Source organism: Ailuropoda melanoleuca, chromosome 5 (assembly GCF_002007445.2).
Source record: "Ailuropoda melanoleuca isolate Jingjing chromosome 5, ASM200744v2, whole genome shotgun sequence".
Lineage (NCBI taxonomy): Eukaryota > Metazoa > Chordata > Mammalia > Carnivora > Ursidae > Ailuropoda > Ailuropoda melanoleuca.
The window spans coordinates 126,221,930-126,487,518 of NC_048222.1; the positions used below are offsets into that span (position 1 = coordinate 126,221,930).

Below are 265,589 nucleotides of genomic sequence, written 5' to 3' on the forward strand. Positions count from 1 at the left end.
GCAAATTATTACAGTTGAAACTGGCATTTTACTCTGTGCCATAACATATCAGACTGATCTGAGATTTATATAAAGTTCTAAATTCAACTTTTGATGCATGAAAGACAACATAAGGCTTATGCTGTATGAGCCAAAAACCCAGACATCTGAATTATTCTAGCTGCTCGTTATAGCACACCAGGATTTACTGTACCTGCCTAATTAGACAGCTAAAAGTACCAAAAAGGAATCTTAGAGTGTCTCTAAGTAGTTTACTTAGCAAGCCTTTTCTAGTTCTTTAGCTTTGGGAACTCTGCTGATAGAAGGGTAGAGTATCATTTTTCAGGTTTAACATTGGCTCATAGTCAAAAAGAGAGAGAGAGAAGGAGAGGGAGAGAGAAGTAGAGAAAAGAAATTATTTCTTTGTCAAATTAAGTCATTTTTCAAGGATCCCAGGGGGGAATACACTTACTCGCTTCATATAACAGAATTTGGTAGGGAGGTTAGGTCAAAAATTGTTTTGAAACTGAAGTGAGAACTAACAGCTGAGAAATGTATATTTAAATTAGAGGTTCACATGAAGTATCAAAAGTTCAAAGTCTGTCTTTGTTTCCATTTCTATGTGCTTCATATCTATTTAACTGAAAGGCAGAAGTCATTGAATATTTTGAGTAATTTGTACACTCAGTGTCAGGACAGGGGATAGTGATTAGAAAAGAATCTCTCACTAGACACTGCCGTGAAGTTGGCAGTTATTTGTAATTTGATAGCTTTCTTTTCCTCCTCTCAGTCTATGGGCTTCTAGCCACAAGCACAATCAAATGAGTTTTACAGTTTGTCTTAAAAGCTGTATACCATAGGCAAACCCTATAGGATTTTTTTTTTAATTTTAAAGTTTATATACATTAATGTTCATTCTAGTCAAGGGAATTTCCTTTTATACTATTAAATTTGACAACATCATGAGCAATTTTCTATTTAGGTTTATCCCCCACCCCGCGCTGAATTTGACTGGATTCTAGAATAAGGAAAATACTTTGTTGTACTTCAATCCTATCAGAATATTTTTAAAAAGAAATTGAACAGTTAACATGCATGACTATTTTTAAGGAAATATGATTAAATTATTTTGAATTTTGCCTTCTACCTTTAAGGAGAAAAAGAATGTGCATTATAGAAAAAATATAATTTGTCTCCCATTTCTTTTTCTCCAATTTGTGGATCAGCTAAACAACACTCAACATCTATATACACTCAACAATATTTAGTACTTTATTTTATTATTTTTACTTTATTTTTAATTTTTATTGTAACTTTATTTTATTTATAAAATAAAATACTCCAGGATTAAATTTTAAAAGAACAGGAGGAACCTTTGTAAACTATTGCCAAACACCTCAGGTGCTCTATTTTTTTCTTTAAGGCATTTCTTTAACCTCACTCTTTATTTTTCTTTTTTTCTTTTTTTCGTAACCTTTTTAGTCTATATGAAAAACTTCCAGTGGTCCCTCAGTATTTGTTCATCTCTGCTTCCATAGTAATAGAGTTTCAGTTGGACATAGTCACCAAACTAAAGCTACATTTCCCAGCTTCCTTTGCTATTGGTTATGGTCGTTCTAACGTACTGTGCTTCATGTTCTCATCTTTTAAAGGCTTAAAACAATATGTGGTACATGACAAGCACTATTTACATTTTAGGAAGGGTAAGAGGACAAATTAAAACACACACACACGCACACACACACACACACACACACACACACACACACACTATTTCCAGGTCTTGCTCTGAAACAAAGAGGAATCATTCCTCAGGTTTCTTACCTTATTTTAACTAACTTGAAGAAGGCAGAACTGAAGCTATCATGTTGGGCCCCATGTTAGCCATAGAAATAGGCAGAGCCACATATCAGCCCTAGATGCCTGCCTACCACTGAATTGTCAAAAGAGAGAGAAATAAATTTCCATCTTGCATGACCCACTGAAATTTGGAATATCTTCGTTGTTGGGGCTTATCCTATAATCAATTAATATGGATTACAAATAATTTTTAAAGAAATTTTTTCTTAGCAAAATAAACTAGTTACTAGTTTTAAAATAGAATATAGAGATTTGTTTGACATAATTACAGAAAATAGGAAGTATTTCTCTCTATATTATTTTTTAGCACACTTAAATGGTACTCAAGACATATATTAGTCAAATTTGAGTAGTTATAATTATACTAACACATAAGTAGAAAGGTTCTTAATTTCAAATTCACTACTCCACAGAGAAACTTAACAGAGTGGGGTTTATGTTATCTTTACAGTCTCTGGTAAACATGCATCATGCAGCTGTTATTATATACAGCATTATACCAAGGCTAAAAAAAAAAATCCACTATTACATATAAATTATGTGTGTGTATTCAGAATAGACTTCCAACAAAGTCTCCCTCCAGTCCTTCCTTTTCCTCTTCATGTCAAATAAAATCACCAGACTATTTTAACTTTTATCATTATTTTTCAAGATATTTTGCTATAATACAAAACTCTAAGTCTTCTCTGCATGATTAACTTCACATTTTTTGGCACATTATTCAGAAATTTTCAAAATCAAGTGTCAATCCACTTTTTGTCCTCTTGGTTTATCCTTTCCTCCAAGTAACTCACACTTTATCCAAGCAGGTAGAACTAGTCATGATTTTCCTTTTGTTTGCATAGCACAATTGGTTTGCATATATTAGCACAATAATCATGTTGCTTACTTGCTTACCATGCCATCACCACAAATAAAAACAATAATTTCTTCATGTCATCAAACATTCAATAGTGTTCAGATTTCCAATTTAAGAATGAATGAAGTTAATGTTTTCAAATTTTAATGTATAGATTTCCTGACCGTATCTTGTTTTATGTTAGTTTCAGGTGTACAATATAGTGATTCAACAATTGTATACTTACTCAAAGCTTATCAAATAAGTGAACTCTTAATCCCCTTCAGCTATTTTACACATCCCCCCCCTTACCTTCCCTCTTAGAACCATCAGTCTATTCTCTGTAGTTAGGAGTCTGTTATTTGGGTTGTCTCTTTTATTTCTTTGTTCATTTGTTCTGTTTCTTAAATTCCGCATATGAGTGAGATCAAACGGTATTTATCCTTCTCTGACTGATTTATTTCACTCAATATTATACCCTGTAGATCCATCCATGTTGTTGCAAATGGCAAGATTTCATTTTTTATAGCTGATTAATATTCCACCGTGTGTGTGTATGTGTGTGTACACCACATCTTTATCCATTCATCTTGGGTTGCTTCCATAATTTGGCTATTGTAAATAATGCTGCAATAACTATAGGGGTGCATGTATTCTTTTGAATTAGTGTTTCTGTATTCTTTGTGTAAATACCCAGTAGTGTGATTCCTGGATCATAGGGTAGTTCTGGTATCAATTTTTTGAGGAACTTCCATACTGTTTGCCACAATGGCTACCTCAGTTTGCATTCCCACCAACAGTACAAGAGGATTCCTTTTACTCCACATCCTTGTCAACACTTGTTTCTTGTGCTTTAGATTTTAGCCATTCTGACAGGTGTAGGTGATATCTCATTGTGGTTTTGATTTGCATTTCCCTGATGATTAGTGATGTTGTGCATCTTTTCATGTCTGTTGGCCATTTGTATGTCTTCCTTGGAGAAATGTCTGTTCATGTTTTTAATTGTATTCTTTGTGTGTTTTTTTAGTGTTGAGTTGTGTAAGTTCTTAATATATTTTGGATACTAACCCTTTATCAGATATGTCATTTGCGAGTATCTTCTCCCATTCAGTAGATTGCCTTTTAGTTTTGTTGATTGTTTCCTTCACTGTGCAGAAGCTTTTCATTTTGATGTAGTCCCAATAGTTATTTTTGCTTTTGTTTCCCTTGCCTTAGGAGACATATATAGAAAAATGTTGCTATGGCTGATGTCAGAGAAATTACTGCTTGTGCTCTCTTCTGGGATTTTATGGTTTCAGGTCTCACATTTAGGTCTCTTATCCATATTTTTTATCTTGCAATATATTTGTTTATCTTCTATTACCTCTACTATTGGTATTTGGGTCTACTGGTTTGATTAGAATTAGATTTACTTTTTTCTTATTATACTATTTCAGGATGATGTCATTATTTTATCTAGAGGCACATCATAGCATTGAATGTGCCAGCACAGCATAGGAATGTTTTCTTAAAAGCAATATTTAGCTATTTGGATTCTGTTCTTATCTGTAGAAACCTTCTACTATGATTTGAGAACACAACATTCAAGCTTCAACAAGTCCAGGGACCCCACTCATCTTCAGGTTTGGTTTTTTAGCCTAGCAAATCAATTTTGCTAGGAAAGAGACACAAAGTTGAGCTTGGAGAAAAACACCAAATACTCTAACTCACATATATTTAATTATAATTCAGTGTTGTAAAAGGGGATTGAACCACACGTATATGGTTAAAAGAATGTCATAAAGAGAAATATTGTAAGGTTCACAGTAGGTTGTTCAGTCAAGCCCCTAAAGAGATGTTGGAAATGGTTGGGAAAAGTTTTCATGTAAAGAACAGGATGGAGGACAGAGGCAAAGGATTAGTTGACTGTAAGCTTGATATGAAACAGTAGAACATGGCTATGTAAAGCTCAAAGATGTAATACTCCCCCTGACATATTATGTTCCACTCTGGATCACATATAAAAATATGTTTAGTTAAACACTGAGGATTTTGAGAATATTTAAAAGCAATCAAACACGATGATGAACAGTTTGGAAGACTGTGCCTTGCTTAGCTTGAAGAGGCAGCGTGTGTGTGTGTGCGTGTGCGTGTGTGTGTGTGTGTGTAGTGCTGTGTGGGGGGTGTTAGATCAGGGGTTAACGTATCCTATAGCAGGTGTGAGAAGAATAAAGTTTAAAATATTTGAAAAGACACTATTTGGGACTTATTCTGTCTAATTTCAGAAGAAAAATCTAGAACTGGTAGATAGAAACTATAAATAGATTTGGTCTCAATAAAAAAAATTTCATCTGTGGTAAATTAAAATGAGTTAAATTTTGGCAGACTCTTGATAACCTCTTTAGGATTGTTATATATGTGATCTCTGCTTTACATCAAAAACCACATGATCCTTTAAGGATGCTCTAGAGTGAAATCTAAAGTAATAAATTCTAACTGAAATAGAAGCCACCCTGGTCGAAACCTTAAGAAACTAAGCTTAGCCCCATAGTATATTACTTAGCTAACACATTCTCTAAACCTTGTGCTGCCAAGTCCTGTCACTAAGGATGTAAAACATAGAGTGAGATGTTGTACAAATAATTCCAGCTTCAAGTAGTCTTTTAATACTAAGATTTTTGTTTATTCTCTTCTTATCCTCATCATCACCATCAATAACATTTTGCTATCATCCTAAATCTTGGAAATCAGAACTCAGCTACAGCAGAGAGTATCAGGTTTCTTAAAAGATAGGCATTTAGGACAGTTGGACAGGAATGGAATCTACCAGGTCAGCCTGATTTTCTAGTCTGTTTGGGATTCTAGAGGATTTCTAAAGCTGGCTAGGAAAAGTAGGTAGGAAATGTGTAAGAGGAAGACAGACTATCTGCGACACCCTAGAAAAAATCTTTTTACTATTACCAGTAGCCTGGACTTGGTATTTGGCCCAGCCCAATTTTGGCTTGCATTTTCAATAGGGATGTCCAACTTCTTAAGTACCTGGCCTTTTATCCCCCTTTCCTTGGTAGTGTCGGGTCCCTATATATTAGTTGTTTGATTGCAGCATACCATCTGCCCATCTTGAGCACAACGCACACATGGTCTATGCAGCATAACCTTCTCCCTTCTAGGAGCCAAAATCTACATAACATTTTGGTTCCTCTCCCACTCTTACTGCCATCCTTTTTTTCATTTTTTTCAGTCCATCCTGAATTTCCAGAATGCACCAAGGTCTACTTGTTCCAAACCCGATGGATATAGAAACAAGATTGTTTATTCAAAAGTTGTTGTCCATATACCTCTTCCAGGATGTATACATATGCAGGGGAAAAGCAGAAGGAGATGAAGTGAGGTGAATGATGCAACATTATTGTTGACCTTCTGACTATATGTCAGAATGAAGGTCATCTGCTTCAGGACACTTGTTGCCCATGGGTAACTGAAACCAGGAAAAGCAAAACTGCAAGTAGAGACTGCTTTATAAGTAAAAGGTGCTTTGAGGGAAAAATAAAACTTTGGGATAAATTACCTGCAGTCTCTAGGCTTTTTAAAATGCACAAAAAAAACCCCACTTGTATGTAAGTGAACTGATTGTTTTTCTCAAAATGCTTATTCACAAAAATATTCACACTGTGGTGGCTATTTCATTATTAATCTAAGTATTTGAATAAAACTAAAATAATGTAGGTTTGTTTTCAGATGCTGATAATAATTGAAACAATGAAAAAGCAGTTTTTTATCTGCTCAATTTCCATTAATTTTTCAAAGAATATATATTTTAAATTGTTTATCATAAATACATACATATATACATAAACTATCTATCTTAAAAATTATATATTCTTAGAATATGTAATATTGTAAATACACTGACTGGAGTAACAGAGTAAATACATTTTTATTTAATGGACAGCTCCAGAAAATAAATAATTGAAAATGTGGGAAAATAGAAATATATTTGTCCATAGATAGATAGATAGACACACACATATACTCACATAAACATGCACACACATATGCATGCACGTAATGTGCACAAACAGACACAGGCAAACAGACAGGAAGAGAGAGGAGAGGGAGAGAAGTATCTGAAAACTTATTAAGACAGAATCTAATCATTAGGGCTAAATATGAGAGGTAATTTTTTACATTTGAAAATTGTTGGGTGACTTCTCTTGAGATTGAATTTCCTACAAAGTAAGCTTTAGGCAATTAATTAATTTTGAGTTATTTATTGAGAAAAAAAGTAACTTTTTTAATATATTTTATATTCATGAAAAATGATTGTCTAAGACTATCATTTGTCTTTTATTTAAAAAGAATTTTAAAAATGCTGTAATATCTTGGTTTCTTTTTTCATGTCCTCTGTTCTTTCATTTAATCTGTCTAAATAATGTAAATTTCAGTGGTAGATGAAGAGATTCTGTTGATTGCAAATGGCTTGGAAAATATAAATGCTGCTCTGTAGGTACATAGAGGATCAACTAGAAATAGAAACAGACACATTTACATGTCATGGGTCATGAACTTAAAAACTATCATTCTCTTTCCATGTACATCTTTATCTGCTGATATTTAATACATTATTTCTATTTTATAAATGGAAGGAACAAAGATAGTTTTCTTTTCCTAAGTAGTTAAAGTTAAAATTTGGAATAATATTGATTTCTTAAGCACAAATATACAAAGTACTCCACATCCAATAAACAGGAAGGTGTTTTTTTTTAACATCTAGTGATTGCAGGGAGAAAACAAAGGAAGGAACAATCTACCAATCCTTTTTCCTCCATGGAATCTTGAAGGTCAACTCAGATCAACACTCCTCCTTATACTGCTCTAAATCACCAACCAGGTAACTGTGATTCCGGACATGAATCTTTCACCTCTATCTGTCTGACCTTTTCAAATAAGCTTTTACTCACCCTAATTCACTCAGTGCTGTCACCAAACTATGCACCCATCACAACCTAATATGTGGACTAGAATAGGACATACATCATTCATTAGCCCTCCACATCAGAATCAGGTCATCCTTGCTGCTGGTGCCACTTTGATTTGGGGACACCAATCATCCACTGTCTAAGTTTCCTTTTTGAGGCTTAAGTTCATACGATTTAAATTTAGTGATGGGATTCCTGCCTTTGAAGCCTACTTTCTTCCTGAACTGACTATGACTTTGGCGGCCTTAAATCTTTACCATTCATTTTTCATTTTCATAATAAGATCTTGAATTCCAGTTGAAAGAACAGAGAACCCTGGTCCTCTAACGTTGTTCCTATGTTCCTTTGCCTAGATTGAGATAATCGATGCTCCCCTATTTAGAGGGCTTTAAATGAACTTTCTCAAGTCTTCCTTGACTGTAGAGTGCAGGTCATCTACCTGGATCTCCTTAATGCTACCTGGACTGTGATCATGACACCATGAAGAAGAAAACAATAACCCTTCCCCACTGTTCACTGTCCTAAATTCATATCAGCCAAATTCAAGGAGCTGTATTAAAAGACTAATAAGAGAAATAGAGTACATTTTGCAAAGGTTTACATAAATAGGAACAAAAATGCTGCACCTGAATTCAAAGACTATGTGGATACTGAAGATAATAAAAAGCAAGGAAAGTAGTGAATATGAGAAGAACTTGGTAGTGATAGGGACTTCTAAGAGAACAAAAACAAGAAACCATAATGGAAAAATGTCCAAATGAAGTCAAATGACTTGCAAAAATTATATATACTTGTACATTGCTTACATATATATATGACAAATACTCTTGGCCTATAAACTTTTTGAGAGGGTTGCCTAAAAATCACAGTTTTACTCCACTTGAGCATATATTTCAGAGAGCAGAGCACCTGCCCACTGTCAGCAACCAGTAGCTTTTTCCTTTCAAACCCTAGCTTTGTCAGTTTACCATATGTTCCCTGCAAATATTACTTTCATTTTCTAGGTAGGCCATGAAGAGACAAAGAAAAAGAGCAGGAAGTGCTAGGGAGAGTCACTCACTGATGGTGACAGCATATGTTACATTGCAAAGGTCTTCTCTAGTTTACTTCATTGTAAATATTACGACAACACGGCTTGGTCAAATATGGATTCTCTTTTTAGTAACTGAATTGTTTGGAAACGATGAGTTAAAATGATACTCCATAGTAAGTCATATGTAACATCTTTGTACCCTTCAAAGCCCGGGGCATATGTCATATAACCATCTATAAATCTCAGATTTTCATTATTATAAAATAGAAGAGCACAACTTTCTAACTTATGAGGACGTTTCTAAGTTCCATAACTCAGTGCTAAGATTTCTTCTGATTAAAGCTCACAGTATTAATGTTTCTAAGAGTAAGGGCATTTTTCAAGAACTTCTGTTACCAATGGAACATGTTAAGCATGATTTAATTAATGTAGCATAGACTGTCTCCAAAGCAATCAAATCAGCCATATCATACTCAGTGTGTCTCCCTCATTTTTTGTAAGGATGGCAAACTAGTTTCACAAAGATATGCAGTAAGTTAATGCAGAAGTTGCATATTAAAATCATCTGGCTCTCTTAGATAAAATTGAGAACTTGTTAAAGATGTGAGGTCTTTGATAAATCACATGAAATTACTTTTACTGTAAGTTTTAAAAACTCATCTCATTTAGGGGAAAAAATAAACAAATGTTATGAACTGATCCACCAATCCTATAAGGATGTTTGGCACCATACGAAACATAATCCAATAAAGTGTAGTAAAACCAGAAGTTAACATGGAATGAAGAAAGAAGAAATGCTATATTGATTTATAGGGAAAAGTTTGTTCTTTTGAAATGGAATAAAAGCACCTGTTACCAGAAGAGAATATAGATGCCAAAGGGGATAGTTCTGTTCATAAAGTTTTCTACTTAGAACTGCAGAGTTCAGCTTAGTAAATCAAACCTTACACAATAAAAGAAAAGCCAAGAACTAGTTTCATTGTGAAAATGGTGTTTTAAAGGCTCACTAGACCATCAATTCTGTCACAATGTTGAAAAAATAAACTGTAGTTTACTATCCAATTGGCCTTTTCTTCCAGAACAAGTTTTAAATTGGATTCAAACATCATCTCTATGTAATACCCTACTGATGTTGACATTTGGCATACAAGCTTTTGGTTGCTACTCAAACGTTCACGGTATGCCTCCTTTCTTTATGTCTCCATTTTTTCCTTCTTTCTGTAAGCCCTTTCTTTCTACTAAACATTTATTGAGCACCAACTACGTGTGACACTCTGATAGGTTTTAGGGAAAAGTAAACATGGGCTACGGCAACAGCAAATGAGATGCCAGTATTCTTGGCACACTATGCCCAAGGCGGAGTCTCCATTTAATGAGTAGGATCTGAATAAAACGAGGGTGCTAGCCTCTCCCAACCACTTGCCCAGGGATTAGCCTCAGCAACAGGTAGCTGGGAAAGGATGAGAAATGTTGAAGTCATGCTCTTCCCAGGAAGAAAGCCCTTTGACTGGGAACTTAGAGGAAGGAGAGCTTAGTGTTCTTGACTGCAGGTATCTGGAGTAGGTCTGTGCCTTGCTGAGCTGGGAATGGGAGGCAGAGAGTGGTCTTGGGTCACATATCATAGTCTCTTGTCTTTCTTATTGAATTTTCATAGATTTTCTTGAATAGATCTTTCTTCATTTGCTGTTTACTCTAAGCACCATTTCCACAGGCTTTCAGTTTTTTTTAAAATAATTTTCACCAGTTTCACTGGTATGTCAGTGGAAATCCCATGCTGTCTTACTGGAAGTCATTCTCCTATATCATTATTTTAAACTGAAAATTTTTTAGTCAGTGGGTGAAATTGACATCTTTCAATTTCAAGCAAATAAGACCCTCGTCGCCAGTCTTGCTATCCTATGAATCTCAAAGAACTCTGGCTGTAAATGTGGCTTCAAGAAATCTTTCCTTCATCTTGCAGGCATTTAGTTTCCTTCAGAAAATTAAATAAATAGAAAGAAAGGGGGAAGGAAGGAAAGAAGGTAGAAAGAAGGAAGGAAGGAAAAAAAAGATATTTAAAACTTGCTGAACAACAAATTAGATCATACAAGAATTTTGCTATAGACACCAAGCCGTCTTGGGTAAGTTAATATATAATATGCATATTATATGGATAGTCTTATTATGTATAATAATAACTTATGTAAATAATGATTTCTTTAATATTCTGAACTCTCTGCTTCCCGAAATTTGCTGTGACCTAAGATCCTGACCTCCTGCAAGACATTTATGTTAACATAGTCTGTAGGTACCTGGCACCCAGTACAAACTTAATGCATATTTTAATGCATATTTTTAAAAAAATATTTAAGAAATAAGTGAATCACTCCATCATGGCTACCACCTTTGAGTAAAATTTAATGGTTTAGTACCATCACACTAGAGAAAAAAAAAATCTAAGAACAAAATCAAAGAAGAACTTAATTTTGCAAAGTGAACTTTTTAGAAACTAAGGTTAATGCTAATTAAGAGCCATCAATTTAATTTAACTCTTTTCCACAATATTGCTATTATTAGTCTCCATCTGGACTAATTAATAAAAGCTCTCCTTCCACTAGTTCTGATCATAAGCCAAATTTCATTTTCCCCAATCTGGTTTGATTAAGAAATGTTGTTCCTCCATCTGTACAGGCTTATTTTCTAATAAGCCAGCAACAAAATGATTGCTGCTTATACCACTAAAGCTATGTTCTAGCTTGTCTATTGAGTCCCCATCTTGCCATTCAGAAGGTGTGAAAAAAGCTGAAACTGAAGATGCCTCTTCCAGGAAAAAGATCTCTACATGATGTAATACAATTTTGGAGATTTAGAGTGTGCTGCTTGGAAGTCAGTGATAATTCTGAAACATACCTGGTCAATTAAACATAGAAATTATGAATAATCAACAGCCACAATACTATCAAATAAATCAATTATGCCTTTAAGGTATTATAAACAAAGACGTCATTTTATGAGGACATATGACTCTTATTTTATATATGTATTCACAATAATTTATATTTTATAAAGAATTTTCAGTAACAATTTTTTCAGAATGAGGAAGATTTACATTATAGTAGCTTAACACAGAAACACAGAATGTGCATGCTATCCCGCTTACAGATCTTTTTCTATAATCTATTCAGTCTAAATACTTTTATACTCTTTTTTTTTAAAGATTTTTATTTATTTATTTGCCAGAGAGAGAGAGAGACAGAGAGATCATGAGCGAAGGGAGAGGGAGATGGAGAAGCAGACTCCCCGCCGAGCAGGGAGCCGGATGCAGGGAGTCCGAAGCTCAGGGGGCCCGATGTGGGACTCGATCCCAGGACCCCAGGATCATGACCTGAGCTGAAGGCAGATGCTCAACTGGCTGAGCTACCTAGGAGCCCTAAATACTTTTATACTCTTATAACTAGATTGGTCATACTCTGAATTGCATGACCACCCTGATTATTCCCTGCTGTCTCAATGTGATATTAGCACCTTGTTTGAATATCAACAGAATCACAGTTATGACAAATTTTATAATTTTACTTACAGAAATTATTGTCATTGTATTTCCCACACATGGCCAGAACAACTAAAAGGTAATTAACAAAATCTAGCTTTTATGAATTCAATAAATTGTAGTGTTTTAAACTAAATTAATGGGTAACAAACTAAAGTTATTTTAAATTTAAAAAACTTATATTATTTGATAACATCTCGTTGCTTGGAATTCAAACAATTGACCTTTGTCTTATTTGCAAACAAGTTTTAGAAAATCTTTCTTTCGATGAAAGAAACACACTTCAGAAAAATCACTAATAAAAGGATTTTATTCCTGTTACGACCATTAAGGACTTTTATTTTGCTTTTTTGAAGGGAAAAAAAAAGCCTGGTTATTTATTTATTTATTTATTTATTTATTTATTTTATTTTATTTTGCACCAGTTTAGGATGACAACAAAATTGAGAGGAAGGTACACAGATTTCCCATATATCCTCTGCCTCCCACGTGCACGGCCTCCCTCATTGTAGAGCCGTCACTCACCAGGATGGTACATTTGTGACCAAGGATAAACCACCACTGATACATCAGAATCATTCAAATACACAGGTTACCTCAGGGTTCACTCCTGGTGTTCTACATTGTATAGGTTTGGACAAATGTATAATGATATGTATCCATCAGTATGATGTTGAAAACGAGTGGTGAGAGTATACATTCTCGCGTCGTACCTGATCTCCGCGGGAAAGAGCTTCAAGTTCCTCACCACGAAGTATGATGTTATCTGTAGGGGTTTTTTTGTAGATAGTCTTTATCAAATTTAGACAGAATAGGAAGAAAAAAAGGAGAAAGGAAAAAAAAATTTTCCTTGTGGTAAGAACTCTTAGGATTTACCCTCTTAATAACTTCCCTATATACCCTGCAGCAGTGTTATCTATAGTCATGACATTGCACATTACCTCCCCAGTGTTTATCTATCTTATAACTGAAAGTTTGTACCTTTTGACCACTTTCCTCCAGTTCTCCCCCTCTAGCTCTGGCAACCACAAATCTGATCTCTTTTCTATGAATTTTTTGTTTGGTTATTTGTTTGTTTGGTTTCGCATGTAAGTGAGATCATGCAGTATTTGACTTATTTCACATAACATAATGCCTTCAAGGTCCATCCTTGTTGTGACTCATTTATTTTGTGGTTGTATACCACAACTTCTTTATCCATTTACCTATCAATAGTCACAGGTTGTTTCCATGCCTCGGCTATTGTAAATAATGCTGCTATGAATATGGAGGTGCAGGTATCTTTTAGAGTTAGTACTTTTGTTTCCTTCGGATATATTCACAGGGATAGAATTGCTGGATCATAAGACAGGATCATACACTGCTTTCCATAGTGGCCGTACCAATTTACAATCCCACCGACGATGTGCAAGGGTTTTCTTTTCTCTATATCCATGCCAGCACTTGTTATCTATTGTCTTTTTGATGATGGCTATTTTAATAGGCATGAGATGATCTCCCGTTGCATTTTTATTAGTATTCTCCTAGTGAGTAACGATGCTAAGCATCTCCAGGATAAGTCCCACTTGATCATAGTGAACGATCCTTTTAATGTGCTGCTGATTTGGGGTTTGTTAGTATTTTATTGAGAATGTTCGCATCTGTATTCATCAGGGATATCGGTCTGTCGTTTTCTTTTCTAGTAGTGTCTTTTTCTGGTTTGGGTATCAGGATAACACTGGTCTCATAAAATAAGTTTGGAAGTGTTTCTTCATCTTTGATTTTTTGGGAAGCATTTGGAGAATTGGTATTAATTCTTTAACTGTTTCATTAAATTCATCAGTGAAGCCATCTGGTCCTGGGCTTTTCTTCACTGAGAGATATTTGATTACTGTCAATCTCCCAAGCAGTAATTTTTCCATTCAGGTTTTCTATTTCTTTCTGATACAGTCTTGGTAAGCTTATGTCTCTAAATTTTTTCCCCATTTCTTCTAGATTGTCCAGTTTGCTGGCATGCAGTTATTCATAGTAACCTCTTACAGTCCTTTGTATTCCTGTAGTATCAGTGGTAATGTCTCTTTTTTCATTTATAATTTTGCTAATTTTGGCCCTTTCTCTCTTGTCTTTGGCTAGCCTAGCCAAGAGTTTGTCAATTTTGTTTATCTTTTCAAAGAACCAAATATTAGTTTGATTAATCTATCCTATTTTTTTGTTCTCTATTTCATCTATTTCTGCTGTAAGCTCTTTTATTCCCTCTCTTCTACTAACCTTGATCTTTATTGTTCTTTTTCTAGTTCCTCAAGGCATAGAATTAGGTTATTTGGAATCTTTCTTGCTTCTTAATGGGCTTATCGCTATGAATTTCCTTCTTAGACCTGCTCTTGCTGCATTCCATAAGTTCTTGTTTTTCCATTTTTGTTCCTTTCAAGAAACTCTTTCTCTCTTTTTTTTTATGCTATAAAAGGGTGATTTTTAATGTATAAAATTTTGTCTCAATGAAGCTGCTATTTTTTAAAAAAAGATGGTATGAGGTACGCCTGGGTGGCTCAGTTGGCCAAGCATCTGCCCTTGGCTCAGGTCATGATTCCAGGGTCTGGGATCCAGCCCTGAGCTCGGTGTTGGGCTTCCTGCTCAGCTGGGAGCCCGCCTCTCCCTCTCCCTCTCCCTCTCCCTCTCCCTCTCCCTCTCCCTGCCGCTCCCTCTGCTTGTGTTGTCCTCTCAAATAAATAAATAAAATCTAAAAAAAAAAAAAAAAGACTGCCAGATTACTCCACATCATCAAAAAACAGCTCTCTGTTGAGAAACAATGCAGGTCTTCCCATTACAGGGTGATTTCAGCTCTTTCCTCTCTGAATGTTGCTCAGAGAGTCCAAGAAACTTGATGTCTCTTGATTTCTTTTTTGATCTATTGGTCATCAAGGAGCATGTTGTTTAATTTCCATGTGTTAGTGAATTTTTCAGTTTCCTTGTTGTTGTTGATTTCTAGTTTCATGCCATTGTGGTCAGAGAAGATACCTGGTATTATTTCAAACTTCTTGAATTGTTATGACTTGTTTTGTAGCCTAACACATAGTCTATCTTAGAAAATGCTCCATGTGCACTTGAGAAGAATCTGTTTTCTGCTGTTGTTGGATGCAATACCCTGTATATGTCTTTTTTGACCAGATGAGGTTCACAGATACTCACTACAATGGATGGGTTTGTGACCCCACTTGTGTGGGCATGGGCAAACTAAGTGAGCTCTATGGCTGGCAAAACTCCTCATTTGAAGATCTGAATCAGGCAGATCTGCACTTCCCAAGCTCCCTGCTTAGAGTGTGCCCCCAACGTGATTCTGCAGAGGAGCAAAACCTCTGGTTGAGATTACTACTTGGGCGCTGCAAGTATGAACTCAGTCTGCCAACATCTGTGTGTTGGTTGTTGCTAGCCCCTCCCCCCTTCTCTGTCTCAGTCTTATTCCCAGTGGTTGAGCTCTATAGAATCTCCTGCAATCCCCATGGTGTAAGATCAGAGTAGGGGCTCCTACAAAGTGACCCCAATGCCTGGGGCCCTGGTTGCTCCACCTCCCGAGTCCTCTTTTTCCACTGGAAGAACAGAGAGGCTCGGGGGTCTCTCTGTGTGGTGCTGCACTGGCCTGGGGGAGGAGCGATGCAGTTAAGTGTAACTGCCTCTCTTCAGCTTCTAATGAAGTCTGTCTCGTCTCTGTGGTGCTTTACACTAGAAATGGGCTGCCTTAGCCTCATCCGCACGTTCTAGGATTCTCTCAGCGATGTCTTATTCTTGCATAGTTGTTCATTGTTCTTGTGAAGGGGAACCAAGTCAGGAATGACCTGTTTTGCCACCTTGGTGATGTCCTTCTCTTCCTGAGATTTTATGTAGTTCTCTTCAGCTTCTGTTTTGCTGTTTTGGACCTTTTCTATGGAATCATTTCACTTCAGAGGCACTAACTTCCCTAGTAATCTCACCAGCCCAGCACTGTCAGCTACTACCAAGCTGGTACCAAGTTGCAAGACATGTGTGGACTTTTGACTTTTTCATGCCACTCAAAAGTTTCTGTATGTAAACGTGGGGGTCGAGTGGGTGAAAGTTAGGAAATAATCATAATCATATGCTTTCCACTTCCCCAGGCAGGTCAACTATTGCTTTTATTCAAATTTTCTTATACCAGTTAATAAGTAAGAAATCCTACAGGGTAGACTCCTAGAAGCCCAAATGGGAACCTCTGGTTTTGGATTCCCCCTCAACCTTTTCAGAACGGCACTGAGGAGGCACATAGGAGTCCAGCTGTGTGGTTCACTTCCTTATCCTCGTGCTGCCCCTGCTTCTTCCCTTTTCTGCCTCCTTTGTCTTCCCATAATTCCCTTGAACTGCAAATTTGCATTGTTCATGTTGATGAAGATCAAAACTGAGTATCAGACACTGAGTTCTCTCTCATATAGTAGGATTCTATCCCAGCTCTTGATATGTTAAATAAAAGGCAAGCAATATTGAAAAACAATTATCTTCTCAATGAAATCTGGAAAGTGTTTTCATTTTATGGACTCTAGAAAGTCATATTGAGATTCCAAGCTGATCATTGACTTTTTTGCCCCAAGGGAGACCACTTTCTATTTCTCTGAGCGAATAAAATGCTTATATCAGCCTTGATAATAAGAGATCATAAAGGGATACAAATCAAGGAAGAAAATTAAATATATTTTATTTCCTAAAATATTATCCTCATTATATCTATTTAAATATAATGTAAAAATTCTAACTACCCCTCCCTTTTCTTGCTTATTTTGTGAAGTTTATGCATCTAACATCCATAAGAGTTACTGATCTGAAGAACAGTCTCAGATGAGAACTACAAAAACATAATCAGTCTAGATTTCAATCCTTTGCAAACTGGGAAATAAACTAGTATTTAGTGTATCTTTCATTTCGGCAAATTTTAGGCACGGTATAAAATGCCTAATGAAATGTTCTCACCAGGGTGCAATAATAGGATCCTTCGAACTTTCATATTGTTTTAATTTTTCTTGCTGTATCACTGAGCAACTTCTTATTAATCCAACCATCTTTGTTTCTACTCTCCCTTCACAACTGGCATGCTCATACTCTCTTCACCTTAAGTAGATGAAGAACCATTTACACAATTCTCTTAACATTTCCCCCCTACCTTCTCAAACTTGCTGTCTTTCTTTACTCATCTCCTTTTTTTCCTCAAGGGAAGAAACCTTTTTTCTCAGGTTAATCATTGTAGTGGAGTTTGGATCCAATCCCCCCTCATCTTTTCTAGCACTGTATCCTCTTTTTCTTTTTCTCTCTTTACTGTCTCTTTCCTGACATTTTACACCCATCTTTGACTGGACAATTTTGTCATAGCATCATTCCCATAATTTTCCATCTGACTGGACTACTTTTTAATGATGTTATTCCTCCTCTCTGAATTTTCACTGACTTTCGTGTCAAAAGCTCTCTCTGCTTTGCTGACAGCTCAAACATTTGATCCCTGTTTAGACTCATGCTGGTGTTTCTGCTCCAGCCCTTCACTGGGCTCAGGCAATCAGATGTACTGGCTCTTCAACACTGGGAAACAAAGTTACGTGGAGACATAAGAAAGAATACTAAGTCACAAGCTCCTTCAAGGATAGGGCTAAGGTCTCTGCATTTGTGTGAGTCCCACACTGCAGCTGGTCTTCTGTGTGTGTGTGTGTGTGTGTGTGTGTGTGTGTGTGTGTGTGTAATTCTTTTAAAATTATGCTCAGTTAGCCTGCAACTTGTTCTAAGACACATCAAAGTTTGAGAACCATTGCTCTAGTGATTCTTAAAATCACAACTTCTTAGTCTCCAGAAGTATGTGCTTTTTTGACCATTGCACCCTCTCAGAACTCTCTCTCCCTTCTTCACTTCTATAGAGGGCTCTCTGGAATCTGACTCTACTTGGGCAGTCTTAACCCCCCCCCCCACCACCATGGGCTCTCAGGAAATATTTGTTGAAATAAACTGTGTAAACAGAACCTTTATGAAAAATCTGGTCTTTAGTCTGCTTTGTGCTAAGTCAAATTTCATTTCCTTTAGAAATTAGCCTGAGGTTATTACTTTTTCAGAATAACGACACAGATTTTGCTTTTCAGTTCTGTAAGCACATCATTTAAAATAGAAATCCAAATACTAGCACAATTCTTTCCCCTTCTAGGCCATGTTCATATTGGAATTTAGAAACAGAACTTAAATGATGACAAATTTGCCTGAGGAAAAATTGATTTAATATAATTCTATAATGCTTTATTGCTACTTTGCTGGTAACTGGATGGAGAATGCAGCATGTGGCTCTGATTCACAAATTACGTTTCTAATTCAAGGGCATATTCAATCAATGAAATACAGTTTTTAGTTTAAATTTTAGAACATATTGAAATATTTGATAGAAAATTGAGTTTTGGGGGCCTATGGCTCTCTTCCCCTCAGAGGATCCTAATTGAAGCCAAATTCTAATGAAGCTAATAAAAATTTAGTAGATTGACAGTTGATTGCAAGAATGCATTTGTTGCCAACTTACTAAGATTAATCTATTCCATATGTAAAAACAGCATATGAGGCTATTCTTCTCTTTGACTCATGCTATTTTAGCTTTAATACCTACCTTAGGATCCAAGTTCTCTTATAAAACTATCTTCCCTGCAATTGCAATTGCTGGTGATAATCCACGCATGGATTTTCATGGCTGTGCATGTGTATTTTAGGCCTCCTATGTATGTGAGCACACACATATGTATTCACACACACATACTCCCATTAACAGATCACATGCATGTAAGTCTAAATGTTACAAAGTTCTATCAGTGTTAAGCTGAGATGTTGAAGCCTACATAATCAAGAGATTCAAAAGTTGAGTTCTCACAGCAACTTGAAACTAGCACTGATGTTATGTGCTGTGACGGGGTTTTTCCATTACACCATCAGATAACCCTGGACACTGTGACCTAAATAGTTGGCAGATCTTCACTTTGCAAACATACATATACTGCGTCATGCTGTATAAAAGGCTTCTATAATGCGGATGATACTGAAAATGAAAGTTCTTGGTTTTATATAGCATATGTAAACATTTTGCTTATGAGACATGCATTAATTTTGGAGGCATAACAATATGAAGGATTGCCCTTTAAAAGACAATATTTTGTTTAACAATGTATTTCTAATGTTAACAAAAAGAACAAACATTGAAAGATCAATTATTAATCACAAAGGATAAATGAAGCATACATTTGGGAAATAAAAGATTAAAAAATTGTCTTAAGTTATAATCTTATAAAAAGTTAGATACTTGGAAATACCATAAGCCTAAAGAAAAGATTTTAAATGTGGGGAATGAAAAATGAATATAAAGTTTTAGACATAAGCTTATTCAGATTCTTCTCCTTTATATATCCTAATGCGCATTTGAAATAACAGCATAAATAGTATTTTATTGTTGTTTCATATATATATTATAATGAAAATACAAATATTCACCAAAAATATAAAATACTCATTGAATGTAACTATTTAAATGTCTTCTAGGTTTTCATCAAATTGCATCAGAAAAAATTGCAGTGAAGTGCAGTTATTGGCATTTTTGGTTCTTTATGGTCTTAATATGTCTAAATCAAAGCATAGAAAACTATTCTTAAATTGTTAACCCCCAATTTAAAATAATTTAAATAAAATATAAGACCAATTGCTTATCAAACAATATAAAATACTGGCTTGGATTCACAGCAAGTAAGAGGCAACTCCTTACTAAGTGGTTCAATCTTGTCACACTCTACCAGTCTGGTCTTTAAACCACTAATGACTCAGTGAATGGCCATTAGGAGTTCTCTGTGCCAGGAACTTTGCTAGGCCAGGAGATTCTGAGATGAATTACACGACATGGGCACTTCTCTCTCAGTATTTTTTGTCCAGCAGGAAAGATAGACAACCAAAATGTCACTGCACATGTTTAAAGATACATTTTTTCTATCATTCATATTAGAATATATAACAGTTAAAATTTATTGAAAGTTTATGTCCCAAGAATCATATTGAGGATTTTACATGTATTAATTTGTTTATCCTCACAATGATAATGGGTAGGTAATATTATTCTTATGCTATAGAGGAGAAAACTGAGGAACAAAGATTTACTATAAAATGCTTCAGATCATAAAAATTACCTGGTGTTAATTTACATATAATACATAGAAATAAGAATTAATCTGCAGATATCAAAGCCATAAAGTTACAAAAAAGAATAATAACTCTAATATTCATTAACTATTGGAGGCTTTTTGACTACAAAAATTCACACACACACACACAAAAATCTTTTTAACAAAGGGTTAAATGTTTTCCCTTAGAATGGTCACTAAAGTATATAAAATCTAATTTTTTAATGAAAAACAGAAATTAGGCTTTTTACATTTAAACATTTAAATTTGTATTCCATAAGAACTAAAAAATACTTTTTACATATTTTTTTTGGACTATGGCTAATAGCATATGATAACCAATCTTCAGACATACGCTGGCAGATTTAAGTTCGAGAATAATAAATTCTGAGAAAATTTTTATTTGTGAGACATTAGCTGCTAGAAAATATGAAATAAGAAAATCTTCTCTAAAATGGGACTCAGTTTTCCCCACATTTCCTTCATGTATTTCTGATATTTAATTACTCTTTGTTATTCAACTCTATTTTTCATTATAAAAATAATATAATATAAAATGGTAATTTTTTTCCTGGTAGCTGCATGCCATGTAAAGAAAAGTGTAAACTATAAATCAACATTTCTATTCTTGAAAGCCTTTGGCAACCACCCAAGGCAATATCGAGAATTTTTTGTAGACCTATAGTATATATAACCGAGTTACCATGAAGCTATGAATAAGGAGATCTTTTTCATGGACAGAAAATTATCTAACATGTATGAAAGAAAAAATAAAAATAAACAAGAACTTGTCTTGATATATTTCCCTCAAATATCTTCTATACTCGATCCTGGACCTGGGTTTATTTAAGATTGTTGTAAGTAATCCAGAAGAAAAAGCCCTCCATAAAATCTTCCCATCTGTAGAAGGTGCTTTCCCAGATAGTAAAATGCATCCCATTCCAAAGAAATTATAGATTTTGGTCAAAGGAGTAATTTCTGCAGTTGTGCTTTGCCTTTTTACATATCAATTTCTAGCTAGCAAAATTGCTATACAATGGGATGAAATATGACAAATGATACATATTTTAATATTTATGAAATATTAGTAAGTAGTATTTATCAACTCCCTATGATGTGCAACATGCTATTCTCCGTTAAGATAATACAAAAAATTGAGAGATGATCTTTAATCTGAATGAGCATATGGCCTAAATAGTGAAAACCACTAGTTAAGGGAGGGCCATAACATTAAAATGAATAGTTTTAAAACAGTGATCCAGACCTTTAAGACTTTAGAGAAGATGCCTCGGGGGCTGTTGGGAGAAGTTGGAAGGTGTAAAGAAAGGAGAGGATACGATCAGGAACTTACCCGGACGTCAACCCAAATAATCAAGTAAATGAAAACTGATGGATTGAAGGTTGATTCAAAAGTGACAGGTATATTTGAAATACTATAGTTGGGTTGTTCGAACCCGAGAACGTAAATAGAGGGGAATGTAGTGAGTGTACGGCTACCGTTGCTATTACTATACCCCAAGTGTAAGTAAACGCTTGCGTAATCTTTACACGAACATAATTAGGAAAGAAGGTAACAGGAAAATAATTAGGAGCTTCTTGAAGGTCAAGGTTAGTGGGTTTGTGCTTAAATCAATAAAATTGGCTAGCTGTTATGGCATTGTGAACGGATAATCACGAGGTTCACTTTTAAAAAAGATTGATCTGTAAGATTTGAGTAACATAAATTAAAATTGGGGAAAGTAGGAGAGGGACAAGTTTGGCATTTCTTGCAATAAATAATCAGATATCTCAAGGAAATTGTTGACAGTCACGATACAACAGATTTAAGATGTGTGAGAAGCACTGGATTTAACATCGGCAAATTCTGACAGTAAATGTGGCACTAAAAAAGCAAAAACAGAATTATTTAGTTACTCTGAGTTTTCTTGCCAGACAGGTAGAAAAGACGGAGGCAGAGTAGGGCAGATTTTGGAGGGAATAGAATACTTTTAGATTCACTCTTGTAAACTAAAACCCCAGTAATGCTGAAAGTCATAACAGCAGATAGCTCTATGAGGATAAGTTAGATCGGGAAATGAAGGAGGGTAAAAATTTTACCGAAGCCCAGCTTCAGGGTCTAAGAAAGAAACAGAAGCTAGGTGCTATGGAGAGCAGATGAGTGTTTACAGTTGAGCTAAGATTGTTTTAGATTTTTGAAAGAGCAAATTCATTCCCCAGAGGAAAAAGTCATTACAGGGAAATAAAAATGATATACTTTCCCCAAAAAGTCCCATGTTATAGGCACTTTAAATTTCCTAAAACTCTCTATCAATAACCTATCCGTGAAAGACCTTTTCAACATCTTGTCATGTCTTTAGAAAGCTCATTAAAAAGACCCAAAAAACTGTCTCGTCTCTGTTTCCCTTTTACTTTCTAATTATACGGTAAATAAATGAATAGATGTGGTGTCATATCATTTTAATCAGAAATATATCAATAAGTATCTTTAATAGATATGATATTTTGAAGATTAACTTATCCACCAAAATCAAAATAGTCCCTCAATATCATCTTACAGCTCTTCTGTTTTTATTTTTCCACAATTATCTAAAAAATACCTTCATATGGTAATATTTTTGCATCAGTGTCTCAGTAAAGTCTATTTTGCATTTGCTTGGTATAACTCTAAAATCTATTTTTACAGTAATTTTATTTTTATTTGTAATCTGCAGCATTTGTTCTGGAAATTTTCAACATTCTGCATTGGGCTGAATGTGTCCCCCTGGTATTATTTAATGTTTTTCCATCCCCTGTATTTCCTGCACATGGCTAGTTACCTCTAGAGTCTTGACCATATTTAAGTCTCTTTTCTTTCCCTTTCTTTTCCTTTTCTTTCCCTCCCCTGCCCTCGCAACCCCTCCCCTCCCTTTCCCTTTTCTCTTTCCTGGCAAGGCTATTCCAAAGGCAGTGTGGTATACTTTCTATAGCATTTCCATCAGGAAGAATATAATGTCTGCCTGAGCCACTGCAACTCACTTTTCAAGGCCCAGCCTTCATATTGGTCTTCCAGGGCACTTTCCTGAAATCTCTCCCCACTGCTCTAAACACACATCAATAGCTTTTTCTACCAATTAAAACAATTTCCTGTGTTCGCATTCTGCTGTCCTTGATTATAAAGTCTTCCATCTTAGTGACCAGTGACCATGCATTCACCACTTTTGTATCTTCCATGTTTGATACTGGAAATTACCATCACAGGGCCTGATTGTTTGGGATGACAAAAATGGGTTATAATCCATATCGTGTTCAACACTGTTAAGCAGTCTGCCAAGTACATACCCATTACATTAAATCTGCTTATGTGATTTGTTTGCTAGTCACCATCCACCCTGCCAATATCACTTGAGGCAATACCGCCTCTCCCAGGAAGCTCCAGTCACAGCAGCCTCCTGTTGGGATCTAGAGCGTCGTAATAGTTTCTCTGTTGCCGAGGTAACAAATTATCACCAACTTAGTGGCACTAAGCAGCACATATTTATCATCTCATAGTTTCCATTGATCGGGAGTCCCGTACAATGAAGCTGGATGCTCCTCGCAGGAAACCGAGCGGCCACCAGGGCTGCGATCCTCATCTGGGGCGAACGCTGCCGCTTCCAGCTCCCTGGCGGTCGGCAGAATTAATTTCCTCCTGCTGGTGGACCAGGTTTCTGTTTTCTTACTTGCTCTAGGCCATAGGCCACTCTCAGCTTCTGGAGTCCTCCCTCTTCACCAGTACTGCAGAATTTCCCTTTGTGCTTTCTTGCTCAAAGCCAGCAAGAGCTCATCCCTCTGACTTCTGCCACCAGCCAGAGAAAACTCTGCTTTTCATGGGCTCACCCGATTGCTTCAAGCCCACCCAGATTATTTCTGTATTTGAAGATTAAAGGATTTTGAACTTCCATTATGTCTGAAAAATCTCTTCCCAGCCCAGATGAGTGTACCATTGGATAAATAGAGGATGAGAATCTCACAAAGGTCATCTTAGAATTCTGCTTATCATGGGCTTGTCAAACAAAACCTTCTCTTGGGGATCTTGTGTCTGTCACATCTCCTGGGAGCTCTCACCCGAGCTCTTTTCCATCTGGCTTTCCTTCAAGTCCCAGTAGAAACACACTTCCTCAGAGGGATCCTCCTTGATTACATAACCTAAGCAGCAACCCCACTTCAATCTTCCTATCACAACATTCTTTGTTTCCTTCATAACAATAATTGCAATTTCTGTTAATTTAATTGACATATTTACTTGTTTATTGTTTCTTTACCCCATGAGAATATAGGATCCATGAGACCAAGACACTTAACATGCTCTATTATAACTCTCAAGCCTAGCTGAGTGCATGTACCTAGAAGGTCCTTGTGAATTATCTTACTATAGCTTATGAATTTCATTGAATGAATGGAGAGTATCAGTCTGAGTGTGTAAAAAAAAATTATCGATTGCTACTCACAATGTAAAACCCTTATATCGATGAAATGTAAATTCCTCAAAATTGAATTTCTGTTTCTTTTATCCCCAAAGTACTTAACTTGGCATTAATTTTTAACTATAAAAGTGAAATAACCATCTCATCGAGGAAGAATAATAAGGCATAGAAGAGAAAAGCACTAAGTGGTATTTATCCTTTTGATAAGCCGCCACACATGTTAATTTCTTCTCATCACACACACGTACTTCTGAGGCTTTCCTTTGCTTGGAAAAGATGGGCATTAAAACACTGCTTTAGAAGTAGATGGGAAATCAGGGGAAAAAGTCATATTTTTCAAAGCTGGTGATATTAACCTATTTCTGTTTTCAATGAGAGGCGGGGATTTTCCCACAACCTTGTCCTTAAAAATGCTTGTAGTGTTTTGCATTTAGCAGAGTAGAGTGTTGGAACTAAGCTCCCCTCTGGGCTTTTTTGGTCTTCTAGGCAAAGAAGTGGACAAATTAAGGATTTAGTTTTTGGTGTGTACTATGCACTGTTCCATTTGTCTCCTCCCCTTTGAAGAACCAAGCCTAAGTAATTTGCTACCCTTCACAATGAACACCAAAGCTTATTTTGCTTTATGCATTTTCACATTTATTTAACAAATCATAGTTTAATATAACTTAAAGACTGAGGAATAAAGAGCATGTATTTCTGACCCTTTTACTCCTTACCTTTTGTCACCAGATCCTTGAAGCTCACAAGTCTTTTATTTAGTCCTTCCTCTCATCAAGATATTTGAAAGGGCAGTGATGTTAGCCAAAACAACTCCTTTGTGTTAGTGCCCAACCCACCCATACTAGTCCAGCTTCCTGTATGGCTCTGGCGGCCTCTTTACTTCATAGACAACTTCTCCAGGAGCTTAGAAGACTGAGCTGTGCTTTCCCTCAACCACCTCTATTAATAAGCTATTAATAAACAGCACTGTTTATAATGAACAGTCTTTATGGATTATTTTGCCCTCTTTGTTTTATTCATGTATTTGTATCTATGTTAACATTAATATTTTAAACCTAACTCTTGCTCTTCTTTCTTCCCTATTTTTAATATTATTTTTCCCCACTCCCTGTTCTCTTCCTGAAATGAGTTTACATTTACTGTTTGATGTAGGTCATTTTTTCTGAGTTTTTTACTGCTTCCACTTCTTTCCTCCAGTGGAATGGAGTAACAAGGTGCTCTAAAAGTGAGCAGGGAAATATGAAAACTGAAGGTTGAAATTTTGCAGATGTAGTGTTTTTCATAAATTCATAGCTCTCTTTCAATATCTGAAGTTTCATTGTTTTCATTAAGAAGAAATATATATGTATCAGATGAAACATACATATTTTTAATTATGTGATAATAGTTGTGATAAAATTATCACAGTATATTCATTTATTGATTTCATTTCAAATAAAATATCTTTATGGATTGGTATTTAAAAAAATAAAAGAAAAGCCACATATTTTTTAAAGGTTTCCTGGTCATTCAATCATAATGAATTGAGTGAAGTTAAAATGGGAACATTTTTTCTCAGTGATGAGAGTAATTTTATATTTAATCCTATGGGTTTCAGAAGAATGAACCACAAATTTCTAACCCTCACATAGGCTCCTTACCTCTCAACTCACAGAAAGTGTAAAAGCAACTTAAATTTTGATGAAGACCATTTTACAGTGTACAAAATGGTCAAATAATGAATTAACATTCCACACTGGCTTTATCAATTGCTTTACTTGGCTCTTGCACATAGTAAGACTCCTTCTATTCCCAGGCTTGGACTGTATCTATAAAGTGGCTATGAGACAGAGCAAATAAAATTAACATATAGATGGTGGTTTGTTCGAATTAAAATGGAAAATTCTGGAATGAAGAAAGAGAATCTTTGTAAAAATTAAGCAACCTTCACATCTTCTTTAAACTGCAGTAAATTATCAAGTGCAGATAGAGTTGTTACAAAGCTCCAAGTGCTTTATAAATGGATTACAATTATACATTGCCTTATCAACAAAACAATTCCATTAAAGAGATTCTATAATTATCACCATTTCTCAAACATGTCCAAGGTTACCAATCCAGAAAGTAGTAATACCAGAAATTGAACACAGAGAATTTGACTCTGAAGCCCAAAATCAACCATGATGTTCTGCACACGATTTCCAGGCTATATGTGCTACTCCCCCCCACACACACATACACACTCAGTTATTTTTAATAACATGTTTGCCACTATGCTTGCTGCTATATATACATTGTATTTTTTTATCTTGCCAGTAACACTGTAAAATAGGTATTATTTTCATTCCCATTTTATAACTGAGAAAACTAAGATTTAGAGAGGTTAATTTGTTTAGAATCAGCAAATGAATAAATGGCAAAGTCAGGATCTGAACCCAGCACTTTCTGACTCCAGAGCTTGGCTTTTTACTGAGTGCTAGTGTCTCATTCCTAACCAAACTCTAAGGCTGTCCCCTGATATTTTTAAATGAATATCTGTGCAGGACTCTATCTAAGGGATTTCATAAACTGAAATGCCAAAGTATAGTTTTTAATTCTAACCCATTCTGAAACAGTTTCTTGTGACTGATGTAACAAATTACCATACATATGTCTTAAAATGACAAACTTTTAACCTCTCACAATTCTGTTGGCCAGAAGGCCAGAATGAAGGTGTTGGCATAGCCCCACTCCCTCCGGAAGCTCTAGGAAAGAATCCCTTCCTTGCCTCTTCTGCTTCTAGTGGCTTCCAGAATTCCTTGACTTGTGGCTTCATCATTCCAGCTTCCAAGGCCACCATCTTCAAATGTCTCTTTGTTCTATCTTCACATTGCCTGCTTCTCTGTGTGGAGTCTCCCTCTTACAAAGATGCCTGTGAGTGCATTTAGAGCCCATCTGGATAATCCAGGGTAGTCTCTTCATCTCAAAATTCTAATTTAATCGCATCTGCTAAGATCCTTTTTTGCCATATAAAGTAACATTCATAGGATTACCACCTTATTTTAGACTCCAGGAAAAGAGCAAGCTAACTTCTTTGCAAAGCTAATCCCAGCACCCTGTACTCCTGATTCCGTTTCCTGTGGTTTCATCATAGGACTTTAACCCATCGTTATCCCCTTTATATGTCAATCTCTCCTCCCATTTTGGCTCCGTCCCTAACGCCTAAAATCACGTGGGACCTCTCCCGTGCCATTAAAAACAAAAACACAGCCTTCCATACTTCGTTCAGATTTACCTTTCCATAGAGACTCTGCCCCATTTCTCTTTTCTTCCATTAACAGATTTCTTTTTTAAAATTTTTAATTAATTAATTAGAGAGAGCAGTGAGGAGGGGCAGAGGGAGAGGGAGAGAGAGTTGTAAGCAGACTCTATACTGAGTGCAGAACCCTACTGTGGGCTCTATCTCATGACCCTGAGATAGCAATCTGAACCAAAACCAAGAGTGGGATGCTTAATGGACTGTGCCACCCAGGCACCCCTTCATCAACACATTTCTTAATTATATCACCATTTATAATTCTCTGACAATAAGCTATCTCTGATACTTCCCCTTTGCTCTTACGATTAAAATTCAAGCTCTCTTTCATGACATTCAAAATTGCTTTAATCCTGATTTCCACGATTGTTCTAGTCTCATCTGCTCCTCATTATATACTCCTAAATGCAATATGCATATGATTGATTAAATAGGGGTACTAACTCCTTTACAAATCCTCCCACCAATACACCTACCTTTAATATGGATGGGCTCTGTGACTACTTTCACCAATGCAAAATGATGACATAACACAGTGCCAGTGTTTGGGCTTGGGCCTTCACAGATGGGCAGCCTCCATGTCTACCTCTGAGAATTTTCTCTCCAGGAGTCTTCTTCATCCACCATATATAAGTATTACTATCCTGAGACCACACTTGGAAGCCGTGCATATTATGGCTCACAGTTCAAACTGGGCCTATCTTCCCTGCCATCTTTGATAAGGCATCAGAAATATGAGTGAAGTGGCTCTGGTCCTTCTAGACTAGCCCACCCACCAGCTGGATACTATTGAATGGCCTCAATCACTACCACATGGAGCAGAAGATTTGGTCAGATGATCCCTGCTGAAATTTCTGACATACAAAATCATGATATTAAATTAAATTGTTATTGTTTTTAGCCTCTAACTTTTCAGATAATTTGTTATGCAACAAAAGACAGAATTTGAAATCTAAAACTAGCACTGATTTTTTTTTCTGTTATGATAAGTGTACTCTTTTATCCCCATCCCCTACTTCCCCTGTTGCTCACCCCCCACTTTCTCTCTGGTAATAATCAGTTTGTTCTTTATAGTTGAAAGTCTATTCCTTGGTTTGTCTCCTGCTCTTTTTTTTTCCTTTGCACATTTGTTTCTTAAATTCCATATAGGAGTGAGATCAAATGGTATTTGTATTTCTCTTACTGATTTATTTCGCTCAGCATTATACTCTCTAGCTCCATCCATGTTGTTACAAATGGCAAGATTTCATTCTTTTTTATGGCTGAATAATATTCCATTCCAGATATATATTCCGGATATATCTATATCTATATCTATATCTATATCTATATCTATCTATCTATCTATCATCATCATCATCATCTATCTGTCACATCTTCTTTATTCATTCATCTATTGATGGACACAGTCTGAGTCCATAATTTGATTATTGTAAATAATGCTGCAATGACTATAATAAATATAGGGGTATATATATCCCTCCGAATGAGTGTTTTTGTATTTTAGGAGTAAATACTCAGTAGTGTGATTCCTGGATTGTAGGGCAATTCTATTTCTAGTTTTTTGAGAAACTTCCATACTGTTTTCCACCATGGCTGCACCAATTTGCATTTCCACTAACAGTTCAAGAGAGTTCCTTTTCCTCCACATCCTCACCAACATTTATTTTTTCTTGTATTTTTTATTTGAGCCATTTTGATAGATGTGATGTGATATCTCACTGTAGTTTTGATTTATATTTCCCTGATGATCAGTGATGTTGAGCATCTTTTCATGTGTCTGTTGGCCATTTGTATGTCTTCTTTGGAGAAATGTCTGTTCATATCTTCTGCCCATTTTTAATTAGATTATTTGTTTGGGGGGTATTAAGCTGTATCAGTTCTTTGTATATTTTGGGTACTAGTCCTTTATCAGATATGTCATTTGTAAATATCTTTTCCCATTCCATAGATTGCCTTTTGGTTTTGTTGATTGTTTCCTTCAGTGTGCAGAAGCTTTTTATTTTTATGTAGTCTCAATTGTTTATTTTTTATTTTATTTCCCTTGTCTCAGGAGAAATATCTAGGAAAATGTTGCTACTACTAATATCAAAGAGATTACTTCCTGTGCTTTCTTCAAGGATTTTTATAGTTTCAGGTCTCACATTTAGGTCTTTAATCTGTTTTGAATTTACTTTTGTGTATGGTGAAAGAAAGTTTCATTCTTTTGCATGTTGCTGTTCGGTTTTCTCAACACCATTTGCTGACGAGACTGTCTTTTTCCCCCTGGATAGTCATTCCTTGTCAAAGATTAATTGACCATATAATTGTGGGTTTATTACTAGGTTTTCTTTCTATTCTATTGATCTATGTGTCTATTTTTATGCCACTATCATAGTGTTTTAATTACTACACTTTGTAAATAACTTGAAATCTAGAATTGTGATATCTCCAGTTTCATTTTTCTTTTTCAAGATTACTTCTGCTATTTGAGGTCTTTTATGGTTCTATACAAATTTTAGGGTTGTTTGTTCTAGTTCTGTGAAAAATGCTGCTGGTATTTTGATAGGGATTCCATTAAATGGGTAGATTGCTTTGGGTAATATAGACATTTTAACAATATTGTTCTTTCCGTCTATGATCATGGAATATCTTTCCATTTCTTTGTGTCATCTTGAAGTTCTTTCATCAGTGTTTCATAGTTTTCAGAGTACAGGCCTCTTACCTCTTTGGTTAAGCTTATTCCTGGATATTTTATTGTTTTTGGTGCAATTGTAAGTTGTATTGTTTTCTTAATTTCTCTTTCTGCTGCTTCATTATTAGTGTATATAAACACAATAGATTTCTGTACATTGATTTTGTATCCTACGACTTAATTGAATTCATTTATCATTTCTAGTAGTTTTTTGGTGGAGTTTTCTATATATAGTATCATATCATGTTAACTGCAAATACAGTTTTACTTCTTCCTTACCAATTCAGATGCCTTTTATTTATTTATGTTGTCTGATTGCTGTGGCTAGGGCTTCCAGTAGCATGTTAAATGAAAGTGTTGAGAGTGGACATCCTTGTCTTGTTCTTGATCTTGGGGGAAGAGCTCTCATTTTCTCCCCATTGAGTATGATGTTGGCTGCGGGTTTTTCATCTAAGGTCTTTATTATTTTGAGATATGTTCCCTTTAGACCTACTTTGCAGGGGGCTTTAATCACGAATGGATGCTGTAGTTTGTCAAATGCTTTTTCTACATCTATTAAAATGATCATATGGTTTCGTATACTTTCTCTTGTTGAAGTGATGTATCACATTGATTGTTTTGCAAATATTAAAGCACTCTTGCATCCCAGGAATAAATTCCACTTGATTGTGGTATATGATTTTTTTAATGTATTGTTGGATTCACTTTGCTAATATTTTGTTGAGGATTTTTGCATATATATTCATGAGAGAGATTGGCCTGTAGTTCTCTTTTCTTGTTGTGTCTTTATCTGGTTTTTGTATCAGAGTGATCCTGACCTCTTATATTTTTTGGAATAGTTTAAGAATAGGTATTAAGTCTTCTTTAAGTGTTTGGTAGAATTCACCTGTGAGCCATCTGGTCCTGGACTTTTGTTTTGGGGCAATATCACTGACTTTTGGATCAGGTGGCAAGCAAACCTGAATGGGCCTAGAGGAGAAACTTAATAAAATCTAGAAGGGTCTCAGTGAGATTATTGGTGAGTTCTGGGGAAACAGAGAGGACTTTGCAGTTGGTGGTTAGAGAAAATGATATTATTTAGTGGCAGAAAAATTGGCAATAATGTGGAAAATAGAAAGGGTACCTACTTAACTTATGGATCTGGCTCTGGAGATTTCCAAGCAGAAGGTAGAAGGTGACAACTTATTTCTTTTAGATGGCTATGAGAAAATATGGAAGACAGACATAAACTAAAGAAGGAACTTCTCAGCTTTAGAACATAATATACAGTAAATATACAGAAGTAAGAACTTACTGAGTTGAAAAGTCAGTCTGTTTCTCACTTATATTCACTTCCAAAAAAAAAAAAAAAAAAAACTCAATCCAGCATGAAGAAGAAAGATGCTTCACTAAGAACTCAGAAAAATTCATGGTGGTGCAACACGTAGCATTTCAGCCAGTCCAAAGCTAAAAGGATTCACTCATTGATCTTCTCTTCTAAGACAGAGTGCTTCTGGATCTGAAAAACATTATCTCATAGAACCCTCACACAGGCTCTTTTACAAGATAGAGAAGGATCTATCTTACCAAGTGGCCTAATGATAGTCATTGAAAACCTGTGACATTTTAAAGAGGATTATACCATCAGGAGCAACAATAGCTTGGACTGATGAAGACAGAGATGGTACAAAATGAAAAAGGACCTTATGGCCTCCTACTCTTCCAAGCAGACAGAGAGGGCTCTGTGGCTGTGAACATGAGCCAAGAATGGTAATTCAGAGGACAGAACTAAGAGCTCATGAGATGGAGCTAAGAGCCAGAAAAAATTTTCGCCGAAAGCTGGACTCAGCCCTAATCAAGGAACTGTGACACCGTCTGGGCTGATTCAGGTTTCTATGAAATAGTGACTGCTATCTGCCTAAGAATGGCCTCCTTTTTGAATAGGAATGTCTATTATGGTTATCCTGTCTCTGTCTTACTAGTATGTCATGGGTTTTTTCTGAAAGGAGAGGAGAAGGGTGTGGAAACTTATCAGTTAAGGTCACATAACTTTAGTGTGAGGGGACTCACATTCGAGACATATCTTAGGAGCGTCTTAACACCTGGATGTACCTCAGTGATAAGATCCCAAACTGAGCCAATGCTGTGCTGGGATGAAAGGTAATGGTCTAGAAAAGGAGAGAATGTATTTTTAGGGAAAGGGGGCCAGAATATCAATAATATATGACTAAAGGGAGAACTGTGGTCGGTTAGAGATGGCCAAGCATTCTTTGAAACGTCTCCCACCAATAAGCGGGGCCTGCTTCTCCTTTCCTTAACTATGGGAGGTCTTGATCACGGCTTTAACCAACAGAATAAGGCAGAAGTGAGGACTGTGCTAAATTTTTGTCTCATTCCTTAAGACACTGGCAATATATACTTCTTATCCTTTGAAAGACTTGCTTTTAGATTCTAGTTGCCATGCTGTGAGAAGACAAAGCCACATGGAAATGCCACATGCAGGCACCATAGTACATAGGCCTGAGTTCCCAAATAGTAGTCAGAATTAACTGCCAGTTCTGAGTGATACATCTTGGATATTCAGCCCAGTTGAGCCTTCAGATAATTTCGTCCCCTGTCACTAATTGACTATAACTGTGACAGACCCCAAGTAAGAACCAACCATCTGTTTCTAGTCAAAACTCAGTGCCATGAGAAATTATTATGAATCCTAGTTTAAGCCACTATGTGTTGGGGGGGGTAGGTTACACAGCAATAGGCAAATGGAAAAATGAACTATTTTATTTTGTTTCTGTCCAACAATTTCCATAATCTCTTCAAAACTGTGTATCATTTTGTTAGAAAGAGTTGCACAGCCATGGGGTGTATTTTGCAGACCTTAGATTCAGAAGTGTCAGTGAAATAATTTTAACCAATTAAATGTGAGCAGAAATGAATTACCCTTCCTAATTCATGATGTCTCCACTCCAAATTTAATTTCTGCTTGGAATAGCTCATTATCATTTTATCTTATTTATTTTTTGCTCAGAAATACATTCTTTTTTAAGGATCAGTCGAAATCTCACCTCCTTCTAGAAGACCCTTTCTCCCACACATACAAATTCTTATCACCTTTTCTGCCACCTTGAATTAGTACATTATTTTTTCTTACCTTATGTTAAGCAGGTGAATAAACCTCTGCATTCATCATTGTTCTAGCCCACTTAAGCTATTGTAACAAAATACCACAGACTGGATGGCTTATAAACAACAGAAATTTATTTCTCACAGTTCTGGAAATCCATGATCAGGGTCTTAGTGTTGTCAGGTAAGGGCCCCAACTTGTATCTTCACGTTGCAAAAGAGGCTAGGGAACTTTGTGGGGTCTTTTTCATGAAAGCACTGATCCCATTCATGAAGGTAAAGCCTCCCAAAGTCCCCCCCCTTCCTAATATCATTGCCTGTGGGGGTTAGGATTTCAACATGAATTTTGGGGGAACACAAATATTCAGACCATAGCAAATATGCTAACATCTTGACATCAGGTAAGTAAATTTTTAATACTCAACCCAATGCCAGATGCATAGAAAATATTTTAAACTTGTTGAAGAGAAGAGGAATATATTAATCAGCTATAGTCTTTATTTAATTTTCTTAGAATCTAGTAAGTTAAATTTTAAAAACCAAGTTTTAGATATTGTATTTTATTTTTTTCCCCCAAGATAAGTAAAAATGTTTTAAGGAATATGTTAATGTTTTCTACTATGAAATGCCTTCTGAAATAAATTTGTACATTATTGCTTTCGGTAGAAACAAGCGAAAAAGAGGAAGAAATCAATTGAGAAATTTACTTGAAAATAAATTCATTTCAATTGTCTCCTTCTAAAAAGAACTTCACCAAAGTTAAGCATTAAAAATTGTACCAAGCATGTTAATAAATTATTATATTTGAGGTCATATTGTTATTCCAGTTGTACTGCTGTCAGTTTTCGGATTTTTTAAAAATTAAGATTTTAACACTAACTGCTAGCAAAGACTATTTCCATCTGATAATCACAACTTCTAGCTGAATAAACTTCACTTATTCAGAGCTAATTAGATCTCTTTTATATACTTGGAGAATGTTAGTACAATTTTAGATAAAAAACAGAGAAAGAAAACCTCAAGCTTGAAGTATATTATTTATTCTATATTTATTGTAGAGTAATACTCGTCCATTCAGTTTGTAATACCATGTATACCTAGAGTTTTCATAAAAGAAAACACACACTAATTCAAAATCTTGTTTCTTTCAGGGCATCTGGGTGGCTCGGTGGCATCTGGGTGGCTCAGTGTGGTTAACCATCTGGCTCTTGGTCTCAGCTCAGGTCATGATCTCATGGGTGGTGCGGTTGAGCCCCGCATCAGGCTCTGCACTCAGTGGGGAATCTTGAAGATTCTTTCCCTCTGCCCCTCCCCCTACCTGCTCTCTCTCTCTCTCTCTCAAATAAATAAATAAATCTTAAAAAAAAAAAAAAAAGTTTTGTTTCTTTCTTAAAGCCATGCATAAATAGCCATGCACCATAAATGTGGGGAGAAAACTCAGTGTTGTTAGGGTAACTTTAAATGAGAGACAAAATTTGTTTTGTTTCTTTGGTACCATATGATGCTCTACTATTTCACTGTTCCTTTAAATGTGGACAGATATTATCTTTATTTTGCAGGGAACCAATTGCTAGAGTCTCAGACCTTTCCATTTGAATGGTAACCCTGTATCATTTCAAATCAACACTTGGGACCAACAGGAGGAAGGATCTTGTCAGCACTGTGAACTTGAAGTTGACAACGGAGAAAGTCTCAAAAAAACTTTTTCTCAATTTTCCCTTTCCAAAGTTTTGAAAGTTTCTTTACATTTTAACATATTTATATTTAAGGAAAACAATGTTACATGCTGACCCGTAAAGGATAAAATATTCCTCTTTTGACCACAAACAAAGCAATATGTTTTTTGTCTGTTCCTTTGTTTGATTTTTTTTTTAACAGATACTAATAAAAAACGTATGTGGCATGCTCAAAGATAAAGTGTTTGAACACATACCTAATTATTTACTCACTGTTACATATAAAATACTTAGGCACATGAAGTGATTAAATAATAATGTGCCAAGAGCTAGAGTTTACAATTTTATACTTCCGACACTTTTGGTAGATATAACTAATTCTACTTTGAAATTGTGCTCTTCTTATGAAAGTTTGGGTTGGGACTTTACTTGTGTACAGAGCTGAAAAATCTAAACTCACGTCCCTAAACTGATTTCCCATGGAGCATATTTTCCTTTCTTTTCTTTTTCCTCATAAGGTCTTAATATATTCTCAATGTATAATTTTACTCTTCGTATTTTATACATCTTATATACACATATACATTCATTTCTTTGGGAGTAAAGAAGTAATATTTCTCCTATGGGTTATAATGTATATATATTACATATTATGTGTGTAATTACATATACAACATACATATATGTACATACACTTGTAACTACATATACATATAATATGTAATTATGTAATATATATATACACATATATATAATAATGCATAGGAGAAATACTCCCTGCTATAATATATAGTTATATATAATATATGTGTCATCTCCAAATGGAATAGATACAGCCAAATACCTTCCCAAGTGGTTCTTCCAATTTACACACCACCAGTAATGATGACAAAATTTGATTACAGCTGTCTTCCTAGTTTTATCTATGATTCTAGGTATGTAATGCTACCTCATTTCGGTTCTAAGTGGCATTTCTCTAATTATTAACGAAGTCAAACATCTTTTTTCTCTATTAATCGTTCAGGTGGATAAATTTGGTGAAAGTCTATTCAGATCCCATCTCTATTTTGCAGTGGATTTTTTCACTTCTTTTTTCATTTCTTTTTGATTAAATGAGATTGTTGTTGTTGTATGTGTTGCAATTTTAAATTTTTATTTTCCTAATGCTTTTGATATGCAGAATTTTTTATCTTTAATGTAATCCATTTTATCAATCTTTCCTTTAACATTAGTGGATTTTGTATTCAGTTTAAGAAATCTTTCCTTACTCAGAGCTCATAAAAATATTCTCCTTTATTAATTTTTAGGGGGTAAGCATTATGCCATCTGCATTTATTTCTATAACACAATGCAAATGATTTTGAGTATAGTATGAAGGATGTGACCAAATTTTATTTATTTTTCTTGTCTATATCCATTATTCTGGGAATTAATGAAAAGAATCCTTCCCATGGGTTTTCAGTACTACTTCTGTCAAAAATCAAGGAACTAAATATGAATGGGTCAATTTCTAAACTCTATGCTAATCCATTGGTCTTTTAATCTATCATACCAATGTTGCACTATATAATTCATATGGCTTTATAAGAAGTTATGATACTCCATGATGTTTTGCATTTTGCAGATCTTAAAAATAGTTTTCTCTAATTTTAACTCTTTGAATTTTTATACGCAATTTAGAAATAATTTGTGAACTCATATAAGAACTTGTAGAGATTTTAAGGGGATTGCATAGATTCCACACAAAATATTCTGAAATGCTGGTATTTTTAAAATAGTGAGTCTTCCTGTCCCATGAATGTGGTATGCTTTTCCCTTAATTTTTGTTGTTTTAAATTTCTCTCAATAATATTTACTTAGTTTTTGTGTAGATATATTGCACACATTTCATTATATTTATTCCTAGTTACTATGCTTACAATGTTTCAATATATAGTACCATCTTTAAAATTTTATTTTCAAATACTGTTTGTTGGGATATGAAAACGTATTTCCTATATATTGGCCTTTTATCCAAAAAATAGTATTAACCACATTTATTTATATTATTCTATTTGTAGGTTGTTTAGATTCTAATGTCCCTAACCATATCTATAAATAATGGCAATTTGATTTCTTTTTTAACCAGTCCCTAAACCTCTACTGCTTAGTTTTGTATTTTAGCACCGGCTAGGAATTCCTGCATACTGTTGAATAAGAGAGATGAGAGTGCATTCTTACCTCATTTCCATTTTTCATTAAGACAAATTTCAGTATTTTGCCACTGAGTATGATTTTTGATGTAATTTTTCTTTATTATATTAGAAAAGTTTTCTTTGGTTTCTAGTTTACCAAAAGGTTTATTTCTCTATTTATATAATAATGAAGGAATGTTGAATTGGATCAAATACTTTCCTTTCATCTACTGGGAAAGTCCCATGATTTTTCTTCTTTATTTTATTAATGCAATGTTTTACCTAGACTTCTGTAATTTAAATCAGTTCTACATTCTTAGAATAAACTGACCTTTGGATGATATGATAGATTTTCTAGTCGTGTTTGGTGGAAAACTTAGTCCATAAGTGCCAGAAGTAGAATTTCTACATTATACAGGGGCGCCTGGGTGGCACAGCGGTTAAGCGTCTGCCTTCGGCTCAGGGCGTGATCCCGGCGTTATGGGATCGAGCCCCACATCAGGCTCCTCCGCTATGAGCCTGCTTCTTCCTCTCCCACTCCCCCTGCTTGTGTTCCCTCTCTTGCTGGCTGTCTCTATCTCTGTCGAATAAATAAATAAAATCTTAAAAAAAAAAAGAAATTCTACACTATACAAATATAAAGACTCTTTACATCATTGTTTTTTTATGTCTATATTTGAAAATGTCCCTTCAAGAAATTTACTATGGATGAAAAACTGATTTTAATGTTATCCCCTAGCAAATGAAAGAATGAATTAATGGTTGAAAATGATCATAAAAAGAAGGATAACATGTTCAATAATTTTAAGATAAAATTATAAGTTGTTGATCCGTTGGTGTCTCGCTTATTTTTAGAACTTAGTAGTCAACTAATTTTCTTTTGATAACAGATTGGGTCATTCCCGGATCCAAGGTCTTTGAGTTCAACATTCTGTAGATTATTCTGTCAATTACCATTTCCTCTTTTTATGTTTCAAGGTTTTTTAATATCTCACAGTATGATATTTTAATGTAATTTTCATGTAATATTAAAAGAGTGTTGTTTGTTTCAACTCCCTCCCCTTCAAGGTTGCAAATTTTAAAGACAAGCATTTAAATTCATGTTTTTGAGTAATAATTTCACAAATGTGCACATTCTCTTTACTGATATGTACTGATAAGATGACCATATGCCTAACATGCTCTATTTATGTATGCTATAGCCAGGGAAAAAATAAAATGAGGGAAATCTGGTACACACCAGTTATGCAGTAGCTTCAATATAATCTATGATAGGAAAGGTTATTTCCTCCTAAATTTTTGACTAATGCTAAGAATATTTCCATTCAGTTGCAGATAGATAAGAAGAAACAATCCTCAGAGAATCCAAACCTAAGCCAGATCTAATAATACCAAAGTTCAAGTGAAAATCCTCCAACAAGTCCTATTATGGCTCTTTTCTGACTGCATGAGTTTGACTACCATTGCTGTTTCATGCTCCATTCATGTATCTATATTAGCAATAATGAAAAAAAATATTTAAAATTATGCTTTTATAAGGGCACAATATAATGATAGTGACAAAATACTCTTTCTAGAATGATAAATCTATTTTCTACAAATGTTTAAATACATTTCCTGTACATCCATTCTAAAGGAACTGGTTAATTCCCAAGATATTTATGGTTATAAACATTTTTTCCTGTCCACATTTATTCCTAATTCTCTTCTTTTCTTTGTCATATTCTGTTGAAATTATATGAGACAAGACAAAGTTAGTCTTATATAGTTCAGAAATAGTTATTTATTGTGTTAATATTTTAATGCTAATTGCATTCCATTACACCTCTGTACTCAAAATACGCCAGGCATATTTTGATTACTATCTAGAAATATTATTCCTGATTGTTCTTGGTGGTGCTGTCTCTTTCGTCTTTCTCTATTTTCTGAGCCTATGAGAGTGAGGAAACAGGCTTAAAATAATGCTTAGTATAGGGGTGCCTGGGTGGCTTAGTCGTTAAGCGTCTGCCTTTGGCTCAGGGCGTGAACCCAGCGTTCTAGGATCGGTCCTCTGCTGGGAGCCTGCTTCTTCCTCTCCAACTCCCCCGGCTTGTGTTCCCTCTCTTCCTGGCTGTCTCTCTGTCAAATAAATAAATAAATAAAATCTTTTAAAAAAAATAATGCTTAGTATAATATCACTTCTTATTGGAAGGGCAGTGTCCTGATTGAACTAGATCCTAAAAGGAAGGATCATTGCTCCTTCAGTGACACTTGTAAATTTCTTTTCTGCTGATGAAGGTAATGAAGCCTGTGGACAATGACTTGAATGACAGTTTAGGAGGCAAGAGGACCATGCAATGAGCTCAAGGTTGGAATTATATATCACCAATGGATACAAATGGATACCAATGGATACAAAAGAAAAGGATATTGTCATGACATTCTATAATTGTTTTTTTTTAAATGTGGTTTGAGTAGAAAGATGGTACATTCATATGTAGATCATTTCCATCATCTGGTTTCAAAGAAAAAGGATGAGACACATACAGTTGTTGCTTTGGAAACATCTCAATTTTAACATCTTGCTAGAACTGTGTAGAACTGTGAAACAATGCCCAGAACCTAGAGCAAACAAAACAAGACAAAAACAAAACACAAAAAATAATAATTAAAAATAATTTTAAAAAACCCCTAATTTCATTTTGAAGATAATTGTTAGATACTGATATTAGTTCAGGGTTCAAAAGTAGTTTGATAAATTATCTAGAATGTTTTTTCCTGAAAAAAAAATTCAAGGTGCATAAAATTTTAAAATACAAAATAAACACAGGGTGTGTATTTGTCTCCTAAGCAAATTGTTAGGGTTTAGTATTTTTCATCATAAGTTGATACAACTTTACCTAGTTGGAAGCTTCAGTTGAAAAATTGTCAGGTTTTATTCAACTTTAAAAATGCAAGTGTTCTTTATCATATACTGAGAGATAATACAGTTTGAAACAGTTATTTCCCACAGTATAATGTTGAATCAGCAGGCCTTGATTACTTACTCAGTAGGATGCCTTTGAATTGGTTAAATCAAGTAACTGTCATGTTGGACAATTCATGGAGGACTAATGAAGTGGATAGAAATTGGAAAAAAGCCAAAATAGACTTTTGAAAAGGAAAAATGATGACCATGAAAATTATATATCATTCAGTTTAGGTGTAAACATCCATCTGTCCCCATTATGTTATAATAGTTTATTATTCAATTGCATACTTTAAAGGAAGACTCAATGATAAGCAATTGGTTTAGATTCTAATAAACACCAAAGAAAAAAAGATAAACATTTTACTCTTGTGCAAACCATCTGTGTTTGATTAAACTGAAAAATTGGAGTGAAAAGACTTATAAGAATAAGCTTCTGTTAAATTTTTCCATTTGTAATAAGTAATCGCCAGTATCCCAAACAAAAGTGCATTTTATATTTAATTACTTGATACTGGCAGTAAACATCAATTAAATGTAAAATTTTAAAATATTTTGAACATTATAAAAATTTTTACACACACATAATATTAAGGGATGCAAATTTATAGGAAATATTTATGCTATTCAAAAAGGAGAATAATTTCTTTATGACAGGAAAGCCATTTCTGGATTAAATTAGTGAACTCAATAATTCAATTGAGTTTCTCAAAATCAAATTAATGGCTTTAATTCAGCTGACTACTCCATATAACACTATTTTATTTTTATGATTTTATTTTACTTTTTATTTTTAATGTTTACATTAAAATTAGTGAAATTTTCAAAATGGTCTACAGGGTTTTTGTTGTCATTAGGCTTTTGATGATACGCCTTTAATTAAAAAGACATCGATCTCTCTCGTAGTGAAGAGAAAGGCCATATGCACCCCAATGTTCATAGCAGCATTGTCCACAATAGCTAAATCGTGGAAGGAACTGAGATGCCCTTCAACAGATGACTGGATTAAGAAGTTGTGGTCCATATATACAATGGAATATTACTCAGCTATCAGAAAGAACGAATTCTCAACTTTTGCTGCAACATGGATGGCACTGGAGGAGATAATGCCAAGTGAAATACGTCAAGCAGAGAAAGACAATTATCATATGATTTCTCTCATCTATGGAACATAAGAACTAGGAAGATCGGTAGGAGAAGAAAGGGGTAAAGAAAGGGCGGGTAATCAGAAGGGGAATGAAGCATGAGAGACTATGGACTCTGAGAAACAAACTGAGGGCTTCAGAGGGGAAGGGGGTGGGGGAATGGGATAAGCTGGTGATGGGTAGTAAGGAGGGCACGTATTGCATGGTGCACTGGGTGTTATACGCAACTAATGAAGCATCGAACTTTACATCAGAAACCAGGGATGTACTGTATGGTGACTAACATAATATAATAAAAAAACATTAAAAATAAATTAAAAAATAAAAAGACATTGATGTTTTAGTTTAAAAGGACTCAAATACAAGGAAAGAAGAAAATGTTAAAGATGCTTCATGGTTTAAGCTCAGTTACTGAAATTTAAAAACTAAAAATATGATTGAAATCTTGAATTATTGTTAGCTCTTCTTTTGTAATATTTCTCAAATTTTTCACTTGTAAACATTTTCATTACCACTAGTTCAATGCCACTCCACTAAACACTTGGGTGGTTGCCATGATTTCTTATTAGGTTCTCCATTTCTTCATGTCCCTCTTTTCCAATACAAATCATGAAGGCTTAGGAGAACAAACCTTTAAAAAAATTGGATAACTATTACCTAGCAGATCAGGACCATGGCTTTTAGACTCATGTCTTCGTCAGGTGAGTGTCAGTTTACGTTACTAACTTTATTTTGAATTTTTTTCTGAACAAATTCTCCATTCGACTTCCTCAGACACCTATATGTACATCTCCCAGTTTTAAGCCTCTTGATGTCCGTGGCCTATCTTTTCCTGAAGTATTGTAGCAAGTAACATTCCCACCAGCAGTGGACATGTTTCCATAATCATTGCCAAAACTGTAAAATTTGTGTGTTGTTGGTAATACCGTCTTCTCGTTAGACTTTTGCATTATAGTTGTCCTCAGAAACAGCTTAGTTTGCCAGACCATTAATAATAAAACTAAATAATTAAAAATAAATGTAAGCTAAAATTTATATAACTTAAGGTACAAGTTTATATTGCCCAACCCCTGTACTAAGTAGTTTCTGGGTAGCCATGCATTGAATATGCTCAATCATTCTGTTTTATTACTCAGATGAGATCAATGAGGTCTAAGAATGTAAATGATATGCTCAAATTCACCAAATTAGAGGATGATGTAGGAGCACCTTAACCTTATGCTTACCTAGCATAGGACAATGTTGAGAATATAAAACGGTATCATGTTAAGTACTGAAATAGCCTTATTCATAGTCTGCATGAAATGTTCACAAAATAGTATCTTATACAAACTCTGAACCACTTGTGTGTAGAAGCATAACTAATTAATTTTCATATCTGTCACCTCCCAGCAAAAAAACTTGGGGCATGTAAGTATTCAAAAAATATTGGCTTACTTGAATTATTTTCTGTTGTATAGTTACTTTTTACATATATATATATATAAATTTACATATATATAAATTTCTTTAATTTATAAAATAATTGAATTATTTTCTGTTGTATACTTTTTACATATATATATAAATTTACATATATATATAAATTTACATATATATATATATATATATATATATATATATAAATTTCTTACTTCTCTTTCCTGAACTGAAAAGTAGGACATTTATTTATTTTTTTATTTTTTACTTTTTAAAGATTTTATTTATTTATTTTGAGAGAGACAGAGTGCGAGAGAGAGAACACAGGGATAGAGGAAATGCGCAGAGGGAGAGGGAGAAGCAGGCTCTCTGCTGAGCAGGGAGCCTAATGCGGGGCTTGATCCTAGGACCCTGAGATCATGACCGGAGCCAAAGGCAGATGCTTAACTGACTGAGCCACCCAGGTGCCCCAGGACATTTATTTTAATAAGAGGTTGAACTATATCAACAATTGTCAGGATCTATTCTATGAAGTTGGACCCATTATCATTAACTTGTTATTTAATAGATATTTGTTGAATATCTATTATATGCCAGATGCTGTTCTAGATGCTGGAGGGACAGCAGTTACTAAAACAAAACAAAACAAAACAACAACAAAAAAAACCTCTTGGCCTGATAGAATCTAGATTCTAACATAAGATAGACAATAAATGACAAGAGTAAGCAAAATGTATACTGTATATAGTAATGATAGTGTTAAATGCTAAAAAGAAAATCAATGTGTGTGTGTGTGTGTGTGTGTGTGTAGGGCTTTGGAATTTTAGTTTGGGTTGTCAGGGAAGACTGCATGGAGATTACTCTGAGTAAGGACCTGTAGGATGTGAGAGACCCAGTCATGTGGATTTCTTTTTTCTTTTCTATTTTCTTTTTTTAAACAAAGTTTTATTTAATTTATTATTTTAGAGAGAGAGAGAGATCAGGGGGAGAGGCAAAGGGAGAGAGGGAATCTTCAGCAGACTCCTCACTGAGTGCAGAGCCTGATGCAGGGCTCAATCCCCGGACCCTGAGATCATGACTTGAGCTGACAAGCAACTGAGCCACCCAGGCGCTCCAGTCATGTGAATTCTTTGGACAGAATATTTCAAGTAGAAGAAAAGAGATACCAAGGACTAAGGTGGTGTGTATCTAGAATATCCAAGAAACAGAAAGAGCCCTGAGCATTGAAAGTGAGAGAAAGGGGAAACCCAGTACAGGAAATGAGCAGCTCATGTGGGCCTTGGAGTTCATCAGCAGGTCTTTGGCATCCCTTTCCAGTGAGGCAGGAAGTTGATGTAGGGTTTCGAGGAAAGGACTATAAAATCTGATGTTATCTACACAGGTTCTCCCTTTATTGGCCCATTCTACTGAGAGAATATTTAAGGGAGAAGAATGGTAGAAGGGAGACTAATTAAGATTTTACTTTATAATAATGTAGGCAACAACATGGTGGCAGATTAGATGCAGAAGGCAGTGGAAGAGTTAGATGGAAGAGAGTGTTTTCAAGGTAAATAATGTGAGTCACTGAGACGTGTGTCACAAGGTATTGGAGAAAGTGAGCAGTCAAGGATGATTTCAAGATATTTGAACTAAATAATTGGAAGAATGGAGTTGTCATTTCCTGAGATGGAAAAGACCACTGAAGGTGTATTTAAGGAGCAGACAGTGGGAGCCATATGAGGAGTTAGGTTTGGGCATTTAAATTTAAAGCAGAAAATCTACTGGAAAACAATCACTTCCCATCCCCTCCTCCAGTAATATGTTAGTTCAGGCCAGCATCACCTCTCCATGGATTATTGCAATAATTCCTCATTAATGTTTTTCTTCCATTCTTGCCTCTTACGATGAATTTTCCCAGCTCTCAGTGGCAATTAGCGTGAAAATTGTGTGGAGTGAGTAGGATCATGTCACTCCTACTGCCCCCAAATCCTCCCATGTCCTCTAAACTCATTCACCATGAACGCAGATTTGACCATGGTCTCTCTCCTTTGGCCAACAACAAGCTGATATCCCACCACCCTCTCCCCTCACCCCATGACCCAGACTTTCTAAACCCTGCCTATTGTTCTAACCCTTCAACCACATGTCCAAGACCTTTGTGTTTGTTATTTCCATTGCTTGGAATGTTGTTCACCAAGTACCTCAAGGCTTACTTTCTTAATTTTTTGTCAGGTCTTTGCTCACATGGAACCTTAACAGAGACACCTTCCCTGATAGTTTGTTGTTGTGGTTGTTTCTTAAAATACCAAGTTCCTCCATCCTTAATTACCCTAATATCTAATTTCTTTAATCTTGCTTATTTTAAAGCATTTAGTAACAAATTAAAAATTTTTTATTTAACATACTTTTACAGTGCTATAAACTGGGCAACTTGATCTGTTTAGTCAATTATTATATATAAATAAAAGAAATGTTGCCATTAAAGGAAGAAGATGGTTGGGTTGGATAAAATACAAAATCCAACTATGTTAAATGTTTTTATATCGCATACATAAAATAACATACTATCAAGGCTGAAAATTAAAGAATGGAAAAATACATACCTTGAAAACACTTAAGGCAACAAGTATAGATACATTAATATAAATCATACAAAAGACTTATAGGTAAAATTCATTGCAAGAAATAAGAGAGATGCTTCATATTGAAAAATGATTCAATAGAAACATAAAAAATCTAAATTTGTATGCACCTAAAATCATGACTTCAAACCATGTAGAGTAAAATCTGACAAAGCTAAAAGAAAAACAGAAATTTTCACAGTAGCAGGAAATTTTGAGATATTTCCAGCAGTATTAAGTGGAGCAAGTAGGAAAATATAAGTAGGAAGAGCACACTATATTTGAACAACATGATTGCAAATTTGAACTAAGGGATATATAAAGAAACTTAATCTCCTAAATTGCAATAAGCACATTACTTTCAAGAACACATAAAATATAAACAAACCAAGGACCATATGCCAGGTGTAAAGCTTGTTTAAGTACATTTCAAAGTTGAAATCATACAGAAGTTTTAATCTGACAACAATAAAACAAAACAAGAAACCATTAGCCAAAAGTAACTACAAAATACTGTATTTTCTTAAATAAAACAATAAATTTCTGAGTAACTTAGAAGTCAGAGAAGAAATTATAATTAAGAGTGGAAATTATTCGTGAACAAATAATAATAGCACATAACGCTACATATCAACACTCTTGCGTGTTAAAAGAGAATTACTGCCTTAAATGCAAATATTAGGAAAGAAGAAACCACAAAATCAATTAGAAGTTAGAACAAACAACAACTTAAATCCGAAAAAGTAAAAGAAAAAAGATAAAGAAAATAAGAACTGAAGTTAGTAAAGAGAAAACAACACATAATAAATAATCAACAAAGGCAAAATTGTTTTTATGAAAATGCTTTACAAGTGTTAAACTCTTAAACTACTAAAAGAATAAAAGAGAAAGGCACAAATAATGCTCTCAGTAATGAATGGGAGGGAACATTACAAATCACCGAGACAATAAAATAATATTTTATCATTGTAATTATTATATTTTGTATATATACATTATACAGTGCATAGCAATATTGTGGCTAATCTTATGCAAGTTAATTTGCAAATTTAGATGAAACTGTATAATTCCAAAAACGAAAATAACCAATATTGACAAAGTGTAAAACGAGAATATGAGCACTTCCATTGAAATGAAAGTATACTTGTAGATATCATTAAAAACTTTCAACTAACATCTTTTTTATTATTTTATTTAAATTTAAATAATTAACAAAAAATGATTTAAAAAAAACTCTTTTTACAAAGGAGACCCTGCACTTTGATTACTTTCCCAGCAATTCCTAGTAAAATCTTAAAAAATAAATAATGCCATTTTTTCACAAATTCTTCCAGAAGATAACAAAGGAGAGAACACTCACAATTTTTATGAAGCCAGGCTTTGATACGAAAATCTGAAATATATTATTTTTTAAAATAACATTTACACAGCAACTTATTCATTAATTAGATGCAAACATTTTAGACTAATATATTAAATCAAATCTAGTAAAAAATTTTAAAGGATACTATTGTTTTACTCTTCTGGATTGATTTTATTTTATTTTTATTTAATTTTTAAAATATTTACTTATATGAAAGAAAGAAAGAAAGCATGAACAGGGAGTAGGGCATAGGGAGAGGGACAAGCAGATTCCCCACTGAGCAGGGAGCCTGACATGGGGCTACATACCACCATCCTGAGATCATGACCTGAGCTGAAGTCAGACACTTAACCCACTGAGCCACTCAGACGCCCTTATTCTGGGTTTATTTTAGAAATGCAAGTTTAGTTTAATATTTGAAAAAAAAAAAAAAACCAATTGGGAAATTCATGACATTTACATAACAGAAGAAAAAATCATGTGATCAACAGAAGATAGAGTAAAAGCATTTGATAAATTCAGCAACTGTTCATGATAAAAAAATTATAAAACAAATTATGCATGGGAACTTCCTTATTATGATAAAGGGTGTCACAGTATTTTACTAGCATCATACTTGGTAAGTTGATTTAAAATGGTATGTAGTAAAGCATCAAGAATAATGAAGAAAACAATTTTTAGAAAATTGAAAGGATCCATTCTAATTGATTTTAAAATATATGATAAAGTTATGGTAACTATGACATTGTACTTTAAGAATAGACAAATAATTCAACAATATATAAAGAGAGAGCCCCGCCACATAAGCATAGGTACAAGGACAGGGTGTGAAATAAATTTGACGCAACATAACAGTTGGGAAAAGATGGTCTTTTCAATAAATGGCACTGGAACTATTGGAAATCTGTGCAGAAGAATAATGACCATTACCTCACACCATATACAAAAATCAATTTGAGGTAAATTATAGATCTAATCGTGGTTTTAAAAAATAGTTTAGTTCCCAAATGTACTATACAAAAAATGTCTTCATGTTATTAGGGTAAGTTATTTATTATTTTATTTTATATATTCATTTAAAGTGTTTTAAATATAAAAGTATTTAGGTCCCAGTGAGAAAAGATTTATTGAGGAGTGCTTTCAAAAACGAGGAGACAAACAGCAATTGAGAGCAAATTTCAACAATGCCCCAGAAAAGGAATGAGATGGAAGTTGACAGACACAGGAAAGAAACAAGCCATCATAGAGGATTTAGGAGGTAGTTCAAATCAAGCCTTGAGAACTGATTGAAGATGAGGAGGTGAGGAAGAGGAAGAGATGTATTAAGAATGGTTCCTAGGTTTTGAATGTACGTTTGGACAGTAATTATTAATTGCTGGAAATATTAATAAATAGAATATAGTTATGTCCTGGTATGAATACAGGGAGAGAACTAGACATACAAATTCAGTAATCTTACATGTTATTTGCAAACTGTTGAAACTGAACTTCAGGCTGAAGTCATGAGAATAGAATTCCTAAACCAGAAATGCCATATAGACTGGACTCGAAGAAACTAAAGGAATGGTACCATTATTGTAGAAAGACATTCCAATTCAGCTTGCAACGTGGGTCTTATCAATAATCAAGTTTCTTTACAGTACAAATAAAAAGAGAGCACAAAAAGAGTAAAAATGATTCTTCTTGGAAGCAATCGTGTTTAATTAGCTCTTTATAAGTGGTGTAATAATTGGCAGCATTCAAATTGCTGACAGCTTCACTTTCTCACTTCTTTCTTTTACTCCCTTCTTTTTTTCTCTTGCTTCTTTTAAAGGAAGATCAAAGCCTTTATAGCCTTTATAGCTGAGTGAATGCTAATGGTGCATACATTCATTTGAAAAGCTTTAAGCCCTTGAAAATCTGCACATAACATTTTTTATTCCCAAATGTCTGTCTGTAAGTACATTGGATACTATTAGAGGAATTATCTCTACTTTTTTCCCCCCTGTCCTCCTAAAAAGAAAACAAGGCTGCTTTAACATCTTGGAAATGTTGATTAAAATGAGAGTTACATAACCTTTTTTGACCCTCCACAAAATAGATACTTTGAACTACAGACTTGCCATAGAGTTAATGAGTCTCTTCCTCATGCATATGTACTTCCTTCCACATTGTACACGGGATGGGGAGGGGCCTGAGGCCGCCACACAAGCTTGGGAAAATGATTAAACCCTCTTGTTGGTGTATATATAACTCTGACAGGTGGGAGGTGTTGCTGCGGCAGTTTGTGAAGAAAGAATGGAATATTTTCAGTTGAACAAAAACATTTCCCGGATTCTTACAAGAACATAATGCCTTTCCACTTTTCGCGAAACAGTAAGAATTATTCATGGCAACTTTGCAAGACTGGCCCAGAATTTCTGCAGAAAAATACGCGTTGATAAATACTAGTGTTGATAGGATGGTTTTAGAGGAATCAGTTTGCTTAAATACAGGCTGAAATTTACAATGCTTGCTTCGGGGTTTTACTTTCTGGAAATTCATTATAATGGGATAGATACTTAGTGTTGCTGACTATTATGCTTAGCCAGATTTCAAGGGAAGCTATGTGTACTTGAAACTTTGTCTGACACACAGAAAGTTGCTAGTTGCTGTTTCTGTTACTTTTGTTAATGAAGGAGAAAGAGGTGGGGGGGGGGAGGAGAAAGTGGAAGATTTAAAATACCTACAGCACTCAGTGACTTGGGGAAGCTGTATTAACGTTACTGGTAACATCTCACATTGTTGGTAACATCACAGAGTGAAGAATGGCTCCATTGTATTAAATGACACTTTATTAATTAGAAAACACACACGCAAAAGTTAGTATGGCTATCCTAAATACTCCAGGAGTTCAAAACCTAGAAAAAACTGCCTTAAAATACCTGCTCCTGGCTAATAATATGCCGCAGAACAGAGCACTTATACAGAGGAGTATTAAAGAGAAAAAAGTATTTCAACTAAGTCTCTTCAGCATTAAACACCAACTTGCTCCCAAAATCTAATAGGAGGTTCAAGAACACCTGTGCAGGACACGCATAGGAAGGGAGCAAACTCCTTTAGGGCTCTTGGCTCTTAACGCCTTCACTTTTTAAGACTATAACAGAGGATAAAATAGAGAGGGCAGGAGCAATGAGAATTTGGATGATTTCTTTAGAGTAAGATTATTGTTCATGTTAGGGGCACCTGGGTGGCTCAGTCAGTTAAGCATTTGCCTTTGGCTCAGGTAATGATCCTGGGGTCCTGGGTTCGAGCCCTGTGTCCGGCTCCCTGCTCAGTGGGGAGCCTGCTTCTCCCTCTCCCTCAGCCCTTCCCCCTGCTTGTGCTCTTTCATTCCCTCTCTCAAATAAATAAAAATCTCAAAAAAAAATTATGGTGCATCTTAGACACCCCTCCCTCAAACATACACACCACAAACCCATACCCAAAGCTAGTAGACCCCAGGAGATTTTCCTTTGAATGGAGAGCAGAATTTTGACAATTTTATAGTGTGAGCATACTAACAGAAAAAGAAGTATACTATGCCTTGAGACTGGTAGGGAGATTTAGGTCACAAAATGTATTTTATTACCCGAGAACATCCAGAAAAATCTCTCAGTCGTATTCAAAAAGGTGGGCAAGAATTAACCCAAAGAGAATGGCTATGCAGGGGCAATCGTTAGAGAAGAAAACAGAACTTCTAATTATACCTGGTGAGTCTTACTTACTCAATGTACAGATTATACTGTATTTCAGGACCAAAATTCGCTTTATAATAAAACGTGAAGAATCTTCCGTATGTTCAAATCTTCTGCATGCCCATTTTCTAGCAAAACTAAATCTAATTCAGAAATTTAAGCAGGAGTGTCTCATCTTCAGTTCTATTCTTGTTGAGCAATGTTTGTTATTTAATATATGAATATCTCTATGGGTCTCTATGGTAACAAAGAAATGTTTTGGCAGTGATTGGAATGGTTCAGATGATTGAAGGGGTGATAAGAATTATTATTTTTAAAAATTCCAGGCTCCCTGCCAATATTTTAAAAACCTGTCCCTCTCCAAGCTTAGGATTTTATTTAACCGCAAATTTTTAAAAAGGAAGAACTTCATCGGTGGAGAAGACTACTTTGTTATGAGGACAATTGTGAAGCATTTTGCAATATGTTGTCAAAGAATTAACGTGTTTATTCTTCATTAAGCTTAAATTGATAACTGATTAATAAAAAGTATAAAAACTAATTCTTACTAAGTAGTTAAAATGTATCAAGCTCTGAGCTCCGCTCTCTATGTGGACTGTCTCGATAAACCCACAACAGCAATGCACAGGGTGTCCCCTTACCATTACCATCCTCTTTGCTTAATTGAGGAAACTAGAGAGGAAGAAATGAGGTGAATTCCTTGAGGTCATACAGAATTAAAATTTTATTTAATCTAACTGTAGACCCTATGTTTTTTTATTATTTGGCCGTCACTCTCCCTCATTTTTCTCTGTTCCAAACATAGCTGGGTTGGAGCATCCAGGAATTCTAATAAAACAAATGTGTGCTTGTTCTGTGAGTTTGTGCACATGTGGTGTGTGTTTGAGTGGAGTGTGTGTGTGTTTCCATAAATCCTACAGTTTTCTACCTACCTAAATTAATCCTTCCTGTCAAGACGCCCTAGGATCACTTTTCTTCTGTATGAGTTTATCCGAGGCAAAAGTAGCCATCTCAAACACCTATCTCTTAAATATGAAGTTTATTACTCATATAGAAAAGGAAAATTATTACAGAGTACTATATACTAAGCTCAAGTCCCAGCTAGTGCTGTCTTGGAAAACTCAGTTTTTTGAGCTCCTTTCTTTTCTTGCCATTGTTGTACAGTTCTTGTCCGTCCTCCCGGCCTCTGGAGTCCACTCGAGTACGGCTGCTGCATGGGTCTGATGTCTGCATGGGTGGCCCAGGCCAGGCTGGATTGCTATCTGCTTCAAGGCTCCCCCTTTCCTTCTGAGATCACAGCCTATAGTGTGGTACAAGGCACCTTCTATCCGCAAACCCAATAATCTCATCAAAAACATGAGTCTTCTGTTCCTTCCAGGTCTACCGCCATCCTGTGAAGCACTTTGTACAAATTAGGAAAGGGTCATCCTTCCACTGGCAAGCAAAGTCCTGCATCCTGTATACCAGAAGTGGGGAACACGGGTCAGATTCCATCACCAGGGGTCTGTCCTTGTGCAGTAAACACCTTACACGAACATGTGCCGCAGCTACACATGCAGACTAAAGCAGCCACGAAAAGGAGAACCTCAAGTCTCAGATGCTTTATATTCCTGGTTAGCAACAATATTCAGCAGCAAAACCTCATAGTTAGAAGAGCCGCAAGTGGAAAATATGAAACCGGGCTGGTTGATGGAAATATTTGGAGAAAAAAAAAAATAGAATTTGCTTCCTCCTAGTCCTCCTGCCCATTTCTAGCAAGGGCATTCCATTTTTAGATCTTTTATTCTTCCTCTAGCTTAATGGTTCTCAACTTTGGCTGCATATCAGAATCACCTGGAGAACTTGGAAAGCAACTGATCTTCAGGCTCAAGGCCAGAGCAGTTAGGTCAGAAACCCGGAGGGTCGGACCAGGAATGTAGAGTGTCCGAAGTGCTTCAGGCGATTCCAACGAGCAAAGTTGAGAGTCACTGCTGATATGAATAAATAATTGAGCTGTGAGGTAACGCGAGGATAATCCGCTCCCTTTCTTCAAACCATACCTCACTGTAATGAGTTCGTATGACTTCCATTATTTAAAACGTCAAAGGTTCACTTTATTATTTCAAAAAACTTAGCTATAGAATTCAACTCAAGTCAATTATCTTTCTTCAACAAGATTATCAAAATGGTTAAATCTAGGATATTGCTATCAATTAAACAATGTATTTTAGCTATATCATTTTTTTTCCTAGAAAGTTCTAGCAGAGGAGCAGCAAATGAATATCACCTGGGTAAAAAGTACAGCTTTTCACAACACGAACATTCCTGAAGAAATTATTAGGCTTAAAACAGCCTTTTTTTTTTAAACCTCTAACTATAATAATTACCAAAAAGAAAGAAGAAAGTTTAGCACCAAATAAATAAATAGTTCCCTTTGAGAAATAACTTTTTAATAATTCATAAGCGATCATCTGCAGAAGATATAATGGTACAAATAACAATGCCATCGGTGGGCCTCAATACTATCAGAGTATATCAGCAAACCACAGTTAACAGAACAAATATTTCTGGCTATAGAGAGGTAGGCTCTCCAAACACAAATTAATCTCCTTAATGGATTTTCCTTACCTTCATGAAAAATGCATTATGGGCTCTTAAGTCACACTCAACACATTGTTAGGGATTTATATGATGTGGGGTTGGCACAAAGATGATTTTTCTTTCACACTGTGGGTAAAAAAAACAATGAGCTGGGTGGTTTGGAGCCAGACTATTTAATCACTAGGCAAAGGCTGGTTACTGAGAAGCTGTATTATTCTTAAGCTCCCTCTTTCTGCAAAAGCCCCTTAAAGTTTGTTGAGAGGTAAAAAGAAATTGTATTAATGGGCTTAACATTTGTGAAATTGTACAAGTATCAAAAAACTTCTCCCAGCTGACCTCTTTATTAATTGTTCTGATTTTTTAAAAAGGTGAGTAAAGCAAAATTATCCCAACACAACTTCAATTGCTTCTGCTCATGCCTTTCTTTTATAATTTTAATTATTTCTAGGTGGCATTTACGACGCATGCAGTTACTGATGTAGATGTAATAAGAGGGTGCACATTTATTGGGGACTGAATGGGCACAGGAACCAGGTCACACGCATTAAGTAACTAAGTTTACGCTGCTTCGGGTCCATCAAGAAGGGCAAAGACACGTCACTGCCACGCTCCTCAGAGTGTTAACTGGACGCACAACCACAGGAGTTTGGTAAGGCTATGGAGAGGGCGGATGTGTGGCACTCTAGAAGCGTGAAGGCCACGGTAGAGTTTTATGGCCCAACCTGCCTTGTCTCGTCTTTAGCTTTCTCAGCTTCAGTGTGTAAAACTTTCCAAACTACTGAGTTTGATTTCCTTCTAAGGAGAGGTCAACAATCAGCTTTCACATGGTTCAGACTAGCCGACATGGATCAGAGCTGACCCCATGCCCTGGAAGTGAACGTAACTTTTCCTGGGAGAAATCACCTGGTGGCAGAACCACGAGGTGAGAGCACTGTTACAGCTGTGCAGAACATGCCCCGCGGCTCCAGATCATTCTACCGCCTGGCAGTGCTGTGGCTAAGGATCTGGTTGGAAAAATCCTCCAGAGCCGTGTTGAGGATTCCTAGGATACATGAATTTTAAGCGACGTGTTTCCCAAATACATCACACAAAGAAACCGCTTTACCTAAGTATTTGGGGGTGTCAGCCTGTGATATGAGTATATTTCATCACAAAACTAAGCGAAGAAAAGTTAAGAGGGCATTTCAAAATTTTCTGAGCATCAACTGAGTAATGGAGTCAGAACAATCATGTTCCAATTAAAGAGGTAATTTCAAGTAGGGCGGACTGCTGGGACAATGGCTCTGAGTCATCCTTTTAGCGTCCTAAAGCCCGAAATCATTTTTTCAATTAACCGTGTGCAGCAACCCATGCATTTTCTGAGAGTTTATCGTTTCTCTTGACTTAAGCAAAATCTAATGTGTGGAAGGGCCTTCATTTCCCAAATTTCACAGTTAATAACTTTTCCAGTTCAGAGGCTAAAAGTCTGTGTTCCTTTTTATGGTGAATTAAATTAGTAAAATAAAGCATTTTATCTCACAAACACCAGCCTAATTGTAAACTGATTTTATTTTCCGAATGAATATATGATAATATGGAAACCAAGTAAGCCTTTATTCTTCTTACTCTTGCTCCACTCCAATCTATTGTTCCCAGAAGTGACATAAATTAGGTCATGCAAATTTCTTGCTTACAAAAAAAGAAAAATTGGGGCCATGTGTGTGGCTCAGTCAGTTAAGCCTCAGACACTTGGCTTCCATGCAGGTCATGATCTCATGGATTGTGAGAGTCTGATTTTGGGGTCCCAACTCAGCCCCAGGTCTGCTTGAAGATTCTCTCTCTCCCTCTCCCTCTGCCACTCCCCCCTGCATTTTCTCAATCTCTCTTTCTCTCAGATACCTAAATAAATCTAAAAAAAAAAAAAATCAGTTGACCATAGAGTTGAGGGTCCTTTTCTGGGTTCTCTATTCTATTCCATTGATCTATGTGTCTGTTTTTGTGCCAGTAGCATATTGTCTTGATGATTACAGCTTTGTAATACAGCTTGAAATCCAGGATTGTGATGGTAACAGCTCTGATTTTCTTTTTCAACAGTCCTTTAGCTATTCAGGGTCTTTCCTGGGTCCATACAAATGTTAGAATTGTTTGTTCCAGCTCTGTGAAAATTGCTGATGGTATTTTGATAGACATTCTTTGAATGCGGAGATTGCTTTGGGTAGCATGGACATTTTAACAATATTTATTCTTCCAATCCATGAGCATGGAATGTTTCTCAATTTCGTTGTGTCTTCTTCAATCTCTTTCATAAGTGTTCTGTAGTTTTCATAGTACAGATCTTTTACTTCTTTGCTTTGGTTTATTCCCAGGTATCTTACGGGTTTTGCTGCAATTTGTAAATGGGATCGACTCCTTCATTTCACTTTCTTCTGTCTCATTCTTAGTGTATAGAAATGCAACTGACTTCTGTGCATTGATTTTATATCCTGCCACTTTGCTGAATTCCTGTATGAGTTCTGGCAATTTTTGGGGGTGGAGTCTTTTGGGTTTTCAACATAGAGTGTCATGTCATCTGTGAAGAGTGAAAGTTTGACTTCTTCTTTGCTGATTTGGATGCCTTTTATTTCTTGTTGTTGTCTGATTGCTGAGGCTGAGACTTCTAGTACTATGTTGAACAGCAGTGGTGAGACTGGACATCCCTGTCTTGTTCCTGACCTTAGGGGAAAAGCTCTCAGTTTTTCCCCATTGAGGATGATATTCTCTGTGGGTTTTTTGTAAATAGCTTTTATGCTATTAAGTTATGTCCCCGCTATCCCTACACTGCGAGAGTTTTTATCTAGAAAGAAAGAATGAGGGGTGCCTGGGTGGCACAGCGGTTAAAGCGTCTGCCTTCAGCTCAGGGTGTGATCCCGGCATTCTGGGATCGAGCCCCACATCGGGCTCCTCTGCTATGAGCCTGCTTCTTCCTCTCCCACTCCCCCTGCTTGTGTTCCCTCTCTCGCTGGCTGTCTCTATCTCTGTTGAGTAAATAAATAAAATCTTTAAAAAAAAAAAAAAAAAGAATAGAAAGAAAGAATGAAATCTTGCTTTTTGCAATGACCTGGATAGAACTAGAGGATATTATGCTAAATGAAATAAGTCAGTCAGAGAAAGACAAATGTCATATGATTTCACTCATATGTGGAATTTAAGAAACAAAACAGACGAACATAGGGGAAGGGAAAAAAAATAAAATAAGACAAAATCACAGAGGCAGACAAACCTTACGAGACTCTTAACCCTAGGAAACAAACTGAGGGTTGCTGGAAAGGAGAGGCTGGTGGGAAGGGGTAACTGGGTGATGGGCATTAAGGAAGGCACATGATGTTATTTACACACTGGGTGTTATATACAACTGATGAGTTACTAAACTCTATCTCTGAAACTAATTAAAAAAAAAAAGAAAAGAAAAATTCAAGAACTTTTCATGGTGTTAGTAATAAATCCACACTTTATAAAGAAGCCTAAACAACTGAGAAGAACTGATCTCTGCCTCACTGTCAACCTCTGCTTGCGCCACCGTTCACTCCTCAATCTCAGATCATCAGCTGAATAATGGTCCCCAAACATCCAGCCTGATCCCAGGAACTTGTGAATCTATCAGTGGACATGTAAACGGAACTTTAAAAATGTGATAAAATTAAGGATCTTGAGATGGATGGTTACCCTGGATTATCCCATTGGGCCCAATATAATCACATATACTTCTAGAAGAGGGAGGCACAAGGATCAGAGTTGGAGAGAGATGTAAGAACAGAAGCAGATTTCAGTGAGTGGAGAAGATGCTATGATGCTGGCTTTGAGGGTGGAAGAAGGGGCCACAAGCCAAGGATGACAAGAGGCCTCCAATGCTGGGAGAGGCAGGGAAATGAGTTCTCCCCTAGACAGTCTAGAAGGAAATCAGGACAGTTGACACCTTGATCTTAGCCCAGAGAAACTGATTTTGGACTTCTGACCTTCAAAGATGTATGCTAATAAGCTTATGGTGCATTGAGCCCCTACCTGTGTGGTAATTGGTAATGGCAGTAATAGGAAATGAATATAGGCATGTTGCCTTCTTTCATTTTCTGACAAACACAAAACTTCCCTGACTCAGAGATTTGCAGTTTCTCTACACTCCAAGCTGTATCAAGGAGAGTTTCCATCTCTTCTTCATCTTTGTCTCCTGAATAAATATTTGTTAAATAAATGCATGATTGGATGAGAATGTTAGAAGGTAAATATATTGACTTGGAACTGGTTCAACAGTGTGGTTTTTCTCGTTTCACACAGGATTGATTAGAAAAGTATAAGCAAGGAACTACTATTATGTATGTACCCAGGGTATAGGATTCGCTGGAAGCTTTCTCAGCTTTTACTCTCCTCACTTTGTTTCCATACAGAATGTTCTTTATAGAAAGGAAAATGAAAGCAATGGGAGATGAGTCATCCATCTTTCTCCAAAAGTGCTAATTTAGATCCTGATTACTGCAAACACGAGCCACCCAACCGTACTTCTAACCATGATATCACCATCTGCTGAGCTCGCAGAGGATTGCAGTGGTCATTATTCTATCAGATGTAGCTCTGACAAGGGAAAATAGTACATGAAGAAATTACCTCATGTTTTTCAGATGTGCTACAAACTAATCCCAATTGGTTTTATGACCAACTGACCAACTTGTGCCATGGGCCTTCTCTTACACCTACTCCTATAATCTTATAATATCTGATAAATAACTTCCTGTTGCTCCATTAGTCCCATCAGACAACATATTGGCCTTCTTTATTAATTTTTCATCCAACATTCTTTGTGGAAAATTTGCTAGCACATGCTATCATTACCAGAAGGTGATGAATTTGAACTTACATTAGGATGAGCCAAGCTTTTGGATCTTGAATATTTCTTATTAAATATCTTGACATGTAACTTTCATTTGCCCTTGTTTTTTGAACGGTGATGTTAAAGTTTCACTTGATTATTTTTAAAAGGTGAATTACATTTTATGCAAAGAAACAATTTTAACATTTAAATACATTTTTGAATGATGTTTGACTGGTCAAGCCATATCATTTTACTTGATAAATAGTACTTATACCAGATTTAAAAGTGTAGAATTTTTTTTCTTTCACAATTACATCATACTTCTTCTTTTGAAAAGAATGCTTTTATATCAACTTAAATTTTTATGAAAAAATGTTGTTTGTTTTTATCTAGTTTGAAAATATTTTATATTTATTAAAGTTACACTATACTATTTCTAATTAACGAACTAAAAGTTAGGACTCATTTTCTTCATGATTATTTATGGACACCATCATAAAATTATTATAAAACTCCAGAACCTCTCTTTGCTTGGTTTAGTCTTACAAAAATAATATTTTTACAGAAAGTCCCCATTTAGAAATAAGATACTGTAATCTTTTTAGATTATTTTCTATTAAAGAGATCATGGATATTTCATATTGACTTTTTGATAAGGGAAAATGACTATAAAACCACAACACAAAAATAAAATAACAAACAACTCAAATCTAGGCTTTTCTACCTAAGGAGGGAAATGATAAAGGACAGTGAACTAGTGTTTTCTTTGAGTAGCTTCATGAGAGTCACAGGACCACAGAGAACTATTTTATTATTAAAGAAAAAATACTCATCCCCACAAAAGTTATAAAAAAAAAAAAACTTTTGTTGAGCATTCAAGATTAGCCGTGGTTATCCCTGGACTACAAAACATTTCATGGATTTTCAGTTCTGTTTTAAATTTTTTTCTATGCTCCATCAGTGTTGTGCAGAATGTCAGGTTTCCTTCACCTTTATTTTCTTTTTCCTTAGAAACCCTTGGAACTTTCTAAATTGTTCAGAAGAAGAAAATATTACATTTCTCTACCAGAAGTCTAGTTTAGTTGAAGACACTTGAATCCAAAACCTGCAAAGACTGTAGTAAATGCATAACCATTCATTTTAAAGTTATCTAGTTGAGCTATACGACTCTGGCTAACTCAAATTATATCCATGCCTTGGAAATAAAATAGGAGATTCATTTGCCACTAAACGAAGGGGGAAGAAAGATCAACTGGCATCAGCATTAAATTGTATCTTTCCCCCCAAGTTTTTAGATTTATTTATTTGAGAGAGAGTGAGAAAGGACTCACGCGGGAGGGGCAGAGGGAGAGGGAGAGAGAGTCTTACGGAGACTCTGCACTGAGCATGGAGCCCACCTGGTGCTTGATCTCATGACCCTGAGATCATGACCTAAGCCGAAACCAAGAGTCAGAGGCTTAACCGATTGTGCTACTCAGGTGTCCCAGCCCCCCAATTTTTAAAAAAAGTAGGCAGAGACCAGTTAATCAAATATTCTGAGGTCACTCTTTTGGAGAAGTTTTGTTCCAAGCCTTTTTTGATGCCTTGATGTCCCTGGCCTTTTATTTATTTTATTTTATTTTATTATTTTATTTTATGTGGTGAAAAAAAGTGGTTTTATTAAAGCACAGGGACAGGATCTGTGGGCCGAAAGAGCTGCCATCCCTGACCTTTTAAATAACAAAATTAATTAGCAAATTTAAATTTTATTTTATTGAAACCAGAATATCTGCTTCTCAGATTTTCTGGACCATTGTTGATTGTTCCGCCCTTTGGTGAGAGTCACTGGGGAAATTTATATCTCAACGAAAGAAAATTCTGTAATTTTGATTCTGTTATTGATTAAAAAACTGAGCAATATGAGAATCAGGAGAAAGCAGAAATGTCTACAGGGAACCTTAAGTCACTTGGTTTGTCTGAATTAACTGTTAACCTCAGACAAGCAGTTTGTTTTGCTTCAGCTTGAGTTCACTTACTAAATTTAGGAGTTTCAAGCATTATTACTGCATATACAACATAGGCAGCTAATTACCCTCTGTTGAATATTTTAATATGTTCCTCTGTAATACAATTTTTAATGATAGAGAATAAATTAAACTTGTATTACAAGAAGAAGGAGAATCTACAAACTGGTGCTTCTTAATTGTTACCAAAGGAAAAGTAACAACAACGCATGAATTCAGAGTATTAATAATTCAATCAACAGATGGCTAAGTGTACCTCTGAAAAACACAGACAAATTCGTTCTCACTTGCTCTCATCTACTGGGAGATAGAAGCAGAATTATGACTTTCTATCTTAAAATATTTACATTACTATGTGCCAAAGTATTTTAATGAAATAATCCGATACAAGTAATAAGAATTTAAAGGATTTTCTGCGATTTCTACAACGATTAATATCTTCATGGCAATTTACTTCCAAGAATATTTCACACTATTAAACTTGAAGTTCATAATTATTCAAGCCTTTGTTTCATGAGCTTCTCTGTATTGGTCAGCTTTCAATAGGTTATGCTACAGTAACAAATTGCCCAGTATTTCAATGGCTCACAACAAAAAAGTTTTATTTCTCACTCATGTCAATGTTCATTGCAGCTCTTCTCCTTATGCTCACCATCTCAATATCCAGGTGGAAAGGGCGTCCTCTATCTCACATAAGCTGCTTGTATATTTGCTCAGAAATGTCATATATTACACATTCACCTTTCATTGGCAAAAAGAATTTACATGGCCAAGCCTGATGTCAGTAAGATGAGAAATAAAATTTTCCTGCAGGAGTAGTCCCTGCAGGAAGATGCAGTAAAAACTTTGTTGATAATCTAATCAATTCTGGAATTATTTTTCTAAAATCAATTTATAAGACTGATATATAAATGTATGAAGCAGTCCTGAAACCAAGTTCTTAAGACTTGCAGAAAGACTTTGAGAAGACATGACAGAAAAATGAGGAACTATTACAACTGATTATAAAATATGCTACCACATACTTACATATTTCTTAATCTGGCTAAAGGTAAGAGCAATCTGATATTATCACTTAAATATCTTTCATGAAAGGATGGGTATTTTTATTAGATTGTTCTGCTTTTAGGTCTGATCTAAGACTTATATGGCTATATCAAAAAATTGTAGAGAGAATTAGTTCACATTCTATTCTGAAGGTTTCATCAGTAACATGGAGAAATGCATTGATAAATATATAAATAAATCTATATATCATGTATCAATGGGATGAAAAGTTTTGGAAATAAGTTTAATAATATGGCTGCCCATCATTGCACACAAAGAGATAGTGATAAGAAATCTTTATATTAAACCCATATTTTCATCCTAGGAGCGGGCTCCTTTAGAATCATTGGCAATAGTTTAAGAACAGCTCACAGTTTACTAAATACCACAGCAATGTTAGAGCAGAAAGATATTGCTCCAACTATGAAGTCATCCATAGAGCTCACCTATTCATCACCCAAAGCAATCAAGACTAGCTGCAAGCCAAAGAAGTGGAGTTGGCAACTGGTTGTTGCTTAAGTCAGAACATGACCCCAGAAGCTAACTCCCAATGCCTGAGAGATGTTTTCTGACTCTGTAAACTCACAAGAAGAGTAAAATTTATTCATGTTTTAACTGATATTGCATCATATACAACAAAATCATTTTACTACCCCAGTAAGTCTTGTTCTCCATGTTATATCCTATCTCCACCAGCTTTATTTCTTGCCTGAGGATACTAGACCTTAATTATATTCTCTAGTCAAAAACAGAAAGAAAAAAAATACAGTAACTACAACTCAGAATATCTTCTCCTGGCATTTCAGGACCATGTATTATATAACTTGAAAGGTAGAATTCACTAAAATTATATTGTACATTTTTGTATTAGCCTCTATTCTTAACACCAAAAAATGAAAACAAATAATATCATTCATTATTTTAAAGCAAATTCTAATGTGATTTCTTACATTTTTCTCTTTTCCATTAAGAAGTGATTTATCTAGTCTTCAGAAAGATTTAGAAGAAAGAATGCACCCATGAAAGGATGGAGTGCTGAAATAACGTACCTGTGCGACAATCCTGAACATACTTGCATTTGGCTTTACAGTCTGCATATGTAGTTTCCCACATTCTATTTAATGAAATCTCTCAATCATTAGGAGAATTGAAGACACTGAACAATTTGATACGGTGTCAATATAATTTTTAAAATATATGAGATGAGACCAAAGTTCAAGTTGAGAGTTTGTCCCCAAACCTCAAGAGGTTGTGTTGGGTGCAAGAGGGGTTCAGTGGGCAGTGTGCAGGGAACACACCTCACACACCCCCAGACTCCTCAATCCTCCTGTACCGTTGCACACACCCAAGACAGAAGCTTCAGTGGGAGAATTATGGCATTTTTTGTTGATATGTTTTGTATATTGTGTTTCAAATTTCATTTGAGCCAAGTGTTTTCCTTCTTTCTTCACCATCAGTGGGCTTTTTAGGTGTAGTTGAAACTGCTGAGAAACATCAGTGGACTAACTTGTAGCCAAGAGGATATGAGAACGAAGTAACACACGAGTATGCCTGTAATCAAATAGGGGAGAGAGAGATGAGCATTCCAGTTCAACACTCTACTAGCATTCTAAAAGTCATAGAAGATAAATGCTGCTTTGTAGTTAGAAACCCAACTGCCACTGATGTTAATATATGGTGACATTTTAAATTTGTAGACATTGGTCATAAGGACACCCAGGATTTTATAATGACACAGTTCCCTCAATGAGTATGCTGTCTAATAAATACAGTTTTGTTTGTTTCTTTGTTTCTAGGCCACAGTATTTTCACTGGAATATCCTTTCTTCCTTAAAAGGAAGGAGACTACACAATGTAATTCATAGAACTCACAGAAACAGGAAAAAAAAATTATAAACAGAAGTCAGCTAATGCTATTGTAGAGTTCGATCCGGTAACCCTGGATGGTGTGGCTTCTGAAGAGGAGTTTCTAACGTGGGCTTCACAGTATCATCCAGCATTGCTTAAGTGGGAACTAAATCAAAATAAGTACTTTTAAGTATGAAAAATGTGTAACTCTTACTAATTTTTCTTTTTTGTGACTTGCTTGAAACTGTTCCTTGTCTTTCTTCAGCGCGTTTCTATTCCTTAGAACTTATTTGTAAAATTTGGAATATTGTAAGAGGAAAACTATTTTAGAAAATTAAAATGAACTTTTCTAAGGCATTGTTAGTTACCTAATTCGTGTAAAGAACTTCAGGAAGACTTTTCGGTGTTCAGAGTGCCACTACCTTGTTTTTATAATGTATTCTTATAGCAATGCTTATTAAAAAATCAGCGTTCCTAAGTTTTAAAGGTTAAGTTAAAGGCTAAATTTCTTAGTGATGACCATGTTTACATAAAATACCTCAAGGAAAAGACAAGGCATTATAAATGTATGAGTAATTCATTATTGTATGTATTTTTTTACTATTTAGAAAATGTCTTATAAACCATTTGAGACTTGATATTTCAGAGAAGATTCATCTGTAGGGTTTATTTTTAAAAGTTAATTATTTATTTGAGAGAGAGAGAAGCATACAAGTTGGTGAGGGGAGCAGAGGAACAGGGAGAATCTCAAGCAGACTCCTCGCTGAGCACGGAGCCTGATGCAGGGCTTGATGTCGGGACCCACAAGAGCGTGACCTGAACCAAAAGCATGAGCCAGACGCAACCAGTTGGGCCACCCAGGCACCCTGGCTTTTGTTTAAGTAGTCATTATGGTATTTCTTTTTGTCCCAATTTTATCCAGCTCTAACTGACATGTAACATTGCCTTAGTTTAAGTTGTACAACCTAACAGTTTGGTACATGTGTATATTGTGAAATAATCACCACAGTGAGTTTAGTTAATATCCATCACTTCACATATTTGCACATTTTTTTTCTTGTGTCCAGAACTTTTAAGAGCTACTTTCTTAGCAACTTTCAAATCTACACAGTACCTGTAACTACAGCCACCATGCTGCACCTTCCATCCCCCAGACTCATTTACCTTATAACGGGAAGTCTGTAAGTTTTGACCCCCTTCCCTCATTTCCCCCACCCCCTGCCCTTGCCTCTGGCAAACACCACTATTCTCTGTTTCCATTTCTTTTTTTTTTCCTCAGTTCCACATGTAAATGAGATCGTGCAGTATTTGTCGTTCTCTGTCTGACTTATTTCACCTGAAGCTTTTTCAGAGTTCTATTACTTCGCAATAATAATTGATGAGCAATCATCTCTACGGGCCGTTCTTTACAAGAGCAGTGACCCACCCGGAGACCATATGCTGATTTATAGCTCTGGTACTTGAGACTGGCTGCTCTAGAAAGCAGTGCGATAACTGAACTGGCTTCTCGTTTGGCCTCCACTGCAACTTCTCGGGCTGCCACCTGCAAGGAAAAACCAACTCATTTCAGTATAAGAGAAGCCGTAGATTTAGGAAGGTGAAACAATGCGTCCGCAATGGCTTTCTGAAGAGACTATACTTTTTTTTTTTTTAAGATTTTTTATTTTTTTTATTTTTTATTTTTTTTTTTAATTTTATTTTATTATATTGTGTTAATCACCATACAGTACATCCCCAGATTCCGATGTAAAGTTTGATGCTTCATTAGTTGCGTATAACACCCAGTGCACCATGCAATACGTGCCCTCCTTACTACCCATCACCAGTCTATCCCATTCCCCCACCCCCTCCCCTCTGAAGTCTTCAGTTTGTTTCTCATAGTCCATAGTCTCTCATGTTTCATTCCCCCTTCTGATTACCCCCCTTTTCTTTATCCCTTTCTTCCCCTACCGATCCTCCTAGTTCTTATGTTCCATAGATGAGAGAAATCATATGATAATTGTCTTTCTCTGCTTGACTTATTTCACTTAGCATTATCTCCTCCAGTGCCGTCCATGTTGCAGCAAATGTTGAGAATTCGTTCTTTCTGATAGCTGAGTAATATTCCATTGTATATATGGACCACAGCTTCTTAATCCAGTCATCTGTTGAAGGGCATCTCGGCTCCTTCCATGATTTGGCTATTGTGGACAATGCAGCTATGAACATTGGGGTGCATATGGCCCTTCTCTTGAAGAGACTATACTTTTGACGAGAAATATTTAAAAATTTGAACCCATTACCTCAAGTCTAGTTAAGAGTACTGACCATGATATATCACAGTTGCCCATTTGGTATCCTAGATTACAGACCCTTTAGATTGTTCCACCTAGAACCTTGTCTTTGGAGGCTCATAATGATATCAGAAAGGTCTCTCAAATTTGTTTGTCTGTTTCGTGGATTAAAAAGCTTCTACTTTTATACTAAGAATATTAAAAGATTAGTTAGTTATCTTTTCTACTCATTTGACTAGAGGTTGGATCAGATTCTACCCGTCTGATGATAGAAACGACCAGGCTCGGGATTAGAATCCTTGCAGATGCTCCCTAAATTTCCCCAGAAAAATGATCTGCTTCATCTCACCATCGACAGTTCCGTGTGAGCACTTTAGGCTGTAAGCACTTTACGTGCACTGATCCATTTAATCTTCACACCACCTTCTAAGTAGGTGTAACTATCATCCTCACACACATGGAGGAACAGCAAAGAAGTAATGGCAGAAGCTCGGTGGTTCAGCATCGGCATCTCAGGCGAAAAGAAATAAGGGAAAAGAGCCAGCTGTATAAGCCATGCTGTGGGAAGGCATGGCAAAGGCACACCATGTTAAGAACGGTGGGCAAAAGGGAAAGCGTGCTAACCAGGAGAAAACCTTGACTAATGTGAGAGGAATTGGCATACTTAGTAGTAAAGTTGACTTTTAACTCAGAGAAACCTGGGTATAAATTTCAGTTTTACTCTTCATCAGTTACATGACTTTGAACAAAGCCTTAACCCTCCGTTTACTCGTATGCAAATCAGAGAATAAAATTATGGTAGTTGTGAGACAAATGAAATCAACTAATTAAATAATGTACATAAGTTGCTTAGCAAGGCTTTTTTTTTTAAGATTTATTTATTTAAGAAAGAGAGAGTGCGAAGGGGGGGAGGGGCAGAGGGAGAGGGCAAGAAGCTCCAGTAGGCTCCCAGCTGAGCACAGAGCCCAAGCGGGGACTCGATTTCACAACTCTGAGATCATGACCTGAGCGGAAACCAAGAGTCAGATGTTCAACACACTGAGCTACCCAGACACCCCAATTTTTTTGATGGGCTTCTCCATACATTGTTCTTTATTTTTAGCTTTTTGATGTCATATTTTCTTTACAACTTCTTTAATATGGGTTCCTGATTTCCAGTAACATTCACCATTGTCAGATTCAAATTCCAACATCACTAGTTTTTTGTTTCGTTTTGTTTTTTAAAGATTTTATTTATTTATTTGACAGAGACAGCCAGCGAGAGAGGGAACACAAGCAGGGGGAGTGGGAGAGGAAGAAGCAGGCTCCCAGCAGAAGAGCCTGATGTGGGGCTCGATCCCAGAACACTGGGATCACGCCCTGAGCCGAAGGCAGACGCTTAACGACTGTGCCACCCAGGCGCCCCCCTACATCATTAGTTTTGGCATGACAATTCCTGGCTCAACATTTCTAAAATGACTAAAATTTAATGCCAAAAGTGACACTCTGGTATTTCACCCTTTCCACATTTTATCATCATAAACTGGAAGAAAACACTCCAAATGGGGTTAATAAGTCTATTTAGAGAAGCATTAACTCCACCAGTTATTAACTGGGACTTTGAGCAAGTCTCTTTCTCTCCATTTTCCTCTTAGTAAAATGTGACAATCATTCTTGATCAACGCCACAGGTGTGATATAATGTTCAAATTAGAAAACTCATTGGAAGATTCTTTGAAATCTGAAAGGAAGTATACGTATATAAGATAGGAGGAGAAAAAGAGGAAAATTTGAAATCCAGTTCATACCTAGCTCAAATCCTAGCTCTGGCCCTTATCAGCCTGTGGCAATTAGGAGTCATTTAACCCTTTGATCCTCAGTATTTATAGCTAAACTTGGGAAGAATAATAGCTAACTTCAAAGGACTAAATCTTACTGCCAAATATTTATTTTTTAATTTTGACAGAAGTATATCCTACCTATAAATCAAGTTGTCCCTAGGACTTGGATGTTGTCTTGTGGCACCCTCTTACCCTCCAGCATGACCAGCACGAACCAACATATAATAAACGAAGAACAAAAACAGAAACAAAGAAAACAAAATAAAACCAGGTAGAGTACTGATCACTATTCACCAAAATTTTGTCACTATCTACCCTGATTCTAATAGGGTCCTGATGCTGAAGGAAGGAAATTCATTGGAGTCTTAAAATCAAAGCGAAGGGGAGATACTTTGGTAGTCCATGACGATTGAATTATGTAGCACAATTATGAAAAATGAAAATTTGTTTAGCATGACACGATTTCACTGCATTACAATTGTGTAGAGAATGGATGACAGCAAGGCCTAGGCAGCTGTCATAAGCTGGGATGAAACGCGTGGGCTGCCAGCAGCGAGGGCAAGCATCAAACACTGGCTAGGCCGTGGACTTCAGAGAAATAAGAAGAGCTGACAAGCCAGCCTGGTTTGAAGCAGGAAGACATTAGTTCACCATTTTAAACCAAAGCATCCGAAATGATGCTGACTGTAAAAGACACGAATGTAAAAGGGTCACGAATGATGATGATAATCACAGTAATTTGACAGATTGAAGAGTAACGGCTTACGATTGCAGAGCAGAGAAACATCGTAGGGTAAACTGTGGGACAATGTTAAGTTATATAACTATGTTCACATTCATGCATCTATTGCAATTACTGGGAAGAGATTTATCTCAACTATTGAGCAAACTAAATTACAAAGCAAATTAACCATTAAATATAATTTCATAGGGATACTTTAACTTCATGCATCTTAGAAATTTTGCAATAGGAATCAAGTGTCAGATAATATGTCTTTATTAAGACTGTAAGGTTTGGTGGTGCCATAACTTACGTAAGTCCAACGCTCAGTGAACACGCAGTGAGTGTGGAAGAGAGATGCTTGCAGTGACTGTTCCCACTGCTCATTCTTCAAAAAACATACACAGAAATAACTGATTCATGAACCCTCTGCTTGTCATGTTTTTTGTAAGCCTAATGCCACGAATCTGTGTCCTCAGATCCTTCTATGTATCTTCTAAGATTAAAGAAAAAATGTTACTTTGAGAGATCAAAGCTATAGATGAGATTAAATGGTCTTATCAACATTGAGTATAACTTCTCTTTCCCCCTTTTGAGCCCCGCTCTGTTCCCTCAGGACAGTGCACACACCTTGGCCCTTTTTGGCTCTGACAGAGGACTCTGCCAGTGGTGAGGACTTTGTTCCTTTGCCTCCCTCCATGTGAGACTGCCCCCAGCTGTTCACTCTCTCAGTCGCTGTTGCAATGGTCAACCATCCCATCAGGGACCTCACAGTCACATCACATCCTCTTAGAACTAAGAAAACACTCAGCACACTGACGCAAAGTCATTCCTTTTATTTATTTATTTATTTTTTAAAGATTTTATTTACTTATTTGACAGAGACAGCCAGCGAGAGAGAGAACACAAGCAGGGGGAGTGGGAGAGGAAGAAGCAGGCTCACAGTGGAGGAGCCTGATGTGGGGCTCGATCCCAGAACGCCGGGATCACGCCCTGAGCCGAAGGCAGAACGCTTAACGACTGAGCCACCCAGGTGCCCCAAAGTCATTCCTTTTAAACCCTTACTTTGAGAAGAGTAGAATATTTCCTCAAATCTCAACAGTATTGAATTGTCAAAAATACTCAAGAAGTCTCAATTTTGAAAAAGGTCACAATCCTCTAGGTATGTATAAATATGTCTCTGTATGTGATAGCAAAGAGTGGTACTCATAAGGTACCATACCTAAATTGTTAGGGTTACTGCTTTTATTTCCTTTTTAAACTTGATCTTGTTTGTGTACTGATTTTTATAATGATTTTAATTTTTAATATTCGTCCCATTTACCACAAACTCAGCAAAACATGCTGGTTCTGGATCACCTTACATACTTTTCACCGGGGATGACCCCAAATTTTGTGAAGAAGTATAATCCTGAAAACAAATGAACTAGTTTCAAAACAAGTGGCGTATGATAGAACAAAGTTGATGATAACTCAGGGCAATCACTTTCAAAACCAGGGATATTAACTAAGTCTAACCTAAATAGTGTAAGAACTACTAAAAAGTATTAGTAACGTGCCTAAAATTTTCTTTAAAAGTCACTAAACCTATTAGTTTGCTACTCTTGAAAATGCAAATGCAGTCCCTCTTCAAGGTTCAGGAACTTACTGAGTATAGTGAATGTCCAGGAGACTGCACGTGGAACACACTCTAATACAAACAGAAATTTTAGGGTACCTGGGACGCTCAGTCGGTTAAGCGTCTGCCTTTGGCTCAGGTCATGATCTCAGGGTCCTAGGGCTGAGCCTGGCATCAGCATCCCTGTTCAGCGGGGAGCCTGCTTCTCCCTCTCTCAGCTCGTGCTCTCTCTCTGTCTCTCTTAAATAAATAAATACAATCCTTTTTTAAAAAGAAATTTTTTGGAAATACTGAATTTATTCTCTGAAAACAGAGCTATGCCAATTTTGGAAAAGGGAGTGTTTAGTAACCAACGCTCACAAGTTTCTTGAAGACAAAATCATCTTATTTCCCAGTGCCTGACACACAGTGCTGGACAAATTAAAAACTATACATTACCAAGACTCACTTACAGGCTAATTTATAGGGAATAGTCATGCTTTTAATTTGTAAATATCTATTTATAAGTGCATTAAATGCAGAGTGGCCAGGGATTGTGCCTTAATTTGGACAGAAAGCTGCCTATAAATTGTAGATAATTGACTTTGCCACTTTAAAATCTGTTGAGCATTTCTTGGACTCATTCTGTTCTTGATCTGAAGTTGTATAAATTAAGAAGATTTCAAATGCAAATGTACTTATTTTCTATCTTTTAATACTGACAGCCCAAACCGTCCTCTATCAGAGAACACTACTATATACTCACTGTCTAAAAACTTAAGAGAAAAAAAATCTGATTTGGATTCACTCTCCAGATCCATGTACCACCGTGTGCAGAGTCTGCTATCATCAGCTTTTTGCACGGATTAGCAGAAATACTTTTAAGACATTAACGGTTTTCTATTGTATAGCAGATGATTGACAATTCAAGTTTCTTTTTTTTAAAGACTTATTTATTATTTATTTATTTATTTTAGGGAGGGGGAGAGAGTGAGACAGAGAGAGAGAGAGAGAGAGCACGTGCACGGGGCTAGGGGCACAGGGAGGGGGAGAGAGGGAATCTCAAGCAGACTCCACGCCCAGCACAGAGCCCGAAGCGGGGCTCCATCTCACACCCCTGAAATCATGATCTGAGCCAAAACCAAGAGTCGGTCGCTCAACCCACCGACGGAGCCACCCAGGCTTTGCGGCTCAGGTTTCTTGATGACAGTTCTGCCAAAGCAAAAGAGGGAAGCCTCTTTTTTTCCATTTCCTTTTCTATCCAAAGCCATTTCCCAAATGTATCAGTTTCCCATGAAGAGTCCCTCTCATCATCTGACTTTCTGACTAGAATTACCCCGGATTTAATACACGATAACTTTCTTTCCTTTAAACTCACAGCTGTAAAGGAATTAACCCATTTCTGGGGTAGGTTATGCTGCCCTCATTGTCTTATTCATATTGCTTTTCTAAAGAGCTAGTTCCCTACATGTATTACTTTAGACTTCAATGTCCAGTATCAGTAACTCTGTTTCTGGCAGCTTTCTGGCTTTAGACTGTGTGTTCAGAGTAAGAAAAGGATGATCTGAGTGAGCGGACTTCTCTAGCAAATGGAATCTTATTTTGATCAACGTCTGTACCATACACAATATGGTTTCAATTTGAAATAGGGAACTCAGTGACATTGCCAAAGAACTTAGTACATCATTGGTTATTTTATTTGGGCTAAAATGGTACACAGATTAAGATCCTAACTTTCTGCCAGAATACCATGGTGACTATGCTTTATAGTTTGCAACCTGATTTGGGAGTTTGGTAAATTGATTCATAAACTAATAACATTGGAAGCATTGAGATGGGCCACCTGGAAATTATCTGCCTTTATGCAGTGCATTTTTAAGCATTCCGTGGGTCTTTTTATTTTAATTATTTATCTTAGTTATGGAGACTCTTTCACAAATGTTTTCAGTATATCTACCTTGAATATATCACACATTACATGAGGATTTGAAGAGTCCGTCATTCACTCAGCATATTCCATTAGTAAGTGCAAAGAGTCCTTAGGTTACTTATTTGATGTCACATTTGTCAGAACTGCCTACATGAATCCTAATTATGAGTCTGACATATGCACACTGTAGAGTACATAAAAAGACTTCCTCCCAGAGTTTTTATGGTAAATGCCAAAAGTATGTCTTTAAATCTTAATCCTACTTCACCACACTTCACTTGGATTTAAAAAAGGTTTATTAGCATTGCAAAGATGGAGCTTAACTGCACTTAATATAGACTCAGTAAGAGACATTTGGACAAGCCTTAGTTACCTTGAATTCAGACATAGATTTATCATTGTGTCTTAGAGATATTTTGTTCACCATCACTCATTCCGCCAATATAAATGTCATTCTGTTTGAAAAATTTTTCTTGCAAATGATCCGCTTCAGAAAAATAGAAGTTGGTTTTTAAATTAAAAATTTCTGCAACTTTCTAATCAGTAGATATCTGATACTTTGGCCATGTTAATATCTCAGCAATGAGGAAAAAGACTGCCTTATTTCCATACATCTTAACATGCTTCCTGTGAATGTGCCTACAGGTTTGGATCGGTCATCCAGGATAGCATGAATCAGTCAGTGTTAGCATAGACATTTATCTCCATTATACACATCTCTCCTTTTGTCTTCTGGATCTTAGACACCAGTTCAGAGTGAGTGCATAGCCTCATTCTCAGGATTTCCCTTGCATCCTTAGAGATGCTTTTATTTCACCAGGTAATACACATACGTGAAGATTTGCATCCACAATAATTCTTTCTGGGCCTGTTCTGAGTTATTATTCTTACTTTTTACCATTCATCCCTAAGATTCTTGTGGTGCAGTCTTTGCTGATGTGTGGACAAAGATTTGGCCTTTCACTCCCTGGTTGGTCCTCTAACATAGAATGTTCCTCTACTCTGGGCATCCTCATGCCACTGCCCAGCCTACGGCAGCATTATCCATGAGCGTCCATGGCTTGCTCGTCTGCCTCATTCAGCTTCCTGCTCAAATGTCACCTTTCCAGAAAGGTATTCCTTGACCAACCCATCTAAAATAGCATACACATACAGAAGGGAGGGGGGTAAGGGGTGGGGTAACAGGCTGATGGGTATTAAGGAGGGCACATGTTGTGATGAGCACTGGGTATTATACTCAGTGAATGAATCCTTGAGCACTACATCAAAAACTAATGATGTACTATATGTTGGCTAACTGAACATAATAAAAAAAAATCAACTGAGTAAATTAAAAAAGTAAAATAAAATAAAATAGCCTACACATTCCCAAATCAATATCTAGTCCTTCCCCTGCTTTAGTTGGCTTTCTAGCACTTGCTTCCACTCGATATCACACTGCATAATTAGTACTGCATTTCTGTATTGATTGTCTCTTTCCTTTACTACTATGTAAGTTCCATCAAGGGAGGTGCTTTGTCTGTTTTCTTCACTATTTTATCCCATGATTTAGAAGAGGGCCTGGCATGTAAAGTCACTAATTATTGTTTGTGATTACATGGATTTACCCAGGACACTGACCTTTATATCTCAGTTTATTTCTCTGTTGAAGGAGAATATTGTACTTCATGGTCTTTAGTCCAGAATATATTTATTTGCAACGATTGTCAGAGATACATAAATGATGCTAGGATTGGATTATTGGTATTCATTGTTCACACCAACATTTATTAGAACTTAGTGCCTTTTCCCTCATTAACAATAAATGAAAATGTTGAATTCATTATAACGTTGGCTTATAACTTTTGGGCTGATATACTGTTAAAACTATTGGCTTGGCTCAGTATAGTAGCGATATACATTATTAACGTTGTGACATTTCACTCAAAATGTCTTTAAGGAATATTTACTAGATTAATTATAGACTTTAATATTTTATTTCACACTGAAAGCTCTAATAAATGTATGCTAAAATATATTTCATCGCTTGTCTTATTTTTCCTAGGGAAAGGCAAATTTAGTCCTTTTAAAATTAAATATATGGACTAAATATTAAATTTTAAAATTAAATATATGACATAAAATAAACTAGGAAAAAAGTGCATTGCTGGTTATCAATTCAAAATTTTAAAGCCATTTTCACCTTTTATAGATTAATTTTACCATAATGTTGAATCCAAGTAAATAAAAATGGATTTTCATTAAAATAGTGATTTGTTCTTAGATGGAATGTTGGTAAACATTGTGATAGCAGCATGGAAGAGAGAAGTTGTCTCCATCTCTCATTTTGATCTTCATTTCCTTACAATGATTTTAGTGTATCTGAATAAACTATTGACCATATCAGCCAATTCACAAATTTCCAGAAACAACCTCGAAGACAACAGCAACAGCAAGAACTAAGTGATCAGAAACGGATGCATCTCGTGTGGGCGTGGTCACACGCCGCTGCTGACAACGTGCTCACGGAGGCATCTTCACTGTGCACCTGAAAGAAAGCCCCAGAGTGACTGTATTCCAGGCAATCCAATAAACCCTAGCAGGGGCTGAATTAAAATTCTGAGCTCATGATTTTAAATGTGAACATGCAGGTCACTACTCACCATTAATTTTGGAGAGTATTACCTTGTCAATTTGCCTATAATCCCTCCCCCACTTCCACCATAGTGCATACTCTGTCACTTCTCTGTTTCAGTAAATTAAATGTTAACCTCCATTTGAAGTGAGACTTGCATTCCACACATTTCTGATTTGTTTTGCTACAAGTATTGTTCTTATTTCAATGGAAAAGATTTCCAAGAAGAACCAAAGACTAGAAATTTCCCTATAAAACTCCTATCGTATTCCTAAACTGGGATTGATTAATCAAGGGGATAATAATTCTCTATCTTACAAAGAATTCTTAGAGAATTAGAATACAGAATCTTGGCATCAGGTTTGGCCCTCTTAACCCTTAGCTATAATCATGGTTATCATTTTTACTTTTAGTTCTGTTCTCAATTACAGAATTTATATCCTCGAAGACATCTTGAGCTGTTTCAGAGATTTTGAGAAAAAAAAAGTATTCTGTTTTGAGTTATGCAAAGCAATCAGCATGTTCCCATATTTGGCACATAAATTCATAATACAAAAATTCATAGGGAAATACTAAAACATGTTGGCTCATCACAGGTGACAAAAAAAAAAAAAAAGAAAATTAGATTTGTGTTACACTCAGTCTCCAAACAGCACTGTAGGAATGTTACAATTTAGATTAAACCCACATTTTATTTCCTATTCTGAAACAAACAAACAAAAATCTCATCATTATTAAATGACAAAATAATTCTGGCATGAATCTCAATCTGTTGGTATTAATTTAAAAATACTATATTTACTAAAAACATTTACATATTTTATGTACTCAAACTTCTCCATATTGTTAAACTCCCTATTCATTATGGCACAGTCAATATTAGAGGATAACATTCTGAATAAATATTAGTTACGGGGCAGATATTTAATTACAAAAAGTTCTGAGACTGTGAGGTAATTTGCAGAAATTGTATTATTTCAGATGTGACTTTTCATACACAAATGAATCTTGTTCCGGACTAGTCTCTTCTGAATTGTCTCACTGTTGGGTGACTACTGGAAAATAGAGGTTTGTCTTGGCTAGGATAGCATGTAAAATGTGTTTAGAATTTATGCAGCAGACTGATCAATAAATTAAAGACAGGTATGTGTAGCAGAGACTTCACTGTCATTCTTCTTACCCACCATCCGACTTAGAACATTTTGGTCTGGGTCCTTGGAGAAAACGAGACCCAGACATTTTTCCATAATTAGGTTTAATTCATTGCTGTTCCTATAACTATAAGCCTGGTCTAAAGCTGGCCTTCAGTGAACATACTCTGCTGGGAACTTCCAAACATTTATTGCCTGAAGGCTTAAACCAGGTTCATAACAAAGTTAATCCCCAAAGATGCAATCTTGTCTAGACTCATCACACCCTAGGGAATTTCAAGAACTCTGACAGGTAGGAATGTACGAAAGTGACCTTAAAATATCTGTTCTGGCAATTATCCACACTTAGGTTTTTTAGAAGAAAATGATGTCGCCCATTCACAGTTCACCTTGCCTATTGACAAGTAGAGATTATTCAAGTTGGGCATAAGAGAGTATAGAAAGGAGAAAATTTCACACCACATGATGAATGCAAAGTGTTTTAAATAAATATTTTAATTCTATTGTTGGCATTTACAAGTAGAAAGCATACAGTATGTTACAAATATCAAAATGTGAAAAATATGAACGTTACATAAGTAACAAATGTAAAAAAAGTATTTTCTTACCTTCCCTGAAAGTAAGAAAACTTTTCAGCATAGGAAAATATCAGTATCAAAAACACAGCTTAGGTGTAAAAAAAAGCTTTTACACTGTATTAAAAAATGATCTATCAAATGGCAGAAAGAAAGAAGAGTTGAAATTTGACTTTATATAAATTATAAAAATTGGGTACTTGGGATAGATCTTAAATGGTTGAAAAGTAAGTCCAATCATAGGCTTTCTTTAGGTCAATTCTTTAAAATTTTAGAAGCATAGAACATTTTTCAATAAATAACTTCCAAAAGTGTCTCTGAGAAGTGCTGCTGAGAACATCATTCCACAGTAGGAAGGGAGCAGTGTTCTAAGGATAATACGCAGTCATTTTGTTCCTAGTGGAAGCCTGCTGAAGGTCAGAAGATCGGAACGTTTACAAAAAAGAAAAAAGAAAAAGAAAAACGATTCAGAAGTTTTAACACAATTTTGTAGGAAAGTTCTAAAGTGCTGAACAAAATGACTTAACTTTAGTACCCACTGTCATGTAAAACTTAACTCAAATATCAGACATTTCTGAGCAACATGAAATATGGAATCTATAATTCTGAAAAGTGTTAATACTTAGTCTTTCGTTCAAGAATAGGAGGGTTCTTTCTACACTTCACAAGGATTGCTTAAACCTCAAGGATCTTGCAATGCAAAACATAACAATGATAATACAATGGAAATGATACACATACCCCACTGTGAAAGCACAAATTCATTTCTGCAATGGCAAGGGCATTAATTTTAAAAAATCACAAATCAAACATCGGTAAATAAGAAAAAATTTTCCAAACACTGCATGCCACATAACTAATTACAAAATACGATGCATGCAGGAAAATAAATTCAACCAAGCATATTTAAATTAAAGACTTGCGTTGAGTCTGTTTCAGCAGCATTGTGGTTATTATTTTTTAAAGTTTCCCTCCAACACCGGTCCATACTGGCCTGTTTTGCAAATGGAACCCACCTAAGTCGGCAATCTTACAACGGTTCGAGTGTCCCTTGCTTTTTGATTTTTATGATGCCAGTACATAAAGTTCACACATACTGCTCTGCTTCCCCATCTTTTGGGACCGGCTTCGTTGTTCCATTCTTGCTTTCTTCATTTGCTGCTGCTTTTTCTGGGAGAGATGCCAAATCTTTAAAAACATCTACATAATGGCCAAAGCCAGGGCCCCAGTTCAAAAGGTTGTCCCAGTTGAAATTCCCTGCTTGCTGCCCGAGCTTCAAGGGCAGTGTGTTGTCAGCAACCCCTGGTGCTGCCGCCTGTGTGCCCACAGGTCCTCCCTCAGCCCTGCGGCCATGGTATCTTCTAGGCTTCAGTCTGGCTCCATAATTATCTTCGTCATCTGCATCAGATTCATTGACTTGAGATAATTTGGGCATCCTGGAAGTATACACCATTGGCTTTTCCCTGTCATATTCCATCTCTGAGCAAGTGAAAGACTCATGTGAGTCACTATCAGAAGAAGATTCTGGAGCTGGGATGCCGTCCGCTGGGTTCCTCGTTCTGGACAATGGCCTTCTGCAGTCCTCTTCTGAAGAAGACCTTCCATGATCTGCACTGCAGATACTTGGGTTTCTGGGGCGAGGGGTGTTGAGCCTCTCCACCTCTTCAATTGACAGTCCTACCGGAGGAGAAGTTTCCAGCGCAATCTGCCCAATTGGCTGCTTTAAGCGACTTCCTGGTCTAGAACCATGAGAGGCCATGGCCTGAGGACTCTTACTTCTCCTTCCCAGCCTCGTGGCGTAGTTGAACATGCCAGGTTGGCAGGCATCGCCGTGCATTTCCAAAGTATTTCCATCTCTTACAGGCAGATGCAATTCCCTGGCCGGGCTGTTCCTGTAGAAAGTAGAGGACTTCGAGAACGGGGCTGGGCTGTGGCGAGACAGGGGGTTGGGAGTTGGGCAAGCGGAGTGGCTCAGGGAGCTGGTTCTCAGGCCCTGACTGTACGAAGGCTGGTACGTCAAACTGCTCGCTCCCAAGGGCATGGGCGATTGCCTGGCAAAGCCTAGGGGACTGTGCCTCTGGATAGAAAATTTAGGCGTGTGGCTGCGGAACTGCTTGTAGTGTTGGATGATGTCTGCGTCCGAAGGGGCGATGCTGCTGGCGTTGTCGATGTCGTAATGCTCTATCTCTTGCTCTGGAGAAGCCAAGGGGGCGCTGGGGATGGTTTCTGAGCTGTGGGGAATGTCAGTCTCATCGTAGATGAGGTAGGGGTTTTCCCGCTCAATGATGTCCGGCTTCGGGTTCCCCTCAGGCTGCTTCCTCACAGTCATATCATCCCCGTACGGGGGGATATTGTCTGGGTCATCAAAAGCAACGTTCTCACTTCCCTTCTTCTTCTTCTCCTTCGGTTTCTTCTCCTCTTTGGGGTTTCTGGTCCTCTTCCCCCTGCACTGGTTACACAGAATCAGGCTGAGGACCAGGAGAGCCAGGACCGTCGCGCAGCTGCCCACGATCGCAGGCACGGCCCACAGGGGCAGGGAGATCTCTTCGGGACCCTGACTCAGAACACAGACATGCCCTCCAGGACTTCCGGCTTTGCACACTCTCCCCTGAGGACAGAGCACACCGAGGCAGGCCACCACCGTCTCACAGGTCCTCCCCGTGTGGGACTCCGGGCAGCTGCAGGTGAAGCCGGAGTGCAGGCCTGGCTCGCAGCTGCCCCCGTTCTGGCACGGGTGGGAGGCACAGTCTCCAGGAGGAACGCACTTGTAGGCATACCACTGATTGATGCACAGTAAGTCGCCCCAGCAGGGGTTGCTGGCACAAATATTCGGGCCACGACAGCCGATCTTCACGGAGGGATCTGTCTTAGAGATGGAGGCCAAGCTATGCTTCCCACTGAAAGGAAGACTTTCGCCACCGTACAGCATAGAAGCAATGCAGCCGTCAAAACCTGCAGGGGCGGAAGGAGCAGTGAGGCATTTTAGAGGAAATCAAGACTTAAAACCCTGCGCTAGGGGACTCTGGTAAAAAGAAGCCTCACCATCCCGTCATGAGAGCTTAGAAACCCCAGTCTCAGAGCCATCGCCCAGTTCGAGGAAGGTAACTCTGCGCATCTTACAACATAACTTAAGATGTGTAAGATTTCCATGACAAAAGTATGGAAAGAATTGCTCAGATATTGCTTTTTCTGAAGATTTATGAATGACTCAGCCTGGATCTTCTTTTTCTCCATCTTTTTATTTATTAATTATCTATTTGTCTTATTTTCATAGTCTACACACCAAGAATTGCATATATAGAAATAAAGGGTATTAAAAATACTTATAAAGAACAACAACAACAAAAAAGAACAACAACAATAAATCGGCTAATAGCTTTAATCATTAGATCATGCATTCTCCATGGAGGCGATACAGCTCCCAAGGAGCTGAGCATGGGCTCCTGGAGAGCGGAAGAAAAAGCCATTACAATAGCTTTGCAGTCCTCTAGAGGGCAGATATCGAGAGCAACTATGGCATGAACACTTCATGAGATGGGAATGGCAGAAGTTAGAAAAAAAAGCATCTAAAGTGGCTCCTTAGAGGCTAATAATTATTTTCTTAAAAGTTGAGAAGCTCTTTGTTGGACTTCAGTGTGCTAATATTGCTAATGCTCCTGTCCAAAATAGAGCCCAAGAGTTCATTTTGACGCTAACAAAAGAGTATGATTTACATGGGTTTGTTTCTTACAACATCCAAATGAATTATTAACCATATTCTAAAATAAACTAAGTATACAAGAACAACTTATGACCTGGACTTCTACTTTTGCACCTTAAGTCTATTACTCTCCCCTGCATTTTTCAATTTTCCGGGTATCCCTCCACTGTAGTGATATTTCCATCCCTGATACACTCTTTTTCCATGAGCTTCTGTAACATCTGCTTTTGTTCCTACTCTCCAGACCTTCTTTCTGTGACTTTGTCTCTTCTAGGTTTCATTTTCCTCTAAACAACCACTGACTCCTGGAGTTGCTTAAGCTAAGGTTCTAGGCTTTCTTCCTACTCCACACCCTCCTGTTAGGTTATCACATCCACGCTCAGTACTGCAGCTACTGCTTGACTCGGCTAACTCCTAGTATGTATTTCCAGCTGCTGTCCACTCCCGGTTATAGTCCACCTATCCAAAAGTCTTTTGCTAAGGTGTTCCAAACCCCAAAGGTCCCAAACCACCATCTTGATATTGCCCATAGACACGATTCTTTCGGCACCGCTCTACAGTTTCCTCTTTCGGTGGCATTGCCCTTCTTCTAGTTGATAAGTCAGAAACCTTCCTGAATTTCAGCAAAACCATCGACAGTTTGATTTATTTTAATTACTAAAGTATTTCTTGCCCATCCACTTCTTACTAACTCCTCTGCCACCACATAGCTCAAACTCACACAATACCTAGCCTAGATCGCAGCAATATCACCTCAGCTAATTTATGCACGTGCACTGCTACCCTCCTCCAATGCATTCGCCATGTCGTAACCTGAAGGATGTTTAATATCACTGCCTATCTAATCTTGACACTCCTGAGAGAAATTTTTTTAGTGACTTCCCATTGCCCTTAGAGTAAGACCAAAAATGCGACATGGTCTAGAAGGCCCTGCTTCTTTCTCCAACTTCCTCCTTGACCTGTGATATCAGTCCCCAATACGCCAATAGGCCAGGTTCTGTGATCTTGACTTAATCTACTTTTTGTTAAGGCTTCTATCAATATAAATTAAGCTTTCATACTCTCCCACCTTCATTTTTATAGTTCAGATTAAAGTACCAATGTCTCCCAGGGAAGTTTCCCTTTCTCCTTTTTTGGAAATCTCGTAGAATTCCATATTCCTTCTTCACATCATTTACCATATTCTAAAATAATATATTTACTTGTATACTGATTTCATTGATGTTTGTCTTCCTTACTTGGCCATGTGTCATATGAGGAGAGTAGCTATTTATTTAGTTCACCATTGTACTCCTAGTGCCAAGTACGGGGCTCAGTAAATATCTGTCATGTGAGTGAGCAAATGAATGAGTAAGTAAATTAATGAATAAACAAATGTTCGGTGGACAAGGAAAGTGCCGTTGGCTGGATTATGAACTTAGTAGAACAAGTGCATATGGCTAAAGTAAATGACGGCCAATAATTTATTAAAGGCTTTCTAAAGATAGCTGTGATAGTCTTAGAATATGCATAATGGATATTATCAGAAGTCCAGCTACTTTCATAGGAACAATTTTACCTCTCCTTTGCTCAACACTGGGATTTACCTGTTTGAGAATCTCGATGAGCTTGATTAGGTGGAATTCCTCCAAGAGATATAGTGAGCACATCGAGGCCACCAAAATCCTGGGTAGGGTGGATGATATCTCTGTTATATATTCTGTCGATGGACAGTACGGTGGCTGTTCCATTTTTTCCAATTAGAAAAGTATGCCAGTGGCCATCTGCAACATACACTTCAGGAATATTTCTCTCCACTTTCCCAGCGATTCCTGCATCTGATGTAAAATGGACTTTGCCATTTTTAATCTGTAAAATGTATTAAAAATAATGTACAATTAAACTATGATGTGCTTGAATAAAAATAGTATAAAAATGAAATGACACCTTAAAATATTGATTGATTTAAAGCCAAGAAACGAGCTGAAGAGTCTGGCTGTATCAGAGTATACTTACCCATAGTGCTCCTACAAAGTTAGGTAACATACACCTTCACATTCGATTGTTTCAATCGTTTTCAAGGTGCTATTCTATTCATACCTAATTTTTCAAGATGCATAAAATTATTTTCCAGAACCCATCTGAGATAATAATGGAGTGAAAACCCATTTTAAGTAAAGTACACCTTTATGTAATTACTTATAATTTAATCACAATGGCAAGTGTAAAAAAAAATCTGTCGGTTTAGTAAATGGTCCAGAGTGATCAAAAAAGGTTAAAACTACTTGCAAAAAGAAACATCAATGCTTAGGTAAAAATGAAGCATAGTTGGGAAAAGAGACAAAAAGAAATTCTTTGATCTGTCATCTCTAACGCACTGGAATTTTAGAAGAAAGCATGCCTATTGTTTATATCATTTATTGAGATGAAAACTATGATGAATAACGAGTGAGTTCTTAATAATGAGGTGTCTGGGCAAGTCTTCACTTTGGCTGCTTTTTACAATTTATCTAAGGGATATTTGGTTTCTTTGACTTTGCCCAGTGGAACATCGGGTAACGGGACGCTCCTACTCCAGTTTCCAGCTACCAAGTTTCCAGGATTCTGAGAACTTTAGAAAATGAAATAATGTATGAGGCAAGATGAGCATTTGGTTCAGAGAGCATAATCCCATCATGCTGCCAGACAGAGCTGGTGCCTGGGCCGGGGGATGAAGTGGCACCGTGTATCAAATGACAGGGATGAAAGGAAGGATCAGTTATTTTGTCATTCGGATCAAATGCTATTTCTACATGCAACAAACACATCTGGTAGAACTAAAAATCAGTTCATTTTTGCTTTGTGGAAAGTATGCCTAACACATTTACATACGTTATTCATATTGTAATATTTTATTAAAGCGGTCTCCCTAGATAATAATATATTTCAGTACCAGACTCAGATGGGAAAAGAAAAGAAAGTTGTGGTTAAATGACAATAACACTTCATCAAACGGGCAATGTCTCATGAAACACACAGTAAAAACAGCAACCCCTCTTTGGTGAGAGCCAGAGTCCTTTTGGAAAGAAGCCTTACGAAGAGCCTTCTCCCAGCTCTGTGTTTCCCTCCTACCTGACCAAACCATGGCGTCCTTTTATTCATCAACTCTGATAAGACAGTCTTTAGAATACATCATGGAGTCCGGTGAATGAGAACACAAGTTCGCATTGTAACATTTGTAATGTTTTGCTTCTCCCCAATGATACTCTCCCTGGCTCTTACATCCTTCCTAACTCTGAAAATATCGTGCTCATTTTTATGCTAATTTTTGCTTGGTTTTATTTAACCATGGATTTATTTATTTATTTATTTATTTACTTACTTACTTACTTATTTACTTACATTTTAATCTAGAGCTCTGAGTCCCTCATCCCAACTCTGTACACTACACTGGGCCTCACTCAAAAACAAAAATAAAAAACTATATGCCAAAACAATAGAATTGATTTGGAACAAAAAAAAGTACATCATCTGACATGATCACAGAACTCCAAATATGGAGATGCACAATATGCAGTAAAAGAAGGGAGATTTGTGAAACACTTTAAATATACCATCAACACGATTATACACAAGTATGCTTCCTTCTGGTTTTCTATTTAAAATTCTCTCTGCCTAACTTCTTTTTTATCTGAATGGATTCTATTTGTTCTATGTATTCTCCTCTCTTCTCACATTGCTATTGTTACCCACTCTTGATACTCTCTCCTCAAACCATCTGAAATCCCATTTACCCAACTCTCTTTTTTATTCTCAAAAATATCATCTAGCTGCCTTTGTGTGTGAGAGAGGGAGGGAGAAGGGAGAGATGGATTGATGCAAAGAAGGAAGGAAGGAAGGAAGGAAGGAAGGAAGGAAAAGAGAAAAAGAGAAAGAAAAAGAAAAAAAGTGAGAAAGAAAGAGACTGTCAGAAAGTGAGCCAAAAGAAAGAAAGAAGAAAACCAGGGGCCTTAGTCACCGATAAGCTAAATGGAAAGTAACAGACCCTCCCTACTAGCTTCCTAGCCTGTGTAAGTAGATCGTATTCCCGTCATCCAAATAACTTGCCTGCTTACTTACAACAGCCATTCTCTTCTTGTCTATTTTATTCTCCTTATTCACTGTTTTTTTAATCTACTTACTTTACCTGCCAAGCCCCTTAATCTCTGAAAAGCTGCTTTTCAAAATATTCATACAAAAGAAATGTGCATTTTGGTCTGCATTAGTCATTATTTTTATTCATTAGCATTTACTTCTCCTTCAGGAAAAAAAAATCTCTAAGCGCTTGCTACCAATGTAAGAAAATCTGGAGAAGTTGCATGCTGCTGTCCTGTTGGAAATGCAAGATTTTATGGTGACAAAAATGGATCCTGACATTCAGCTTCTTCCTTAAGGAAAAAAAAAAAGTTCTGTCTCTGATTTCTTCAACCACATTGTATTTTGTATCTCTTGGCTTAAAGAGATAATGTACAGAAATATTTCATATGTCATTTAAATGGCACGAGGACTTGGAAGCAGCTTAACGGATAATGCGCAGACCTCAGTGTCAAAGCCTCTCAACGCATACAAAAAAGTGTTTCTCGTAGACTGTGAAGGTTTCCTTCTTTCTGTACTTCACTGCTTTCTCTGGTTCTGATACGCTGCCAGTGCAAATTATAAACCCCAAATAATATTATAATACAATGACGTATGTGCTTTGTTTTGCAGTAGCTTTATTGATTCTGAACTGGGCTCTTTGTTTCAATAATGGAGGTAAAGTTATAACCTGAAGATGTTCTTTTGTACTGGATTAGAGCAGCTTCTCAACCTCATTCCTCTTGACATTTGGACTAGACCATTCTTGGTTGTGGGCGCGTGTTGTGCCACGGAGGCTGTTTAGTGACACGCCTGACCTCTGCCCTCTAGGTGCTGGTGGCACCTGCTCCCCACTGCGACAATGAAGAATGCCTCCACATGGGAAAGGAGAAAAAAAAAGTTTGTAGCATTTTAATAAAACATTTCATCAAGAAAAAAAATTGCCTCTGGACATTGTCAAATGTCCTCTGGGCGGGAGAGGAGTAAACATCAACCCCAGCTGACAACGACCGAACTATGAGGATTGTGAGAATTTTAGAAAGATTTTTTGTACTACTTAGTAAAGATACGTGCATGCACTGTAACAACCAGAGCTGACTTAGATGAAGAGAAATTTTAAGAAAAAAGAGGCTGAAGTTTAGAGGTGAACATCTGTTTTAATTATTAGTATTTCAGGTGAATTAAACCTAGTAATTTGCTATGTATATTGTCTTTTGTCTTCATGAACTAAGCTTTTAGTAATTTTCAAAATATTAATTTATAGACTAAATGTTTTATTAAAATGCTAAATTAATTTATAGGTGAAAAATTTGGGTTTATGATCTTCAGAATTTACCAAAATTCATATAAAAATTGTGAATAGAATTATAATATCAAAATGATATCAGTAGAAATCAGTCAAGATAACTAAACTAAAGAAACTGATGATTTAAAAGATGAAGTCTTATTTGTGGGAAAGAAAGCAGATTGATAGTCTTAGAAGTTAAGAAAGCTGAGCTGAAGGAAAATGCATATCTAAGGAAATTATTCACCAGTTTAACATCTCATTTATAGTGAAAATCTTATGTAAAAGCCTAACAATAAATCAATACATTGTTCTCATGAAATGGAATGTTAAAAATAACTTTAAAAACAATTTATTTAGAAATTATTTGGAGAACTCAGCTGTGATTTAACTTAGAATAATTCCAAAGATACTTAATTTCACAGGGTTCACCTTCATCTTGTGAAATTAGTGAACTGGCTCTATGCTCCACAATAAAGCCGGATAATTTAAAAATGTTTTCCTTATTCTAGTCCCACCAATTAATATAAACATATTAGTATCTGGAATAATTTTTGGAGACTTTTTAAAAAATTTCTAAATTTCAAAGACACATTATCTTTTTGTTTTACTTTGTTTAAAAGTAGAGAAATGAAAGCAATATAAATTTTTATTTGACAAAATGATTGCAACAAATTCTTTCTATGCTGGCCTACCTAGCAGTGGTCTTTACTTGAAACTAAGACAAAAGTGTTTAGAAACCAAACCATTCAGATCTTTGTTACTCTGGCCAATGCCTGGGGAATAGTTAAGATAGATGATATTGGAATAGTGCCCAGCATTAGTCGGAACTCTAATGGGTTGTAAAGAAAAGGACAGAAATTATGGGCGAAGTGATTTAAACCATGACACAGCAGGCGGTCTAATCAAATGAAGTCACTATTAGCTTTTATCTTACCTTCACAGTAGTGTAATTGCTGCTTTCTTGGATATGGATTAAAATGCCATTCTCGCTTCTTGTTCTGAATTTTATTTCCAGACTGTTCACACCAAAAGGCTCCAACATGGCACCTCTTATGCTCTGTCTTAACAAATATTCCCGCTTCTCGTTCTGACTCATGTGGTAATCCAAGCGCCCTTTGCCTTCCAATGATAAGGCCGTGTCAGGAGTAAGAGCTGAAAGCCAATGAAGAAAGAGAAAAATGAATGCGTCCATTTGGCTTCTTAAATAGTTTTTAGAGGTGACAAAAATTATTAAAAATTTTAGAATCAATGGTCCCCAATTGTCCTCTTGAAAAAAATTATTTCCACCTGTGAATTATTGTGTAAGTTAATCTCAAATGTTTAAATCCAATTCAGAAGCATTAATCAGTTGGGAAATATTCATTAACATATTCGATATATGCTATAAAACATGAATACCTATAGAGATACCACCTGTTAAAAATATGGAGTTGAAAAATGTGTTTATAATAAGTTTTACTGTGCTTCCAAAATTCATAAATGAATATACGTTTTCATAGTTAAATGATTTATAATCTTAAGCCTCTAGCACATTACAAATTTGGGCAAAGAAGTGCACAATCAAATATTTATATTTGCAGCAACTTTATTAGTAGTAATAATCATATGATCACATAGAATTTATCTTTATATGTAATTGTCATGTATAATTATAATTTATCATAATGTGATAAAATGTTCACACTGTTGAACTTTAGAAGTTTGTTATAGCAACAGTAAATATAGTTAAAGAAAGGACATAAAGCAAATGAACTCAAAAGGGTTACAGCATTGAATAGTATACTTTATAAAGTTAAATTTTATAGTATGTGAATTATATCTCAATTTAAAAAGAGGACCTCAGGTATTTCTCAAGCCAACGACTCATTTCATATTCCAGATATAGTTGGGTTCCTACTTAATAAATACTCACTACTATAAAAAACACTAGGTGACAGCATACTTTTTAATGTTTTGATTTTATCCTAAAGATTAAACGTAATTATACCGTTCGCTAGTAAGATCTTTTCGACTACATTATATCCTTAATGTGATCATGAATTTCCATTCATTCTCATACTTTAATAGAATCAAGACTTCTTAAGAAGTGGTCAGATAACTGCGATGATTTAAGTAGTAATCACATATTTAAATAAAGTATAGTAACCGCATATTTAAAAATGAAGCAAATTTTATGAAAGAAACCCTGTTAGAGTTAGTTAGTGGGATACACAGCTTAAAATTACAGAATGCCATGTTCTAAAGATGGATTGAACACTGCTAATGTCTTATTAACAATAGTATTAGTATTTAAAAGGAAATAACTAATAAAAAGATTTAAAAAGACTCAAAACCAAATCCAATAATTGTAATTTAAAATGCAAGTAGTGGACCTTCTGGTGGTTCAGTCAGTTAAGCATCTGACTCTTTTTTTATTTATTTTTTTATTTTAGAGAATGAGAGAAAGATCTTGGGACTTGATCCTGGGACTCTAGGATCATAACCTGAGCTGAAGGCAGATGCTCAACCAACTGAACGACCCAGGCACCCAAGTCTCTGCCCCTTGATTTTGGCTCAAGTCATGATCTCAGTGTCATGAAATAGAGCCCTGAGATGAGCTCTGTGCTCAGTGGGGAGTCTGCTTGAAAGTCTCTCTCTCCCTCTGCCTCTCCATTCTGTCTCTTTCAAAATAAATGAATACAATCTTAAAAAAATAAAACAATAAAATAAAATGCAAGTATTACCCTTAATTATAATAGATTATACTGACATGGTATGGTGTTTGAACTCAGTGTTCAGTCATTTAGTATTTATACTTTTCTACCACATGCAATATATTTACTGGAGAAATATCCCCTAAGGACAGATAATATTAAGCCAAAACCTGGCATAGCCCTTGACCTTGTAAATTTTCTAACATTCCTATAAATTAGATTGATGAAATTAATAAATTCATAAAATGGAAATTAAAAATTTCGTAAATAATTCTAAAAGAATCTCACTCTTTTTCAAGTTAAAACACCAAATAAGTAGGGGCGCCTGGGTGGCACAACGGTTAAGCGTCTGCCTTCAGCTCAGGACGTGATCCCGGTGTTATGGGATCGAGCCCCATGTCAGGCTCTCCCGCTATGAGCCTGCTTCTTCCTCTCCCACTCCCCCTGCTTGTGCTCCCTCTCTCACTGGCTGTCTATCTCTGTCGAATAAATAAATAAAATCTTAAAAAAAAAACACCAAATAAGTAGAAAATGTCACTATATTTTAACCAATTACTGCCATTTAATATTTTCAGCATTTAGAATGAAAACAATTCTTTGAATACAGTTACATATTTAAGTGCATCTATTTATACTTTTCATGATTATTATAATTTCCAGTGGAAGATAAAACAGCTTGCATACATTTTTCACAGTATTTCCCAGTTAGTCCTTCTTTGCAATGACACTGCTGCCATGACCAGTAGTCCGTACACGTGCCACCATGTTGGCAGGGGCTGTGAGTACAAGCACCTTCTAGTCTAGGACATCTAAAAGGAAATCATAATAAAGACTCATAAGGCACATAATAAAGTGTGTGAGGGGATTTTGTTACAATTAGATATAAACGTTTATTCAGTCGCTTAGCTTCACGCGCTCACTTCCTTGACACTCAAGTTACAACTACATTTGCAGCATCTAATCGAACCAGCAGCTGTCCCGTAGCATGTGTTCTGCCTCATTGCTAGAGGAGAAAATTAAACAAACTGACATCTTGCACAATACATAAAAAGAGGTGACAATTTCTTCTTTGAATGAGTTCTTGCCTGAGTAGGACTCCTTCAGTTAATGTTACTAAGGGCCACATATTTATTTGCTTACACATCTCCTTCCCAGACAACTCATTCAACTGACGCTAATTGAATGCTTACTGTATGTCAATTATAAGCATCCTAGTCTAAGCATGGAAGAGGATGAAAAAAATCCCTATGTCATGGAGTATTTATTTTTCCTTGTGGAGGAGACAGTCAAAAAACAAAACAAAAATTAGGTCAATGTGTAGTATGTTAGAATGAAGAAAGTTCTATGGGAAAATTAAGATAGACAAAGAGTATTGGGAGGTTTTTTGGAGGGGGGGTGCGGTGTTGCTGGATCCTCCAGATTCATCAGTGAAAGAAGGACCCACCCGTGTAAAGACCTAAACAAACTGAAAGAGCAAAGCATATTTGGTAGAAGATCATTCCAAGCAGAAGAAACAGCAAGTAAGAAAGTCTTGAAGTGAAAATGCACCTAGTATGTTTGAGGAACACTGAGGGGCCCAATAAATAAAATGTTTTACAATTAATCAAATTATTGCCTGTTAAAGATATCCAGTTATTGAAAATATACATGTTTGAATCTAAAACTTTTTAATATCAAATCATTTTGGCATACATTATCTCTAACATTTATATATTATTATATGCCAGGTTCTTTTCTGTGAGATTTACTCTACTTAAGTCATTATAATCTTCCCAACAACCTACTTAAGGTAACATGAAGCATATACAAGCATACGTGCATACATATATTTTTTCTTAGACTCCAGAAAACAAGAGTTAACTTTCTAACTAAATATCACATTTTATGCCAAACAAAATTAGGCAACTATAAATAAATATTTAAAATTAAAAACAATGTAAACCATTTGATGCTTTTAGGGCTTTGGCACAATAATCTCATCTTCGGATGTTCAATTATGTAAATTTTGTGCATTTTTTCTTTAAAATAGTATGAAATAAAATTGCCATACTGATCTAGGATGCCTTGTGCTGCCAAAGCTTGGCTGGGTTCCAGAGGCCTTCCGTTGATTGCAAATTCCATTATACACCCGACAAAATCATGGCTTTCCACATGTCCTCTCCTCTGAAGGATCGGTTCTAGAGATCTGATACCTCCAACTGTGACTCGATTTGGCTGAACATCAAGAGTCCTACATAAGACAGCAAAGATAAGTCTATTAGTTCCAACATGATAGATTTCAGTAGAATGTTTAGTTTTAAAAGGAATGAACATAACTTTTTCTGGCATGTGTTATAGCGTGGTAAATTTGAATGGAAAATATTACCTATTGGTGCATATCCTCTAACAGATTTCTACGGGATTATTAGGTTTTTCAAGGTATGAAAAATAATAAAACTTACGGAAATGACATTTTCAGTTAGTCAAATGGGATGTATAAAACAATGTTGAATTAGCAAGAGGAAGCATGTTATTAGAAAGAAGACACAGTGCAGGGGAAATAGTGAAAATTCTAATATTAATGTTAGTTTATAGCTTTTCTTCACTACAAGATGATAATGATGCCAATAATTTAATTAATGCCATGGATGATGTGTCGATATTTATTTTTCTCTGTTATTTATTTATTTTTTATTTTATTTATTTATTTGACAGAGAGACAGACAGCCAGCGAGAGGGAACACAAGCAGGGGGAGTGGGAGAGGAAGAAGCAGGCTCCCAGCGGAGGAGCCTGATGCGGGACTCGATCCCAGAACTCTGGGAACACGCCCTGAGCCGAAGGCAGACACTTAATGACTGAGCCACCCAGGCGCCCTTCTCTGTTATTTCTTTTAAAATCACTTATGTTTTAGACGGCATAATGCTGTGTTTCAGCTTGAGGTACCATTGAAAAATATCTGTGGATAATTGTCACGTACAACTTTCAGGGAAGGTATTTAAAACAAGTGGGGTCCTTAGACTAACCTTGCAAGACCCAGGTCACATGCAGTGATTTCATGAATCATCTCAAAGAGTATAGTTACGTTAGTCTTTCCTTCCTCTAGCTTTATCCTCATCTCTACCACTTCATTTCACACCATTTTTACATATTCTGTATGCAAATTATTAAATTTTTATTTTACAGCATGAAAATTCCTTTGGAGAGGACAAACTGTTGTAAAATTTTATAACACTTAGCATAATAAAATTATCTTTAAACATTCAATTTTTTTTTTTTTTTTTTTTTTTTTTTTAAGTAGGCTCCATGCCCGGTGTGGAGCCTAAAGCACGGCTCGAACTCATGACCCTGAGATCAAGACCGGAGCTGAGATCAAGAGTAGATACTCAACTGACTGAGTCATCCTGGCTCCCCTGTGTAATTTCCTTTTTCATGTCAGTTAATAATAAAGACCAAACTAATAGTTTTACTCACCAGTCATCTGAAACTGCCACATTACTGACAGTGCAATACCCTGGTTCTTGGTTATCAGTACAAGAGTCCACAGTTAAGGAGGCTGCCTATAAAGCAGAAGGAAACATTCAACTTGGATTCTGCCATCCCCATTGTCCTTTCCAGCCAACACTACCCAGCACTTGTTTCTACATGGACATGATTTTGACATTGTGATAACAATGAGTTACAATTACAATATCAAATTTTGGGTACATACTTCCTTCACATGTCTAAAATTGTGAAATCATTACATATAAGAGGTGGGAGGGTACTCTAAAAAATCTTCTCCAACCCCTTTGTTTTATAAAGGAGAAACCATAAATGCATTAATGTCTCTTACAATATCATACAGGAAGCTTATGGGACATAAGCTTATGGGAGAGCTTCCTGGGGTTACAATCTTAGGAAACATGTTTAACATATTACCCAGCTATTCTAACAAATGAAAAGACATTAGATTTCTGATTTTCAGAAGACTTATTCCAGTAATATTTTCATCATAGTTACAAAAATATCTTCAAAGTACAGCATAAATACTATTACAGCAATCTATGAAAATTGTTGTACTAAAGTTTGAGACAGAGTAATCAAGTCAGTTAGATGCTCCTTCCACTTATGATAAGAATCTTTATTTATAAATAGTGTATTACAGTATATTTATATATTATCAGAATGCATTGTTATATATTGCAATACAGTAGAAACTCCCCAATAGCATTTAAATTACAACTAACAGTAACCGTTTTTTCATTCCAAGGGATGCATACCACCTGAGACAAAACTCTTCTGTTTACTAAAATGTATGAATGTTGAATACTCTTTTTGATCAATAAATGGAGTCATCAGATCATGGTCACAAGGTTCAGGAATATGACAGAAATCAGGATTCTCTCTATTGAGCATTGGCCACTAGAGATGTCTGTGGTCCAGTTTAAGACCAAGGTTGTGTATTCTTATTCTGCGCTCTGCAATTCTACTGTGTTGTCCCTCCTGCGTTCCCCAAACTGCAGTAAAATCCTGCAACTGACAAAACTTCACAAATTTTAGTTGGTGAAATTATAAGGTATTCACAATGTGGTATTTCAGAACATGACCAGTAAATCACGGGCAAATGCCTGACCCCAGATCCAGAAGTACAGTTTCTCCCAAGGCAGATGGTAAAGAGTTCTACTTAAATTTACTTGAATGCCACAGAACGGGACTAATTTGTCCATTATATAATAAAAATATAAATACTTTGCAAATATTAATTTATAAGAATGTTTTTGAAAAACAGCACAGGGAGGTAAGCAAGTTGACTAACATTACACCTGTCTTATATGCAAAAGCATCAGGTTTTTTGCCTTCCTGAATTATTACACAGGGAAATGATTCATTTCCTTAACATCCAGTGTTTACCAACAGTGGATATTATTTTCAGAGATTGTCCGTAAAAATTTATATTTGGATGGAGATTTGTAAAAATATGTCTTAAATATCTCACATTTCAAAAACAAAGAATGAGTTCAATTTATAATTGTTGTGCATCAAATATCACTGGCTAAAATATTCAAAAATATCTCTATCAGTTAATTATTAGAACTAATTATAAACCTCATTCAAAAAATTCTCATGAACCATGTAAATCTTTTTCTGGCCACATTTTCAAGGAAATTATAACAAATATTAACACTTTAGGAAACATTTACACTCCCAATTCTGTCAAGAATTGCATGCCCCATTTAGTTAACTCTTCCAAAAGTTAATTTTTTTCCAGTGCTCTATAATAATTGAGTGACATTTGATCTCAAAAGCAATATTAGGTTTTTGTGATATAATTTGTGTCACTTGTGTTGATGACTTGACTTAAGCATAATCTCTTTAATTTATTTCTAAAAATGTTAACCCCTCTCTCTCCGTATACTATGCAAAGTGTCCCTCCATTCTGGAGACCCTTAAAGTTATTGCGAACTACAGAATATCACATAGATACTTACGAATGTCTCAACTAGGGGGAGAAAACCCATCTTACATAATGGCATCATATTTCAGTCAATCTTAATAGTTAATATATTTTTCTTATTTTCTAAAAGCTTCATGATAGAGCACAAAGAAAGAACGCCAGAGGGGAAGTTTTACTGGAATAGCATCTTGTGCAAATTAATCTTCAGAGTTAAATGCACTTTCTTTTAGTGTTGAATTTTTCTACCAGTACTGCTGTAAATTGAGATGTTTCTATCCTGTCTATTCAATGATTCAAAGCTGAGAAGTTAATGATTTTGCCAGTTTCTAACAAAATCCCTTTGAACTGCAGAAAATGGCAGATTCAAAATCCAGTAGGGGCCTTATTTTGGATGTTCTTTAAAAGAAGAAGACATTTTTTTCCTCTGACTGAAGAATTAATGACCAAAGTATTTTTTTCCACATTTGGTGTTCTTTAAAACTTGATGACTATAGCCACATACTGCAAATGAACTGAAAGCGTTTTTTCTCTATCCTTTTTGGCATATACGCCATACCTCTTTCTTTGCCCTCCCTCTTGCTCCCAAACGCTAGTTCAATAGAATTAAATCTTCATGAAATTTAACGGGACCTGGGAGGTCATCAGATAGAATAATTTATTCTACGTAAAAGTCTGTTGACAACATCTTAGCAATATGGTTATCTCACATATGCTTGGAGAATTAGGGTGAGGTGCTACCTGCTAGCCCCATTAGGGTCCTGTCATAATTAAGAAATCATTATGGCTCATGGAAGCCCCTATATACAATATAGATAGCGGACTCCACGTGTTTGTTCTAATTCTGCCAGGTTCGACAATGCTGGGGTAAACTGATAACCAGGAATGTTGGAATTTTCAAAATCTGTATTCTCCTAGAGGTCTTTCTCTGAGCATATTAGTTTGGTATTAGGCTGGTTTTAAAAATCTCAGGCCAAAATGAGCATACTAACTTATTACTAACCTAAAAACTTATTATTTCTAAGTTTTGTGTGTTATACCCCTATTAGGATTCAAAGAAGTCAGTGTGACTTTTTTAGGCACTACTCATAATTAAAACTTTATTGAGATTAAGTAAAAGATTTTTTTTTAACCTCAAAAGGCTGTATGGGGCAGTGTTTTTGGAAACTCAGGATGACTAACATTTATCAAGCACCTATTTAATATCAAATATATATTTTAGATATGATTTATATTAATCTTTGCATTAATATCAAAATGTGGGGATATTATTCCCATTTATAAACCAAATTTTTATTTTCTGCTCAACCCCTCTTCAATAAACGAAGGCACCTGGAATTACTATCAAATCAAGGCTTCAAATGAGTACTTCTCAAGTAGATTTTTTTAAATAAATTATTTTTCATATATCAAAGCTCTAAATTGCAATTGTTATTACTAAATTTTATTCTTGTTTGTATTTCATTTTCAGATTGTTATGGGTAATTCTGTTAAGTAATTATTTTATAAATTAAATATCTTAGAAAAAGTTAGGGTTCCAGAATATTAACACCAAATTCATAAGAAAATGGAAGACAACATATAATGAAAATGATTCATAAATTTTCACTAATAATTATATTGTTTCTTCAGGTATATTTCAATAGACTACATCTAATAATCTGGTGGAACCTTGAATGCAACATAGTGGATGTGGGGGGATCCGTGGACGCATATCCAAGCATCTAACCTTCATGATGATGATAAAATCATCTGGTCATCTTCAGACCCATCACTATTTTTTTTTCTTATATGAAAATATTTCTGTATTTAAAAAATTGTTTAAATCTTCTTTCCTATTTTATATTAGAGTCAAGGACAGAAAAGCCATTGTATCTGATGTCATTAAAAAAGCCCTAAAACACATGGATTTAAAGTATTCCTAAAAACAAATGGAGAATTTTGTCCTTTGATAAAGACCACTTGTTATCTATATTTGTCAGAAAAAAATTAATATAAGATTGCTTCTGTCTTATGCTTTTATGAAATTTGTAATTATAAAGGGCACAAAAACTTCTTTTAAAACTATGGATCACAGAAAAAATAGCAAAATCATGGTAAAAATCATTTCTTTCTGCAAGTGGCTTATATGTGGTCCAACAATATAGTGTTACCAAAATTTAGCATTAAAATTATTTGTATCATCAGACAAATATATGATTCATTTGATCAGTTTCAAAACTATATAACTCATTATTTTTTTTATATTTTTCAGGATTGCAACAGAGCTAAGAGATAAAACTGTATTCATTTGGATCTCAAGTTCTTCTTTAAAAATGATTTCAGAGCATTTATTTTGTTCTTTTGGCTAATTTTAATTTTATTACATGACTTCATGCTTTTTAATTCTATTTATTTTGTAAGTTGTTATGTAAATTTTAAAGTTATAATTTTAAAAGTTTGATGTTAAATCCAAAAATATTTTAAAATGGTTTTTGTTAGCATTTACTTTTTCAAAAACGTTTGATTGTTGTTGAAAACGGGGGGATCCATGAAGAAATAGTTGGGAAGGTAAATAAATGAATACATAAATCAATAAGCCTTTCCGTTCTATTGCTCTATATCAAATGTTTTCAAGCACTAATAGGGAAAATACATCATGCATTTTCCTTTATAAAGAAAAATTTGTTTAATACTTAATGAGCATAAATACTAAGTAAATATGCACCATCTTATTGTAATATGAGAGCCATATAATTAAATAGAATATAATATAGAAATCTTTAACAGTATTGAGTGTGTAATTCTGAGAGTATCTTAGATAGTCAACGAACAAAATTTTATTTTCACACCATGTCATAGACCTCACAGATGGCAGTATGTTGAAGTTCTGGTACAATAAGGATTACTAACTGCTGTATTGGGATATGTGTTAGTATCATCTTTTGTCAATAATTTATTTGTAGAAAAGTTTTTTCATCTGTTTTTAAATTGTTTCTTCAGTTAGAGGTGGGATACTTAGAAAAGTAGCCGTTTTAAATACAGTTCTGACGTGGCCTTAAACATATATAGGGAATGTATAAAACGAAATGTTTATGCACTGGGATGTTTTCTTTATTTTGCTGTCTTTTGTTGTTTTTGAGAGAAGTTGTTTTTTGTGAGAAATAGTTGTCATGAGCAAAAGAATAGACATTACCTCTTGGCTGCTGTAGTACATAACAAAACTGGTCAAATTTGCACCTCAATTCATGCTTTAACTTGAAGGCCTGATTGACAGGATGTACAGCAATAGACAAGTTTTAACTTAGAATGAAATGTCTTACCATTCCTGCTCTCCGGGCGATCACGGTGTGGAAATGTCCATCTGACACCTTCTTCATGGTGGTAAGTTTATATGTACCACTGCCCAGGTTGTAAGAGAATCTTAGCCTTTCTTCAGCAATTTCAAGGGCCAAAAACTCAGCCCTGTCCCCTGTCTGGTTGTCATAGTTGTAAAGCAGTAAAGCATGACTCTTAATAGTTGCAAATTTGACATAGATGTAGTTGTTATTGGGGTCCAAGCTGGGAAATTCCATGTATGATAACTCCTCAAATCCGTAGCTATTCAACTCACAGTGTTTTCCAAAGACACCTGTAGATGGGAGAATTAACAAATTGACATATGAAATTCCAGTGAAGTGTTAGAAAATGACTTTATGGGGGCGCCTGGGTGGCACAGCGGTTAAGCGTCTGCCTTCGGCTCAGGGCGTGATCCCGGCGTTCTGGGATCGAGCCCCACATCAGGCTCCTCTGCTAGGAGCCTGCTTCTTCCTCTCCCACTCCCCCAGCTTGTGTTCCCTCTCTCTCTGGCTGTCTCTATCTCTGTCAAATAAATAAATAAAATCTTTAAAAAAAAAAAAAAAGAAAATGACTTTATGAAATTTTTAAATTACAATTATGAATCGTGCTTTTAACAAACTTTTTTGCATTATTCTCCAAAGAAAACTGTCTAAATTAAATTGAAATAGAACAAATTAATGATCTTTAAAGCATACAAAAGGAAAAAACTGCTGTATTTGTTTTTCTTTAGCCAACTAGGAAACATATCTAAGTAGGTCCCATTTGTAAAAATTAGAATTAGTGGAATGGAGTATGTCTGAAGAGATTTCTTTCCTGGAAACCTTTCAAAATTAGTTTGTCAACCTTTTAAAAGTTTTAATATGCTGTAATTTTCAACAGAGATATTTCCTTTATAATATATAATTCTCAAAAACAATTTCAATTCAGTTGAGGATGGTAAATTTTGTTTTGACCTTAAAAAAGTATTAGTCCCTGTCCTCGTGGTATTTTCAAGAGCCACAAGATCAGGGAAGGGAATCACTGCTGTTAGGGAAGGAATAACTGCCTTAAGTTTTTATCTCTTGTTTTATACCTTCTTTGGGTATGAGTTACAACAGGCTACTTTAAAATAGCTTTCTGCTTTTTTCTGAAATCCAGCATTCCCACTTGTTTGTGCTGGTTCTTTTTCAACTTGAAAAATGAGTTTTATTGATGTTACAATGCTACGCCAAAATTCTTTTCCCACAAATATTAGTAGACTGTAGCAAATGATTGGAAAATTAACCCATGCCAATACATCATGATTCTTATTAACTTGCAAAGGTTCCATTCCTTAATTTTGGCTGTACATCTCTCATAAATGCGTTAAATTTAGAGGCAGGGAATTGTTCAGCTAGAAGAAAGTAATGCCATCATTTTACAGATATTTAAAACTTGCCCGAGGTCACAGAACCTTGGGAGACAGAGCCAAAATTTGAGGCCAGATCTACTGATTGTCTAGTTGCTTTGACTGCACCACATCTTATATCCAAATGTTCTTTAAATTAAAATGGCCTAGAAGCTGCTATAAAAGCTTGTGTTGTTTATCTTTTCCTGCTCTGTCAAGGATGAGATCATATGTGTAGGAAATATGCATATTATTTATTTTTAAACATTAACTGTAGTTAAAAAGCAAAGAGATTATAGAAATTATATATATTGTGTATATCATATGTCATACATTTATACATAATATATCATAAATATGTGGTATATATCATATAGTATTATATTTCTAATTTATATTATATATGTAACATATATACAACAAATTTTAAAAGTTTATTTATATTAAATATGCATTTACTATATTATATATACCTTACTTTTATATACAGAAAGAGAAACCAAAATTAAAGAAAAAGCAAAGATAAACTATACAAATGAAATAGATTATTGAGGAAAACAATTTGCACTATGTGTTCTCCTTGTTAAATTTTAATAAAAATATGAATATGGGCTTAAAACTTAACTATAGGGGCATCTGGGTGGCCCAGTAGGTTAGCATTCGATTCTTGGTTCCAGCTCAGGTAGATCTCAGGGTCGCGAGACAGAGCTCCGCATCGGGCTCTGTGCTGAGTGTGGAATCTGCTGAAGTTTCTCTCTCCCTCTCCCTCTCCCCTCCCTGCCTCATTCTCTCTCTATCTCTCTCTCTCTCTCTCTCTCTCTCAAATAAATAAATCTTTTTAAAAAATTGAATGTAGGGCGCCTCAGTCAGTTAAGCATCTGCCTTCCGCTCAGGTCATGATATCAGGGTCCTGGGATGGAGCCCTGCATTGGGCTCCCTGCTCAGTGGGGAGCCTGCTTCTCCCTCTGCCCCTGCCCCTGCTCACGCTCTCTCTCTCTCAAATAAATAAATGAAATCTTTTAAAAAAAATTGAATATAAATATATCTAGAAAGCATACAGATGCTGGAAAGATGTCCTATATTTTTATACAAATCAATTCAGATACTCTCAAGCATGAAAATATTTGTTTATAGAATATTTTTCTTCTTAAAGAGTTTGTTATTGTTTCTAAAGAAAGGTAGATTTTTGTTTTGAAATAAAATAAAATTTAAGGAAAATTTTAAAACAGCCCTTCAGATGAAATGCTATGAAATAAAACTACATAAAAATCAAGAGAAATTATTAAAATAAGGAATATTCTGTGTGTGGGTAGTTACACATATATATCCATACATATGAAAATATCATTATACAGGCTCCCTTTATAAAATCTTAAGCACTTTATGTTTTTCTAAAATACAATCTAAAAAAATAAAAATCTAAAAAAATTTTTAAAATCCAAACAACAAATCTTTCACTGATGAGAAAGTAAACAGTGCAAATTTTTTTTCCAACTTCAAAATTATAGTTAAGATGTTGTTTTATAGGATGCATGTGTAACTACCTCCAGCTATTTGTTTGAGGCATTCCGTCTGTCATTTGTATTTGCATGTTTCACCCACATTCAATTTGAAAAGGAAAATACTTTGTCCTTTTAATTCTATCTCTCTGGTCTCAAGTCATGTATTATTGTTTCAAGGTTTTCTGTTTTCTTTTCTTTTATAAATCTTCTGTTGCCAACTGACAATGTCAAAGTTTAAATCATGGGCCTTTTAGTTTTTGTTTTTTGCCACTAAGGGAAATGGAGGGAGAAATTTGCACTGCCAGCTGCATGCGATCTGTCTCTAGTTTATATTGCTGAGCTAGTCCCCTGGGATTCTCTGGTTGGGTGAGGGCAACGTCCATTTGGACCCCTGAAACACTTTTGCCCAAAAGGCAATGATTGTTGTATCAGCTGCACTGCAGCAATGATCTGTTTCTATTTGCTATCAAATATCTCAAATCCTCATATTTGCAACTGCAACATAAAGGCATCTCTAAAAATGTAAAAGCCTTTCTTCAATCACTTGAAAAATCATTTTTTCCACTTTCCATTCCAATCCCTTTATCTTTCATTCCAAACACAAGTTAAACCATGAAACCTGCTTGTGGTTATCTGTTGAAAGCAGCACCCTTTAGGATTATAAGAGATTACTGAAAGAAGTTTTGGGAGATCTGAAGTTGTGCTTCTTTTGACCTTAATCTGCTTTTCACTGCTTCGGAGGCCTTGCTGGTGAGAATCTCAGAGAAATTTTAAAAAGCAGGGATATTGTAAATGTCATACTGGACTGAAAATAAAATAGTGTTCTAGTCACTGTATCATCTTGGGGTAGTTTTGTTTTGTTTTCATTTTTTTACTTTAGAGAAAGCCCTCAATTTCTGGGCCTCAGAACCATTGCTAAAATGCATTGCTCACAATTAGTTATATTCTGTTTTTCTTCATCATTCTACCAATGTTGTGCTTTATGAAAATAAAACGGGATAGAGCTATGGAGTTATTTGAAAATGACTTAACACTACATTTTACTATTACTAGAAACCTCAGATTCTTTTTAAGTTCTATTCACAACTACACATTGATGTCCCTTTTCAGAGTCTATGGAGCTTAGTGATTGCTTAAGGAAAGACTAGAAAAGTATCTTTCTCCTCCCTTGTTTATGGAGAGAGATAGGGTCTCTAATTACTGTAGGCCATCTGGAGATGAATACTATATTGTGGGGTAAAGTATCCTTCAAACAAGTGTAGTAATCACAAACTGATGAAACAATCCAAGTTAAAATAAAATTCTCTCCAGAGCTTGTGTACAGAAAAATTCTAACGACTTTTTTCTCAAAAGAACATGTTAGTCTGAACTGTGATTAGCTTTTGGTAGTAGCTACAAAAAGCCTATCGTGAAAACTGCACATTTAGTTACTAAATCCTTCTATTAGAAGTGGTTGAATTAATGTAAAAAAAGAAAAGCAGCTAAACAAAACAGAAAACACTTTGGCTAATTATCATTAAAGATTTTAAATAGAAAGTGATGTCAGATAGTGCTTAAAAGATTTTTTTCTTTGATAGGCTCCAAGCTAAAAAGAAGTCATCCACAAATATTTGAGGGGAGATGTCCTAAGGAGACAACATCAAATTCAATTATCTTGAGTTGATTACTTTTCTAGTAATAACTGAAGAAATATATTCACTGGCATTTCCATAATTAACTTTTTAAAAAATTATTAAACCTTTGCATTTTTATTTTGCTAAAACCTTCTGTGTAAAACAGCTAATATTTTCTTAATCATTCATGACCACAATAAAATAACATTGCTAAACTGTGTGCCAAAGCAGATTGATGTTTTATATCAACAACTAAGCTATACTTACCAAATGGACAATGACAATAGTACGACTCCACACCACTTTGGCAGGAACCACCGTTAAAGCAGGGGTTACATTCACAGTAATTGACTGAAGATTCACACGTTTTCCCTGAAAAGTATCAAACTCATTAAAAAAAAACTTATGCATAAATATATTAATACCATTACTTCATAACCATATGTAGAAATCTATTCTGAGAGATCATATCTTGGAGAAAAGAAATAAAAGAATATTTTATTTGACATGAGAAAACTGGAATACCTCTCAGTTAAAAATCTTACTTACTTATCCTATTGTAAAGATGTGCATTAAAATAGTTAGGAAATAATTTACATAATCATCTTGGAAGGAACCACTGTTTTCAGGAAAATCACAAATGGTGAACAAATTTAAATGTTTTCACTGAATTTATTTTCTCTTTCTTTTCTCCGCTTGCTTCCTTTTTCAATCTTATAATGAAATTTGAAAATTTACAGTAAAATTCTCACTGCAGAGATTTCCTTGACTCAGATTTTTTAAAGGTAAGAATCAGTCTCATTTAGCCTGTCAAACTAAAATACTTTCACTCTCAAGAAATATCCCTTTACTGACACATATCTGTTGTGAAACAAAATAAGAAATCAGGAAACACCACATGTATTTCAAATACATAAGATTTGTTCTTGACTACAGGTTATGTAAACCTTGCCTTTTTTCTAAAGCATTAATACCCAATCAGCATATTTTTTAGTTTATAAGGACTTCTCATAGATCATCTTATTAAGTTGAATCAACTAATATTGACTGAGAGCCTATTACTGGCCAGGAAGGCTGGAAGGGGGGGATATGGCACTCAAAAAAAAACAGGTAAATGTTAGAACGTGGCTTTTCCATTTCAGTGGGGGAGATGAATCCAAGCAATAGGAAACATTTACATTTCATAGATGAATGAGAAGAGTCTCTTGAAGGCTAATATTTTGCCTAAGAAATTATAAAACTATGGCACAGACCAATGTAGGTCTGCTCCCATATCCAAGGTTTGCAAAGCTGTGATTGAATAGTTAACCTCTAGGTAGGCCAATGTAGAGTATATGGCCAGTCCTATTAGTTTTTGTTGTGGTGATGGTAGTAAATTTTTTATGTGAATACAAATGTGCTCTAATGTCACTTTTCCATACTTTTAAATTATTGCAATAATTTATTTGTTAGAATAGTTTCTAATTTTCTAATTCCCAGAAACAATGAGACATTATAGAGTTCTGTCTTAATTTCCATTCATTGATACGGGGGTTTCATTATTTAATTAAATAGAGTTTGTTTCTGTAAAGCTATTTTCTACTTCATAGCATGATTACACTAATGTTTTTATTAAATATCTTACGAACATGTGCAAGTTTTATATGCACAACTAGACTTAGTGTCGAGCATAGATAATCCATTTCATCATGATTACTATGCTTAAAACACAAAGTTTTGTTTAATTTGGTTCTGTTTTTGTGGTTTGATTATGCAGCCACAATTGTTCTAGTTTAAAATTATAAGCGTGAGTCAGACCTCATGACACAGCTAACTAAACACGTTTCTCTACATCACAGGGTCATAAACAACATTTTTTTCTTTATAAATAAAATTGGGAACCTCCTTACAAGGCAAAACGGTAACATTTTTAGAATACCTTTCCATTCTATGGAAAAATAATGAAAATAAACAAGTAACCAATCTAGAGGTACAGAAATTAGGTTTTAAGTATTGTAGCACTGAGTTATATTGGAGAAACAGGCAGAGCAACCTTATTATAAGCCCGTACAGTATCACACCAGAGAGGTGAAATGTCATCGAACACTCTCCAATGGTGCTTTCCGATTGGATTTCTGACACATCATTCTAGAGAAGTGGGGTTTTTTCCTTAGTATTATTATTGCCCAATAGAGAATAAATAAGACCTATTGGCTGTACTTTTAATTACTTATTTGCTACCACGAAAGTCACCACCACTCCTTGCATTTTTCCACTATAAGAAACTTCACATGTGCTATTGGATTAGGTAAATTTTCATTTTTCCTTTTTTGAAAATTTCTTCCAGAATTACATTAAAAGTAGCATGTTTTGAGTACAGTTGTCCTTGAACAACACAGGGCTTTTAAAGAAACCAACCCCTGTAGTTGAAAATCCACATATAACTTCTGACTCCCTCAAGAGTTAACTACTAATAGCCTGCTTTGACCGGAAGCCTTGCCAATAGCATAAATAGTTGATTGACACATATTTTGTATGTTATATGTATTAAATACTGTCTTCTTACAATAAAGTAAGCTAGAGACACTAAAATGCTATTAAGAAAGAGAAAAGGAAGAGAAAATACATCTGTAGTACTGTCAAACCGATGTTGTTCAAAAGTCAGCTGTACATAGATTAATGCATTTTGTGAGTGTGGTTAGTCTAATACTATGAAAACAAGTTAGTGGGTTACAAAATTACAACTTTACTTTTGGAAGACTGGAAAAGGGGAGCAGAGTGTAACCAATTTAGGGAGTCATGAACAATTACTCAAATATTTGGACATATGTCCTCTCCAAGAAAAAATATATAAATGTATAAAACACAAGCCTTTGATACCATAAACCTCAATTATACCTTCTTTTGAATCCTGTAAGAAAAGACTGTCTTTTAAAATTTTGGTTTAAACAATAACAACAAAAGAAAATTAGGTGGGGTTTTTGTAATTTAGATAAATTTGTTATCTTACCCTTGCAAAATTAGAATTTAACATAGACACCTGAGTTTAATGTAAATATAAACTATAGGCTATTTCAGTTAGTCCAAAATTAAGGACGGAAAGAAACCCCAAATTAAGTAAGACTCACGTATTACATACAACTATGGAAATGGCAGAAGAAGCTACAAACTAAGAAAATATTAGATTGAGAATAAGTTTCTTTTGAAAGTTAAAATAAATTCTCAATGGAATCTGATTTTTTGAGTATACATCAATATAAATAGACATTAGTATGAGAAAAAAAAATCAAGCTTTCATTTTGCATTTTAATTTAAACCAGAGCTTTATTTTCTTACTTTTCTCTAGTAGATGAATATTAAAAATATAAAAAACAACTCTGCTAGGAGTTAAATCAATCAATTTATTGTTGAGTTTGAGAAAAATAGTCTTATTAATATGGTGGTGTTAGAGTATATAAATTATTTACCACTCAAAAATTTAGTTTGAGTACTCCATTTGATGAGGTTTTTTTTTTTACAATTAGTGAATTTCAAAGAGGTCGCCATACTAGATTCGAAGACACGGTTTGAAAACTCGGTGTTGCACTTTAAAATATTATTAGAAAGACTATTTTATGTGAAGGAAAGATGTCATAATTTTACATAGAATTAAAGGAAAGCCTTGAAATGCAAATTTCTCAGGTTTGGAAAGTTCATGCTCTATTATCCAGTTAGAAGTCAGCAGCAAATTTTGTATTTTTCCCTACACATCTATCTACTTAAATCTCGTGTTAACGGCTTAATGCTTATTGGAGAATGAAGCAGCTTGAATTGCTTCTAGTACAAAAAAATCTGCTGTGTTGGAGCACTGTGAAGCCAAATTTTGGATCATTAACTTAATTAATACTGCAAGTCAATTAACAATATTTGTCAGAGCCTTGAGGCTTGTAAGTATACTGATAGGGTTTGCACAAAGAAATGCAACCATATCTCTTATCACAAAAAGCCTTGTTCTATTAAGGTATGTGATGGTAGCAGCTGTTTACAAGAATAAACTGGTCTCATTGCTTTGGTGTTCATCAATTAATTGTGTTGATATAAATTATTTATCATAGATAGAAGGAAGTATGCTTTGAGAAGTATAAGCTCTTAGAACTTGGAGAATGGGAATTACTGAAGAAGAAAATGTGTGCATCATGGGAGGCCAGCGTATCTACAGACTTTCCAAGATTATAGTTTTAAACTTACAAAAGAAATTTAGCATATATCTTCATGTTTGGGGCAGAAGGTGTGCTGATCTCATAAACTGAATCTGTTGTGATCACCTGTGGTCTTTTCAACAAGGCTGTATATTCAAATTTCATTCACTCCAATAGAACATTTTAATGTCGATCATGTGGAGCAGAGCTAAATTTATTCTCACCTGTTAAATTCAGACACCTATGAGAATATGATGATTTCTTAGATTATATGTAATATATTAGGTTACAACAATTGCTATTTTTGTATCTCTTGCATTTAACATAGAGTATGTGAAACTTTTGAAGTCCATTTTATATCTAAATTGATTATATTATTAATAAATATGATTTCAAAATATATATTATTTATTCTGAATATTTATGCTTATAATTTTTTTAATATTTAAGCAGAAAGTCGCTTTTTTCACACTATGTAAATATTTCCTATTATTGTGCAAAGAACAATGAAGATAGCTCATCTAAAGATCCTGATTGAACAGTCTTATGTTTTTTTACATCAAAAGAAAGCAAAAATATCATTTTTAAGAGATGCTAGTAAGAAAAATAAAAGGAAAAAGAACTGTTTTCCTTTTGTATTTTAAAACATGTACAAACACAATTTCAATGATACTACAGACAATGATGTATAATGACATTCATAATATCCAAGATAAGCTTACAGATATGTTTGTTTTCTACAGAAATAAGAAGCATTTAAGCTTCTGAAAGCCTCTTACTAATACTCTCATAAGTAGCAAATCAGATTTTAAAGTAAAGTAATCAAAACAAGAAATGAGCCCCTCTTTTGTATCTCACAGAAAATTTCATTTCTGATCTATTCACTACATTTTGTTTATATTCTATGGTGTTCTGATCACATGATCATTGACATTCACGTACAACTTGTGATTTTAAAAGAATGACTCAGTTATGACTCCCATCTTCACGAAAGCAAATGTCTGCCAAGTTTCTCAGTAAAATTACTATGCACAACCTGTATATAACTTTATATGTCTGGAAAAAAATTCCTATTTATACTGTCAAATGTCATAAAAGTGATGAATGGACGAATCGCATCCTCCCCTGGAATATCAGGACTTACTTGAGACCATAGGAAAACTTCTCCATATGGTAATAAACCCTGGCATGACTCCAAATACCACACCTAAAATGCATCCAGATGTGTGAAAGTGGATGGGAAAGGTTAAAGGGGCTATGAACTAATTCTGTTAGGAGAGACCCAGATTTGAAAATAAGCTCTGTCTACATGCTGCATTTTACAACACCGTCCATTCCTCTGAAAGACTTAATGCAGGACTGTGCTCCAAACAGTGGATCCCTGGAGCAGGGAGACAAATGCTAAGTGGTTGCTGACTGTAATTGTGCTTTCTAATTAGTGTTCTTTAAGCGCAAGAAATGTCATTTGTAGAGGAAAAGAAATACTGGATTTGTAGTAATTAAGCTGCTAATTTCCTCCATGATCCCCTGAACTTCTGAGGCATGAATAATATGGATGATATTTTCTTTTGATTTACTGAGGTATATTGGCAATGATGTAATTTCTGGTATTATTAAACCTTGTGAAAATCTAGAAAATAATTTTTCACATGCCCTATACTATATTAAATTGATTCGTTCTTTCGAATATGCTGTATTTTAGTGAATCAAAGCTCCACTTAGTGATGTAAAAATTAAACTGTAGAACAGTTTTTTAACAATAAAACATAAAGTGATTATTATTGAATGTGATATTCTCGCTATGTTTTTTAATTTCCTTTTGGTTATTTTTCCAGTAATAAGAAGAAGAGATCAGAAACACAAGTTATACAAACAAATTCATTCTTTCTAAATCACTCATTCATTTAAAAAAAATCCTTATTTCATATGTATTACGTGATCCTATGGTTACCAACCTGAAAATAAAATTTAAAATATATATATGATAAATTCATATATCAGGAATATACTGGTGGCAATGTGGTAATAACTATATCCCTTCATATATTTTTATTATAGTTGTTCCATAATGTTCATTTTTGTATTTATACCCTTAAAGGATGTTCACACTAAAATCTCTGTTCAGTCACAATCACTCCCTGTAGGATTCTTAGGATAAAGTCTCTTGGTTTTTATCAGTGCATAAGCCACTCATTCTTCCAATCTTTAGAGCAATTTCTAACTTTAAGTGAACTATACAATGGTGGTTGGTGGTGGTGGTGTATGTGTGTGATGGGGTAATATCTGAGGATTATTTTAAACATAAAGTTAAGAAAATCTCACAGTTCCATTTGTAGTACCACAGACTTTAAAAATCATTGAAAAAATGCAGGTAAAAGTTCAAAAAAGTAAATAGAGTGTAGGTAATCAGAAATAGTTCTGACGGGGCGCCTGGGTGGCTCAGTCCTTAAGCAACTGCCTTTGGCTCAGGGCGTGATCCCAGAGTCCTGGAGTGGAGCCCCGCATTGGGCTCCCTGCTCCGCTGGGAGCCTGCTTCTTCCTCTCCCACTCCCCCTGCTTGTGCCCTCTCTTGCTGGCTGTCTCTCTCTCGCTGTCAAATAAATAAATAAACTAAAAAAAAAAAAATGGTTCTGATGTCCAAAAACATTTGAATATACACAGGCTTTGGGTAAAACTTTACCAAAGCATTAGTACTTAATTAGCATTAATAAAAGTAAAGCTAACTAGACTGAATATTTTTAAAAATTCATTCTATGAGGTACACATATGCTTAAGTAAGAATTTTGTTTTATGGCTTATTAGCTCTGATTAGCTCCTTTAAGATGTTTTGATAAGTTTACAGTACCATCTTTCTCAGTCAGGTTAGCAGGTATGTGGTAAAGACTACCTGGAAGGACAAACCCAAATAATTCTTCAGGGATTACCTTTGCAAAGAACATTAAACAGATACAGACATTAAAACAATATATTCCGTATGGATTAAAAATCTGTCACTATGCTTTTTGTTATACTGTTTCCTGTAAAACGAAACGAAGAAATAAAACTATCAAGCTTGAATTATCTGCTAGTTTTACTGGATGGACTATGCACATAGAATTAAAAACTATGAATTACATGAATTCAAAAAACAGAAGATTTGTATTAATCATTCAGCTTTAAATTTGTTTATATCATTCTTGATCAGCTGGATTATCTTCAACTATGTAAATGAAGACTCAAATGAGCTCTGAAGAGGGGCAGTAAGTAGAATTACCATGGTAATTTCAAATTACTTTTGTAACTTCAAGTAACTTTCCTAATAGAAAGAGGTTACTATCTAGTCTTTGGCAGCTCTCCCTCTAGAGTCACCAGAATGTAAGCTGAATTTTCTACCTTCTTGCTATGCCAGATATTATCTCTTGACACTCAGCATCATTCCTACTCTTCTGTATTGCAGGGGCTGGAGGTCACAAAACTGCCTTTTCTAGACTCCTTTCCAGCAGGGCTCAGGCTTCGATTCTGCCAGTGGGTGAGAGCTGAATGATATCTGAAGAGTGAAAGCAAAGCAGGGACTGTTCTGGGACTCACTCATTGCAGCCCTGCAGGTAGGCAAGAGGACTGGCAGTGGTTTCTTCCGAGACCTACAGAGTTCTTATTGCTGAGGATACTGGTGAATTTTCCTGACCTTCATTCTTCGTCAAAGATTTTGCCGCTTTTTCTTAGTATTAAGTACCTTCCTACCTGGAAGTCTGGAAGTAATTTCAGTTCTTGACCAATCTCATACCAATACACTATCTCACATGCTTTTTGTGCAGATCCAGTAGAATAATGGACAAAAGTTCTTGAAAGATATCATGGACTTGCCATTATACTCCACAGCAAATACAAACCAATGTGCGATAAGAATCACATGCACATAAAAAGAGGCTCTGGAGTCAAGCTTATAGTGAAAACTCATTTAGACCACCGTCTGTGCCATGCTGGAGGCTAGTTATTTAATCTCTTTTAACCCGTCTGAGACCCAGTATTTTGTGCCTTTAAAATAATAATAATAATAATAATAATAATACAGTTTCATTGAGTTTTGAGAAGAGCTAAATGAATGACTAAATGAATAATAATGTCGATAATGTAAAGAACTTTAAGCGGTGCTTTAAATAGCAACTTGATCAGTGTTACGCATATTTCATAATGAAAAGAGGGGAATTCCTGAAAGTTTCAACTACTACATTTAGAAAAGTATGCAATGTACATTTACGTGTAATGAATCAAAGAAAGAAACAAATTAGAGAGAGGTTGTGTTAAAGAATTAGTTCTATGCCCAATCATGAAACATTTATGCTGAAATCAGCATACGCAGCCTTCGCTCATACCCATGGTACTTCCGCTGTTCCCTATCTACTACCAAATGCCTTCACACATTTTTCATTCTGGGACTAAGTATAAACCCATTTAAAATCTAAGTGTAAGTGAGTGAATTATACTAAAATGACAAAGAAATAATCTTTATTGTTGAATTCTCAGGAAAGAAAATAATTTTCGGGGTTGGAGTGGGAAAGACTAAGGAAAATTTTCTAAAAATTCTGAACTGATAATATGGATACAGCCCTATTATTCATGATGCTAAGAAGACAACTGGGGTAAGATTCACACCTTGTGCCACTAAGGCTTCTTGTCTTTGTAGAAATTCTGTGCTACACCTCTATTATTACCACTACATAACACTCCTACTAACACTACTAATTTGCACTGCTACCAACTGACTGCTGGACACTCTCATAGCTGTTGTACAAGCATTATCCTTATTCATTAACAAACCTAAAAGATAAATAAGTATGATTATTTTCATTTTGCAGATGGGGAAATTGAAGGTCAGCAAGGTTAAATGACTTCCCAAAAGCTATAGCTAAATCAAATACTATAAAATCCTTTGATTCTTTTCATTACTCTTATTGTTGCCCCTTTTCTTCATTTATATTTCAAGGATATTATTTTATTAGTTGGCAAAGCTTGTATGTTCTGTTTGACTTATTCAAACCTGCTTTATGTCACCATCAAACAATTTGATTCTTCAAATATGAAACCATAAGTATACATCATGGGCACATTTTTAAAAATATAATAGCTAGGGGCGCCTGGGTGGCTCAGTCGATTAAGTGCCCAACTCTTGGTTTCAGCTCAGGTCATGATCTCATGGGTCTCATGGGTCATCTGATCAAGCCCCAGTCCCCAGTCCGGCTCCATGCTCAGCGAGGAGTCGGCTTGAAGATGTTCTCCTTGTGCCCCTCCTCCCACTGTGCATGTGTGCTCTCTCTTAAATACATAAATAGATCTTTTAAAAAATATATTAGCTAAATACATTTTCTTTTTTTTTTAAAAAGATTTCATTTATTTATTTGTCAGAGAGAGCACAAGCAGGGGGAGCAGCAGGCAGAGGGAGAAGCCGACTCCCTGCTGAGCAAGGAGCCCTATGCAGGACTTGATCTCAGGACCGCGGGATCATGACCTGAGCCAAAGGCAGACGCTTAACTGATTGGGCCACCCAGGCATCCTGCTAAATGTATTTTCTTATAAAAACCCTTTTGAAGTATTATTCTGTGAAATATTTACCAAATTAAAAAAAAAATCCTGGTTTTACCTCTCTTACTGGTACTTTAAATTGTGGCTGTAAACACTGCAGAGCAATCCAATGCAATATATATGGCCTAATACTGTAAAGCGTGCAAATTACAGCAGAGACTTTCTCTCTCCTCAAACTTATTGACAGCATAATATTTATACACATTTGAAGGTGTACCAACAACTGATCAGCTAATAGATAGATGTTAGATAGAAGGGTAGATAGATAGCTAGATAACTAGATAGATATAGAAACCAATAGAGATGTATGCAATTTGTACATCACATCTTCCTAAGATGCCAAAGACTAGTGAAGCATATTTGCTGCTCTATATTTTATTATGCTTCTAAAATGCCAAGGTAAATTATGCTTCAGTTTTGTTGTGGCTTACCAAAGAAGTCAGCTATTATGCTTTCTACCTGGTAGTAGAAATAGCAAGGCATTTTAATTTCAATCTTAAAACATTGCTTTTGCTCTATTGTGACAGTGCGGGTCAATTTTTAATAATAATGATGACGATGATTTTAAAAGATCATAAAAACGGTGAAGATAGAAGAATCAAACAGCAATAATTGTTAACAGTTATTTAGGACGTAAAATGGTCTGGGTCTTATGCTTGAATTATAGTATGTCCTTAAACTTTAGAACATTCTCATTTGAAGATATTATACACTTTTTGCTCTTGTACAAGACACTTAGCAGATTGACTGAGAGCTCAAACTCTGGAAATAACTGTATAGGCTTTCCACCTGACTCTGACAAATCTGGGTCACCTCGGAAAGCTGACACCTTCTCTCTGCTTCAGCTTCCTTTCTGTACAAACTGGAAAATAATTATCCCAACTTCATAGGTTTCTATGAGAAGTAAATAAAATAAATATTGACAAAGTGCTTATAACAGTTTCGGCCAATAGTAAGTGCTTAAAGCATTTGCTGTGATTATGCCCGTTTTCTGGGAAATCATTTAAAAATGACAAAATCATTGTTTTCCATTATACTCGACATGACTAAAGTCTTAGAGAAAGAGCCAAACATCATCATACCTGTGTATCCAGTTTTGCAAACACAGTTGAAGCTTCCTGGAACATTTTGGCAGACAGCGCCATTCTTGCACGGACCCAGCAGGCACTCATTGACGTCTCTCTCACAGGCCCTGCCAGTGAAGCCATCTGGGCAGCTGCAGGAAAATCCTCCTACTAAATTATGACAGGTCCCCCCATTGTGGCAAGGCGACGGAAGGCATTCGTCTATATCTATTTCGCACCAGCTACCAGCATAACCTGGCAGACACTTGCATAAGAAAGGCTGTAGAGGTTCATTTGCCACAATGATGACTGGAAGACTCTCGTGGCTCCTTAGCACAGAGCTCACGGCCAGCCTTCTAATACAGCTCCCTCCATTCTGACATGGGCCATGAATGCATGAGTCGTGATCCACGGATTCTACCTTTACTCCACTCTGCCGGAGAAGGATCTCTTTGATGCTTTCAAAGAAGGTGGCTACACCACTGGGGTTTACATACTGATTATTGTTCCGCTTCACAGCTGCTAAAAGAAATGTTTTATTGTTCTCCTCATGTGCACCATAAAGTTGCACAGCAGTCCCCAGGCCTGTCAGTTGGGAGCTGGCGATGCGTAGAAAATGAAGGTAGTGGTTAGTCAAGAAGTCCTTTACTGTTGGAACACCGAGACGCAGTAGGATGCTGTTATCCACTGTAGCATTAGAAAATCCAGCAAAGAAAACTCGGATATTGCTCGTGACTGTGCTGTGAACTCCATCATTGCTAAGGACAGTGAGATCAAATGTGCCATCCGTTGACCTCGGCTGTGAATTTAGATCACAAGTACCCCTTGGAATACTGAACAGGCTTGTAACTCCCGAAGTAAGGGAGCAGTGGAAGGTGTCTAAAACATCCGGATCCTGCGGCTTCACAGAACCTAAAATCCCACCAGGAAACAAATTGCCATAATAATTAACAAATATCTCCACGGTCCGAGACTGGGAAGGATTATCATTTTGGTCTATCACTGTGATATGCACGGTTCCTGTGGAAGACATTTGAGGAACACCAGAATCCCTAGTAATCACAGACAGGTAAAAGTCTGCAATCTGTTCTCTGTCAATCTCTCTGGTGGTGCTCAGAACTCCAGCAGTGCTCAGACTAAAATAATTGGTGGCAGGACCTGTGCTCAGCAAGTAATAGGTAAAGGGGCCTTGATTTGGAGGGAGATCGGGATCAGTGGACTGAAGGGTCATCACCAAAGTTCCTGGGCGTTTGTTTTCCATAACTTCACCTTCACTGATGGTCAACATAGGTCCATTATCGTTTATATCTTCGAGGGTGACTAACAGGGAGGCACTTCCTGTAGCTGAGGGGGTCCCTGAATCAACAGCCAAAACCGTGAGATTATAGATGGGTAGGGTCTCTCTATCTAATTCTGCAGTGACAGTGATCTGCCCTGTCTGTGGATTAATGGAAAAGGCACCATTTTCATTCCCTGATCCAATGAAGTAAGAAAACCTGCTCCAGCTGGGGACAGAGTCTGAGTCAAAGGCACTGACAAATGTCACATGAGTTCCAGTTGGGACCCCCTCACTGATCTGAATGCTATAGATGTTTAAACTAAAAATGGGTGGGTCATTGGCATCAAGCACAGTGACATTTACAGTGACCTCATCGATATCTGCACCCCTGATGCTGCCAAAATTCTTGGCCAATACCTTCAAAGATACCCTTTCTTCTTTTTCCCTATCAAGAAGTCCAGAAACATAAATTTGTCCAGTCTTCTTATTGATCTGGAAACCCTTCTTTCGACTGTTACCAAAAATCAAATAATGTACCTCCCCATCCATTCCCAAATCACGGTCACTGGCAAACACTTCTCCAACAATAGTACCTTTAGGAGCTGCTTCTGAGATTTCAAAATAGTAAAGTTTGGAAACAAAGCGAGGCACATATTCATTCGTCCCTTTTAATTGTATGTTAACAGTGGCAAAACTGCACCTTTCTTCATCAGGGACATTGAAGGCTTTCACAGTAAGATGGTAGCTCTGCTTGGTTTCAAAATCCAAGAAGCCTTGAGTGGTGATGACTCCTGTGTTAGGGTCAATGACAAAGAGGTCACTGTCAGAGGACTGTATGGTGTACGCAATCACAGCATTGGTTCCAGAGTCAGCATCTGTTGCATTTAGGTGGATGACTGTTGTTCCGCTTGGGGCGTTTTCCAAAACGGTAGGAAAATATTCATCAGGGAAGAATACTGGAGAATTGTCGTTCACATCAATCACATTTACAGTCACACTGCAGTAACCAGTTCTTGAAACCCATCCTCCATCTGTCGCGCTAATAGTCATTTCATGTTTCTGGCATAACTCATAATCAAGAGCTTTGGCTAGTGTTAATACACCTGTGGAGGAATTGATTGCAAAAATGCCTTCTTCATTTCCTGAAGAAATACTGTAGCTAATCAAGCCATTCATAGCTGCATCTCTGTCTCTTGCAGAAACAGTTCTGACAATGGCCCCGATACCATGGCTTTCCGGGATGGTTGCACTCATGTGATTTTGGGAGAATTCAGGTGTATGGTAGTTTTCCTCAGTGACAATTATTTGAACAGTGGCTTGGGATGAAAGTGGAGGGTTTCCTTTATCTCTTGCAGTGACAGTGATCAAAAAGTTCTGATTCAAATCAGATATCAGCAAAGAGGCTACTGAGATCCACCCCGTACTATTGTCCAACTTGAATTTTCCGAAATGATTTTCATTAGAAATCAAATATTCCACTTCAGAATTCAGTCCAAAATCTCTATCATCTACTGCAGTGACTTTGATTAACTTCGTACCAACTTTAACATTTTTGGTGACCGGAGTAAAATATTTAGTTTTAAGAAATTGCGGTGCATTGTCATTACTGTCCACTGTGTTGATGGTAACTGTTGTCTCACTAAGTAATGAAGGATTACCTCGATCTGAAGATGTCACTATAAAACTATGTCTGTTGATGTTCACATTACTGAAGCCGCTGACGTTCTGGTATTTTAAGACCTGTTTATTGAAAATCTCTCCTGTGGTGGCATTAATCCTGAAATACTCTGACTGAGATTTTATAAAATAGAACACTTGTCCATTTGATCCCTCATCAGGATCTGTTGCGGATACCTGAGTCACTTTGGAGCCAATTTCAGGAAGTTCAGGGCAATCTAAGTAATAGGAGGGTCTGCTAAATCTTGGAGCGTTGTCGTTAACGTCCGTCACAAATATTGTGACATCTGTACTTACGGTCCACCCAGAATCATGTGCAGAAACTCGGATTCTGTAACGGTCTGTATCTTCTCTATTTAAAGGTCTACTAATTACAATATCCCCTGTGCTGGGATTAATTGTAAATGGAAGACTTGTGTCTGTTATAGAATACCTACTAACTGCATTTATACCAATGTCTTCATCGGAAGTTGTGACTCGTGTAACTGTATATCCTAAAGGGGAATTTTCAGGAACATAGGCACTGAATATCTGAGAAAACCTAGGGGCATTATCATTTTCATCCAAGATGTTAATGATGACTTTTACTGAGGTACTCTGAGAAGGTGAGCCTTTGTCTGAGGACTTTATGGTAAGCACATACTGCGGTATTTTTTCCCTGTCTAACGGCCGAATGCTTCTAATTTCACCAGTGGCATGATTAATAGCGAAACTATGTTCTTTGTTGCCATTAACAATTTCGTAATCTAACTGTCCATTGGGCCCACTGTCCTTATCCATTGCCGAAACAGTAAGTATTTTGCGAGGAGAAAGATTTTCCAATATTTCAGATACAAATGGATCTTCCTTAAAAACCGGGGAATTATCATTGACATCTAAGACTGTTAAGTCAAGTTTCTCATAAGAGGATAAAGGAGGGAAGCCTCCATCCCTTGCCTCGATCCATATGACATATTTTTGTATCTTTTCAAAATCCAGAGGTTGACTAATGGACACCTGTCCTGTTAATTGATCAATTAGAAATGTACTGCCAAGGTTCCCACTTGCAATATAATAGGACAAAGGTTCTCCTCTCAAGGAGGACCCCGTAATGGTGGTGACAAGAGTGCCGACTGGCTGGTTTTCAGGAAACATGAAAGTCTGCTCTTTGGCTCTGACTTTAGGGAAATCTGCCTTGTTCACAAATCTAACAGTCACTGTCGTAGAATCTGTCTTTGGAAATGAGCCACCGTCTTTTACATGTACAGAAAATGTCATTTCCGAAGCCCCATTTAGTGGTCCAGCTGCCATAATGGCTCCTCTCAGTGGATCAATGTGAAATTTTTCAGAATTTCTACCCGAAAGAGAATAATGCAGTTCAGAATTGGGTCCAATATCAGCATCTGTGACTGTAACCGCGAAGACAAAGGAACCTGTGAAAGAGGGAGTGCACAGTTACCATCACATGAAACCCAAATAAAACATTTGCTAGTAGATTAATGTATACAAAATATTATATTGCTCCCTAATATCACTTTACTTTCTCATGATTACTGGAGGAAAACAGTAACTCCTATATTATCTCTGAAGTTCCCAAGTCAAATCTACTTAATGGTCGTCTTCAGGGACTGACCTGCCATTTTCTAACTAAAACCCATATGGTCTACTGGATTTAATATTTTTCAGTATGCCTTTGAGAGAAGCACAGGGAAGAGCAATGACTAATCATTCAGAATAATAGTTCCTAGGAGGAAAATCTGTACATAACACAACTTCCAACAAACATGATACTACAGGAGCTCTGCTAAGAGCTCTGTTTCTACCCAATAAAAAAAGATAACTGCTCTGTTATGTCTTAAAACAGCTTTGAATTGCCATCCAGGTAATCACGTCAACAGAATTTTTAATTTGTTTTAAAAAAATTATTTTGATTCTTTATACCTACTGTTTATTAGCAGCATTCTTTTATCTGTGAGCTGTTATCACACAGAGATAAAATATATATATCCATAAATCAATTAGAACAATTATAAAGTAGTACGTAATAAGGGCTGAGGAAGAATGGACTCAATTTGGATTCCAAAAGTTAGTGCTTGGGACAAATGCCAGTGGAACAGATTGTAGCAGAAATATGCAGAAAAATTGCCATAAGGACATGTTTTTGATATACTCATTCAGAAACCTTTCCAAACCTGCACTCATACCCCTAAAGTAAAGTTTATGACAAAAGTGAAAAGTCTTTTATTAAGGTCAGTGATTCTGATTAATTATAATACGTCTAATGAGGAAAAGATGCTTAAGCATTACATACCCACTTTTTATAGGGGATGCTATATTGCATCACCACACATTGGATGTAATTAGAATCATGCCTGCCAGCATCATTTCAGCTAAAGGCCTTCATCAGGGATTTATGACTTTGATATTGACATTTCCTTTTGATAAAAAATTGGCACAAAAGTTTATTCATTTCATACTTTGAATTGGTATCAGTTTGACATTCTCAAGTGAATATAAGATCAAAGATCACTGAAAGGAGAAATTCTGGATCCATTTACTTTTTCTTCTAATTAAAAATATTTTGAAGCAAGGCAGATCAAATTAATTTTGGCCTATATTTGTATATTTTCCTGTTTGGAAATGCATCTCAAATATTACAAATGGCAGATTATTTGTGCAGTTCTTAAGAGAGCTTGCCGTTCTTTACAAACAAGCAAATAAAACCGAACTAAATTTAAATGAAGAAAGAGAAATGCATATTATCATATGAAAGTGGTCATTAACATCTTCATAAACTTACTAACAGAAAACCTTCATCCATCAAAACTGGAATAAAATATTAATAACAAAAATTCATTAGAAATATTCATTCATTAAAAATTTTGAAAACCTATCTATGAAGGACTGAAGTAAAATATTTATTTTTACCAACAAATATAGTTGAATGCTTATTACCTCCCAGATGTTTCAGGTGTTAGCATATGGCCAAAGAAAGAAAGAAAGAAAGAAACAACATCCCTCCTTTCAGGGAATTTACAAACAAATTATATCTCAGGGCAGAACTCTTCTTGACTATAAGATGACTATTCAATCATTTGAAAATATTCAAGCAATATTAAGAAATAGTACCAGGAAAGACGTAGCAATTATAAGATCTTAAGCACAATTGGTTTAGGAAACAAGAATTAATTTGTGAGATTCAACGTTCCTTCAATATTATTAGTCAAAACAAGTTGAATTTTAGAGGATTTGCAAACCTAAGCTATATCAGAAATATTCACATAAAAGTAACAGAAATATATTTATAGAAAATGCCTAATGTATAGTTTGCATTTATCCATGAGACCTCAGAGTTGGCTTCATTACCTGGAGGAGTAGGAGACGGGATGTGTGTGACGTATGGATGATGTTGAAATCTTGGTGGATTGTCATTGACATCAGTCACAGTGACGAGCACGCTGGTAGAACTGGAAAGAGGCTCTGGGGACCCCGCATCACTGGAGACCACAACTAAAGTATAATTCTCTTTTGTTTCCCTGTCTAGCAATGCACTTGTGATGATTTGTCCTGTGGATGGGTTGATGGTGAACTGAGAGTTTCCACCAATGATCCTATAACTAAACAGAGCAGAGATAGGCATATTTTTTCTGGTTATCATGTTGTAGCATCTATTCACTAAAATTTAAAAACTGAGACAGAAATGTAAGAAAAATCACTAGAAGTATGATCACACAACAATTAAAGAATGTGGCTAGAAAATAAATATTTCAAATTTTATGTGAGCATCATATTGACAGTCTTTACTGTGAAATGTCCAGTGAGCTCAAGCAGGTCCTTACAAGTTATGTGTATTTCTTGGATCATGCAAGTCCCCAAAATAAACCCAAAAGACGATTGTATTATAAATAAGTGAACCTGAAAGCATAAATCAGGGCCTTGCTCTAATATTGTGGTTAGTGGCCAGGATCACAAATGAACATCTGTTAAATGAATTTAAAACTTATTTTTCTGCTGTGTAACATAATAAACCAGAGATCAGTTGAAGATTTTATTTTTAGAGACAAAACACTGTATTTGACATCCATTGACTATCCAGAACAACTAAAGAACGGATTATTTATACAAAGACATCCCTACTTACTAATTCTCTCATTTGTCATTTCTCATATGGCTATACTTTTCTTTCTTGTTGTCAGGAGAGGTATGACATTTTCATGGATATTCTGATGCTAACCAGATTGGTTAATGGGCAGGAGTTTCCACTGAGAATAGCTTTTCTCTTCTTCATGAAGAGGAAGCTATCTGTGTATTCCTTGGAGATCAGCTAGTGAAGAAATAGCTAAGCTTGAAGGTTCAGAAACTGGCTGTGGTCCATTGTTTTTAAGGTTGGAGACTGGCAAGGAAATGGATGTCTTTAAAAGTTTTCTCCTTTGTACCAACAAAGAAATGCCCTTGTTGGAATAAATGGCATGTTTCTAGAGTTTGGTTTGAGCCCATGAAAACATAGCCACAGCAAGAATCTAATAGAGACAGTAGAAAAAGGCCTACATTGTGGCAAATAGAGTATACATTCCTCCCATTAAGCTCACAGTTTAAAACAAACATTTCAGCATTTTCATCCTTTTTTAGAGAAATAATGAACTGTTGGGGAGCTGATATTTTTACAAAATAGAGGTCCTATAAAATGATAGCAAAATAGAAAAAAAAAGAGTAGAGAGGGAGTTTTGGCTGAGAAATGACTTCAGTATTTGGAAAGTACTTGATATCACTCAGATTTTTAACACTTTTTGGCACACACACGTGCCAGGATCAGGAGTAAATGAGAATAGCATTTCCTGGACCAGAAGTAACTCTTTAAACAATATAATTACTGTCCTTACACACTAGATAGCTAGTACCTTTATCAAAATAAAAATATACAAGGTTTATAACTGAATTCTTAAAGTTAGCAATTCAGGACTCATGAGATAATCAAATTGTTTCACCTCTTCAATAAATTCTGTAAGAATGAATTATGAGAATTCTGTGATGTTATTCCAGGAAACCCTGTTTCCCTACATCAGTGGATATAGAAATGACCAAATAACTTAACAGGGAAAAAAGAGTAATTCACAGCACGATAAACTTTTTTACAGCTGTTTGACAGCAAAGATCAGGGATCAATTAAATATTCCCTCAATAATTCACAAACAAAAATAAAATTAAAGTGATGAAAAACATATGAAAATTTAGATTTGGAGTTTTGTATATGACAAGACAGTGGTGTATAAAGGAAGAGCAATGTGCTGAAAGGCAAATGATGTGAGTTCTGGTCCAGGTTTAATGAGATACTCCATAAAGAAATCTTATACTGTAGGGGCGCCTGGGTGCCACAGCAGTTAAGCGTCTGCCTTTGGCTCAGGGTGTGATCCTGGCGCTGTGGGATCCAGCCCCACATCAGGCTCCTCCACTATGAGCCTGCTTCTTCCTCTCCCACTCCCCCTGCTTGTGTTCCCTCTCTCGCTGGCTGTCTCTATCTCTTGTCGAATAAATAAATAAAATCTTTTTAAAAAAAATCTTGTACTGTAAATTCTTATTCTTTATTTTATGCTGTTATACATGCTATGGAGCATATGACTGTTTAAAAGTAATTAACATCTTTACTATTTTTGAACATTAAAGAATAAATCATCATGTTAATATGTAATTTTTTTCTAGACTTCACCTGATTCTGAAGTATGTGAAAAGTCAATTTTAAATATGAAGTGTTCTGTAATTCACATAATATCTATAATACCAGTTTAGTGCAATTTATACTTGTAAGTTAAAACACACACACACACAGATAGAAGGGACATAATGGATAGACAGCCAAGACAATACGCCCAGGTCTTGGTTTGGTTCTCACCCCTTCATGGAGATCTTTTCTGCTTATCTGGTCCACATTAATTTCTTCTAAGGGTTTAAACTCTACTAGATTGGGTTTTGTGTTATCTTTGTAGCATCTAAACACCTACACTGGTTTTTGGGGATTTGCAGCTCCTTCCTGTGTTCTTACTGTGCACTGAGCACACTACAAGGCATTTCATATATGCTCTCATTTTACTTCAAAACAATCCTGACAGTTTGGTTTTGTTTTGGATTTTTTATAGATGAGGAATCTGAATCTAAGAGAGACTCGTGTAGTTGCACAACAAAGCATAACATCTAAAAATGGTAAATCTAGAGTTGGAACTTCTGTCTTTATGACTTCAACACAGACTTGCTCCATTAGACCACGACATAGAGAAGGTAAAACTCAGCCTGAGGGGATCTAGTGGAGACAAGAAATGCTGTACTGCTTGCTAAAGCCAAAGGGGACTTGTTTTTGTTTAAGGGATGCCAATGTAGCATCGGTTTACATTGATTTGGTTCAATGCAAATCAACAAATGTGTTACTTATTTGCTGATTCAAGAATAAGAAATGACTGTTTCAAATTATTGGCGTGAACTGACATCATTGCTATCTAAAATCTAAATCAATTGTTTTTGCACTTGTAAAGCTAAAATACCCCAATTTGATTTTTTTAACCTTTTTCTTTGCCTCTTCCTGAGCTCTACTAGGATCATAAAACACTGTGCTGTATGCTACTAGAATACGATAATTTAGTAATAGTTAAGAGACTGTACTTTGAAACACAATTCACTTGGGCATGAATATTTACCTCACTCATAACACTTCAATTCATCAAATTATTTAACCCTTCTAAGGCTTTTCTTTCTACCTGTAAAGTGTGGATCACATATGCATTCCTTTCACTTGATAGTCTTGAGTATTAAATGTAATTTCATATGAAATGCATTTGGAATTGTAATTGGTACATGATGAGAATTAAAAGTCTAGGATTACACACATAACAGAGCATATATACGTATGTAGTTACAATTTAATAATCTATCATTTATAATCTATTATAATCCATCTACATACTTAGTTAAACGGATAGGTGGGCTAACAGTCACATTGATTAGAAAGTAAAAATCCTGCCCTTAAGCTTACATCCTAAATGGAAGAAAGAGAGGAAAGTAAGTACAAAACCAGGCAGTATATTTGAGTGTTATGAAACTGTCCAGAAGCACTGCTCTAGGTATTCAAAAGCCAAAGAGGCCACTTTTGAGTGGAATGATCAAAAGAAAGCCTTCCTGGAGGAAGGCTAAATTGAAGCTGGATTTTAAAGAGGCTACCCATCTTACAATAGTGGTGAAAAGGGAGAAAGGTGTTCCAGGTCAGGAGTCAGCAGATTTTTTCTGTAAAAGGCCAGTGTTAGCACATATGGCTTTGGAGGCCAAAAGAGCTCTGCTATAATACTCAACTTGCCATTGCACCATAAAAACAGCTGCGGACAAAAGTACATGAATGGGCACGACTGTATTCCAATACAACTTTATTTACAAATTCAGGCACTGGGCCGAATCTAGCCTGCAGACTGCAGTTTGCAGAACCTTGATCTAGCATACAGAAGAACTTGAACAAGGCCATAAGGATTGGGAAACACAGATCCTTTTCCCAGGAGCAGAAAGCGATCCAGTGAGCCTGCAAGTTGGGCTATACGTTGAAGATTTGGGCAGAATAAGCTGGGACTGTTTATGGAGTGACTGGAATATGGAGACTGGGCATTATGCCATGGGCAAACTGGAAGTTGAAAGATTTTGAGGAAGGGAGTATTGTTAAAGCTGAGCCCCTGAATGCCCAAGCTGGTTCATATTAATGCCATTGCTCTTTCATTCACTGACCTAGGCTTTGCTTCACCCAGATCACTTCCTACAACACTGAGACATAAATCATCATAAAATATAAACTAGTCGTGTTATTGCCCAATTTAAACACTTCAGTTGTTTCTCCCGTTAGCTACAGACAAGAGTGTGAATTTTTCACCCAGTATACAAGGCCCGTTCCTCACCCACACCAACCGTACGGAACAGCTTTACTTCCCTGACACTGTGCTTCTGCAGGGCTCCTTGCCCTTAAACCTATTACTGTCTTTGCCTAGAAGATCTTTCATGCCTTATTTGTTGATAAGCTACTTCCTAGTCTTTCCAAAAATCATTAATTACTTGAAGCTTCTACTGATTTCTTCAGATCGCATTGAGTATTCTGTTCTTTCCACCCATTCTGTGCTTAAACTAGACTTGTCACAGAGTACTATAATTACAAGATTACAAAATTATCTCCTATACTGAACTGTTCTCCCTGTGGTAGCTAGAGAGCTCAAGTCCTCAGGACTTAAAGGCCTGGGACATAGTGAGGGTTCCAAAATTATAAAGTACAGTGTGGTATATCAATTGGAGGGATTAGAAACCAGAGTCAAGGAAGAAAGTTAATTTTTATTATAATAGTCCAGGCATGATGTAATTGTGGACTGAACTAGAATCTTGGCAGGAAGATTGCACAGAAAAGAATGGGTGCCAGAGGCATTAGTAAAGAAGAAACATGAGAACTTGTCCATTGACTGAGTATAGAGGGAGAGGATGACCCTTGGCTAGCAAATGGCAATGAAGAAAGCAAGGTAACACCATTAAAAGAACGCAGAATGCCAAGAGGAGAAACAGGAAAAGTTAGGAGTTTCTGATATGCTGTGCTTCTGATGTCAACAGAACCTCCAGGTAGGGATATCCACTACAGAGTTATAAATGTAGGCAGGGGACTCAGGGATAAAGTCAGAATGGATAGCACAGATTTAGAGTTTTCTGCATAGTTTTCTGGGTGGTTGCAGCTATGAAAATGAATTATTTTCTCTCTCTCTCGCTCTCTCATTCCCTCACTCTTGCTCTCTTGCTCTCACACACAAAGAAAGGGGAAAAAAGACTGAGAAAAAATATTTGGGGAATATCCCAATTATTTTGGAGAGAGGAAATCAGAAGGTAAATTAGAAAGTGTGGTCAGAGATGCAGAGTGAGAAATAAAAGATAACATTTACGTAGACATTGAGGAGAAAAAAAATGCCAAAAGAAAGGATGACCTGTAGTGCAAATATTGAAAAAGGTAAAGGAAAATAAAAACTCAGAAAAATCACTGGACTTGATAAATTTCAGCAGAATCTTTGGATAGATTACTTTTTTAATAAAACAATAGAGAAGAAAAGCCGATTGAAAGATTTTCAGGAATAAATAGCTGGAGAAAACTGTAAGGAAGTCCCACTTTCTCAAAAATGTGGTGTAAATAAAAAATGAGTAAAAACAACAGCTCTAAGAATTGGACTCATTCATTCAATACATTTGTCAGTCACTACTATGTTGCAGACATCATGTAAGGAAGAATATAGTAGGAATAAAACAGATATAAGAAAAAGAAAAAGAAAAAACTAACATTAATTTAATGACTTTTGTGTCCTGATAATTGTTTTAGAGACATTTACATGTTTTAACTGATTACATATATATTACTTGACACATAGTAGGTGATCAATATATATTTAACTTTCACAAATTGTAAAGTAACAATTCCTATCTCCACTTTTACTGATGAATATACAGAGCCTTATAGACACAAACATGACTTTTCTAAGTCATGGTAGGTAAATAAAGGAACCAGCATCCAATATCAGATAGTCTGAGCATTTCCATAGGCATCAATACATGATCCAGGGGACAGGGATGATTTGAAGATCCAAGAGACAAATGCAAAAATGGTTAAATTAGAGATTTGGAGGAAACTAAATGGGATGGGATTAAGAACACAGAGTAAGGGATCTGCCTTTGAATGTTGACCCTGTCAATATAGTTTTGTGAGATTCTCCAGTGCCGTGACATGAAATTTAGAAGTGAGGTTTAAATGGAGATTTGGTCTAGTTGAGAGAAAAAGGGATACATATCCTTAAAAGCTAACTGCTGGAGTGGGTGTCTGTCTGGGAAGCAAATATATAAAGTAGATAAAGAGTAGGAATTAATGCAGACTAGTTTACCAGAGGGGAAAATACTGGGAGTGAAATAAAGTATATAACTCAAAGTACGTGCACCATCCATAAAAATTTGTAGCTTGATCAAATGAGGAGAAAGAAAAATATAAATAAATATTTTTGGGGTGACTGCTGTGTACAAGATTATGGTAGACCATAAGGGAAAATTAACAAATTATATGACACATAACGGTTGTGCTATTAGAAAGCCCATCAGTTGGGGCGCCTGGGTGGCAGAGTGGTTAAGCGTCTGCCTTCAGCTCAGGGCGTGATCCCGGCGTTCCAGGATCGAGCCCCACGTCAGGCTCTTCCGCTATGAGCCTGCTTCTTCCTCTCCCACTCCCCCTGCTTGTGTTCCCTCTCTCGCTGGCCTGTCTCTATCTCTGTCAAATAAATAAAAAAAATCTTTAAAAAAAAAAAAAAAAAAGAAAGCCCATCAGTAGTTGGGTAAATGACTTACATACATAATATTTAAATAAGCAATATAAAATTAATATAAAATAGCTAGTTAACCAGGAGAATGGGTTTCTCTCAACTCCATGATTAGGAAGGCATGATTAACACCCAATATAAAAGTGTATAATATTCCATTAAAACGATATCAGGCCAGAATAAATAAGGTTTAGGCTGGCATAACTACTTACTTTATCTATGAAAGTATTTTAAATCTAAGCTGTAATAATTGTCTGTCCTAAGATAAGTGAATTTAATTATTTTTGCAAGATAAAAATAGCTTCAATTTCTATATTATCTCACTATATGACAATTGTAGTCATTTAAAGGCTTTTGCAGACTTATTTTATCGATCTCAGTGAATGTAGAAGTATAACGTTAATTCTCTGATACTAAAGGAAGAAGAAAATTCAACCAGTCAACTGAACAACCAAAATGCATACTATCAAATCAAAACAATCATTTCAAAGCTATTAGCACAAATGTGTAAAACGTTCTGGAAATACAGACAGGATTTTCTAGACCAACTTTACATTGATCACCATTGCTCACAAACACAGGTCACATTTAGCAGTGCAACTCTGACATACTCTAGAAGACAGTATATCTTCATAGCATTTTATTCTAGTACTTGTATTGATTTTGTAAGCATGGGGCTTCACAATTGATTGTTCCAGCAACTGAAACATCTCGGACAAGGATACTGTTCTGCCACTGACTGGTGATAGTCTACATATTATATTTAGAGTAAGACTCCTTGGCATGGCAGATAAAGATTTATCAGACTACAACACTACAATGAATAGGACATCTCTTCCAAGATTGTCAGAAACTTACTGAGCACTAACAGATGACAAGCAAAGGGAAAAGTGCTTTGCAAGGGTGAGGACAGTATGTGTTGATGGATATTGAGTATTTTTTGTTCTAGGCACTATTCTAAGCAGTTCACTTGAGTGTTTTATTTGTCTTCACAATAATTCTATCAAGTCAGTTTTATTATTTAGTATACCTATTTTATTGGTAAGAAAATTGACCCCCAGGAATGTTAAATCAGCTGCCTCACAATTAATAGTAGAGTCAGCTTCATTCCCAAGGCTGTGCTCTTAACACTAAGCTAAGACTTAGTGCGTAGGGTATGGATTCCATGATTTCTATGCTTTGGCACAGGACAAGCAAGGAGGTGGTATTTTGAGCCTCAGGCCACAGAGAAGGTAAGTTGTACCTGCCTCTTTCCAGGTGATGCTAAGCACAGGGACCCAAGAGGCATATAGGTATGACCTTGGGCAGAAGTTTTCTCCATCCTTAATGATTTCACTGTATAAACGTTTTGGAATTCACCTCTTTTCCTGGAAGCAGGTCCTAGGCTTCTGAATGAAGTTCGTGCATAGCCTTCCCTCCTACAGTGCGTGTCAGTGTCCATCTTCTTCCGGATTCCCTCCTGTAACTCCGGCCAGACCTGCTAAGCTACGAGGTGACTCTTCCTCCTAAACCTGCCTTTCAAGCATTGGGAGAATTCCAAATAAACAGTTTCTGCCCTTCTTTTGTTGCTCTATACTCTCTCCTTAAGCATTCATATTCATTTTCTTGGTTTTAAATATGCTGTAAGTATTGATGACTCCTAAATCTGTGTCTTCAGCCCTGGCCCTAACCTAAGCCTCACACTTGTATCTTCAGTGTCCCAACTGATATCTCTATGGGAATGAGTAGTACTCATCTCAAGTTGTACTCAGATAAGAACTCCTGGTTTCTCTCATGCCTGTCTTTCCTCCAACACTACCTACAATGGTACCGTCTGCCCATGTGTTCAAGCCAAAAAGTAGAAGGCTCTGATTTCTCTTTGTCTTATTCCCACTTACAATCTCAAATATTTTTCCAAGTCTATTCACTTAGTTTTCATTTCTCCACCTTAGTACATGGACACTCCATCTTTTGTTTGAGTCACTATATTAATTATTACCTAAATGGTCTCACTGGTTTTTCTCCCAATGGCTTCTTTCTATAGTCCTGCCTCTTCCAATCCAATCCAAACAGATCAGTTTATATTGTTCACTGTTTGAAATACTCCAATAGTTTCTCACATAAAAATAAAATTTAAAATCTCAATTTCTAAATAAATAAATAAAAAATCTCAATTTCTTACCATGACCTAGGAGCCCTCAGATGGCCTACATGATCTTGCCCCTGTCTACCTCTCTGGCCCCTTTCTCACTTTGGTCCACTCTCACAAACCCTCCTAAACACACCATGCTTACTTCCATCCCACAGTCCAGTTCCTCCAGCCTAAATGCCACCTCCTTAGGGAGGTTACCCACAATAACCATACCTAAAAGTCCCTTGTCACTCTCTGTTATATAAGCCTGTTTTCTTTTCAAGGCTGTATTCACCATATGAAGAAATCTTATTAATGTCATATTAAATGGTTTATCTACCTCAAAAAGAACACAGGCTCGAAGAAAGTGGAAATGCTCCCTTGTTACTCATACAAACAACTCAATGCATGTTTATTAAATGAAAAATACCTTGAGGCCTTCTATATAATTCAGTCATCCCTACCAGCAGGAAGAAACTAATGCCAGTTTCCCAAAGTGGTTTTGAAAATAGAAAATTAGTAACAAACAAAATAAATCCCTAACCAAATCATCACAATAGCAACACGCACGGGCCACCCCTGACTGATAACTCCTCTGAACTCTCAAATTCTCTATTCTGACCATTACTGTCATAGTCATCTGACCCACTCTCATTTACCTACTACCAGCCTACAGAAGGTGGGGGTAATGTGTGGGTAAGAAATATTTATGTCTTCAAGACTTTTCTCTGGAAAATTTGGAAATGTTCATTTCTTAAAGTTTAGAATGGGCCTGGAAGAATGTGACCCAGCTAGATCCACCAACTGTTACAACCCAACTGCTTTCATGTGCTCTCTGAACAAGGTACCATATTGTTTTCTCCATTTTGAATAGATGTAAGTGGAGTAAAATAAACTTTTTAAACTTTGAAAATACAAATATTCTTATTGGGACTAGCGGTTGGGTTAAAAATGGCCAAAGTTCTTTGATACTCCTCCCATCAAGAGGTGACGTGCCTCTCTCCTCCCAGTGAATCTGGGCAGGTCATGGCTGCTTCAACAAATAAAGCATTATGGGAGTGAGACTATGCCGCTTTCGGGCCTTTTCCTTAAGAGCACTGCCAGCTGACATCTGAAGTTCTTGGAGCCCAGAGCTACCATGTAGCCCATTTTAGCTATCTGCTAAAGAATCACACTGAGAAGCCCTGAGACCACAAGATCAGAGACAGGGGCCTAGCTGAGTCAACCTGTCCAAGGCACCAGACATTGAGTGAAGACATCTTGAACCTTCCAGACCATCCAGGAGCCAGGTAAATACCACTAAGAGATACCAGTCCATCACATGAAGGAGAAGAATCTCCCTGTGAACCCTGTCCTACAAACAAATTAAATGAACTACAGAAACATGAGATATGATAAAAATATAAATAAAATTAACTAAAATTTTATAATAATAAATAAAATTATTATTAATTAAATCCTCATTTTAGGCATAGTTGGTTATTTAACAGTAGGTAGCCACAACAGGGCTATGCATTAATATAACAGACTTTCTAGCAAAATTAAGCATTATATTCATTTAGTCCAAAGACTAATGTTTGATGAGAAAGACAATCAAAATTTACAAAGGGAAATGTACTGACCTGATAACCGCATTTGTTGAAGCATCAGCATCTGAGGCATTTACCAATAAAACGTCTGTTCCAGTTGGTGCATCTTCAGGAATTGTGGTGAAATACATTTTACTGGCAAAAGTGGGGACATTGTCATTGATGTCATCTACTATGACATTGATTGTTCCAGTTCCAGTCAGGGCTGGGGATCCTAGAAGGAAAAGAAAATCAAGTTTTTAATGTTTATAAATAATGAAGATAATAGCAAATTTAACAGTAATTTGTTGTAGATAGCACTACTGATGAGACTTTAGGAAACATCTCAAAGTGAAATTTCTAAATGTTACAAGCGATGGAGTGATTTTTAATTTCATTACAAGGAAAGTACCAAAAACTAATGATGAACTATATGTTGGAATAAAAAATGATTAAGATGATTTTAAAAAGGAACAAAAGTATTTTCATTTATGAACTAGTATTTCAAATCTTTTCTGGGGATCCTGCACAAAAAGAGTATGTCAACCTCTCATCATATTTTAAAGGTCCTGATCCAGCAATGTGGAACACAACAATATCATTTAAACACCACAAAAGGGGCACTGCTGGTTTCTCTGAAATTCCATTAAAATAACTCAGTAGATTTGGAGAATACCCATGGGCATTGAATAGATGGCCAACTGACAAGGCAAGAAAACTAAATTCCTAGTCGTGACTATCAATGTTAATATCAAAAATTTGGGTTTCTAACTCTTTAAATCCCCTTTTCTGTACTAATATTTGTCTGTAAAGAAAAAAGATAAAGCTTCAAGTTATGTCTCAAAACTGCAAACTTCCATTTGCTAGAAATAACATTATGTCAATGAGCTGATTTAGAATTACTTTCATTATATTTATCTACTATTTAATATAAATGTGAAACAATTCCTTTTTATTTCTTGTTCCAGTTCTGTTATCAGCATAAAATGAAAAGCCAACATTTAGTAAAGCCTTGGCGTACATCGTCTGTACTACGCAAAGTTAACAGACTCTTTGTGGTGAAGATCAGATGCAGAATTTGGTTAGATTCTGTGGGTTGTCCCACAACTAAAAGTCAAATCAACTGCCTTTAGAGGCACTTTCAAAATCATTTTTCAAATTTTAATTTCTCTAAATAGAAGCAATAGAGATCCGTTTAACTGTGTTTATCTAAAATAAAATAAAGCCCTGAATACTCCCCTTTTCTGTTTAAAATATTAAAACATTTTCTCCGTAAAATTATTTCTCCTTATATGAAGTTAAAATTCTACTAATTCCTAGCATCAACACTTTTTTTTTTTTAAAAGCCATCCATTCATTTCTCTGTAAAATGTCTATGGTGTGAACTTTTACTCTCACAGAATGGTGTTGTGATTCACAACCTTCTGTATTATTTTGTCTGGCCATCTTGTGATTTGCTGATATTTCCTTTACTACTATTTAAACTTTTTCTACGTTCTTAGATTGTAATTACTGATGGCCTGATACCAAGCAGCTTTTATGCTCAAATGTATAGGAACCAAAATCAGCAGACTAAAAAATTATGGAACCCAGTGGGTTTGGTGATCTGTTATTTTTGTGTTCTGTACAAGGAAGCTCAGACTCTATGTGAGATGTGCATGACCAGTTGAGCTGGGCACTGTAATGAAGCACGATCACTCCCAGAATCCTATGGAATTAAATTTAGGCTATATGTCTTTCTCAGTAAGTTATTTTATATTAAGCAATCCAGTTACATTAACATATTTTTAAATTCATTACTGCCAAAGTCTTATCTTTTATTTCATTTTATTATATTTTTTTAAGAGAGAGTGGGAGAGAGTGCGCATGTGGTAAGGGAGGAGCAGAGGGAGAGGAAGAGAGAGAATCTTAAGCAGGCTCCCTGTGGAGCACAGAGCCCAACAGTGGGGCTTGATCTCAGGACCCCAAGATCATGACCTGAGCCAAAATCAAGAGTCAGACACTTAGCCAACTAATTCAGCCAGGCATTGTACATCTTACCATTTAGGCGTTTGATTTTATATTAAAGGAAAGAAAATAAGTCCTCACTATTCCTTATATGTATAATTAACTACAAACTTACTAAAATAGCATAATTGCCTTTTCACTAATCACTTAGTGTAGATAATGGTAAAATGATGTCACAAGTATTTCACACACAAAATAGATTTGGAGGTATTATAAACACTGGAGAAGCACATCAAAATAAGACCTTAACAATCTCACTCAACACATTAATAATGATTATATCAAATGTTTATTGAGTCCCTAGGTGTGCAAGTGCTGGCTGAAGAAGTTTCCATAAATTATCTTATCTAATCCTCATCAGTTAGTACTTCTGCTATCTCCATTTTATGTTTAAATAAGCTGATGATTAGGTTAAGTGACTTTTTCAAGGCCATAGATATAGTGAGGAAGCTGGGATTTAAACCACGTGACTGGGATGTGATGATGTTTGCCACTGGCAAAAAGCTGGAAGATGTTGCTAGTAGCTGGACTCGTGCCATTCAGTGAGATGTGCTGGGACTTTGGACAATCTGGGTCCAGACAACAACACAAGACATGAGTTGGAGGAAAAGGCCCATCTGTGAGGGACCTTAGTTATTTGCCAGTTGATGTTTGTGGGGCATTTGGAGACAACAATCTTGTCAGAGATTTTGAATTTCTCATAAGGGTCATGTTAAAGCTAACTAAGTATCTTCAGGGGTATTATTGATGACCAATGTTTGTCCTAAATCTCTTATGTGTGTTTAATTATATATAATTTGGTGAAATGGAAGTTGCATATCTGCATCATGTTAAGATCTCTTCCACTGCTTACATTGCAAAAACATAACTGGAGGATATCTGTGCTTTTATGTGGGCAAAAGAGGTTGTCATGGGAAGGCAAATGTGTATACTATGATGAATTGAGAGAGGGAATAATTAAATCAAGGTCCTAGAAGCAAAGGATAGGAGGAGATGGAGGGCTCTTTCATATCTTTTACTGACATGGAACTCCACTCACCAAATTTCAGTCTCCTTATCTGCAAAATGGGAATAATAAGCATAGAACCTACCCCAAAGAAGTATTGAGGGAAATGTAACATGCTTAGCATAGTGACCGGCACATGGTTAAAATGCATCCTTCATTACTCCTTGTTCTTGTACTTGCTTTAGAAACAAGGAAAATGAAAAACTGACTTATAGAAGGTTCATTTTTAAATCTTACAGATTTCAATATCATAATTCCCAGGATTTCAGTTCCCCAACAGAACTTCTGAGTCAGTTCTATAATAATATTATTTAGGAAAACATTTGAGTCATCCTTTCCTTTTGATGATTCCTTTGTAGTATAACAATATGAGACAGTCAGCTCTCAAAACTTTCATAGTTTTGTGGAGAACATGTTGATTGGAAATTTAAAAATAAAAAATTTGATAATTTACAGTGAGAGTTTAAAGAAGACCTACATATTTCTGGTAGGCACATTGCTCTCTAATCAACAATAAGTACTTAAACTTGTTAAGAAATAGCCCAGTAACTGCCAACCAAAGGTTTTATCTTTGGTATTCTAAAGTGTCTGATGACACACATATGGAAAACCACATAAAATGATGACTAACTCATTTGGTTAGAAACATGTGATTTCTTCCTTTGTCTATAAACTACATAAATATTGTTGCTGATGTGTTTTCTGAATTAGTAAGCAGAAAGAGAAAAACATTGTTTATGCAGGAAAATATTCAGCAAGTTCAATCTCACTGTCTTCATACCAGAGAAGTTCTAATTTTCCAAAAGATTTTAAAAGCACACCAGTAACAACAGATGGTCCTGACTTGAAAGTAGCCACATAGGTGGTTACATTTGGTTAGATTCTGTGGGTTGTCCCACAACTAAAAGTCAAATCATCTGCCTTTACATGCATTTACAAAATCATTTTTCAAATTTAAATTTCTCTAAATACAAACAATAGAGATCATATCAACATGGGGACTCTTCTCAAGCAAAGAATGATCCCCAGATTCCCCTTTACTCCCCTTAGTCGCTGCCACAACCCACTTTATAAGTACTTAGGTTTCTCTTCCTATTTTCTTCATGAATTGATAGTGTGAACCACAATTTCTCATGGTCTCTCTTTCTTTTTGCCCCAAAGGATGTGCATGCAGTCTTATCTACTTTTTTCAATTTTACAAGGAAACCTTACAAATACATTGTTCTAAATTTCTAAGTCTTTTACTGAGATTTAACTAACTCTAAACTTGAATTCTGCCTCCAATATATTTTACTTTTGTTCTTGGGAATGGGGCCTACCACCATACACCTAGATCCCACCTCTTTCTTGTCTACTGATAGTGTGAGCTCTGGAAGTCTTTGCCTCTCAACTTTCAGCAGGAAGATGAAGTCAAGAGAGAAATACGGAATCCCCTCTGATTTCAAATAAATCTCATTTCTACATCACTCATCTCAGATGAAAGACACAAGTTCCCTAGTCATTGGCCCACACAAATCTTAGCACATCCTCTTATCTGCTAATTGAATGATGAAGTCGTGTTTTTTTATTGTTGCTTTTCTGCATTTGCTTGTTTTTATACTCTACTTCTTTTTTTTTTTTTTAATCTTTTTTTTTTTTTTTAAATTTTTNTTATTTGACAGAGATAGAGACAGCCAGTGAGAGAGGGAACACAAGCAGGGGGAGTGGGAGAGGAAGAAGCAGGCTCATAGCAGAGGAGCCTGATATGGGGCCTCGATCCCATAACGCCGGGACCACGCCCTGAGCCGAAGGCAGACGCTTAACCGCTGTGCCACCCAGGCGCCCCTATACTCTACTTCTTAATTGCGTGAGGATGTGGTCTAGGGTCCTTATGTTCCTGTTTCCTAACATCTTTTTGTATATATCCCTTGTGAAGTGCTGCACAATGTTTACTAGTACTTTATCTTTAGTCTAGAACTCTATGTTGACTCCAGGCTGATACATGCAACTGACTACCTGTTGTCTCCTCTTGCAAGTTGCCAAAAAAGCCTCAACATTAGTATGTCAAAAACTGATATATCAATTATTCTGTGTAAACTTAGCCCATATTTTTATCTGTAAATGGAAATATAAATGTATACATACATATATTTGTATATACATATTGTTGAACACTTATTTGAAATCAGATATATATGGTATATATGGTATACATGGTGCGTGTGTGTGTTTATAGATCTTCTATCACTCATTTAATGTACAGATTCCATGAAGTAGGTATTGTTTAATTTTTTTATGAAAAATTTGAGACTCAAAGAATTTAAGCAATTTATTTGCATTCAGTCATAGTGGAAAGAGAAAGCCAATTTGAACTCTTAAAAAAATCTTTTTTTAGTTTATTGGTCTCAGCTAAAACTATGCCATTCTTATTACAGATGTTTTACTCTGTATTATCATTACTATCAATATACTTCTGCCATATCCCCTATTAAGTTATAAGATAATTGAGAGCAGGAATAATTTTATTTAATTCATCTTTATATAAATCCATAATGCATACCGTTAGGACTTGTCCTCATTCTGTAGTCATTTCCTCTGATTCTTTATATGAAAATCTGGTCTAGTGACTGGCTGAAAGTTCAAAGAGCTGAATATTTCTAGAAATATACATGTGGGAATATAGGCCTTAGCCTAAGGCTGGGGTCAGAGAACAAGACTGCAGACAAAGGTCAAAGTTTTGGAGATAGTCTACTACTTATAAACAGAGGGTCCCAATTAATCCTGAGTCCCAGGAGAAGACTCAGAATACCAGGGGCCAATGTTTAGTTTGAAAAGATCTGATAATGATGAATTATATAGGCAGTAGTGTAATAGGGCAAGATTTTTCAATTTCATCAGGGATTGATTTATGAAAAACAGATGCAATCAAAAAGAAGAGGCAGGATGTAATGACACAGACTCCTGGTAGCTGATGGGGGGCCAATGAAAAGGTTTGCAGTTACAAATGAAATAAAAAATTAAGGTCTCAGAAATTTATAACTGTGGAGGCTAGGAGGTGCAGTGGACATTTGAAATATAATTTTAAGTCAGAAGATACAGGGAACTTCAAATTTCATTTTGTAAAATTTTATATATTGTGTATATACACATTCATCTGTATTAATATGTATACATGTATGTATACTTACATATAAATGTAAAGTAAACATGAATAAATTGATAGAAACCTGGAATTTTTAGAGCAAATGGCAAACAATGCACATGATTCTACAAAGCATTTTTAAAACTGTGTGAAAATAAATCACAAACACGGAGAAAGAATGTTCACAGCTTAATCTTCTGAAAATCCATGCTACTGTGGGTTGTTCCAATGCTTAGTCTGAGTCATATTCTATATTTTTTGAATTTGGGAAATTATTAAGTAAGTTAAGTAAGTAGTAAGCCTTTTAACACTGGTGGCTTAATAAGCTCAAATATATCAAGATAAAGTTCAAGATAATTTATAATAAGATTTTAAAAAAGAAAAAAGTTTCAGGCAACTGCTCTATCAGAAAATACATCTTTAGTAAGTGTAATAAATGAATCTAAATGAGTCATTAAAGTTCAAACTGCAGGCAGATTACATTTTTTATGTTAACCCTTATAAATTAAACATACTTTCGTGAAACATGAAAAACTATTCCACAGAAATAAAATTTTTGCCTAACTGAAATCTGGTGCTTTACAACAAAGCCGATTTCATTCTTGACATCAAACATTGGGTGAATGGGTCCTCTGACTGGGTGTGTATTTGGTATAGTAAAGTATTAGCTTCTTTTTTTCTTTCCCATGAAGTAAACATGGTTTTCTCACAGCTCGTAAGCCATCCACTGAAAACGTACTGAATTTCAGCCATTCTATATTAACATTGGAACTTCTATGGTTAGATTTAAATTTGAATTCAGCAAATGTATAAAGCAAATAGGTATGGAGCATATAAATATGACTGGAAGTTTAATATTTTAGAAATTACATTTTATAGTATAATTTATTACTGCTAATTAGTTCTACAAATACATTTATATCAAGTAGGCATATGTATGCATAGGTAACACCTGATTTTTAAATTATCTCTGCAGGAATCTTTATCAAAAACACTGTATTTCCTTGATAAATTCTTATACTAAATAGAGATGATAAGTAAAACTAAAGCAACCATTTAATAATGTTATGAAAATGACACGGAAAAGTTGCACAACCATGTGAATGTACTTAATGCTGTTGAACTGTACACTTAAAAATAATTAAGATGGTAATTATGTTATATATATATAGCCACAATTTAAAAATTTTTTAAAGTAATATACAATGTTAATAAAATATTTTATTCTGCACAAAACGTAGGTCTTGAGGAATTACTCTTTAAAGGATATTTTTTAAAATTCTCAAAAAAAAAAAAAAATCCTCAACACCTGCTGAAATCCTGAAACACCAAAGGCTGTCTTCAAATGCTAAACACAACCTTCCTCCTGCCTACTTAGTGAAAATATTGAATTACATATTTATGAAATAACTATCAAAATAGGCTACAAAACGGTTATGTTTTAACAGGATAAAATTAAAGGACTTTTGAAGAGAAAAAAAACTAACAATAAGATCAAGTTAATTTTTATGATATTTAATGTTTATCTTTTAAGCAACATAAACATTTTCCTTTACAAAGCAGTTTATTTCCATTTCAACATTGGGTCCTTTGTCTACTTATATTTATAGCTTATATGAGTAAATAAAGTGTAGACTGAAATTATTTTATTAAATTTTAATTCTATGCAACAGAATGACAATTCTAGCTCTTATTTAACAGAATTTTGGAGGTTAAATCATCTGTTTTTGTATTGTATCTCATGAATATATAAAAGAAATTCTACATAGGAAGATTTTTTCCTATTAAAGAGTAGCTGATTTAAAGAAAATTATGTAAATAAATAATTTATAATAATACTTTTGTCACTAACAGATATGGTACAAAGTCTTACTAGAAATAAAAGGAAGTAAAATAATCATCAGTTATCAACTTTGGAAATAAATTCTCATCTAGGACAAGTATTTTGTTACAGTAACCTTATTTGGCCCAAAATGGAGTCATTCATGCTAAGCCTCCCATCAGCAACCCAGAACTTAACTAAGTTTCTGTGTTGGGGTGTTCTCCCAGAAAGAGAGGCCTAGGTCAACCAACCAGCACTTGCCTCTTCAGCACAAATTACTTCAGCTAACTCCAAGTCTTCCTTATGCTCTGTCTAGGGAAAGTGACCTTGCTTTAATCAGTCAGCAAATGCCAGTATAATGTCCTTGCTCCTGCTCACCTGATCTATATGAATCTCATGTCTTGTACAGATCTGTGAAGGTTCTTTCTATTAGACTGGATACTGCTTGATTCATGAATTGCTGAATAAAAGCTTACTAGATCAGTAAAATGTTTCAGGAAAGATTTTCGTTCAACAACTCAAATGGAAATAACCAAAACTGCCTTAGACTCAAATATAGAAGCAAGTTAAATGCAATTAATTTTTAGTAATTGAAGATAATCCTGGCTCTATCTGATTTATGGAATCACTGGTGCCTTATGGAAAGTTTTAAAGCAATTTTCATTATTAAAAATGTTCATCATAACAAACAAGGCAACCTCTTCTCCAACATTTTCCCACAAATTGTCAAATAATGTTGACAAAATGCCATCTTTCTGGAACATTTAAAAAACAACTATCTTCAGATGTAATATGTCATATTCCACATTTCTGACCTCTCTTTTGATTATAGAGCCATTTGCAATGCAATGACTGTCTCAACTAAACAACGTGACAGATAGCATGAATTCGAATGTCATCATATCTTCACCAAGAAAATAAAGCATGGTGACTAGCCCTTTTAGCTTTTAGAATCAACTTTTGCAAAAGCATCATGTTTCCCCTCCATTAAAAAGTAATTTTCTATCCCTGCATAAGAATGAAGTTTAGTCCTTCTTTCAGTCAGATGATAAATGCCCTTAATTAGAAATGCTAATAACTGAACTTTTCCCCTCAGACCTATTAGTTATGCTGACACGTAGACACTTCATAACTAAGCTTTTTGGCCAAATCTACATCCAGAATATCTCTATATCCCTTTTATATATTAGACTAAGAACAGATAAAGAATAATGTATTTAATCTGTGCACTGATTAATTTCCCACCCCCAAATTAAATGCAAACATGGCGCACACAGCCCAACTGACTCATTGTATGTATATGTCCGTGTATATCATACATATTGTATATTCTTAGTAAAATATATTACACTTGTTTTGCACTTTATAAAATCTATAGATACACATTTCTTGATATGATGAGAATATCAATCCTTTGATTTCAAATTTATGAATATTCTTATTTTGCAAGCTGTTTTAATGGCTGAAAACCACAAGTTGTTTTTTTATAAACCAATTTTTTTAAATGTAAAAATAACATTTAATCCAAAGAGAAGAAATTTTTATGAACATGGTCTATACAAAACATATCACAAGTAGACAAGCTAATATGTGGCAAGCAGTGAGTAATGGTCAAGAAATGTTCTCCCTGCCCAGGTTTACCAGTTTTGAATCCTGTTTTCACTGAAAAACAGCTGCATGCTTAAGCCAAGTTGCTTACCTTCTCTGATACTCAGGGTTTTTGTTTTTCTATTAATTCATAAAACTGGAATAAAAGTATCTATTTTACAGGGTTGTAATGAGATTAAATGAGACAATATAGTACAAATTCTGGCCCATACAAGCACTCAGAATGCACAGAATGGACAGCAACTAAAGCTTGTGACTTTCCAAGTTGTCTCTACACCAGTGTCTTCCCTGAGAACTAAACTTCTAAATCTATCTACCTGACATCTCCACTGTTTATCTCATATTGAAAATATAACATATCCAAAAAATAATTCTTGATAATTTATCCTAAAATTTTTCTCTCTCCCCATCTCCAAATTTCCAAGGCAAATATTCTAGGACTCCTGTTTGACTCATCTCTTTTCCTAACTTCCTGCACCTCCAATCTCATTATCAAGTCCCACTGGCTCGATCTTTAAAATGGATAAGATAGTTCATTCCTTCACCCCACCTCCACACTGTCACCTAATTTCAAACACTGTTATCTCTTTCAGGGATTGCTGTCATGGTCTTTTAAACACCATCCCTACTTCTGCCCTTGTTCTTCACCACTATCACAAAGCCAGATCTCTTCTCCACAGCACCAGATCTTTCCAAAGCCCCCAGTCACTCCCTATCCAAAATCCTAACAAGGCTTCACTTCTCTCTTTGAACAAAATTAAAGTTCTTTACCCCGCCCTAAAACGTTTATGTGATCTAGCTTCTACCTTCCTCATCCTCCAAGACTTTCTCTTTCTCACTCTAGTCCAGCCATCCAGGACCCTCTGCTGTTCTTTGGGTATGGTCAACTCGATCTCTGCCTCAAGGCTGTTTCATCTGCAAGCAACTGCAAGCAACCTAGATCTTCCATTTCACTTTCCTGACTATACGATCAAAAATAGTACCTCCAGTTCCTCCCTCTCTTACCACTTAAGCTGCTCTATTTAACTTCATAACATCTCATATCACTCCTGGTCTGTGTATTATATTTTGTTTTTTGTTTATCTTTGAGAACAGAAATTTTCACTTTTCACCATTGTATCTCCAGTACCTAGAAGAGCTGGAAGAGACTGCTGCACAAATACTTTCTGACAAAACAACACTGAGGTATTTGTTACACATTAATGTAGTCCATAAAAGCAGAAGTGTCTCATTGACTATACTCAGAATTCACTTATAAGGTCTATTAAATCAACCTCATGGTTTGATTTTAATAAATGCAAAATGACAACTGGCAGGGATAATTGGTAATATTACCATTTTCTACCTGGAAAGCCTAATGAATTTTTTTATATCTTCTCCCACTTAGCAATTTAACTTGAACAATGGCTAAAGTTAAGCCTATTTTGAAAAGATCAATATTGAAATTACTGATTCTAATTAATTTGACTTCACTTTAACATATTTTGAAACATTAATTTATTCGGAAAAAATAACAGTTAAACGTTTTATTCATTAGAAGGGTACAATGAACAGCATATAAGAAGAGAAGCTTTCTTAAAATAGCATTTTTGGAAATTTATGTTATTCAGAGAGTCAGCAGATCATGCTTCAAAAATACAGTATATGTGAGCAAGAACTCAGTTGAAAGGCAGAAATCCTAGATATTTTTCTTGACTCTGTCACTCTTGGTCTTCAAGCTTTGGCAAACTGCCTATTTTTCCAGGCCTGAATTTTCTTATCTCAAATATAAAGAAAATGGACTGGCTCATTTCCAAGAAGTCTTCTGGCTATAAAATTATCAGTTTAAGTCAGGTTTCTCTAATTTGGAAGTTTTTCATATATAGTTCTTTTTCAAAATCCTTCCATATTACACACTGAATTATAACTAACATCCCCCTATTGTCATATCACCTTGTTTTGCTGCTTTCTCACATACTAATGCAGTTCCCTGAAAAAGCAGATATTAATGATTCACAGATTCTAAATATACTGGTGAGGGCAGAAGATCATCTTGAATTAAAAATATATATATATCAAAGAGACCTGGAAAAATTACTTGTATAAATGTATATCTATTGGGATGGTTTATCTAAACACCAAAATTTCCATAACAAAACTCAAAACAAGTGAATCTTTTCATATTACATTTATGTGAAGAGTCATAGGCTGTTATTATCAAGCCATGTGAAGCTAAATACCATACATATGATATAGTTTTTGTAGCTAAAAAGGTGCTTTGGGTATTTGAGAGATAAGGAAGGCTCACCCTTTTTTGTTTTGGGAAGGCCACATACAGAAAAATTGCCAAATGGTAACACTTCAAAGGTACATGGTTCCATCTTACGCAGATTTTTAAGTAGTGAATCAAATTAAGAAAAGGTAGGTGGCACAGGACAGAGTAGGACAAGTCCTACCTAGAAACATCTAACAGATAACAGAATTGAATAAGATCCAGAAGGTTCAGGGGAAAGTCATGAGAACATAGCTCAAACAGTATTTTAAGTATTTGAAACTGAATTAAAGCCATAAAATGCTTCAGTGGGTCCTTACATATGACCGCAATTCATCACAGCACACTAAACACTCCAGAGCCTTAAACACTTGTGCTGTTTTTCAAAGAAGAGGTCAATTTGAATGACCACAACCAATGTAGCAAAAACTTCTGGAATTTCAGCCATGAATTTAAAAAGATTGGCACTTTTCCTTATGATAGGTCCTTTGAAAAATCTGCAAGTGATAAATATACAACAATAAACTAAAAGTATGGTAAATAAATGTGAAATAACAGTTTCATATTAAAATAACAGAATGGTGATTAATTGGTTACTAATTATCATCTTTCACTCATTAAATCAGTTTTTCATTCAACAAATTTTATTAAGCACCTGTTATACCACAGGTTCTGTTCTGGGTGGTTCTGGTAATTCATTTCTTTTTTTTTTTTTAAGATTTTATTTATTTATTCTACAGAGATAGAGACAGCCAGCGAGAGAGGGAACACAAGCAGGGGGAGTGGGAGAGGAAGAAGCAGGCTCATAGCGGAGGAGCCTGATGTGGGGCTCATCCCATAACGCAGGGATCACGCCCTGAGCCGAAGGCAGACGCTTAACCGCTGTGCCACCCAGGCGCCCCTGGTAATTCATTTCTTAACAAGACTTAGGAAATTTCTGTTCTACTGGAAAAATGATAGCTATTGATGGGGTAAACAAAATACACACACTCATGTATTATTTATAAGTATATAATATAGTTCCAGACAATAATTAGTGCTAAGACAAAATCACAAGGTAAAGTGATAGAGAGTGACACTGTAGAGGGGATTACATTAGATTGGTGGTCAGATAAATCGTTTCCGAGAAGTTGACAACTCACCTAGATATAACAACAAAATGACCAAGACATGAATGCGTCTGTCCTTAAAAAAAAAAGTCAGCTCTACAGTAAAACACTCCAGATAAAGAGAAGTACATGTGCACAGGGGAAAAGGCAGTACAAGGTTGGCGTTTTTAAATTAAAAGAGGCCAGATTAACCGGCATTAGCAATTTGCAATAAAAGTTTGACAACTACTTTCCAGAAGCAAGTCACTGGCTTGGTGGCATTTGCTGATTTCTGTGTGGCAAATACTTCCACACTGGCTGATTTCAACCCATCAACACGATGACACTGAATGCAGAGCTGGGAGGTGACCACGGCTGAGGCTGCCCACTGCACGAGGGCAGGCGCCTGATGAAGGAGGCAGTGGGTGGGAAGGAATGAGGTCAGATAGGTGGACAGAGGCCGGGTCATTTAATGCCATGTGTCAATGGTGAGAAATTCAGGCTTCATTCTTAGAAACCACTGAAGGGTTTTTAAGCAAGCGATGGGGCATGATGATTTAATTTATAGTTCCAAAGTTCATGAGCTGCTTGCTGAAGAATGTACTTTGGGGAGGAAAATTAGGCAGTTAGGGAGTTACTCTCTCCCTGGTTTAGACCAAAGTGGTGGTAGTAGAAATGAAGAAAGTGGATAAATTTAGGACATTTTTTTAAGGCAGAGTCTGCTTGTGAATGGACTTGTTCAATGTGGGGTACAGAGAAAGAGGAACAAAGAATGATAACAACAATTGGGAAATTGTGGACATAGAGCAATTTATGGAGGGAAGCGAGGTGGTTAGAGTCAAAAAGCTTTATTTGGCCTTACTGCTTGAGCTGTCCTGCAAACATGCTGACTAATATTAACAGCTAAAGTAAGTCGATCTCTTATTTATTTCTGCCAGTAAGCTTTTCGTGTAGAAATCAGTATACTCATTTTATCAATATGAACATGAGGGTAACTTACGCAAGTTTATGTAGCTAGGAAATGGCAGAGGTGAGATTTGAACCTCAGTTTAACTACACAGCTAGGTGTTTGGGGATATACTTCCATTTTGCAAATTAATTCTCTGAATTAATGTTTTAAAGTGTATTGTTCTGGGTTCCCTGATAATTCTGTGCAACTTGCTATATTAAAACCATTTTATTTATTGCATATATGAGACAATGATAAGGAAAACACTTGTAAGGAAGCCTACTTGGGAATAGAATGCCAAACTATGCGAAGGACACTAACTGCTCTATAGTCAGTTGCCCTCTTAGAAGGAACCACATAGTGATGGGTTCTGTGCAGGACTTCCATTACTGTGCCAAGCTGACACTTTAGCGTCAAAAAGTTTGTACTTGCGGGGCATCTGGGTGGCTCAGTCGGTTAAACGTCTGCCTTCAGTTCAGGTCATGAATTTGGGGTCCCGGGATTGAGCCCCACAAACCAGGCTCCCTGCTCAGCGGGGAGTCTGCGTCTCTCTCTGCCTCAGCCTCTCCCCTCTACTCATACTCTGTCTCTCTCAAGCAAATAAATAAAATCTTTAAAAAAAAAAAAGTTTGCACTTGGTACAGTACATATTTCTGGAAAAAAATAACAGTAAGGAATACAGAATGAAGGGGTATGTTTGCATTTTTAATTATAGTTAAATAAGGTATTATTTTTAACTGAGTTATAGTCTCTACTCAATAAACTACCATTTAATAATTTAATCCTATAGGGAAAAAATGAGGTAGAATTTTTATACTCTGTTCTGGTTTTGTTATTCAACAATGTAACCTTCAGCCCCACATACATGTGATAGTGTGGTTGTAGCTCATTTTAAGTAGTAGACAGGACCAGTTAGACAATTTCCAGATGTGCTACTTGATAGCTGTGCTGTCAGTAAGTAAAAATATAATAAGAGTGGCTAATATTTTCTCCAAAAAAATATTCAAAGACTTAAAGGTTTGCTGATAAAAAGTAAAATAAAATAAAAATGAATAAATAAACACTGCTTATTCAATTATTGCCATATTGCCGGAGTTGACCCATCTTTGGTTTGCCATCAGGTAAGAATTTTTAAAAAGCAAAGGAAAAGTGATTTGTGACCTAGAATAAAACCGTCAAACTTTTTTTTCTTATTTAGAATGCTTTGATATTTTCCTGGTCTTTAGAAAGCTGCAAATTTGAGAATACCATGGCATCTGGGATCTAAAAGCTGCCATATTTTTCCAAATTTTCTCACGTCACCTACCAATCTCAGTTTTAAATCAAAGCAGTGAATCTGTATTTTAAATCCTATGTCAGATATTTCATCATTGGAATGCTGGATTAAATGGCAGATACTGCAGCCTGGTATCTCAAACTTACATTCTCCCATAAAAGTGGTTTATTTGTGATACCCAAAGTAGGCAACTGAATTGAACATAAAATCTAGTGATATATGAGTTTCAATGACTTTAAAATAATTAAGCCCCTTCTACATGATCTATATTGATCTTCAGACACCTAACTGAATACTTCTCCATTAGCCTCAGAGACGTCAGTCCACTTCAGGGCAACTCAAAAAATAAAAGTAAAAAAACACTCCCATAAAAAGCTGTGTTTTGGGACAAAGTTCAATCCATTCTCTAATTTCCAAGGCTGCCAAATGCTGAATCTCATTTGTGCCTCCCACCAAGCTCCCTAACACCATATTTAAGGGTCTGAATGACAAGCTCCCAAATGCCTTAATTTTACTGATAATCTGAATTTCCATAACTCATAACTCTCTTATCTCAATATTGGGCAGAATCAACACACACCTGGTCTTCACATTTCTCATTTAATGGCAATAATCATTCATAGAAATTAGAGTTATACTTCTATTATTTGTCCTTGCATTAAGAATCCTAGGTCCCTAATTTTCCTCAGGCTCAAGGCTCGTGGCACCAGAAACTCACACGGTCTGGTTCCCTGGAGCCAGGACTTGGTTCCTGCACAGTCTGCAACCTTTAAAACAATGTTCTATTTTATCTCCTCCTCATGAAATTTCCTCCTAACAGGCTCATTTGCTCATGTCTATTAGAAGAAAACACTTTTCACTTTATCATTTCAAGTTTTCTTTCTCTTTTTCTTTTCCTAATGGAATGTCTCCTCCATATTGTCATTTTAGTGGAGAGTGAGCACAAGCTAGGGAAATGGCAGGCCGAGGGAGAGGCAGGCTCCCCGCTGAGCAAGGAGCCCGATGCGGGGCTCCATCCCAGGACCCTGGGATCATGACCTGAGCCGAAGGCAGACGCTTAACTGACTGAGCCACCCAGGCATCACTTGAACAAGTTATTTAACCCCTCTGAGTTTGGATTTACTCTAAGTAAAGTAAAAGTAACATTAAGTCTCTGAGATGATAAAGAAAAGTGATGTGTAGAAATGGGTTAATGTCTGTAAAACCTGGTATACTGCACAACACAAATGGCCAAATATCAAAAACAAACAAAAAACACAACATTCCCTTTCTCTTCACAATATCTTCCATCCCTTGACCACATAGACACGCAAAAATAATTTAAATTCTCAGAATTATGTGGTTGAAAACAGGCATTCTTGTCTACATGGTCACATTCCTTCTCTGCCATGCCTTTTGACTTAGAATGTTCCAAAGTACAAATCCTCTGTTGGAGAACTTGTAGGCTGTGCCTGCCCATCCCAAGTCACCCTGCACTGCACCCGTAACTCTTACAATCACATTCTGCTTCCCACCCCGGGATGACCTCCATGTGACTCCTTCTGAGCAGCAAGTTTTATAGTGACTGATGCCTTAGCCAACTAGATTTCCTGTCCTGGTTTCTCCTCCCCCACTTCACCTCCACAAAAGATAGGTTTTCATGCATGCCTAGAACTGACCACACGTTTTCAGTACTAACTGGAGAGGGAAGCTAAGACTGGGATGTTTTAGTAATAAAACCTTGGTTCTAAATATCTGACTACCAGCTTCTACTCAGTTTTATCCTCTCTTCTTTCCAGGCAGCTCTTGAAATACTGGATTGATGTGAGCAATGTGGTGGTGGTTGCATTTTTTTACATGGGGATGCTTACATTTTGTGCCTACTAACCATGAGCACAATACTGACTACACACATAAGAAAACATGTTTCCGATCAACTTGGCTTAAGCTTTATGTGGTTACCACACCACAGTCTGTTTATCATTCCTCGGAATTTTATAGTTTGCATAAAACGTAACATGGTCATTCACACATATTAAAAAAAAGTACAGAGAATATTGTTTTCTCTGTAGGTCTCAGATAATTATACTCCAAAAAGTAAATAGCAAATAATATACAAGAGACTCCTCAATTAATAATCAGCAGCACTATCATTTGAATACTGAACATAAATTGATCATTACATCAAAATGTCCTGCTCTTTCATAAGTGGTGACATGAAACAATATATTGTATACTCCAGAACTGGTCATATATAACAAAAATATTAATAAATTATATTCATCAAAAACATTTCAACAACAGTAAAAACGGCTCATTTGTAAACTCGCAATTGTTCTTTTGTATCAGTATCCACACATCTACATATCGATATAAATATATATCATATTCATGAATATATATGTATATAAACACACACACACACACACAACTTTAAGCATTTAAGGTTCCAACAAATGTGCCTTGGCTTAAAACAATTTCAACAAATTTTTAAAAACTATGTCAACATTATCAAATTCTTTAATACTTAAATAGTAAGTTGTGACTATGTGACTATGTTTTTTAAAGATTTATGTATTTATTTGAGGGGGAGGGCAAAGAGAGAGGGAGAGAGAAACCCAAACAGACTCCACACTGAGCGTGGAGCCTGACATCAGGCTTGATCTCATGGAAACCAAGAATCGGACGTTTAACCGATTATACCACTCAAGTGCCCCAAGTTGTGACTATTATTATAAATGAATATAGGATGATGTTTCATAATTCATTAATACTCCTAGAAATCAATTAATGAATAAATTAATTTATTCAATCATTTATTCAACAAATAATTAAGCAATCCACACTTTCTTCATGGCCTAAAGTTTCTTTGAGAAACTTTTAATTATTTCAATTTTGAATTAGAAGTTTCAGTATTTATAGAGTCAATATATGCAAAACAAAATAATGGTAAATCTTTTTTTAATAGATTATATTTTATACTACCTGCTATACAATTTTACATAATTACTACTTTCAGACACAAAAAGCTAACTAATGTATATTGTTTTACATTATTTCTATCGTAGTCCATTACACTGCTAACTCAATGAAAATGCTGGGTTCTCATTGTTACTCTTTTTTGGAGCTCTGTGGGGCTTCAGCAAATGCCTATTACAGCTGTTTATAAAACCTAGAGTACTAATGAAGTAAAACTCTGGACCCACTCTATTATCTCCATGACCATTAGAACTTCTCATCTGGACGTTTTCAAAGCCTAAAATACTCGAAACACCTGGTAGTTCAAGTGGCAGAGTTATCAGGTCTTCCTCAAAGGTACTCAGATGGCTTGCTCGGCAAGGACGCATTTTGTCTCATAGGAATAGAGCTCTGTACTCAAGCCCTTACCACTTACATATTTATACACAAATTTCGCAAAGTGATATATGCGCTATAAATCACGTAGATACAATCAGAGTTCTCAGGATTAGCACATTTCAACAAATATTTAATTTCATGGTAGACAAATATACTTTCATTTATTTATATTGTGAAGAGATTCTTCACAACCAGACAAGATTTACCTGAATCCGTAGCTGTGATCATCAAGACAAAATGCTCCTTGGTCTCGCGGTCCAAACTCTGTATTACTCGAAGTTCTCCACTAGCTGAGAGAGTAAAAGCATTGTCTTCATTACCACCAAAGAGAACGTATGAGAGTTTGCTGTTAGAACCTTGATCGTCATCTCTTGCCACCACCTATAGGAGAGAACAAGACATGCCAGGAATGTGAGTAGAACTAATACAATGTCTACCGCAAAGTAAAATGTACCATTAAAAATAATGAGGTAGACTCTTATGTACCAATATTAAAAGGTTCCAGAGACATATTTCTAGGTTTCAAGTAAAAAATAAAAAAGGTACAGGGTAAGCATGTATTATTTGTGTAAAAATATGTATAACTTTTATATCATTTTATTTTCTCACTATGTTTAAATATTACTGTTTTAATGAAACAAAATTCAAAATACACAAATATGTAAATGTGTGCAACATGAGTAAACACAGAAGAACATAACTGAAATACAATATTTCAATCTATGAAGGGATCAATAGGTTCTTAGGTATAATTTCCATAAACCTTTCTTTTTCAAGATTTGCTCTATCTGCAGTTAAGCATTTATGTAGAGAATGATGAAGAGGTGGGGTAGAAGAGGGTGGACTTTTAAATTAGATGTCTTACAGTGAACACAATATCTGTTTAATTTAAATATACTGACCTGAAGAATTGTTCTGGGCAGTGTCCCTAAATTCTCAGGGACATTTACAGAATATGGAGACAGCTCAAACGTGGGAACAAAATCATTAATATCCAGTAGAACAATGCTGACAGTGGAGGTGTCAGTTCTTGGGGTACTGCCCCGATCTGCGGCCTGAACAGTTAAAGAATAAGTAGGAGTTTTTTCTCTATCCAAAGGCTTAGCCACAGTGATGGCACCTGTGACAGAGTCGATCCGAAATTCCTGATTGGCATTACCATCAACAATGCCATAGCGAACCTGTCCATTTGTACCTTCGTCTCCATCTGCTGCATATACTTGTATTATATCTGTTCCAGTAAGTGTGTTCTCGTTAATCTCCACTTTATACAAGGGCTGCACAAAAACAGGGTTGTTGTCATTGATGTCAAGTACCATAACTACGACCTCTGTAGACGAAGAGAGAGCTGGTTGACCTTTGTCTGTAGCCACCACTGTCAGAGTGTAATTAGAAACCTCTTCTCTATCCAGTTCTCCGGTGAGCCTCACTTCACCATCAATGGTCCCAATACTGAACTTGTTTCCCAAAGGGTTCAGCAAGGTGTACTCAATATAGCTGTTTGGGCCACTGTCTGGGTCCGTTGCTTGAGCTTTGAAAACAATAGTATCAATAGGTGTGTTTTCTGGAATGTATGTCAACTTAGGGGAAAGAAATGTTGGTGGGTTATCATTTACATCCAACAAAATAATGGAGACGTGGGCAGTGCTTGTGAACCTGGAGGCCGGAAGCATTGGCAGGTCATGCACCTGAACAACCAGGTTGTAGAAGGACTGACTTTCCCGATCCAAACTTTTAAGGACTTTCAGTACACCATTCTTGTCCACTGTAAACTGACCGAGGCCATCACCTGAAGCAATGCTATAAGCCAACTGGGAGTTGATGCCTGAAATGGAAGGGAAAAAAGTTATATTTTCTTGAATGTATGCTGACTACAGACTACGTTGCACCAAAATATCTGACATAAAACTTTGCATATTTGATATATGATGCCCCAAACATGCCTTACGGATGATTTAGCTGCAGTTAATTTTTTTGTAAGTAATATATACACATAATTCCTTGCCTGTTAACTTTTGATGTGAAAAGATGTTTACAATTGGCGAACAAATGATCTATATACTGCTTGCTATTTACTACGATGTTGAAATGTTAAATTACAAAAATAAAGAGAAGAAAAATATTCCAGGGAGCGGATGTTTTTCTGTACATTTCCTTATTTCTGTCACATAGCTCCTGAGAGTTCAACATTAACAGTGCCACACTCTATACTGTTAGCCAAACATTTAGAACTTCAGTAATTTATTGAGGCTGACACCAATTTTCAGAGAAGGGTAATAAAATTTTCTGATGTATGGCATTAGTCATGGATGTTTTAAGTCTACTTTTACATTCCTTGTCAGAACCAATAAATACTTTTTAATTCTTATTAAGCATCTGGCTAATGGCCTTTGTGAAAATAATTCTCTCTCAAATTTTATTATGTACATTTAATGTGTTTTAAAAGTATTCTTTGAAGAAAATGTTAGCAGTAAAATTATACATAAAAGGTTGCAAATATAAATACACTTTTATTTGTCTATATTTAGGTACTATTTTATCTATTTTTCTTAGGAACATGTGTCACTTTTTAATTGTAAAAAAATCATACATAATCTCTCATTTCAAAAAATTATTGCAGAGAATATTCTTAAAAAAATGAGTGGAGAGTAGATTGGCCAATCGATTTTAGTAAATAAAAGTCAATACCACATAATTGGTGAAAACAGAAAGAAAAGTGATTTCTTGCCCCAAAATGGTGTTTTCTTCACTTGTGCAAAATGCCATGTACATTTTTATATCTTACAATAAAGATGTTGGGACACTGTAGGATATTATAAGTGTTGCTAAGAAATATATTGTGCCTCTAGATAATTCATTCTTAATAAAGATTTTATACTCAGAGTTTATGCTAGGGAAAATCTGTTGAGTTACATTGATTGCTTACAAATAGCTCCTGTATTTCTGAAGTTAATTTAAACTACTCAGGGATCAGGGACGTCTGGCTGACTCAGTAGAGCATGTGACTCTTGATCTCGAGGTTGTGAGTTTGAGCCCACACTGGGTATAAAGAGTACTTGGAAATAAAATCTTTAAAAAAAATCTTTTTAAGTAAACTACTTAGGTTTACGAAATCAGAAATGATGTCCACTCTGTGCCAGGAGTCTTCTACAACAATTTAATCACTCTTTTTCTCTTTTTTCCTTGCAAAATACTCTTTCTCAGGATTATGTAACTACTTGAGTTAGCTTTTACCTTTTCTTGAAACTTGTCAGGTTCCTTACAAAGGCAAGTTTGAGTAGAGTAATGGGATTTTCTTTTCTACTAGGTAAGGCTTGCCTGCTCTTTTTAAAAAAAAAAAAAGCTAAAATTACTATTTTCCTGTGATTTTATGGTCCCTATATGATATCTTTTGTCTGTATGTTGATACAGAGAAGAGATATTCATGAAAATAAGTTTCAGACACTGGTTTATTCACAAAAATTTCTAAGATAAATGAGGATTGAGTAGAACTTTGAAAAGGTTGGATTTTCCCCCGCATGATGAGTTGTGGCTTTTCATTTTTATAGTTTATTTAAAACTATTCACAAGTGAACAAAGCAGTGTAAAGTTCAGAATAATTACACTCTGAAGATCAGGAAAAATATGAATACATAAAGCTAATGGAGGCCACGGGCCAATTTACCAGCAGGAGATAAAGAGGATTTTAAGATCTGGATTGAACAAGGTCAACAGCCTACTTCAACCCTTGACTTAAAATTCCACAGGAATGAGGGAAGAAAAAGTTCCATCAACTGATGAAAGGAAAAGTTCCATCAACTGGTGCAACTAATGGAAATTTTACATAGATGACATATATGGATATATATATATATATTTATTCTTAGAAAGAAACTTAATTTAAATCTATATTTTTATATGTTTTTAAGTCACATTACTAATGAAATTTTCTGCGTTTTTTATGGCTAAATCCATCAGTAAATATTAGATTCCTATTCTTTGAGGCATAAACTCAGATCCAATTATTACTGAGAAAAAGTTATGAAAACATCTGGATAAAATAATACCAGCAAGCAGAGATACAAAATTTAGTTCTGTGAAAGCATATAAAATCTTTCATGCCCAAGATCAAAAGAAATTAGAAAAACTGACAAAATTACACATGCTTGCAAAGTGGTAACCTAGCATTTCTACATAAATCAATTGAAATGCAAGCAATTAAAGCAAGGATCTGAACACCCTCTGTCCACAGTGTTTGCTACTTCCTGAGTAAATAACTAAATTTCAGAGGCAAAAAGAGAACATGATACCAAGACTTTATAGCCTCCTTGTAAACAGCAGGGCAGCCTCTTTTTTAAGGGAAAAGTTTGGTGGGGTAGGTGGGTGGGATAAGTAAGTAATAAGTATTAAACCTTAACAAGAATTATGAAAAAAGGAAAATTTGATTTTCTATGGAAATTCAAAATGACAGATATAGATATTAGATACCATTACAATGAACTCATGATAACAATCATCTTCGAGAAAATAAACATATGAATATAACAACTCTTACACAAAATACTGCCACACCATCGAAGAAACAACTCTCATCTCAGGAACTTCGTGAATCCTTACTGCTACAATTACCCACCACAAAAGCTGCCTGTATTTACTTTATCGTAAAGAAAAGGACTTCTCATTTCTGACAAATCTAAGTAACTTTGGGCATGTCCTCTACACTTGGGAAAGAGATGTGGATAGATAGAAACTCAAAATTCTCCCTAAATGTTTGTAGTATCCAAAAAAAAAAAAAAATAGAGAGGTCAGACCATTTGTCTTTCTCTGCTCTTTGCATCAAACATTCCAATCAAGAGACAGTACATACATCATTTTAAAATTCTGTAATCTACCCATAAGCATTGGGATTTCAGTTGAGTGGTGTTTTATAGCCCACCAGGTCTTTAAACTTAAAACTGTTCATACTTCTAACCATTGTGTTCAATGTCCTGAAAGTGGTTTAGTCACATGATTCCTTCTGGCAGTTTTATTGTGAGTGTGTGGTTGTGTTGGGTTTTTTGTTTTTTTTTTTAAAATTTCAGTCTCAGGAATAATTTAGTTCCAGGAAATATAGCACATAACTGTAGGTATACAGTTCTGTTATGAAATGTGTGTATTTATTCCTAGTCTGTAAAGGTCGTCAAATTATACTACGATGAGCTAGCATTTGTCAACTTATCACACAGCTGTAACACAAAGAACTGCTTCAGACAGCATTCATCTTTATGAAGCAGTTCCAACAAGGTCATCAAGTCATTGGAATATGAAACTCCTTTCATTTGAATGACCTGCAATTGTACTAAGCATGGACAGGTGAACTTATTCAGCATCATTACCATTGCATTATTCTCAGAACACTCTATGACTCCCAATATTTTGAAAAGCATACGAATTTATTTCTAGAATAATAACATAATAATTATCAAAGCCAGTATATTTCCATGAAGTTCAGTTTATAATAGTCTGCCTCAGTATAATACTTTTTACACTGTATACAGGGAAGCCTTGAGATTAATACATACACTATTTGTCTTGTGAAAATAGTTAAGTTATTTGACCTATTCTTACTAAAAGATTCTGAACCTCAAATTTTATGTTGAACTCTGAAAGAATCCAGATATAGGGAGCAGAAAATAGTAACTTTGTTTTTATATAAAATCTGATGATAATATTCCCTCAGCGGGAACCTTTTGATCAGAGATTAAGATGAATTTGTTATTTTTTATAGATGTCTAAATAATACCATTTGTGAAATACTTTGAGAAATATTCAGTGTGACCGAGTTGGCAATTTTAAACAAACAAGGTTACCCTTGTACAGTCTTATCATTACCCTTGAAATTCAGAAAGAATAGGAACCATGTTCTATATTTTAGGTCAAGGTACAGGAAATTACACTGATAAAAGTATTCAAAACTAAAACAATGGGAAAATGTAGCTTGACACTTTTTACCCAACACAAACACAATTAAAGAAAAAAAAATGCATGAAAAGTAAGTAGAAGTCAATGGTTAATGTGTGTCTGTGCATATGTGTGTGTGGAATATTCCAGCAGGTTTTCACAAAGAAAGTTTCTTATTTGCTATTATTCAGTTCCCAATAATTGAAGGTATGAGGATAAATAAAATTTAGTCCAGAGGAGCACACAATCCTATGAAACAATGGTCTCTCTCTAATGCATAATAAATAAATCACAAAGAAACATGGCAGAAAATTCTTCACTACACATAAGTCAGGACCAGTCACAAGGATAAATAATATATTCATATCAAGGGAGCAGATAAACTAATTAAGGTTATAATAGAGAAATCATTTCCCAAAATAGAGAGTAAGCTCTATTGTATACAGAGTCTAATTGAGCTGAGCTGGGCTGACGCACATGAAACGGTGAGCAATGTTCTTAGGCCAAGACTGGTTATATACTAAATATGCCACTAATTTTGGTTATTCTTATTAATATTATTAGCAGCAATAGTAGTACTAGTATTACAGATACTGCTATTTTTTATATATTCCTGTGACCAGTATCAACTAAAAGGGAAAAACTTCAAAATGCACTTAATGAATTCTGAAGAAAGTATTTCCAATTTTCTGAATTGAAACATACATAAAATGCTGTGCTTTTTGCCTCTCCTATCTTTCTCAGGGACACTTGCAGACAATCCTGAAAGGAAACTGAGTATAGAAGAGAATGTTGCAATAGGATGGTATTCCGAAATTACTTCAATCATTCATCCAAGTCAGTAAGAATCAGGAAATTCTAAATTAAGGTTGATATGCTTATGCCACTAGGCATATCCTCAGGCTAGAAACCTATTTCCTCTTTGAAGTTCTGTCCCTTGTTTTCTCAAGCGATAGGACATTCAACTCATCCAATAAAAGGGGAAACAAGGTATTAACTTTCCAAACAGTTCAGTTAAAGACTGATAATCTGCACAATGTTATCTCTAGCGCTGTATTATCCGATATGTGTATTTACAAACACACCTTAGAAGAAAGGCCAGGAGAGTTATATTTTATTTCATTTCATTTTTTTGAGAGATATATTTTAAAAGAAAGTTTGTCAAATGCTTTTGCAATAAATAAAATCAAACACACGTGAAGGGTAGATTTAAGGAAAAATCTCAACTTGATTATATAGCATAAATTAAAGAGATCTGAGACTGTCCTTTGAATCAAAGCATGAAAGCTTGCTAGGATATTATTAGAACTTTTCAGTCAGCAATATAAAATTGATTATGCATTCTTAAGTATTTTTTAAGATGTTGGTTTTCCTTTTGCTTCCAAATTTTATCCTTTTTATGTTAAAATAATATATGCAAACAAATATTTTTATTAATCTGACAAAAGCTAGTAAAAAAGCTGTTTTATGACCTCTACATTATTAAGCTGTGGTACTGTAAAAAAGGAAGATAAAGTTTATAAAATGATAACAGTGCATGCTATGTAACTATTATAAATAAGAATTTAACTGATAAAGCACTTAATTTCAATCGTCTATAGTTAAATCATAAATCTGTCCCTCTATGTGACAACTGAACACAGTAAATAAATATAATATAAATCTGAGGACATTTTTAATAAGTTTTTAAGTGTATAAAATAAAGTACATACCATCATCAGCATCGGTAACATTAAACACAAGAACAGTAGATCCTAGAGGTAGATTCTCCATTAAAGATGTGCTGTATGAACTTAAGCTAAAAATAGGTGGGTTATCATTTACATCTAGGACATTAAAGTAAACCCTAACGGTAGTAAATTGTCCCCCACCATCTTCAGCTCGAACAGTGAGGATATAATATTGCTGTGCTTCGTAATCTAATACTCGAGTCAAATTAAAGACTCCAGTAACTGGATTCAGGAAAAATATGCCATCTTCATCATCTTCATTCACAATATATGTTATTTCTCCATTCACACCAGAGTCATCATCTGTGGCTAAAATAGCTGCTACCAAAGAACCTATCAAAAAATAAATTAATAGTCTAAAATTAATGGGATAAGGATACTACTAAGAGAATATATACAGACACCAAAAAATTTTATTTGTACGGTAAAATATTTTAACTAGAGAATCACTATGAAAATATAGTGAACACGACATTCTGCAGATTTCTATATTAACACTGACACCAACCTTCCCAAATATTAGCAAAACATATAGCATATTAAATACTCAGTAAATTTTATGTTGCAGTGTAAATTTTGTGGAGAAATAATACTTCTGACACTATTTTTCTGCCTGACGCTACTAATTGACGAACATATTGGTGATTGCAGTGAAAATATTTTGGGGCCCATTGCTAGTATCAGGAACTGGGGGTCCCCAGCAATAACGCAGACTTATGCTCAGGGGACATCACTCGATAGCTCATGTGGTCATTGTTAAAATTAAGGCAGAAATAAATGTGATGATAATTTCATGAAGGACTCGCACAACTCATGGTGGGGAGTGAAGGGGAAAGCTGCAGTGAGAAGTAGTCTATAAATATTTAATTTCTTTGTCAAATGAGTTTCCGTAACATATGCCTTATTACGCAAAATCATTCCAAATGTAATTCGGAATAAAATTTCAATTTTAGATAAGAATTTCCAATAATGGAAATGAAGCATACACACAGCAGAAATATGGATCGTTAGTACTCAAACTCAACAATCACAACATAATATGTTCAAAGAGGCAAGCTGACAATTCAGGATTGAGATTCTACTAACACTTACTGAGTGCATGCTAATTCCTAAGCCCCATGTTAGCTACAGTATATATGATGCAGTCTCTAAATAATGATATATTCTCTAAATTAACCTTTATCCTAATTCTAACAGGAATTATTGTTTCCATTTTACAGAAGGTAAAATTGAAGCTAAGAGTAATGAATTAACTTGTCCCAGGCCACACAGGTTCTAAGTGTTAGAGCTAGTATTTACAGATTTTCATGAGCTTTTCTTTCTGCTTTGTCTACATAGCACTATAATCATATTAGACATTTAAAAATATCCATTTATTTTAATTTTCATAACCAATTAAAATATTTTAAAAATAACGATGCACTCCTGTCCTGCAAATGCATTTCTGAAGTACATTGATTGAGAATGGATGCAGAGATAGCAAAGTACAACATGTTATATGACCAGTTTTTTAGAAGTCAGCATTTAGAAATGATATTAACACATAAAATTTTAAATGGGCTGTAAAATACCACAGAGTAAAAAGTGGAAAAACAGTATCAAAACTGTTGTTGCCAGAAAAATTAACAACTCATCACAAATACTTTCAGAAACAGAAATATTTGTAATTGGTAATCAGATGAATTGCTAACCTCATTTGCTCTCAAAAGTCTAGCAATTTGTTTGGGAACCATATCAACGATGGTTAATTAACAGACTAAAATGCCTAGCACATATATTTTTATACCTAGTAGCATATGGTAAAAACTAGTCACTAATTAAGAGCAGACAAAACATGGTCCATAATTGTAGTCAAAAGTGATCTTTGCAAAACATACTTAAGGGTGTGCCACCTACCTGGGGTTGTGTCTTCTGGAATGTCAAAAGAGTACACAGGTCTGGAGAACTTGGGTATGTGGTCATTCACATCACTGACAGTGATATTAATTCTCATATCTGAGGACTGAAGACCATCATCTGCCCGAACCAGCAAAGAATATTTGGAACGGCGTTCCCTGTCCAACCGCTTGGTCGCTATCAGATCTCCAGATTCAGGGTCAATGCGGAAACTGTCATCAGCTCCACTAATGATAGTGTACGTGACCAGAGCATTTGCACCCTGAGAAAAAGACCCGTATCTGAATTGTTAGAAGTAGAACAGTTAAGGGCACCATTCCTTATGTTGAGTATGTATTTGACAAAATGAGGCTTTGGGCTTTACTTTGTAAGATATTAAAAGATTTCAAAAGATAACAAACCAAAGTAGTATATTACATCGTCTTTCACCACTCATCCATTAAATAACATGGAAAATCTCAGCTGTCAGTATTAGCTATATATTTTTTTAACTCATAAAATATACACATAGAAAGGAGTCAAGCTGTTGCTACAGAAAATACAAATGACACTACCACTATCAACCACATAACCAGATTTGCTAACGGATGGCTCTGTGCCAGGCACTGTGACAGCGTTATGTATGCCTCCTCTCACTTCACTTCACGACTTCCTGAGTGCCATCTCACAAATGAAGACACTGGGTTCCGAGATGCTGGTTAACTTACACATAGTCACACTGCAAGTGTGATTTCAAACCCAAGTCTGCCTGACTCTGAGCTCATGGTCCTTCTGATTCAGCAGGAGAAGGTCATTAAATGAGGCAAGTGCTAAATGGAGGAGGCTTGCAACAAGCACCGTAAGAACTAAGAAGAGAAATGGATTGTTTTGAGTTGATTTCTTTAGGGAAGATAATAGAGTGTATATGGAGCCGAATTGGGGTTTGTAGAATTTTTTTTTTTTTAAGCAAAGACTAAGGAAACATTTTAGATTAAGCAAAATGCAGAGGGAAAGAGAATGGTTTGTCTGGCTTACTCACTGTTAAACAGTTTGTTAGAGTGGACAGTTTAAATGAAGACTAGAAGAAGAAGGTCAATCTAAAATGATAGGTTATGGGTATATTTTGAGATTCTCAAATGCAACACAAACTGCCTTGAATTTTATGGCCGAGAAAATACTAATCTTGTTTTAATTAGAAGCAGTCTCTCAAGGATCTTGATAATGTAGGAGAGGAACTAGAGTGGGGAGAGGCCAGAGAAGGTAGAGGGAGTAGAGTTTGGCCCCAAGAGGCTGGGGCTTCAGTTCCTCCAGGTGAAACTTTCTACAATCTGTATTCTTTGTACGTTCCAAGTCCATATTCTGTTAAATGAAAGCAGCGGTGATTCCTTGTTCTCTTAGATCTTTGAGCTGTGGCCCTCAAAATTTTGAAGTCTAAAATAGAAAGTTGGCAGAGGACACAGAAAGGTTGAGAAAAACAGAACATTCTTTAAGTGTTTACTAAGCCCCCAATGCTGTCTAAGCATATCACTTCATGGGCACTAATTGAGGTTAAAGTTTTAAGAAAGAGTAGATCTTAGCAAAGTCAAAAAAAAAAAAAAGAAATTTAGAAGAATTAAAAGTAAAGAACCCATCTGGATTTGATAATGAGGAATGCTAACCTCATAGCATTTTAAAATACATTACATATTTTTTTATTTTAAAATATATTTGATAACGTAATATTTTAAAATATATTATACATTAAATATAAACCTGACAGTCCAATGTTGAAATTACAAGCAGTTTGATTTGGATATTCTTAATTATGTATATTATAATTAAAATATTGAGTTAAATGTTATACACTGCACTCGTTGATATCTGGTGCTTTTGGGGTTGAATCTCTGTTCTACCACTTGTTAATTGTGTGTCCTTGGGCCTTATACTTAGCCTCTATGAGCTGATGTTTCTTTATCAGGCAATCAGGACTATAACATTATCTACCACATAGGGCTGTTGTAGAGATTAAATGAGTTCATACATGTAAAAAACCTAGAATGATCCTTCAGAAAGTATATGACAATGTTAGCTGTTATTTTTATTCTGTTTTTATGTAATGGGTTAAGAGCATTTGATGATAGATGCCTGTAAATGAATACGTTAAATCAAAATACAGCTGAGTTGCTATATATCCCAGGAAAAATATGTTTTCTGATTTCCTATTGTATGTAATTGTTGCGTTTTGACACTGAGGTATAATTAGTGTTGGAATTGTTGACTTCAAAAAATTACCTTTTGACTTAAATATACTTACACAAAATAAGTATAATTTTTACAATTATTAACCTCTAGAAATTTATTTATCAAAATAACCAGGCTAAGAACTGTCAAGAAAGATATTGGGAAGAACATAAATTTAGGATGTATAGGACTATATGGCTGGCATGCCAAGAGATTTGGTACCTTCAGTTTCCATCCTTTTCCTTCATAGATTAGATATGTTTTAATCTTCATGGTCAAACACATAAGGGTATGATTTCTAACAGTCAAAGGCAAAAATACTCTTTCGAAATATATGTGTAGTGGCATTTGCTATATTTTTGTACTGCATTCTCTGAGCCAACCTTAAAATTTAGTAAAGTGAACGCCTCAAAGCACCTTTTAATTTAGTAATGGAATAGCTGAGTTTAACACAATACCACATGTATCTTGTATATTCAGGTGTACATGGGGTAGCTAACATATTTATTGTAATGGTATAGTTTCACAAAAACATTCAATAAGAATTTTAGACTTCTAGTCTGACCACATTCTGTACTATTTATTCTGTTTAACTAAGAGTACCATTATTCTAGTAAAACAGTCCAGATATGAAAACAGCTACATTCAATTTTGACCTATTAAAATGGTGAGTATTTGGAAATTAGGGGAAGGCAAAAAAACAAAAACATATTTAAAGCTATTACACAAATGGTTTGAAATTTAGAGGTGTCCTGTCTACAAAATAACTGTCATGATTAATTCTCCTAAAGTTATGATAATTCTTCTGAACAGAAGCAAAGGCATCAAATTATGCTGATAAAACAATCTTTTCATATTTAAAATCAGCTGATGCAGTGAATTAATAGTTCTAGTGAATGTCTGAAAATGTCTGGCCAAGAGTAATGATTTAATTAGGTCTTTTGAAAAGTCTATTTATTTAATATCCAAAATATGCAGTATCAGCAATTCCAGGAGAAACAAATATCGTATTTCAGCTGCAGTGGAAATAATGCTGGTTAAAAATATTCTACTCTCCTGAGGAACCACAGAGACAAAAGCACGTGGAAGGAATTCTAAAAGTAAATAACTATAAATTGCAAATGCATTTTATAACCTTAAGTAGTATTTTCAAAAACAAGTATGGTACCATGAAACAAAGCTTGAGTATCCTGGCCCATTACAAGCATAATAATTCTGTTTATAAAAGGAAACAAGAGACTGACAAAGTCATGTGCTTCTGAAAGTTGCATATCTTGATCCAACATATGTTTCAAATGATATTTAAATTAAGTTCAACATGTACATGTTGCTTCCTAAAACTGATTCCTTTGCCCAGGCATTATTCTCCAGTGCCTTACTAGAATTTCTCTAACATACTAATATTTTTATGTTGATTTAGTAATTAAGGAGAAATGTATAAATACTAAAGAATGTATTGATGAATAATTTGCTAATGACCTACATATTTATTAGTGTTTTAAATAATTATATTAGTCTTTTAAAACCAGTCCACTGGATAGTTGTGGAAAAATATAATGCTGACTACAAAGTAAAAGAAAACCCTTGCATTCAATATTGAGTCTTATTCAAACTAGATGAGGAAAGAAAAGAGCCATGACTTGGTAAGAGAGAAAACATTTCCAATGCATATATTTTTTTTCAAATTCAAATAAGAGGGACACCAGGGTGGTTCAGTCCATTAAGAATTTGCCTCTTGATTTCAGCTCAGGTCATGATCTCAGGGTTGTAAGATCAAGCCCCACATTGGTTCTGGCCTGGGCATAGAGCTTGCTTGAGATTCTCTCCCTCCCCTTCTGCCCCTCTCCCACTTCTCTCTCTTAAAAAAAAAAAATCAACTAAGAGGTAAAAAGCTGAGGAAAGGGTAGTAAATAGGATGACGATTTATCTAAAAGGATTGAGATTAATTCATTGCAAGCTACTCAAAAAAGGAAAGAGCTAATGATTCTGAATGCCACAGAAAGCTGAGGTATCCATTCCATTGGGCATAGGCCCAAAGAAATGTTGATTCTTCATGTCATGAGTTGAAATAGTGATCATTTAAAAGCTACTAAAATTTTTAAGAAAAAATGTATTCATTTTCAAGAGAAAATGTCAGAAGGACAGTAACCTCATGGGCTTAATCTTTAAAAAATAATAGTTCAAAAGCAGTTTTACAAAAATGTCTTCCTTTCTTTTAAAGTTGTAGGTAAACCTACTTTCTCCTTCCCATCTTCTCCTGCCTTTCCCTCCCCCCACCAACAGATCTGATCACAAGGTATTTGGTGCTTTTTATACCTTCAGGCAGTCACACTTGGCACAAATTGTCAGCATCCCTACCTCCCCCTGAATTTCAAACAACCCTCCCTCCATTTCCCCAGTCTATTTCCTCTGTAGGACCTAACACTTCACTGTCCCTTTAACTCCACACCTTGTCTCACCCCAAATGCACTTCTTGCATATCCTAGATATCATGATCTTACATTTCAGTACTTTTCTATACTAGGACGTCTAAGTGATAACACCTGCATGGTTACTTATGCTTTTAAATTTAAAAAATGAATTTAGTGATTCAACAGTTCTATACAACACTCATTGCTCATCACAAGTGCCCTCCTTAATCTCCATCACCTATTTCACCCATCCCATTTACCCCCTCCCCTCTGGTAACCATCAGTTTGTTCTCTATAGTTAAGAGTTATTTCTTGGTTTTCCTTTCTCTTTCTTTCCCCTATGATTATTTGTTTTACTTCTTAAATTCCACATATGAGTGAAGTCATATAGTACTTGTCTTTTTCTGACTGAGTTATTTCACTTAGCATAATACTATCTAGCTCTATCCATGTCATTACAAATGGCAAGACTTCGTTTTTTATGGCTGAGTAATATTCCATTATATATATAATGGAATAACTTGGTCAGTACTAGTGAGATAATCACTCAATAGACCCTTTCTGTTCCCCTGAGGAAGGTGACCTTACCTTAAAAATACATTTTGCTAATAATTTCATTTTCCTGCCCCCTTTTAGCCTGTAAAAACCTTTTCTTTTCTACAGATTGGCAGAGCTCCTTTCTATTGCTAGATGGGGTGCTGCCTGATTCATTAATTGTTGAATAAAGCCAATTTGTAAATTTACTCTGTTGAATTTGTGTTGTTTACAGATTTGATGGCAGTGGCAAGACTTCAAATAGCTTCAGGGACAAGAAATACAGGTGCAAGACCCTGGGAACTCCTTCGAGTTCACTGTCTTTCTAGCTATTTCTGAGGATGGTGGGGAAATTACTCTTGGTTTTGAGCCAACCTAATTGGCTTTCCATTCCAAGACTTAGTGAGTCAGCTTGAGCTAGGCATATGCTTCCATCCAAAGCCTCAGTCCTTAGCTCTTGGTTTAGTCTGCAATCCCCCAGTAGACTGGAATCCCTTTCCCCACCTACAATCTGTAGTGCCCACTTACTGGAATTTGCTGGTTTAATCCTTTCCCCAGTTCCAGTCCACAGTCCCCATTTGCTAGAGTCTGTTGCTTTAAATCTACACTGAGAAATGCTGGTGGTACATACAGCCTTCTCTTGGCCAGTCTGCAATAACATCTTCTGGTTGCTGCTGGCATGTTAAGAGGCACATGTTTGTCTTGTTTTATGTAGATAAAGGCTATTGCTAACAGGGATCTCAGAGGCCAAAAAGCTGCAAAAATTGATGGCCATTGGTCAAGCACTTAAAAGCTATTGTGATGCTTACCACCTAAATCAAAGAGTCTTGTAATAGAATAAGTTGGTCATGGAATGAGTGAAATTGACACTAGGTCACCTGCCAATCTCAAGCAAATTTCCATGGACTGAGGTACCCTGTGAAACACTGTACAATCACCAACCCAGAGGCACATCCCTTTTAGGCATTAGTTTGGTTCTGAGAGACCCAAAGGCTTAGCTGAAAAAAGTAATTATAATAAAAATAGGACGTTTAAAATCTAAAGAATTTCTGCTACCTTCCTACACACCTGGTTATTTTATGACTAAGAATTATGGTCCTGGAAGAAATAAATATTTACAAAAATAGTAAAATCTTTCTAAGCTTGTTTTGTGTCCTGAGAACTTGGTTTGGTATCTGTCAGGTTGGGAGCCCCAAAATATGACTAGGCAGATAAGTGAGTCACACCCAATTAGCAGCTAGATATGGCTGGACAGAAAATGTGGGTTAAACCCCATTTGTGGCTAGCATCCTACCAAACTGCTGCCAGCCCTCAACATAATTATAACCTAGAATTACAGTGGCCATTATGAGGAACGTTCCAATTAGGTAAGATCATTTAAGAAGTGCATTTAAAAGCAAGGACTCCCAAATCAAAGAAACAGAATGGAATACCTATTTTAATTGGCATTCAAAAACCTCTGAAAGTCTTCAAAATTCCAAAATAGCTTCATTAAAAGATTTGTTGCAAAAGGCTAATGAAAAATTCAAGGTATAAAGGGTATCTAAAAACAAACAAACAAAAAAACATAAGGCTGATGTGATTCTTACTGCTTCCCTCTATCCTCTATTTGAGTACTCATTCTAGTAATCCTCTGTCTGAATTCCCTTTATATGGCCAAGCAAAAAGTCTGCCAAGTTAATGACCTTACAGACACCACACAGCTACTCTTGAAGGAGGGCCCATTGCTAATGGGGATCTCCCAAAGTTGATGGGACTCTGAGGGATTTTCTGGTAAACTGCTGTTATTCTCTTAAACAGCCAAGGGAAAACTAAAGTTAAAAATAATGAAAAACCTAGCCAAATTCTGGTAAATACAAGAGCTACAGATGAGATCCTGAAAAACTGGTGGAAGCCAACTAAGAGTGAGAATTCTTGCCAGAATCAGCTCTCCCAGATCTCTGTCTGCTGTGCCCAGTAGAAGGAGGAAAACAAAATATCTTATGCATCCTCTTTGGGGACACCTCTTCAGTCCAAAGGGTTATTCAATACTGCCAGAAATATTTACTGTTTGTCCCAGCTAAAACGATAAAGTAGCTCTGTGGTCAGAAATTGGCTAAATTGCAGAGCCAAAATAATTTTTTAAGGTTTTCTCCCTTAAGCTAAAATAAAACTATGAATCCAGAAGGAAAGAAAAACCTTCTAAAGCCCTTGTAGAAGGATTTATGGGTGAATCAACCTATGATGTCATTTAAGTTGCAACCCAATTCTTTGAGGAATTGAGAGCAACTGTCCTTATCTTACAAATCTTTGCAAAACTAAAAATCCAGCTCTAGAGGCAGTTGAAAATTCACTTACTCTTTTTTAGCAACCCCAAAGATTGATAAATCTATTTATCTTAAAAAGCTTATAATTTGCATTCTTCACTGTGCTTTTGAGATGTATGTGTTAATGTATGAACTTTGGGGAGGTAATCCTTATCAGAAAAAAAAAAAAAAGGCAGGGGAAGAAGGTGATTTAGAATTTGAGCTAATGGGAAATCTTAAGTATATAGAAGCTATAATGTCTCTCTTCTTCTTAAGATTTTTATGTATGTATGTATTTTAGAGAGAGAGCGAGGCAGGGGAGACAGGGGGTACAGGGGAGAGCAAGGGGGAAAGAATCTCAAGCAGACTCCACACTGAGCATGGAGCCTGACACAGGGCTTGATCTCACAACCCTGATCATGACCTGAGCCAAAACCAAGAGTCAGTCGCTAAACCGGCTGAGCCACCCAGGTGTCCCAATGTCTCTCTTTCTCTATGTTTATGTGAGTGTGTGTGTATGTGTGTGTGTGTGTATATATATAGTATATAACATATATTAAAATTAAGTTTAGTAATACCATCTGGTGGGTAGAGAATTCTACACCTCTACCTCCAGATGGTATTACTAAAATTAATCTGTGAAGGAGCTATATTTAATTGGCTTAAACAAATATGAGCTTATATAAATTTAATATTCATAAAAATTCTCAAATATATAATGCAAACTAACCCAAATGCTTTCTGGGTTCATGTAATCTGGGTAAATTTTCAATATTAAAGCTAATTCAAGTTTGTTGCTTTAATTAAAATACACATGTCCTTAGAGTTTTCAACATTGAATATAATGCAGTCATACAACTTTTATTTTACCTGGATTTATTAATCAAATAAGTTTATGTTATCTCTGTTATAAAATTTGTCAGCAATAAAAATAACTTGTCATGATGAAATTTTCATAAGTAATCTAAATATAATTGTTAATAATAAGTAAATAAAATAGATATAAGTAGTATAAAAAGTTTCAGGTAAACTTTTTAGTTTCCCCAAATCTTTTTGGTAACCTGAAACCTTAAAGTTTTGCTAGGTTAAATTAAGTGATGAGTCTAGTTATATCTATTGAATATCGAGATCATTTCAAAATAAAATAAAATACTGAAACATGTTATTGAACACAGCTTATCCACTTTTAGCTTCCTTTTACAGAGAAACTAAAGATAGGTCCATTAGTAAACATGTTTAATGCTATGTTGAGAAATTTTCTAAAGGAAAGTACATGTTTCTAGAAATTATAAAAAAGTTTTTATAAGTCTGCCAATCCACAGAATGCTAACATAAAAGACAGTTCATAATTGCTTACTTCTTAGTTTTTGTTAGAAATTAAAGGCTTTTAAGGGCGAAAAATTCTAATATATGTAACTAAACCCACTAAAAATAATGAGGGAAAGGAATTTTATGTGTGATCAACCCTGGCTAAGATTGGAATGAATTTAATTAAGCAAATGAGTTCTAATATCAAAAGTAACCTGGTGCAAAATCAGAATTTGATTTTCTGTCTGTTAAAAGGACAAAATTTTCTTGGTCCATTGATCTGTTCTTGTTGGAAATTATAAAAGGATTTCCTTACCTTTCAAAGTAATATACCTAAAAAAAAAAGAATTCTGTGTTTCATCAAAATAATTTCCTGTGTTGTTTTTATTAAGTCTTTGATTACTGAAGCCTAGGACTCTCAATATTAAAAGAATTAAGTTTTGCTCAGAACCATGAGGACTTCTATATTTGCCTATGAAGTCTTTAATTGTCACTTTGGTTAAATAGATAACTGAACTGTTTCATAGTGACCTATGGTCTTAAACACCCATGGTGACCTATGATCTTAAAGCTTTTTGATATTTTCTGACAACCTTCCTAAAAATCAAATTCTATGAAGATTTTTTGACTTGAATTAACTTTGGGATTTTCGAGAGGGTCCCTGAACTATCTTAAAAGATTTTGTCTCTCTCCTTATAAAAAGATATTAAGTCATTAAGAGTAATTAAGTTTATTTGATATGTTAAATTATGTGGGACACATTGTCAAATAAGAAATAATACCAAGGCATTTTTTATGTTGCATAGGTATATTATAAGTGTCCAAGAAATAATGTAAAATTCCTGGAAATCTAATGTCTTGGCACAATGATTTCAATCATAATCCCAGTTATTATCTTAAAATGATATGCAACATTTTACACATTTCCTTGTGAATTGTAGTGAACTCTCATCAGAGTTTTAATAATGGATATTTTTAAGTCTTTTGTCATTTACAGACAGTTGTGTCATTCTTATACTTTGGCAAAAGTGCTTCATCTTCAAGAAGACTCATGGAAAGTATTCCAAAATGCAGGTTTCTGATAACTTTAAAATAAAAACAGAATGAAACTGAATGGAGTAAGAATTTCCAGAGCTAATGAAAAAACTGGATTCAAGTAGAACAAGTATTAATTATATAGGACTAAATGAACTAAGGAGGATGATTATAATTCTGTATGACTTTTGTTTAAAACATTGCTGGCTTTTAATTTTTTGTTTTAACAGATGTAAGAAACTTTTTTTCTACTTTTTTCTTTTCTTTTTTTTTTTTTTTGCTATGACCTATAGAAGATTGATAAAGTATACCTCTGTAAACAAAGATAAAGCATTTGCTTTTTCTCTCTACCTAATCCTTCCAGAATTCAGAAATTATTTTTTCTGGCAATGTAGTTATTTGCTTGCACAAATTCAATGAGAATCCATTCTCCTTTAATAGGAAACAATTGGAAATATTGGTTATATTACCAAGGCTTGACTGGAATGTCATATTTGAGAGAGATATGTGTAGATTGACATGTGATCAAACAGTTTTAAGGAACTAAGGGTGAACCCCTTAGAAAAATTGGCTTGGGACCTTGCTTCTAAGGATTCAGCAAAGTTCTTAAAAATCTTATATATTCAGTCACTATTTTTGTGCACTTATGTAAATAATCATAAATAATGACTTTTATAAATAATGCAAACAAATTAGTTTTACTACAATTATCTTTTTAAAATGGGAGTACTTGTAGAAAGAAAAATTATGTTTGCATCTTTCTAGATATTAGATTCTAAACCTGTTAATTGTCCTTAAGGTTTTGTTACATAACTATAAATTGAACTAGATCCTGAATTCTAGCTTTCTCAAATATCTGGCTACAACTCACCAAAGTAACACTTCCAATTTTCTCTCATCCTTCTGATTTGGAATTGCTAAGAATAAAGACTTCACTTCAATCTACTTAGAAAGGAGTGTACCAGGTCCTTCTCACTACTCAGAAGGCAGCCAAATTCCAGGTACTTGTGGATAAACATCTCACAGTTATAGAAAACTCCACTTGACATACATTCTTGTACAAACGCTGGAAACCTCCAAGTCAAATTGACTAGAATAGTGAATTGCTGATCAAAGGAAAACTACCTCTTGTTAGTCTCTATCTTAGCCTATACCACATTTCAACAACTAGCATTCTTTGGGAAAGAGCATACAATGCTTAACCTTAATTATTGGATTCTAAAAGTGGTCAACTTATAGTAGAAATTTGATACATCACTGGAATATTAGGTTTCAAAACAAATTCAGGCTTTGAGTTACCTCATCAGCATCCATCGCTGTCAGTTGCATAATCTTAGAGCCATCTCCAATATTCTCCTCCACAGTAAGATCCAGCATGTCTGTTGGAAATACTGGTGGATTGTCATTGATATCCTGAAGTGTTATTTCAACCTACAAGGAGAGAAAGAAACAACACATGAATGTCCCACATGCCTGCAAGGTACCAGTTAAAATGTGTACCAGGAGCCCATGGGCTAGCTAGGCCTTCCAAAAAGAATCAGAACCTTTATATAACATCCAAATAACAGAAAATATCCTAAAGAAAACTGTGAAATCTTTATAAAAAATAAAAAACTAGTAAAATCATTTGACTTGTTGATAGTAACAGATTTTAAAGTGTCAGCTTAGAGTTTATACAAGAAAAGGCCCACTGATCAACTGTTGATTTAATCCTCAGATTTGTGCACCACTGAAGAACTGCCCAGACTTAGGACTGTCTACCATTCAACCATTAAATGTCACCCAATACACAAATGAGTTGGTGTAGAATTTCTTCCTGAAATGTTTACATATTAGCAATGTCTGGGAGAAATAAAGAAGTTCACATTTCATTTTAAGAAACTCTCAGCATTTTCCCCTTTAAAATCAACTCCAACCCTTGGGGGAAAATACATGCATCTTCTTTTCTTTCTATTTCCCTTCCTATCAGCACTTCTTAATGTGACTAAAGCTAAACAATCCTTCTTTTCAAATGTACTGTTTATATAGATTGCAAATATTAACAGCTTTGTTTGAAAGATCCTAGTCAGAGTTATTTGTTTGTTTCCCTGCCTAAGAAAAATTGTTTAGAAGGAAGGGTTTGTGAAGTCTAAATAAGAACTTTAAACCATGTGTTTTCTCTTTTGAGCTAGGTGCTAAAAGCTGTATATCTGATAAGAAAAGGGAAGACAGCTGCTAATAAAACTGCAAGTTTCCCCAGTTGGGTCACAAAATTAAGTCATGGAGAAAAATCCATCCAGCCATTTAGCTAGGATATAACCAAGACATTTTTCTCATGGGATGAAATGTCATATTTTATAGTTAAACTATAAAAAACTCCATCAGATCTAAGAGCAATGCAAACGAATATGAGGAAAGAGAGGAGAAGAGAGCAAAAGGATTCTGATTTCTTCTTTTCCAAGAGAAGGAGGAGATGGGGGAGAGGGGGAAGCAAGAGGTAGGACTGTCCTTGTTCTCTGACAGGGAATGAGTGGGAAAGATAGCAGAGCTAGACTAATAAATGGACGAGGAAATGATAGAAAGAAAAGCCCAGAAAACAATATATAAACTTAAGTACTAAAGAATTATGATACCTCTAATGCCATCTTTTATTAGGAGAGGTTTGATCACAGCAAATGGCTCAACTTAGTCTATACAGGTAGTTTCAAACAGTTGGTAATGTGCCAGCTCTAGTTTGGGCTCACATCATTCTCTATGCCACTTGTCTTAAGGAAAGGTCCACAGTATCTACGACTGCAGCCAATGTCCAACTGCCTCCTTATATGGTTGCAAATAACGTGGGTTATTTCAAAGTAGAAAAACTGAAATTCAGGTTCTGGCTCCCCGACTTATTAGCTGGGTAAACTTGAGCATTTCATTTATCTTGGCCTTAGTCTCCTCATCTTAAAATTGAGATAATACTATGTGTCTTAGAGCATTTTATGAAGACTGGACTTCGATGATGCCATCAAAATGATTAGCCCAGGGGGAAGTGTTTGATAAAAGGTTAATCTTGGTTTTTAAATTGTGAGCACAGACCTAGGAGTTCCTTAGAGCTAGGGAGAGACTTTGAGAAAATGATTTAATAAATCAGAATTCCAGGTCCTACAACCGAAAGTCAAAATTATAATTTACTGTTCATCTCTGAAACATATTGAATATATACGAAGTTTTCATGCAGGAAGACCTTTGACATACATGTACATATATGTATTTCAAAAGCCTGAAAAATATGGATTTAAGAATCAATGACCCAATGGTCATTTAAAAATATAATCACTAATGTTCTTTAGAAATTAATAATTATCTTCATATTGTATATGTCTGAATTTTCATATAGGCATTCACAGTCTTTAAAATGCAGTAAAAAAATAAATGAAGAATAAAAGATAACTGATGGAAATACCTCATAACTCAACTTTGACATTTTAGCTTAATAGATTCTTTTTTCAATTCTAAATTGTCTTTCATCTGTAATTTTATGATTTGGTCTAATTAGAAACCAATATGCCAACCTTGTGTATGCATGTCTGTGTGTGTGAGAGAGAGAGAGAAAGATATCTTATAAGTGTATTTGTGAGAGAATGTGCATATATGAGTGTGTGTGTTTGTCAAAGTGTATATGAGTGTGTGTGCATGTGTGTGTGTTTAAGAAAGAGCACTGAGAATAAGGGTAATCCATATTGGCACCAATTAAATATGACATCAAAGGTGCATCAGGAAACAGTACCATGCACTAGAAATATGCTGGGTATTCCAGAAAGGTACCTCATTATAAGTGGTGAGTGCATGAATTGAACAAGCCCCTTCTATATTTTAATAGTTATAACAAAATAGCTAATATATGTGCTAGACATAGTTTTAGGTTATATGTGTGTGTGTACATACATACACATGCATACACACACACACTTTAAAAAGTCCTCAAAAGAGCCCTAAGAGGAAAATACTACTATGTTCCCATTAGAGAACTAGTTAACAAAGGTAAAGAGGCTAGGTAATTACGGAGGGCACATATTGCATGGTGCAGTGGGTGTTATACTCAAATAATGAATCATGGAACTTTACATCAAAAACTAGGGATGTACTGTATGGTGACTAACATAATATAATAAAAAATTATTATAAAAAAAGAGGTTAGGTAATTTGCCAATAACACAGAGCTAGAAAGTCAGTTTTCTCTACTGCCATGCAAACCTGTCTCTCTCATGTGTAAGTACGTATGCTCAATAAACACAATGAATCATATTTGAAAAATATGTCACAACCAAATGTGCATATTATTTCTATCTGGAATCTGAATCACTTACATATTAACTAACTAGCCATATAATCTTGGGTCAGCCAATAAATCTCTCTCTGTCAGAATTTAAGGAAAAATAAAGACTGTTCTATTGATCCCTAGATACAGCTCTAGAAGTCTTTGATCATGTATGCTCTATGAGATCTTGGCCAACTCCATCATTTTAGAAAGAGAAAGAGTTTTCCTATTTTATTTTATTTTATTTTATTTTATTTTATTTTATTTTATTTTATTTAAAGATGTTATTTATTTATTTGAGAGAGAGGCCGAAAGAGATCATGAGCTAGGGGAGAGGCAGAAGGAGAGGAGGAACTGACTCCCCACTGAGCAAGAAGCCCAGTTCAGGGCCCCCCCATCCCAAGACGTGGGATCATGACCTGAGCTGAAGGCAGACGCTTAACCAACTGAGCCACCCAGGTGCCCCTGAGCTTTCCTATTTTATTAGAAGGAATAAATTTAGTTTAATATTAATGAGTTCAAAACTAAACATTTCTGAATGTATCTATAGTCAACCAATTATAAAAGCAGATTTAGAACATTTCATCATTGCATCTGATATCAGCAAAGGTTATTTTTTTGGATACCCCATGTCATTCATTCAATAAGTCAGCTATCCTTTTTCCTAAAATCAGTGTCGGCTTACCAATTAAAAAGTTAAGAACTTCCTATTCCTTTCCTAGGGGGCAGAAATCTGGATATTTCTCTTAATTGTCCAGTATCTCTTTTCTATTCCATGGTTCCTCCGATATCCCTAAAACGTTTTTAGCATAGCTTTTCTCAGTTCTCCCAAAAGCCTGGGGTAATGAATTATGTAGAAAAGGAGATATGAACTCCTTAGCACAGGTAGGTGTCGTCCTGCAATCCCTTCACTTCTCCTGATCCCCTGTGCCATGTTTCTACCTACCAAGAATTTCAGAACTATGGACCCTGTTTGTGATGAGGTTGTCACTAATTCCAGTATTTATTCATTCAATATTTTAGAATCTATCAAACAACAGGCATATGTTAGTCACTAAAAATATAGAGGAAAATAAGACAGATCACATCCCTTACAGGAAAGAGAGGAGTTTGATAATAGAAATATTGTTGACATCTTGTTCCCAAAAAGTTTATCTTCCACACTATGGATAATTCTTTGGACTGCCTTACATCTTGCCCTTGCCAATTACCACCCTCCTGATGACTCCAGACCCTAACATGTGTGGCTCATTCTTGGATCTGCCACTAACCTAAAAGTCTTATTCCATTACAACTCCTTTTTTGGACTAAGATTTGATAAAAATTGTTTTGAAATGTTATCATATAAAACACAGGAATCAAACATTAAAAGTTTAGAAAAGATATCTGGAAACAAGAATTAAGACTTTATAATTTTTAAAGACTTCTTTCCGTACAAACAAGACCACTTTCATAATACAGACAATGGCTATTAGCAGTTTATTTCAAAATTCCAAGATTTTAAAAGAGTCTACAATAGTGTTCCTAAGTTAAAAAAAGTTTATGTTGAAAATACATTCCATTCTCTAAAAAGACAAACCGAAAGCTATTGCACAGCTAAACTTTCAGTGCTAGCATTGCTACTTTGGTGTCGTATGTTTATCTTTACAGTTATTTAGACCTGAAATAAAATAATTGCATTTAAATATTCATTTTGCAAAAATAAAATAATCATTTTGCAAAATTAAAATAAAATAAATAAAATCACATTTTGAACTTCCTTTACAAGTGACTATATTTAAAATAAAAACAAAACAGAATTCCATAATTTAAGTCCAGGGGGCATTTTCAAGGTATCTATTCTGAAAGTTTGAAAATTTACCCTTAAAGACTAAAGAAACATTACACCATGAAGATAAGGCACTTGCATATTTTATGCCTGCCTAACAAATGTTGACCTTTGTGCTAAGATAGTTGGGGCTTCAGAAACATATGTGGTTTCACCTGCTACAATTACAAGGGCAGGTGGTAACTTCGTGGTTGACTTATTCATAACAAAACATCAGCTGCAGCTAATGGTTGAGCTATAGGTATTGTCCACTGCCACCACCTCTGTCACCATTTAAAGACCTTCAGAATAATGACTTTCTTGGCTGAGACACCTGATCCCTAGACAGTGAAACCCTGGTAAATGAATGATTATATTTAGAAACAAAAACATGACTGAGATTAAGGGGGTTAATGACCAATGAATTTAAAGACAGGCTGTCTTTTGGTAGTTTGATAAAGGTAAGAATTAAATAAAATATGGCTTTAAGTATTGTCACCAAACTTTTTTTTGGTGAAGGAAGAGTCCTTGATATTCAGCCTGCTGAACATTTAAATAGATATTTAAAAACAAAAAAAATTAAATATTAACAAACTGTGTAAATAGTTGATATGAAATGAGTACAAAGCTTTCCTGTTCATTTTTTTCCTGTAATATGCAGTCTATCATTTTATTCTGCAGTGAATCAAGAATAATATTATATCTTGGGGCTTTATTTTTAATTTTTAAGTGAATAAATCAGCATACAACTGCATAATCAATAAGTAATCATTAATTAGCAATATCAATTATCAAATCATTACATACACATAGCTATATCTATAAAACATGGCATCTCACTGATTTAAATTGATATTACAAAGATAATATGTTACAGTCAAGGTTAAGGAATTGACTAAAATATCAAGGTCCATTATGAACTGATTCCCCAATTAATAAATCAGTAATTTCATTGTGGTCAGTAGATCAACCACACTTAAAAACATATTCTTAAATTCATAACCTCTCTGCAAGCTAAATAAAGTGGTTCTTAGTGAATAAGGATGAACACATATCTAAAACATATTTGTTAATTCAAAAACTTTCTACGAACTACATAAAATGGTTCTTAATAAATAAGAATGAAAAAAATCTATTTTTTTTTCCTTTTGGAAAACTGTAGAGTTTATAGTACACTAACAGTCCAGAAATCCATTCATTTAATTGCAAGTAGATGTATTAAAATTTTAGGAGGAGTATTAAATATCATCAAATCCATCTCCTTTATTTTGCAGAGAATCAAAATTAAGGCATTGAACATAGTAATTTTTTCAGAGACCTGTGTGTAGAAAGAGCCAGAGCCAGAGTGCAAGCTGAAGATCTTAGACCAAAGCCTCTAACCTATGCATGAAGACAATGAGCCTTCAAACAAAATATGCATTTGATATCAATAAGAAAATTACTTTGAAGAAATTAAGACTTCATTGTCTACAAATACTGTTTATCTACATTTTCTTCATTTTTAGGTTTCTTCATATTTACAATAAGGGAAAAATAATCTACAATAAGGGAAGCTTTGTTTTATCAATGCCAACTGAAAACTATTAATCATTGAGCAGGAAGGTGGTGGGTATATATTACAAGTAAGGAAACTAGATAAATTCTCTGTAAATATCAATAAAGGTTACTGTTTTTAAAATGCTACAAAGAATTTGAGTCCTTTTCTTAAAAGATGCAATCATAAATATTCATTTTCAGAAATGACTAAAATCTAAATGGTTGATGAAATAGACACAAAGTACACAAAACTCTAAAACAGTAAAAGATGCATCAAGGCCCATAGTACTTGATTAGTTGTATTTTAGTGGCAAAAATACTTATATTATTGTCTTTTTATTTTTGTGGAACTGACATCCCAAAATTAACTACTCAAGTATAATTATTACCCAGACTACATAAACTATGACAGAGTATTACCCCAAAAATCATGCCTAGAGTTCACACATATGGCTTCCAAAGATACTGCCATAAAGATTGCATTTCAGTACACCTTTTAACTAACAGTTATGCCAAAAAAATATTTATTTCAATAACAGTACTGTGTTACTCTGATTTCTTTAATAAATGTGTCTGTTACAGAAATTGGTCTTTGAGAATCTCTTCATGTTACCAAAGATCATTATATTGCTCAGATTAGTGCCTTATAAACGCTGAGATTTTGAGAGCAAGAATTGTCTTGCTCATTTTTCCATTCTTACAACTTATCCATGCCTAGCATATAACCTTTACCCTAGAGATATTTCTGTTTTAAAAAGCAAACCCAGGGGCACCTGGGTGGCACAGCAGTTAAGCGTCTGCCTTCAGCTCAGGGCGCGATCCCAACGTTATGGGATCAAGCCCCACATCAGGCTCCTCCGCTATGAGCCTGCTTCTTCCTCTCCCACTCCCCCTGCTTGTGTTCCCTCTCTCGCAGGCTGTCTCTATCTCTGTCGAATAAATGAATAAAATCTTTAAAAAAAATGAATAAATAAAAATAAAAAGCAAACCCAGGTTATTTTTACATTTTTTAATTAGAATCGTAAGTTCAGCAAATTTAATACAGTAAGCATGTTACTAGTATATAAGAGTGCATTGATCAAAGTTGCCTTATATCACAATGATATTTAGAACCAATCCAAATCCTATTGATTTCCTAGCTCTTGTTTGCCTCTCATGACACCATGTGTAAATTTTATGATATGAAATCTTATTGGATGATAATTCAGGAACTTCATACTCAGAATGATAACTTAAAAGAGCTTCAGACAAACATGTATGTTTTGTTCAGAAAATCTCCCACTTGGGAGACTGGAATGTAAGATCTAATCAACGCCCATCGCTACTTCAGAATCAGCTACACTAAACACCACACAAATCGTGAGTCAACCTGAAGGAATAACTAAGCTCATTCAAATGTGCATTATCCTTAATAGGGCGTTATGATGTCACTCAAATATCACTCTACTAAATGATGCCCTGGTTTATACTGTGTAGGTGCTACTGAAATTCACCGGGGGAGAAAGTCTAATCTCGTACTGAAAACAACTTTTATTCATCATAGTGAAACAAGATGCTGAGACCTACCACTTAATTTTCTGTATGCAGGCTCAAGTGAGGACTTGAAGTTGAAAGCAAATTAACCAAGCTGAAATCCCCACTATGATCAGTACAACCAACCCCCCTGGCCTGTCACTTCCTTTGACCCTGAAAAGGAAAACTCCACCTTTCCTGCCTGAGAGGAGACTGTGTGCAGAGTAGCAGTCTGCCCTCATTGCAGTCAGAGGCTCGGTGCTGGGGGACAGCTTGCTATCACCGCATCAGGGTGGTGTGTAAAAAGGAACATTCTGGGACTTGATATGAAATTTGAGACTCAAACACAATATTCTTTAAAGAAAAACATCAGGATAAAACATCAAAACCTTGGCTCAAGTAAATAATCAAATTTATATTTTAAATGTTTGGCAATAGTTTCACATGTTCACTCTCCAATTGAAGCCAACTACTACAGGATCCGTTTAATTCAATGAGATTGACACATTTTGCATGCTATACAGGCTTCCAATAACAAGGTTTTATTTAGTAAATTTATGTCAAAGCCTATATATACTAAGATTACATAGCAGAAGTTCTAATTAAATTTCAGCAGGAAGTTTGACATTCTATGTTCGTTTTCTTATCGAACTAACCACATAATTTCATTTGATAGGACATACGTATACTCGTTTTTAAAATTTCAAGTTGAGAGCTAAATTCAGTCATTAGGAAAGAGAAAATTCAACATGCACTTGTACTATCATTTATGGGTTTAAACTCTTAAGTACTTTCATTTCTTAACAACAATAAAAAGCTGTATTGCCATGAAAGGTTGGTGCCAGGGTTTGCATAGTTCCTTTAATTTTGTTCTTCATTTCTTTCCCTATTTGGGGTGACCGCTGGGAATTCTGCTGCCATGAGTCTGGGCGAAGCGTTTCACTACATCCAGAACACTTCATCATGTTGCAGAGCCAAGCTCTATTATGGTTTGCAACTGACTCATATTTTAGTTATGAGAAGGCCCTAGCACAGAACAGTTTACATTTAAAAGTCCTAAATGTCAGGAATGTAATGTTTGGGCTATGTAGGTATGCAAGGTCTAATCATATTCTGTGAACAATGTTTTTAGGTAGTTACTTATTTATAATGTATAACGGACCTAATTCAAAAGAGTATGTGGTAGCTGTATAAATAGTATACTCTCTCATCCTGATGGTACTTCTGAACTTTTGAAACTGAACTCTTCAAAGAAAAGGGAGAAATCAGACTTTGGAGAAAAGACCTATGATCCCATGCTATGAAAGACGGGCAGGGGCTAGGTGGGACCTATTAAGGAAAACCGACAAAGCCACCACCACCGTACATGTAAGTGAACCAGAAACTCTAGAGGACACAGGTCTGTTGCAGGCTCAAACTCTACTGAAGTTTCAGGGATGATCAGAAAGTAAATCTATGTATTTAGGTATAGTGGTTTTTTTTTTTTTAGAATAACAAAAGAACTGGAAAATTATTGCATTTTACTAGAAGATGAGAACTAACTTGCTAATATATACTAAATACTAGTTTACTAATTGTTTACAGAAAACAATTTAATAAAACAAACATGATATAATGATAATATTTGAGGAAATGACACTTAATTTGGGAATTATGCTACTCCTTTTTTTGGAATTTTAGGCTAGCAAATATTTTGTCATTTTAAACTTTATACCTTAACTTTAAATTGCGTGTATATTTAGATACCTGTGCATTTATTTCACACAAATTTGTACTGTTTCTATTCCAAATGTTCTGGAATATGAGGAAAGAAAGAAGTATGCAATTTCAGATTCTTTTTAGTTTAATTTTAAAAGCAAAGTAAAAATAAACATAATGAGTTTTAAAACAAAACATATTTCTCATATAACCTACATATATGTAACTGTGACCAATTATATTTCTCAAACAAAAGCAATTACATTAATCTCTCATCACTAAAACTCGTCTAGCAGTCAGCAGCATATGTTCCCGGAATTTCAATGCATTTCTAACTAGGAAAGAAATCTGTATGAGTAACAGGCAGGCTTGGAGAGTAGCCAGAAATGACAAGAATGGCTAGAAGTGCGGACAAGACATAGTTAACTCCATTCTTGAAACAAAATGCTTTCCATAACTCGCTAAATGTGTGGTGACATAATAGAAAGCTAGTTTTGTTGTGCTTTCAATATTGTTCAAATTAGAACCAAATAAGGATTTCTTTTAAGGCAGAGGCAATCATGTGTAACCACTTCAACTTTTCCTGAAATCAATACTGCATAATTTCGGAATTTTAACAGATTCTTAAGGACGCCCAAAAGTAAATGCAGAATAAAAGATCAAGTTAAAATATGTGTGGTTGGAGACGAAACTTGTGGAAATTTTTATACTATTCTTCAAAACAAACACCCTGCAAAAACATCCTGTAGTACACTTTTCAATAGATGTTAATCCGAATGTGGTAGACACATATCAAAAGGAAAGTGTAGTATAAGACAAATAAAAGTATTCCACCCTTTTATTTCTTCACTTTTCACTTTTGTTTTTGCCCAATAGATATGTGATTTTATTAAATACATAAGACTTCTATTCAGACTGCTGAAAAATAGAGAAGAAGTTTGATTTATATTAAAGTTACAAGTTGTGGCAGACTGACTCATTGACTCTGATTCTTCACCCCTATCTATAAGCAACTTCACAGTTCCTCCCACTAAAGGTGGGCTTCCTCTCTCTACCTCTTGACTTTGGCCTCATCCACAATGACCAACTCTCTTGCTCTCTTGTTCCTGTCATGGTCTCTAGAACAATATGTCCCTGCTAGTCCACTAGTATCAGAAGGAAAACAACAGGCATTGAGTTGACAAATCTTAGCTGAGAGACTTGTAGAGTCTGAAGCAGAGCCTTCCAGTTGAGCCCAGCCTAGATCAGCTCAACTGTAGCCTACCCGCAGGTGCACAAGAAAGGTGTGTATTCCTGTAGGCCTTCGAGATTTTGTGGCTCGTTATTATGCAACATTATTGTGTCAACAGTTAAAAAATACACAAGTCAAAATAATGGATTCATCAATTGAATATTTTACTCAATCTTCATTTGTAAGTAACTGATTACTATTTTATTTAAAAGGCAAAAAAAGATAAAAGATTATATATACCAATATCTGTGATACACCTTATAATGTGTGATAAGTTTTATTGCTATGAATGTATTAATAAAATTTCTTAACCTGTATAACTTCTCATTCTCACTTCACAAGCTATACCCCTATCTTTTAAAAGGACAACTCAAAACAAGATGTGACCCTCAAGTCTCCCCCCACCCAAACCAAAGACTGGGGGAGGAAAGCAGGACTACTTGATCCAAGAGGAGCAAATTATGACTGGGTTGAGTCAATCAGAGTGCCTTTCTTAAGAGTAGGAAATTATGAAAAAATGGGAACCTTATAAGAGAATAATGGCAGAACTACAATAAGAGAATGCAGCCACCATGAATATACTCACTCCATCTTTAGTGGGTTTCTAGTATACACACATTAGACTTGGCTACACTTTTTTTTTAATGGACATTAAAGCGGTCATGTGATGTGAAGAGCATTGGGTGTTATACACAACTAGTGAATCATTAAACACTACATCAAAAACTAATGATGTACTGTATGTTGGCTAATTGAATTTAAATAAAAAAAAAACACTCTTTTTTTAAACAGATACTGCAATGTCAAAATAATACCTTTGCTCAATTTCACCTTTGCACATTAGTCTTCACTGTGGAAGAAATTTCTAATATTTGACATAAATGGCATAAAGTTTTGACTTACAGCCAATCTATTTTATTTTAGTATCTTATTAGTATATTTGTTATACTTCCTTACAGATTTTAAACAAATATTTTTAACTATATATTAAAGTCCCATTTTAGAGGGGTGCCTGGGTGGCTCAGATGATTGGGCGTCTGCTTTTGGCTCAGGTCATGATCTCCAGGTCCTGGGATCTTCAGGTCCTGGGATCAAGCCCCACATCTGGCTCCCTGCTCACCAAGGAGCCTGCTTCCCCCTCTCCCTTTGCCTCCCCCCCTGCTCATACTCTCTCTCTCTCTCTCTCTCAAATGAATAAATAAAATCTAAACACACACACACACATTTTTAGAGTTGTATGGGTTATTTTTTTTTACCTCAAAACTATAAAAATTTGAGTTTATTTGAATTAGCATTAGCTCATCAATACAAAAACCAGATAAAGACTCAAAAAAAAAAAGAGAACTACAGGCCAATATCCCTAAGAATGTAGATGCAAAAATCCTCAACCAAATCCAACAATACATTAAAAATATCACTCACCATGATCAAATGGGATTTACTCCTGGGCTGCAATGGTGATTCAATATTTGCAAATCAGTCAACGTTATAGATCACATCAATAAGAGAAAGGATAAGAATCATATGATCATTTCAATAGATGCAGAAACACACTCAACAGAACAGGTTTAGAGAGAATATACTTCAACATAATACAGGCTATATATGAAAAACCCACAGCTGACATCATCCTTAATGGGGAAAAACTGAGAGCTTTTCCCTTAGCAACAGAAATAAGGCAAGGATGTGCACTCTCTTCATTTTAATTCAACATAGTACTGGAAGTCCTAGCCACAACTATCAGACATCGAAAAGAAATAAAAAGGATCCAAGAAGTAAAACTTCCACAATTTGCAGATGATATGATGTTATATATAGAAAACCCGAAAGACTCCACAAGAAAACTGCTAGAACTGATAAATGAATTCACTCAAGTGGCAGGAACAAAATCAAGATACAGAAATCTGTTGCATTTCTATATACCCATAATGAAGCAGCAAAAAGAGAAATTAAGAAAACAATACAATTTACAGTTGCACCCAAAATAATAAGATACCTATCAATAAACATAATCAAAGAGGTGAAAGATCTGTACTCTGAAAACTGTAAAACACTGATGAAAGAAATTCAAGATGACACAAAGAAATGGAAAGGCATTCCATACTCATGGATTGCAAGAACAAATATTGTTAAAATGTCTATACTACCCAAAGCAATCTATATATTTAATACAATCCTTACCAAAATGCCAACAGCATTTTTGACAGAACTAGAACAAACAATCCTAAAATTTGTATGAACCACAAAAGACCTAAACAGCCAAGCAATCTTGAAAAAGAAAAGCAAAGCTGGAGGCATCACAATTCTGAACTTCAAGTTATATTACAATGCTATAGTAATCAAAACAGTATGGTACTTGCACAAAAATAGACACATAGATCAATACAGCAGATTAGAAAACTAAGAAATAAATACACAACTATATAGTCAATTATTTTCGACAAAGCTATTAAGAATATCCAACGGGAAAAAGACAGTCTTTTCAACAAATAGTGTTGGGAAAACTGGAAAGCAACGGGCAAAAGAAAGAAACTGAACCACTTTCTCACACCATGCACAAAAATCAATTCAAAATAGATTAAAGACTTCTGAAACCACAAAAATCTTAGAAGAGAACATAAGGAGTAACTTCTTTGACATCAGCAGTAGCAACTTTTTTCTAGATAGATTCCCTGAGGCAAGGGGGAAAAAAGCAAAAATAAACTACTGGCACATCAGAAAAAAAAAAAAAACACCTCTGCACAATGAAGGAAACAATCAACAAAAGTAAAAGGCAACCTATTGAATGGGAGAAGATTTTTACAAATGACATATCCAATAAAGGGTTAGTATCTAAAATATATAAAGAACTTATATATTCAACACCCAAAAAACAACACAATTAAAAAATGGACAGAAGACATGAACAGACATTTCTCCAAAGAAGACATACATATGGCCAACAGACACTTGAAAAGAATTTCATCATTACTCACCATCAGGGAAATGCAAATCAAAACTACAGTGAGATATCACCTTGCATCTATCAGAATGGCTGAAATCAGCAACACAAGAAACAACAAGTGTTGGCAAGATGTGGAGAAAAAGGAACCCTTGTGCACTGTTGGTGGGAAAGCAAACTGGTGTAGTCACTGTGGAAAAGAGTATGAGATTCCTCAAAAAGTTAAAAATAGAAGTACCCTATGATCTGGCAATTGCGGTACTGGGTATTTACCCAAAGAATACAAAAACACTAATTCAAAGGGGTACAAGCACCTCTGTGTTTACAGCAGCATTATTACAATAGCCAAGATATGGAAGCAGCCCAAGTGTTCATTGATTGATCAATGGATAGATATGTATATCTCACATCCTTTCTATCATATATATAGATATATAGAGACATATATCAGATCTTCTCTATCTATATATATCTTCTCTATATATATCTTCTCTCTCTCTCTCTCCATATAAATACACACACACACACATTCAATGAAATATTACTCAGCTATAAAAAGAATGAAATCTTATCATTTGCAATGACATGGATGGAGCTAGAGAGTATAATCCTAAGCAAAATAAATCAGTCAGAGCAAGACAAATACCACATGATTTCACTCATATGTGGAATTTAAGAAACAAAACAAAAAATCATACAGAAGAGAGAGAGAGAAATCAAGAAAAAGGCTCTTAATTATAGAGAACAAACTGGTAGTTACAAGAGGGGAGGGGCTGGGAGGATGGATTAAATAGGTGATGGGGATTAAGGAATGCACTTGTCATGATGAGCACTGGGTAATGTTATGTAAGTGTTGAATCACTACATTGTACACCTGAAACCAATATAACACTGTATGTTAACTAATTGGAATTTAAATAAAAACTTTAAAAAATAGGAATTGTAAAAAACATAAGCCAATATGCTCATTGCAGAAGCATATTTTGTTGTTACATACACACAAATGAAGAGAAGGGTGTTTTATTTTTTTTTAAGATTTTATTTATTTGACAGAGAGAGAGAGCACAAGCAGGGGGTGTGACAGAGGGAGAGGGAGAAGCAGGCTCCCCACTGAGCAAAGAGCCCAATGTCAGATCATGACCTGAGCTGAAGGCAGACAGCTAACCCACTGAGCCACCCAGGAGCCCTGAAAATGGTGTTTTATAATGCAAAATTAAGAGCAGGGATGAACCATCAACTATTACAATAATATGCAAACGATGAATCATGGAACACTACAACAAAAACTAATGATGTGGTGACTAACATATCATAATAAAAAAATAATAATGAAAATCTAAGAATGATCCCCTGATGACCAAGACAATAATAACTAATTAACAGAAGGAAATTTTATGAAATTTCAAGAATAAAGAAATAAATGACACATTAAATTTAAAAAATGTTTTAGTACAGAACGCTGTCTTCTATTTTTCATTGTCAAAGCCAAGTTACCAAAGATTTTTAGCAAAATAGCAATATCAAAAGAAACTCAGTAAACTTTAAAAAATATTCACTTTCAAGAAATCTTCCAATTGCTACAGAAATGTATTCTCCCAGTAGAAAGCAAAATCATGCAAAATACAAGGAAATGTCTGTATACTTATGCAAGATATGAGATAAGACTGAATAGTCATGAAAAAAAACAAGCCAATTATGAAATGTACTAACTACAACTAACCATCTCCATGAAATATGGTTTGATTATTTTGATACTCCAGTCTCACTCCTCAAATCATGACAATACAACTTGGAGAAGTATGGTATCAATAGATGTTTTGATTTTATTTTTCGAACCAAAGTATATTCTCTTCACTGGAACCTATATATATATGTATATTATACATATATATATAATATATATATGTCAAAAATTAGCTGACCATATAGTTGTGAGTCCATTTCTGGGTTGTCTATTCTGTTCCATTGATCTATGTGTCTGGTTTTGTACCAGTACCATACTATCTTGATGACTACAGCTTTGAATTTAAATAAAAACTTGAAACATTAAAAAAAGAAAGAAAGAAAAAAGAGGGGCACCTGGTGGCACAGTCGGCTGCACTTCAGACTCTTAATTTCCGTTTGGGTCAGGGTCCTGGGATGGAGCCTGCATCAGGCCCCACGCTCAGCATGGAGTCTGCTTGAGATTCTCTCTCCCTCCCTCTCTGCCCTTCCCACTCCTGCAATCTCTGCCCCCCAAAATAAATAAATAAATAAATCATTTAAAAAAAAGAAAGAAAGAAAGAAAAAAGAAACCAGAAACATTTTTAAAACACCTGGTAAGCATGCAAAAATTAAACTACGTCTGAGTAGGGGATTCATGAAATCCTGGTAGTACAGAATTGCAAGCACTCCAGATCTGTCAAAATAAGGAAGGCAAAAGAAATATTGCAGTTCTTTTGTCTAGACTAATAGAATTCTCACAGTCTGCATATGTTAATAAAAGTTACAGGAAATCTATCCCTTTCCTCTAGTGATTGTATTTATATGTTAGAGCCTGTGATTATTTGTTCAGTTAATCAGAAAATAGTTTCTAATAAGAGAATAGGCCTCAGTTTTAATAGTCATTATTAACTGTTTTACAAATATTAAAGAGTGATTAAGCATTGTCAACATGTTTTTACTGACTATATTTTTAAATACTCTATTATATTTGAAAAAGGATTAGGCAAATTTTCACATAAAATTTCCCTTAAACTACCACAAACATTTGTACATTACATTGTACAGGCCTTTCTTTTCAGAAGTATTTTCTGAAAAAAAAAAAAAACAACTCAATATGGACTATTGTGACAAAAATGACCGGCTTTTGCAGGTTAACATTGTCACTTGATTGTCTTAATAGTGTTCAAAACAGCCAAAGTTTATCTCTTTTAATTTATGTCTTTTTAATAATTAGCTTCTCTCACTTAATTTCCCTAAGAAATTCCATAAAAACATGGGAAGTACAAGTTAGAAATTTAGTTCTTTAAAATACATGAAATAAGTTCAAAATTTGAGAAAGATTAAATACATATAACTTCTTTACTAGAAAATATGGACATTGCTGGGGCGCCTGGGTGGCACAGCGGTTAAGCGTCTGCCTTTGGCTCAGGGTGTGATCCCGGCGTTATGGGATCGAGCCACATCAGGCTCCTCTGCTATGAGCCTGCTTCTTCCTCTCCCACTCCCCCTGCTTGTGTTCCCTCTCTCTCTGGCTTGTCTCTATCTCTGTCGAATAAATAAATAAAATCTTTAAAAAAAAAAAAAAAGAAAATATGGACATTGCTTTACGAGTTCTACAATATATTACTTTCACTTTTCAAAAGTTAGTTTAGCATTTTAATATTTTTTATTCTCTTTACCATGTTTTTAATCATGTAAATAAAAGAAGATTTGTTTTCAATTTTCAAGAAGTGTATTCTTTGTCAGAACTAAGACACAAGCATTATGCTTCCAAATAACTGCAAACTCAAAGAAACTGGAATGAGCCTACAACCATTTTTTATACGTCATTTAATCAAGTTTTTTTGTTGACCATTATGTAGATACATTTCTTTTCACAAGAAGATGCTTTTTTTTGTACAGAATGAACTCTCAATACAAGCAATGAAGTTGCAAATCAAGCAGTTTTCATAAGCATGTTTCAATAGAGGATGTAAGTTTCCTTTCGAAAAACTTAATCTTTCAGTTCAGTTCACTTCCTACATTTAGATTTTTCATAATAGCAATTGAGACAGTAATTTAAGTTACATTATAATGGTGATTTGAACATGGAATTTTTCTCTTAATTTATTGGGTAGTATTTTGAATGTTGTTAAATTTAGACGACATGATCATATCTATTTGAGAAATTCCATTGTGCATTTTGGTGAGCAAGAATGACAATAAATATTTCTTTAGGGCATACTATGTACTATTCTAAGTGGTAGATATATAATAAAGCAAAACCAGCCACTTTTTTTTTTTACCTCAAACACCTTACTTTTAATGACATTCTTGAAGTTATCCTTTATATTGGGATCTTACAATTATAGTTTACTACAGACAATTTAGTTTTTAAAAGACTATATTCCTAAATTCATTCCTCTATATGTTTAGTTTGATAAAATATATGCAACCAGTAGTGGTCTATTAGTGTGAGATAGAGCTGGCATACTTTTGACCTGATAACAGCCATTCTCATGTCTATGAATTTTTTAAAATCATGTTTGGGGTGTCTGGGTGGCTCAGTTAGTTAAGCACCTGACTCTTGATTTTGGCTCAGGTCATGATTTCAGGGTCCTGAGATGGAGCTCAGCTTTGGGCTCCATACTCAGGCTGGAGTCTGCTTGAGGATTCTCTCTCCCTCTCCCTCTGGCCCTCTCCCTGATCTCACTTTCCTTCTCTCCCTCTCTCTTTCTCAAATAAATAAATAAGTCTTAGAAGAAAGAAGGAAAGAAAAAGAGGAAAGAAAGAAAAAGAAAGAAAGAAAGAAAGGAAGGAAGGAAGGAAGGAAGGAAGGAAGGAAGGAAAAAAGAAAGGAAGGAAGAAAAAGAGAAAGGAAGGAAAGAAGGAAGGAAGGAAGGAAGGAGAAAGAAAGAAGAAAGAAAATTGTGTTTTCTACAGGAGTATCACATTCTGCAAGTACCAAGAAGCAGTTCTAACCCAGTGTATTCTTGCAGTGTTCTTTTAGGTTTTCTGCTTGAGTAAACTGTTTATTAAAAGAACCAACAACATATAATTTACACTCCCTTGCCTCCTAGAGAGAATAATTGTGTAAATAAGTGAACAAGGTTTTCTCTACTTTAAATAAGCATTTTTTAAAACACCTAACTTTTTTTTTTTTTGGCTAAGGTAATATTAGAATCAACTAATATGTCCTAAGTTTGCTCTGGTTTGTGAGGACTCGCCAGCATTTTTTACTCAATTTATTCATGATTTGAGTAATTTTTAATTTTTTCAAGTCCAGTGCTCTGGAAAAGCAAGTGACCTCTAAAAACCCAAAATTTAAAACATCAGGGTAGGGAAGAGCAGCATAATCTGGATTGGAAACAATACATACTTAAATATGTAAAAATATAAGCTTAGTAAAAATTTCATAAATGAATAGTTCTTATACAAATGGGAAACCAATAAAATTTGAAAATTAAATGCATACCCAATAGAATTCTAACTAATAACAATAATTGGATAGAAAAGACATTGTTTTGCTGAAAATCAGTTCTCCACAGCAGTGTGAGATTAGGCACGGGTGCTTGTACATTACCTGGATTATATCTAGTCTTGATGCCGTTTACCCAAACACTTGTCACCTTTTCTAAGCCTCAGCTTCTTCATATATGCATAATATATAATAGGGCTCCAAAATGCAAAATGAATAAAGTTTTGCATGATGTTGGGCAAATATAATACAATCATAAAAATAGGTTTTGTATAATTGTAGTGCAAGTGACTATAATCTAAGTAATTACTTATTAAAATGAAAAGCTTAGACAATTATCACACATTAAAACTTTTTTTATAAAATTTTTTAATCCGTTAAAAGTAGTAATTTAGTAGTTCCTTAAAATGCTTTTATGGACGGCATTAAAGTCAAGAAAACCTTTTGAGCCAAGTTACAAAAGATAGCTACTGAATAATGAAAACTATTGAACCCAGACCAGAGATCTAAAAGAGCTTACTTCTTCTGAGTGCAGTGGTTTTTAACTACACATTTCTAGGCCCAAACATCCAGGAACCCAACTCATCAGGGCAGCCAAGTAGGTTGCCAAGACCTGAGCAGGTACGTAAAGAATGGTCATTCAGTGACCTGAACACGCAGGCAAGGTCCACTGCAACTACAGATGAAACAGGGAAGTCAATAAAATCTTCAAGTTTTTGGTTCTGTAGTAATGATTACCTCAACAGAGCATATAGGTGAACAATAATTCAGCTGCTTTGCTAAATGTGTTAGGCCACTGAATCTTAGACAAAAGAGGTTGCCACGGAAAACGTTTTTTCTGTACCTTTAATTTAGAATCGCCAAGAAGGAACATAAAATAATGATCAAACTTTCTTTTCATTGGTTTTATGAGTTGCTAAATCACTAAGGCCCATAGGAAAATTCCAAATGTTGCCACTGTATGTCATGATACTGCCTTTCTCAAGTGATAATCTATTAAAACAACAAGAACAACTCGAAAGTGTTAATTCATTTTGCTCTGAAGATGCCAAGATGTGTCTGTGAATTTAGGTCGTACATAAAATTACTCGAGATATATAAGGGACAAATGTCAGACCTGACAACTTATCTCATGCTAATAAGCCTGCATTGTTTTTCTAGGTGCTAATATTACAAATAAATCTGTTCTTTTAATCACTTATTTGCATGCTTCTGGGAATCTATGTCTGAATACATAATCATTCCTTGTGTGTCTACAAGTGATTTCATCTGGGTTTAGCTAGGATTATCTGCCTCTTTCTGCTATATATACCCTTATAGTCATTAAGCAGTTCATTCAGCAAATGTTGATAGAATGCCAGCACTGCATGCTTTCTTGGGATAGATGCTCTGGACAAGCAAAGAGAAAATAAAGATCAATCTGGACAGTTCTGTAAATATATTAAAAACCAATGAATTGTACCCTTTATGGTATATGAATTATATCTTAAAAATAAGTTAAGAGTTCTTAAAAATAAGTTAAGAGGCCTTTTGAAACAGTAAATCTAAAGAATAAGAAAGTGATGCTTATTTCATATAACTTATTTGTACTGAAGCCAAAATCGCTCCTTATAAATAGCACCTCCTTTTGTGAGTTTTTCCAAAGACTATTTTCAGGAATCTGTTATGGAATATTGTCAAGCCACAGATTTACACTGATGTTTCATCGTTTTAAAACAGGAGCTTGTCACCAAACTTCTGGAACGCTGCAAGAACTTCAATGATAACCAAATGTGACTAACGGTTTACATTTTTTCCATTACACTCAGTTTCACTTTTACAAGTAAGGATGAAAGAGAAACGTGGAGAAAACTGAAGCCATCACTCCTCTATATGGCTCAAAAGCCATCAAGTGATAACACAGAAGGGACAACAGAATTTCAGAGCTGGCAAGGAATTTAGAGATCATCTCATCTGGTTTCTATGAATAAAGAATCTGAGGCCAGAAAGTTAAAATGGTAACCCCAAGTTCAGGGTTAGTAGAGGTCTACAACTAGAACCGAGGTTTTTCCTAACATTTCACCCCTTAACAAACATGCCATTTATCCTAACTTATTTAAAGTAGAAATAATTTAAAACTGAATGGATACAGTCTCCATTATTTTCCAATAGATTTATTATCTTCATCTAGATGCTGTTTCAAGTTAGATATTAAACAAGGGTTGTTTCTTGCCCTCAATTAATTTCTAAAGGAAGGCATGGGTACTATAGTCCTACTGGTGGATTTAAATCCTGGCTTTGTCATTTTCACCTGTATGACATTAGAAAATTATTTAACCTGCATGTATCCCTGTTTCTTCATTAGCAACCTTGACACAATAAAAGTACCTTGCTCAGACAGTTGTTGTGATGATTAAATGAGATAAAGTGCATAAAGCACATGGAATGCTGGATGGCACACAGTGCTCATTAACAGAGAGCTGACACTAATACTGGTATTATTGAATTGTGTGCTGCTGAAGTGCCTTTGGAAGCAACAGAGCACAAATATTCAACACACACACCTACAGATTCCAGTTACAGAAATAAAGCTTCGTTTATTAGAAGGAACATTTTTTTAGGCACACAGTGATACATGTCAAACTTTTTTGTACCTGTAACACTTACTCTCATCTCTACACCTCTTTTTTAGAAAAACAAAAACAAAAACAAAAACATGTCTTTGTTAGAGCAATTAAGACAAAATCAAGATAAAAAGGAAAGTATAGGGAAATATTCTTATGTTGATTTGCTTCATATATGTGAAACTACCTCCATGGCAATTCTAATTTAAACGATTCATTAATAAATTATTATTTCACTAAAATATGTTTTAAGATTTTATTTATTTATTTGAGAGAGAGAGAGAAAAAGCAAGTGAGAGAGAAAGAGAGAGAACTTGCGCAGAGGGGTGGGCAGGGCAGAGGACCAGGGAGAAGCAGACACCCTGCTGAGCAGGAACCCAACAGGGGGGCTGATTCCAGGAACTTGAGCCTAAAGCAGAGGCTTAACCTACTGAGCCACCCAGGTGCCCCTCACTAAAATAAATTTAAATAATAGATTTAAATCCAATCATCCTTAAGCTTCTACACAAATGGAGTAACACATTTCAAATATAATATTTTTAGGAAGAAAGAAGTTCAATTACGTATACCAGATTATTAGTGATGATCATTCTTGTTTTGTTCTTTTGTGCATTTTCTAAATTTGTTCCAATAAAAAGCTAACATTTTGTAAAAAGGAAAAAGCAATATATATTATTTTTAAAAAGAAAGGTATTAGGTTTAGAATTTTAAGAAACATTCTGACTAGATAAAGAAATCCATAAGAACATAGATTCCTAGACTGAAAGCATGGATTTTCCACTTGATATATACGACATGGATCAAGACAACTTGTCTCAACTTCTCTATATCTATAGACATTAATATAATGTTGTCTTTCTCATTGGACCACTGTAAGAATACAAGCATATATCAAAACACTTTGAAATCGGTCTACTAGTATTATGTAAATGAATGTGATTTGCATTCTTGTAAAAATTCCAAACTCAACCTCAATAACACGATTAATCATGAATCATTGTGTCATATATGTAAGATAATGACTGTTTGAGAAGTTCTCTCCCCCTTTTTTAAAGCTAGCCCTCCATTTGCTAGTTTGCATAATCTAAGTATTTCAACTCATCAAAGGTCACCTGTCACATAATACCCATCACAAGGTCTCTGGTAGTTTTAAAGATGAAATAAGGGGCACCTGGGTGGCTCAGTCTGTTGAGCGTCAGACTCTTGGTTTTGGCTCAGATCATGATCTCAGTGCCCCGAGAGAGGGAGACCCAGGTGGGGCTCCCTGCTCAGCAGAGAGTCTGCTTTCCCTCTCTCTCTCCCTCTGTCCCTCCCCCCAGCTCATGTATCTCTCTCTCTCTCCCTAAATTAAATAAGTAAATCTTTAAAAAAAAAATAAAAATAAAGATGAAATAAAATGATGTCTATTAAAATATTTTTTAAAGTGACTTATAAAGCATCATCATACTCTATTTTGATATCAGTTTCATTACTATTGATATCACTTTCATTAAGTCATCATTCTTTTTTTTTCTTAATAATTTATTTGTCTTCTGTCTGTCAAATCCTGACCAATCACTCTCCCTGGGCTGCTTAGAGAGGTGTGGAGAAGGACCATCCAAGGCAGATGAGATATGGGAGAAAGAACAATGGGAGGTGGAGGCAGCTCCTTTACGTGGTGAAGACCTGTTTATCATCATTCCACTTCACTCTTCTTACATTCAGTAAATAGGGAATGCTGTCAAGTGCCAGGCTCTGGACTAGGCACTGCAGATATACCAGCCAACGAGGAAAACATGGTCCTCACCCTGATGGAGTGCACTAGTTGAACAGCTGTCATTTAAGATGCCTCATTCTCACAAAGGCGTTCCCTCAATGACCCTATGTAGAGGGTATTCTCCATAAACCTCCATCATTCTCCATCACATCACTATGTTTAGTTTTACTCATAAAACCTTTTGCTCTGCAAAATTATCCAATTTATATATTTGTCCAACTATCCATCTTTCCCCACAGTCGATCCTCCCAAAAGAGATACATTGTTCACCTTCTTCACTCCTTCCTTCCCATCCCCCCTTTTATAGGATCATATAATATAAAGCAATGCACACAGTAGTAAAGATGGACGCAGCTCAAGTACCCTTGGACAAACGAATAGATAAATAAAATGTAGTATGTACATACAAATGAAGTACTATTCAGCCTTAAAAAGAAAGGAAATTCTGACACATGCTACAATACACATGAACCTTAAAGACATTATATGAAGCGAGATAATCCAGTCACTAAAGACAAATGTTGTATGATTCTATTTGTATGAGTCTTCTAGAGTAATCAAATTCATAGAGACAGAATCGGAACGGTAGCTGTCAGGAGCTAGAGGTTGGGGGAAAGGAGTGTTTGTATTTTATGGACACGGAGTTTCAGTTTGGGAAGATGAATAAGTTCTGGAAATGCATGGTGGCGAAAGACCTGCACACTTAAAAGTGGTTAAAGTGGTAAATTTTATGTTATATATAATTTACCGGAATTTGAAAAAACTCAATGCCATGCGCACATCTGTACCATCTATATTAAGTAACAGAATTAATTAATTAATACAAGTGATAGTAATCTCCCAAATTGTTACAGAAAAGTTAGGCATTTTTCTTCTTGGCCATTTCTGATTATAGACGGTTGTTCCCTGTCTTGAAAGGTATGTTAATAAGATTTAAAACTTTTAAATTCAGATGAGAGCTCTAATGATTTTACATTATTTACCTGAAATCACATCTCACTTCTGCTGTCCAACCATTTCATATGTATCTCAGGTATCTGATGTCTATTTATTTTAATAAGAAAGCAAAAGGCTGCTATAGATTTGCCTAACATAAGGGGACATACATATCATACATAAAAAATATAATTCAAACTACTAAACATAACTCTTTCTTGGCATATTTATTCTTAAAGTTTCTTAGGTTGTGTAGTGCCAAACACAATATATTTTTTTTGTTACCTCGCCAAAGTGAAACCTGACCACTGAAGTCTAAAGGATGTACAACAACAAGGCACAAATTGATGAGACTTTAAATTCACTCAAGTAACATTTGGGGCTATGCAAGCATGGAGAACATGATTACCTTAAAAAGTACAGTTTCCAGAAATTCTCATAAGAATTCCTCAGCAGGCATTTGGCTGGAATCCAGCTTTCTCTTTTTCTCAAAAAAAAATGTTTTGGATATTTTCCTATCTTGACATTTTAGAGAGGTCTAAGGCATTGCCAAATGTCATGGATGCATTGGTATTTTTTTAATCATATTCTTAAAAAACCTTAATTTGCATTCAGTTTTGAGTTTCAGAATCAGGAAAGTCTCAAATTCAATGGAAAGAGTTAACATTTTTTATCCAATACCACATATATATATCCTAACTAGAGAAATATCACAGACTTCCTGGCTTCCCTCCAAAGACTCTACCAGTCAGGCTTATTGGCTCAATTCCCATTCTGCTCTAAGACGTCTTTTTAGTTTGCTTTTCTTTGTCTTTTTCATATTTTAACTGCATAAATTGTTTACTACTAAATGCTATGGAGCTTCCCTCCAAGCAATTCATATAAAACACACAGCTATTTAATAATCACTAAGTCACACTGGAAAAACCGGCTTTCTCAATCATACACTTTATTTCCACAAACCCGCACTTACTCTCTACAAATCTGGATTTGCACTTGAATCTGTATGAGCTCTTCTGCCACAGTGAAAGGCCATTTCAAGATTCTCTATATTCTTTGCCAAAGTTTCTGTCTATAAATACTTAACACTTCATCCTGGCTTCAGAAAAATAATTTCCAAACTGGTAACAAATACTAAATTGACTATTTAGAAAGTCCTATAAAACCTAAAACAGAAGAGAAAAAAAAACTGGACTGGCGGATTTAGAGAGTTCCATACCATCAGGTAGGAAATTGCCTTTTTTTCTTTTGTTCATAGTACCTACCTACTTGAGACAGGGTGAAATTTACACACACACACACACACACACACACACACACAGATAGAGAGAGAGAGAGAGAGAGAGAGAGAGAGAGAGAGAGAGAGAGATGAACCCTTTTCTCTGATTTAAAACTATGGTAGATTTGTTGGCAAGTCACCAAACCCAACTTTTGTACATTCTAGTTTGCAGTAATTTCCTTACGTACTACCTAAGGAAAGATGAATGTTTGTAGATGTCTGAGTATAAATGATAAGGGTCACCCTTGAATTTCCCCTACAGAAAACCTTTTTCATTTCAACCATCTCTCACTGAACTCAACTCACTTTGAACAACTAAATAACTTAACTTTCTATGATATGTGGTTTTAAAACTAATTAGAGTGTGTTCTTTTATCCCCTAACCTGATAATTAAGCTATGAGTATGTATTGATTTATGTATGTATGTATGTTTATTTCAGCTTTTTTGAGGTATAATTAACATATAAAATTGTAAGACATGTTTAAAGTGTACATTGTGGTGAGTTGATAAATGTATACATTGTGAAAGGAGTCTCCCCATCTAGTTAATTAACACATCCATCACCTCACATATTTACTTTTCTTTCTTTCTTTCTTTCTTTCTTTCTTTCTTTCTTTCTTCCTTCCTTCCTTCCTTCCTTCCTTCCTTCCTTCCTTCCTTTTTTTGGTGAGAACATTTAAGTTCTACTCTCTTAGCAAATTTCAGTTACACAATACAGTGCTATCAACTACAGTCACCATGTTTTACATTAGATCCTTAGACCTTATTCATCCTAACAGCTGAGAGTTTGTACTGTTTTACCGACCTCTTCTTATTTCCCCCATTATCAGTGGTTCCCCTGGCAATCACTTTTCGGCTTTCTGTTCCTATGAGTTTTTAAATATTATATGTATTTTAATGGATATTTAATAGATATTTTAAATATCTATGTGCATTTAAATATTAAGTCATGCATTTCTCATAAGCCCCATTGTTCTTCACACATTAATAAGTGCTTAAAACATACGCAACCCTCTATTTTTGCAGATAACAGTACATTCTCTAGAAATAGAACATCTAGGCTCAAATCTATTTTTGATAGTTACAAATTGTATGATCTCAGGATAGATACACCATAACATTTCTGTTCTTCAATTTCCTTATTTGTTAGATGTGTTTCATATAATTTTTTAAATATTAAATGGTTATATATATATGAAGCATTTAGAAAAATTGTCTGGCAAATACTTAGTCCTAGCTCTACTAAAATTTACTTCAAATCAATTTTACCCAGAAGAATTGCTATTGCTCGATAAGGCTTTGTAGAGCAGTATGATAAAATACACTGATATCGCTTGATGCATATTTGTTAAGTTAAAAATGAGGGGGAAAAAAGTTCTAGTATACACATATGCTGAGGCATTTCTAATGTCCCATAACTACTAGTTTTAGTCAAATATTCATTTTCTATCCCTTCTTTCCATATCCTATATTTCTTAAATCCATCCATTTTCCTCTTTCCCACAGCTAATACCCTTGTTCAAATGATAGTCATAACTCTCCTCGTTTGCTGTAATAGTCTGTTAATCTCCTGGCAACCAGTCTTGCTACCCTCAAATATGTGATAGTTCTGATGAGAAATAACAGGAAACTAACTGGACTACTGGAAATAGAAATGGCAGTATGAATGAGCAAGAAAATAGGGACCCAAACTGATAAGACTGAACAATTGCCTTACCCATCAGAGCAAGAAAGAGGAACAAGGAATCAAAGCATAAAGGTGAAGTTTTGAGCTTGTAGTGATAATGTTTACTATCAAAAGAGAGCCCAGTCTCCTTTGGATAGCGCATCTGCTCTCATGTTACTTTCATGAATACTAAACTCCAGATCTAAATTTTAACCTAGCCAGCTCCTGCGGTGCTCCAGATGCAAATACCTACCTGCCTGATATTTCCACTGGGTGTCACAGAATAACCTCATATCAGGAACTACATGCATCACCTTCCTGTTACGGTCCCTCCTCAACTCGCCAGCCACTTAGCTGTTCAAGGCAGAAAGCTAGCATGCTGCCACGTTCATCATCCTCCACATGTGCATCCAGCTCCTCCCAAGAACCACTCACTACCTCCTCATGGACACATCTCAGTCAACGCCTGTACCCCCCCCCCCGCACTGCCACCTCCCAGTCCAGCTCTCCGTGTGCTCTACACTGAACTACTAAGATGTAATGTCCCCAACCTCTAATAGTCTGGTTCCACTCAGCTAGAAGACTTTTTATGAAACACAAATATGAGCAAATCAATACTTTAATGAAAACCCTTCAGTGGCTTCTCCTTTTGGTCTGAGGAATATTAAACTTTTAACCTCGCTTCTGGAGATCTTCACCCTCCTACCCAGCCTCACTCTTCCTGCTCACCTCTCACTTCTTTCTTTTCAGCACTCACTCTGCCAGCTTAGTAGACTTCTCATTTTTCAGTTTCTCAGAGTCGTACCCTTTCCCACCTCAGGGCATTTAGGCATGCTATTCTTTCTGCTTGGAACTCTGCCTCCTGACCGCTGAACTTTGCCTAATTAATTTCACGTGATCCTTCAAGCTGCAGCTTAAATATCGCTTCTGTGCGACTCCTTGAGTGATCCACAGTCTAGTTTCGGGTCCCTTCCAATACATTCTTAAAGTGCTCAAGTTTTTGAAATCGGAGAGGGAGACAAACCATAAGAGACTCTTAACTCTGGGAAACAAACTGAGGGTTGCTGGAGGGAAGGGTGAGGGGATGGGTAACTGGTGGTGGGCATTAAGGAGGACACGTGATGGAATGAGCAGTGGGTGTTATATACAACTGATGAATCGCAGAACTCTACCTCTGAAACTAATAATACTGTATGTAATGTAATAACACTGTATGTTAATTAATTGAATTTAAATAAAATAAAATAAAAAATTTTTAAAAGTGCCCAGTTTTTCTATCACATACTCATTGTAATTTATTGAAATACCTTTTTAATAACTGTTTTTCTCAGTGGACAGGGTGAAATTGATAAGGGTTGGGGGCTAAATTTCCAGGTAGAAATTTCCAGCAAATAGTCAGAATATGATGCTCTTGAAGTAAAGAGAAAGAGGTAAAAAGCGGTCACCAAAAAGGTGACAGTTGACAGAATGAGATTGCTAAGGAGACACTGGAGAGAGAGAAGACAGGAAGTCCAAGGAAAGGTCTTTGAGAAAACCTCCATTTAATCTGCAGCAAGTAGAAGGTTAAGAAAGAAGAGGAGAGAGGGAGAAGGAGAAAAAGAATATAAATGAAAACCTTCAGAGAAGTAACCAAAGAGGAAGCGAGTTTCAATTTAAGTACATAAAGGAATATTACGACCTTAAAGCTGAAGTATAATTTTAGGGTCCCACTCCCGGCATGTCACTCTAAACCAAGCACAAACAGAAGAAATTATAGTTGAATATTAATATTACAAAAGCACTTACATATGTGCTTCTATTTTATTTTCTTGAACTAGGAAATCATATATATATAAGCACCAAATTTCATGAATATACTGCTTTACTGCAGCTGAGAACATCACTATTACAGGTAACCTACGCTTCTTGGAAAGCATACATTTATTCCGATATATCTAAAGGCCTATATATGTACATACACAGTTTGTTTTATAGAGCACTTAAATTGCCATGAAATTTTACTTGATAATTTGTCTTATGTATTTACTTTTAAATAAAGGAGAAATTTCTTTTTGCATAACTGGAGAATTTTTTTTCTAATGAGCTATAAGAAGTTCACAAACTTTATATAAACCTTCCAATTAATGCCAAGCTAGAAAAAATATTATCTTCCCCTTTGACTTGATCATAATACCTGGGGCCAGTCACATAGCCTCTGAATGTTATATATTTAATAGAAGTTTTCCTCTATTTATTCTTCCTTCACTCGACAAAGTTCTCTGCTCAAGAATATACAGTTTGATAAATTATCTTCTATTACTAGTAATTCTGAATATTTTACTGATAAATTCATATTGTATTCAACCATGTAATAAAAGTCAAAAAGTAAATCTGTTTATCTCCTTGGAAGCTCCTTAACTAAAGTTTTCCTTGTTTCCTTTAACAGACTCTTCATTTCCAAATTTTGAGCAATTTTATCCTCTTTAACTTCTTATCAAAAAAGAGAAATCATTTCTTCTCTAAAAACCATACTACCAAACTTCACAATATAGCCCTTTTTTCTTGTCATAATGGTATTTCTACTTATTCTTTCAACTAATATTTTTCAATGTATACCAGATGCCTGCCTAAATTCTCAGAATACTATGCTGAAAAGAACATAATGCTCGCCCTCAAGGTGTTTACAGACTCGTGGTTTCTTGAAAGGAAACATACAGTCTGCATTTCCCCAGGAAGTTGAGAAAAGGAAAAATTGTGTATGTGTGAGTACACACATGCACACACACATGCACACTATTATTAATCAAGTACCCTGGGTAATAGAGGGGATAATGTCATGGAATAAAAAGGGAAATAAAACTATATGGTATTATCAGCAGGTCATGAATCCAGAGTGGTACAACAGCCAAGAGCATCCAGTGAGAGAGAGGAATTAGTAGCAACTGGATATCAGAAAACTGCAAAGGTCTTTCAGTGAGAAGATCTGATCCAAAGTTTACCCACGGTTATCTGGGAATAAAATTGAATATAAAATTCCAGGGGCACCTGGGTACTCAGTCAGTTAATTGTCCCACTCTTGATTTCAGTTCAGGTCATGATTTCAGGGTCCTGGGATCGAGACCTGCTTCAGGTTTTGTACTCAGCACGGAGTCTGCTTGTCCCTCTCCCTCTGCTCCCAACCCCCCAACTTGCTCTTTCTATCTCTCTTTCTCTTTCTCTCTCTCTCTAACCCTAAAACAAATAATAAATAAATAAAATCCTTAAAAAATAAAAAGAATACAAAACTCCAAATGACCAAGGCAACATTCCACCCAGGCAGTTGAAGTCTGATTTGAACCACTAGTCCTTTTCTCCCACTGTGTTTCATGGGAAACTGAAGCCCATAACCAAGCGTCTGGGACTTGCACATGAGGATAAATGAATGCAGCTCATGACTGACGTAGGACAGACAAGGGGGTTGGCATCAGCAACGATTACAGGGGAGAAAATGATCACTTTGCTTGCTTCCTATAACATCTACCCTACTTTATAGTTCCCTCTTCTATATCTGAAAACTCAGGTCAGACATGCCATCCTTGTCAGACCGTGTTCTGACAAGCGAGTGACTCCTTCCCTTTGTGGCTTTTGTGGCTTAGAATATCCCAAAGTTTGCAAATATCACAACTTTAAAATAAATTGTTTATTTGCCAGTCCTCCCTAGTGGGGCAAATTCATATCTGCTTACCATCAAACACAGTCTCCGTTCAAGGTAGCAAATTTTAAACAAATATTCATTAGCTCACCTCTCAGCATTATTGCCTGCACACCAACCCAGATTTAAAACAAATAAAATGACTGTATTTACAGAACCTCTCATGGGCATGTGGACCCCCACTCCATCAGTATCGAAAATGCATCATCTTTTGTTTACTCTGTCAAATGTCATCTCCTCACGATTCCTTTCAGATTGCTACAATCTGACAGATCACATTCCCTTTACTCCCACTGCACCTTGTTATTTTTTTTTCTTGTACATGTTATACTGAACTGCTTCATATATGTAACTGCTTTATATGCTTACCTAATAATTGACCAAAAATCCCAAAGAACAGACACTTTTTTATTCTATTTGAATTCCCTCTAGCACATATCACAGTACATTTCTGAGAGAATTATAATCTAATACATATTCATTGCAGCTAATTAAATTGAACTTTGCCCTATAGGGAAAAAGAGCAATATTTAGCCATAAAGTAACTAGCAATTTGACACTGAATTTAATGAAGAGTACTTGAAACAATACACACTAGTGTACTCATATCCATAAATATTTATTCCAGAATTAAGCAAAACCATATTTTACATGCGTATAATTTTTACTTTAGTAAATTAAAATTTTAATGAAGTAGAGATGGTTATGCCTCCCATATTGTGTCTGTAATCCATCCTCCTCCCTGAAAGTATGTTAACTTTTATAAGAATATTCCGGTGGACAGCTACACTTAAGTGCATATATACTGCAGTTCAATGCAAATAATATCGGGCGCATTACAATTATCCCTCATCTGGTCAAGTCTCCCCTCCCAGACTATGAGCTTCTTGAGGACAATACCTGTTTACTCAGGTCCTTGGACATAACAGGCTTGATTTAATAGTTCCTGAATTAGTTAATTATGTAAGAAATAATGACTTAACAGTGGGGTTGTACTGTGGGAACAACAACGATAATAGCTAATATGCAATCTAGCACCAGGCTCACTGCTAAGAACTTCGTATTCACTATGTGATTTTATCCTTCCTACAAGCCTGAGGGGGGAATGTTATCCATGAAGAAGAAATGGAAGCTTAATGAAGTTAAACTGACTTTCTAAGGTCACAAAGCCAGTAAACTCTGAACACAGGATGTGAATCCAGACATTATGACTCCAGACTCTTACCCATTTTGGAAAGAGGAAGGAGGGAATAATTCCCAGGGTGACGAAAGTGTTAGTGCTGTTAATGTGTGAGGAAGAAGCATTGTGAAGGAACACGAATGCTTCAGGACATCAGAGGGTTAGCAGAGAAGAGTAAAAGATGAGCTGAGTTGGAGTGGAGAAACTGAGGAAAAGGCAATGACTGGAGGGAGAAAAGAGAGGAGTTTAGGATTTGAACTTAGGTAACTGCATCCCGAGGACCACCCATCTAGGAAATGAGGGTGCGCGGACACCAGTGGAAAGTCAGTAAGTAGTGTTTTTAGAGTAAGGTTAGGGAGTTTAAACTTTGGAATTATTTCTACCCAGAGATTCAGGCCAGAGCCTATAATTAAAGAAAGAGAAACAGGCAAAAAAAAAAAAAAAACCTAAATAAATAAAAATAAAATAAAAGCAAAACACACACACAAACATACACACACATACACACACACACATACACACACACACACATAGCAGGCAAAACATAAGGGCATTCATACCTTAAATGCTGGTATTGAACTATTGCTTCAGTATCAATTTATATGCAAGGATGATTTTCTTCTCATGGTTAATCTCCACTATTTTTCTCCACTTTGAAGCTTCTATTTTCTTTTGGGTTACTATACTCATACCAACAAGAAGGTACATGTTTTTGGTTTAAAAGGAAAATTAGGCAATAATTGAATTACAAATAATGATCTTATAAATAATTATATTTTCAAGGCTGATAAATCTTACACTACTAATCATTAGTCAATTTATTGAGTAGCAGTTTGCAAGCCACCCTAAAATAAAAGGTTTGCATTTGAATATATAAGCAGTGTATTGTCTAAAATCCCCTTTAACAAAGATTTATGAGCGCAGCGTATTTGAGGGACGTATGGTCATGGTCAGCATGCACTGCCAGTTTAGCATTCTAATACAGTTAACTCACTTTTTAGGAAGACAGTAATATTCCCCAAATCAAGGATATTTAACAAATAACCTAATTTGCTACAGTGAGGAGATTTTTTTCATTTGGCCATGATGATCTTGGGTGAATTATCTCTATCTGTCAATGACACTTTTCTCTTGGGAAAATGGAGAGAGTAGCAGTACCTACCTCAGAAGACTTTGGGGGCATTAAATAAGCAACTATGTGTCAACGTCCTGGGTCAAAACCTGATAAATGCTACACAGATGTTTGTGCTGCTGCTTCTATTATTTATTGAACATTTAGCTACTAAGTCTGATCATAAATTTAATATAGGCAAATCAACAATGGTGATTATGACTCATGCACAATTAACTACCTTCTAAATAAACCATGGTAAAATACTCAGTCATGCTTCACCCAGCAAATAGGTTTGTAATTTATAATACCTAGAATGTGGGTTCTAAAGAAGGTGCAATGTAAAGGGCTGTATTTTCTACTTCCAAGTTGCATTCTTTCTTCTAACATATAATTTTTGGCTTCTAAATCCACTACCACACACCAAATCCTCACAATAGACAGAAAATGTGGACATAAATGGTAATAGAAAATCACTTAACCTCACAACATAACAGGAAATTTGTTCATAAGTCCAAATTATTTCAAAAATAGAGACTTAAAATTAAACATAATTCTCCCAAAGAAAAAAGAGGCTAGTATCAGTCAACTGAAATTCCATTTACATTTTTTCTAACTACACATTCATAATAATAGTGTTTTCCCCTCCCTTGCTGGCTTACTTAAAAGAACTCCAGTTGGATTTATGTATTTAAAGATTAACTACAAAAGAAACTAATACCAAAGGGCAAAAGGATATAATCTTCCAGCTCTATGAATTAGTTAGCTATTCCTTTCATAAGTGAAGGGGAAGGGATATGTGGCCCAGTTCATTAATCTATAGGATTTGACAAACAATGTTGAGAGATTCTCAGAGGCTATTCCCCCACAATGAAAAAGAGTGTCTATGGCAAATGACAGCCCCCTAGGAGGAAGGTCTGAGCCCTTTATAAAAGCCCTTGATTCAAACATATCCATAGAGCACATGCCAGCAGTGTTCAACAATTTATGCTTTAGTTGTTACACTTTATTTTATTNTATTCCTTTCATAAGTGAAGGGGAAGGGATATGTGGCCCAGTTCATTAATCTATAGGATTTGACAAACAATGTTGAGAGATTCTCAGAGGCTATTCCCCCACAATGAAAAAGAGTGTCTATGGCAAATGACAGCCCCCTAGGAGGAAGGTCTGAGCCCTTTATAAAAGCCCTTGATTCAAACATATCCATAGAGCACATGCCAGCAGTGTTCAACAATTTATGCTTTAGTTGTTACACTTTAAATCTTAGCTGCAATGAGGAGAGAAAATATTTTGTTTCTCTTTGGTGAAAGGAGTAAACACCACAAGACTGCGCCGTAAAATGAAATCTCCTGTGTCTTTGTGTGAAAAGCTAATATTAGTGAATATAGCTGGGATACTAAGCATATAATGTTTAGTTAATACTAGTGGGCATATTTACTAATATTGTTTCTATTAAAATTCCATTTGATTGATTTCTTTTGTTATTATTACTTAAATGTCTGTAATTGTCTGGATTAAAATATAAATATACCCTTGATCTTGTTTTATAGGTCTTTTTTGCTCTGTATGAATCTGTATTAATTTAAGTGAGCAACTAACAATGTTTATTATAGATCAAGAGATTATATACCAGCCTAAATTCATCATAGAAACTGGAATCAAGAATCTCATATGCCGACATTTATCCACTAGGAACAAATTAAGCATTTTAGTCTATGATAACTTGTGACACCTGAGAAGTGTTAATGCTCCTTTTTATTTACAGATGCTCAGAAACACAGACTTTTACACTTAAGCACAATAATGATTAATTATTCCGTCTACTTGAATATTGCTTTATACTGCATTTTATACAGTACATCATATGGGGTGTTCATTTTTTATTTTATTCATTCATCATTACTGCTATGTGCTTTGTGTGATAGCAGGCAATGGGAGATGGGGGGGTGGTAAGATTATAAAATAGAAGAAATTTACAGACATAGTGACACCCTCAGGGAATTTAATTTCCATTGCTTTAGGTTCGTGAATGTTCAACACAAAACTATTGGAGATTTCATGCAATGCCCCATCATCTATTGGTGAAGACTTTCATTTGTATGTGCATTGTATAAAAAACATTCTCCAAATCAACTATATCTTACTTATATTATCCGGTCTTTTTACTTGTATTATATAGTCGCCTTTGCAAATAATTCTTTTGTAGGACATTTCCAAATATGTAAACACGGCTCCTAACTTATAAAATAGCAAATACTTAGATCTACAATTTTAGGGCAGAATATTATTACTATAACAATCTCCTGCATACATAGAAGACTTCTTTTCATAGTCCCTTAATCAAATAAAAATACCCTCCAGATTGCATATATAAACCAATTTGTTACATATTAGTTCAAGTATCTGTATAAAATAAATATTGATTCAGACATGCAATAAATCCATAAACAGCACTTCTCCACATTTACTTTGAAGACAAATTACCCAGGGAGGTAAAGATGTCATTCCCTTTATCACAGATCCAATTTTAAGACATGTCAAGGAATAAAAATGTATGACTCTTAGGCGACTTTGCTCTGCTCAAGCTGAGGAATGCAAGCCAGGGTGTACTATTATTGTTAGACTACAAAGATAAGACCACCCTGAGTGGCTCGTGTGAACACTGTCACAGCTGCTTCTTTTCTCTTTGAAATCATTCAAAGTGATGCATGAAGACGAGGCTGCTTTTATCGGCCTCCCACTCGGGGTCTGTTTAGCCCACTGAGGAAAATACTTGTGATACACTGCTGACAGAAAACAAAACATGATCCAAACAGCAGGGCTGCTACTCACAGGATATTATTATGTCAATCAAGGGATGCAGCTGTGATAGAGAAAATCTTCTAACACAAATATATTAGGAAGAGGGAGAGGAAGGACTATTTGTGCTTCTATATATCAGTGTTGGGCACATTGGCAATGGCCCTGCAGCAAGATGACCTGTTAAAAATAAAATAAGAAAAGAAAAGAAAAGAAAAGAAAAGAAAAGAAAAGAAAAGAAAAGAAAAGAAAAGAAAAGAAAAGAAAAAAGAAAACGGAAGGGAAGGGATAGGAAGGGAAGGGAGAAAAAGAAAAGAGAAAAAAGAGAAGAGAAGAGAAAAGGAAAAGAATAGGAAAAAAGAAAAAAGAAAAGAAAGAAAAGAAAAGAAAGAAAAGAAAAAAGAAAAGAAAAGAAAAGAAAGAAAAGAAAAGAAGGAAAGGAAAGGAAAGGAAAGGAAAGGAAAGGAAAGGAAAGGAAAGGAAAGGAAAGGAAAGCATAGTATCCTGGAAATCACTTTCATCATCATTACCATTATCATCACATATTTTTCTCTCTCCCACAAAGTGCCACCCATCCCAGTTCAGTTGAGTCTGTGGATCAATGGAGAACAGAACAAAGGACTGAACCACCATCTCCACATCACCAGAAACAGATGAGATAAAGATGTAAAATATTTTACCTGTAACAACATAAAAGGCATTGTTGTGTGTGCAATACATAAATTACATTCTTTGATATTTATAAAACCCTAAATACAGGTGTTTTTCCCATTTCACAGATAAGAAAATTGAACCTCACAAAAGTAAAGGAACTTGACCAAGAGCATAAAGCCGTAAAAGTGCTGAGATTCAAAGCACATCTCTGATATTTTTTCCATTATGTCACTATAGGGTCATTTTTCCTTTCCATTTACCTAAATGCATTTAGAACCAGATCTGGAATGCATTCTGTAATGAGATGGATAAAAGAATTTATTTTTGTTATATCTGTTATATTAATATATGTGGAGGTTATTGATTTACTAAGACTACCCTTTAAATATTCTGTTATAGCTAACTAATTCTAATAGATATCTTAGAGGCTATTTAATTTTACTGTAGAGAAGTATGTTTTAGGATTAGAGAAAATTAATAAATGTATTTATCACCATTTGCTTGAAAATAAAGATTTTTCTAAAAAGGTCTTTAACTTTCTTATCAGTATCAATATAACATACGAAAGCCCTCTAAAACTAAAGGGGCGAAAAATATAAATAATTGATGACATGAAAGATATTTTTGAGAAAAGTGAAGTATCAAAATTATTAACAAGTAGAGACTATACTACAGTTCTTTATATGCATATCTGAATGAAAAAACATGTGGATCATGGGAAAGGCTGCTATGATATAAACGTACAGTTGAAGCTAAGCTATTATGATTTTCTCCAACATTTCTGAATCCAAAAAATTCGGAAAGTCTCAGAAAAAATTCTAAGAATATTGCTTTGAATAGTTCTTTTAGGATACCGTGTTTGATCCAAGACTCTGATCAACTTAACTAACGTTTAGTTATATTTTTCCTCCTACCCAATTGTACCAATCAGTTCCTTTCATGAAACTCCGCATGGTTAGTTCAGTACTCTCCCATCTCCCAATCTATCCTTCATTCTTTGATTTCTATTTCTCTGTTAGAATTGAGGCTTGATATTCATTTCCCAGCTACAGCCTACGACCCTCTCAACTGTGGTTTAAGTTCTCTTCCTGAATTGGCTTCTTGGGACTAAGAATAGTGAATTTCACCCCTGTTTAAATTGGCCTGAGACTCTCTTTTCTTACTTAGCAGACAATATTACTATACCATGGATAAGAAAAGGGAGAGATAATTTGTTCACCATTTCACCATAATAAAAAGAGTCTATGTGTAGAATTTTGAAAGTTGACTCTATCTATGTGTAACCCCAAAGTATCTTTTTTATTGCTTTCTGCATTTGGATCAGAAACTATATCCAAAGCAAATAAAATATATGTTGAATGTTATAAATAGACCTGTTTATTAAATAAAAACTCCCTTATAAATAAAATAATTAATTAATTTTAGCAACAAATGATTTGAGAATATGTTAATTTATTTTTTCCATGTGTAATCTATGAAAAAATGGGCAAAATCTTTCAAAACCACTTTAGTGGTTCATAGGATTTTTTAAAAATATTGTAAAATGCAATGTAATTTCTGATCTTTGTTTTAAAGCATAGACATAAACTTCTATTTTTTTAATGTAGCATATTTCCAATATTTACTTTTTACCTTATGAATTACACTCACTTTGGAAATATTTGTTTAGTAACAGCATAGATATCTATCTTCCTCTGATGATTAAAATCTAGTCTGGAGAAAGGATGGTTGATTATAGAACATTTCTGAGAACTTTGGGTCGATTCTATAATGATGACTTTGCAAATTCTCAAATGCCACAGCAGTCAACCAAAGCATATTTTACTTAGTGTTCATCTGGAATTTTTCAGCCATTAAATAATTTACTTTAAAGAGTAAATTGTACCAAACGTTCATTTAAAAGTAAAGTTGTCTGTATGTAATCCATACTACGAAAATAGCAGACTTGTTTTATGACAGAATACCATCACTGAGACTTTTCCTAGACCCATGATCCTTCCAAATCTTTGTGACCATAAGCTTTGTTACAGCACTATTTTATTCTAAAGACAAATAGTCATTTATGTTTTTAAAGATAATGTCAAGTCTTAGACCAGCTAATAGATTGAAAAAGAATAGTAAACATATTATGAAAAGTGTTTACTTTAAAACATATTTATCTCACTTTTGGGCCAATTCCAAGGGAGCAAAATACAATTTTAAAGTAAAAAGAAAACGATGAAAATTTTAATTTACATCATATTCTTAAACAATATAAAATCAACAAGTCAATAGAGGACAGATGTTGAGCTGATGCCTAACAGGCAATGAATAGTTTCTTTGTTTGTGATGAAGTAATGTTTTGGTGAAACTTGTGTAGACTATCATCACTAAATGCTGGCTGGTTTTCATTTTCAAATTATTGTAAAACTGCTTGAATAAAGAAGTCATGCTAACTGCCAAACTTCCTATGGAACTGAACATTTCTTGAAAAAATAAGATCTGGTTTGGGTCATTTAAAATCTTTATTAGTTGTTAAGAATGCACCTTTTGTATCTTTCTAGAATTTCAGAAGGGTTTGAAAACATCTTCAAGTTAGAGTGGAATCATATTTTAACATTACCATACAGAAGAGGGATAATTATGAATTAGAAACACATTCATCAAGGGCCTATTGTGTGCAAAGTACTCTGCTGGAGACAGAGCAATATGGAAATGCAACATTTTTCTAATACTACCACTGCATCCAAAATAGTGTATAGTGGCCTATACAGTTGAGGCTGCTTTTTTGCCCTCTAATGACAAGATTGCCATGTGTTAGAGAATCATAGGAAAGCCTCCATTTCATTTCATTAAAGGACAACTTATACGTGTTGAAATTGCAAAGGACAAGACTGGCAGCATGCACCGAGGGAAATGTCCCTATCATCAGTTACCCCGATGGGAAGGCCACCTGAAGAACCACTCTTTGATATCACGGACCCCAAGTCCCACTTTAAAAAATATCCTTACTCTAAAATGTACAGTATACTTAGAAATACTGACAAATAGGCTTAAAAGATAACAATTGAAAAATAACGCTTTATCTAAGAGGAACAGCCAAGCATAAGAGATACATTTTCCAAATCTGTTGGCAACCTGCATGCTCATAAAGTTTCAAATGAAACACTTAGTAATTACCTATTCTGCTCAATATTTTTTTAGTCTTGAAAAATTAAGTGTTATATTAAAAGTAAATATTAGGTGGAACAAAACATTTAAAATAGTTAAACTTGGAACTGCTCTGCTTGAAATAATTGAAAAGGGAGAGAAGTACTGGTTAAAATTTCTCCTGGCCCTTCGCCTCTTCAACTCTAGTTTGGAAATCACTGCATTAGGTGATCAAAAAGCTTCCAGAATATTTTAATCACCCTGCATATAATCACTTATAATTATACTGTATTTAAGCACAGCATTTCAATATATAAATCTTCACAACATCTATTTTATGTTATTCAAATCATAAAAATTCGAGTAACAATGTTTTGCAACAACCTAAATTCCTTTATAAAAAAGTGTTAGAGAAAATAAGAGTTACATTATAATAAAGCTAAAAGCTTAGTATATCTACAGTCTATTGAAATTCCAGTATAAAATGCTTCTGTAAGGAGTATCTATCTTTCTGAAGTGATTTGAATTGCTGCACCAAGTCCTGTGCCTACAGTGGGGGATCCCTCAAACACTAGTTTATCCTGAATTTTAGGAAGACTTCAGAATTTTGTACGAAGTAGGGGGATTCTGAATAAATTCTAAAGAATTCATCTTTCTCAGAAAGAAGAATATCTCATAGTGGGAAGAATTGTGAATACAAAAACTTAGTCACAGGTCATGACCAGGAGGAGACTTGTACAAATATTTCTTTTTTTTTTAATTGCTCTGTTTGTACAAATATTTCTAATGTTCACTGACAAATTTTGAAAAATTGTAGCAAAATTCTGTCCCTTAACTCATGCTGCACTTACTTCCTAATTTTGTATGTAGTTCAGTTCTATACATCAGGACAAGAAGACAAAAAGCTGTGGTATAAACAAGATTTCTTGCATATACAACGAAATTGAAGTTACTCTGATTTTAGAAAAGAGAATGAGAAATGTGAAGACTCACAGTATTTCAGACAAGCTGATACAAATAATATGACCTCACAAAACTAGTTTCTTAACAAAACAGCAGAGGAAAACAAAAGAAAATGTATCATGTTATTCACAGTTTCTCAAAAATGTGAAATTCTCTTTTGCTCATTTATTTGTGACCAATACTGCTGGAACTAAAATTGTAAAACTAAATGTAAAAAAAAAAAAAAGTGCATTGACCAAGAGCAACATGAAAATGAAATTTGCGAAACACTTTGAAGGAGTCACTGTATCGGGAATGGCTCTTGTGTTTTGTCCTTACATTTTAATTCCAAATTGGTGGCCCCGAGCTTATGTTCATAAATATTTTAATCCTAAAATTAGAAATTCATATGATTCATTGCCTTTGAATGTAAGCTCATTAAATAAAGATGAAATAAAACAGAACTAAAAAAATCAAAAAACAAGCCTTCCTCCAATCTGACCAGTCAAGTACATCATAGGACACTATGCGAGTCCGCATATGTATTGGCTCTGCTTGGCTGCTGAGTGATGCCTGAAGACAGCATTCTTCTACTGAGAAACCTCAGTCACCATCCCTGTACCTCCAACCTGATAGTAAAAATAATAATTTAAGAGTCTTTTCAGGACAAATTGCCAGAACAGAGAATATGATGAACCATCCTGCCTTAAAGTATCAGGCACTCTTCTTCAAATGTAATGGACTGCTTGACTGGAAAAGATGAATAGATACCTCCGAAATCTTTCTGCCTAGTGTCTGTCCCTAGTAACATTCAATGGCTTACTGCAGTGCAGGAGGGGCAAGAACTTTCAAGGAAATCAGCAGGAGCTCTGTAAACTTGTTGTTTTCCTATGGATGACAGCCAGTACCCATTTCTCCAAACTCGCAAGGATCCAAGCCTTCCTGGAGGCCAGCCCTGGGGACAAAGGTGCTTCTCCAAAGCTGTTATAGATAGGGACATTTGGGCTGAATGAGAAACACAGTAAACAAAAGCAAAAACTACTAACTCGAAACTCTGGCTATACAACACATACTTCCTTCCTAGTCTTTCACTCCTTACAAAGACCAAACTGGATGCTTTCTGTTGCATACAAGAGACTAAGTCATTGAAACTGATTTAAAAAATAATCAGCATTAAGGAACAGGACTTTGGAAGATCATCTAAATAAAGTAGGATAAGGTTTGACTTTTGTACTTGTAAAAAAATAATGATAAAATTACAGCAAATATAGGGCCAGTCCCCAAATCTATGGTTTTCTCAATTTCTTTGCATTTACATGGCCCAAGTAGAGAAAAAGCTTCAAGTCTCTCTTCTTGTTGGGGAGAAAGAAAGAAAACAGTGACTGTGTCCAAAGATAAACACAACCAAGTTACCTCCACATTCAACCGTCTCTAAAGTGCATGAATTGCTGGAATCAAAATTTACTGTTCCTTTATTTTCCTTCAAGAAGCTGTCCTACCCAAGAGAAATCATAATACAAATTATTCACTCTTTATGTGAAATGTGCATTTTTATGAAGTACCAAATAACCAAGCTTTAGTGGATAGAAATTACTGAATCCAAATTTAATTGGAAGTAATGGATTCACACATGAAAACCTGATGATAGTTACAAAATAAATTTAATATAGTCAGTAATTGTAAATTCAATATGCATGTCTAAAATTTCTCACTGAGGTTAAGGGCCTATGAAAGCTCTCTGAATTGTATTAAACCAGATTTTAATCAGTTCTTATTCTCTTTCACCTTTATAAGTTAATCACATTTATCTGTTTTTTATTCCAAGTGAGATTTTGTGCATCTTTATATAATTTGAAACTAGTTTGCGACATATGATTGTCAAGCAAAATGACAATATTATAAATGAATTCACTATTATATTCTCAAAATGAATTACTGGTATATTCAGAAGTTTTAAAAGTAGTTATTATATTAAATCATGCCATGACATATATTACATATATAAATCTATATGTGTTATTCGCCTGTTTAAGTCCCGATAAATCTCTCTAGGTGAGACCTTTAACCTGGAATGCAAAGACTTCAGTGCATTAGTCCCAATATTCCATCTCAGACTATGGAAACACAGGGCCATTTGTGGAAGGGTGTGAAAACCATTCACAAACTAATTTAAACCTCTCTTAAACTTTCAACCCACTTCATCTCTTGTGATATTGGTGTAATTCAATCCATAACACATGTGTTAATATAGTATATAAAATAGAATGCTGGATACTATATTACTTCTCCTAAATACATCTCTTTCAAGCTACAAATGTTAGCCATTATCTTTAATGTACTGGGAAATTCTGAACAAATGCCAGCTTCAGCAATACTTTATATCATTTTATAAATTTCAACAAAAATGCCTTTTTTATTTTCTTCCCTAGACTTGGGAGCCCTAATTTTTCTATATTCATTATACTCTTCTAAACCTCTCTGGATAATTTATGACCTCTTTTCAGTATCACTCTCAACTGTAGCAACCAAAACTATATATCATATTCTTAGCACATAGATAATTTCCTATATGATAATTTATTTTAGTTTTTAATTTTCTTCCGGAATTTGGTTGGAGTTTTGGAAAACAACTATAATTTTCCAAGAATTATCTATAGAGAATTCCCGCATTCTTCATATTCTTTAGCATCATCTCTCAGATGTGATAATCTTAGTATAAGCTATTCTCAATTTTATAATAAACTTAGCACACTATTTTAGGGAAAGAAGTGCCTTGTTTCAATCACAAGTAAAATGTAACATTATCAAATCATTTTTGCTGAGATTATCCATACAGCCAACACTATATGGTTCCAAGTTCTTATATTTGCTTGGATTTCTTGTATATGTTCTTCAGGATTATTACTTTATGTATTCATGCAGGTAAAGAAAATAGCGCCTCCAGTGTGCAATCTAGGTTAAGAATATAGTTTTCACATTAATTAATTTTCTCCCACTCTAATCCTGTGGTGTTTTATTCACTTCTTCAATAAATGATTATTGATTACACTTTAGCTGTCAGACATTTGACTCAATGCGGGGGATATAATGATGAGCACCACAAATGAGGGGAGAAAGGATCCCTCACCTTTCCAAAGTGTACATCCAGAAATAGGGTTCCATTCTATTACAGGTGTGAGCACTTTGATATTTTGTTGTGATGTTCTCTGACCTTTGAAGTTTTTTTTATTGGACCATCTTATAATATCAAAGGATATGTCCAATTTATGTGAAAAACAATTATTTCCTTAAACATATTGCTTACAATATAGAAACTACTATATTAGATGTGCTGCTGTATTCACTAATTAGGATGCACAGTAACTAATTAAGGTATGTATTAACATAATTATTTTAGGATAAAAAAACTGAGGGTCAGAAATTTTTAAGAACTTTCTCAATGTCATAGAGTTAGTTCAGGGGCTAGTGATATGAAATTTGAACCCCAAGCTCCCTGACTCTAAAATTTATTATCTTTCTAGCTCTTTTAATATTGTTGTGTTTAACTCTTCTCAACTCTAAAACTCCCAAGTAGTAGATGCAAAGGTTATTATTCCTCACTAGGATTATTATGACAAAATTGCTAACTCTTAGCAACTGGTGTACCCAATTTAAAATGACTAAGTGAATTGGTTATATATCTAAATGCAAAAGTCAATTCATTTTCTGCTATGTATCCCTCAGGTTCAATGAATATAAATAAAGTCCTGGCTCTTTTCAAAACATTAGGAACTATGTATTAAAATAGTCTGAACATTTCAAGTAAGATATGTTAATTTTTTTAAAAAATTTGATTATTATTTTAATGTGGTGAACAATGGATCAAACCACAATATAACAAAGTGAAAATTCTTGCAAACTGTAATTTATTAGTAGTTATTTGTGATCTAATAATGTTATAGATTTTATACATAAGGTTCAAATTATATATCAACTATATCCAAACTTACATGTTAACTTTTGTTTTCCAAAATGAATGTTTTTGGTTAAATGTTAGCAGTCATCTCTTTAAATCAAGAAACATAAGAGTTACTGGTAAAAGAGAGGTAGTTATAGAAAACTGACTATTTTTCCACTGGAAGTATAACTGACATTTACTTTTACTTCTAAAAATAATTGTAAATGTTATTGTACTGTATTTGCTTATGTTTCTTCTTTTATTTTTATTTTATAATTTTTAATTAGTACCATTAATGGGCTGGTCTTTCTACCTATGTGTCTTTATCTCTACATAAAAAGTAAGTCATATGATTGAAATATAGACGAGAAAGAAAATATATATTACATATAATGTGTATTATGTAGGTATATAGTATAAGCTATGTATTGCATATATAATTGGCAATATATATTTATGATTGATGTTTGTTAATTAAAGCTATAGGAACCAAAATAAAGCATTTTTATCAGTTATTCTCCCAAGATACCAATTCAAAGAAAGTCTTTGTTCTTTTATTACTTTTCAGAAGACCGCTTCATTACAAATCAATATTCATTTTCAACATTGCACAATATACTTTATTACTCATTAAAAATGCAAAAAAGCTCTATATTCACTGTTAGCCACCAGTTTCTCCATTACCTTGTCATAATTCATGGATGTTCTCACTTGTTAAACACAAGCATTTATTAATCCCTAGCGAATAAGTGGAAATTGCTGGGATTAGATTCTGCCTACAAAATAACATTTCTGTTGTTTCCATAAAATTAATTCATAGAAAATATCCATTGATTAATTAATTTTACATAAAAGAAAAAATTCACTAAGGCAATAATTAAGTGCTAAACTATATTTCCTATACAATTGAATATATAACACAAATATCCCAATTTTATCATCAAGATTTAGAAATATCAAAAAAATATGCAAGGCTACTAATTGCTTGATTTAGAAAAATGAATCTCTTAGTACATTGTATATTTTTTTGACTAGCACTGAGCCTACATCTCAGGCTTATGCTTTCTTAGGGCATTTGCAATTAATTGCTCCCACCTTATTTCCTTCAAGAGTGTATGTAAATGCTTCCACTCTTGAGAGTCACTGAATTATAACTTAAACATTTCTCTTAGCACAGTATAGACCTTATTTAGAGAAAGGGTAACACTTTCATGAAGCACTACAGAGAAAAGTCAGTCAGCTTCAAGACACAAGGACTACTGTTTCCATTCACAGCTTTGTTTTAAATCTTCCCTTGTTTTTTCTCAACAAACCATGGCACAATGCTCCTGCATGTTCCCCTCCCAAACTGCGGCTGTCAATACCAGGTTGTTCGGCCCCTGAATATGCGAGCAGGCTAGAGTCGGTCTTCCCATGAAAATCAAGTCAATGACCTGCCTCCTTGGCTTCTTGTGAACTAAAAGACAACCATAATTTTTCATCCTTTCCATTCTCACGTGTTGTAAATGTTCACTCAAGTCCTCAATCCAATACAAAATGCATTAATTCCTCCAAAGTGAGTTCACCGTGCATGATTTAATTATAGCCAGTAGGACATACTTTTCCTTTACTTTTTTGAAAAAAATAACTGAAGGATCTATCTCTAAGAAAATTTTTATTCAATAGCTTTGCTTTGCCCTTATCTAATCATATGGAAGAAAATGAGGTTTTGTGCTATTGATTTATCAAAAAAAAAGTACAGCCATAAAAGTTGTACCCACAAATTTTTTCTCCTCAGAGACTTAAGTTTAGCCAAGTGACAACTTTTCTATTTCCCACCACTTACTGTACCCAAACTTAAAAAACAAAAAAAGAAGGAACACTGCTACTGCTTTTACTCTAATCCCTCACATTTTGCAATCGGCGTTGAAGTCAGATACACAAAATTACACACAGTTTTCCAAGATTTGCATTTAAAAGATTGTACACAAGCTTCAATACAGGTTGCTTTTCCGTGACCATAGAAACATCAGAAAAGTTGGAAAATTCAGTCCACTGAACTTCAAATGACTTTATTAAAGTGTCACTAATCAGAGTTAAAAGACACAAAGTTTTAGTGTTTGGGCTAACAAAGTGAATAACTCTCAAAGTCTAATGACCTACTAAGAGCATTACTTAAAATTTAAAAAAAAAAGTCGAGTTGAAAGCAAATTAAATAAGAAAACTTTCATTGCTTTCTCCAAAAGATTGATCTCATACAGATAAGGCAGCTCAGCTTAACTGTGATAATGAATATTGTGCTCTCTGGCTGGGCAGCTGGGAAAATCTGCCTATTAATATTTAAAGGACTATATGTTATATGCATACACTATAAACTATAAAATATAAATATAATATATATATGTAAGCTACAACCTTTGGAAACTCTGAGTGTACTCTAATTTAATTATAAGCCAACAAGAAATTCCAATATGCAAATGCAAATCAAAGTTCATTAATAATGCATGCCAGACAATACTTAGGAGAAGGAAAAATCATTAAGTGCTACTAAAAAATCTACACACTAGTTACAGGCTTGAAAGATAAGATTTTCTTTTGTATTATACTTTCTTCTACTAATAAAAAAGTGAAGGAAAAACAACACAAAATTTATGTATCATTTTTCATGGTATCAAAGGCAAACTCTAAGATTTGCTATATTTAAATAGTTATAAAAACAACATGAACATAAATCCCAGAAAAAAATTAAAGGAAAATAACTTACTAAAGGGAAAATAACATATATTATTATTATCCCTTTTCCCTTTGTTTCTCAGTGGTTCTTAAGGGGTCCTTAGACATTCCTCTTTGGCCTTAAGCAGAGGTTAATAGCAGAAGAAACCCGAATTGTATGGCTACCACTTCAAACTCAGAATCTCCAAGTCCAAAACACAGAAAAGGCAAAGTTAGCACCCTCACTGCCCAATATTCTTCTTTTACAGAGTTGTTGTTTTTTTCACTGCTTACTCCAATGTAAAAACTACATTGTGTAAGCAGGACAATGACCTGCCCCATTCACTACTTCCTCCAGGAGACACCTGGACATTCACTTAGTTCACCAAGTTCACAAGCTTTTTGATCACCCGTAATGTGTACAAGAAAATCTCAGCAATTCCAGGACTTTGATTAGAGGACAATCTTTGTTTCTATTAGCAATTTAAATATGACCAAATTACAAATGTACCTCCTAAATGTAAAAGAGAAAATAATCTGAAGGCAATAGCTACAATAGCACCAAACAAGCTAAACCCCGTTATTCATAAAATTCACTTCAATGAATTCATTTCTTCAACTTTTATTGATCATTGCCCTGTGCCAGGCACCGCTATAAACACTAAAGGTGTTTTATTCAAAATCCATACTCAATGACTCTTGGATGTGCTCTGGTAAAATTTACAGCGCTGTTCAATATTCACCAGGAACTTTTTTTTTTACTGGATTATAATTGACATACAATGTTATATTAGTTTCAGGTGTACAACATATTGATTCAACAATTCCATACATTACTCGGTGCTCACCACTAAAAGCATAGTCACCATCTGTCACCATACATTATTGCAGTATTATTACTTATATTCCTAATGCTGCTCTTTTCATCTTTGTGACTATTTTGTAAATGGAAGTTCATACCTCTTAATCCCCTTCACCTATTTCACTCACATCCTCACTCCAGCAACCATCAGTTTATTTTCTGTATTTGAGACTCTGTTTTTCCTTGTTTTGGTTTTTTTTAGATTCCACATATAAGTTAATTCAAATGGAAAGATATACTCATGTATTTGAAGAGTTAATATTGTTACAATGACCATATTACCCAAAGCTATCTACAGATTTAAGGCAATCCTTATCAAAATGCCAGTAGTATTTCTCACAGAACTAGAGCAAATAATCCTAAAATTTGTATGGAACTACAAAAGACCTCGAATAGCCAAAGCAATCTTGAAAAAGAAGAACAAAGCTAAAGGCATCACAAACCCAGATTTCAAAATGAACTACAAAGCTATACTAATCAAAATAGTATGGTACTGGCATAAAAATAAACACAGATCCATGGAACAAGAATGAGAACCCAGAAATAAACACACTCATATATGGTCCCTTAATCTATGACAGAAGAAGCAAGGATATTTAATGGGGATAAGACAGTCTTTTCAATAGATGGTGTTAGGAAAACTGAACAGCTACATGCAAAAAAATAATCACTTTCTTACACCATACACAAAAATAAGTTCAAAAAGAATTAAAGACCCAAATGTGAGACATGAGGAACTTTTTTCATTGCAGTAATTGAGTGGTAACAGGTCCCTGTCAACTTTAAAAATATAAATTGCTTAATTGTCAAGAGAATCTCTCTGTCTTAATGTACTTCTGCTCACTTCCTACAACTCCCACCAGAACCCAAATCTCTGTCAGTNCAAAAAAATAATCACTTTCTTACACCATACACAAAAATAAGTTCAAAAAGAATTAAAGACCCAAATGTGAGACATGAGGAACTTTTTTCATTGCAGTAATTGAGTGGTAACAGGTCCCTGTCAACTTTAAAAATATAAATTGCTTAATTGTCAAGAGAATCTCTCTGTCTTAATGTACTTCTGCTCACTTCCTACAACTCCCACCAGAACCCAAATCTCTATCAGTTCATCTAGTACAACAGAACATCCTGTGACCAGCTCAATAACTGCTTTTTTTTTTTTTAAGATTTTATTTATTTATTTGACACAGAGAGAGACAGCCAGCGAGAGAGGGAACACAAGCAGGGGGAGTGGGAGAGGAAGAAGCAGGCTCCCAGCAGAGGAGCCCGATGCAGGGCTCGATCCCAGAACGCTGGGATCACACCAGTATCACGCCCTGAGCCAAAGGCAGATGCTTAAGGACTGCGCTACCCAGGCGCCCCCTCAATAACTGANGGGAGAGGAAGAAGCAGGCTCCCAGCAGAGGAGCCCGATGCGGGGCTCGATCCCAGAACGCTGGGATCACGCGGGATCACGCCCTGAGCCAAAGGCAGATGCTTAAGGACTGCGCTACCCAGGCACCCCCTCAATAACTGTTCTTGATCCTCATTTTACACAATCCTGGGCTGAGTTTGCCTTTGGAAAGTGCCTGGTGTTTTGTCCCTCCCCACTTGCTTGCAGCAATTCATGTAAGTCCAAAATCAAGCTTCTCTTCTGGAAGCCCTTTCAAATTAACATACCTAATAATGTGGTTAACTAATTTACTCTGTCTGCTTTCACAAAGTTGTTGCTGCATTCCTTTTTTTCTATACCGTCGCTTCTCATATTTTTTGTCAGAGCAGGGCCAATATTTATTTTTTTTAATTTAATTTTCTAAGCAGTGAAGTTCTTCACATACTAGCCTGTATGCAAACTCAGATTTTTAAAACTATGTTCAAAAGTCTGAGATATATAAAATCATTAAGAACTGCTATTAACTAGTTTAAGAAACAAAATTAAAGTTTCATCATTTTCTAACCAAATGGAATTCTAAATTAGATAAAAGTTCCTGATTGACTTAGGGGGTCCATTAGAAGAGTCAGCGGATGGTTACACAGCGGAAAAGTGGGCGGAGTCTGGTCCTGAGGCTGCAGATTCCAGCCCAGGAAGCTGAAAAGCAACCAACAGCCCCTTGAACTGAAGTTGCTTCATTCATCAATGTTTTTAAATCAGTGAAGATACAGTGCAACATACCTAGAATAAAATACTGATTTGTTTCTGAAAATGTTTGACCCGACTGAGGGAGAGTAAGCTATCAGTACGCAGAAGAGTAGTTTCAGATTTTTTAAAACATACCTTTTACGGGAAAATAAAGAGCCCTTATTACAAGAACCAGAGGTGTTTTTCAAAGTGCTCATTGGATAGAATTTAAAACTGCAAAAGATTGATTCCTTAAAAAGCTTATGTAGCTTCTACATGAAATTAAAAATGCAGAACATTTACTATCTAGTAACTAACGCTCATAAAATTAATGTTAGTATAGTTCATTATAACCCAGTGTACAGTTTCAAGATTATACAGCATTGATTCATTTGCTTTATTTATTCAGAAGAATTGTACATAGGTGAAACATTCTCTGTTTAAAAACTCTGATTTAATACAATAACCAAGAAATAAAAAGAGCTGTGAATGAATGCACTGGGGCATTTTAGATTTCATTTTAGTATTCTTAGCTATGGAGTAATATAACATTTTGTTTCTCTCTTCACCCAATTGTTTTTATTATAAAGAATAAAATTATATGTGATTGACGACAGCTACAAAATATTTAAGTGCTAATCATGATCATGTTAAATTGTAATAAATACACTGTTTTAGGAATTTTTTAATATTTAAGAGTATATTCATAATAAATAAGAAAATAAGAGAAAAAAGTTTAAAAAAAAATCTAATTCAGAAGCCTAAATTAAAATAAAATACAATGGCAAACACATGATTATTTGGTTTAGAATATCAACTATGCACAAAGAATTCACCAATATCTTTCAGATTAGTGGATGTATATGTATATGTGTACATATATATGTTATGAAACATAACAATATAGTTATTAAACTATATATATGAAACAATTATGAAAAAGTTTGACTAACAAGTCTTGGCCACTGACCTTGCTCTCTGTAGTAGCAGCCTAAATAAATTTCTTAAGAAAATAAATATTTTTGCAAGTGTAATGAGATTATTATAATACAAATTGAAATGTATTGCCTAATATAGAAAGTAAAAATCCAAAGAAGATAATATGGCCATCATTCAGTAATAATAATCTAATGGACACAGACTTAGCAGTCTGAAATACAAAGAAGCCTTAAAAAGGAAGGACACAAAAATCCAAATTTTTTAATATAAAAAAACTAGAAGCAACATTTTGCACATTAAATAAAAAGTCATATGGTAACCAAAATACTCTTTTAAATGTATATAACATACCTAATGCTCTCAATATTAAAAATGCTATTTTAGTTTACTTTTTAAATTTAGATATATTTACATTAGAATCCAAAGCACACTATAAAACTAAATAAAATATATCATATAACAATTTAATAAATTGCCTTAATATTATTTTGATTAGAAGTCTACCCTTAGAATGCATTTGCTTTAGGTAAGAACCAGTAAAATATAAAAGTATATTTTAATTATTTACTTTAAAAATAATTTAGTCGTTAATTTTTCTACTAAGTCAATGTGCTCCCCATGCAAACATATAATGAAAGAGATAACTCAGCAATTCTCACATAGCTTTGTTTTAAAATGATAAATCAAGTAACTACAAAATCTCAAATCACTACAATTGTAATTATTGGTAAACTTAATGAATCCCTTTCATAGGACAGACTACTTATTAACAATTTTAGACACCATAAGACATGCTTTATGCACACATAATTAGGCATTTCTTTTTATACTTTTTTTTTTGTTCAGAATGTATAAATGTCATTCAGTGAAACACAGTTCTGATCAGTCAATCAAGAGCTAATTGATTAAATTTATTCATGTTCAAGTGAGTTTTCAGGGTTTCCTTGGTGGTGCTTCATATAAATCACTCATGTGTAATATTAAGATAGTCATCTGTTTACTCATTCATTCATTCAACATCATTCAATAATGCCAAGATTATTTTTTATTTTGGGAAAAATTATATTTTGTTCTCGTATGATGAATTTTTCAAACAAAATACTTTGGAATATCTCCTGTCATCTTTGCTCATAGAACCTCAAAGATGTCATTTTGCTTAACTGTACATATTCATTTTATAAAATGAAAGAATGAAAGGACATTGAGGAAATCATTAATCTTTTGTGTATGAGGGAAAGCCACACATAGTTTCAATAAATCAATGTCTTTGGAAGACACAAAAGATTTCTGGTTTAATTCAAAATCCTTTCTTTAAAATGTCAAATGTCTCTATATTATGCAGAAGTGTTCCAGATGGCTGGGCACATGTTTCAATTAAGTGAAATTACAATTTTTTTCAAGTGTTCTCTTATTCTGTTACATATAGAATGTTACATGTATAGCTACTGATTTATCTTGATTGCTGTAGGTGAAAATACTCTTATTTGTAAATATAAATGCTTTTAGATAAGGGAGACTATACATAAAATTAAAACGCATTACAATATATAAGTCAGAGTTTTAAAAAGATAATGAGGGCATGATGGATTTAATTGAGTACATGATGGATCCTAAATTTCTTTAACAGTTCTATTAATGATTAATCAATTTTCTCATAAGTGGACTTTTTTATGGCTCCCATGATTTCACTTTTCAGAAAACTTCAGAAATAAGAAACACTTTGAGACTCCACACTAATAGTAATTGAACAGTTATTGAACGATAATATGAAAACTAATAGGTCTTCCTCAAATAAATCAGTAAAGTTCATAATATATCATTTATTGTTAAATCTAAATCTCTAATATTAGCATAAATTCCTATATATATACTATCTTAGGCCACCTGGTGTACTTTTCAATACACCTTATACATCCTGTTCTCAGCAAAGGATCTTTATTTTAGTCCCTTTTAAATATACTCCCCTAGGAATGGCTCTATGAACACTTAAATACTACATAGTTCTTCCATATTGTTCTTTTCCCTATGTATCTCTCTGAAATATTGTTTTTCTTAAGTAGCTTTAATCACTTAAAATTTGACATATTCTAACAAAAAGTCTGTTGTTCTCATCTTCTTTCTAAATGTACAACAAATACAAAAATAGATAGATGATAGATGATAGATAAAAGCTATCTTGTTAAAAGTAATTTCTGAGAAGACAGGGAATACTGAAAGTCATGTAACCATAACAAATTTACATGAGCTTAATTAATCAATAAATAGGGCAGTGTACATTTTTATTTCAACTTACATTATTTCACTAGCTGTTATATTTACTTGCCATATCTTGCCACACTATGTTTCAGTAGGTATCAAATTAGAAAATGTATTTATACTTTAATGCTCCATGTGTTAATCCTACTACTATACTATCACTGCTATGGCTTCAGAGAAAAGTTTTCTAAATTTGCAAAAGTGTGATTAATTGCTTCTATAAAACCTAACCTAGTAAAGAATAATGGTGTCTTACAATGAGGTCTGTGACCATTTGCATCAGAATCACTTGCCGGACTAAAAAGAAAAAAAAAAAAAGACAGGTTCCAAGGATCTTTCTTGAATCTTCTGAAAAATAATCTGCATTTCAAATAATTATCCACATAAGGGATTCTGATGTGCATTAACTTCTGAGAGCTAATCCAACTAAAAGATATCACCATATGAAAATTGAAGATTTTTAAAAGTTTAAGTTTTGCTTCAGTTGCATATTTCCAAATAGAAACAATAAAAGCTCTTGAAAAACTATGTTGAAGGAAATAATATTTTTATATATTCCCGTATTTTGTATGAGTCAGTGATACCAGTGATATTTTTAAAAATATTCTGCAGATTTATTTGCTTAAAATCCTGTATCTACATTTTTTAGACTTATGACTCATTCCAAAGGGACTTAAAGTGATATCTTAAAAAGCATCCATGCTAATATATATATATGTAATTTGCAAATAATATTCCGTGTACAGTGAAAATATTAATGACTTTTTTTTTTAAGTACCCAACCTGGTATCTTTGTCAACAACTTAATTGTGCTATTAGCAGGGATGAGTTTTGGAGTTAATGCCTCGGTTCCACTCCCTGCTCTCTGCTTTCTAATTGTATGGCCTAATGTGAGCAAATTTGTCCTTCCTAAACCTGAGTTTTTTCATCTGCAAAATGATAAAAACAACATCTATTTCACAGAATTATTTTGAGATTTGAATTAAAAAGCAAGAATAGCCATCTGTTTCTTAATAAATAATTCACATGGTTTTGGGATAGTTGCTATTATTGTTCAATAATTATTAGTTAATAACCATGCTATTATTGTTAATAACCATTACGAGAGATGGTAATAATGTTGAAGACAGATGATTGAATATAATTCCTGAGCAAATAGGCCATCAAATGTAAACATGTGCAGAGGCATCTTAGGGCAAAAGTAGCTCTTAAGGGCAGAGATGGTAGCAACATGGACCTCTGTCCAAACTATGAGGAAGGGAACACACATTAGGACTGAGAAGCAGCCTGAGACCAGGTACACTACAGGAACTCTGGGATGAGCCCAATGATGGGCATATTTTAACTCAAACTCCATTTAGTTACCTAGTGATATATCAAATATTTTTAATGGGAAAATAATAAAGGTAGGTATTGTTTCACAGATGTTTTCTTGGCATATGGAGCATGAAAATAATTTTACTTCAAATAGCTTAAAATAGGCAGATAGCCCCTTACGAAATATAAGAACTGAAAGGTTAAGTAGGATAAATAATCTCGATTGCATGGAACCAGTTACTGCAATTAACTGTACTATTTTTTTCATCATAGCAGTTGTCTACATTTTCTGACAATGGTTTCTGTGATATTTGTCTTCCTATTATACTGTTGTCTCTTGAAAGCATACATCTGGAAAACGCAAATTTGAATCTCTGGTAATGCACAGGATGTCTGGCATTTTGAACACTGGAATGAAAGTTAAGAATGGGAAGGCAATACAAAGGCAAATAAATTGTTTACAATAAAAAATAAGAACAAGGTCCTAACCAAGAAACAGACTCTTAAATACAGAGAGCAGACTGATGGTTACCTCTGGGGAGGTGGGCAGGGGGATGGGTGAGACAGGGAATGGGGACTGAGCAGTGCATTTGTGATGAGCACTGGCTGATATAGAAAAGTGTTGAGTCACTATATTCCACACCTGAAACTGCAATTATACTGTATGTTAACTAACTGGAATTTAAATAAAAATTTTAAAAAAATAAAAACAAGGTCCTAATTTAGAAGTCCTTGGTTAGTGCCTAGGCGACAATGTGCAGAAACAAGATTTAGCAAGGTGGACATATACATCTGGACAAATGACCAGGAAAAAGATTAATATCGCTTCTGTTTCTATGTCCACCTTCCGTCTTAGAAGAAAACTGGAAATCCTAAGTAGGTTGAATTCTCTACTGAGAAAATCTACAAGAAAGCTCTCAAATTTGTTCTCATTTAAAGGCAGGAATGAAAAGATGAGGTGTCATTTATGCAGTTCCCAATGTTATATCCTTGATATATTGGCTACTCAAAGACAAAATTACCATCTACGTAAATGAAAAAAGTGACCTAATACTTATTTCGGGGGACTATCCTGTGTACATTTATTTATTTTATTTCTCAAAGCAGATTTGTGAAACAGGTAACAAGGCATCAGTGCCCTCTTTTGTGAAATCTATTTCACAGAGCTTTGAGTTGCTCCAAATATTGAGAAAATGACTTTAATATTTGATGCTTTTATCAGAACATAGTGTATAGGTAGGATAATGCTTATCTGGCTTTGTATTATTTTTCAATTTTTAAAAGAATCCCGCAATTTAGTTCAATCATGTGCAAACTTGCTATTTTGAAAACTATATTACTCCCCTGTCTTAGTTAATAAGCTTTCTTTCCTTAGTTACGTCTTTCACTTCAGTAATCAGCATCACTTAAAAATTATTTTTCAATCTATTATCATGAAGAAAATTACCACAGAGGTAATTTTTAATGTGCTTCTTTAATAATTTTCCTAAAAGTAGGAAATAGAACCTATAAGTTTGGTTTTCTTTCCTTTCTGCACAGTATCATTAGAAATGTCATCCCAATTCCTGCATAAACAGTAGCTATTTACATACCAGTAGCTGTTTACCTTCTTTTTTTTTTTTTAATCATTGCCTTCTGGACCACACAAGGAGTAACTGAATGTAGCATCAATAAAAGCAAACCAAACAGTCTTTTAGGAAAATCTGCACTGCTATGTATACCGGACATTTTTGTCACAACACTTAATAAGTGGTTAGAATTCCCTGCCTTTAACAGATGAAGGCACTGTGGCTCAGAGGAGTTTACCCTCTGCTTCAAGGTCACACAGCAGGAAAGGGTAAAGCCAAGAGCTGAACAAAATTATTCTGACTCCCAAACTTATGTTTATTTTACTGTTTAACCATGCATGCACAACAGCACTCAATTATTAAGAAAAACATAAAACTCCTTCAGAAAGTGAAGTAAACATTAAATCCCTTAATCAAAGCTTGAAAAGAAAAATAGAAAAAAATAAAGTTATGAAAATGAAATTTAAATTGTAGTTTTACTTCAAATATTTACCCTGTGCATTTTAACTTATGCTATTGACTAATATAATGCATTTACTTAGGCCATTGTTTTCAAATAGTCTTTGACGTAGAAGGTAGAGACAAGCTAAGAAGTAAAATCTACAATGTGATTTATTTAATTTTAGACATGTGAAACAAACACTTCCCTCCTGGAGAATCTCTTGGAAATGCTGCCCCATCCTCCACTATCTAATATCTACAACAACCTTTTTTTTTTTTTTAACAAAAATGGATTCTCTGAATGTATTTTCTCTTGGTTGCTGAGCAACAAAATATTCTTCATCTCAGTATAAACACACTGACACAAAGAAAAGTGCTGAGAAGAAAACACAATAATAGACACCTCTATCAGCTACAGCCATCTGTGTTCAGTTTAACCCAAATTTTTGGCAAGCTTGTGTTGTCCCTCCCATCCCAAACCATCGTGTCCTATAAAGAAAATTTTTACTCCCACTTCCTTCATTTTCCAGAAAGTCAGAGGTCAAGTGGTGGTCTAAATCTGCCAGGTACTGGACTTCAAATACTAAGGAATCATTACTTACTTGTAACCAATTACAACCTCAATGGATAAACAAACTTCCCCTATTTTATTATTCAAAGTAATAAAATATTCAGTTAGCTTTGCAATATGAGCAGTTCTGTCCTACTTAGTCATACACATGAATTAGTATTTTAATCTTCTTAGTGGAGAATTTAATGTATGATCTTAAAACATAGAGGATGAATTAACTTTTTATAGCAATTAAAGAACATGTGGCTATTGCTGAGGAAAAATGCCACAATAAAGCAATACGATCAATTCAAGTAACATTTAGTAACTGTGAATCTGTTTCTGAGAAACAGACACAATCTAAGAAACAGATTGCTAGATTTGTGCCAAGTGTTTTAAACCATTGCCTTAAATTAACCAATTTTGCCTTTAAAAATACCAGTCTTCTCATAAATTAAGCTAAAATTGTACTGAAAACCCTCATAAGTCAGGTTTTCCCCTGTGATGTGCTGCAGATATGTTAATGTGAAAATCCCAACAGGAATGTTCTTTGTGCAGCTATAAAATATTAACTCACCACATGAAATAAAGCCAAACATAAGCACTTTACCAATGGGGAATCTCTAAGTAAATAATTTGTCAAAATCACACTTTTACAATTGGCCATAAACCCACAGTAAAAGATATCACAATAAAAAGATGTCAAAAATCTGTCATTGTACTAGTGACGGTACCATTTAAAAAAATCATCTGTTAAAAAGAAAGATCTCTTTTTGAGCATGTGTGAGACAAATTCCTCTTCGGCCCCTAGTTTTAGAAAAATCTATATATTTTTTGTTAACACTCTTATACATGTATGTGTTTGTTTAGTCTTAAAACACTATGACTTNGCATGTGTGAGACAAATTCCTCTTCGGCCCCTAGTTTTAGAAAAATCTATATATTTTTTGTTAACACTCTTACACATGTATGTGTTTGTTTAGTCTTAAAACACTATGACTTATATATCTGATCTCACTTCTCTGTTTGATTTGGCCTGTAGAAAGCTAAACGTAAACTCGGCTGACTACCTAAGTTATACATCTGTACACTAATCTTCTATATTCCAAAATTATTTTTTAGCGATCACTTATTTTTACTTCCTAGAGATTCATTAAATTATTTTTTTCTTTTATTGCAACCTACTTCAAATCCATTGTAGAATGAAGTGGATGTATACATGAATTTAAGCAAAATATAAAATTATTTTGACCAAAGAACAAAGAGTTATATACTATAGAACACTACACCAAGCAAGAGGGAAGCCCATTGTCTCTGGGTATATGCTTGTTTTGAAATTTTCAATAAGTAACAAGACATTTTTTCTTTTCAGGGAAATGTTTTAACTATTAATTTGAAAACTCTCACTTAAGAAGTTACCGGAATTTATATGTCTCATAAAAATCAAAGTTGTTTTGAAAAAAAAATAGTTTAACCTTCATTTGATGAAGACAATTTGACTTCAGTTAAGAGAACTCCATTAGGTAGTCGAAAAAAAAAAAAAAAATTCAAAAGAAGTTCACAAATAAACACAATTTCATGGTAGCTGATATTTCACTACCATCCCTGAAAAATGGAGAGATGAACATTCCCTATCTAAATCAAAGATAAGGCTTCAAAATGAAATGTTTATTTTAATATTTTAATGTTTCATAAGCAACTCGGCTTCTCAACAAAGTTTCTGGATTAATAAATTACTTCACTTATGGGACTATAACAATTATTGAATTCTGTCAATAACAATAAAATGGTGGATGGGTAAATAGCATTAATTTAACCACAGACTGGACAATGTGGTTTAATGTCAAGCATGTTGACCAAAGTCAAAAAAACCCAGACGTAGTCTAGATTTATGACCACACACAAATCATGAAATTTTCTGTGCCTTTTCCTTAAAATGAAGAGAAGAACACCTGGCTTACCTCCTTACAGACTTGTTAGGGAAATCAGGGGAAAAGAAGGATAGCACTCCAAAACACTTTAGTAATGGAAAGTATTTTTTTAATATTAATAGTTCTGTGCATTTCTGTACGTTGCAGAAAAGAGTAGGAAACTTATGAACTTCACTGAGTACCTTTTTTTTCTCCCTTGCAATAAGGGAAATGAGAGTGAAATGAGTATCGTCATTCAAATTTTACAAATGAGGAAAAATGACAATAGTTGTGACTACATTTGAATCAAGATTCTTCCAAATCAAAAGCATACATTCTGCCAACTAAACCTGAGTCAGGATGAATTATTAAGCAACATTTTCTCTGCTGTATTTTATTAATCAAATTTTCTAATATTGCTGATATCAAATGTTGATCAAGGATGATAAATTTGAAAAAAAAAAGACTACCTAAATTTATTAGTATTGAAAGTACTAATTTTTTAAAAAGTGTCTATGTATTCATTTTTTTTGCTCAAGAGCAACATGGTTTATGGTAAGCTAAGATTTGCCCTCTGAAGCAAAATTAGATAAATTCCAAGAAAATGAGAAGACATGGTAATAGTGTAACTACATTGTGATATGTCTTCAAAAATATCTATAAAATAAGCATTAGTGATCTCACTGTACTTCAGACACTAACAATTTCTGAATATTGGGTTACAAGGCTCTCAGCCAGTCAAGTCATACAGCCACTGTCATTTTATCCAAGAAAATCAGCCCTTGCCAATTAGCTAGCTTCACTAATTTCAGAAAAAGTTCCATAGCTTGGCTTGAGATATGAAAAATGACTCCTTTACTTCAGCATGCATCTCTGACTGAGTTCCTGGCATTTAAGCAGTGTATTTGCAATGTGTTCAACAGTAATTCCTTAGTTTATCAAAGATTTACCGAATGTCAGAATTGAGCCAACCCTATTGTAGGTACTGGGAATACAGCAGTAATAAACAGATGAAAATCTTTCCCCTCATGGAACATATATTTTAGAGAGAAGACATATCATAAACAAAATAAAGAAGTAACATATGTGTTATGTAGGGTGATGATAGAGTATAAGGAGAAACAAAAGAAGGAAAGAGAAAAAGGAAGGTTGAGGGAAGGAGAGCTTGGCAAGGTGACTTTGAGAAAAGATGTTAGAGAAGCATGAAGCAAGCAGTCCAGGCAGAGGGCGCAGCTAGCGCAAAGACTCAGAGCCAGGAGCACCTGAGGCTGGGGCCTGGACCCCTCTGTGGTTGCTAAGCAAGCTCATTAAGAAGTAGGAGGAAAAAAAGTCAGAAAAGTAACTGACCAGAGCTGGTCACATAGGGTGAGCTAGTGGGAGAAAGAGGTAAAACATAATCAAAATTATAGATCAGTAAAATTATATCACACACACACACTTATACATGTAATAGTAGATGATAGATGATTAGATAGATATAGATAGATGATAGATAGATGATAGATAGATACTTGAAATTAATGAGATTGATTGAGCTTCTCAACGGAATAGTGTAGATTAAAAAGGGAAGAATTTCAAGAACTGATTCCAGGAGTATTCCAACATTTAACATATGGGAGATAAGAGGCTGGTTCAGGAGAGTGGTAAATCTTGCGGGAGAGGAATATGAAAGATTACAGCAGGGAAATAGAGATCAGGCAGGATGAGAAGGTGGCTACAGTGATGTTAGTAAAGGAGGATTAATTCTCAATTAGTATGTGAGATATGAGCAAGTACTTGAAGGAAGGAAATTATCCAAATGGGAGAAAATTATCCAACTGGATATCTAGAGGAAAGAGTGTTCTATGCAGAAGGAAGGGCCAGGAGGAAAGGCTCCAAGGGAGGTGTGTTCCTAGCAAGTTCTGGGAATAGCAAGACTAGCAAGACACAAGTATGGGTAAAGCAGACAAGCAAGGGAAGAGAATAGTAGGAAAGGATACTGGAAATCAATAAGAAAATGTCTTCAATAATCTAAAGAAAGGATGACAGCGTGTTAGATCAAGATAGTAATGGTAGAAGTGATGAGAAATGATCTAGTTTCTGGATATATTTTTAAGATATCCAAGATTAGCTAAACAGCTTGTATGTAGGGTGGTGAGGAGTCAAAGATGATTCCAAGTTTTTTGACTGGAACAATTAAAGATTGGAATACCCATCAATTGAGAAGATGGCTAGGGGTAATCAGATTTTTACTGGGGAAGATAACAGAAAAACAGATTTGGAAATGTTAATTAAAATATCTATTGAGAAATAAATTAAACATAATGAGTAAGTGGTTGGTTATAGAAACATGGGATTTAGGAGAAATACATAGGGTGGAAACAAAATTTTGAAGGCATCAATGTATATATGTTTAAAATCATAAGATTGATTGAGATCCTCAAGAAAATAAGTGCATTGAAGAGAGAAGAGTTTTCAAGAACTGATTCCATAGACATTACAACATTTAGAATTTAAGGAAATGGAAAGAAACTGGTAAAGGAGGCTGTGAAGGAACTGGTCTGAGAAATAGGATTAAAAATCCACAGTATGATGACTTAGAAGTATGTATACAATGAGCACTGAGAACTGACCATTGGATGTAGAAATGTGGCTATCTTGGCCTTGGTAAGAGCAATTTTCATTGGAGTGGCAGAAGTTAAGCCTGATGAGATGAACTTAAGAGATAATGAGAAGAAAGAAAGCAGGTATAGGCAACTTTGGAAGAAAATAAATGAGGCAGCAACTGGAAGAATGGAAAAATATTCCCACCTCAAATTTAAGAAATCAAAGTGAAGAATTTACAAATTGTAGGTAGGTCCATCCATTCAAGCCTAACCTAAATAAAGATTAATAGGGAGCTGAAGTAATCCTACTACTAGGTCATTACCTAAATTTAAATTTACTCTGTACTTCTTCAGTCACCAGTATGAAGAAATATCAAAATATGAAAACAACTTTTTACACAGTAAAAATTGTATGGCTATGAGACTATAGAAAATATCAACCATTCTTACAATACATAGTGTTAGTCAGTGCTGTGTGGGGATTAAAAGTACATACTGTGGAGTCAGATTGCTGGATTCAAATCCTGATTTCACTACAAACCAGCTCCATAAACTTAATCTCCACTAGCCTCAGTATTGTCATTTATTGAATAATGAGATGTTGCATATATACTTCCAAGAGTATTGTGAAGGCAAGACAATGCCCAGTGCTTACCATTGTCTGACATAAAGTAAGCACTTTACATATGTTAGAATTTGCAAGTACAAAATATTTCAGAAAAATACCAAATAATCTGAAACAAATAATCAGTAACAACCCCATGGTTCCCAACTGTCACTTGTCCAGCAGGGTTTGTCAATGTCTGTCAACATTTCCTCAATGTTTCTTAATGTTCCTTAAAATTTAGTTTTTACTCACTGATTGTTTCTTAAATATGGATATATGTTTGGAAACTGAAAAAGACTGTAGACCTATAGTCAATTCTTGATTACCACACATAAATTATCTGCCAATTAGATTATGTTTCTTCTCCCTGACTTTATTGTCCCATTTTGTCTCAGATCTTAACACCAGGAAAAAACCAACATCTTTTGTATAATGGTTGCACGTATGCTAATATATGATATTATATATGTTAATACATAATATATTGCATACATGTATTTTATAAAAAATACTTGTCTAATAGAATTGTTTTTACTTCTCTCCATTCCTTATATGCTCTCCTCCTTATTTAATCTACTAAAATTGGCCACTGTTGTCACAGACTGCTTAAAGACTGAAAAAATTAGTAATTTTATATCTAGGATACTTTAAAAATTACTTTTAAATTCATCTTGGCCCAAATTATTTGCCAGTTATTCTTTTCCTATCTCCAGTCACATGCTATTAATTCTGAATACTACCTACTTTCATGGGTATTATAAAGAGCTAAGCTTTAGAATAGAGGACCCACCTTCAGGCCTGTGGAATCCTTCACAGTCACTAATTCAACAGTCCCTCACAACTAATGAGGTTCCTAGGCAGTTTTTCATTGTAATGATGACAAAGTGCAAGCTGTAAACAGTGCAATGAAGAATTGATTCCACAAAATGCTAAGTACATATATACTTTTCCAAAATAATCCTAGAGCAGTTGCCTCAAAGTCTATTGGAACAATAAGGAATTAAAATAATTAGTGTTTTAATAAAGGCAAGGGAAAAAAAGAAAGAAAAAATTAATCAGAAGATAAATTATGTCCATGGAAATCTATTACCAAAACAGAAAGACCCAATCAAGCATCCTGAAGCCATATATAATGTGGAGCATGAGCTTAATTGGCCAACAATATTGCTGTTTGTAATACACATTTGTATATGTCTTGAAAATTTATTCACGATATTTTGTTAATAAATTTAGAAGCATAGCAATAAGAAAAAAATAAAATCAGAAAATAATCACAAGTTGCTTTTTAAAAAGAACACTCTGGAGATCAAAAGAAGAAAAAGCAATAAAATGTTTCCCTCCTTTAATATAATCTTCATATGCCATCCACTCCAACTTCATTATATTCCCTAGGAGAGTAAGATTTATCATCTGTTAATCTAAATGGATTCTCCACCCTCATAAATTACAGCAACTACTTCTAAATTGTATGGTACTATGGATTAGAAGAGGCATTACCAATATCTGTGCTATTCATTTGTCTCCAGTTCCCCTCTCTTGTATTCTGACCCTTCCTCCCTGCTCCAGAAACACTTCCACATGTCCCAATTTGGGACTGCTACCACCATTAACTGACCTATAAAAATATACAGCATCTGCTGATGGCCATGATTGAGGCAAGCAAAAACAATATTTCCCTTAGTTCAGACAATATATAATACTACCTTTCAAAGATTTTTTTAACAATTAATAAGGGCCCCAAAACAAGATTATTAAAAACATGCATATATACCCACATCTACAGAGTAAAGGGCCCATCTCTTAACTGAAACCACAGATTGGCCAGGCTTTCTAGAATAGTAGGATTGAGTATAAATAATGGATTTATGCAAGTCTGGATGTGATTTTCCTTTCTATCTACCTGAATTTAAGCAAATCATTTAACTTTTCTGAGACTCTTTCTACAGCTATGAAGTGGAAATGATATTAACAGTGTTATGAGACTCAAATGGTAAAATCTCAAAGCACTTAGCACTTAATGACTGAATATAGCGATAGTCGATAAATGTTATTGTAATTATTACTTCTATTATTATTTACCCAGTTCTGTTGCTAATTTTTTGCCTGTGAGGGATGATACACAAGATATACAGACATTTAATCTAAGGTTCACTAACTCTGATTCTAAACCTTCTAGAAGACAATCATTTCTAAACTGGTACTCAGCACTAATCTTACAAATGTCCCCATCCCTTCTCTTAGAAATCCTGATGGTGGGCAGGGCACCGTGGCACAGCGGTTAAGCATCTGCCTTCGGCTCAGGGCGTGATCCTGGCGTTATGGAATCAAGCCCCACATCAGGCTCCTCCGCTATGAGCCTGCTTCTTCCTCTCCCACTCCCCCTGCTTATGTTCCTTCTCTCACTGGCTGTCTCTATCTCTGTCAAATAAATAAATAAAATCTTAAAAAAAAAAAAAAGAAATCTTGATGGTGTTCACTGTGAAAACAAATCAATTTATTACCCAATTGCTAAAATTCCTTTTTGTTAATGTCAGAGTCTGTGCACCTATTATTCCAAACACACTTCTAATAGACTATTTCTAGTGGCTTTTCTTAAACTGAAATGTAAAAACCTCATTACCTAAACCAATGGTCCTCCTCAGTGCAACATGGGGCTCGAGGCACACCAGAGACCCATTAAAGAGGCCTAGGAAGTCAAAACTGTCTTCCTTATAATGCGCAACATTGCCTGCCTTTTTCTCTGTATTGACATGCACACTAGAGGTGCAAAAGCAAAGATGGGTAAGACTGCTGGCACCTTCGCAGAAACTACAGCAGTCGCTCTAAAGCATTCTAGCAGTAATTGTATTCTTCACCGCTAGGCACTCACAGTAAAAATAAAATGCCAGTTGCGCTTAAAAACTGAAGAAGATCTTCTGAAGAAATAGCAAAATTATTAAATTTATTAAATCTAGGCCCTTAAATCTCAATGTTTTTTCAGTATTTTGTGTGGCAAACAGTAGAAGAATGTACATAAACGACTAATCTGTGCCTAAGGACCATAGCTGTCTCAAAGAAAAGCATGCATATGAATGAACTGCAAGCTAAACTAGCTGCTTTACTTATGGAATACAGTTTTTATTTGAAAGCACAACTGACAGGGAAACTATATGTTTTTAGACTTGAGTGTGTGGCAGATACTTATTTGTTAGCAAATGAACAGAGGGGACCTGACACTTGAAGGAAAAGAATAATATATATTACCAAAATAAAATTTGAGATTTCGAGTAAAAAATTCAAATTTTAAAAAACTTCTAACCATTGCCATGAAATTGAGAGTCAATATATATTTAAAGAGCTTTTTGGTAAGATGCTTAGCAATTATTACAATTGCAAAGATTGCAAGTAAATTTTAAGAGAGTCCCACTTGTGGAGTTCTGGTGTGGTAGCAAAAGAAAATCAAAAATTATCTGAAAAGAATACCAAAGTATGCCTTCCTTATCCAACTTCATGGATCTGAGTGAGGATGGATTCTTTTCATATACTTTAACTGAAATAATTTACTGCAATGGAATGAATGAGAAGATTTGAGAATTCAGCTGTGTACTCTTAAGCCAAATATTAAAGGGATTTATGAAAATATAAAATACTGTCTCTCTTTTCATTATTTTTTAAGTTTGGGAAATAAAGTTTTTTAATAAAGTAAAAATATGTGTTTAATATGATTTTTAAACAAATTAATAAATATATAAATTTTTCTCCGTTTTTAATGTTCAAAATGATAAATTTTGATAGATAAGACACATCCAAACTAACGCTCTTTGAAGCCCTTAACAACTTCTAAGAGCCCACAGGGGTACTAAGACCAACAATTTGAGAACTGTGAGCTGGACACATGTACAGTACGCCCTTCCATTTAAACCCTAAGTTCCATGTAAGACCACCCACCTAAGTTTCTCTTTCCTCTTTGAGCTTTCTGGCAATTCTCAATTCACTTGTACAGCAGAGATAATTGGCATGTCTTTATGTCCTTAGTTCAATTCATAATCAAGATCAATTTTACTAATTTCCTCCATTCCCCCAGCTTCTCTCTGTTGAGTTATTCCTGAGGCAAGAGAAAGCATATTCTTGTCTTAATTCTTCTACCATCTCATTTACCAAACATGTACTGAGCACCTACTATACCTCAGGTATATACCAGACTCTGAGATAATTCAGATCAATGAAACAAAACCTCTGGTTTTGTTGAGGTACAACCAAGTCCCTAAGTTGCATGTTTCTATACAATGCATATTAAAAAAGAAATGTCCATTGAAGCACTACATCCCTATTTTTTCTTGAACCTAGAAAAATAGTACAAAGTTTATATGAGCTGTTCTAACATAATCAAGATTTATCCAAGAATATTAAGACAAAAAACTGTAACAGACCTTGTGTCTACAACTCAAAAGTCATCCTTGAAAAACTCCTATTCATGCCAAAGGTTTAGGTATGATAAGTAGGGTAAGTGAAGGTGCACAATTGGACAGATCTCTGGAATGAGCAATATCAGAGCCACAGCCCTCTCCATAAGTGTCAGAGCTTGAAAAAGAATGCAGATTAAATCATTTCTCTTTTACCCACTGACCCTCTGCTTGCCCATGGAATGCGATCAGCTATGACTCTAGCCAGAAACCTGAGTAAGCAACTATCAGTGCACATGAATAATTTAAAAAAAAAATGTATTGGAGCAAATTTTGCACTTGAAAACAAACAACTGAAAAATCACCTCTGACAACAAGAGGTAACATAACCTATTTTTGCACAATTGCAGCAAATTAATTGTTTGAGCAGAAGGAAAAAAGAACTTCATTGTATATACTTGAAAGATACAACCAATAATAACATGAAATTCTAGCTCCCAACTACTGCTTTCAATATTCTTTGGAGAAACACATTTGCTTTTAATTATAGGAGTGGTTGGAGCTTGGAAACTCAAACTTGGTTTACAATTTCAGCACTTCAGTTCACAGAAAATACACTGACAGTTTTTTTTTTTTTTTGCTTATAAAAAATCATCATAATGAATTTCCCCAGATTTTTAGATAAATAGGGTGAAGTAAATATGAACAACTTTTTATATTGGTGTTATTTGATATTTAAAGAGTAACGGACATACTATCCCCTATTACCAGCAAAATTACTTACAATTATTACTTTTTAACCCTCATGCCTATTGCAGAGACAGCACTATTTAATAAATTTAAGCCAAGCTGATCTTTTCGTATTTAATGAATAAATAGCAAGACAAAATAAATCTAATGATACCAATGGGCATCTATTCTCATTTTTCATGTTGTTATAATAAAATGTAATGCACTGAGCCAAACAACAACAACAACAACCAATAACATTATTTGGTTTACTGTTTGACAAATTCATCTAACATTTAGAAAGACTTAATTGTCTATCTTTAATAAATATTTCAGTTTTCTAACTAATTAAATCTCTTTATCTAATAAATAATCCCAGAGAAGGAAGGTAGAAATAGGGGGTCAGTTAACATGAGGAATAACTGGAAATCAATATAAAATTACATGTAAATCTTGGCCTAAGTTAAACCAAATAGCTCAACATATAAGATCCATGTTAAGATCTTTAAAAAGCTAATTAGGTAAAAGAGGGCATTTGGGTTAGAAGTCCCTTCAGGGCTATGTATATGGATAAAACGGAATTCCAGTTAGAATTATATCTCTAAGAATTATATCTCTATTAAGAATTATATCTCTAATTATATTGCTAATATCCTCTAGGCCAAGAATACGCTGCTCTTCCTGCAGAATAGCTACAGCTAGCTATTATGAAAAAAAAAAGTCACAAGGGATTANGAATTATATCTCTAAGAATTATATCTCTATTAAGAATTATATCTCTAATTATATTGCTAATATCCTCTAGGCCAAGAATACGCTGCTCTTCCTGCAGAATAGCTAGAGCTAGCTATTATGAAAAAAAAAAGTCACAAGGGATTAAAAAAAGATAATAATAATAATAAATGAACATTTTAAATGAAGAAAGCCTCCTCACCCTCCACCCCACCCCACCCCCCCCCAAAAAAAAGGAAAACAAGAAAACAAATACGTAAGCCTCAATTTCACTAGTATATTGTGTCTGGGATACTGCCAAGTATCACAAACCACATTTGATATTTTGTGTTTTTGGCTGAGTGACACTAAAATGTCTTTGAGGGGTGGGGGAGGGAGAGAAGGAACTTAGAAAACAGAGAACAAGAACTTTCCAGAGTACAGCTATGTGATTCCTAGTTGAGTATCAAAACAACATTGGAAGTAGTTTAATGAAAATACAAATCAATAATACACAGAGGTAGTAGCCTAAAATACACCCCCAGGAAAGGCCAAGGTTGGAATTCTTTAAGCATAAGCTAGAAACCTAATTTCTTACCCATCAGCAGACAGAATAACATGTGCCTATACCATAGCACTGAACACGGATTTGTATCAAAAAGCACCCTCTAATCTCTGATAATTCACAGCACGTTGCATGCTTTCATTCAAGAGGGAAGAGAAAGGATTACCCTAAATCAGAAGATAGTGCCTCAAATGTGAAAGCAGATGAGATCAGGAATCTCTCCAAACTTGGCTCAGCACATTAAAATTAGTCACTGTCTATAAAGAAACTGCCAAGACTGCTGAGGATGTGAAAGTTAATACTGTCCTGATGTAAACTGCCAGTCTGTACTGTCTTGCCACTCCTCCCAGAAAGCTATGCTCTAATGCTGATTTCTATCAAAGTTCTTCATTTTGGAATAAAAATTCATGTCTGAAATCACCCATTCTCTAGCAGACTTCCTTACTGAGAAGTGTCTAGTTAGTGCACTGATTCAGCTTAGACAAACGGNCCTGATGTAAACTGCCAGTCTGTACTGTCTTGCCACTCCTCCCAGAAAGCTATGCTCTAATGCTGATTTCTACCAAAGTTCTTCATTTCTTTCATGTCTGAAATCACCCATTCTCTAGCAGACTTCCTTACTGAGAACAGTGCACTGATTCAGCTTAGACAAACGGATTTTTTTTTCCACTTCTGAAATGGTTCGATTTCTCCCTGGCCTTATACACATGATTGCTATGAGGTGAAGCATATAAACTGTTCATTGCTTGGTTTTGACCAGGGTTAAACCTAAATTTTATGTGATTCTTGTTCTTTTTGTGACAGAACAGTTTATATGCTCCTGTCAGTAATATTAACAATAAGCAATGAAGGTAAATTATTATAGAAAGTAAATATGAGAGAACAATCTTTCTAAAAAGCACATCAACAAATAATTCATAAATGACTACAAAATCATTACCTCTGCTCTCTGTGTTCTGGGAAAAGCAGTTGATTTTTCTATGGCATAAACATCCACCAGGTAAAGACATGCTCCTTGCTCCCGGTCCAGAATGGCTGCAGTCTGAATTATGCCAGTTTGTCGTCCAATAGTAAAGAGGCGTCCAACTGTTTTTTCTTCACAACGAACTGAAACAATGTAATACTCCACGGGGGCTTCAGATCCTCTAGGGCTAGCTGCTTCTATGGATATTACGTTGGTACCAATGGGTTCACCCTCCTTCAAAATAGTTATATATTTGGGTTGAGTAAAAACAGGTCCATCAAGGCCCTGAAGAATGATGGTCAATTCAGTGGTTGATTTCCTCCTTTCAGGGCCAAGGTCTGTTGCTGAAACTATGAGGTTATAGATCAGCTGTGAAGGCACCAGTGCGGAAGCCACTCTCAAGTCTCCACTGTAACGATCCACAATGAAGGTGTCTGTGTCCCCATTGATGATCTCATACTCCACTTCTCCGTTAGCCCCTTCATCTGGGTCTGCAGCCATTATCGTTGTCAGAACAGAACCAATCACAGCCGAGGGGTCTGCAGCAAGGGCATTTTGTGATATAAACATTGGAACGTTGTCATTGAGGTCTGTGACCAAAATGGTCACGTTTTTCAAAGCATAGCGTCTCGTTTCTATAGGCACCGCTTGATCATTGGCTTTTACAGTTAACTCAAAGAGATTGGCGAATTCCCGATCTATTTCAGCACTCGTAAATATAGTGCCTTTGACTTCATCTATGCCAAAGTGGTTGCCCCTGGGCATCTGCTGAATGATTGTATAGGATAGTTGCCCGTTAATGTCGGCATCAGGGTCATGTGCAGTCACTGAAATGACGGACGTTCCAATGGGAATGTTCTCAACAATAGACTTGAAAATATCCCCAGGAGGAAAGCTAGGAGGATTGTCATTAAAGTCCCTCACATGTATAACCACTGACATTGTAGATGAACGAGGAGGCCTTCCTTGGTCTTTTGCTGTTATATTTAATTTGTACAAAGACTGTGTCTCAAAGTCCAATTTTTTGGCAAGAAAAATACTCCCAGTATTTGGGCTGATGCTAAAAGTTCCATGGTTGTTAGTTCCAGTAATACTATAATGTAAATCAGCATTGTCACCTGAATCTGAATCGGTTGCAGTAACAGAGGACACGAGTTCACCAATTCTCATGTTTTCCAAAACATCAACAAATAGTGTTGATTTAGGGAAAGAAGGGGTATTGTCATTTTCATCTAAAATATCAATATTTAAGGTACAGGTTGAGTTGAGGGAGACTGCACCTGAATCCACTGCTTGAATTACAAGGGAATAGGCAGGTGTTGCTTCATAGTCTAATTTGCCAATTAGTGTCACCTGACCAGAGGTACTGTCTATAGCAAACTGTCTTTCTTCATTTCCTTTCATTACAGAATAATGAATGAGTCCATTATTACCTTCATCGACATCTGAGGCAGATACTCTTAAAACTTGTGTCAGGTTAGCTGCTGACTCTGATATTGTGGCTTGGTAAAAGTCTTTTAAAAATTTGGGAGCATTATCATTTATATCCTTCATGTAAACATGTACTGTGGCCTGATCCTTGAGAGGCTGAGGGAGCCCCTGATCTGTTGCAATGACTGTAAAGCTAAACACTGCAGTCCCCCTCTGCCTCATAAGAGACTCCCTGTCAAACTGACGAGTATTTGTAATTTCCCCACTAATAGCATGCAACACAAAATCTGGCTGCACCATTTCAAAAGAATACCTTACTTCTCCATTTGGCCCAAAGTCTTTATCTATAGCATTTACTTTGCCCACAAATGACCCAGCTCTCTGCTCCTCTTCAAAATAAAATGTGTAATTGGTACTATTAAAAAGAGGTCTGTTATCATTTACATCTTCTAAAATTACAGTAACATTCACAGTAGCACTAAGGGGTTCCACTGCTCTGTCAGAAGCAACAACCAGTAAAACATATCTGTCTTGAAGTTCACGGTCCAGTTCACTCTTTATATACAATTGACCATCGGGGAAAATGCCAAAAGCATCCCCTGTATTTCCTTCAGCAATGCTGTATGCAATTTCACCATTTGCTCCTGAATCCTTATCAAAAGCTTGTACTTTAAAGAATCGGGAATTCACAGGTTCTGACTCAGAAAGGGTGACCTCATAAGAAAGTTGATCAAACACTGGTGGGTTGTCATTTACATCATGAACATACACAGTCAAGATGAAGCTAGAGGACAGCTGTGGAACACCCATATCAGATGCCAAGATCTCTATTTGGTAGGAACCAGCATGAACATCCAGGGGCCCTAGCAGACTAATATTACCATTCTTTTCATTGATAGTAAACAGGTTCTTGGGGTTTTGCTTCAGGCTATAGAGTACCATGCCATTGACACCTTCATCAGGGTCCACAGCTTTGGCTTGGAAAATGCTGTGACCTGCCTGCCAATTCTCCACCACGTTTACGCTCTCTACTGCCTGAAGGAAATGGGGAGAGTTGTCATTCAAGTCCTTAACCGTTATGTTAACCATAGTGTCTCCAGTCACCGTGCCCCCACTGGCCACTACTTTCAGCTGATAAAAGGATTGCTCTTCTCTGTCAATCACACTCGCTGTGGTAAGGTGCCCAGTGACCTGGTTGATAGCAAACATACCTTTCTGATCCCCAGTAGTAATGAGATAACTGATGTTGGAATTGAGATCCATGGTGGATGCAGACACACTACCCACATGATATCCCAGAGCCACATTCTCAAAGACCACGAAGCTGTAGGCAGCCTGGCTGAATACAGGTGGGTTGTCTTGAGTGTCCAATACAGTGATGGTTACTATTGCCTGGTTGGGAGACTGTAAATTGCCACCATCAGTAGCCACTATTTGCAACTGGTAAGCTGTTTTTTCTTCTCTGTCTAGGGCCATTCTGGTAGAAATAACCCCACTTTGAGCATTGACTTGAAACCGAGACCTGTCCCCAGCTGATATACTATATTTGATAGTTCCATTGAGACCCAAGTCTGGGTCAGTGGCAGATACTGTAGTGATGTAACTTCCTCCAGGCTCATTCTCCTGAATATGAGCAAAGTATTGGATTGGGTAAAACACAGGACTGTTGTCATTCACATCCAGGAGACTCACATTTATTCGAACCATTGATGACTGGGGAGGGGAGCCCAGATCTGTGGCCAGAACCAATAGGGAATAGAAAGCTTGCTCCTCTCTGTCCAAGGAGGCAATAGTACTCAACTTCCCAGACACGGGATCCAGCCGGAAGGATCTCTGGTCAGTCTCAGCCTCTTGCAGGGAGAAGCGCACTGTCCCATTGTCACCCAGGTCTCTATCAGTTGCCCTGAGCACCAGGAGTTCTGTCCCTGTTGGGGCATTCTCAACCACAGACACATCATACCCTTCTGGCTGGCTAAATACTGGCTTTTCATCATTCACATCCAGGAGAGTTACTACAAGCTGGGCATAGGAAAATTTGGGGTGAACCCCCTGGTCCCGAGCACTGATATTCAGTACAATCTGGGAAGCCAATTCACGGTCCAAGCCCCCAGCAACCCCAGTGGTCACCAGGCCGCTATGTTCGCTGATATGGAACCAACCTAGTCCGTTGCCAGAGACGATGCTGTAACGCAGATTCGCGTTGAGACCAGAGTCGCCATCAGTGGCAGACACTCCACTCACATAGCTTCCCGGGGGTGCCTCCTCGCTCAGGTTCACTCTGTACACTTGCTGTGCAAAGATAGGAGGGTGGTCATTGATGTCATTTACGAAAATCACCAGGCTCGCCACCGAAGAACGCGCCTGGACCGCTGCGCCAGGGGGCGCCCCGTAGTTATCAGAGACGGAAACTGTGAGGTTGTAAGAAGGGATGCGCTCACGGTCTAGGGCGCTGGCCACTTTGATGAGGCTCAGGTTCGGCACTTTGCTGCTCTGCACCTCAAAGTGGCGCTGCTCATTGCCCCCTAGAATCTGCACAGAAATATTCCCGTTGGCCGCGGGCGAGTCTGCGTCCGTCACGGTGAGCAGAGCCACCACAGTGCCCACTTGAGCGTTCTCATCTACAGAGGCGTAGCGCGAAGTGGCAGGGAAGTAGCGGAATTTCACCACGGGGTCATTGTCGTTGACATCTAGCAGCTGAATGAGCGCCTCGGCACGCCCAGTGAGGGAAGGCACGCCTCGGTCCATAGCCTGCACGGTAAGCGAGTACTGGCGCCTGGCCTCGAAGTCCAGGGGCTCCCGCACCGTGATAAGCCCCGTTTCGGGGTCCATTTGGAAGGGAGTTCCCTCGTCCTGCAGTCGATAGCGGATGTCCGCATTGGTGCCCTCGTCAGCGTCCGCCGCCGCCACCTGGAGGACGCTGGAGCCCACCGCCGCGTCCTCAGGCACCCCCGCCTGGTAGTGGGAACTGCCAAAAACCGGGGGGTTGTCATTTATGTCTTGCACAGTCACGTTTACCTGAAGGTAGCCCCGCCGCTTCGGCTCACCCTTGTCCTCCACTTCCACCAATAGCTGGTACTGCGGTGTGACCTCGCGGTCCAGCCCGCCCTTGGACACCAGATGCAGAAACGCACCTTCGCCGCTCGGGTTCAGGGTGATGTCCAGGCGGAAGCGACCTGCCTCGTTCCCCTGGATGATGCGGTAAGAGCGATGGTCCACACCATTGGAGCCGATATCCGAGTCGGTGGCTGTATCCAAGATGACTTGGCGCCCGCTGCTACTGTCCTCCTTGAAAGTGACCACGATGGAGGGATCGGGGAAGACGGGGGCGTTGTCATTGAGGTCTCGCACCAGCACTCGCACTTCGGTGGGATAGGTGGGAGAGCTGGAAAGGACCACCAGGTTGATCACGTCGCTGGGCAAGCTCTCGCGGTCGATGGTAGAGGTGGTGTAGAGGGCCCCGGTGCTGCTGTTTATGGCAAACAGGGCGTGGCTTTCGCTGAGCCGGTAGGTGAAGCCTGGGCGCGTCTGGATGGTGCCCACCAACGTGCCGGGTGGTTGCTCTTCCAGCACCTGGAACACCTGGCGCTGCTCGGCCCCGCTGACCCGGGCCGGCCCGGGGAGCTGTGATAGCAGCCAAAAGACTCGGAGGAGCTGAAATACTGATAGAGAGGGCAGCTGGAGCCATGGGCGCCCAGGCGCCCTGTGTGCTGCCAAGTCCATGGTCCTGGCTCCCTGGAACGGTGTGATAAAGAGAAGGAAGAGTGAAGCAAAAAGAATAATAGCAGGGATTAAGTAGCCCCAGCAAAAAGTTCAGCCTACGGCTCTGAGAGCTCTGCTATTTCAAAGAACCTCCAGCCCAGCAGAAGCAAATCGCGTCAGAGAAAGGCTCCAGGTAGCCATTTGGACTTGTAGTACGAGAGAGATGCCCAGACGAAAAGCGGCAAGGCATTCCGCGGGGCACTCCTGTGCGTTGATGAATTCCCAGAAAAGTTTCTCAAACCTCCTACGTTTTCCCCCTTCACTTTGTTTTTTGAATCCAGAGAGTCTGAGCGTTTTCGCCCGGGTGGATGTGGATTGGGAGAGGCTGCCTGTATTTAAGGTATATGAGGAATCATTGCAAACAATTGTCTTCAGAAACTTTAGAACTTACCCACGGCGAAGAAACTGAAGAGGGAAGAACAAACGTCGGTAGAGATGTGTGGAGAGAACAATTGCTCACGGGGGAGGGGGCGGTGGGGGAACCGGGAGATTATCGAATTCCTTTCCCAAAAGCTGGAGGCGAGGGATTTCCTCGAGTCCTCACTCCTCAATAACAAGGCTGCAAGGCCCCTCCAGCAGGGCTGCAGAAGTGGCCGCTGAGGCCGGGGCTCCGGCGTCTGCGCGCTGGCAGCTAGCGATTGCGTTCCAAGCGCTCGCGTTGGAGCTAGGGCTCCGGTACCCAGGAGCGCTCAGCTCCGTCCCTTCTCTTGCAGCCGCCGCCGCCGCCGCCCCTGCTGCGGCTTGGAGCCGGTGGTCGCGCGCAGGCAACATCCAGTGCTCCTCTGCATTTTGTTTTGTTTTGTTTTGTTTTTGTTTTTTACCTCTGCCGAGGTGCCTGCCGACTCATTATTTGTACATCCAAATCGACTGCAGGTCCGTCCCCCTTTCTTCTCGGCCTCGCAGGGGTCGGGCAGGAACAGCGCGCGGTCCCCGAGTCCCCTCCCCTCACCATGCCAAGGGGATCGGTCTCCGGCGGCCCCGGTCAGAAGCCCTCTCCAGTGCGCCTCGCCCGTGCCCCCGTTATCTTTGCTTTTATTGTCCCGTGTCAGTTTCACTTTGTAATCCACAAGCCTTTTTGTTTGGGGCGGGGGGTGGTTGGTCCCTCTTTCTCCTCCACCGTTGGCGGTGGAGGCGGGGAAGTCGGCGCTGGGCTGTGGCGGCGCCCGCGGCAGCTCCGGACGGCGCCTGTCAGCGCTCTCCTTCTCGCCTGCCCGGGATGAAGGTTGTACCGCTGTGGAGCTGGAGCTCAGCGAGCAGCTCTCAACCTCCGGCTGGTCCCTCACACTCCCCGCCTCTTCCCCGCTGCGCGCACGCACACACACACACACGCACACACGCACACACACACGCACACACAGCGACCGTCGCTGAAACACAAACAGAGGGGGAGGGAAGACCGCGAGCTAGAGCAGGACTCAGAAACTTTGCTCGCCGCTCATTGATCCCCGTACTTTAGTTCGCCCGGACTCCCCCTAGCTCCCGGTCCTGTCACCTACTGCCCTTCCCTCGCCCCAGCCCCATTGGGCCGGAGCTGAGGCGGCCCCGCCTGGCACTCCTACCGCGAGCGCTCTCCGGCTCTTAGGGCCTCCGACTGGCTTCTCAGGATGCTAATCACTCCAGCCTCCCGGAGGACTGTAGGCGGTCCGGTGTGGGAGCCCGGCGAGTCTGGGGCGCTGAGAAGGGGGATGATTTTTTTTTTCTTTTTTCCTTTCTTTTTGGTCAAATCTTGGCCGGCGTCAGAGCAATAACAGCAAAAAGCTGCCGCAGGATAAATGGGGGTGGGGTCAGGTTTGCAGATAAATAACTTTAGTGGCGGGGTCTGAAGGAAGACCGTTAGGTTGTTATGCTAGTAATAACTCAGGGGTAAGGGGGTCGAGAGAAATAAAAGAAAGGCGGGGGGTGAGGGTCTGTTAGAGCGGGGAGGAAGGATTAAGCAAAGCCTGTCTGGGAATGCACAGTGCAGATTTGCTTTAACCATTTCCTGCCTTCTCTCTTTCGATGGGAGGGGAGAGAACTGCTGTACAATGCTACCCGACAGAATCCAAACAAAATCATCCTCGTTCCTCCTCTGTCTACAGAATGAGCTCCCTAAAGTCCAGAGCGACCCAAACTCTAAACCTGCACTCTCCTGCCCCCTCCCCTCCCTTCCAGGTGACTGGGGGCACCAAGGCCTCAGTACCAATAGCACTTTGGACTTCCTATTGGAAAAGCCAAGGGAACTCAGTGTTTGTTTTGTTTCCCTTCCCAAATGGATCCCAGGTGCCAGTAGCTAAACCTTACAGTTTCAACAATAACAATGATAGCCCTTTGGAAAGATGGAGATCTTTTCCTGTTGCAAAGTTTGGAATTTTGATCTCTGTTGGAGTATTTCCCCCTTGACATTTTGTAGCCAAAGGAATCTTGATGAAGTTGTGTTTCGTTTCGTTGGGTTTTTTTTTTGGGGGGTGGGAGGGTTTGGGGAAAGGATAGATATGAGAAAAATAGAAATAAATAAAATAAAATAAAAATTTTTTAAATGCCCACGTGCCACGTACTGCACTCGGGTTAATTCTTCTGCTCTGTACTGTAGCTAATTTTTGTGGTGGCATGCGTTGCTTCAAAAGAAAAAAGAAGTTACTGGGAATCAGGTGAGTATTCTTTCCCCTTTAAGGAAAACCATTTCGATAATACGAATTTAAGCCAAGGAATGCAAATATAGGGCATATGTCATACATTTCTGCCACAGCGACCCCACCAAATTTAAAACTATTCTGAGCCCTGACATGATTCAGCTATGAGTAAATACTGCCCTCTGCTGTTCTCTGTCAGCCTTACACCTTTGGTCGTCTGGTTTCTTGCTTAAAATTAAATGCAGAGACGAACAAGATCTGGTTACAAGGCTAATTCCTCCTTCTTGCCTAGGGATAGTGGCAAAGAAAAAAAAAGATCTTTAGGAATCTCCTGTGTCTCTCCTTGTTTAAAGTAAAAAAAAAAAAAAAGTTTAAGAGCAATAGAGCAGACAGCAAATTCAAGTCTTCTGATGTAGACAGTTAGTAACCCGAGACTGATATATGGAAATCTGAATACTATAAATGCTTTCACCAATTCCTTTGTTTATATTAGAACATTCACTTTTGCATATTCCACTACTGTATATAATGACATATATAGTATATATAATGAGTGAATTGAAAACAGACAAGAAAGTTAAATTCCAACATTTCTGACAAGAAAGTTAAATTTCAACATTTCTATATTTTTAGGACTTGAAAACTTTTAAACATTGGAAGCTTTTCTTTTAAAAGAGAGACATTTTTAAGCCTTTTCTCAAACCCATATCTCTGCCAACAAGTTACAATCTTAATACCATTTTTCTGGTGTAATTTAGCCAACAAAGATTTGTAGATTAACTAAAGCAGAACTAAAAGGTTTTTTTATTCATTTTTTAAAAATTCAAGTATAATTAACATACAGTGTTATATTCATCTCAGTTGTACAATATAATGGTTCAACAAGTCTGTACATTACTCTGTGCTCATCATGGTAAGTGTACTCTTAATCCCCTGAGCCTTTTTCACACATCCCACACCCGGCACCCCCCTGGTAACCATCAGTTTGTTCTCTACATTTAAGAGTCTGTTTTATTGTCTGTCTCTTCTTTTCTTGGTGGGACAAAATTATGGCTACGATGTATGATTTTAAAAGAATATTAGGGTTTTTTTGTTTGCTTGTTGTTGTTGCTGATGAACCACAATTCAACCACTCAAGTAGGAAAGAATAGAAAGGAAACATTTTAGATACTTGTTGTAAGAGATCAGGTACTTTTGTTTCTTTGTTTGCAGAACCTGTGGAGTAATCTTCATATTTAGTCTCTGTAGTTTTAAATTTAGTCATTTATAAGTGGATTTAATTTGGGAGAACAGATGAACATCATTTCTTTTGTGGAATGGGGGGTGTTCCTTTTGTGTAATATATATATTTTTTAATTTTTAAAAAAATAAGATATGGCAAAATTAAGTAATATTTCTGTTAAGTGTGTATATATCCAGGACATAAGATAAATTTTTGAACAATTCTGGAAGAGGACTATCAAAAATGATTTATACTATGGCATGGTTATTTGACTAAGTGGAAGCTTTCCATGATAATTACTTTAACACATTCATTTATAGATAACGCCTATGGACAAAATTACAGTCTATGTATACATAAGTACATAATTTAAAACATGATATAGAAAAAGGTTTTACCGGAAGACAAGGGATAAAGCCTTTATTATATTTTATTTTATTCTCTGGGGTTTCAAAAATTGTGATAATACAATGCATGATGAAAAGTAAGGATGCCCCCCAAAAAGTTAAATAAACGAGAATAAAGACATATAGAGACTGTATGCATGCAAAAACAAAGTTGAATTTATCTTTGCTTTTCCACCAAAAGTTCAATTATTTTAAGAAAAGAATTACCTAGTGAAAGCTTTCAAGAAACATGAAAACAGGTGTTTCTAAGAGAGAAGATATTCATCAATTTTAATAGACTATATGGGAAATTATAGTTTTTGTCCAGGCATGAAAGAAACTAGAGAAAACAGCTCATTTGAGCTTTAGAACATACATTAAAACAAATATTTTTATAATAATTTGTTACTCTGATCTGTACACATTTGACATCATTACTTCATTAATTGTCTGATTTTTTTTTCATGTTTAAGACTCCAGGTAGAAAGCTTAGGTTATCATACTCTTTAATTTATAACACATTAGCAACACTGTCTAGAAAAGTATTCTCCTTCCTACTTCCTCCTTTCTTCCCTCTTCTCCCCTTCTCTTCCATTCCTTTTCCTACCCTTCTCCTCTCTCTTCCTTGTCCTTCTCTCCCTGTTTTTCTCTTCCCCTTTCTTTCCCTCTCTTGCTTCTGCTCCTGTCCTTTCCTCTCTTTTCTATTCCTTTCCAATTCCCTCCCCTCCCTTCTTTTTTCTCCCCTAGGTTTTCTATTCTCCTCCCCTCTCCTGTCCTCTCCCTTTCTCCTCCCTCCCTTACTCTTCACTATATTTGGTTTACTTTATTTTACTCTATTCTACCTTACTCTCTTCTCCTTATCATTCTTCACTCCATTAAAGGACTCCCAGAGGCAAATATTCTAATGAGGGAAAAGTATATCTTTTTGTTTCCGTATTTTTGGAAAATATGTATTATATAGTTGTCCTGTTTTTTGACTGAGATAGATGATTTGGATTATATTGTGTATGTGTCTCATCCTGTCTCTTATCTTTTTTTACCAAATACTGTATATTAAAGATTTATGTGTTGCTATTGTACATGTACCTCTAACTACTGTTTCTGACTTTTGCCTTTTACTATTAGGAATGAACTGTTACCCTTAACCTGTATCTATTTACACACTTGTAGACATCCAGCTTGCTGTCAACTCCCTGACATCGCAAATTAGTCTGCAATGAATACCCTTGTCATTGTCCCCATACGGAAATGAATATCTTTGGGATACATAATGTCAAAGGAAGAAGCTTCTACTCCATATCTGAAATAAATAGCTGATTACTTGCTAAACAAGTGAGAGCTGAGTTTGTAGGGCACAGTATTTCTGAGCAAAGAAGAGAACAGATCTGAGGCTTGAGGGAGTATGGCCATCAGAGATGGCAAACTTTCAGAAGTGGGAGGAGTTCAAGATTGGTTAACTTTTAGCTATGGAATTGAAGTTACTAGACCATAGTTTTTGCAAATAGGCTGAATTTCAGATGTACGGTTACTATTGTGAATTTAACATTGATTTGGGATGGATTTAATACTGGTTCTTATAAACCAGTTCTTGATAACATTGATACAGGTGGATAGGATTTTTGTCCTTACCTATATTAGTTCTCACTCTTATTTCTTTGTTTGGTTCTGCTGCTTTCCAACTTTTTGTGCTAAATATTTAATTATTTTTGATTTTTAAATTCCTGATAAATATATTTAAAGCTATAAAGTTTCCTCAAAATACTAGATTAACCTTACTCCACAAAAAAAGTTTAATTATAAAATATTATGTATTGTGATTTCATTATCATTCACCTTTAAATATTTAGTAATTTATGTTATGGTTTCCTGTGTGGCACAAGGTTATTTATTAATATATAATTACATTTCAAAATACGTGAAAACTAATAAAGAGCCTTCTCCTTCAGCAAACACTGCTGCTTTTCACCACCTTCCCTGGTACAGAGAATCTATATCCCTTTGTTACTATTTATTCAATCTGTTATATTCAAAATCAATAATTCGTGATAGAAAGAAATCTTTAATTTCTCTCCTCTCATATTTTCTTAACCTATTCCAAAGAAATCTACTGAATTTTTTTTAAAGTGGCTGATTCTTTGCCTTTACTGTATATTTGCCTTTACCAGTGAGATATTTTCTTTCTTATTATTTTCCTCTGTTTAGTTGTGGCCCTTTTTTCTGCTTAAAAAGGCCTTTTAACAGTTCTTTTAAGACTGGTTTAGTCTTTTGGTTTTCCGGGAAACTCTTTATCTCTCCTTCAATTCTGAATGATAATCTTGCCAGGTAAATTATTCTTGGTTGTAAGTTTTTTTTCTTTTTCTGCAGTTTGAATATATCCTGCCACACCCTGCTTTTGTTGTTTTGTTTAAGTAGGCTCCACACCAAACATGAGGCTTGAACTCACAACCCTGAGGTCACAGGACTCTGAGAGCAAGACCTGAACTGAGACCAAGAGTCAAACACTTAACCAACTGAGCCAGTCAGGCATTCCCTGCCACTTTCTTCTTGCCTAAAAGTTTCTGGTAAAGGATCAGCTGACAGTCATAGAGTTTCTCTTATGTGTGACTAGTTTTCTCTTGATGCCTTTAAGATTCTCTTTTTATCTTTACCTTTTGCCATTTTTAAAAAGATTTTATTTATTTGAGAGAGAGAGAACAATAGCAGGGGGTAGGACCAAAGGGAGAGGGAGCAGCAGACTCCCAACTGAGCAGGGAGTCCAATGCAGGGCTTGATCCCAGGACCCTGGGATCATGACCTGAGCCGAAGGCAGACACTTAGCTGACTGAGCCACCCAGGCTCCCTATTGAATCTTTTCCTATCAGGGTTGCAGTTGACGGGTACTTCTTTCTCCCTGATTAATCTTATTCATTTGGCTTTAAGGACACCATTGTGCCTCATGGACCACTATTTTTCAGTCTCAGATGTTTTACTATTTAGCACCCCCGAGTTGAACAGACAGATTGTTCCCTTCTCTTTTCTAAGCTCTCAGTGCCTTGGTGAACTCATCCTGTCTCGAGACTTCAAATAAGCTGATAACATTCCAAAAAGAATGTGAATTCCGTAGTTCTTAGGTGCAGGGTTCCATCCACACCATTAAGTTGGTTATTAATTATGTTATTCAAATCTTGTATATCATTACTGATTTTCTGCTGGTTTCATGTGTTGATACTAAAAGAGGAATGTTAAATCTGCATTTTTGATTGAAGATTTAAATCTCCTTATGGTTATGTAGCTACTCTTGTTCTGTATTTTAAGATGTTATATATGTATATTCTATATAAAATTTTTATATATTTTTCATGACTTAAACATCTTCTAATGAAGATGTGATTCTTTATTCTAAATAATGTACTTTCCTTGAAAGTCTACTTTTATCTAATATATGGACAGGTAACCAGTATTCTTTAGTATTATCATGGCCATTTTTTTTCTATCCTTTCACCAACTAATTCTCTGTACCCTAATGTTTTAAACATGTCTTTTGACATAGCATTATTTTTGAAAATATGTTCATTTTTTAAAAAATCAACATCCTAATGATCATTGTCTCTTAGCTGGAGCTTTTTATCTATTTACATTTAATACAATTGCTCTTATATTTCTATCTCTTATCTAATTTTGTTTTGCTATTTTTTCTCTAGTTTCATGTTTTTGCTTATTTCTGTGTTTCTTATCTTTTTAATTAATTAGATATTTCTTTGACTTTCCTCTACTACATTGGGTGATATATGCTCTGTTTGGCTACTTTAGTTTTACCTCTAGAAATTACAAAATACATTCTTCTCAAAGTTTATAATAATTCAATACCTTAAAGAAAAAAGAGGCTTCTTCTTGAACAACACGTTTTATGTACATTCACTTACTTTCCAACTTACATCTTAATTTGGTATTTCTTTCCAATTCTTTGTTTTATTTTAACCTTGAACAGCATTTTTGTTTTTAAAAAGACAATAATGTATTTCACACTTTTTTTTTCTTTTCAATCTGTCTTCTAACACAAGCATTCTATCCTGGACCATTTGCATTCTGCTTGAAATATATCTTTTTGAATTTCCTTTAAAATAGCAGCTGCAGGTAGAAATACTTTATAGTGCCCTTGTTCCTGGAAGATTTTTTTCTTTAAGAATAAAATTCAAAATTCAAAATTATTTTAAAGTCAATTCAGACAAAGATATTTTTGTCATATGCCATTCTAGAGCAAATATGAAAAAATAAAATGAATGAGTAAGAGTATTTCTAATACTATGGATTGATAGTTCTATTCACATGAAACCTTTTTTCTCAAAATCATCATCATTCATATTTATAAGCACAGTTCAATTACACAGAAGTTCGACTTTCATTTTGCAGTCAATCCTGTCCTAATTTCTTTTTAACTCTTGTTCAAGAGATATTTTTCATTTGCTATTGTTAAAAAGCCTCTTTATTTTTGGTATTTTGCAGTTTTATTTTGGTATATGTGTAGCTATAAAGTGGTTTTGTAATACTGCTTGAAAATTGAAGTCTTCATGATACAGATCATTCTTCCATTATTTCTGCAAAATGTTCAGCCATTATATTTGCAGATTTTACTCTGGGTTTCTTTCTCCTTGTTTTTCCTTCTGTAACTCTACTTAGACATATATTAGTACTTCTCATGATATCTTCTATGTCTTATAAATCACTTTAATATTTTTCTTTTTCATTTTCTCTATGCTTAGTTCTGAATAATTTTTGTGACTTGCATTCCAATTCACAAATTCTCTTTTCAGCTGTGTCTAACCTACTTCTAAACTCATCCATTTATTTTTCAGTTTAGTTACTGAATTCTCATACCTTAATAGCCTGTTGTGTTTGTAGTTAACTATACCCCACAGATATTTTTAAGCTTGTTCTCTATTTCTTTGAATACAGTAAACATAGTTTTGATATTGTTTTAAATGTGTTTGACAATTCCAATATCAGAAATACATAATCATCTGTTTCTGCTTTCCATTGGTATTGCTAGTTTTTGCTCAAAGTAAATCATTTCTTTGTTTAACTAGTTAAGTTTAAATCTTAACTGTTCATTTTAATTGGTAAATTATTCGTGATGTTCCTTGAGGCTTAAGACAAGTGTGCTCCTGTAAAAAAGATCTGATTATGCATCTGTTAGGTAGGTACATGTGGGTTACTACTAGTCAGCAACCACTACTGTTTTCACTGAAGCTAAAATAAATAAATAAATAAATAAATAGGTAATAGTATTTTATAAATCACTAAGTAATGCTGCCAAGTAAACCACACCAAAAACAAAAAAAGAAAATGCTTTCCCATAACTAGATTTTTATTTAAAGTCTTCTTTAAATTAATTTTGATTGTCGCTTTGTGTCATTCTTTTATATGTATAAAAAGGAAGCTATAAGCAAGATAAATTAGACAGAGTACACTTAAGATCTTTTTCACATTGAAAATCAGCTCAAAGTGAATATTTATTGAAAAAGTGCTACATTATTTTGTCTTTGATTTTTTTTCCTAACATACTGACGCTCCATATTTGATGTTCTTGTACAGTCAATGATAATTAAGGCTGCTGGGACTTTAGCAAATATAATATACATTCTGACTGCTAAATGTTAAAATGAGATACCTTCCCTGACAAAAAGTGAATCTTTGAACAAGGAAATACAGTTAGTTCACAATTTGAGTTTTGTTGGATTTTTGTTTGTTTGCTTGGTTGTTTTTTTGTTTTGTTTTGTTTTTTTCCTATGCTACCATGTGATTTTGAGAGCTGCCTTGTGGCTTCAACTTTCAGGGATGTTTCTTTCTCCATGGTCTATTTTAATCAGTTCTAAGGCAATATATATATCTAGCTCTCTCAACTGAGGACTTATGATTTGGGACTTACAGCTTTAACAGAAGGTTACCTATTAGACTCCACACTCTCAGAGAAGTCTGGGCTTTTTCTTAGTTTTCAAATCCTACCACACCTTAAAAGTCAAAAGTTTTATTTATAAATTTTGGGAAATGTCTGCAGGGCACGAGCTACTTTAATGTTGAAGCTAGCTCTGTAGATTCTCATATTTTCCTAAACTTTATATGGTAATTCCTATCATATAATGTCAGCTTTTTGATCTTTTAAGGAAATATTTCAAAATTTGATAATTTTTAAATTATTTTAATAATTTTTAAAATGAATTTTTAGTAGTATATAGTAACCTGGCATATTACAGAATAAAATAAACAAAAACAAAAAAATCCTTTCTTTTCTTGATTTTTGTTTGTTTGTTTTGTTTTTTTAGTAGGCTCCACACCCAACATGGTGCCCAGTGCAGGGCTTAAACTCACGACCCTGAAATCAAGACCTGAGCTGAGATCAAGAGTCAGATGCTTAGCCAACTGAGCTATCCAGATACCCCCAAACTCTTTTATTTCCTCAGATAATTTTCTCTTTCCATTTTTTTCCCTCCTTTGGAAAATCTTATTTCTTGGTACTTATCCATAAGCCAGTTCTTAGCTATTCTTGCTGCCTTCTGGGAAAATTCCTCAATCTGATGTTCCAACTCACTATTTTACTGTTCAAATATACCCATTTAACCTACCACTGATTAACTTTTAGTTGTCTTTATATCAACTCATATTTTTCATACCTAATATTGTCTACTTCTTTTTATTTATTTATTTATTTTTTCATTAAGTAGGTTCCATGCCCAGTGTGGAGCTCAACAAAGGCTTGGACTCACAACCCTGAGATCAAGACCTGAGCTGAGATCAAAAGTTTGTCGCTTAATCAAGTGAGCCACCCAGAAGTCCCTTTCTATTTCATTTTAAAAGAATTTTAATTCTTGTTTGGTATTGACAATATCCATCAATTATCTTTCTGTCTTTAATGTACTAATTTTAGATTCTTGTTCCATCTACCAAAATTCTCTCCTTATTATGGCCTATGAGGTGAGTTTTACTTTCTCTGAGGTATTGCTTTTCTCATGTGTTTACTTATTTTGGCCTGTGAGCTTTTACTCTGGTAGGTGTTGGTTGTGCTGGTAACATGTAATGTGTGCTGAGGAGGAATCAAAAGCCAGGCTACGGTCTGTGAGTTTAGAGCAAGGATTGGCAAAAGTTTTCTATACAAGGCAAGATGGTAAATATTTTAGGCTTTGAGGGCCAGACAGTTTCTGTCACACTACTTATTAACCTTACCCTTGTAATGTGATAGCAACTATAGATAATATAGAAATTATTGGGTCTGGCTATGTTCCAATAAAACTTTATTTACAAAAACAAGAAGCAGGTCCAATTTGGCCTGCAGGCTGACGTTTGCTGGCCGCTGTTTTAGAACATGAGAGATAAGATTTGTACTGAAAACTCTACCAGATGACCATTTTGATTATTCCCATTTGTAATCTTTTTTTTAACATATATATGCGTGTATATGTATAAAGTCAATATTTTGAGTATGTTTCAAAATTTCGGTATCTGTTTTACATCAACTGCACTTTTTTCTTTTTACCTTCTAACCTTTTGTGGTCTTGAATTTTAAACTGTGAGGTGTAGTATGATTAGGAAGTCACAATCTCCCTAAATTGTAACCCATAGCACTAGGGATTTTTAGATAGTAGGGTGGGATATTCAGTGCCTAAAGGCAACTGGTCAGTCTGTACTTATTTCATGAGGACACTGATGTCTAGGGTGTTGCTGCCAATTTCTGTAGAGAAGCAGGCAGTAATTGCCTCAAGGCAACACAGGGTAGAGACAAAAGTTATTTTTTTCTAAACATTTATCCTGTCTAGTCTTTTATAAAATTTTTTTGTCCTGTGTTATTTGGTCCTTAGCTTTCTTTTTCCATTATCTATATCTCTTTGTCTTATACACACACACACACACACACACACACACACACACACAATTATATAATATATATGTTTGCTCATTTTTTAAAAATTCTGGCCAGTGTTCAATTTCCAAAGATTATGTGGAACCACCAGTGTATGTAAATAAATCCAAAACTACATGATGGAAACTAAAATCATATTTTTTAACATCACACTTATGGGAGAAACAAAATGAAGGGTTAGCTTTAAAATCCTTCATAATATAGTACATGTGAGTATGTGAGCAAACCCGCTGGAATGGAAATTGCTTATACTAAATGTGAGACTAGGCTTCTCAATATTGTGGCATTTGCCACAAACTAGTAATTACACACCATAATTTAGAGAAACTGTTCAGTCCAACAACTGCTTGTGACAATCTACTTTTTTGTTGAAATACGTATGTCAAGTGTTGGTCATATTTTATCTTTACAGGTATAACTACCAATTTATCTCAAACTAAAAATACATTAATATGAGAGTCAAAACCTGCCTTAACACTAAAATGAATCTGACATTGAATTTCATGCTAGAATATAATAAGAATAAAGACAACGGATGTCTTTGACTTATAAGTAATTTATTTATTTGTCATGTCAAAGAAGTGCTAAGTAGAATAATATGATAATCAGTCTAGGTCTACTCAACTTTTAATGAGTGAAAAATTTTGAAAATACTGAACAGTTTGAACTGTAACTTCCGTCATCAACAGGCAAGTAGAGAATTAGGAGAATCCCTCCAGAAGAGCTGATTCTAAGAACACAAGTAACCTTGATCCACAACTAAAATGTTATCATATTTTCTATTTTAAATTTATTTGAGGTAATGAAGAATAGACTACTATAAGACTACTGTGTTTTGTATTATTGCTTAATGAGCATTCCCTTGCCATTATAATAATTTTATATGCATATTATTTTTTTGGCTGAACAACATTTTGTCATATGAATAGGCCAAAAATGAATTGTTCCTTTAACTTTGACAATTAGGATTTTAGGTTATTTTGCTATTGAAATTTATGTTTTGATAAATCATAGCTCATTCATCCAGCAAAATTTATTGAAAAATAACTGCATGTCAGGTACTTTGAAACCTACACATGATACAGAGATGAGAAAACGGATACAACTTCTACCACATTTAGTCAAATTATAAAAGTTTAAAAGAATCTAAACTTTTTTAAAAGATTTATGTATGTATGCATTTATTTATTTATTTATTTGAGAGAGAGAGAGAGAGAGAGAGAGAGAGATTGAGTGAGCACACAGAGGGGACGGGCAGAGAAAGAGGGAGAGAGAGAATCCCAAGCAGATTCCTTACTCAGGGCAGAGCCCAATGCTGGGCTGGATCTCAAAAGATCCTGAAATCACAACCTGAGCTGAAACCAAGAGTTCGATGCTTAACCAACAAACCACCCAGTTGCCCCAAGAATCTAAATTTTAGTGACCGTTATTACTTATTGCCAAGTTGCTTTCCAAAAATGATATACCAATTTATAACAAAACCGAAGTATATCAAAATTCTCCTCCCAGCAAAACCAAGAAACCAATATATTTGAATATAACATTTTAAATCCTGACCCATGTAAGAGATAACAATGTGTGTTTCTCTTTACCGTGTACTTCTACTCTACTTTCATACATTAGCTCTTTGTTTTCCCTTTTTAATGAAATCATTCATGTTTGTTGCCTTAATCAATGGGGGTCTCAGATTTTTTTTGGTTGTTGCTGCTATTGTTGTTAAATCTGCTTGTTTTCCTTTATAAACACCCACCTTTTTAAAATTTGTAATTCTTTCCTTTATGCATAGACTAAATAAATGCTCATAAATCTTTAATTTTAGCTTCCTTTTTCTGTTCTTCCTCCTACTTCTTTGTCTTAATTATGTTGTACTGAGTGGCATACTACCAAAAGAACAGGGAAAATAAATAATTTTGTTTTCTTTGAACCTAGAATGATGCCTGGAATTCAGGTAGTTTCCAACAAATGTCTGTAAAATTTCAGCCCACGAAGGATGCCTAAAATTTAATATAAAATACGATTTTAAAAAGCAATAATAAATTATTTTAATGCCGCAGTCTAAAACAGTGTTTTCTAAAATGTGGTAAAGAGTGGTCCTCACAGATAAGTCCAAGGGTCTCAGATGAGGATATTGAACAGTTCAACAAATGAGAAAAAACCAAAAATATCAAAACACTAGAGTGAGTATTATAGCTTGACATTCATCTTCCATTCAAACCTTCCAGCCTACCTTTAGTATGTATTTCTAGTGGCCTTTCTTCACACACTTTCTCACCCATGGTTCTTCACACAATGTTCCTCTATTTAAATGCATGCACATTGAATCTGTTAGGTAAACATACACAGATGGTGTCTTCATTTTGCTTGAGCTCTTTCTCTGCCGGCCAGCACAGCCATGGATGCATGTCTACACTGGTGCGCCAGTGTCTAATTTGTGTGTATTGAGAAGCAGAAATTATATCATTTGTAGCTACAGCTAGTTCCTAACCTCTGGATCACATTTACTTTGGTGTTTTGTTGAAGTTAATTATTCCATGTGGCCAGCTATTTTTCCACCTTGCTAATTCATGTGGCAGAAGTCACAGTGCCCATCGTGGGATATTTCTGTTTCTATCACCATCACAATAATTCTGAAAGTAACTCATTCCCTAAATGTCTTTATTGAAACAGCTAGACTGCCTAAAAGTTCCTGCAACTCGATCTTGAGTGATACAATCACAGGTGATAAATGTTATTCCACTTTCACTCCCCTTTCAAGTAAAAGAGAAATTCTATGGTATCAGAAAGTTCACCTCCTCTTTAACATCACGTATCTTCCTTTTGAATAGAGTGGTCTAAGTGAATAGTCCTACAGGACAAGCATAACTAATTCATCAAGATTTGATTAACATGATATTGTTTGAACACAAGATAGATTCTCTTTAATAAAGAAGATCCCAATCTCATGAATCCGAAGTAGCGAACACAAGACACATTGGAATAAAGAAAAAACTCTGAACTTGACATACACTAGAAGACAAAGGAAAAAATAATTTAGGAATACTTAAGCATTTTGATATTTTATGGTACTCAAAGCTCTTATTAAAAGAAAGAGTGCATTATCTGTTCTATTTAGTTGGACTATTCCAGATGTCTCTAGTCTTTATAAACATATCACAACATCTTAATTCTTTGTTTATTTGAATTGCTCCTTAGTCATGTCTCTTTTTCATTCCATTCTTAATCACTGAGTCTGTGATTAAAAATGGCAAACATGTGTTTTGAGAAGAAACTAAGCTATGATTTTGGTTGTGGGTAGTAATTTTGGAGTGGCAGAACATATTAACCCCTTCCTTTCCACTCCACTCATGAATTCATAACAAGCAAGGAAACAGTAAAGACAAAATAAACAAACAAGGCATGCAAAATAAATTACTTCTCAGTTGTAATACTTATGTGTGGTTATACTAAAGAAATGTTTCGGGAGAAATAAACAAATGAAAAGTGACAGTTTAATATTTATAAAACCATGGTAAGCCACAATAATATAGACAATCACAGATAAGATACTATTGTAGTCAGGACTCTTAACTTTTGCACTTAAATAAGGATGAATTTTCAGAATCCCACAGTCATTGGATCTAATCCTGACTTTGCTTCCTACTTTCTACTGGGTCAAGTGTAAATGATTTGAACATTCCACAACTGACTTCTTCATTTGTAAAATGAGAGAACTCAGCTCATGTGGTCACTAAGTTACCATATGCCAGAGTATGAGATATACCTCAATGTAATTAGAAAAAGCTCTAGAGGAAAGTTAAATACTCTTAATCTTACCTTTATCAGGGAAAGGTTGAAAATATAATTCTTATTTTTATGGAAAGGAAAGAGTTTTATTCATTTAAAAACAGCTCCACGTATTTACATACATAAAATTTCAAAATTTATATTAAATTTCTATAAAACTTGGAGCAAAATGAGAAAAATAATATAAAATAAATACATTGAAACATTTACAGGTAAATAAATTCAAATATGCTAATATGGTTGTGTGAAAGGAAACAATAATGTATTTATTTTAAAATAAATTTGAATAAATCTCAATGAAATAGATTCAGAAAGGACAACATATTATTAAAATTAAGTTCAAAGAAAACAATAACCATATAAAGTTGAACAGAAGCCTATATATGACAAATATTTCAGAAAAAAACTAAATGTTTTATTGCCTACAAATAAAAAAATGCATTTGAAGAAATTCTAATATATCAATACTTTCAGGAAAAGCAAACAAGTCACTGAATATTACTGTATTGCAAATAACCAAAATACTACTCTATGGTTTTATCACCAGGTTCTTTTTATAATCTATATATTAAATTTGAACAATATTTTACAAAACTGTTTTATTGCCTTTTGGTCAGAAGATTGGCAGCAATGAGTTTGTATCAAATGTGTTAAGGGGATGGCCCTAACTCCTTCTGATCCCCAGTAGGTCTGTGACATGTTGTTTCTTTTTTAAAGGATTTCTTTAAAAGAGCACTATGGTTTGAAATAAATATCTTTGCTTTGATAATTTGTGTTTCATCCTTTCCTGTTGGTGGGTGCGTTATTGCCTTATTGTAGACTAAGGCTTACAAGTGGTAAATCTGTCTCTTTGTTTTTCATCCCTTTGTGATGACTACACTTATCATGTAATTTCATAACTCAAGACGTTAAATTGATGTTAAGAAGGATGAATGAAATGATCTAAATGGCATGCTGATTCAATTTTTTATGTCTTTAATAATGTTGCCAGAGTTTATGATACTTTTGCTTGTTTTCAATAATTCTGTATTATTAGTCACACAGTTTTGTGCTCAGTGAATTCTAATCCTTACAATCCACCAGGTATTTCTTAGAATTAAATGTTTTCTTTTCTCTCTGTATTGGAGGCACATTGTGATTTTCAGACTGACTGGTTGATTTAACGGATGATGATGGAGAGGACAATCTTCCGTGCTGGAAAATAGAACGAACGAGATAATGCCCATAAAGTGGGTAGTGCATGCCTGGTACCCAGGAAGAATTAAATAAATGTTAGCTATTATTCCCATTCATGTGGCAAAATTTGGCAAGAGTGTGCATTTAGAGCAAATGAATAAAATCAACCACAGGAGTTTCGGTCAGTCTTGAAAATAAAAAGAACATTGTAAAACTCAGTGTATTATTTATCAGCTGCAGTTTCATGATAGTACTAAAAACTTAGTGGTTTCAAACAACACACATTTATTGCCTCACAGTTTCTCTGGGTCAGGAGTCTGGGCGCAGCTTAGCTTAGGCTGTCACAAAGCTGCAATCAAGGGTTAGCCAAGTGGTGATCTCATGTGAGACTTGATTGTGAGAGGCCCGACTTTCTAACTTACAGTCTTATTGGTGGAATTCAGCCCCTTGTAGTTTGCCAGACTGTGGGCCAGAGGCCATCCTCAGCTTCTTGCCCCATGTCCTTCACACGACAGCTCACAATATGGCAGCTTGCTTCAAATCCAGCAAGAGGGAGCATCTTCTGGTAAGCTGGGTTACACTATTTTGTAATATATACCCATAATCTAGTAAGTACATCCTGTCACCTTTGCCACATTCTACCAATTAGAAGTAATTCAAAAGTCCACCCACACTAGAAGGAAAAGTATTAGACAAAACAAGAACACCAGGGGGAACAGATAATGAGGGCCACCCTAGGGTCTGCCAATAACATTCCATAAGAACAAAAATCACAAAGCAGTAGCTGTATTTCATTGTTTAAATTCATTAATATCTTTTTTGTTACCCTTGCATAATGATATTTTTTTTCTAATGAAAGCACTTGAGGAAAAAAAGCTCCATTGTAAATTTTTTCAGTACTGAAGCATTGGAAAGAGTTAATATCTTGGTTTGCATGGCACTTTAGAGTTCACAATATATTAATATTCATGAATATTATCATTTCAGACTAGAAAATGGAGGGTAGAAGTAATCAATTTCAATATTGTAACACAGAGTTTAGGCTCGAAGTAAAGACTTGATTATGGGATCTTGCTGTTTATTTGATGAATTCAATATGTCCTTGCCCCAACTTTGGCCACTCTTTTAATTAATTTTGTTAATTAAAAGTAATTCATATCAAATGGAATGGTGGTAAGGGAGTGGGTGGAAACCAGGCTTGCACTATGGCCAGATAAGCTGTAGGGCCAGGACCGTCAAATGCCAAGAGCACTGTATTGAAGGCATCAAAATGAGGTGTATCATAGGTCAACTGGAAAAATGGATGATAAGGATGAATGAAATTGGTGACACAGATCATTTAATTTCTTTGTTTGAAATACATGTTTTGAACCATTTTCTGGAGCTTGTCTCCAAGTTCTGTGTGCAAGTGATCTGGCGGTCAAGACAATACTGCAACAGGACATGAAAACCAGAACCCCACACACAGCTCCAAAAACACAGTTGCCTTCTATTCTCAAACCTGTATCTAAGACTGTATCTTTCTGCTCCAGCAGTAAGCAAATGCCACACATATTCTCACAGATCCTTAGATCTGAAATACTCTCTTCTTGCAGAGAAGTTACCTGGTATCTATGTGTAGCCATTCAGTATTGTGGTTTGGAGTAACACTCATATGGACTTTATCAAGACGGCCTATTTCAGTTTACACTGTTTATCTGGTAACTACCAGATGGTGACTGTTCATGATGGGGTTTAATATTTCTGTCTTTCACAGACAGCCAGTTGATCCCACCTCAGGTAAACTAGATACGCAGAGAACATTTGCAAAATGCAGGTGGAACCATAAACCTAGTTGTTAAGTATTTATTAATCCTTGGAGAGTTGAAGCAGCCCAGGTCCTAAGCCCAGAGGCTATAGTACTACAGGAAAAGATATTCAGCTTTCTGAATGTAAAATGCTTGACAACACTAGGATGTGTTCTGCTTGTTTGTTTGATAAAGCTAAATTAGAAGACCCTATGCAGTTAGCTTGTCTCCATGGAAATCTTCTATATGTGACGAAGTCATAGAGAAGATGCTGTCTCATAAAAAGAAGCCTGATGAAACACCACAATAAATGTGTTCATGGTACAGAATTCCAGTCTAAACTCCAATGTATAAAGAGCTTGTAAGTTGTCAGTCCTGTGACTACAACAAGAAAAGGGAGAACAGACTGAAAATCAATTACTTTTCTTGGATGCATCAGAGACTGAGATTACCAGGAACCTTGTTGCCCTGAATTCTGGCGAGACAGGCAATTCCAGAGAGCCACATGTGAGATCTGCTTACCTGGAGCAGAGGCTGCTGAAGCCATAAACTGAGAAGGACACTTAGATGGTCATTTGGAGGAATTTGCTGGAGGCTGAGTGAGGACTAGTGTGAGAGTAAGAAGCTCAGGGGGGTTGCAGGTTTTATTTCCAAGAGGTTCACCAGGTTCTCACAGTGAACATATAAGCTCTCTGACCTTGTGACTTTGTCGAGAAGAGGGGAAGAATAATCTTTGTGAAATCTGCCCAGAGTAGTCTTCGTAACAAAGGCCTACTTTTCAAGAGGAGAAGACTTTACCCAGAGCCTTATCCCAGATAAGGGAAGGGAATTTTTCTCATTCCAAATAACTCTTGCCTTCCTGTTTAACTTAAGTTGTTGGGGGAAGCTAACCACAGAAGCACCATCAAGGTGTTAGTTCAGAGTTACAGGCTCACTAAAAGACCAAGATTTAATCATAAGATGACAAGATTGTTCCCCTGTCCCACATCTGAACACCTCACACACTCGATTCCAGCATACGACAGCAGCATATAGTTGAAAGAGCTGCAAGATGCAGACACACGCTGAGGAGGGAGTACCTAGGGAAGCCCAAAGTGAAAGAGGGAGACAAAAATAATGACATAATAAAAAATAATTTAAAGCCACTGGCACCTACGCAGCCACAGCAAACATCAATCACTGCTCAGCTTCTACCCAGATTAGCATACATGCTCACGCTAAGACCTATTTACCTCAGCTCCTCTTCCCCAATACACCATGACTCATGTTGAACAAACAACTACAAGCATGCCAAAGAGCAAGGAAAAAAAAAATCTGAAGAGATAAAGCAAACATCGGTACCAGACTCAGATATGACACAGATTTTGGAATTATCAGAAAAACAACTTAAGATAACTATGAATTGCATGCTAAGTGCTCCAATTGAAAGCGAAAGTCCATATTCAGGAAGAGATGACTAATGTCAGCAGACAGGTGGAAACTCTATGAAAGTTCAAAAGGAAATGCTTTCTAGCATTCTCCGAGAAGATATCACAGTCTTAAACGTGTGTACTCACCAAGAAAGCATCAAAATACGTGAAGCAACAGTTGATATAACTGGAAGGAATGATAGACAAACAAGTGCTGTAGTTGGAGTCTTCAACGCACCTCTTCCAGTGGTTGATAGATCTCAGAAGCATAAAAACACTAATGATATAGTTTACCTGAAAAACACTAACAGTCAACTTGATCAAATTGACCATCTAATGGTAGTTGAATGCTCCATCTAATGGTAGTTGAAAAACCTTCTCAAGCTCACACAGCAGTTGCTAAAATATACCAGATTCTTGGTCATAAAACACATATTAACAAGTTTAAAAGAATAGAAGTGGTACAACGTATTTCTCAGGTCACAACGAAATTAAACTAGAAATAAAAAATTAAAAGCTAGGAAATTGTCAAATATTTGGAATTAAACAACGTCCTTTGAAATAAAGCATGGGTCAAAAAAAAAAAAAAGAAGAAATAGGTAAAAGGGACCAACTCATTGAAAGATACAAATTACCAGAATTCATACAGAGAAATAAATAATCGAAATTGGCATATATCTGTTAAAGAAATGGAATCAAGAATTAATAACCTTCCAAAAAAAAAAGAACCCCAGAACCAGATATTTTCATTGGTGAGCTCTCTCAAACATTTAAGGAAGAAATGATACTAACTCTACAAAGTATCTTCCAAAAATAAAAGCAGACAGAACACTTTCTAGCACATTCCATGGGGACAACATAGTAACTATGCAGTAAAGAGTTAACCCAGCAGACCAAGATCACTCAAACCCTGCACATTCCAAAGAAAAGCTTGTCTTCAGGAGGCCTGTTGTTACCTAGCTACTGGGAGATCACATCAGAGAGTATAATACCCTATCTGAAAATAGTGATTTTGCATGCTTGAAGTCTTGGACCACACTGTATCGGTTTGATCAGCTTATGCTAACAATATGATTTATGGTGAGTTCCTGTTTTTGTATGCCTGAAGTCATGGGTCATGCTGTATCAGGCTGATCTCTGGGGGGACTGGAGTCTGAGTAGCTAAGGTCAGTTATGCGGGTGTTTCATGCCTGCTTGACTTACCTCCCAATAAAATCTTTGGACATTAAGAGTCAAGTGAACTTCCCTGGTTGACACTATTTCACACATGCTGTCACACATCATTACTGGGAGACTTAAGTATTCACCATATGACTTCATTCATATGAATGTGCAGGAGGGGACACCTGGAAGCTTACACCTGGTTTCTCCTGGACTTCACTTACACACATGGTTCCTTTGCTGATTTTAATCTTTATCCTTTTAATTCTGGAAGCTTAGAAGTCCAAGTTAAAGATTCTGGCTTACCGGGTTCCTAATGATAACTGCCTTCTATGTCCATACATGGCCTATCTTTGGTGCATGTACGCGCGCGCGCACACACACACACACACACACACACACACACACACAGTGTGAGAGCAAGAGTGAGAGCGAGAGAGAGAGAGAGAGAGAGAGAGAGCGAGTGCTCTTATTCTTAAGGCACCAATTCTGTTGGATGAGACCCCATCCTTATGACACCATTTAACCTTAATTACCTTCAAAAACCCCTATTTCCAAATAAAATGCCATTGGGGATTACAGCTTCAACATATGAATTTGGGAGGGGGGTACAAAATTCAGTTAATAACATTCTGCCCCTGGCGTTCTAAAATTCATGTCTTCATCACCTATAAAGTGCATTCATTCCATTTCAACAGCCCTGAAAGTCTTAGCTCATTCTAGCAACAACAATAGAACCTAAGCTCCAAAGTCTCATATCATCTAGTCTAAATATCATCTAAATCAGGCATGGCTGAGACTTGAGGTATAATTTATCCTGAGGCAAAATTCCTCTCCAGCTGTGAACCTGTGAAAGGAGACAAGTTATGTGTTTTCAAAATACAACAGTACGACAGGCATAGGAGAGACATTCCCATTCAAAAGGGAGAAATATGAATTAAAGGGGTGACTGGTACCAAGCAACTTTAAAACCTAGCAAGACAAATTTCATTAGATCTTGAGAATTGAGAATGATCCTTGGTTTGGTGCTCTGCACTCTAGGCCAGCTGGGATGGTAGTGTTCCCCTCATGGCTCTAAGAGAAGGTTCTGCCCCTGCAGCTATGCCAGGCCATCCTGCTCCCAGAGCTCTGCTGGGTGGTTCCATCCCCATGTTTCTTCCTTCTTTTTGAAGAATAGAGAACACTTTCTCATCAAATAATTCTATCATTCCATCCTTTTAAATCCAAACATTCTGACAGGCTTCTTTCATTGTATCCTGTCTCCATCCCCTTCAGTACTTCTGCTGTGTAATCCCATACACTCTTTACAGGGTGCTAGTCCCGCCAATGCTTTTTCATTTTTTGCAATATAGATAGACTGAGAAGTTTCCAAGTCTTCAACTTTTGGTTCCTTTTTGCCTGCCATTTTCTTCTTTAATTTCCCTCTCTTCTTCCATTTTACTATAAGTAGCCATGAGGAACCAAGTCACCCCTTCAACCTTTAGACTTGCCTTCAGCTAAATATCCAATTTCTTCCCTCTCAAGTTCTACCTTTTACAAAATGCTAGAACAAGAACAAAAATCAGTCAAGTTCTTTGCCACTTTATAACAAGGCTTCCCTTCCCTTCCCTTCCCTTCCCTTCCCTTCCCTTCCCTTCCCTCCCCT

The 265,589-nt window shown here is 35.5% G+C and overlaps 1 protein-coding gene across 2 annotated transcripts; it reads right to left on the reverse strand.

Annotated features, from left to right (window-relative positions):
- Window positions 1-76,670: 76,670 nt before the first annotated feature.
- Window positions 76,671-243,045, reverse strand: FAT4 (FAT atypical cadherin 4). Of its 2 annotated transcripts, XM_034661646.1 has the most exons (18): window positions 242,912-243,045; window positions 237,307-242,493; window positions 167,623-167,754; window positions 156,552-156,813; window positions 154,638-154,988; window positions 147,909-148,831; window positions 147,213-147,387; window positions 128,597-128,777; window positions 117,885-118,135; window positions 111,602-115,951; window positions 101,071-101,175; window positions 96,307-96,614; window positions 91,045-91,130; window positions 89,644-89,823; window positions 88,278-88,402; window positions 85,835-86,052; window positions 81,128-81,389; window positions 76,671-78,793 (listed from the first exon to the last, which is right to left on the reverse strand). In XM_034661646.1, exons 2-18 carry the CDS (start codon window positions 242,479-242,481, stop codon window positions 76,929-76,931), a joined length of 14,949 nt encoding a protein of 4,982 aa, XP_034517537.1. In that variant the 5' UTR covers window positions 242,482-242,493; window positions 242,912-243,045; the 3' UTR covers window positions 76,671-76,928. The 2 variants fall into 2 exon arrangements, with proteins under 2 accessions (XP_034517537.1, XP_011224650.2); XM_011226348.3 differs by lacking the exon at window positions 242,912-243,045 and having other exon boundaries at window positions 237,307-242,511.
- Between the last annotated feature and the right edge of the window lie 22,544 nt (window positions 243,046-265,589).

Bases quoted from the DNA above. Each gene is read 5' to 3' on its own strand.
- FAT4 (XM_034661646.1), bottom strand. From the start codon at position 242,481: ATGGACTTGGCAGCACACAGGGCGCCTGGGCGCCCATGGCTCCAGCTG. The intron at 148,832-154,637 runs GTATGTACTTTA...CTTCCATTTCAG, and splicing joins TGTTACCGATGCTGATGATG to GCATCAACTCCCAGTTGGCT. The intron at 96,615-101,070 runs GTAAGTATAGCT...TCCCATCTACAG, and splicing joins CTATTGTCATTGTCCATTTG to GTGTCTTTGGAAAACACTGT.